The 281,785-nt window shown below is 40.3% G+C and overlaps 8 protein-coding genes and 2 long non-coding RNA genes across 15 annotated transcripts; 5 read left to right on the top strand and 5 right to left on the bottom strand.

The window, feature by feature from the left end:
- Nucleotides 1-14,269: 14,269 nt before the first annotated feature.
- Nucleotides 14,270-38,833, bottom strand: rab15 (RAB15, member RAS oncogene family). Its single transcript, XM_034699693.1, has 7 exons — nt 38,481-38,833; nt 21,669-21,729; nt 19,341-19,401; nt 18,581-18,658; nt 18,024-18,113; nt 16,107-16,172; nt 14,270-16,018 (listed from the first exon to the last, which is right to left on the bottom strand). The coding sequence occupies exons 1-7, from the start codon at nt 38,602-38,604 to the stop codon at nt 15,857-15,859; spliced, it is 642 nt and encodes a 213-aa protein (XP_034555584.1). The 5' UTR covers nt 38,605-38,833; the 3' UTR covers nt 14,270-15,856.
- Nucleotides 38,834-40,699: 1,866 nt separating this feature from the next.
- fntb (farnesyltransferase, CAAX box, beta) lies at nt 40,700-75,222 on the top strand. Its single transcript, XM_034699919.1, has 12 exons — nt 40,700-41,130; nt 42,888-42,952; nt 49,711-49,783; nt 50,914-51,005; nt 55,570-55,716; nt 57,506-57,589; nt 60,946-61,032; nt 61,148-61,277; nt 68,340-68,472; nt 70,314-70,425; nt 70,590-70,704; nt 74,727-75,222. The coding sequence occupies exons 1-12, from the start codon at nt 41,032-41,034 to the stop codon at nt 74,895-74,897; spliced, it is 1,308 nt and encodes a 435-aa protein (XP_034555810.1). The 5' UTR covers nt 40,700-41,031; the 3' UTR covers nt 74,898-75,222.
- A 5,712-nt stretch (nt 75,223-80,934) lies between these two features.
- On the bottom strand, nt 80,935-100,579 carry max (myc associated factor X). 6 transcript variants are annotated; one of them, XM_034699394.1, is made up of 5 exons: nt 100,378-100,574; nt 100,069-100,095; nt 89,832-89,987; nt 86,668-86,806; nt 80,935-82,568 (listed from the first exon to the last, which is right to left on the bottom strand). In XM_034699394.1, exons 1-5 carry the CDS (start codon nt 100,411-100,413, stop codon nt 82,381-82,383), a joined length of 546 nt encoding a protein of 181 aa, XP_034555285.1. In that variant the 5' UTR covers nt 100,414-100,574; the 3' UTR covers nt 80,935-82,380. The 6 variants fall into 6 exon arrangements, with proteins under 6 accessions (XP_034555285.1, XP_034555290.1, XP_034555286.1 ...); XM_034699399.1 differs by having other exon boundaries at nt 86,668-86,791; nt 89,880-89,987; nt 100,378-100,573; XM_034699395.1 differs by having other exon boundaries at nt 86,668-86,791; nt 100,378-100,572.
- A 10,589-nt stretch (nt 100,580-111,168) lies between these two features.
- slc10a1 (solute carrier family 10 member 1) lies at nt 111,169-121,656 on the top strand. The gene is made up of 7 exons (XM_034699306.1): nt 111,169-111,385; nt 112,175-112,261; nt 114,328-114,440; nt 118,511-118,715; nt 118,894-119,072; nt 119,170-119,369; nt 121,188-121,656. The coding sequence occupies exons 1-7, from the start codon at nt 111,191-111,193 to the stop codon at nt 121,238-121,240; spliced, it is 1,032 nt and encodes a 343-aa protein (XP_034555197.1). The 5' UTR covers nt 111,169-111,190; the 3' UTR covers nt 121,241-121,656.
- Nucleotides 121,375-131,342, bottom strand: srsf5b (serine and arginine rich splicing factor 5b). The gene is made up of 8 exons (XM_034699307.1): nt 131,193-131,342; nt 130,785-130,937; nt 127,757-127,827; nt 126,831-126,944; nt 126,617-126,689; nt 125,221-125,294; nt 124,993-125,100; nt 121,375-122,966 (listed from the first exon to the last, which is right to left on the bottom strand). The coding sequence occupies exons 2-8, from the start codon at nt 130,908-130,910 to the stop codon at nt 122,645-122,647; spliced, it is 888 nt and encodes a 295-aa protein (XP_034555198.1). The 5' UTR covers nt 130,911-130,937; nt 131,193-131,342; the 3' UTR covers nt 121,375-122,644.
- Nucleotides 131,343-133,844: 2,502 nt separating this feature from the next.
- Nucleotides 133,845-179,233, bottom strand: susd6 (sushi domain containing 6). Its single transcript, XM_034700181.1, has 7 exons — nt 178,987-179,233; nt 168,798-168,971; nt 141,495-141,689; nt 140,814-141,008; nt 140,553-140,691; nt 138,560-139,032; nt 133,845-136,334 (listed from the first exon to the last, which is right to left on the bottom strand). The coding sequence occupies exons 2-7, from the start codon at nt 168,928-168,930 to the stop codon at nt 136,309-136,311; spliced, it is 1,161 nt and encodes a 386-aa protein (XP_034556072.1). The 5' UTR covers nt 168,931-168,971; nt 178,987-179,233; the 3' UTR covers nt 133,845-136,308.
- A 3,891-nt stretch (nt 179,234-183,124) lies between these two features.
- acot20 (acyl-CoA thioesterase 20) lies at nt 183,125-188,614 on the top strand. The gene is made up of 4 exons (XM_034700240.1): nt 183,125-183,250; nt 184,794-185,332; nt 185,431-185,633; nt 187,774-188,614. The coding sequence occupies exons 2-4, from the start codon at nt 184,876-184,878 to the stop codon at nt 188,362-188,364; spliced, it is 1,251 nt and encodes a 416-aa protein (XP_034556131.1). The 5' UTR covers nt 183,125-183,250; nt 184,794-184,875; the 3' UTR covers nt 188,365-188,614.
- A 2,981-nt stretch (nt 188,615-191,595) lies between these two features.
- gpr176 (G protein-coupled receptor 176) lies at nt 191,596-218,634 on the top strand. The gene is made up of 3 exons (XM_034699719.1): nt 191,596-192,386; nt 209,197-209,449; nt 216,462-218,634. The coding sequence occupies exons 1-3, from the start codon at nt 192,149-192,151 to the stop codon at nt 217,690-217,692; spliced, it is 1,722 nt and encodes a 573-aa protein (XP_034555610.1). The 5' UTR covers nt 191,596-192,148; the 3' UTR covers nt 217,693-218,634.
- Nucleotides 218,635-258,010: 39,376 nt separating this feature from the next.
- On the bottom strand, nt 258,011-260,123 carry LOC117824384. Its single transcript, XR_004633578.1, has 2 exons — nt 259,890-260,123; nt 258,011-258,276 (listed from the first exon to the last, which is right to left on the bottom strand). It is a non-coding gene; the product is annotated as an uncharacterized LOC117824384 (long non-coding RNA).
- Nucleotides 258,989-272,137, top strand: LOC117824383. The gene is made up of 3 exons (XR_004633577.1): nt 258,989-259,171; nt 270,071-270,178; nt 271,913-272,137. It is a non-coding gene; the product is annotated as an uncharacterized LOC117824383 (long non-coding RNA).
- Nucleotides 272,138-281,785: the final 9,648 nt, after the last annotated feature.

The following is a 281,785-nucleotide window of genomic DNA, read 5'->3' as shown; positions in this document are numbered from 1 at the left end:
CTCTTTGTACAAAGGCATAAGAGTGAGGCATACAAATAAAAATACAAATATAATAATAACAACAACAATAATAACATCAACTATAAACATAAAATAATAATAAATAGGCATGACTAACATGTACAGGCTAAAAGTGATATATGATAATAGTGCAGTGGTGAGTAGTGCAAAGATGCTGACGTGAACGTGAGGTGGTTTTCATGTATGCACATGAATGGGAGGCAAGGTGTGCTCTGCCCACCTTTGGCTTTGGCATTCCACATATTCACGTGGAAGGGCAGGGAGCTCTCAGAACAGAGCCATACCGCCAAGTTAAAAATATGCATACAGATATTAATGATCTTTGATGAGAGTGGTCCTGTCTGAACCAAGTATTACATTCTCAAAATGTGAGATGACAAACGTAAACTAAAGCAGAACTTTGAAAATCACCATGTCAGTACAAATTTGAAAGCGTAACAATGGTAAACCTTCATTTTCTTCAACATCATTGTCGGGCATTCATTTCCAGTCATTTTCCCCCTGTATGAATGTAGAGTGCATAATTAACAAAACATGGTTACATTTTGTTTGTAGTTCAGAACTGGGACAGTGGTCTGGTGAAGCCAAAAACTGTGTCCCAGTTCCATAATAAATACTCCCCGTATTATATTGGAACATGTTAGCTCTGTTGGTATACAATAAGTCAATTAGGGTGTCCCAGTTCTGTTCCACATACTGGTAGAATACAATGTTTGCTATTAACAATGCAGCACAAAAACGTACAATCTTTACAATTCGTGAAGTCTACAAAAAAAACCCAACCCTGTCCTTTTTTTTGAACACTAAATGATGATGTGCACCCTGATGGACATCACTAATAACTGAGACTGGGGAAAACACATCAACTTCAGACTTTGTCAAAAGATTTTAGAGTTATGTAACACTTGTTTCCCCCCCCCTAAAATCTTTCTGAGGATTTCCCCAAGTTGCTTTCAAACTTTGAAGTATCTCCTGGGCTACCTTTATACAATGTGACGATGTGAGAGAGTTTTTCTACTTATATTAAGAGGAAAATAAGATTTTAAAACTTACAGGAGGACAAGAGAAATATCACATGCCACAACTCATTATTCTTCCGAGCTGTACGGCCCCTCTTTGCATTAGTAGCCTCTTCCCCCTCACTTTCACTGTTATCTTTCATTTTTACAATTCGTGAAGTCTACAAAAAAAACCAACCCTGTCCTTTTTTTGAACACTAAATGATGATGTGCGTCCTGATGGACATCACTAATAACTGAGACTGGGGAAAACACATCAACTTCAGACTTTGTCAAAAGATTTTAGAGTTATGTAACACTTGTTTCCCCCCCCCCCCCCCCCTAAAATCTTTCTGAGGATTTCCCCAAGTTGCTTTCAAACTTTGAAGTATCTCCTGGGCTACCTTTATACAATGTGACGATGTGAGAGAGTTTTTCTACTTATATTAAGAGGAAAATAAGATTTTAAAACTTACAGGAGGACAAGAGATAATATCACATGCCACATCTCATTATTCTTCCGAGCTGTACGGCCTCTCTTTGCATTAGTAGCCTCTTCACCCTCACTTTCACTGTTATCTTTCATGTTCTCTCTTGGTGGTATACATGACTGATATGACTGCAGAACGAGGGAGGCTGTTTGGAACTGTCTTCCAGCATGGCCTTTACATACCAGCATTAAACATGACTTTATCTGATGGTGGCTCCACAGCGGCCGGCTGCTCCGTTATGTCTGAGCCATATTAAGATGTCAAGAAGAGAAGTCAGACATGAGGCGACCACCTACAGGATACATGACCGCACTCACCCAAAGAGGGAGAGAGAGGAATTCCTGCCTCTGTTGCCCCTGGAAGCAGAGGAATGAAAAGAATGGGCCCCATTCACAAAGTTCCACTCAAGCGGCGCTCCTACACTAATAGAGATTGACATGAAGAAAGGCGACAAGTTGTGTTCACATACACTGGCTCTTTTGTCTCCTTCACTCAGGGGCTTTGTGCAGACAGTGTGCTCTGAAAATAGACAGAATTTGATGCGCTTGTTTTTCATAAGTGAAGAGTGCTGTGCCTTGATTGGAGTGTGTGTGTGCAATTAGAGTTTTGTAAAGGTTAACTGGTTATTTGCTGAGCTGTGATTGGCAGACAATTTAGAATGGACAGAAGGAAAACAGTGACAGATGATATGCAGTGAAACTTAAAAAGAAAGAAAAAATACTTACATCTATACTCCTGTTTTCCCTTCCTTCTTTCTTCTCCAGCTTCTGGTGAGAGACTGTGGGATCATTTAAAGCTCCTATGAGGAGTTTTCAGTTGGTTATGAAATAGACTGAAATGAATACTGATGTCTCTATATGACTTAAAGAAGCAAACAAGCCCAAAATATCATGTCTGATTATTTCTGTATTGTTATTTTAACGTCTGAATCGGCCACTGCGGGGTAGGTGTCAGATTAAGTGATTCACTGTATGATGCAAAAACAGCCTTTTGCTTATATTTTCCACAGCAAAGATTCACACTGAGTGTTGTGTTTGACAGATTTTTGTTAAAAAACACTCCTTACACATGCACTTGCTAGAATCAGTACAGAGATAAGAGGTACAGCTTTGTCCACAGGGGGCACCAAAATAGACAAAACTTCCACAAAGGAGCTTTAAGCTAAGTGGATACTTTTATCGCAGAGCCTTCCTGGATTTTATCTGAATTTTATTTGACGGAATTTATTTTAAACGTCTTAAGAAATATGTTTTTAAATAATTGTATTCCTTCGAAGCTATTTTGGGGGAATTTTCTGTCTTTTAAAATATGTTTTATTTCTTTATTTTGACTTGTGTGATTTTATGATCTAATAATAATTATAATTATTCATTGTATTTATAGGCGCCTTTCTGGACACCCATGGTCATTTTATAACATAGCAATAATAAAAGCAACACTCAACAGTAAATAAATACATACATCAGAATAAAGAATACAGTACTAGAAAAATGAAAGCGGGAGGGGAAGTCATTCCAGTCCCAAAGAGACAGATTAGAGTGAGTTTTTTAGGCGTAATTTGAAGGTGGTGGGAGAGGTGGCATTTTGTATGTCCAGGGGGACAGAGTTCCCGAGGCGGGGGGGCGAGCGGCTGAAGGCTCTCGACCCCATGGTGGTCAAGCGAGCAGGTGGGAGGGTGAGTTTGATGGAAGAGGAGGACCTGAGACTATGGGTGGGTATTTCTGTTTTGAGGAGGAGGTCAATGAGGTACTGAGGGGCTAGGTTGTTGATGGCCTTGTAGTTGAGGAACAGAATCTTGAAAATGATGCAGTATTTAATTGGAAGCCAGTGGAGTTGCTGCAGGACAGGTGTGATGTGGCTGGTGGAGGGGGTTCTGGTGATGATGTGGGCAGCGGAGTTTTGAACCAGTTGAAGTTTATGGATGGATTTGTCAGGTAAACCAAAAATAAGGGAGTTGCAGTAATCTAGGCAGGAGGTGACCAGGGTGTGAACCAGAATGGATGTACTGATGGGGGAGAGAGATGGACGCAGGCGAGAGATGTTACGGAGATGGAAGTATGCTGACCGGGTGACATCATTGATGTGGGACTGGAATTACAGTGTACTGTCGAGGAAGACACCCAAAAATCTGCCTGTTTTATTTTGCTGCCCATGTGAAGGACTTTGTAACTTAGTTTTTGAAAAATGCTCTACAAAGAAAATTATTATTATTATTATTATTACTTTATGCACCATTCAGGGAAATCTAACTAGTTAAAACTTCAAAAAAAAAAAAAACATTTAAAAAAGTATGATTAAGATCTAATCTCTCTGCTGTAAAAGGAAGCAAATTTGAAAAATATACTGGACGTGTATTTTAATTTTAAAGTTCAACTCATGTGGTGGGCTTTAAGACCTATGCTGCAGCATTTCACCAGGGGAGCTCTACAGATTCGGGCTTCACTTAGCTGTAACTGTTGTGCTGTCCATGATTTAATACTGTCTATGGTTAAAAAAAAAGAAGTTAACATAGAAGCTTATGGACTAACATGTATGTTTGGGGAAAACAACTACATTCAGAACGAGCAGCATTTTTGGCATTTCGATAAATAACATGAGATTGGACGACTGGTTGTAAATGGCGTATCATTACAGCAACTATAGCTGCTCTAGTTTCCCCAGACTATATGTTTGGAGTGTGCAGCCTGGGGCATATGGCTCTGATGTTCAGGGTTTGAAACAGCTTGAGCTAGACAAATAAACCACTTCATCACAAGCCCTCTGCAATCAGCTCTATTTGAACATGCCTTCAAGTCCTGTCCACCAAGGTGAATGCCAGTTGGTAAAAACAAACAAAGCAAAGACGGGACTAAGGAAGGGTTAGTCCTCAGTTAAGTGTGTATATTTTGCGTTTGTGGCTTAAACCACACGCCAGGTACATATATATAACAATATTTAACAAAAGCAAGGAAGGTGGCTCTGGGTTCCTCTCCTTATACTTTTTCAATTTTCCGCACTCTTTCAGAAAAATCAGCAGTGCTTGCAGAAAAGTGTGATGTGTTTACTTATTCAGTATCAGTGGATTTTTTCCTCTGCAGCTAAGACAACTTGTTGAACTCAATGATTGTGAAATTGTTGACTTTCTGCTTAAACTTCTCTCAGCTACAGGGACCTATGTAACTCTGCTCCATGGGAACTTGTGATATAATGTGCATTCTCTATGCACTCTGCATTGTCAGTAAAAACAGTGCACAGCTAGAAATGGAAATAAAGTATAAATAGGGTGCTCCATTTCTGCTTTTGGTAAAGGTGCAGGTCTGTCAAGAGCGGCACTGAACTATGATCCTTTGTGAGTACAGGCACTTACAGAGAACTCTTTAAAGACACGTTTTAAAGGCAAATGCATAGACAGAATTCAACTTCAAAACACCTCCCAATTGGTATTGCATGCACACACAGACACACACACACACATATATGCACACACACACTTCCCCACCAAGAGAGCTGGAGCTGCGTGACTCACACTGGTGTGAAAACACAGTGGAGAGGTGGGAGGATGACATCACGGCACCCTGCAGAAGAACAAGTGCCTTAGAGTTAGACCCCTTTCAAGCATGCACACAAGAGCTCACACACACACACACACACACACACACACACACACACACACACACACACACACACGCATACCCCTAAACATGTACATGTACGCACACAGTCCTCCTCCGCCGCCTCTCAATAGCAACCGCCTCCGCCACACGTGCAGCAAACAAACACACAGTGAACATTTCCTCCCCACAAATAACGCTGGTTGTCCTGAGAAGACATTAGGGTGGTTGTGTTTTTGATTTCTGACTTCACATGGAGGGGGGTGTGGGCAGAAGCGAGCCAATCATCGGCCAGGAAGCAGACACACTCTGACGGGATTTGGGGGCAGAGGATGAAAAAATAGAAATTTGAAAGGAGAAGGTACGCACCACCTCACAAGCTGGGAAACTCATGTGAGGTTGCGCATGTACCCCTGCATTTTATATATGTTTACTGGGATGATGGCGCAAGTAGAAAGGACGTGTACTTAAATGTCCATTTACCTACCTACATGCATACGCATCCAAACGCAAGAGCACTCATTGTTTCTGAGATGATTTAAAGGAGGGAGGCAGGATTAAAGTCTGAGCTGTGAGACAAGTTGCTGATGCAGTGAATCACAAACAAAAACATCTCAGCGAGCTGCAGACAACCACTGTGTCTCCCTTGGCAGTGATCAAGAAAAGTTAACCACAAGCTGCTGACAAGTGCTCTCATAAGCCTCACAAACATGGCTGCAAACTGTTTCAGTGGAAGACAATTTAGAAGGGCTACTTTCAGAGGTAGAAACTGCAAAAATATTGAGACATATTTGGCATTAAACTTTTCATTTCTGTGAGCATTGACTGTGGGTTTTTTTGCCACCAGGGGGTAGCAGAGAACACAAAAATGACATATTATTGACTGCTAATGGTGTTATGATATTGATGATGTTTGTTGCAGGATTTAGGAAAACCTACATGCCCAATTTTCATGAAACCCAATAGGAGGGTGTAGTCGAGACCAAAAAAGTATTATTAATAATGTTTTTTAAGACAAAGCAAGAACTTGGAGAAGCTAGCTCACAAAGCTTATATGGAAAAAATGTAAACAATCATCCAACAGACATCCAGCAACATTGGCAAGAGATGATAGCGAGCCAAAATGCAGAAAGTTTCAGGCTAATAAACCAAAATGATTTATGCAGCGACAGAAAGCTCTGTAGATTTAAAAGCAGAGCTGAGTAATGTTTTTTTGCTATGAGTTACACCTCCCACAATACCCATTGGAAGTTGCACCATTGAAAATTTTGACTTTGCTTTAAGGAACTTTAAATTAGAAATCTCTAGTTGCTTTTGTCAAATCATAAACCCTCACACTTAGAACTCCCAATGAAAACATCGGTTACTTCATCAGCATTATATTCAGTGTTTCTTATATACACAATAGTGAAAGGATCGGTGTGCAGACAGTTTTTCTGGCCACATGTTGCTTGCACGTTCTCCCTGGAAGCACCTCTTATGGTTGGAGAGCATGTAGCGTTTTTTAAAACAGAGGTGCATTTGAGTAACAAATGGATCCTGGAAAGAACAAAACTGTTAATTGTTTTTTTTTATCTGCATCAATAAGCTCAAACTTATTATGGGCTGCAGTCGTTAAATCACAGGGAGTAAATTGAGCACTTGATTGATGCTGAAAGCAACATGAACTAATTTCCCAGCCCACTTTTGCAGAGATGCAAGCTGTCAAAACAAGGTAGATGTATTATCAAGTAAATATGTCAAAACAATTTAGCACAGAATTAGCAAAATTTGTGGGAAACAGAGCATCATTGGCATGTAACATTATGCTACATTGTAGATTATTTGTACGAAAGCGGATAGCGGTCTGTTTGGAAATAAATGAGTACATTCTGATGGACAAACTTGATGAAATTCATTAATTAACCCAAGCATTGTTTTCAATTAAGCAGCTTTAATATCAGCAAAACTATGGTGATACCAATACATCAGTGATAGACTCATGAGTAGTCTGGATCTACTGTTCTACGCTGATGATAAGCAGATATATTTCTGATAAACCAAAGCAATCATAGCAGTTGTGCTCTAGCTCTGTGTTGTGTGGAAAACCAGCCATAAGTATTCACTTTTGGAAATACACAACAAAAAAGAAGCATATTGGGTCATTATAGCTACTCTTGTTGTGATGCCCTTTGGCAATGTAGGAGGCTGGCTAAATATAGCGTTAATAAAGCTACATATACAGTATACCTTGTATTTTTGCGTTCACACCTGACGCATTAATGAATAAAATCATCTGTGCAAGGGAATTACATGTAAAGTCAAAGTAAAGATACGAGTAGACAAAAGTTCTTGTCAGGGAGTGTGAACGACTTAAATTGGGGTGGCTCAAATTATACATGGGAATGGCGCAAATTTGCGATGTGTTCAATGTTCCACTGGCTTCATTCACTTGTTTGTGTGTTGAAAAATCTGAGCTTCAGCAAATCATTTGTGCCGCGATAGCCACTTAGCATGCAAATCCTCCAGTGATGTATGTTGTAATGAACAAACTGGCAGAGGTCCGTTATCACACATCAGATAAGTACTGTATTTAATGATGATGTAAAGCCATGTGCTTGTTGTGCTCATAAGTTTACATACCCTGGCAGAAGCTATGTTTTCTTGGGTAGTTTCTGTTGTCTTTATGATATAAAAAGAGTAAACAGTTGTTTGACCATAAATGGCTTCACCCAACCACTAACGATGAGTGAAAAAAAAGTTTTTCTCTTATCATTCATATTCTCTGAAAAATTGCCAAAAAAAATCACAAATTCTGCCAGAGTATGTAACCTTATGAGCACAACTGTGTCTGGCTGAAAGTCGCCAGTTAACAGGGTCGCTCTTTAAAACCCAAACACCAGTGGATCTCTGCCATGGCTTTTCAAATCTGTCTTCTTCTTCAAAGTCTAGCATCTTTGTCTTTTTGAATCTGCTTTTCAGCTAGCACTTGTTTCCTTCCAAGAGTTAATTCAACAAATCCATTTGCAATGCACTAAAGCAAGATCAAAAACAGCACAAGAGGAATCCCCTTCATGCTAACAGGCTCACTGTTCTGTCGCACATGCTCTCCAAACATGTTGCCTTCTATGGCGTCATATTTGTTGTTTAGCTGTCATCTTGCTGCCTTCTACTGGTCTGCCTGTGTGGTGAATTACACAGACAACAGATTGCCACAGGAAGCTTTTAGTTACTTGACAATAAGTTCCTGGATCTAAATGTTCCTGGTACATCTGGTCAAAAAGCATCTTTAGAACAGTTAATTACCAGCAAATGTTAGAACATAATGGAGATGGGAATTAATGGCAGGTTGAATCAATAACTCTGCTACACAAAGGAAGTCCAAAGGCTGATCATTTTAAGCAAATTACTTGTTCAGAGAAAGTTTTGCATTAACATACATTGTCAAATTGTGGTACTGCAATGTAACCCATGAAGTATTGATAACACTAAGAATGCCACGCAGCTTTTCTGTGTTGTTTGTGTTCTTGGAGTAAAAAATATGTTCTGCAGTAGACTTTCTCCCTTTCTCCACTAAGTTTGGTTTTAAGTTACGAGCATGGATGGAGATGTTTCTCAGGAACAGAGGTAGCTTTAAAAGGCACAGTGAAACCACAGGTGGTATGTGAAGATGTAGAACAAAATGATTCAATGTTAAGATCTAGCTGTACAAGAATCCTTCCTCCTACACTGCTACATCTGAATGTGTGATTTAGAGTCTATTTTCTCCTCTGATTTTCTGGCTCGCTGTGACCATAAAGCTACAGCTCCTTTGGAATGAAGGCACTGGCGAGGATACTGGGATATGAAGAGCGAAGGGCGGGCGAAGAGAGGAGAGGGGGGAGGGGGGGGGTCTGGCTTGGCAGGGTGCTGCAGCAGTTAATTAAAGCTGCCAGGCAGGTATTTCAGGATTAGGAGTGGGTGTGTGTAAAAAGGCCTCTGGTGGCGAAGCATGAAGTCGTCATCTCATGGGCAGAAGTGGCTGTGAAAACATAATTGTGCTGATTGTGTCTCGTATTTTTGACATAGCAGGATTATTCATCATCACAACAAAATCATTTCTTGATTCAGAGATAATAGCCTGTAATTATTTTCTAAATGTCAGACAACTTAGATAAGGATGGATAAATCAGGATTACAAATCAGCTGTGTAAACAACTTTAGACTGAGGGTTGATTTCTCTTGATCTTTCTGACTGCGCAAATCAGCATTTTGATATAATCATTGAAATTAATGAGACTAGACAATTCCTGGAAAATTTTGCAGTGTCAGAGCTGGCTCAGTGTGCCACAGCTGGTGCGGTTCTTGAGCACTACCTGGAGGGGAAACTGGAACAACTGCTACAGACTTTCAGCATCCTCATACTCAACTTTGCTGGTCACCATAGCATATCACATTACAGAGTTTATTTCAGCCACAAGTTGGGGCTTTTGGCTTTGAATGTCAAGCACATGCTCACATGGAAACTTGTTTGTCAAGTTTTATATTTCTTTAATAATAAAGCTGAGAGAACGCAGATTATTAATGGATAACAGTGAGGAAACGGGAGTGGCCAGGTGGAGGTTTGAATCAAACAGGACAGAGCGAGCGAGAAGGGGCATGCTTTACTTACATTGTCACTACTCGTTAACATCTGACATGCTTGGACTCGATTTGAAAGCAGGAGAGTGGCTTTTAAAATTAGTTGTAGCATGTTTGCACTTGATTTACCCTGGTTCTTGTTCTTCTTCACAAGTTGCTCCTCCATATTGCATTTCTACCACCTCAGTTTTTCCCCTTACAATTTAAGCCATTCAGTTGAGGCAAAGTAATTTGTAACATTACACCACACTTAGCATTGTAGTGTTATGCTAGCTAGCACAGTAATGTTATTCTAGCTAGCATGGCAAACCATGACAGCTAACGTGATGGTGTTATGCTAAATATTATAGTAGTGTTATGCTAGTTGGCATAGTAGTGTTATTCTAGCTAGCAAAGTAATGTTATTCTAGCTAGCATGGCAAACCATGCCAGCTAACGTGATGGTGTTATGCTAAATATTATAGTAGTGTTATGCTAGTTGGCATGATAATGTTACACTATTTAGCATAGTAGTGTCATGCTAGATAGCATAGTAGTGTTATGATAGTTAGCATTTTAAAGTTATTCAAGCAAACATATCAATGGCATGTTAGCTAACATGATAGTGCTGTCATAATTAGCATAGTATTGTTACGCTACTAGTGTTGTATGCAAGCGGCAACCTCCGGTCTCAAACTATGAAGCCCATGTGGAAGTGTTATAAACTGCAATTCATCGAGAATCGCTTGAGGCTGGCTGCAGAAACACCGGAAACCACATACACACCCATTCAAAAGTGAACAAGACGATCTTTGCAGCATTAATAAACATGTTTACAGCCTGGTTCAACAAACTGCTTGGCTCTACGTAGCCAATGTCTCTATCGGCACAGCTGTTGGCTAGGAGGCTCAAACTCTGCCTCTTTACGTCATACTGTGGTTGAGTTCAGCATTTCCAATATGGCTGCCGCCGTCAATTGGCTTCAAAACAGTGCTTAGGAACAGATGGGTGACGTCACGGATACTACGTCCATTAATTTAAACAGTTTATGGTAGTATTGTTATGCTAGCTAACATGATAATGTTACACTATTTAGCATAGTAGTGTAATGCTACTTAGCATGGTAGTGTAATATTTGTGTATCCTCATGGAGTGTACTTAAAGGCCCTGTGAGGAGTTTTGAACTGACTGAGAAACAGACTAAAAATGATACTGATGCCTCTTTATAACCTTCAATAACAAACAAGTCCATCAGCAGCAACACTGGCACCTTCTCTGTTGTAATTTTTAATGCCTGAAACCGCCCTGGGGGGGTAGGTGTCAGACCATGATGATGGACATCTTGCTTCAGAAACAGCCTTTATTGGACTGTTTTCATGGAAAATAATCACAATGCCTGATAAAGTTGACTGTTGAACACAACAGGATGAGGCTTTTGTTGAAAACACTACTTTTGCATGTATAGGACAAGAGATAAGAGGTATCACTTTGTCCACAAGGGGGCGCCAGAATCGATACGAAACAAAAGTTCCTCACAGCACCTTTAAGCATAAGAAAAATATTGTTGAGATGAAAAATGAAATAAAACAGGAACAAAGAGGGAATGAGAAAACCACAATTTAAAGAATATCCTGTACTGTTCAGAACATCCAAACAAGCATACCTGCGTATGTGTCATTCAGAAAAACATTTTGTGCTTCAGACATGATTATTGTGCTTCTTTCTTGCTGGGGGTATGGATGTGTTGTAAAACCAAAGAATGCTTTTTTCATTCTTTCATTGAGGACCGAACACAAGGTCAGCAGTGGACCACCATGTTGACAGAACAGTACACATCACAGCTTGTACTGTTAGGTCTAAAGGTCAAGGGAATTCAGCTCTGACTCCTGTTTGAACATGAATGAGCTCTCCTCTCTCTATTCATTACCTGTCCTTATCAGAGAGCAGGGTTCATATCCTGCTTCTATCTCACATTCCCCCACACAGATGTATATCACAACAACTCCCAACATTCAGTCATTGAAACTCACAAATGCTGCCACACACAGGAACACACACAAGCACACCATATGGCTGAATGTCAGACAGCTGCAAGACCTGAAGTTGTGTGGTGGTGGATTGCGTTGCAGAAAATGATGATAAAGATGATGATAATGATGGTTTTTACTCAATACGGCGATACTAAACTCCCCCCCTTGTGTAAATAAGTTGTATGTGTGTGTGTGTGTGTGTGTGTGTGTGTGTGTGTGTGTGAGGGGGGCGGGGGGGGCATGTGTCAGTGTGCTAGTTGTCTTGTTATTCTGTACGTGTGTCGGTGTGTCACTCAGCCCTGTGAGAGATACCGAGTTGTCATATCTGTCAACCAGACGACAGTTCTACATGCATATTCATCACTATGCTAATTCCACTCTGAGAGCTTTAATGAGTTCACAACGTTAACAACTCAGAGGAGGCGATGAACAAAAGCTTTGCAGATTTTTTTTCTGCTGCCGTTCTTACAGAGAAAATCCCATCACTGACGACTAATGACAAATGTATCATTATCATTCTATAATAGCTGTAAATCATTAAATCTGTCAGACTTGAATTGTTGTTTTGGAATAAAACAGGCACTAGGTTATTTTGATAAGAGAACACCAGAGGAGCATGTGCAAGATTGCATGGAAAGTTATTGATGTAGATAGTTTCTTTGCATGACTCATCTTTTTCACGTAGCTCGTTTAAGATGCCTTGCACCTTAACTGTCTAAGGAGGAAAAACTGAAAGAGTAGTAGATGTTAATGTGCTGAATCTGTCATCTAGTGGTCTAATTAGGTATGACATAGAAGTTACTGGAAAGCCCCAGTCTAAAAACCTGCGCTCAGAATATTTAGACAAAGGTTGTTCTAATATATGGATATAAATAAAATAGAAAAAACATTTAAGTTAAAAGAAGAAATAACAAAAAACGAGTAGGAAGAAGTTAAAACGTATCTAATCTAATTTAATTATTAGTATTATTATACCTATTTGCACTCAATCATTTTCTTACTCGCCCTCTGGACTATTTTTATTTTTTAACAATTTATTAGTATTACAATTACGGTTATGATTTATTTATCTTTAACTTAGTAACTGTATTATTATTATGAATAATATTATTATATCTAGTTGTACTTGCTCAATTTCTCACTTGCCAATGCCCACTGAACTATTTTCCTTTTTTTATTTGTATTTTTTGTAATTAATTTATTACTATTATTATTATTGTTCTTTTTTTGTCAATACCATCTTTTTATTAATTGATTAATTTGTTTTTATTTAATGTTTGGTCTTTCTGTTAATTATTTATTTAGTCCAACCCCCTCCTCAGATTTGTTTCCATTATTGTCTCCCAATCAGTTAATCTCAAATCACTGTCCAATTTGCTTAACATACAAAGACACACACACATACACACACATGTACACACACACACACCCACACACGCACACACACACACTCTCACACACACACGCACACACAAACACACACAATATTACAAATCATTGTTAGTCCCTGTTAGTCACTGTTTTGTGTTTTAAGTTTTCACTTGTTGTCTTGTCTTTCACATTGTTTTGTATGTTATATATTGCATTGTCATGTCTCTCAACTGTCTTGTACTGTTCTGCAACACTTTAATAAAACAATAAAAAATAATAAGATAAATAAATAAATAAAACATATCTAATCCTACCACTTTATTCACTATTTTCTGTCATAACATGAATGCATTCTCACAAAACAAATCTTCATAACTTATCGTCATATTAACACATACTATCAAAGTAAACCGCTCATGATTATCAACGCTTTTCTACCTCTTTGTACCTCATGAAAATCATTTCTTTATACATCTTCCTTAATTGGATTATGTTTCGGCGTTGCCTTAGCTCCATATTGAGTCTGTTCCACAGATTAAAATACAAGAACTTTTCCTTGTAGTCTGAACATTCCTAAGTTTTAAATTCAACTCCCTTCTGAAGTTACTTGTCCTGGAAGCAGATTTCTCCTTGCCGTATACACTATTTGTGCAGTTTTAAAATCCACAAGGTCAAATAATTTCAAGGTTTTGGAGTTGAGGAACAATGAAGTTGTGTGTTCACGGAAATCAACATTATGTATTATTCTGATGGCACTTTTCTGAAGCACTGAAAGTGGTTGCAGTGAGCTTATATGTGTTTCCCCAAATGATGGATGTACAGTATATAAGCCATTAAAGAAGTATGGATTATGACTCTGTCAAAGCTGCAGTCTAATTTGTGTCTGTCTGCCTCTAACATCCCACCTTTAATCCTACGCACTTCCTACAGCTACACTATGGTGAATTACATACAGTGCTCTGCAGGCACACGCTGTGCTTTCTTTTAGTCACAGTGTTCCTATATACTCTGAGCATGTTGCTTGTTCCTAATGTGTACATGGTGTGCATTTGCACAGTCTGCAGTATTGTCTTTGTAATGCAGATCATGCTCTCCTGCTTTCCAAGGACATCCAGTACTCATAACTCTAACACAGTGTGTCAGTACGCACTACGACCCAAACCAAACCAAGAAGACTCACTCACACTGACTCATATATCTGCAAGTCTTTACTCATAAACATCTTGACATCTTTTCTCCAAGAATAACAGGTTGCATTTTACACGTTGCATGAAATATATTTCCACAAATACAGGTTGACGAAGTCTAGAAGAAAAAGAAAGAGAACAACACAGATACGATGTGTATCTCGAGCTCAGTCCAGAGTATGCACTTCCTTTTCACACACTGCAAAGATTAACAATTGGTTTTTTTTCAGTCAGTGTTACTAAGTTGCTGAAAAAGTTCATCCGATAATGGTCGTTCTTATTCAAGGCTCCAACAGGCAACTCTGGTCAAATGCTTTCTGTGACGGTTAATTGATAATTAACTTCACTGAAGTTGGGATTAAAGAAAGGAAAAGAGGACTGCATGCAAATCTCACGTCTGTGCCTTTATGAGTATAAGGAAGAACGACATCTCCATTAGACTTTGTACAAAACTGTGAGAAAAGGGACAGAGTGACCAGAACGTTACTTTAATCATGGAGGGAGTATTTTGGATCATCTTTAATCTAACTGTGCCGTTTTCTCCCCCAGCTCTCAAATGAAAACATCAAATTAAACCTTTAATTCTAACTATCTACAATGCTTTGAGAAACCTTGTTTGTACAATGCAACGGGCAGTTATCAAACCATCTGAACTATAGCATATTTTCTGTTATCAACAAAGACTACAAAATGATACGTATCTTCAGTTTTGCTCCTGAAAGATTAGTCTCTCCGTTTTCCCGACAGTCATCAATTCTTACTGGCAAATTCTCAGAGTGCATGTGTGGTCTTACACGGGAAGTGATGCAATCTGGAGAACATTTGCATGAAAATATATCAAGAAAAATAAAATAGCTGCATATATCGAGAGTATTTTCAACATGTTAAAGGTAACAACTGCAGGTGCAAACAGAAAAAAATATCTAAATACTGAGTGCTGCTTTTGCAATGCTGCATCACCCTCTGGTGGTCGAACACTCATACTACACATACTGCATTTAATGGTAGAAAGGCTGTGGCTGCAGCAGAGCTGATACCCACATAAATTAAAGTACTAAAGGGGCTGATGAGCAGCAAATGTAATCAAACCATACCCATTTTTTTTCAAGGGATGCAGCCCCATGACTGAGCAATATCAGGGACTGCACTTGAAAACTAAAGTGGATCACTTTTGGAGAACTTTCAAATCAGTGTTCTACATTTCTAAGCCATTTGTCTTTATCCTACGTCAGGGAACAGTACATAGTCTGTAAGAAAAGATGACAAAGTGATGATAAAGATGCTTAGCTGAGCAGGTATCAATGCTTAAGACAATGAAACTCTGTCCCCTCTGAGATAAACGTTAATAATTGGACCTTCTGTGGGCAAATCCACCACCGTCTTCATATCCGTCCTTCAAACTGCTTAAACCAACATTTATTGACTTGGTACCTTGTTACATGATAGACAGAGGAACTCGGCTGGCTTCAACATCTCAGCAAAAGTGTTCCTCTTCATTTCAGCCGACAACAAAAGGAGACAAACTTCATCCAAAGTGTGCAAAGAGTCTGGTGATAACAGGTAATTAGCTTCGATTCTTCTTTCTTTCCTTTAACACCAGCAGCCTTTGCCTTGGTCACCTGCTGCGCCGTCACAGAGTCCTTCTTCTTCCTCCAGAGCAGCAAGATTAATCTCATCATTAATAGACATCCGGAGGAGATCCAGGTCCTTTTTGTTGGCGGCCAGCACCTGTTCTGACAACCGCGTGAAAGTCTGGAAGACAAAAAAAGACGAGAGAGATTTTCATTTTTCAAGTCATTTTCCTGCATCACGACTTTAAGCAGTGGCTGGATCCCCTCACCTCTGTTATATTGTGGTTGGTGAAGGCACTTGTCTCAAAGAAGTCCATCCCATAAGCCTTGGCCAGCTGCAAGAGGGATAACAAAACTCATTTTATTTCCCTAAAAGAAGAAAAACAACTCCTCTCATTCTCTGGAACACAGATTAATTATTTTCTTTCACACAGGTGCAGCGTGGTCTGATGGCTGTCGGATGTAGTCGGGCGTTCAAGTGCATCTTTTTTTGGAACATGTGAGGCAAGAGGCGATGAAGCATTAGTCAGAGCACAGTGGGACGGGTGTGTGAGGGCCCTTAAAGCATATTTATGGACTAGAAATGAATACCTAACAGAGACTACACCTAGGTTTTAATTCCAGTATTCAAACAAAGCCTGGGGGGTCCCTGAGGAGATCTTGGAGCTGAGTTATTCATAAGTAGAAAAACAATGAGGGATATGAAGTTAAGCTCTAAGTTAAGGAGGCTGATGCCAATTTCATGTGCAGTTTTCACAGAGTGAGAGACTTGTAGAGGGCTTCGGCTGTATGCAGAAAAGCAGACTGTGCAGAGAGCTAAATAGGTGCCGTGATCCAATCCTGGAACCTGTTTACATTCATCTGACAATAATCCAGCTTTTATAAACGTCTTTAAAGAGAAATCTGCATGCAGGAACTCTGTTTTTTTTGTCGTGGTCTGTCCCGATTTGGATTCATTTCCTCGTGTTTTTCCTTTTTCTTTTGACGAAATTGCATCTCATGAGCAATAATGTGATGCATAATATCTTTGGTCCCCATTTGTTAATTTTTATAAAATGCTATCAATTCAAACTTCTTTGTGCAAAACAACAACCGCTCTCTCTTCTTCTCCTTCAACAACTCTCTCTTCTTCTCCTTCAACAACAACCGCTCTCTCTTTTTCTCCTTCAACAACAACCGCTCTCTCTTTTTCTCCTTAAACAACTCTCTCTTCTTCTCCTTCAACAACAACTCTCTCTTCTTCTCCTTCAACAACAACTCTCTCGTCTTCTCCTCCAACAAGAACTCTCTCTTTTTCTCCTTCAACAAAAAACGCTCTCTCTTTTTCTCCTTCAACAACCGCTCTCTCATCTTCTCCTCCAACAACACCTCTCTCTTCTTCTCCTTCAACAACAACCGCTCTCTCTTTTTCTCCTTCAACAACTGCTCTCTCTTTTTCTCGTTCAACAACCACTCTCTCATCTTCTCCTTCAACAAGAACTCTCTCTTCTTCTCCTTCAACAACAACCGCTCTCTCTTCTTCTTCTTCAACAACAACCGCTCTCTCTTTTTCTCCTTCAACAACAACTGCTCTCTTGTCTTCTCCTTCAACAAGAACTCTCTCTTCTTCTCCTTCAACAACAACCGCTCTCTCTTCTTCTTCTTCAACAACAACTGCTCTCTCTTCGACTTCTTCTTCTTCTTCTACTTCAACAACAACCCCTCTCTTTTCCTCCTTCAACAACAACCACCCTCTCTTTATTCTTGTTCTAGTTCTTGAACAACACCTGCCCTCTGTTATTCTACTTCAACAACAACCACTCTCTTTTTCTCCTTCAACAACCACCACCCGCTCTTTATTCTTGTTCTAGTTCTTGAACAACAACTGCCCTCTGTTATTCTACTTCATCAAAAAACGCTCTCTCTCCTTCTTTAATATCTTCCAACAGGTGAATTTCTGGACCGGCAGCTAGGCACAGAACAACATAAAGTGTTTTTATTTTTCTTTCTGTTCTGAGTTGCCGTAGAAACATGATGGTAGTTCAAAATGGCAGCCGCAGTGACTTCTACACATTGCACCTTTAAATTGCTTGTGAAACCATAAATACAAATGTTTCTATTTTCATCCCAAGGCCAAATAAAAATCCTCCAGGTTTAATGATTCATTGTGAAGTAGTTACAATGCACAGATCCAGAGTTTGACCCACCTTCAGACCTTGCTCTGTGGCCACCTGCCTCTTATCCACCTCGTCTGACTTGTTCCCCACGAGGATCTTCTGCACCTTCTCCGGAGCATACTGCAGAGGTTGGTTGTATTAATATAAGAGGAGACAGCAGATGTTTACGAATAAGGAGGAGGAGGAGGAACACAAACAAAATCAAATAGATCAGGAGAGAGAGATTTCAAATGTCAAGAGAGAGAAAACACAGGAGCAACAGCGCTCAGGAAATGAGACCTAGATTAAAATGACAGTGGGAGCGTACCAAGATCAATAGAGTATATATGGACAAACCCATGGAGGAAATGATGCTATAATGACTAAATTAATAGAATAACATCAGGAGGGAAATGAAAGGAGGAAGTAGAGCAGACGAGGCTGCTCTGTGACGCCGTGAAGTTGATAAAGATGTGACAGAGAGAGGAAAAAAATCATCCTCCCAATATTTAAGACAAAGACTTGACGGTTATTTGGAAATAATACAGAACATAAAAACACAGCATCTAAAGACTATTGATCTTAAATCCCTTGTCTCTGTGACTCACCTCGTCCACGTCACTGGCCCACTTCATGATGTGCTGGAAAGACCGCTCACTCGTGATATCATACACCAGGAAGATTCCCTGAAGAGAAGATTTGTCAGAGATTAAAACAAAACAATGAGGAGCAGAGAGTTTCAAAGCACTTTGGAGCCAAAAATCATCTGGCTCTCCTCCATCTTTAAGACCAGCATTTTAAAATCGATACATTTGGACACATTAGTGTGATTCCAGTAAACAAAGCAGACCACCACTTAGAAAGCAGGCATCCCAAACCAGCAGTTTGTGCAGTGAGCCACGAGCTGGATGAGTGATTGGCTGAGTTGTTTTAGAGGAGAAGGAAACAGCAACAGGGCACTTTCCTACAATTCCACTGCCAGTTTCTGGTAAATCGGCAATTCAATTTGAGTCAGGTTAACCTCTTTATCCTGAAACAAAGGCAGAACTCATGCAACACTTAACATTGTTATGGTGCTGCTGGTGTGTGGCGTTGTAAAGCTGCTCAGCCCACAGGGGGAAGAAGCAATATAAGCATGAGAAACAATGCACTTACAATACCATGAGTGTGGATTCAACAGTCTGTTGTGGATGCTTTAAAGCGTGTAAATGCAACAGTTGTGCTCTTAGGGAAATCCCTTTAACAAACACTGAAGTGGTGCCAAGTTTGTGATATGTTTTTTCTTTTTTTACATGTGCTACAATCCTACACATGAGTGCATTTAATCCTTTGCTGCAGAGTGAATGAAGAACACTTTCGATCACATACCTGTGCTCGTCTGTAGTACTGCTTTGTGATGGTCTGGTATCTTTCCTGGCCTGCAGTGTCCCTGGAAAAACAATACAAACATGATCAAACACAGATTCTTTGGTGAGGTTACAATGACTCAACATAACCAAGGTAGCAGCTGAGAGTTTATACAAACACTAGGTTATCTACTTGGAAAAACATGTTATTTTATTTTTTTCACTATAATTTTTGGAACATGGTGCACCAACAGAATGATTGAACTGAACTGAAGGAGGCTCCTTTGTTTATCCATGCTAGAAGGGCGGCTTTGAGAATGGGTTCATAGTCTGTGTGCTCAAACTCAAGTTCAAACTTAAGTAGCATAACAAGGTTTGGATAGCTCTCTCAAAACAATGCGTAAGATATTCGAGGTCTCTTTACAGAAGTGTAAACATAGTCTGTGTGTTCAAACTCAAGTTCAAACTTAAGTAGCATAACAAGGTTTGGATAGCTCTCTCAAAACAATGCGTAAGATATTCGAGGTCTCTTTACAGAAGTGTAAACACTTTGATGTTCCCCAAACTTCTTATCCAGCAACACCTTAAGTTGCATAGTAACTGCGTCCAAAGGTTGAGTTCATGAACAAGAGATAATTCAAAAATGTTGACATGTTTCAGCAAAGTTGGCAAACATGCTACAACTAATTTGAGCATTAGTATATTAACATAGTGGCCATTTTCCTTTGAGGTCATGCTCAGTGTGGGACACTTCCAAACAATTTTATTAGTAATTCAAGTTAACTATTATTCAACTAGACAAATCCATAACCTATACCCACCAATGTATAGCACATCTCAAGGATGGTACTCCATAACTACTGTGGAGTCAGATTATGGAACAGAAATTTGTACGGACAAGCGGACCATGAGTTTGTTGAGTTCCAAAACTAGACTCAAAATTTTGGAGTGAATAGTGAATACTGAATTGTCTGCATTTTGTTAAAAATACACTATGTACTGTTTTGCTCTATTTGATATGTTTAGTTCAGGTAGAAATATATCTATGTTGCTTGATATTTTATTTTGTACTAGTCATTTTTTTTTAAGTTAGATTGTTTGGCCATTTTTGCCTTTATTGGATGGAAAGCTGGAGAGAAATAGGAAATATGAGGAGTAGAGAGTTGGGGAAGACATGCAGCACATGGTTGAGGTCGGGGGTGGAACCTGTGACTGCTGCGACGAGGACTAAAGCCTCTGTGTATAGGGCGTGCTAAGACTGCTAGGCCAACGCCACCCCAGTACATTTTTTGGTATATGTTAATTTATTGTTGTTTTTCTCTTTAGATGAGGTCTTGATACAAACCCTCATTATGTGTCTACATCAACTGCACCTGATTCATTTCTATTCACTTTTTTCCCTGTATGACTTTTCTTTGAACAATGTGCAACTTAACTTAACTTAACTAAACTAAACTGATCTAAACTAAACTAAACTAAATTATAAAAATGTGTTGATGTTTGTGGTTTACACAGTGTTTTTGAGTTAACTGAATTACCGAGAGGATCCTTAGTATTTTATTGTAAAGGGTAAATGGACTTCAGGAGGGAGCTTGGATTAAAACTTCTGCTTCTTCCCCTTTTGAAAGGAGTAAGCTAAAGTGGTTTGGGCATTTGATAAGGATGCCTCCTGGACACCTCCCTTTGGAGGCCTTCTGGGCACATCTGCATGGACGGAGGCCTTGGGGTAGACCCAGAACTCGTAGAGAGACTACATATCTACATATACCATCTGCCCTGGGATGCCTATGGATTCCCCAGGATGAGCTTTGGAGAGGGATGTCTGGGTTGATTTGCTTAGACTGCTGGCCCCTACAACCCGATTTTAGGAGAGCCGATGAAAAAATGGATGCTAAATGGACTTTTTTCTAGTCTCAAAGTGCTTCCCCACTACTTGACATATTCACACATCAGTCACACACTGATGATGGCAGAGGCTGCTATAGTAAGGACAATGGTCACCCGTGTCTTGCCCAAGGACATGTGACTACATGTGCTGGGATCAAACCATACACCTTCCAATTGAGAGATGACCCACTCTACCACTGAGCCAGAGCTGCCCCATCATTTTATTTTGTCTTATTTTGTCTTGTGTCATTCGTATCTTCTTCATATTTTACTGATGTTTTTGGCTGTTTTAAGGTGATGCTGTTTTTTGTCATTTTAGATTAAAAACAATAAAACAAGCACCAACATTAATAATAAAAGACTGATGAAGAATGGTTCCCTCTCACTGCTGTAATATCTGATAAAAGTCTGTTAATAAAGTACACTGAGCCTTCAAATATTGAGCCCGGTGGCACTCTCTCACCATATCTGTATCCTCACTTTGATACCATCTATTTGCAGCGTCTTCATTTTGAAGTCGACTCCTGTAAGAGAGAAAACAGAGGGTTAGGAGAGACAATAACTTGTTCACAGAGGAGCTCCACAAGTGTTTGATATCCCTCCAAACCCACGAGTGCAGCGCTCAGGTTAAATGTTCTGGATGTTCTTTGCACTCTCGACCCTAAAAGAGACTAAAATCAATTAACCCTTCATATCTTTTACAGACAGAGTCTCTGCTGCAGCTCTGAAACATCACAGCAGGCATTAACACACGAGAGCCACATCATCTCCGTGTAATCAGCCTGTTAGATGAAAAGTCCATCGATTACACGGGAGGAAAGAGAGGGGAGAGGGGTGCGGAACGTTAGCTTAGCATCGCACCACAGAGGAGCAGATGAGTGGAGAGAAGCCGAGCTGAGACTGGGAGGAGTCGATCACACTTCACTGATCTCTGATCTATTTCAGACGACGGGGTGTGAGGGAGAAAAGAACAGACAGGGCCAATTTCTGTTTTCCACCAAGACTCACCCTGATCTCACTTTAGAGAGCAGGATCTGATATTGATGTGCTTGAAGAGGCTGCTGGTTGTTCGTTTGTAGTTCTGACACATATTCTTAAAACAACATTCATGTGGTGGTTTCTTCTGCTGAAGTGGGTCTTGTCAGGGGAGAAAGACAACTGGGCAACACAACGCAACACAGAGATACTGAAGTCATGAGTCAAATTTTTCACAATACATTTTTTCAAGTAATTAAAAATCAGTTACATTGAAATTAGCTCCGGTAATGACACCAGCACGATACCTTATATCTTATACAGCAAAGAAATGCAGTCTGCTTCATTGGAATCAGCAAAGACCTCCAACATTTCATTTGTTTAAACAAATCTTGAATGATCCTCAAAGACTGGAGCAGTGCACTTATAATTTAAAGAACAAAGGAGACTTATTTTTGAAAACATGGGAACTGTTTATGGACCTCTGACCAATCACTCAACAAAGCCTGGTGTACTCTGGCCTTATGCAATGTGTCAAAAGGAAAAGCTGTTTCATCTACTTATTTTGTTATTTAATAATACAATAAAATAATATTTTTTAACCTTGAAAGGCAAGTCAACAGAGTGGCAACATTTAAATCTGCTGGACGTAACTATTCAAGGCCTCCAGGAGAAGATGTTTGTCCAAAGTCACCATTTAAAACACCAGCAAAAGAAATATTCCACATTGAAACGCAATGAAGCTACAAGCAGTCTGTTGAAATGCAACCCAAGAGGTTTAGGACTTCAGGGTGGCCAATCAGATATCAGTGGTGGCCACCATCTGGCTCCGCCACTGATGTTATCTACACTCTGCAAAACAATTTTACACATTTACCTACACTCTGTGAAGCCTTGTTTGGTTGTGTTTAATCAGATATGTTGAATTTGGACTGTTTTCCAAGCGGCAACCTCCGGATCTAAAAATATGAGTCCAATGCTGAAGTGCTAAAAACTGCAGTTCATCGAGGATCCGCTTGAGGCTGGCTCTGGAAGTACAGGAAGTCACATACACACCAATTCAAAAAAGCCGATCTTTACAGCAGAAATAAACATGTTTACAACCTGGTACAAAAGATGAGTGTAGTCTGGATAGCTCATTTCTTGACCGGCACACACAGTACAGGGGATGAATTTCATCATAACTCGGTAATTTCAAAGATATTGAGATTACAAGTCTACCAATGAGAGGCACAGCTGACTTGATTGACAGGAGGGAACACTGTAGCTGTTGGCTAGGAGGCTCAAAGCCCGCCTCTTTAAGTCACAATTGCTTGACAGCAGCAATATGGCTGCCTAACCCTAACCCTAACGATTGGCCTCAAAACAGCACTTCAGAAACAGATGGGTGACATCACGGATACTACGTCCATTATTTATACAGTCTAAAAAAAGTGCAAAATCAGAACACAGATCAGGTAATATTCACCCTGTGGCCGACTTTTAAATTAAAATTCTGTACGAGCTTATTGCTGAAAAAAAAAATCAGGAATGGGACCATTAATGTTGGTTCGTCCTCTGGGCCTGTTTTACTCTAATCTGTCCATGACAGGGACAAGACCTCTTTGTCCTCTGCTACAGCCATGGAACTATCATACACTGAACTAATACTACAAACAACATGGATAACATGTTCATTTTTTCATAATGATCAGAATTTTTAAATCCTAAAAATCATTTTTTTTATGATTTAAACATGTAAGTAAAGTCATTAACTCTCTCTATGTTGACATCCTTTTATCTCCTCTCTTTCCTCCATCACCGCCTCCTCAGTCTAATGCAGTGATGTCGATAAAAAGCAAACCCACAGGCTTCTGTAGACCACGCTAATCCCTCAGAAATCTATTAACAGTTCATCCCAATTAACCTGACACTCAGCAGCCATGTGTCACAGCCGGCATCACGCTCCAAGAAAGAGCTCCCGAGCCCGATCAATTCCCATAACAAGGAAGAAGTAGCGTTTGTGGTTTTTATCGCCTGCATTTCTGCAAGCTTCGTGTTCCAAGAGACGTAAAGAAAACAGCTGACAGACGTACTACAGCTGCACTGAAGGATTCTTTCTGTGCATGTGTCTGTTATGAACAAGAGGGAGTCAATTGACGACCCTGCACAGGCTGGAGCTCACTGACTCGACAGCATGAGGCCTCATTTGAGTCGTGAGGCAGCGTTCAGTCCGACACTAAGTGAAAGGTCAGCATAACAATCAGCCTGCCTTGCCCGAGGCTCCAAAAGAGAAGAGAGGAGATAATGAAATAAAAGCCGACTCCCTGCGTCATTGTCTGGCTGTATCGGCACTGCATTAAAGTCAAGATAGAAGCCATCCACGCAATCAGCAGTGTTCTAATATGAAATTCAGATATGGACTAATGGATCCTTCAGCTCTACAGTAAGTGTGTACACTAAGAAGGGACCATGACTGGAATCATTTCAATAAATACCTACAAGTGCAAAAACTTCAAACCAATGCAACACAAATGCATTGACTTTTGCTCATGACAGCCCAGAAAGCATGTGAGCGCCTGACTCTCTTGTAGTGTGTATCGCACTTTAGTGTGTATTAAAGGATGGATGTGACGACTCCCCAGAAGTGAAGCCAAAACCTTTGGACACATTACACATCAAATACATTTCTCTCAAACATGATTTTTGTCATGACTGTTGTAAACATGTTTATTTATGTCAGTGTTTGCTTTGTCGGATTATCAATACCAAGGGGAAACATCCGGTCTTAAAAATATGAAGCTAATGGCGAAGTGTTAAAAACTGCAGTTCATCGCGCATCCACTTGAGGCTGGCTGTAGAAGCACTAGAAACCATACTTGACCTTGCTGCTGTTTTGCACGTGCTACACTTAGCAGAGATAGTGCAGATGAGTGATGTCTCACTCCTTAGCAATCTATTTTGCTTAGTTTTATTTGTTGGGTCCAAGCAGCAACCTCCAGTCTTAAATTATAAAGCTAATGCGGAAGTGTTAAAAACTGCAGTTCATCGAGCGTCCACTTGAGGCTGGCTGAAGGAACACTAGAAACCACATACACACCCATTCAAAAAAAGATGATCTTTACAGCAATAATAAACATGTTTACAGCCTGGTACAAAAAACGGTTTTGGTCTGAATAGCTGATTTCTCTATTGGCACACACTGTACGGGGGGATCTCAAAAGGGTTTCAATTATGTCTCTTAGACAACAATGAGATCTGTTTGAAAGCAAAATGCGACTATACTTATGTCTCCTGTCTCTCATTCTTGCCTCCAGAAAAAAGTTGCAAAACGTCTCAGCTTAGTCTCCCTTTCAGTTCAAAAGGAGATCTCGTCAAAATCTGAAATGATTCTCAGGTATTTCTCAAGTGTTGTGACTCCTTTTGAGCTCAGGTGGAGAAATCAGGGAGCTCTCTCAACTGTCTCAATCTAACCTCATCCATCTGTTTTTGTCAGACTCAGTTCTTGGGTCTCAAGCTGAGCTCAGATGGAGCAAAGAAAGAGCCTGAGCTCATCTTTCCATGAACATTTATAGTGCCAAGCAAAATTAAGATTTCAATGTAATTGTCCACAAACATACAATTCTCACTAAAACATTTGAACCACTTGCAAGATCAGCTATCTAGATGTCAAATGGTCTCTTCTTTGACTTCACAATATGGTCCTTCCTTTACAAGTCTGTTTGGAACAAAACACCTTCACAAAGATTTAGTGTATTTGAGACAAATTTCAAAAGATTGAGATTTCATACCAGGTATGACAGACGATTTATTTATAATATGGGCCACAAAAGGGCCAGATTATTACAATTAAAGTAGTGGATTCTTTTGGGCGCTGGTGGCCTAGCGGTCTAAGCGCCCCACATACAGAGGCTACAGTCCTCGTCGCAGGGGTCGCTATTTCGATTCCTGGCTGGTCGACCATTTCCTGCAAGTCTTCCCCCACTCATTACTCCCCACATTTCCTGTCTCTCTTCAGCTGTCCTGTCAAATAAAGGAAAAAAGGCTAAAAATATATTAAAAAAAAGAGAAGAAAATTAGCCATTAATGAGCTCTCTCATTTAAGTCTCAAATAAGACTCATGTCATGGTCTCAACTATTTCTCCTAGTGAATTTTAGGAGAAACTAATGAGTAACGAATGAGAACAATTTGAAACTTGAATGAGGCTGAAGTGAGAATCTCAATTTTGTCTCCGGAGACTTAGAAGAGAAAACCTTGAGCAGTAAAATTTTCCTCTGGGTACATCCATGTGTTATACAGTCTATGGTGGATACAGATATTATGCTGATGATGCCATGCTTTCATACTCCAAGCCGATACAGGCCATTACACTGTAGATTATGCAGACCTCAGGGAACTTTGCTGTGCTTTGATATATTGAATACATATTTTGGTTTGTGGAAGAGGCTGGATGTCATTACATATTCTGAGCAGCAACACATTGACTTGAGTTCATCAGTCTCCCTGATTTGGCGTGAGGTTTTATTGGCATTGCACAAAAACAGCCAGTGGATGCCGCTCAGTTTCTACTATTAAATTATGACCCTGTACTCCTTCACATTGAATTCAGTAACAGAAAACCTGTCACTTGTTCCTTTTGAGAAAGAAATACATATATTATTTCCAAATGTAGCAGAGAATCAAGAAAATCTGGTGTCAAAACGCCGAACGCGGCTTTGACCCCATACCATCTATTCTTCACTTTCTACAAAACCAATGATTAGAGCTCATCTGATCGCTCTGCTCTGTTCTGTTACAGGCAGTTTTATAGAACAGGGTACACTCCAGCGCTGCGAAACAACACTGCAAAGAACAAATGACCCAGAAGGCCAAGGCTGTCATCGAGGTGTAAAAAATGTCTCTCTTTGTTAGAGATAAGATATTCAAACTGCTGTTGGTGTTTCCATCGCTACAGGCAGAAGTCCTACTTATTACACAATTGCTCAAACTGAATGATACGTCCTGTGTGGTACTGTTAAAGGATGGAAGAAGAGGTGCATGTTATGGAGCCGAAATGTTGCGTTCAGGAGAAAACCTTCAGTAGTATGCTGTATCTTGAATTGGTAAGACAAGCTGGCAGGGGAACGGACTAGTCTGTGAGCTCTCAAACAAAAACTGAATCATCCTAGTGATGTTAAATCAATTGAATGACAGTGAGTTGCACATTTGACCTCACTGCTCTTTCACAGCAAATTTACATCCTACACTAATTGACGTCCTTAAATTTCTCAGGTTCTAGGAACAATTCAGCCGTAGTGTTTAAAAAAAATTGACATCCTAAATCATTAAGAGCTGCACTGAAGGAGAAGCTCTTCTGCAGACTTCCCTCTCCTCCTCAGAGAGAACACTGCAACAATGGAGACGAGCACAATGTGAGAGGAGAGACGGCAGTTAATTTAACACAACAGCGTTAACAATCAGCAGTGTGAAAGGCATGTAAAAACTAATAGCTACACACCTAAAATTGACTTGACTAATTACCAGGATGACTGTGTTCGACTGTGCAAGACGGATTAGGTGGTGACACGTGTCAGTGCGCTGTAGGTAATGGTGACAGGCTCACTAATGGATGGACGGGTGGATGCTCTGGCTCTGACACAAAGTCACTGGGGAAAGAGTCTGTCATCTGTGGTTAGTATGAAAAGCAGAGAACAGGAAGCAGTTGTCTGCAGATGTTTTCTTTGGGGTCACAGCAGGACAAGAGAAAAACATTTTGTTACCAATATGAACTTGACTGTGCGGGCGATAATCTCTAAGGAGGAAACATTATGGTGGAAGTGTCAACAACTGCAGTTCCTGGAACGGCCACTTGAGGCTGTTTCCAGAAGTGAGTGAGTCCTAATAAGTCCTACACAGTAAAGCCTGGTTTATACTTCTGAGTCAAATCAACAGCATAGCCTACGCATAGGGATGGGAATTGAAGGGAATTAAATAAGAATTTAGCGATTACGATTCCATTATCGATACTGCTTAACGATCCAATTCCTTATAAGGAATCGGATCGTTAAGCAGTATCGATATGGGTTTGTTTTTATGGGTTTCGTTTGTTTGGTGCATGGTATTTAGAGTTGAGAGTCTTTATCATCTCCCTACAGAAAACATGGGAATAATGATACATAACTTCACTGGTTAAAACAACATGCAACTCTGATAATTCTAGATTTCACCTGAGGAGATAACAGAAAATATGCAACAAATTAACCTACCGAAATTCCGAGGCATCTACATTGATAAAAGAGTGTAAACCCTTAACTACAAATCTGGTCACTGCTCGGTGACACTTGTTTATCCTCGCCTCTGTCAGTTTAGTCTTCCCTTTCTCGATGAAAGGGGTTGCTAGAGGTGCGCGAGAGCTACCCACTGCAGCCTCTGAGCCGGTGTGAGAGCCAGCCTCTGAGCTCGCATGACTCTGGCAGTCATCGTCATCTGAAATGTAATTTCAGGAGATGGAGAGAATTCATTTGGTGAAAGGAGGTTAACAGGGTGTTAACATAAACACAACAGAGGACCTGGAGGAGTTTATCGTTACCTTCAACACTAAAAGCAGATGACGCCGTGACGTTAGCTTCGCTTCTGCTTTTACCTGGATGAGACTCACCTTTGCTAAGTAGCGTATCAAACACGTTACATTTCTGCAAATTAATTGCATGTTGGGTGGACAAATGTTTCTGCATATTGGAAGTTTTCCCCCCCTTTGAAGAAGTTAAAGCTTTGCAAGTGTTGCAAGTAGCCCTGGTCTCATCTTTTTGCGTGAAATATAGCCAAACTCTGGAGTGCTTCTGCCTCGACGCCATGTTGGAAAAGTTCTAAACCAAAATACACTTCTCGCGGTTGACGTTATCACGCATTTGCGACGTAAGAGGAATCGATAAGGGGAATCGTTAGGCACGCAAACACACATTCCCAGGAATCTAATCACTTGGAACCGGTTCACAAAAAGAACCGGTTTTGGGTTCCCATCCCTACCTACGCATGGAGGTCTGCGTAGCCCCCATACCACGCAGAGGCCTATGCATGTAGCTGATGCGCACCTCCACCAAAATGTAACTATGCCTTCAATGTACGCAGACCGTAAGCCCTGTGATTGGTCTGCTTGTCGGCATTGTATTTCCTGCATTTACAGCACTTCCAGAATTGCTGCACATTACCTTACATTTTATCTCCTCCAAGTCTCCTCTCTACTCTTCCCTGTAATCTGTGCTGTATGATAAACAGCAACATGTCCGAGCACTAAATTAACATAATACGCTCGGAATCACTGTGAAAAAGTAAACAGAAAACGTAGCAGGACTGGAAACAGGCGACCCGACTATCAGAGAGACCACGCTGCCCTCAAGTGTTTTGATTGAGTATTTCTGCTCGTCACGGACACATCGTCAGCGGGTCAATGATATCAAGATGTGGCTTTTGGTCTATATCGCCCAGCTCTAAGCAACCCTCAGATTAATTGGTGTCAATTTAGACAAAAAAATCCTTTTGGTTTATTCTGAATTAAGGAAGGAGATTTTAGAACAGCAGATACACGTAAAATCTTTGACTTATAACCAACATGCAATCCTTTATATCTGTTTATATATTGTACTTCATATTGAACCCTGTAAATGCTCACACCATGTTTTTCTGATACTGTGCAGGCCTATTGTACAGTGTAATTTAGCTTTAGCATCAGAAGGACACAGTGGAGAGACTGCTCTAAACGAGAAGGAGACATTCAAACTGGTGGTGCCATTTTTTAAGAATTTCTTATTCTGTAAAAATGACAAACATGACCACAGTTGGTCAAAACCCCTTGCTTGTTCCAGGAGTCAAGGTTGTGACAGCACCATTGATAACCTCTTAAAGAGATGATAACATCTGTGGCTGCTGTGACCCACGCCCCGGCCCTTCAGACTAATGAGCCCACCAAGCAGCAGCAGCAGAGGGCAGCGTGTTTGACCAGGCTGTGACTGTAACACCTCTGGGATCACCACCTGGGGGACGGCTGCTTATTGAGCGATGATATAGGGCGGGACCTGCTCGTATACCTCACAGGCGTGGTGTCAGCTGGGAGCTCTAAGGAGCCTGGTGACGAGGCTGCAGGGGTAACGGTGAAGAAGATTAAACTCGGCAGTGTGACTGAATCGCATTACTAAATCATCTCAACAGCTGCTCTCTGCTTGAGAAATGTGCTCTGTCGGCCAAGATAAAAGCCTTATGAGGAACAAAGTGACCTGTTAAAATAAAACGAGCTACCTGCTTGAACGAGTGTGTGTTAGAGCTTCTAGTAAGAGCTGCTTCGGTGACTTCGGACTAGTTTGATTGATTTTATCTTTGATTTTAAAGGTGGATTAAAGAATGAGTGTTGGATCTTTAACCATATATTTGGCAGTAACAAGGGAATAAAGTCACATACTTAGTTGACTTTACTGCAATCTGCAATAATAATGATGTCCCATATTTCTGAGTTCAACATTTATTGTCAGAAATCCTTGGCGGATCAAATCAAAGGCAGAAATCTCGGCTCACATTTGAATGCACGCCTTGTTCTGTGGTTTCGGCTCGCTTTCTTTTAAGTGTGATTTTCTTTGATAGTGTGAATACAAACCGAGGCCGTCCTTCAGATTCTTCAGAACTGCAGAAACAGAGAGTTTGCAGAAAACCACAAGGTTGAACTATTTATCTGCAGTGTCTTATGTTGCCCGAAAAGACAGAAACTATATCAGTGTAAAGGTGATCCATGTTGTGTGACAGTTTGGCAAAAAGGCCCTAAAACGGCCAATCAAAATGGATCCAAACGGACAGAAAATGTCAAAACGTTAAATGTAGCAATGGAAAAACAACGATAGCAACAGCTGACACCTATGTTCATCCATTCCCCCATCTCCATCCCCTCTTGTGTTACTCCATACTTTGTTTTTCCCGATTGGACTCTTTTATTTATCCCCAGCCTTCTGTTGTTGCCATTTGTGTAAAATAGACTTTGGCAAGTCTGCCTTTGGGTCCTTTCTCCCTATGATTACTAGATCCATGCCTCAAAACAAGCTACATAAAGAAATGTCTCTTTAGTTTTGCGGACTACAACTTGACATGCCTACACAGAACCCTGACCTCAACATAATCCAACCACCTCTGGGATAAACTGAAATGTTGTTTTTGTGAATGAAAGTTGGCAAACCCCAGATTCTAAAGACCAAAATCTCATGCTCAGCATTAATACAAGAGCGGAGGCAGTTTGAGTTTGAGTTGAGCAGCATACTTATGTCTGTTGTTTTTGATAAGGATGTTCAGCAGTCACATGACAATAACGTTTAGGAGTCCAGAATATGTATCTTCATCTCACTTAATCTCACAAGCCTGCCTTTGGGTCCCCATTCCAAGAGTTAGCACCAAACTCTTTATGTTTATCAACTAAAAAAGTCCATTATGAAATTTTCTTAAGTTTAGGGTGAAAGACATGCCAGGACAGATATCTGACCTTAAAACCACCAGACTCCCTTTGAGATAAAATGTTTCGCGTCTCAATTTGAGCAAATTCTTGCAGCTTAGGACCAAAATCCGGTTCAGTAGCATACTAACATCCATTGGTTTGGAAAAGGAGACTGTCCATAACACTATATTATTTGAATGTCCATATTTTGTATCTGCATCTCGTTAACCCCAAGCCTTTTGCTGCTGACTTTTTTTAAATAGCTGCATTGGTAAGTCTGCCTTTGGGTCCTCTTTACCAGTTTGGATGCAAAACTTAAAATGTGCATCAACAGAATAAGTCCATGATGAAAAGTTTCCTGGGTTTGGGGTGAAAGAACTGAACATGCATGGACAGATCCTTGACCTTAAAATCATCCAGATACCTTTGGGTTCTATTTTTTCTCACAGTGTTTGCCACTAAAGACCAAAATCTAATTTTCAGCATTGATAAGGACAGAGGTGGTTAAAGTAACATATTAATGTTCATGGCGATCATGTAGGAGTATTTTTTTGTAGTCCAGAGTTTGTTTCTTCATCTCATTTACTCTAAGTCTGACATTGTTGCTTTTTTTCCAATACAATCCTCTGCCTTTGGGTCCGCTCTCCCTGTACTAACAACGAAAAAGAAGCTTCCTGACGTTGTAGAGAAAGATCTTGACATATCTGTATAGAGCAGAGCCGTGACCTCAAAACCATCCAGCCACTTTTGAGATGAAATAAAATCATGTTTCATCGGATGAAAGTTAGCTTAACCCAGAGCCAAGGTCTAACTCAATGTGAACAGGGTCAATTGAAGAGTGAAGACAGTTACAGCAGCGTTAAAAGTCCAACGGTTTAGTGTAAGAAGAAATGTGTCCAAAGCTTTATCTGAAATGTTTGTTGGAGCCAGATTTACTGTTTATTTTTACTCATAACTGCAGAAGATGCTGCATAAAAACATCAACCTGTGAATAACTTTAATGTTTATAGAGGACTCTCAAACAGAACTGCCACATAGACAGTTTTCCAGATAATCAAACCTCAAAAGTGGAGCTTGCAGAGTGTAACATGAACTGATGAATTATAGAACCACCCATGAGAGGGGTACGGGAGAGAATTTATATCCCTCTGTCACCATGAAGGTTGGGAAATTATTTATTGATCCTCCAGAGGGGGAGCTCTGACGGTGGTCACTCTTTGATCTCTCTGTCTATAGAAGAGGAGTTTAAGTTATTGCAGGATCATGAAAGCTTATAGAAGCAGTCTGATATAAATATCTGCCTGCATCAACAGGAGAGCTTGATTTTTCTTCATCCTGATGGTTACAATTACAGGAAACATGGCGACAAAAGCCCACAGAACAATCTTCCAAGAGATCGCACAGATGCATGATGTCAACATGAATCCACAGGAGGGCGGGGTTTCCTGTAATGAGCTTCAGGTGCACATCTTAAAATAGCACACCTCTATATACAGATATTATAATGAGTTATCATATGAGTAAGAGAAACTAATATTTGAATAATTTGACATTGAACTGCAATAACGTCATGGTTCTCATAGTGATCACCTTTTAAGTTTAACATTATTCTCTAAACTCTAAACATGCCATTTAAAAAAAAAGTCTTAATTAATTTCCGACTATTTACTTTTATTGCAGCTTGGTAAAAGTTTGCTCCACTGTTTCGTGGTAGGAGAGGAGGAAGAAAGAGATGAGAAGGACAGATAGATATGAAGTGCTATAAGGTAAAGATGATATTGTAAGACTCACACAGTGTGGCTTTAACTCTGGACCTTCAAATTGAATGTCATCATTGTGTCTTCTACTTCCATGGAAAGCAACTTCCGGTTTACAGATCTTGCTAGCAGCTCTTCTCTTTGATTAACCAATCATAGAAAAACCTTGAGACAAATGCTCCTGGACTTTAGAAAGGCTTATTATATGACGCAATTGAGTGGCATAGGTTGCCTTCATGTTGCTATGTTTGTTTACCTGTCGTTTCCGGTCGCTGTTTTGCACATGCTACACTACGCAGAGATAGTGGGAATGTGCTTCTCCCTCCTTTTTTAGTTTAATTTGTTGTGTCTCGCGTTCACCCATAGACTGTATAAAATATGGACATAGTATCCGTGACATCACCCATCTGTTTCTGAAGCACTGTTTTGAGGCAAATTGTCGGCGGCAGCCATATTGCTGCTGTCCAGTGATTGTGACATAAAGAGGTGGGCTTTGAGCCTCTTAGCCAACAGCTAAAGTGTTCCCGCCTGTCAATCAAGTCAGCTGTGCCTCTCATTGGAAGACTCGTAATCTCAATATCTTCGAATTGCCGCGTTAGAAAAAATTCATCCGCCCTACTATGTGTGTGCCGATCAAGAAATGAGCTATCCAGACTACACTCGTCTTTTGTACCAGGCTGTAAACATGTATATTTCTGCTGTAAAGATCGGCTTTTTTGAATTGGTGTGTATGTGGTTTCCGGTACTTCCAGAGCCAACCTCAAGCAGACACTTTATGAACTGCAGTTTCTGGCACTTCCGCATTAGACTCATATTTTTACACCGGAGGTTGCTGCTTGCGTGCACCACTCTCAACAAAGATGGTAAGGCTGGAGGATGTCTCACTCCTCAGCAATTCAAATCCGGAAAACAATCTTAATGTCTGCGCTTAGCGACAACCTCCGGTCTTAAAATATGAAGTGTTAAAACTGCAGTTCATCGAGCGTCCACTTGAGGCTGGCTGCAGAAGCACCAGAAACCACATACACACCCATTCAGAACTAGCTAATCTTTATAACAAAAATAAACATGTTTACAGCCTGGTACAAAAAAACTGTTTTGGTATGAATAGCTAATTTCTCTATCTATGAATCTGTATTTTTTAAGATATTAAACTTACGAATGTTGCCCAAATAAGGGAATGGCTTGCTTGACTGACAGGTTGGCACATTCTAGCTGTTAGCAAAGAGGCTAAAGCCCCACCTCAACTACAACTCTTTGCCTCATATTAGGTTGACGGAAAGTTAAGTTGAGTCAGCATTTCTGCACCCTCAGCCTGGAATTTATTGCAAAATGGCTTGAAACTCAAGGAGCTGGTGTCACTGAATGTTTTTAAATCTAAAATGAAAGACCTTGAAGTTGAATCTCTAGAATGTCGTTGTTTTTAGTGTATCTTGTTACAACTGCCCCCTAGGTAACGGCTCCTTCTGCGACAAACATGCTTGTAGAGTGTTCTCTTGTTCTCTGTGTGTCTATGTCTCTAACTTTGTGTTTTTTTGCTGCTGACTGTCTTGGTCAGGTCTCCCTTGGAAAAGAGATCTTTGATCTCAATGGGACAACCTGGTTAAATAAAGGTTAAATAAAAAATAATAATTCTGATACGGCAACCTCCGACAATAAGCTTCAAAACACTGCTTCGGAAACAAATGGGTGACATCACGCGGACTATGTGGTCCGCGCATAGCATGAAAACATGCTGTGAAAAGACCAATGACTCCTCTACTTTGTAACTAACAAATTTTGTCATCAATTTTTTCTAGACTACTTCAACAGATCGTTGCACTCCTACAGGTGAAGTCCAGCTTTGGAGTCTGAGTCCAATAAAGAACATAGGTGAGCCTCATGCTGCAGATGTTGTGTTTGCAGGAGCTCAAAGATCAATCAATAAAACAGATAATTACTTTGATTTCTAAAAACAAGCATCCATGCAAACACACAAGTAGTCAATAACTTACTGCTACATTTTGGAAAAATCAACAATCATTGGTGCAACTGTGCTCTCCTGTGTAATCTCTCCATGCACCATCTGTCTTCAAACCCCAACCCGATCACCTGTTCCATGATTTATCATCTTGACCTTATTAACACAACACACCCTCTGTCTTCTCTTTACAAACAGCCAGCTATCCATCACAACCGGGAGGATTCTGTCCTCATTTTAACCTCCCACTCGCATAGATGCCACATAGATAAGTCTGTGTTTTCTTCTCTCTACATTACAGCCGATTATCGCAACAAATGTCAGAGTAGCTCCCTCAAAGATTGAAGGTTACTGTGAGAAAACATCTCTTTTAACAATGCACATAAACACACAAGAAGAGGAGCAGAGTTGCTACAGAGGATGAGAAAAGAAACAGAGAAAACCACTGCAGCGTGTGAAAAAAAAAAAACAGCACTGCTTGCTGTATGTCCTCATTTGCTCAATTTCAAAGTGAAGCACACTGACACTCCTGTGGTGCTAAGAAATGTGAATCCTAACTATGGAGGAAGACTCACAGACACAGCCATATATCTCAGACATGAGGGAAGACGCTGATGTGATTTTTAAGGATGAGGAAAATCTGTGAAAAACGTTGGAAAGAGAAACTGTTGTATCCTCATTAAGTGTGTAATCATCTGGTTTTTACAACATCAGAAAACCCTTCACATGATCCCAGCTTGCACCTTTGAATTGCTGTTTTCAGTCCATCAAAATGAAGCAAACTGGAGAAATATGTTCGAAAATAATCAACTTAAACAACATCAACAAAGAACGGAAGAATTTGTCATGGTGGCTAAAAAATGTGGCAAACATCACACCAAGTACAGTTATCTTTTATATAATGAGCTCAAGGAGACATATCACCGTGCTCAGGGGTGGATCCAGGGCTTGCAAGAGGTGATCTGGGCCCCCCTTGATATCTGATGGGCCACCCAGGGTGCCCTAGTGGCAACCTGTGGTGTTCCTCTGGCATCCAATTGGCTGCAAATGCCAAAGAATCACCATTAGGTCCCATGTTCTGTAACCTTGGTATCATTTTCAATCAGTCACTCAACTTTGAATGTCACATTAACAATATTTCAAAAACTGCTTTCTTCCATCTCAAAAAACATTGCCCATCTACGTCATCCATGCCTTCATCACCTCAAGACTTGATTATAGCAATAGCATCCTCTACGGTTCACCCAACACCCTCCTCAACAAATTACAGTATACAAAACTCAGCTGCACGCCTTCTCACTCACAGCCTCTCTATAGACCACATCACCCCAGTCCTCCAGAACCTCCATTGGCTTCCCATCACCTCCAGAATACAGTACAAGATCCTCATCATCACCTACTAAGCCCTCCATAATCTAGCTCCCTCCTACCTCACCGACCTTCTGCAGCCATACAATCCCACCCGCAACTTCCACTCCACCAATGCCAACCTCCTCACCCCTTTCACCAAACCCAAGCACCAGACCTGGGGGGACAGGGCCTTCTCTGTCGCTGCCCCCCACCCTCTGGAACTCTCTCCCCCAACACCTCAGACTCTCTCCCTCACTCACAACCCACCTATCCTTTCCTTTGCTTACCTGTTGTATGAATTATTATTTTTTGTAAAGTGTCTTTGAGAAACTTTTTAAGCGTTTTTATAAATAAAATGTATTATTATTATTATTATTGCGTTTATATGCGTTTTGATGTTATCAAGGTTAAGAGTTATACTTAAATTAGCATAATTAGGGGTGTGGTCGTGTTGACTGACAGGTGGGCGTGTTGCAGCTGTGCACCAGGAGAGTTAAAAGACCCGTCTTAGCTCCACCTTGGGCTAGGTTGAGTTCAAAACGTACAACCCCTGTCCCTAAGGTCCGAAAAAGACCATTGGTGAGCGTCTTTTCGTGCATCCACTTTATGGAACAGTCTCCTGTTGACATTAGGTTAGCATGTTCCATTGATGTATTTAAAGCAGAGCTGGAGACCCACCTGTTTACTGCTGATGTTTCTTATGGTGTGTTGTGTCTCTGTTTGTTATTTGTTTTTAAGCTTTGTAAAGCACTTTGATTGAAAGCACTCTAAAAATAAAAGTAGTATTATTATTATTCACAAACCTAAGGGCAACTTCTTCAAGACTACATCCATGTTTTCTTCACTCTATGTCAGCGTGCTTTGTCATAGGTGGGAGTGGTTTCACAAAACAACTAATTGGGCTGCGTTATGAGAAACAGCAAGAAGCTCTTTTACCTTTCAGGGTTGCACATTTTAATTGTCAGTACTTTAAACTGTGACTTTGGACAAACATCTTTTTAAAGCCTTAAAAGAATTAAACTAGATACAAAACAAATGTTGCATTTGAGTGTTAAATGAATGCAGGATGAGTTAGAATCACCACTTACTGCACACATGTGGAGGACAAGGTAAGCAATGAGGTGAGAGGTGTCACTTTTTTCCACAGGGGGGACACCAAATGGACACAAACAGAAAGTTTCTCACTGGAGCTTTAAGTGCTAGTAGTTAAAGTAGACATGGTACATCGAGATAGGAAAGGCAACTACATGCTATTCATTGTGCGTGTTTGCAGTCCCAGCCAAGTCACAAGTTCTCTTAAAGGCCTACTGATTTCTTAAATACTGAAACTGAACATATTGTGATTGGGGTTCTGGATCCACCTGGCACACCATGAGGCTCCTAGTCAATCTGGTGCCAAACAAAACCCTATTTCCAGGTATGAAAAGTGTGCAGGACTCTTATCTTGTATGGCACTGGCTTTGCCTGTCAGTGCCAAGTGCTGACAGTTGGTAAACTCATCTTCATGGCTGCCAAGTGTTGGATCTTCCCCCTCAGGGCTTCCCCAACCAATGTTACCACGCTGATTTTACCACCAGCAGTTTCTTTATTGAAGGAAAACACACTCACCCTAAACAAATCATGACATAGTCTTTGTAAATAGCTGTCCAAGTTTCATTTAAGGAGTTTAAATTGGAATTTCAGTGGTTACAAAGATGGGGTGATAAGCAAATTACATCAAAGGAAAACCACGCAAATGAGAGGAATGCACATTTTTAATAAAAATAATGAATCAAATTTAAGAAACATGCAGCTGGAGTCTGTCTTACCGATGGTGGAGATGTGGGATGGATGAAATTCGTTGTCCGTGAATCTGCATAGCAAACATGTTTTCCCAACCCCAGAATCTCCGAGGAGCAGGAGTCGGAAGAGCACATCGTACTGCTTGGCCATGGTGTTGGATGTGTTTTTGAATGAGAAATAAAAAGCCTCCAGTCAGCTAACTCAGGGATGGATGACGGATCTCTCCCCGCCGGAATCCCATGTCTGCTCAGACCGTCAACATGAGGCTGTGGGGCTGCTCACTGAGGCTGCTGCTGCTGGGTCGGTGGGTAACAATACAGGGATGCTCCAGATTCTCAGGTAGCTTCTAACGTTAGTGGGTGCGGTGGTCCATTATCAAGGCAGATTCAACGAGGAAAGAAGACTTCCGGTGAAGGTTTTCAGAATAAAAGTCTGTCGTTTCTGATAATTTCTCTGGGACAGAGGCAACTGATAGATGTTTCAGATTTAGGAGCATGGTCTGCGTTTATAATCCAAGATATCATTTCAAAGATAGAACTATAACAACCAAGATATGACCATGATCATTTTAAATCTGTTAGTTTTTATTTTATATTTACGGCAATGGTGGCCCTGAAGGACAAAACAAATTTACAAAAGATGAAACACTTTTACAAAGTTGGAGACAAATTTACATATTGGCAAACATTTTTAATTAAAAAAAATATAATAATTACATTAGCAAAACACTTTTACCAAGGCCAAAACAAATTTACATTTAAGAAAACAAATTTACAAAATCAAAAAAAACAAATTTACAAAATCAAAAAAACAAATTTAGAAGCGGTGAGACAATTTTACAAATGAAGAAACACTTTCACCATTTCTGAAACATATTTACATTCATTTCTAACGGAAAGGGAATGTACCAAACATCGGAAGTGATCCGGTACCAAACGGAGTACCAGTACCAAACGTCTTTCCATTTGGTTTCTCTCCATCCAAACAAACTAAATGACCCCTCACTCGATCACTCCCGGATCACTTCCGGTCATAATGGGAACGAGGGGAATAAAAACATTGCTTGATATGAAGGGATTGGAAAATGCAGAGATTTCACAATAGTCTCAAATTACTCCACTTACCGATGAGTACCGATGGACATTATGACCTTTTCTCCAAACCCAGCAGAAAAAAAAGAAACTTTTTTTTCACACTATTCCTACCAACAGCAGCTTAAAGTAGCATTAGGAAAATGTGTTATTAACCAATTTAAGCTAATTGATTTGCCACACTGACAATAGTCAACAGTGAGGCAATGAATTACTGATTTGGGTAATAAAGGTGAATGTTGAGTCAGTTATGTCCTAAATGCCATACAGGCAATAATAAATAATCATGTTTTGTATTATATGTGAACTTTTTTCTGATAATACTGACTTTTTATTAAATAATACCCATTTATTTTGTTGTTGCACACAATATAAACTCATAATCACATGCAACCATAGACTGTATAAATAATGGACGTCACCCGTCTGTTCCTGAGCACTGTTTTGAAGCCAATCATCGGCGGGAGCCATACTGGAAATGCGGATCTCAACCAGGCAGAGTGTGACATAAAGAGGCAGGGTTTGTGCCTCCTAGCCAACAGCTATGTGTTCCCGCCTGTCAGTCAAGTCAGTCAAGTCAGTCATGTCCTTATTTGGGCAAAACTCATAATCTTAATATCTTCTGAACCGTCCCATTATAAAAAAATTCACATCCCGTATGGTGTGTGTCCCTAGAGAAATTAGCTACATAGAGCCAAGCCGTTTTTTGAACCAGGCTGTAAACATGTTTATTGTTGCTGCAAAGATCATATTTTTTTAATTGGTGTGTATGTGGTTTCCGGTGTTTTTGCAGCCAGCCTCAAGCGGACGCTCGATGAATTTATGTTTACAACACTTCCGCATGGGCTTCATAGTTTGAGACAGGAGGTTGCCGCTTGGTTATGTCCCAAATGCCATACAGGCAATGAAAAAATCATGTTTTGAATTATATGTAAAAAAAAAAAAAATTGATAACACTGACTTTTTATTTAATACCCATTTATTGTTTAGTTGCACACAATTTAAACTCATCATCACATGCAGTACACCTGTTTGTGTTATTTTGTGGAATAGTGTTTTTTTTGAAGGCTGAATCATTCCACTTCCGGTACAAGTGTGTTTTGCTTGCACTTGGCGCATATCAAAGGCAGGAATAAAACGTGTGGTGGCATTCCTTCTTTTCGACGTCCATGAGACACACCGACGACATAGAGGAAATTAAATATAAATGCTACTTTGAATTCACTTGCCTTTGTTTTGATGCATATTTAGCTTAAACACTTCTACGAGGGGCTCGTGCGTCTGTTTGGTGTTTTTCGCACTAAAATGAATGAAGTAAATTTGTCCCATTAGAGACGCCGTAGCGGGTGTGCGCGCAGCTTCCGCCTACTCCAACCTCAGCAGGAAGTGGGCAGAGTCCAGAGTGGAAAGTGAGCAAACTATCAAAACAAACGAAGGAGCAGCCAGAGCATCGTTTCATCTCCAGCTAACGGGTCACAGCATCATCATGGACGGTGTACCGGTGTCACTGCGGTGCTTTAATGAGTGCCACTCCACGGAGATGTTGGTGGATGATGGAGTGGAAACGGTGACTTCAGTGGAGCAGGTGAGCAGCGGGGCACAGATTAGCTTCGTTAGGTTAATGCTAGTGCTGCTTCTTTAGACCGGTGTTCAGTGGAACAGTGCGCCCTGTCGAAATGTGCTACTAAGCGGCTCTGAGCACACGCTTCCACTGTAATCCTGGATTTTGTTTTCATGTAGACTAACAAGACACGCTCTCTATACTCTTATAAAGTAAGTGTGATGAGTAGAGATTTACTTTATACATATATTTGCGGTGCTGTGGCATTTTTCGACAAAGTAGCAAAAATCGATATAACACCCACAGCCGTTTTCTTCGATTGAAGGCGCATCTGGGTCATTATTTCAGGTATTAAACTTTCACACACTTCTTTGTTGTCTTCGTTTTAGTTAGTCCACAGAGAAGAAGACATTTGGGGGGCAAGTTCGTGCCCTTAAACATAAGTCAATGTGGTCTAGGGAGCTCAAGTTAGCAAACCTTAGCTTCTGATGGGTGGTACGGAAGCCCTAGACACCCAAATATTTTGTTTACCTTTCATTGAGGTATCATCTTATTAATGACGCTCTAGTCTATTTTTGTATTGCATTTGTGCTTTCACAACCCTAGAGATGCCACTTATGATCACCTGATGCTAAGTGAGAACTAACTGTCTGTTCTTTTTAGAGGTTCCTCTGCCTTGAATCAACTCCCCACCACCAACATGAGAATGATCATAAACGGATTTAATTTTAAAAAGTCACTCAAACAAATGCTGATAAATTCCTCATAGACCTTATTATGTAATCACTGTTTTGAAAGTCTGTTTTTTAATTTTTTTATGCCATGTGTTTGTGACAATCCTGTTTTTGTTTCCATTATTTGGTAGTGTAATGCTACTCATCGTTTATTTGCTCAGATACTTTGTTTACTTTTCATTTTCATTCTTGATTTTTATAATTGGCTGCTATTACATCTTTGTTTTATGGATACTGTGTGATTTTAAATCATTGTTTTTCTTGTTTTTGTTTTGTTGTGTGGACCCCAAGGAAGACTAGCAACCACAATGTGGAAGCTAATGGGGATCCTAATAAGAAATAAAGGGATTAAGAGATCACAAGAAACAGCTGAAATCAAGTTATCAGGAGGAAAGAGAGTTACAAAACATGCCTGCTTTGGCTTCCATAGGCTGGCATTTCAACTTAAAGAGATTTATTAAGTTAGCTGTCAGCTAAGTTACTTAAGCAGTTAATCCTAAGTACCACACAGACCTTGTGAATTAAGTCTGTAAGCCAGTTCACAACTCGCAAGCAAAACACAAGTCAATTAGATCTTTTATGATGTTGGATTACACTCAGTCACGCACTAAACTGTTCAACAGGGCCCTATTAATAATCCCAGCAACCTGAAAAGATGACCTGTTTCTTCAGTTTCTTTTAGCTCTCTTGTCTCACCTTTGGGATGCTCAGCCTCGTGGAGTATGTGTAACAATTCTTCTGAGTTCTCCATATCATCCAATATTAGCTCGTTCTCATTTAAAAACATGCACACCAACGCACTCTCTGGTGTTGACATTACATAAACTCAAATGTAAACCACTCATCTGCATCCATCAGCTGTCAAGCACCACAAAAACAAAGCACAGAGCTACTAAAAGCAATACTCTGCATCAGACCTCTGCCGTGTATCCGGTCAGAGTTGGGGATAATGCTGATGTTTTTTTTCTGCTGTAATGCTGAGCTCGAGTTTACCTCTGTTGTGATTAATTACAGTCTCTTCTCTCCGCCTCTTCTCTCTCTCACCAGAAAAAAGTGGAGCGAAGCATCGAAGAAGTCTTCACTGCTTACAAGCAAATACACAGCTTACCACAGTGAGTATCCACAGTGTCCACAAGCTGTTGAACACCTGTGCTGCAGCTGCTGCTTACCTGCAGGATCCAGTCCCAACAAACCTGCTGAGTGTGGAGTTTTATCACGAGGACTTTTTCCACGTACTGCTGCAGGACTTCACACAGTGATCTCTGATAGTCCTGCTCCTAAATGTCTCACTGCTTTTTCATTACACCTTAATGCTTTCACTTCAGTGGTTGTGATTGTGGATGTGCGTGTTTAATGAGAATGAATAGTTGGTAAAACATGTTATCAATATTTAACCACCACTAGCGGGGGCTGTAGCTCTGGATTGCAACAACTATCTGATTGTAAACAAGCACAAATGACAGATAACATGTCCTAGTGTGATGCGGTTTGGTATGTTTTGATTTACGTAGATAACAGTGTTAAAGTTGGATGTTAGCTGTGTCTGGCTAATTCAACTGGAGCGATGCAAAAACACAGTCACGCAGATGTTAACCTGCAGAGAGGACCAGCCACACTCAGAAAACCACTGTGACATCGATCAAGACCTGCAGACTCGGTGATCCTGTATTTAGCTGTTTTAACCTTTGGACTAGTTGACTTGGCAGAATTCAAACTTCAGTTCAAAGGAATAAAAAATTAGTAGTTTTGGGACCTCTGTAGTTGTGCTATTATGAAAAAATCTTGTCACTTGTATTCTGCCCACAGTAAATGCAATTAATTAAATTAATAATAATAATAATAATAATAATAATAATGATGATGATAATGCACTTTACACTAAAAGCAAGTCCAGCAGTTCTACAAAACAAATCGTAAAAGCAGCCAAGGTAAAAACAAGGTTAAAAACAGACAATAAGAACAAATTGAAGAATAAACAAAGAAACTGTAAACAGCCCAGTTGGTAAAATAGATAAAAGCAGCAGGGGACAGCAGATAAAAATTAAAGCTGCAAGCGGCAATGAATGAGCCCTCGCACAAGCACAGCCTGATGTGCCCACTGAATAAGCGCTCTGGAAAAGGAAAGTCTTAAGTCCCTTTATCACAATAATAAAGGGACTTTTCTGTTTCAGAGGGCATTTTCCTAGTTTGTATTACCCTAGTTTTTATCTGACCTTCCCTGCTGCTTTTATCTGTTTTATTTAACTGCACTGTTTTTTTTTTTAAAGTTATATTTTTTTGCATGCAGTAAATGGTTTAACAGCCAGGAATCAAACCGGCGACCTCTGGAACGAGGACTATAGCCTCTATGCGTGGGGCGCTCAGACCGCTAGACACTGCTTTTAACATGTCTACATTCTACTGTCTTTTTTTAACCCTGTTTTTTACTCTTGCTGTCATATTGATATCTCATGTACCACTTTGAGATGTGTTTCAGAATGTTAAGTGCGTAATAAATAACATTTATTACTATTATTATTATTATTATTATTATTATTATTATTATTATTATTATTATGATGAATCATTGAAGTGGTGCCATAACACCATGGAATCCTTTTTATCTTGTAATTTGTAAAGACACATTTTTTTTTTCAATTCATTACAAAAAGCGCTCAAACATAAAAAAAAACAATCAAAGATACTTCATTAAAATCAGCATTATAATAATGGCAGCCCATGCATAGCAAAGGATGGAATAAAACCAGTACAGGAGTGTACATTTAGAACATTTGCAGCTTTTGCAAGTCACTCATCAGGATTTTCATCATTATCCATTTAATGACATTTATCATTACTAATTCAAAGCTCCTGTGAGGATTTTATAGTCCTGATGACCCACAAAAGCAAACAAGATCATCATCGACCAAACTGATTACTCCTTTATTGTACTTATTGCCTCCTGAAGCTGTTGTCGGGGGTATTTATCAGTTGAATTGCAGCCTTAATGATGATAATCGAACCATAATGTTAAATTATTTTCCTGCCATCGTGAGACATTTCCCAGATCCCTTCTCATTGGCCGCGGCGTGGTTTGATCACAAACACCTGCTGTTTGCTGGCGGAGACGGCAGCACGGTGATGTATGAAGGCTGTTTTCTAAATGCCGTGTTGATCAGCCCACATACTCCGCTCCTGCGTTCAGCTGTCATCAGCGCTCTGTTAATGGGGTGACTCATTTCATTTCTATGACAACTGCATGGACTTGAATGTCACAGTCTTTGCAGCCGGGAAAGATGTGTTCAGCCCTACATGAAGATGAATGTTTGTCATCAGTGATGTTTGTGAGTTCAGTAACTGATCATCTGTTGTTTGTTTGGTCTAGACTCAGAGTTCAGCACACAGGAGGAACAGTAAGTGTCAAAACTGACAGATTAAAGTGTTTCACATGAGAGAGTTTTTAGAGTGTGATAATTACTTTTCTTTAAGCGGTTGTGTCATATTCCTGCTCTCACATCTGCCAAAGCAGATCTCGACGGCTGAATGCTTTTGAAACAATTCCTCCTGTAATGTATTTCCCTCAACAAAGAGCGCCTTTTTCTGCCCTTTGTATCTCTTTGAATTGAATCTCTTGAAGTGCTGAAGGCTGCTTTTGGCAGGGAACAAAGATCTATTCAGAATCCACAATTATTCCAGAAAGGACAAGCACTTACATTTTTCTTTCTCCCATTTCGATTCATAGCAACAGGTCGTTTCAGTTCACTGCGAATCAGCGTCTGTCAGGACCAGGATATGGAAGGTTGCTCTCCTAACTGTCCCCAATAATAAGATAATAAAGGAATGTATTTGCTTCATATCAGGGTGCAGACAGGAATGGAGAAGCATTACAGTTAGGAGTTCATCATTCATTATAATAACACTACACAATGACTGAGAAGCATTTACTATTGATACGTATTCATGATTATTCAATAGTTTTAATACATTTAAATCGACTAGTTCACCTTGTCATGACTTTTATTTGAACCGCTCAGTTTTTATAGTGTAACCTTCGTATGGTGCATTCAAGTAACCTCTGAGGTGAGGTTGGATGTTGGAGCTGGGGAGGAGGTCACATCTGAGTTGACTGCATTCCAGGTACGGGTTGATAACAAGTAGGGATGAGTCGTGATTTTTGAATATTCTAAAAATATTGAATAGTTTATATGTGACTGTTATTTCATCGCTAAAATGCTTTTTTTCAGTTTATTAATGGCCCCTGTTGTAAAACAAAGCCACAACCTCCAGTCTAAGAATATGAGGCCAATGCAGACAGTGTTAAAAACTGCAGTTTATCGAGGATCCACTTGAGGCTGGCTCCATAAGAACCAGAAACCACATACACACCAATTAAAAAAAGACGATCTTTACAGCAGAAGTAAACATGTTTACAGCCTGGTACAAAAGACGAGTGTAGTCTGGATAGCTCATTTCTCGATCGGCTCACACTGTAGCAGGAGTGACATTTTTTCTAACGCAGCAATTTTGAAGATATTGAGATTATGAGTCTTCCAATGAGAGGCTGACTTGATTGACAGGCGGGAACACTGTAGCTGTTGGCTAGGAGGCTCAAAGCCCGCCTCTTTACGTCACACTCGCTTCAGAACTCACTTCAAATGGGTGACGTCACGGATACTACGTCTATATACTACGTCCATATTTTGTACAGTCTATGTGTAAAACCTGATTTATACGTCTGCATCAAATTGACAGCGTAGCCTATGCCATAGGTCTGCGTAGCCCCCGTACCTATGCAAATGCATACGCACGCAGCCGACGCGCACCTCTTTCAAAATGTAATTACCTGTCAAATTGAAGTGTACTGCAAGCCCTGTGATTGGTCCGTTCAACCACATTGTATTTCCTGCATCCACAGCACATCTGGTATTGCTGTCCATCGGCCATGCATTTCATCTCATCTGACGTCTCCTTTCTATTCTTCATGTAATCATTGCTGTATGATAAACAGCAACATGTATCAGCTGTAAATTAACATTATACATTTTGAATCCCTGTAAAAAAGTAAACAGAAAAGGAAGTGGGACCAGAAACAGGCAACCCAACTATGTAGTGCCTCCTCACCTCCTCACAGCAGTGGTAGGGCAGTTGCCAATAAATTGGATGCAGCTTTGTGAAATTCTGCTTCTGTTTAATTTACCAGTTTAATTTTCTGCAGCCAGGTCTTCCTCCACATCTAAACATTTAAAACAGCCGAGCTGGAACCTGTTCTCATGAGCAGATCAGCGGTGGGCGGTTTTAGCTGTTTAGCATCATTCCCCTCTGATTGTTGTGATGTCGGAGAATCGCTGCTATGAAACCTTGAGCAGCGATCTGTGACTAACACGGAGAAGGTAGAGTGTAATTACAGTCGTCATGGCGAGCACCGCGTGAAAAGGGCACGCAGTGGATGTGACTGGTTGGGCGGTAAGAAAGAGGGGGTGTCAGCTGTCTTTGACTTGTGTGTATGTGTGTGAATGTGTGTGTGTAAGCTGTATCTGGTGAGCTCACTGGGATTAAAATGATGAAAGAGAACAGTGTGCGACTTCTGCTGCTGGAACACCTTACTGTCTCCTGGGGTTCAATAAAGGGCCATCTTATTTCAATTTAACATTTATTTTTGTATGGGTGAGTATATATTACAGCATGATTCCTCACACCAGAGCTGTGATAATCTGCGTTTGTCTGCAGCATGCTCTGTATGAGCTTTTCTGTGTACATGAAAGGAGTAAGTGAGTTCAAAGTGTTCATGTGCCTGGATTATATTTTCCTTTTCCTCTTTTGCTCTTAATGAGGGCAGAAGACTCTCCTGCCCACAGAGAGGGAATAAAAACGAGAAGAAAATGAAAAGGAGCAGCTAATTAGGCTGCGCTGGAGCTGAAGTTAAGAAATATTAGAGATGTTCTGAAACGACCAATTTCTCAGGCGTTTTTTAAATGGAATTTAAATTCCCGCTAACCAACCAGTCCAGAGGTAAAACACTCAGGAAGCAGACAAAATTCAGCATAATAAATGAAACATGCTCAAACTAGATCACAGAGCCAGCAGGTCAACAGCCAGCAGAGCTAGCACCACCAGCTTTTGGTCCTCCTTGCAGGTTAACATCCACATGTCCACGTGTCCTCTTGTTTTTTTTAATTTTTTTTAACATCTTTTTATTTGGGACACAATCAGAGCAAATTACAATGATCCAAATTCAAAATGTACAATACCCGCCTTTTTTTTTTCTAACAAAACAATGAACATTGTCTCTGCTTTCAAAGAAAATTATAATAAACCAATTTCCCTCTGTAAAATAATCAGATACGTTGTTCTGAATAGAGTAGTTACCAAATAGGTATATGGCAATGGAACTGATGCAATAAATAAACAAACAAAAAATGAGTTAAATAAAAAAAAAAAAAGTAATTAATAAATTAAATTCAATTAAATAATTTTTTTTAAAAGAATAGAGAGAGAGGGCTTGTGTTTGTGCTTGTTACACATCACTCTGGTTGAGTTAACTGAACACAGCCTACACTATGACTGTATCTTCATTTTCTAGATCACAATGCTGCCAGAGCACACCCTGCTATAAGTCGCGTCTCTCATCTGTGCTTGCATACGTTCTCTCAGCCCACAACGAATGCGTCTCTCCCGGTGTTACGGTTTTAAAGGGGACACTGTAAACTGGAGACCTTCATCTGAAAGTAACAGTGTTTGTGGAGTTTACACAGCTGTTGAAAGTGAACACAGAGGGAGTTCCTTCGAATGCAAACTAGTTTGATTTTGTATTAAGATTCAAAAAAATCAAAAATCCTCATCAGATATTTAATGACCATCTAAAGACATTTATGAAGGATGCATCTGACTGAAAGTCGGCAGTTAACAGGGTTTAGGTTTAAACCAAAACACCGGCCGATCTCTGCCACGGCTTTTTGAGTTAAAAAGGATTTTAAAGCCGTGTTGCAACGTATTTGCTACTCGCACTTATCTCCTCTCTCGTGTTGATTCAGTGAATCCATCTGTGATGAAATATAGCACCATCTAAAACAGTGCCAGCTGAGTCAGGCTAACTGTTGTGTTGCTCATATGATACCTGTCCGTCTGCTTCTATGGTGTCATCTGTGATGAATGGCATTCGTCTTTGTTTTACTGCCCTCTACTGGTCTGGTGGTGTAGTGCATTTACTTTTTTTTTTTATCCATACGTCTCTGGCCTGGTTTGCACAATCGACCTGGGACTTCAGCCCCGCGGTCCAACGCAGACAACAATGGGGGGCACTGGAACCTTTTAGTACAGGGTAAAGTAGTTCTGGGGGCTGGAAGACCCCGGAACTCTTGGTTGAAACGCACCTTAAAAGCGCTTTGAGTGGTCAGAAGACTAGATAAAGCTATATTGGAGCTGCAGCCTCGTCTAGCATGAGTGGCAGCATTACAGCTACAGCACAGGCCTACAGTAATACAAATGTTGACAATTACATGAACAGTCTAGTAATTCTGGTGCTGACTATTAGTATGTTTTAATATTTTTATTGATGGATATATGTTTTTTTTAAATAAGATTTAAAGAAAGAATAAGAACCTTATGTGAAATAACAGACTGACTTGAGGAGCGCTGGTTTAACAAGGCCTACAGTCCTTGTTGCAGCGGTCACAGCTTGGACTCCTGGCTTCACTCGTTACTCCCCACGTTTCCTTTTTCTCTTCTGCTGTTCTACCAGCTAAAGTCATAAAAAAAAAAATTAAATTAGAACTGTTCTGTTGGGTCAGTAGGATTTCTACAAAGAGACGTATTAGCAAGCGATTTTAAGCTATGTTTGTATGAACATCTTCTTCCTTTCATGCTCCTGATTGTTTCTGTTTTGTCTTTTTAGGCCGACCTTGTTGCGGGAGCAACACTACCAATATCTCAAGAAAGGCTTACGGCACTTGTCGGATGCATATGAGGTGAGCCTGCATGATGAGAGATAAAAATGTAATGTATGATTACCTGTTTCCCTGTTACCACCATCCTTCAGCATCACGTTTCTGTAAAAGCACAGAACGATCAACCAGTAAGGGCCATGCACGTTTTTGTAAAAAGAAGACATTGGAAGACAAAGAAGAAGATGTTGATAGTAGAAGTTTGAAAAATACCTATCATGCATCACAGGAGCTTCTGTCCCTTGAGGGCCAATATTGCTTTTGGAGCTTCACTAACATGAGGGGTGAGAAAGGGAGTATCTAAATCTAGAATGTGACCGCTAAACATGGCTAGATATTAAAATTTGTAAACACTGAAGCTTCATCTGACTGAATCAAAACAGTGTGAAAGAACAGACATTACACCTAGGGACATATTTAGACACTTGAATTGTGTTTACTGCAGATGCTTCTACTGAAGTAACCTTACATCACATATCAAGTGTAAAAGTTCAATTAGAGGCTACATCAGTGTCAGTAAACACCTGACCCTTTCAGACAATGACACTCTCTGCCTCTGGATGGTTGTCTATCTGCTTTAAATAGAATAACCAGAGTGTTCTGACTGTAAAAGATGTGCTGCTCTGCTCTGGGGAAGGTTACCTCTCTCTTTATGGGTTCAGTGTTTGCTCTGTGGACACAACAGACATATAAAAGCATGTTCTGTTTGTCATGTGACCTCCATTTAAGACTGATTATTTACCTGGCAATGGATGTTAAGCTTCGTCTTGATATCATGGAATGAAACCAGAACAAAAGCCGGTCCATCACTGATTCATTTTTAATTGTTATAACAGTTCACACGCTCTGAAAAGGGGGGGGATATTTTTCTGTGGGTCAGCGCATTCATCCTCGTCCTTGTCTCAGCGTTGTCTCTGTCTCTGACTTGACTGATCTCACACTCTCCCTTATGGCTGTAATTGGTCATCTGATGCCCGTCTGATCATGTGTGTGTGTGTATTGCTGTCTTTCTGTCTGTGTGTGTGTGTGTGTGTGTGTGTGTGTGTGTGTGTGTGTGTGTGTGTGTGTGTGTGTGTGTGTGTGTGTGTGTGTGTGTGTGTGTGTGTGTGTGTGTGTGTGTGTGTGTGTGTGTGTGTGTGTGTGTGTGTGTGTAGTGTCTGGATGCCAGCAGACCGTGGCTTTGCTTCTGGATTCTTCACAGTCTGGAGCTACTAGAGGAGCCCATTCCTGCTGCTGTCGCCTCAGAGTGAGTCTCACTCACACACACACACACACACACACACACACACACACACACACACACACACACACACACACACACACACACACACACACACACTGCTACCAAGGGGCAGTAATGGAGCCAAATCGTGCCTGGGCACTGCCAAAGACTCTTTTATTTATGACCAATGCAAAGTACTCATAATTACTATCAGAGCAAAATGCTGCTGCTGTGCAGTCATGATAATAAGTGATTAACTGCAGCAGCCAAGCTCACACAGCCATATTACCAGATTGTAGATGCTGTTTCTGAATGTGTCACAAGTTATGTATGTTATAAGTCACATTATACGACTGCTTTGCTCATAAAACACAGTTATTGTTGGATAAATGTTTCAGATCTGCAAGAACAGACCAGTCGAAGGTAAACATAAAACTGAAAAACAGAGTCTGGGAAAGATTTTACAAACTTTTCTATGGGGCGCCATTTGCCTTGCAGTCTATGTGCGCCCCATGTACAGAGGATAGGTCTTGTTTCAGAGGTCTCAGCATGATAGGGCAAAATTGGGGGCGTGGCCAAGTTAGCTGACAGGAGGGTGCTTTGGCCTGTTTCTAGACTGATCAGAAGTGAGCAAATCCAAAATGGCAGCCTTCATTTTTGGGCTTCAGAACACCTTAAATTAAGGTCACTAAGTCTATTTATTATACAATCTTTGGCTCAAACTCATCTTTTTTTTTTAAATATTCCTTTATTCAAATTGAATGTCTGAAATTTAATGTCACCTTTACACAGTGTCCAAAATTTTGGCCTGCCATTTTTTTGAGCATGTGACCCCCGTTTTAGGGTGATTTAGGGTTTATAAGAGTCCTGGTCATGATTTAGGGTTTATAAGAGTCCTGGTTATGAATCAGGGTTAATAAGAGTCCTGGTTATGAATCAGGGTTAATAAGAGTCCTGGTTATGATTCAGGTTTTGCAAGAGTCCTGGTCATGACAAATAGTTTACAAGAGTCCTGGTTATGGTTCAGGTTTTGCAAGAGTCCTGGTCATGATAAATAGTTTACAAGAGTCCTGGTTATGATTAAGGATTTATAAGAGTCCTGGTCATGATTTAGGGTTTATAAGAGTCCTGGTTATGATTAAGGGTTTATAAGAGTCCTGGTCATGATTTAGGGTTTATAAGAGTCCTGGTTATGATTTAGGGTTTATAAGAGTCCTGGTTATGATTCAGGGTTTATAAGAGTCCTGGTTATGATTTAGGGTTTATAAGAGTCCTGGTTATGATTTAGGGTTTATAAGAGTCCTGGTTATGATTCAGGGTTTATAAGAGTCCTGGTTATGTGTTTTGGATGTAAACACCTTTTTCTTGCAGCAGTCTGGATTAGGTCCCTGCAGAGCCAGCCCTAACCCTTTGCGTGCCCTTGGCAAGATTTTACCTGGTGCCCCCTGTATTGCAGTCAGCTTCATCACAACCAATCAAAATGTTTATAAACTTCAAGAAAAGTAGCATTAAGATTAACGCTTATATATTTTATTATTATTATTTATTATTTCATTATTAAAATCATTCTGAGCAAACAACAACCCTACAGCGTAGCATCACAAGATCCTGTGGAGTTTCCCTCTACGGCAGCTGTCTATCAAAGCAAACAGGAAGTAAAACCCCGTTTTTTTAACCTCTAATAACTAACGACAAAGAAATGTATGTACTTTTTTTCTGGTGCAACATCAATGCTAATTTTTCTTGTTAAATCATTTATGGATCTGGTGACTTCCATAATAAACGTCCCATTGTACTTCTCATATGGTTGATTAAAGAAGCATCACAGTTTACGTCTCATCCTGCAGTTACCGTGACAGGTAATTGTGCATAACATGTCTAATGATTAAACTGAGCAGAACAGGCAGGTGTAATATTTCAGGCGTGTTCCTGCAGCTGTAACCTCAAACAGTGTCCGTGTTGTTGCCTCCAAAATGTCACTTGATTAAATTACTGCCAGTCCAAAGAAACTCTGCAAACCTCAAATCCAGTAGCGTTGCCAGGATGCCCACTCTCTCATTATGACAGCGGGGCTTGCCAACACACCGGCTGGCACTGCCCAACGCCAGTGTGACTCTCTCACAGACACACAAACACACAGGCCCCTGTTCAAGGAGCTTTGACAATGCAACCTACGACAGATTGCTTTCACTGTCTCATGAAGTGCGCACTGTTCTCAGGTCAGTTCTGGCACCAGGCTGCTTGGTGAAAGTTACTGCAGGTTTTCCTTCCAGTTCCAACTCAGTTAGCTCACAGTTTTTTTTAGCGTTCCCTTCATGGCCGAGGATGAAGTGGACATTTTGAGAGAAGCTGAAAGAAGGCTCAGAGTTATAGTCTGTATTGTGCTGCCAGATCAGCTTTGAGGAGACCGGGTCAGGGGTGCTCACTTAAGAATCTGAGGAGCTGCTGCAGACCTGAAATGTAAGAAATATCACTGATTTGAATGGATACAAACCTTAGCTGAATGGGACAAAAACATAAGCCAGTTAATGAGTTAAATGCTTGTATTGTCTTTAAACAGTGTGCAATTAAAGTTGCTAAACTTCTTCATAACAGAAGAACATTTGTCTTATATTCATATGCACAACCCACACACATGCATATTCATAATGCATAAAAAATGTATGAATCCACCCTCAACTCCTCTCCATGAAAATATGTTTTTCAATGATGCCATTACAAATGAACTGTTGATTTATAACAGGAAAGATGCATTTCTTCATATTCAACACTTCCATCTTCAACCCATAGATCTCCTTTTGTTATGGTTGCATTATCAGTGCATATGCAATAATAAATCATGCAAAACATTGGAGCCATTGACTGTGCACAAAAGGAGATGGCCCCTCTCTGTTGTACAAAAGTGTTGCCAAAATATCCCAACAACAGGCGCCAACATCTTGCACTGGTTGTGTTTTGTAGGCCAATCACTGCAGTAGGGATTGGCTGGTAAAGCAGCAGTATTGGTGCTCCATCCCTTCTGTTAACCAAAGCACACATTTAACTTAGTGATAAGATTGGAATGATCAGTCACATCAGCATAGTCGTGTTATGAAATGAGCTATCCAGACTACACTCGTCTTTTGTACCAGGCTGTAAACATGTTTATTTCTGCTGTAAAGATCGTCTTTTTTGAATTAGTGTGTATGTGGTTTCTGGTACTTCCGGAGCCAGCCTCAAGCGAACACTTGATGAACTGCAGTTTTTAACACTTCCACATTTAGACTGGAGGTCGTCGCTTGGCAGACACTCGCGGCTGTGGAAAACTCAGTGATTCTTAAATTAACTTTTTCTCTTCCTGTTGCTCCTTTACTCTACTAATTCTGAGCACACAGCCATGCAGGATCCACACTTGTCAACAGAGCTGTCAATCATGGCATTAGACCCAATTTTTATTGCATCAGAGAACTAATTCAAACTAAACTTCTCTTCAAAACTGAGCACATGGACATAAATCAGCATGATAAGAACTAATCTTGTCTCAGCAGGATGAAGAAAAACTCGTCCATGCATTTATTTTTAGCAGACTAGACTACTGTAACGGTGTCTTGACAGGACTCCCTAAAAAGTCCATCAGACGGCTGCAGCTCATACAGAATGCTGCTGCTCGAGTCCTAACAAGGACCAAAAAAGTAGACCACATCACTCCAGTTCTTAGATCTCTACACTGGCTTCCTGTCTGTTAGAGAATAGACTTTAAAATCCTGCTGATGGTCTGTAAAGCACTGAATGGTTTAGGCCCAAAATACATTGCTGATCTGCTACTACTTTATGAACCACCTCGACCTCTGAGGTCATCAGGTACTGGTCTGCTTTCAGTCCCTAGAGTCAGAACAAAACATGGTGAAGCGGCGTTTAGTCATTATGCGCCACATATCTGGAACAAACTCCCTGAAAGCTGAAGGTCCGCTCCAACTCTCACCTCTTTTAAATCAAAGATTAAGACTTTTTTATTTGACACTGCCTTCCTATCTTAGATTATTTTAATCCACTTCAAATTAAAATTTGAATGTATTTTTAATATATTTCTATTTTTCCTTTTCTTTTCTGTTTTATTATATTTGTCATTTTAATTGTGTTCTTTTATGCCTGTCTGAATGTTTCCAATGCTTTTAATGTTTTAATGTAAAGCACATTGAGTTGCCCTCATGTATGAAATGCGCTATACAAATAAAGCTGCCTTGCCTTGCCTAACCATAGTGACAGACGTGTTTGCTACATGTTCTGGCATCACTTTTTGGAGGCTGTCATGTCATCCACCTATGATTTAAACATCCTCTTTTGTTATTAAGGCCCGAGCACCGACACGCAGTGGCGGCGAGGCCCTATTGAAACCCTAAAAATGATTATTATTCTTTCTAGTCCGCAATGAATCGCATATTTGGAGCCTTTAACATGCCCCAAAACTCATCAAACCTCACACACTCATCAGGCCTGGTGACAATTTTTCTATTTAGGTGTTCTCATTTGATATTTTATTTCTATTAAAACAAACAACCCTTCATTATATTTGTACATAACCCTTTCTGTTTGTGTCGTTTCTCCTCAGTGTGTGTCAGTTCCTGACTCGCTGTCAAAGCCCGACGGGAGGTTTTGCTGGAGGACCGGGACAACACGCCCACCTCGCACCTACATATGCTGCTGTCAACGCCCTCTGTATCATCGGCACGGAAGAGGCCTATAATGTTATAGACAGGTACACACGGGGTCTAACACTACACCAGGTGTTACCATGTGACTGAAAAATCACAACATTAATGAAGAGGGAGAAGTTTGTGACTGAATACTTCCTCTGTTGTAAATTTGGACTAAATTATTTCAATGTGGAAACACGTATAAAATCCCATCAGCACATGCAGAGGAGGAAATGCACTGCAGATGTCTTAGAAAATTAAAAGTGCCAGCAGCTTTGATTTAGAGCTTTGTTTTGATACATTGGAATTAATAAGCTCTTTTTATATCTTAAAAACTATGTATTGAAATATACAAGAGGAAGAGTAGAGAGTAAGTAAAGCGCTTCATGATGTTCTGCTGATAGGGGATATCTGTTTTTGTAACCAATAATGAGAACTATATTTACATTTCAAAGCTTTTAATCAGCAGCTGTGAAATGTTTGAAGTTTATTTATGGCTGCACAATGAAACCAATACTGATCTTAATCTGGATTTTTAGTAATAGTATAGTATTAAGTAATAATATGAACATGACTAACTGTGACACTGACAGTTTAAATACTAGATCAGCTTGTAGCATAATCTGCTGCATATCAAAACAAATTCTTCATGAAGTCACAGCAAGCCATCAGGACTCTGAAGGGACTCATTTCCTAGTTGTTAAAACAGACATTTGTATTCCTTGACATGTCTAAAGTAAGAAAACCCTCAATAAAACAACTGAAATTGAGCAAAATTTTTTAAACACAGCTGAACCATGTCTTATTGGCTTGCAGAGAGTGACTAAGGTTAGCAGAGCTAGCACCACCAACGTTCAGTCCTCCTTGCAGGTGCACATGCCTGTGCTGGTTACGCCAGTTTAACACACAACTTTATCTCCATTCTCTAGATCAAAATGCAGATAAACCATATCGCACTTCAAGATGGCATCTGTCATCTGAGCTTGTTTACATCCAGGTTGTCGTGTCTTGAAGCAACATAGCAGAAGCCATTAACTAGGGCTGCAGCTCGGCTAGTGGTTGAGGCAGCTTAGACACAAATTTGTCCAGGACTTTGGGGCCTGCTATGATAAAAATATGAATAATTCATCTTGCAGACTTATAATTCTGGTGCTGCTAGCGATGATGCATTCATTTAATTAAGTGAAGAGATATTTTAGCTTTACTTGGCGAACATATCCAGGAAGTTGTGGCTGCAGTCCAGAGCAGAGGAGAAAAAATCAACTCGTTTGAACTATTTTTAATCTTATTTTTGTTCTATCTTGCACATTTTTACACTTACACAGTAGCATTAAAGACTGAATCTTGAATTAGTATCAGAGATGTGAGTAACAAAATTAATATTGTATGTTTTCTGAGCAGAAGGTGGGGAAGTGCCTCAATACCTATCATTATCTGTAGGTTGTAAGTATTTTTGATTTGGGTCGAGTGAGGTCAAGATTTAAAAGCTCAATGAAAGTATTTTGTCTCTGAAATAAATCATCATTTGTTTTATCTTATCCTGTAGTCCTAATTTGTATATTTTCTGTCTTTAAATCCTTTTAAGTACACAGAAACTCAGGCCTATCTTTCCTGTATGTACACCTGATTAACCGACAGTGAAGCTCCTCATGTTTACAGTCTTGATATCTATGTGTTGACTCTCTGTGTGTTTTATTAAATTGTCTTCCACCCCTCTCTCTCTCCCCTTTTATCTCCCTCACTCTGTGCTCCTACTCTCCCTGTCACCATATATCCCCTCTTCTCCTTCTCCACTATAATCCCCCCTCCTCCTCCTCCCCTCTCTCTCCTCCTGTGCTGACTCCTCTCCAGGGAGAAGCTGTTAGATTTCCTATGGTCAGTGAAGCAGCCAGATGGCTCGTTTGTGATGCACGTTGGAGGGGAGGTGGATGTCAGGTGAGGAGATAATATTACCCCCTTCTCCACCCTCTTTTATCTCACCTTTGTAGCATTTCCTTGAACAGCACCATCACCAAAATTAAAAACAGATTGTTATTACGTTCCTGCTGAATGACAGTCGGATTCATTTTTACCACAGAAGTGAGCCTTTTTGAAACAGACGGTCTCCCTTTTCTTTTTATCTTGTTCTCCTTTGGTGTTGATAAAAAAAGAGGAGAAATACCTGCGTCTCTCTTGCACGAGAAGAGTGGGTTTGTGTTGGGTTTCCTCTCTTTGAATCTGCTTTGTGAAACAGTGGCTTTTTAATAAGCAGCTTTGAGGTATCGTCTTCTGTTTCCACAAAGAGCCGCAGAAGTCAAAGTAGCTTCTCCGCTCTCAGAGGACGCTGTTATCTGTTGCAAACCAATTAATGTTCTGCTGTCATTCCGTGTTATTTCAACTCTTTTGTTTTTTCTTCCCCTGCTGGGTTTTGCTCATCTGTCTCTCTCCTGTAAAAAAAACAGTATTATCTCAGAAATGTCAACTTTTAATGAACTAAGAAAAATCTTCTGCTTGTTTTTTCGTGGTTTTATTAGACTTGGAAGCAGAGAAGTGTCTCAGACTCACTTTTTCATTCCAGGAGAAGTCTGTTGATATCTCATTTTTTTCTTATAGTCAACAAAATCTACAAAGAAACTTATAAAGAATTGATTGGACTACATTTCCCCGGGGATGAAGAAGTACCTCTGATCTAAACCTCATTGACAGTCTCTTTACTTTGTAGTAATTGTAGTTTTCTTAAGTCTCTCATGTGCACAGTGTCCTGGCTGTATACATTCATTTCCATTATACAGATTCTGTATACTGATTCAAATCTTAATGAGCAGATGATTTGCATCCCTGTGTTTCAGCATGTATTTGTAATATGTAGGAAAACAGTCCATGTACAGAGCAACACATCAGTCATAATGTAAAACAGTGACTCATCAGTGGCTGATCTCAACTAACAGATATTTGCATTTTAGTGCAGGATATAATTCACTCTGAAAAGCTGTCTCTGAACTCCAATATCCTTCTACAAACAAAGCAGCCCTAGGACAAAAAGGAGGGTTGCAACTAGGGATGTAAATTTTAAGTATTTTTCCGTGATCGATCTTTGGAAAAAAACATTGAGTTTTTTTTTTTTTTTTAAAAACAATCCCAAATGTTTTTCCCCTAAATTATCTTTTCCACAGCAACAAAATAATAATAATAAAAGCATTTTATTCATAAAAGCGCCTTTCTTAGCACTCAAGGTCACCGCACAGGGCAGAGTTTAAAAAACAAAATCAAAATTAAGCTGATAAAATCAACAAGGAATGATACAGTGCAATTAATAAATACAAATAAAATGAACAGGATGAAATACAGTGCAGTGAAGAGGTGTAATCAGAATGAATATGACAGTTTAAAAAGATGTGTCTTGAGATGTGATTTAAAAATAGAAAGAGAGTCGATGTTACAGATGTCTGATGGGAAGGAGTGCCAGAGGCCGGGGGCAGACTGGTTGAAGGCTCTGGACCCCATGGTGGTTAAACGGGCGGGTGGTGTAGTTAGGTGAATGGAAGAAGAAGACCTTAGAGTGCGGCTCACTATGCATTTAACTGACGGTATTGAATACAGGTACATGTTTAACACTGAATATCAACAATCAGGCTCATAAAAAACTCTCTGCGGACATATCTTATAAAGTGAAGGCTCAGGCTACTAATTGTGGTTTTGCTTCAACAAGAGAACTGAACAGAAAAGTACTTCAGACTCAGGGTGTCTAGTTTTCTGTCTACTCTGTCTTTATATATAAAAAGAAAGAACGTGTATGTGGTCAGCTGTCAGCCGTGAGGGCAACCGGGTCATAATCAGTCCAGCTGCAGCAAAGCCCAGACGGCTCTGATGTTGCTGGTCTGCAAACATGGCACACATCACTGTTTCTTGTATGAAAAGGTAGGCTTGTCTTCCTTAAACAACAGAAGAATGGAGCATTGGTATATCTTTCTTTATAAGGTCATACTCCAGGAGCTGCCGTCTTATTTATGCTCCTTATTGACTCCTAAAGTTGTCAGTGGCTGTCATCTGTGGTCACATGGAGAATTTCTTTTTATCATTCCTCTGGACTCGCTCTATCTTTGGTAAAAGTGCTTTTAATGTCTTTGCTCCCTCTTCTTGGTTTGAGCTTCAGGGTCGCCTGAAACTGGATTCTTTAATTCGATTGGAGGATTTTAAAACTAGGATAAAGGATGATCTTATCAGCTTGTGCACATGTTTTTAGAGCTTAACACAGCTAATTTATAAATTGATGTATTAGTTACTTGTCACTATATGTTTTGCCCTGTTCATTTTGTGAAACTTGTTATGCTGCTGTCTTGACCAGGACTCCCTTGTAAAAGAGACTTTGTATCTCAATGGGACTATTCCTGGTAAAATAAAGGTAAAATAAAATAAATAAAAAAATAGCGTACTAGCAATTCCCACCAGTCTGTTGGCTTTGTATCCAAAGGTGGGGAACTGTCCTGTTTAAAGTTGTCAGCCTTCGTGTTTGTGACGTTGTTGGCAGCAGTTGCGTATTGGTCCTCTTTAAAAAGCGCTCGTGGAGACCCGTCACACAGCTGCAGACCCCAGCTGAACGTCTCCGCTGTGTGCAACACCTTAATCAGCTGATTCACATTGAAACATGCTTTAAACTTAAAGCACCTCCCTGATAGCTGAATGAAATATGAGACCACTTGATGTTAGTTCCACGTGACAGAAAATTGAAAACAAAAATGCGTGTTTCAAGTAATTTCTTAACCATCAATTAATCTTGATTAATTGTTGACATCCCTAGTTGCAATGCTTGAAACACGTTGGCAGCAGCTGGATGATATTTTGATAGTGGTTGAGGTGAAATCTGGTTGGTTTAGTACTTGCGCCCATAATTAGATGATCCCCAGGACACAGATAAGAGAAGGATGAGGTGAATGAATGATGGTGTAAAAATGAATGAAGCAATCATTATGAAATATTACTCCTGCTTCAACTTACTCTAAGCTTCTTTTGTCAGGGAATCATGTTTAATACTGGTTTCATTGAGAGGTTTGTAGATTCAGATAAAATCACAAAACATGTTGCCAGCTGAAACTTTCAAGTTCAAGGTGAACAGACGTACCATGTGTTTGCAGGAGAGGAAAGTATGTCGCCGCCAAGGTGGATTGAAAGTATCACACAAACACGTACATCAGAACAGGTGTTTATATTCGGTCTGCTGGCAGTCTAAAAATACGATCCCTTGGAAGATAACGTGTGATTGTAGGAGGAGCTGACTTCCTGCTCACCCACGTCTGTGCTGTTTCCTTCTCCAGGAGTGCGTACTGTGCGGCTTCTGTAGCATCGCTCACAAACATCCTCACACCCAAACTGTTTGAGGACACGACCAGCTGGATCCTCAGGTACAACCCACAAACACAGCGGGCTAACGCTGAATAATTAAAGTGCGTTTTGTGCCTCCATAAAGCAGGGGGGTGTTTTTTTTTTATTGTGTGTTTTATTTCACCCTGTCTGCAGGTGTCAGAACTGGGAGGGTGGTCTAAGCGGGGTGCCAGGGCTGGAAGCTCACGGGGGGTACACGTTCTGTGGCACAGCTGCTCTCGTCATCCTGGGGAATGAACACATGCTGGATCTTAAAGCTTTACTGGTGAGATATGACTGACTTTTACACACCTGAAGGCCTCTTTAATCAAAAACTCAAAGTATGGACATTTCTCGCTCCAAGTGGTTTTACTTGGATTCAGTCCAGCTGTCAAATTAAACCAGGCCTTGGTATTAAAGAGGTTTCCTTTTTATTTGGACCAAAGCTGAGTCACAGCTGGTATCAAATACAAATAAAATGTTTCTTCTTAGAGCAAGATTTACTGTTGAAAACAGCTGAAAATGCTGGTTTGAAGATGTTTGATTTATGCCTTTTTTCATCCATGTTTGCTCTTCTAAGTTTCCCTTCAATGTGTTCAGGATCATTTCTGTCTCTTAGGAAAATATAGAGATGTAGCTGTAATCAATATACTGACATTTTTTGTTTTTAGTTATTCATGTTGCCATCAGGCTCTTCTCTTGACAAAGTTTTTGTACAGTTGGTTATGTTTTCACCTCTGGGATTCAGTGTTTACCTTCATTTGGATATTTTCTTGTCATTTTCCTGCAGCAGATCAGTATGGAGAGGGCTATGGAGCTTTGTTTGAGGGACACAAGTTTAATGACACAGAGTTTGAGCGGACATGTTTTCAAGACTATTGTTGCATATTCATTTACACGGAAACATTTTGGGCGACTGAAAACGTACACTTTTGAAACGGGTACAAAAGGGAAAAAGTAGCTCCTTTCGACGCCATACAAACTAGCAAAACACGCATCCTCCACAAATTGTGACGTCACCGCCCCATTCGCATGTGCGTACAATTTTTTTTATAGAATTGTTTATTGAACTTTTCCAATATAGACACATAATAAAGCAAACAATCAGAAATTGTAGAAGGGAAGCTTATGCTCATAGAAAATAAATCACATCTGTAGTGGACAATGTCCGTTTTACACTTCCTTATAGTGACAGCATTGAAAACATAAAAGAAACAGAGCTTTACAAATGGTACAAAGACAACCTAACCAAACACACAAAAAAGAACAAGAAAAAAGAAAGGGGAAAAAAAAGTGTGTGGGGGAAGCCACGGCTGCATGTAAGTACTACGTTTCAAGTCAGATAGCAATGTGCGAGTAGCAGGATAATAACGACAACGGCGGACATGCTAACTCTACTGAATTTATCTAACGCATCTCTAGACAAAGTGTTAAGCTTTCGAGCTTGCGTTTGCTACAGTCCTCTTGTTTGTTTTTACTCAACTCACTGTGAGAGCACCGCCAAAAGCGCAGTTGTGAGGTGTATCATTTATGAACAGAAGCACATCCATCGGCTGCTGGTGTGGCACAAGCGGCAACCTCGGGTCTCAAAATATGAAGCCCGTGCGGAAGTGTTTTAAACTGCAGTTCATCGATCGTCCGCTTGAGGCTGGCTGCAGAAACACTTGAAACCACATACACACAAATTCAAAAAGCAAATTTGCAGCAATAATAAACATGTTTACAGCCTGGTTCAAAAAACGGCTTCAGTCTGAAGAGCTAATTTCTCTATAGGCACACACTGTACGGGGGGTGAATTTTTTCTAACGCAATGGTTCAGAAGATATTAAGATTATGAGTTTCGCCCAAATAAGGACATGACTGACTTGATTGACAGGCGGGAACACATAGCTCTTGGCTAGGAGGCTCAAACCCCGCCTCTTTACCTCACACTCCTCCACAGCAGTTAGGTTGTGTTCAGCATTTCCAATACGGCTCCCGCCGACGATTGACTTCAAAACAGCGCTTCAGGAACACATAGGTGACATCACGGATACTGCATCCAATATTTATACAGTCTATGGTATGGCATGCATATTCCAGCGTTTTCAGTCCCCTCTGCGATGTTATGTGAACGTTTTTTTTTTAAACCTTATAGGAAAAGACTTTTCTGTTTTTAATGAGGCTGCTTTCAAGTAAACAATGCCTGAAGTCATCTGTAAAAAAGAAAGATTGGGTTTTATCAGTGCACCTGCCTGTAACATCACTAATTGGAAGGGGGAACACAACAAAACTTAGCACAAATTCAAACTTTGGAATCTCTTCACTTAGCATTGAGGATGTTAAAGTTATCCCAGTAACTACCGCCCCATTGTCACTTTGCATTCAGCATACATTCAAATTCTGTGAGGCGAGGTTATAAAGTCAGATTTGCATGTGACTGGACAGAAAACTTGATGCTAACAGGCTTGTAGAACTTTCCCTCCTCCTGTACACAGCCTCACAGCTCAGGAGTCAAAATGTGATTAACTTGAGGCTAAAGGTTAAATGAGCAGGCCGCCTGAAGGGTCATGTGTTGCTGTCGGGCCCCTGCAGAATATGGATTTCTGTGTCGGTGATAAGGCCTGAGCAGCAGTGAAGCTGGAGGTGACAGCAGGAGGATGTAAGCGGACACCAGGTGTCTCCCCTGTTGTAAAACATCACCTCAGTATAACTCTGGCTGCTATAAGCTATGATTGATGGCACTATTAGATAGATAGATCCATTCTGAGCACCGAGATGTGCTAAATATTTGCATGTTCCAGCTCCTAATATGAGAGGACTTGTTGTATTTTTCAGTCTTTTATCAAGTTGGATTAAATATATGTGGGTTTTGGATTATTAGTGGTACGAAACAAGATATTGAAAGCAGTGGAAAATAAGAGAATGCATCTTTTTCTTTGCTTCTGAGACTGTAATAGATCAAATCTTTCGCTGTTATATTAATAAAAAGCGGAAATTGTCATACTTAACCTAATCTGGAGAGTAATTTAAAAACCTCTTTTCTATAGAATAGGAACACATCAATCAATGTAAGGATTCACAGCTGCAGAATACAGATCTTTTTTCATTTAATTTCATTCTTGAGAACCTTGTTGTTCCTCTGAACTGAAGCTGTGTTTGATTTGTTGGGAACAAAAGCTGCTTTAATGAACTCTCCCTGTATGCAGTGATGTAGGGTGAGTCACTCTGGTGAAACAGTCCCAGTTTCATCTCTGAAAGAATGAATTAATCATTCTCAATCACATCCAGAACAGATTCACGTTGAAGGCAACTCTCAGACTAATGTGGCCTTGTTGTATTTTTAATGCAGCGTTGCTGAAGCTCCATTTTCAGGGAGTGCAGTTAACAATCTGCAAAAAGAAGAAACCTTTTTCTTCTCAGTGATTTTTCTCTGTCGTGAACACAATCAAGTGAAAAATCACACCTTTTAAAAGAGTGTTTTTACAACCCACAATGACGGTTTGGAGCAGGATGCAGTTGTGTAAGTGCAGTAACAGCTCCACTTAAAGAAGCAGCGCCCGCAGAAATCTATTAAAGGTGACATATGCAAAATGGACTTTTTAATGGTTCTCTACCTGAAATATGTGTCCCTGGCATGTCTACAAACCCCCCGAGAATGAAAAAAATCCATTCTGCCCCTGTTTTGATTTCTACACCTTTCTGTAAATGTGTGTGAAACGAGCCGTTTCAGACTTCCGTGTTTTTGTTACGTAACAACAATATCCGGTCTGTCACGGAGTCAGAGCTCGGAGCTTGTTGAGTCCATAGACTGTATAAAATAATACTGAATCCCCCCTCCGTTTTTCATTGACTGCACAAATGTGTGGTAACAAGGAGCTTAGGAGGGAGGCATGCTAGTTGTAGGCTGTCTTAATAAACACAAAGGTTGGTTTTAACTCCCCACGTCTGCAGATTTGAAGATCTAGTGGATTTTTATTTATCATGGATAAGTGCTAGCGCTAGTTAGCATAGCTACATAGCTACATGTCGTAGCTGTAGCTGTGTACCAAGACACACGTCTACATACTGACAAATAAAACAACAAGAAACACAGAATCTGTGACCAATCCTTCAGAAAAGGTCCCGCTGCCTTTCTGGCAGAGGTCGGTTTTACTCCCAACGTCTGCAGATTTGAAGATCTGGTGGATGATTTTTATTTGTCATGGATAAGTGCTAGCGCTAATTAGCATAGCCACATAGCTACATGTTCGTAGCTGTAGCTGTAGCTGTGTACCAAGACACACGTCGACATACTGATAAATAAAACAACAAGAAACACTAAATCTGTGACCAATCGTTCAGAAAGGTCCTGCTACAGGCGCCTCTCCGTCAGGATCAGATTCTGGATCAGATTCAGAGGGTTGAAGTAACGTGATCTCTGAGCAGCCGTGTATATTCAGCCAACATGTAAACATTAGATCAACGTGCTGGACAGCCGAGGCACATCCACTTCCTGAGGGGGCGTGGTCAGAGGGAAAACAGAGTGTTCTGAGGAGGACTGAAGAAGAGGGTTTTTCAGGCAGACCAAAATCTGATTTCAAAGTGGTTTTTTTAGCATAAACTTTAAAGACATGTTTTAGGGACCTCTTAGACCAATATATATTGATGAAAAAAGCTTGATATGTCACCTTTAAGATACTGACTTCATGAAGGGAAAGCTCCGTCATTTAAAAACACCCTGAACGTTGTGTTATTACCATTTTACTGCTGCCCATGTTAGAAGTTTCTCTACAACTGTAGAGATAACAATTCTTGCATATTTTACACCGACAAGAGGCCGGAGTGAACCCCGAACATAAAATATGCATCTTTAAAAAGTGTTTCTTTGTTTTACATGGACTCTTGAGGCACTGGTGTTTGTAAGGAGAGCACGCTGCTCCAGCTGCTGGGGAAGCACATTTAAGTCAATGTGATGATCAAAAAAACATTCCAATGATCATCATCAGGATCATTTAGTGTTTAAAAGACATTAATCAATAACAAAAAATAATGACCTGGTATCACAGATTGATAGCCTCAAATATCTAAAGTATTTACATATTAAACAAAACTGACAAATCTCTTTATTGATAGTCACACAATGTCAAATACTTATGGGGAAAAGTCACAACATGAGGAGCCATACTTTTGCGATATAATGACTTCTCTCTTTTTAAAAAAAAACAGTAGTGTCGCAAATAATGAGGGTTCTCAAAAAACAACAAAGCTGAAAATACAGACATAAGAAATTATGACATATTGTCTGAAATGCTTACACTTTTATAATTATTTTATTTGAAATATTAGGTAAAAGTGTCCTGATAAATTACAACATATTTCAAAATGCTGACAAAGTGTCTTAAAATAGAGACATTGTATCATGTGAGCCAGTATATGGACACAATATCTCCTTTAAATGACAGTGTAACTCAAAAGGAAGTAGTATTATCACAACTTGACTTAGTGTCTCAAAACAATGAGATAGTTTTTTAAATACTGACATATCTCAAAATAATGTCAGTGTAACAGATTGTTAAGGTTTATCTAAAGATAGTGAAGAGGTATCTAAAAACTTTGAGATAGTCTCAGAATACCAACATTGTATCTCATAATATTGACACATTGAAACAAAATGTTACAGAAGACAATACTGATTCAGTATCTCAGAGTACTGACTCATATCTCAGAATATACTGACTCATATCTCAGAATATAGTCATAGTAACCGAAATGATGATTTAAACAAGATATAAAACACATCACCCTTTAGTGGTGACACAGTTTCTCCACATAATGACACAGTTTCTAAATATACTGATATTATATCTGAGAATAATGAGTAAGTGTAACAAAATATTTACATAATTCCAAATACTACATATTATCTCAAAATACTCAACTAAACTCATCTTTATTTATACATCACCTTCCGTACATTTAGGGAATGCAGAACAAAGTGCTTTACAATAGAACAGAGAGACAGAAAATAACAGTAATAGGTAGAATCTAAAAAGGCTAAAACAAGATAGAGGAATAAAAGTAAAATAAACAAATTACCATAAAAGCAATAAAATAAAATTAGATGAATACCAGGAAAAAAAAATCAATAATTACAGTAAATCAATCAAATAAAATCAGATACAGTAAATACCAGAAAAACAAAATCAATAATTACAGTAAATCAATAAAATAAAATCAGATACAGTAAATACCAGAAAGATAAAATAAAATCATTACAATAAAAACACAAATAAGAGAAAAAAATACAGTCATTGCAATAAAATCAGATGCATGCCAGAAAAATAAAACAACATAAAATAAAAATAAAAGTGATGCTAAAGCAATGGTAATAATTTGTAAAGAAAGGTAATTATGCATATCAGGCTTAAAAAGAAATGGTTAAAAAGCCTTATAAAAAAACAGCATCATCCAAAAGCATCACCCAAAATAACAGTGTTTTAAAATACATTCAGATTATCTTTACATGTTGCATAAACTAATGTCAGTGTAACAATACTGACGTAATATCTCAAAAAAATCGAGTATCTGAAAGTCATGACATATTACCCCTAAATGCTGACATATGAACATGAAATAATGACATAGCATTTAAAGATATTAAAACAGTTAATTAATATATTACACTGATTTCATAAAAAAGGATACAGTATTTTAGAATAATGAGATGTCTCAAAATAATGAACAAATGCTACAAACACGATTCACTATTTCAAAAACTTACATAGAATCACAATATACTAAACTTATTGCACAAAATATTGAAGTGACATTAAAAAGAATACTCAGTCCACTTTCTGATGAGCAGCTTTAATGAGGAGCTTTTATGTCTTGTGTAAGTATGTCAGGATAATGTTTGTACAGCCAAATCTGTGCTGTGGTGTCGTTTCTTCTTATTAAGACTCAAAAGACCTCTTTTTTAAAATCACACGTGGTTCCAAACCTCTCCGTCTTCATGAACACTCCTGAGATCCGTCTTCAGTTCTGACTGAGAGCTAATAATCTCCCTCCATCCTTCAGCAGGCAGAGGAGACCCCAGCTGGCATTAACTCAATATTCCATAATTAATCAATCTAAGCCCAGTAGACTGGATCTGCACCAGTTAGCGGTTTCCACAGCAGAAATATCACAAACTCCTTCCCCTTTTATTAAAAATCTTAGGATCCACTTTACTTTATCTCTTCTACGCGTTTACATTTCCTGCTTCTGCCTCTGCTGCTGTGACACTCTGGAGTTTCAGCTCAGAGTGTTAGCTTCTCTGTTAAACAACCCTCACTGTGCTGCAGCTATTTTTAATTACGTAAGTGTGTGTTTGTTGTGTCCTCCTCAGAGGTGGGTGGTCAGCAGGCAAATGCGTTTTGAAGGAGGCTTCCAGGGCCGCTGTAACAAGCTGGTGGACGGCTGCTACTCTTTCTGGCAGGCTGGACTCCTGCCTCTCCTCCACAGAGCCCTGTTCAAAGAAGGTACTGTAACCAAGGCTGCAATGTGGACAAAATAGTTCCTGTCAAATAGACCACAGAAGATTTTGAGAAACTCTGTAATTCCGTTGGTTAAAAAACAAGAATATATGTTGTTGTGTGATGGAAAAACAGTCCAATCACAGCAGCTTTTTAACAGATCAGTCAGATCTCTTTATAAACACAGTGCCCTCAGAATATGGAGAACTAGAAAAGAATAGAATGGAATAAATCTTTATTTCCATTGTACATGGTAGAACGAAACTGAAATGCCACTCACTAATCAGTGCAAAAAGTAAAAGGAGGACAAATAAAATCTGTAGACAAATATGAATAATTGATAAAAACAGAAACACACACAGCATTCAACATTCAGTCATTCAAATGATCGCAGTCTCAAATTTATATTTGCATTATTTAGTGTTAAGTGCACTTATTGCTTTTGGGTAAAAACTGTTTTCAGCCTGTTAGTCCTGGTTTTCATTGTCTGTAGCAGGAGATACAGAGGGCACAGTGTCAAACAGGTGGTGTCCTGGGTGTGTTTAGTCCCTGGTCCCTTTTCTGTTTAGTGTTTAATCAAACAAGTTGGCTAAACTGAATTATATTAGTGTGGTAAAGATGGACTCTTCACTTTTTTATCAGTATAAAGAAAGTTTAAAGTTGATGATTTCAAAGAGGTGGTGTTGAGGCAGGCCATTAGCCTCCTTGCTAAGAGCTACAATGCGCCCTTCCTGTCTATATATACAGCTGGGCCCCTAATTATGCAAAACTCTAAATCTTTAAATCTTAAAAAATAATGAGTAATGAAAACAATCACCCTCCGTACAGTGTGTGCAGATAGAGAAATGAGCTATCCAGACCCTAAAGATCACCTTTTTTGTATGGTAGTGTATGTGGCTTCTGTTACTTCTGGAGCCAGCCTCAAGTGGACACTTGAGGAACTGCAGCTTTTAGCACTTCCTCACTGGGTTCAGATTCTAAGACTGGAGTTTGCCACTTGGATACAATAGAATAATATACAGTTGTGCTCATAAGTTTACATACCCTGGCGGAGTTTGCCATTTTTCAGAGAATATGAATGATAAGAGAAAAACTTTTTTTTCACTCATGGTTAGTGGTTGGGTGAAGCCATTTATTGTCAAACAACTGTGTTTACTCTTTTTATATTATAATGACAGCAGGAACTACCCAAGAAACCATGAATTCTGCCAGGGTATGTAAACTTATGAACACAACTGTATACAATACGATGCCTGACACATTCCCCATGATGATAATGAAACGATAATATCCTGAAACAGTGACTTTGTGATAACTGATGAATTGAAAGACAGTCAAGTGATCAGGATATGTGATAAGCTGAGGAATACAAAATGCCCCTAAAAGGTTAAGTGATGACGTGAGTCAGATTAGAGCGCCTTATTACTGAATGAAGATATTGATATTTGGTGCTTGTGATATGATACTTGTACAGCACATGTTAGGGCAACAATATACTCCTGTATTGATGTTTTGTCCCACCCTTATTATTTATAGTTAATACAGCTCTCTTGTTGCAAGCACAGCACAGAGTAAGGTATCATGCAATGAGTAATTGAGAAAGAAAGAACCTAAGCTGCATAAAAGCTACTGTCTCTGCACCCTGTTTAGGTAAATACAAGCTGTCCCAAACAAGGTTCAACCAGGATGTGTGAACTGGAAATGGCTTTTTTATGACTCTCTTTTTCACCCTGATTTTGTGCTTTTAATGCCACGTTTGGCCTCGTTTACTTTGCTGTTGTTACATCTTTTGTATTCCTTTTTTAGAATCTAACGAGAGTTTTGTGTTTTAAACTGTGTCCGTGCAGGAGAGTCGGAGCTGAGTCGGCAGCGGTGGATGTTCGAGCAGCAGGCCTTGCAGGAGTACATCCTCCTCTGCTGTCAGAACCCATCAGGGGGCCTCGTGGATAAGCCTGGCAAGTCAGTCCCACACCATATGGACACACACACACACACACCAACACACACACAAAGCTGGCATCAGCAACCCACACACTCTCTAAACAGTCCGTGTGATCTCATAGTTTTAATGTTTCATGTCGTTTCTTCGTTGATGTCTGGTATCGTTGCGTCGGTGTGTGCAGGTCCAGAGATTTCTACCACACGTGTTACTGCCTGAGCGGCCTCTCTGTGGCGCAGCACTTTGGGAACCAGGAGCTCCATGATGAGATGATCCTCGGCAGGGAGGAGAACAGACTGGTGAGAATGAGTTAATGAGAGGGGAAACATTCCGGGCTCATGTTTTAGGTACGGTTATTTTAGCGGATAAAAAGTGCCTAAAATAAGTTGACTAAAGCTGGGTGTCATAATAACTTCTAATCAGCCCCTTAATAACTACTACAGAAAATGAGTCCACATTGAAGGGTTAAGGGTGCATATTCTTGTGGATTTTCAAAATAAAAGGAAGATAGGTGTAGTTTAAGTCATTTAAAAACCTTGTCTTCATTTCTCTGCAGCTAAATCACCTCTTCTTTTTTTAACCATTGATTCACTTTAATGAGATTCTTGAAACTATTTTAAGCTAGATCATATTTTAAGTTCCTGTTTATGTCAAATTGAACAGTGAAAGAGTAATGTTGAATCTCTTATGGATTAGAACACAGAGATCATAGAGTGGATGCTGTCAGGCTGGGTTTACTTGCTCCACAAATTTGCATTAGTTTTGATCAAATTAGCAGAAGCCCAATGACTCTTCTTTGTTCTAGCATGCACACTCCTTTATAGAAGCTGTTAAAAGAAGGATTTAGTATTTTAAAAAGCAATGTTAGGTATTTTGTAAAACATGTGCATTCTGTATTTTGATTTGAGTGAAGTAAGATTCGTCCGTCACCTAAAAATGAAACAAAAGGCAGCTTATCTTGTAGCTGTAACAAAGTTGGCCAATCAGCATCTCTCAGTTTAAAACATTAACCTGTATCATCTTGTTTTGTTTCTTTTTTTAATCTGCACAAAAAAGCTTTATTGTAAAAAATCATGTTTGAGTGTAGGAATCATAAGACACCTCAGGAATCCACTTGTGTCCAAAATGTCCAACGTAGATGCTGTAAGGTTTCAATCGTCTCTCAGCTGGGTGATTGTTTGATAGGACAGCTGAAGAGAGACAGTAAACGTGGGGAGTAGAGAGAAGGGGAAGACATTCAGCAAATGGTCAAGGTTGAGAGCAAAACCTGCAACCGCTGGGACAAGGACTATAGTCTCTGTACAGTGGGCACATCTTTTTTTTTTGGCTTCATATTTCATGACTTTTCCTAATTGAATGGGGACAACTGGGAAAACATGAAATGAAAATGTTGATATGTTCCAATTTCCTGTAAAAAAAAAAATGAACGTATCAGTGTTCCTTGGGGTCAATTTGACCCCAGGCTGTTTTAGCTGTAAAACATAAGAAATATTAACATTTTACACACATTTGTTTCGGTTGTTTTGGATGATATTGAGGTCACTATAACACACCAAGTCTCCAAAGACATTCATTGATGTGTCCTGTGTCATACGTTTTGATAACATAGAAACAAGGCAGGGCCGACGAGAGTATGACAAACTCGCAGCAGTTTGATGTTCTGTTTTACAAATAAAGTCCTTCTAAATGCTTTAAATTGTGTTTATGCTTGAAATATATTTTATTTAAAGGGCTATTTAGGTAGTCAACAAACCTCGGTAACAATCAGTTTCTGGAGGTTTAAAATGCTGGGGTCAAATTGACCGCAAGGATAAAAGATGTTAATAAACCGCTAGGCACTCAGTGCCCCGTATCGGTTAGATTTTTGGCTCCTGTGATAATAAATATAATTCAAAGAAATGAGAATCACAGGCAGGCAGAAGCATTTGTTCAGAAATCATTGTTTCTATTCTTTTGTTTTCATATCAGCAGTAGTAAGTCTGGCCACACCTTTCCACTGATATATACTGTAGGGTGGAAGTAACCCTGGGTAGGACTCGATGGCCTTTTAGACTCTGCTGCGAGACCTCTATTAAAGGCTACACCGCAGAGTTGACAGAGATGCAGTCTGTTGAATTTTAAATGAAACCTCAAGTCTGTTATGATATCACCCAAAATAGATCAGCATCATTCAGACTCCTCACACGGTCATTAGACTTGATCAGCTCTGATGACTTAATGATGAAATGACAGTCTCCAGCTCTAATCTGAATCTGCAGGTCCTCGAGGATGAAAAGAGAACATTAAACTCCCTGAATGCCTTCTGAAGAAGTCTCATCACTCGCTCATTTATCCTCTGATCCACTTTAACCCTTTCACTTCTCCACCATGTGGTGAATTATTTATCTGTTGCCTTGTTTGCATACGATTGAGATGCATCGCCCGCTCTTACAGTGAGGAGAGTGTGACGCTGCTGTTTTAGCACCTTTCTGACGCTCTGACTCAGGGTTTGTTTCCTGATGGTGAATACTGAAGAAGCTGCTCTGGCTGTTGGGCGAAGAGTGAAACATGCAAACTAAGCATGCATGTGGTTTTTACTTGAAGATGTCACCTTCTCATGCTTTGGGTTTGGTTTAGTTTTTTCTGTTTCCTGTTGCTTTACTGGCACTGAGAGCTGGTTACAGTAAGTTCTCTGTGCATGTAGGTTTGCACTTCACATCTGGAATTTTAGATTCACACAAATGAGCGACTAGCTAGTGTCCCAGCTGTGAGGTCCAGTCAAGGAACCAGAAAGATCTTCTTGTGGCGTCCGTTTACAAAGTTACTGGTGTGGAAAAATTATTGGCAACTAATGTTGAAATAAGAGGACTGCCTGCTGAGGCTGGGCTGCAATAAATGGCATTACACCATTTTCTCCCAGACAGCAAATTCAAGTTGACAGGATGCAGAAGAATAGCACAGAGGTGGTATTTATTACAGAGTTGCTACATAATATTTCTCAGGAGTTGTTGGAGTTGTATGTTGGGGGATGTTTTTGTTCATCAGAAGTTTAAAATTGTTGATGACAAAAGTGAGGTTTTCTGCTTCCACTCTACAGCTCCAACCAAAGATCATCATTATTTCAACTCATTTTGTCCAAAATATGTCAGAAAACTTGGTAAAAAATACGACTAAATGCTTTTCTTAAGCCCAAGATGATGTCATGAAATGTAGTGTTTGGTCCTTAGCCCAAAGATGTTTAGAAACAAGGGAAAGAAACACATTTAAGGAGTTTTATACAGATCATTTGTACTGTTTTCTTTCTAAAACGTGGCTTAAAACATAATCTGGACTAGAAAAATAATTGCAATTTCTTAAATTCGATCAATCAATCAGTCAAGACCCAACACGAAGACGGGATAAGATCCAGTCCCATCTTACAGACAGGACTCAGTCTGATCTCATCTGAAACAGAATCAGAAATACTTTATTTATTGTGCACTTAATTCAGGCATTTCAGAGCTCTTATAAACAATAAAATAAGATATAAATACAAAAAAATAAAAAAAAGATCAAGTAAAATAGAATGAAATAACTACAAAGCTAATCTACCATGAGCAGAGCACTTTGCAGCATTTAGCAAGTTACAGCGGCAAGGACAAACTTCCTTTAACAGGCAGAAACCTCCAGCAGGACCAGACTCATGTTAGACAGACATCTGCTGAGACCGTGTTGGGTTGGAAAGAGAGATAGAAAGAGATGAAGAGAGAGAGAGAGAGAGAGAGAGATGATGGAGTCTCACAATAAATGTTTGTTGCAGCTAAACTCTGTTTTGTAATGTTTCATAAAGATTGACAGTGCTATGTATATATATAACCTAATATCATCATTACATATATTATTATATAGTTTATGCAAGGACATGTAAATGCATGTAGTTAGATTATTATGGGTTGTGTACATAAACATTTATTGAATGTATTTGCACTGTGTTCATTTGCATGTGAAGGTACAGGGGCTGGTGAGTGAGGATGTGGTTGGGTTGGGAGAGATGTGGGTGTGTGTTGCTGTTTTATGTTGCTCTTGTGTTGTTCCTTTTTCTTCTCTCAAATTTCAAAACTGTGCACAAGTCTTAAAAGAATTAGATTCTTTATCAGTAGAGCAAAGTTGTTCTTGGTGTGTTATTGTAAAGAAACCAAGATTTGAGTCACTTCTGTAAGTGTCAAGTCTGACAGTAAGAGTGTGATATCGTGAGTACACTTGAATCAGGTTCACTACAGGTCAAAAACTGGAGCAGAAATAGGTTAAAAATAAAATGTTACTCTACAGTAAATATCTCATATTGTTCATTTTCTCCTTTCAGGCGCCGACTCATCCAGTTTACAACATCTGTCCGGAGAAGGTAGCTCAGGCCCTGCAGCACTTCCACCAGCTGCCCATCCCAGATGACAACAGGCAGCCCGGAGCCTCCGCCGGCGATAGACCGTCCGACCCCGCTGCCGCCGCCTCCGGATCATCCGACAATCAGTCCTAGTTAGTCCTCCTTTGTGACGTCAACGTGTGAATCATGAACCAGCCGACTCCAGGGAACGGACTCGAACCAGCAAACAGCGGTCAGGTCTGATTCAGGCGAGCCCCCCCCCCTGTAGCTGGACTGAGGGGCCGACCCTCGGTAGAGAGGAGGGCTGGAGTTTAGGAGGAGTTTCCCTGAATAAAGGTTGACGGTGATGTGAGGCAAGCTTCACGTTCCGCTCAGATTTTGCTTGCGATGCATTTTCTTTTCTTTCTCTGAAATAAAAGTGAAACTTTAAGGTTTCAGTAAAAAATCAAGTTAATAAAGCTTTGTAGAGCACTTTTAATGATGGTGTTTGGAAAATCTTTTTAACTGTTTATGATTGGTTTACACTTAAGACACACTATACAATTGTATAAATGTTATATTTGAAAGGATTAAGGAAGGACTGGAAACGGGTTTAACAGTAACTACTACCACTAAAAAAAAAAATTGCATATCTGTTTTTTTCTGGCTGATTCTAAATCCTCCTGATAATATAAGTTAGAGAAAAATAGGAAATTATTTCTTCTTCTTCAGAGTTATTTCCTGCAAAAATGCACGACATCCTCAAACTAAAGCAACAAAAATCTTGGGAATTTTTAGACTGTAGAAATGTAACTATAAAACAATAGATTGTCAATATTAAAAAAGGACAAAAATAACTCTTTTGGGAACTTTCCATAATATTGGAATAGCAAATTCTGGAATGACTTTTAACAGCCACAGACTGCTCAAATGTAGCACAGTTTTAGTTTTATAACTCAGAACATAACCAAAGATTTTTGGCTCTAACTGCTCTGCTGAAATCCTCCAGATCTATAAGAATCAACAGTCACAGCTCTGAAAGCTCTGAACATTTTGTCATATGAAGAAGGGTCATGGAAGGAAAACATCCTTGGTTGGATTAGGAGACTGTTTCTCGTCTTTCTGAGAATCTTTTGTGAGATCTTGCAGGTGAATTTAGGTCACAGGTAGTAGGAGTGGTGTTTAATTATAGTTGTGGCTACCTAATCTCAACATCTCATCAGTTTAACTTTGTATTACAAAACAAACAGTGAAGTAGAAAGAGAGGTACAACATGATATTCATCAGTACAAGCTGTCCTCTGAGCTTGACAACTGAAAGTGGCTCCTACACACGGACAAGTGTGACTGTGTATTACTTACACTGCACACTACTGTGTGAAGGGATTTAGGTGATAGTACATTATTAAATAGTCCTGTGAAATAACTGAAAAATCCCCCAAATGAGGCGTCAGCTTTGAAAAAAACAAAGTTACACTGATAAGTTTTCAACCCTGGGAGACCCAATTTGTGAATATATACCCTAAATCCATCCATTATCTTGACCGCTTATCCCATTCAGGGTCGCAGGGGGCTGGAGCCTATCCCAGCTGACATCGGGCAGAAGGCAGAGTACATCCTGGACAGGTCGCAAACCTTTCACAGGGAAAACACGGAGAGACAGACAACCATTGAAACACACACACGCACTCACACCTACGGGCAATTTTGGAGTGACCGATGAACCCGGTGAGCATGTTTTTGGACTGTGGGAGGAAGCTTGAGTACACAGGGAGAACATGCAAACTCCACAGAGCAAGGCATCTGACCCACCGGGGGATTGGAACCAGCAACCTTCTTGCTGTGAGGCAACAGGGCTAGCGACACCTTGCAAACGTTTCTGAGGATCAACCTGTAAGAAGTGTTCCTCTGTTGTATCCATATATCCGTTTATAAACCCTAAACCTTTGATTTAAATTCACTTTGGGCCACCGTTGGCTTAGCAGTCTAAGCGCGCCCCATATACAGAGGCTATAGTCCTTATTGCAGAGGTGCCAGGCCGTTTACTGCATGTCCTCCCCCACTCTCTACTCCCCACATTCCCTGTCTCTCTTCAGCTGTCCTATCCAATAAAGGCAAAAATGCCCAATAAATATTAAAAGCAAAAAAAAGTTAACCTAAATGATGAACATTTGCAACACCTTGTAAAAGTTGCTAAGGATTAACCGGTAAGAAGTTGTTCCTCTGTTGTCTTCGTAAGTCTCTGTTCAGTCGTGTCATTTAAAAAGATTGAACAGTACCAGACTCAAGAGCACAGCAAGTCCTCACATTTGAGAAAGTGGAGCCTTTCTAAAAGCTAATCAAGGTAAAGTGTTCAGTCTGATTAACTTGCTGTCAATCATCCGCCTGACAAATCGTCTAAACAGTTCCAGCTCTTGTTTTGGGATCAAAGCAGCTTTCAGCCGGTCTCTGGAGGGATCTGCTCCATTTAAATCAAACATGCAGAAAATAATCTGCCAACACAGTTAATAAAATATGAAGCATCCAAATAATTAACAGAGTTTTTCAGGGTCAGCATGAGCTGCTGCAGGGGGGGAGAGAGTCTGGAAATCCAGACTGTGTCTCTGACTAAAAACAGGAAATGAGGAGAGTTCAAAATCTAAAAATACAACTTTTAAATAACGACAGACAGAATGAACTGTAAGTAGGTCTGCCGCTCAGATCCAGAATCAGCTGTCCCACTTTATCACTCAGTCTCACAGTTAAACACACCAGTGAAGGGGAGCATTGTTGCATAATAAGACTGAAAGGTACATTATGCTCTTAGCTTCATTCAGCCTCAGACACCTGCCTGCATCAACACAAACCAGAAAAACCTGACGTTGTGTTTGCATGCTGCACAGCTGAACATCCAGACATGAAGAGTCTCCTGCTGCAGACGCTTCAGACGCAAGAGAGGAGCTGGAATTATACAAACATTGGAAAAAAACATCACTGGACTCATTGCAGGCTTGTGTTTTAACCCTCCTGTTATGTTCGTGTCTTAGGGACAGCAATAATGTCCCTGGGTCAACTTGACCCGAGGCATATTTAATGATCCAAGTGTCCGAACCCCCAAAAAATCCAAGTAAACATTTTTTTAATCTCATTATTAACTCCATTACTAACAATTTAGATTAATATATAGTGCACTGGTGTTCTTTAATTCTCACAGATGTCCAATGCAAATGTGTGAAATGAGCCATTTTCATTGTATATGTTGTTTACGCTAATTAAGCCAATCAGAAGAAGTTTCATAGCAAAATAATACTTTTAACAATTTTATTTTTGTTATATCAGTCCACAACCTCAAGCGTGAGACACAGTCCACAATCTCAAGCTGAAATCTTTGGAGAGAATTTTCCTGGAAAAACATTTTGAGGTTTTGTATAACTCCAAAGATCAAAGAGTCACAGAGTAACAGATCTGAGCATGCTCAGTGCTGGAGGGTGTGTGGTTGTTTGTCAGCTGGTCATTTTCATATATTTTGGGAATGTCCTAAAATCATGTTTTACTGGGTAGATGTAGTGAACGCGATCAGATCTATGATTGCCTCAGAGCTTGATTTTAACTTCAGTCGCATATACTTGGGAAATATACCAACAGGGCTAAAAGGGCAGGATAGGTATTTATTACAGACACTATTAGCTGGTAGTAAGAAAGCCATAACGAGGAAATGGCTGAATAAAGAATCCCCAACAATCAAGGAATGGAAAGAAATTATTCAGGAAATGTATTGGGGCGGCAGTAGCTCAGTCCATAGGGACTTGGCTTGGGAACCGAAGGGTAGTGGGTTTGAGTCCCAGTATGGACGAAGTTTGGCAAGTGAACTGGTGGCTGGAGAGGTGCTGGTTCACTTGCCTGGGCACTACCAAGGTGCTCTTGAGCAAGGCACCGAACCCCCAACTGCTCGTGGTGCGCTGGTTGATGGCAGTTTCCTCACTCTGACGTCTCTCCCAAAGTGCATGTCCACTGCATGTGTGTGTGCATGATTGTATGCGTATATACCAACATGACTGTGCGTGTAGCATGACCGAAAACAACACGAGTGAAAAAAATTGAATTTCCCCCTAAGGGGATTAACAAAGTATGTTTCTAACAACTAACTTTCTCACTAAGACACATGGACGTGGGAAGTAGGGGTGCTGAGGGTGCTTATTTTCTGAAAATGCCTGAGGAACATTTGAGAAATAATTATAGCAATTTTAAATAACTGTTCATTTTAAAATAACCCAATGCCTGGGCCCTGTGAGTGTGCCTGCTTAAAAACTGAACGTATTTGGATAAGTTCTGTTCAATGCGCTTTACTGTCTTTTGGGCCTGTTTTACCAGGTTTGGCTTGTATGCTCTTTGCTGTACAGTACAACGGGGTATGGAAGATGAAAGTCGGGCATTTGATACATATTATAGTAGCCTGTATTATATTCGTTATTGATGTGAATTTATAATGAAAAGTTATCTTGAAAGCTTGTATTCAAACCAGATAAATAAAAATAAAATGTATGTTCACTAAAGCCTATCAGTTGCATACGTAACCTAAATGCAAAATGAAAAAAAAATTGCACCTCTTACTGCAGCACCCCAAACTTAAAGCCATTTCCCACGGCTCTGCTAAGACATGCAATGAAAGAAGGTGAAGAATATTGGAAGAACTGTTATATGAAGTTACATGATTGTGTAGTGATGTCTATATGTTCATATGTTCTGCTGTGGAAAATGCCTTGTTTTTGCCTCCTGTGGACAACCTTGAACTGACAGGACCTTAAGGACTCTAAAGAAATTCTCAGACACTTAACTGAACTTGAATGCTGTGGAATAACACAGCCATCCTCCCCACTTTTTGTTTGTTTATTTGTTTGTTTTTCTCCTCTCTGTCCCTTACTGTGGTATATCATGTCAAGCATTTTTACTCACTCATGATGATGACCCTGTCTGTCTTATGATCTCAGTATTGTTTGTAAAATATTTGTTACAAAACAAGAAAAATAAAGTCTTAAAGGTGACATATCATGCAAAATTGACTTTCTAATGGTTCTTTACCTGAAATATGTTTCCCTGGCATGTCTACAAACCCCCCGAGAATGAAAAAAATCCATTCTGCCCCTGTTTTGATTTCTACACCTTTCTGTAAATGTGTGTGAAACGAGCCGTTTCAGATTTCCGTGTTTTTGTTACGTAACAACAATATCCGGTCTGTCACGGAGTCAGAGCTCGGAGCTTGTTCAGCCCATAGACTGTATAAAATAATACGGAATCCCCCCTCCGTTTTTCATTACCTGCACAAATGTGTGCTAACAAGGAGCTTAGGAGGGAGGCATGCTAGTTGTAGGCTGTCTTAATAAACACAAAGGTCAGTTTTACTCCCCACGTTTGCAGATTTGAAGATCTAGTGGATGATTTCTATTTATCATGGATAAGTGCTAGCGCTAGTTAGCATAGCTACATAGCTACATGTTGTAGCTGTAGCTGTGTACCAAGACACACGTCGACATACTGATAAATAAAACAACAAGTAACAGAATCTGTGACCAATCCTTCAGAAAGGTCCCGCTGCCTTTCTGGCAGAGGTCGGTTTTACTCCCCACGTCTGCAGATTTGAAGATCTAGTGGATGATTTTTATTTGTCATGGATAAGTGCTAGCGCTAATTAGCATAGCCACATAGCTACATGTTCGTAGCTGTAGCTGTGTACCAAGACACACGTCGACATACTGATAAATAAAACAACAAGAAACACAGAATCTGTGACCAATCCTTCAGAAAGGTCCTGCTACAGGCGCCTCTCCGTCAGGATCAGATTCTGGATCAGATTCAGAGGGTTGAAGTAACGTGATCTCTGAGCAGCCGTGTATATTCAGCCAACATGTAAACATTAGATCAACGTGCTGGAGAGCCGAGACCACACACACTTCCTGAGGGGGCGTGGTCAGAGAGAAAACAGAGTGTTCTGAGGAGGACTGAAGAAGAGGGGTTTTCAGGCAGACCAAAATCTGATTTCAAAGTGTTTTTTTGAGCATAAACTTTAAATACATGTTTTGGGGACCTCTTAGACCAATATATATTGATGAAAAAAGTGTGATATGTCACCTTTAAAAAACAAGGGGTCAATTTGACCCACAACATAACAGGAGGGTTAAACATCACAGGATATTATAAACATGATGCAGACAGTGTAATCAGCACAGGGAGCAGGGTAAAGGATAAAATAGTTTATTTTATAGTCTCATAGTAAAGGTAGGCCTCAACTTGCAAGACAATTGTTGGCAGTATGTACAACATACTTGTAATTTCCATGGAATGGAATCGGACAAACAAAGACCTAGTACACTAATTATATCCTCCTAAATGGAAATAAAATGGAAACAATATACATACACACACGTTTCCTAGACACGCAAAAATGCTTCCTTTTTTTCCTCGGGGGATTCAGCAACATTGATTTTTACCGTGTAAAGCACAACACATCGACAGGGACTCGTTTCGCCTCCTTGTACTGCAAAAGACGGGAGCTACCTTTGACATTCAATACCTAGTTCAAACCCTTAAGGAAATCTACATGTGACAAATTGGCATTTTCCCATGACTGGTGAGATTACTACAAAATGCATAACATACTTTAGAACTTGAAAACATCCAATCAAAGCTTCTTTTTTTTTCATTTGAATAATATATAAAACGAGATGCCTAACGTTTTTCAGCCACCTAAAGTCATTCACTACTTCAAGCTAAAGGACGAAATACGATACAAGTTTAGGAATATTCTCCATCAAACCATCAATTTTCAACAAAAGGAGGCTTTTTTTCTTTTCTTTTTTTTAATTAATTTTGTGTTTTACAAACGTGTCGAGCAGAGAAACATCTGCGATCCAGTGGGCCTGAGGTGGGTATCACTTAAACATTTGCTCCAAAGCGTCTTCACATTCTTTAGTGGAAAAAAAAAAAGTAAGCTACAAATGTTTTTTTTTTCTTTCTAATTTTAAAAAGGTAAACTTCTCCAGGATCGTTTATCTAGGTGTGTGTGTGTGTGTAAATTCTAAACAGGTTTTTTTTAATCAAGAATAACAAAAAATAAACAAAATATAATATCGCAGTGCTTGGAGGAGTACGCCTGCCACACCCTTCCTCCCCCAAAAAACAATCTAGGGAGGAGGAGGAGGAGGAGAGGCTAAATGAGGGTACAAAAAAAAAAAGCATCCAGTCCTTAAGTAGCCAAGCTGCCTCTTTTTGGGTTTTGGATTGTTGACGTTTCTAGGGAGGGGCGAAAAATTGATCGGTACAGGGATGGGACGGGGAGAAAAACCTGAAGCTCTCTAAATGAGTCGAAGCAGTCCTCTTCCACCCTGCTGACGTCCTCCTGCGTGTTTTTGGACACTGGGTGGGAGAAGAGACGATTGTGTCGGGGGGGTGAAAGGAGGTTTGAGGGGTCATGAGTCTCCAGTGCGAGCCCACCCAGAGATGGAGGAGAGAGAAAGAGGTGGAGAAGGAGGAGGAAAGGGGGGTGTGGGTGGTGGCTGATGGCATAAAGAGGGGGAGGGGTTGGAACAGCCTCGAGAGCTTTGAAGGCTGCGTTTCCCTCTCGCCCCTCCCCTCGCGCACCGCCGCCTCCTCGGCCTTGGCCAGGGTTTTAAAGGCTCGGCTCTCTAGCTGGCCTCCACGCGCAGCTTCTTCCTGTTGGGCGGCTCCTCGACTTCCGACTCGGAGCTGGAGTCGGAGCCTCCGTCGAACGCGGACACGGCGCTGCCTTTGGGGTTGGTGTAAAGGCTGCTGTCGGATGACGAGTAGCTGGTCTGGAGCTGAGTGGAGCCTTTTACTTTCTCCAGAGCACGCACTGAAGGAAGACAAAACACAGGAGAAAAGACATGAATGAAGGAAGATAAATGAACAGATACCAGAGGTTCAGGAAATATAACCTGTTGACCTCTCTGTTTCTGAGCAGTCCTGTTCCACCAATCAGGAAACCTTGATTTAAATTCCATCTTTTAGCTAGGGATGGGACATGGTTTTTGAATATTGGAATATTCGTTCACTTAATAAAAATGAAAGAGTTACTGCAAATATTTTCTCATTTTAAGACCAGTGCCTGGCTGTAATACGGTATTCCCGCCAGACGGTGGCGACAGAGTGTCTTAAAGCTGTTTGCTAACCTCATTAAATAACAGAAGAAGAAGAATGCTAACTGCGTTACATAGCAAAAGAAGAAGAAAAACATTGGCGACAGTCACTGCGATGTTCTCCTTTTCTGAATCTCACACTACAACACATGTACTTCCAGAGACTGAGCATGGCTGTAAAATGAATACACACACGCCACGCCTTGTCACAGAAACACCGACCTAAAGATTGAGACAGACGCCGTCAGTGCCAGCTACTATCAGCACCTCGTCCTGCTGCTGGTTAACACGACTGACACACAAACCAGCCGTTAACTGGACAGGTCTGTGGGGGTTTGAAATGCCCATGCCTACTTTAAGCCCTCTTTGGGATTTAGAGCTCCTGTAAGGAACTTGTTGGTTTTGGCACCCCCTGTGGCAGACATCCTCACCTTTTCTGATCCCAGACTCAATCATAAGACTTTATCTACAAAGCGCTTTTCAGAACTACAATAATGAAGTAAACAATTGTGGGAATACTGTGATACAACTAAATAAGAAACGCTGTCAAATTTTAAGCTGTCTGTGCATCTGTTTCTATTTATTTATTTATTTATTTTTGTGTGTATGTAGTTGTTGTTGCTATGATTATTATTTGTATATATGTGTATGTAATTGTATTGTGTTTATTTTAGTTATAGGTGGTCCTTGCCGTTCAGGGTGCCACTGCTTGTTTATGCTTGTTAACTGTGAAAATAACAAAAAAAACTATGAATCATAATAAAATAAAGCGCTTTTCATAAAGTGACATTGAAACATAAAGTGCTGTACATAAAAACATCAGATTCTTGTGCATGTTTTTTTGTGTTAATGTCATTGTGCTTTATTTTAATCATCAAATTTATGCTAAAATGGAAAACTAAAACTGGCACCTACCCCTGACGGTGGATTCCTACGTTAAAACATAATATTATAGTAATAGCCAATCTGTATGAAGATGGTCTTGTTTGCTATTGAAGCTCATGAGGAGACATTATTATGAATTTGGTCTAATAATAATAATTGATCTGATTTGTATAGCACTTTTCGTGGTACTCAAAGACGCTTTACAGAGAAAAAAAATAAAAATAAAAAATACAATCAGAAAAAAACTCCCTACAGGAGCTTTAATTGCTTTGCTCTGATGTATGGAACAAACAAATATTCCTTTAAAAGATCCCTTTGCTTTTGGAGGTTTTACCATGGAGAAAATACGGTGCCAAAGAACAGGCTTTCTGAGGACAAGCTAAAGTTGATAAATATAGAACGCACTCAAACTGATATAGATATTTTAGGTCCTTAAAATACATTCTGCTGCTGCCCACATCCACAGGTGAAAATAGCCTGGCTATCATGTCTGCACTCCAGCTAGCTTCAAATTGAGCCCCTGCTGCCTGTTTTTCACTCCAGCACTATTACCTCTTACAACCCTGCCTACAAACCTCCACTATCATTTTAAGCATTTTCCTGTTGTGTTGTTAGACACGATTTCACCTGCACATTTCAGTTTGTATTTACACAGTGCTTGTATTTCATATCATAAAAAGCTGTCCATCAAAACTCCTTCAGTAAATCTAATTCTGCACTGTGCAAATAACAATCAAGCATTGGTGCATCAGTGAGGACAATATGTGCTGTAGGCCAATGACTGCTGCTGAGGACACTGAAGTCATTAAAACTACGGTGTTGGGAGTACTGGTGCCCTCAAGTGCACTCCAAACCAGCACTCCACGAGGTCTATTTACTGAACAGTAAACCACTGTTGTCTTTAAATGCATGATTATAACTTTATGTGGGAGGTAAGTGTTAATACGTATGTGTGAAGAAGTAAAAGAAAGAAAGATAAAGTTATAAATGGAGGAGATTTAAATGTTGACAAATTTCTAAGCTTTCTTCATTTCTATCTGACTGAGATTATGAAATCCGGTCTATGTCTCAGCCATAGAGACGCTGTCAAAGTTTGATAAGTAATGTAGATTACTGCTGTTAACACAGTCGTACATGAAAACCCTTTAAAACGAGGTTTCTTAACATTTGTCTATTTCAGATAAATTCAAGTTTTCATTATGGACATCTAATCCCAGAAACCTACTGACCTAGTTTTGGGACATTCAGTTCTAGGAATCCACCGACCTACTGAAGCCTGGTGTATCTCTCAAAGGGGGCTACACTCAGTCATTCATCTGGTGCTGTAACTGTACTGTTGATTTAGAGGTTTTGGACATTAGATAATCTCTCTGCGGCTCTTTAAATACAACGGCTAATCAAAACAAATGGGGGGAAGTATTTGTATTTCCTCTTTGACAAGTCAATTCTCATTTACTAAAACTTAGATGATTCTGAAGAAGCCAGAAAACTCCTGAATGTGTCCCTTGAATCAGCGTCTCTACACACACTGAGGCAATTCTATTACAGTGTCTGTTTTATTTTCACCCAGACACACCTCATTCTACTAAATGGGCCTCTATTTGGTGATCACCCAACAGGCAATCAAAGCTGAGCTGCTTGAATTTCTGCGCCACGAGTGGCGTAACATCACCCAACAGGGATTGTGGCGAGTATGCCAAGATGCATGATCGCTGTGATTAAAAATCTTGGTTATTCCACCAAACACAGAGTGCTGAACTCTTCCTTAGGTGAAACATCAGTATTCTGTTAAAAAATGACTATGGTGGGACGCTGGTGGCCTAGCGGTCTAAGCGCCCCACAGCCGGTTCGATTCCCAGCAGAGAGCATTTACTGCATGTCTTCCCACACTCCATTACTCCCCACATTTCCTGTCTCTCTTCAGGTGTCCCATCATAAAAGGCGAAAAAGCCCAAAAATATAACTTAAAAACGAACAAAAAAAGACTGATCTTGGATTTCTTTTTGCAATAGGGCCTGTGTCCACTGACAGCTTTTATTTTTGCACTGGTGACACCAGTAAAACAGACTTCATGGTCACTACCAAGGGAAGTAGAAGTGCTGCAGGAAAACTTTGCAACCTCGAGACAATAAGCGCAGGTGAAAAGTGCTCTGAAATTGAGGTTGTGGTACTACCAGCACAAACTACACCGTTACTGGAGACAGGCCCTTATTTGTGGTCTGAAAACACATCTCTCTCACTCTCTTTCTTATCTTTACCAGTTGTTATTTTCAGCAAATAGAAAGACCTTTATTAGAGTTTAGAGAACATGAACCCAGTGGAAAACATGTTTCTGCTGTGGTCTGATATTTTTTCTGGAGCTGTTGCTACAAAAAAGTAGAGTCAGAAAAGTTTTAAATGCTGGCAGGCAGCGGATGACCACAACATTTTTAAGGAGAACTTAGAAATGAAATGATCTGCACACACATTTTTTTAAACCTAATATATCTGGTATTATTATGAAAGCTAGAGACCACCACATTTATATCTGGTTAAATAAAAGAGTATCATGGATCTGACCAGGAAGAAAATAAGACACGTAACCAAAATAAGGGCAAATAGTCAACAAAAGCCACTGCAGACGTTTGAGGAACTAGGAGTGATTTATCACTGTGAGGAGAGACATTTCAATGTAGCTTTGGATAGAGACAAGCAGGTGATTGACTCTGACTTTAATTTCCAGCAGCTTTATGATTTTTGAAAATAGGTAATTTATGCAAATTTGACTTAGCGGTAATTACAGGAAATAGGTGGGTTCTGGTAGTTGACTCTGCTCTCATTTATGACAGTAACTTCTTGGATTTGTCTTTAGTTTCACTCTCATGTGAAGTTTCCTCAACAAGCAGACTAAAGAGACAGTACAATATTCAGTAAGTCCAGCTGTGTACGTACCTTGTTGCTCAAGCAGAGCGTTCTGCCTCTTCAGGTCGTCGATGTCCTGTTGGTGCGTGTGGTTTTTTCGCCTCATGTACTGGATGTACTCTGTGGCTTTGTCTAGGATTTGAGCTCGAGACGCCTGTTTGGCAGATTGCTGTTAGTGACACATGCAAACATTGTAGCAATGACGCCAGTATACAGTCTTCATCACATTTCCATGCACATCGCATACACACTTTAACTAATGCTCTAGTCTGATGCTACAGAAAGTGGCCCAGAGGACGGCACACACACTGCTGACTGGCTGACACTTCTGCACTGACACTGAGAGGGAATCTGGGACAATGCTGTGTGTTTGCGCACAGCTGGCCTCCCTCTTAACCTCTGAAAATCCTCCAGCACTTCAGTCTGGTTTCCCAAGGCCAGGTCACACCCCCAACACACTACTGTCACTGTGTTTGCCTAGTTTACAGCAAACAACAGAACTGCTGCTGACTGTTAGCTCCCTGACTGCTACCCAACGTTTAAGGAAAACAGGCTTTGACTTTACAAACATTCACTTCATCTTTGACAGCAGCAGGTATGATAAGACTACCCCCTGTGACCGTGACCATCCAGTGACCTAGCAGCAGCATGAGTGAGATCAGTTCTTATAAGGACTGGGTAGATACTTTAAGGTGGTGTAACATATTGTGTTATCATTATATTCTGAATCCTTTTTGTTTACAAAAATAACTCAAATGTTACATTATGATGTGAAGTTGAAGCTCTAGTTTTCGTTTCTCCCCCAGGAAACGTTGACTGTATAAAAATATGGACAACACACCATCTTCCTCAAATTGAAGCCAAAATATTTAGAGCTCCCCCTGGTGACTAGCAGCAATACAGGTCTTAAAACCTTATCAAAATTTAAAACACAAGCCAAATACATTTCCCTCACATGTGATTTCTGTTATCAGTAGGGTTGCAAAATTCCAAAAAATTTCAAACTTGGAAACTTTCCTTGGTAATTAACAGGAATTTATGGGAATAAACCAGGGATTTATTCAATTGAAGGTTGGCTCTTTATAGGGAACTTAAGTATAGTTGGGGAAATATATATTTTAGCATAATCCTGACAAAAACAACCAGATTTCATGCAAGTACAGTTGAATATCTATGCTATTCCTCAATCACATGCACATAGCACATAGCACACTGCTTACTGCAGGGCTATTGAGACCCCCCTACATGTTCTTTTCATTTAACATTTTGAATGGGACTTTGTTGGGATTACATTTTTGTTAATTTTATAATGGGTTGGGTCAGGGGGATGAGTAATATTTAACTAAACATTAATATTTTGTTCTTCAATAAAATAATTGATTGTTCAATACAATTTTAAACACTTGATAGAGTTCTACTTACAAATAAATCTGTTTTAATTGTATTATTTTGACTGGATGTCTGCTTATAACAACAAATATTTATGCTTGGATATGATACCTTTCTATTAAATTCCCAGTTAACTCCCATAAATTCCAATTTGGAATATTTCTAAAATTCCCCAGCTTAACTTCCCATGGAAATTTACCAGAAATGTTCCACCCCTTTGCAACCCTAGTTATCAGCTAGTTCTTATCATGCTGATTTATGTGCAAGTGTTCTCTTTTATTGGAGAAGTTTAGTCCTAATCAATTCATCGATGTTAAAAAGAGGGGAGTTGACGTCACGATCCACAGCTCTGTTCACAAATGAGGCTCTTACAATGTTCTTCTTCGGATTTAGCAGATAAGAAGAGGAAGGGAAATGTAATAAACACTGAAACAAGACTCATTGGACTTTCCATAATCGTGACTCTCTGCTTAAAATCAGCAGAAAAATCTGTTCAGCTGTGGACTGTACCCACCTGAGGGAAATTTGATGTTTTATTCATAATTTAAATGTGTTTTGGTTATCAGAGGGGGTTTGACTTCAGTCCAGCAGCTCCACCAGCCAGATCCTTTCTGTGCATGTCTTGACTGTAAAATGTGTAACCAGTGTCCATCTTGGTAGTGTTTTGGCTCACTTTTTTTTTTTTACTATAGGAGGAGGTGGAGGCGTGTCATCCATGTTGATATCCAGTCGATGCAAAAAGGGGTTACAAACTTAGATATCTAGTTAATTGTAATTAGGGACATTTAAAAATAGAACTTACACAACTAAAGATGGGAGCTTTGTGCGTTTTTAGAGACAAAATCATCGATATGGTACCTTATTTCATCGATGGAACGACAAATTGATTATCAAGTGGCTGTCTCTGCTTTTGCATAATGAGTGCAACTGTTTGGGTGCTCATCTTGTGACTCAACTGAGCAAAAAATGAAATGGATCAGAGAATGAGGGCTGACTAACTCCCATGTTTTGGAGGGATTATCCAAAAAAAACTATTTCAAACCTTCAAATGATGTCAAAGGTTCCATTTTGCCTAAACCGTAGCACTGGACAAAGACATGAATATAATATTTAACCTGAATTTGGATTGAAAATAGGAACTGTGTGATTACAGAAAAAGGAAACAAGGTTACATGTCAGACTGATAAACAGTTCCAGTTTGGCAGTCTTGTGAACACGATGCCGTAAACCTATCGTAGTGTTTGGTACCATCTCTAATATCCTCTTAATTTTCTACTCTACTTCCTCTCACAAGAGCGACCGACTGCAGTACGGCTCTAAAACAGAGCCTTAACGGCTTGGGAGGGAGGCGATGATCAAGCTCTGAGGCAGCTGTAACAGAACACTTCTTGCAAATCGCCATCTTAACGTCCCTCACATCATTTCATCTGCCCCCGCCCTTCACGCTGCGTCAGAGTCAGAAATGGTCTTTTAGGGGAAAATAAAACGCTGTGTGCCCGGTTACTGAACCAGCTCCTAACTCTCTCACTGTCATGGATGTCAAAACAGGAAGAGAGCAACTAAATGTCCTCATAATAACTTCCTGAGGCTGGTCCAAGAATTTAGACTGCATCACTTTATGCTGCTGCTAGTCTTCCCCCATTTTAGCCTCACACTGTTTCCCTCCTCTCACATAAAGAGAGAGGAGCACATCTGCAGCTACAAATCATTAAACTCACTTCATTCTCTAATATATTTCATATAACTGACTAGAATCACCATACTTCACCTTTTCACACACATGACATAATACAAAAATTCCTTACATGAGCCTTTTGTGCGCCTGCCAGACCTGCAGGCTGAGCTTTACCAACCTTTTCTCCCTGCAGGGCGGGTACAGAGTCCCGGAGGCTGTGAAAGCTGTCTTTGATGTGGTCCCTACGTTTGCGCTCCAGCGCATTGTGGTGTGCCCGTTTGTCTGCCTGCAATGAGAAGAGTCACAGGGGCCTTCAGCCGGGCAGCAGAGCAGCGTGGGTAGAGAAGACAGCGGGCGTCCAACCATCCCCGGTCAACCTAAACACACCACTCTGCTGCTGCTGCTGCTGCTGAGTCCCACCTCTGCCTTTACAACAAAACACAACCTCTGTCTCTGCCGTGTTAATGTGGTTATCCTTCAGAAGATATGGTTATGTAGTCAGATATATGTCATCTGATAGTAAAAATATGAGTGACTTGAATCTGGGTTTTCAATAAGACACTATCAACAAAATGTAAAAAGTGCTGCAATAACCAGTTATCTTCATGTTTTATAAAACTGAAAGGCTCTCCCTTAATTCATTTGATGCAAACTAAAAAAATCCTCATAAATTATACTTCTATAATAAGCTGGTTTGGTGTCTTTACACATATCAGAAGAATATTTAAAAAACGCAGTAATGGCCGATTCAGTGCTGAAATGAGCATAAAGTGGAGAAACTGAGAACTAAGGTGTTATTTTTCGTTTCATTCTTAGCAGTTACGCAGCTCAACAAAACAAACTAACAAGCCACCTCCACACTCACATGCACTGAAAGTGCTGGATTCTGTGTCAGTGCAGGCAAGTCTCATCTGCATGCTGTGTGTCTCTCTGCTCGGCCCTCAGTCACACGTCGCTCTTATAGAACTCTGACTCAACTCTCGGTTTTAATTCACAGGACAGGAAATACAGAAATTTGATCAATCCTAAAAACGTCTGACTTAAAGGTTGGTTTATACTTCTGCGTTGACCCTACGCAGCAGTGGTTGACGCCGACATGAGCACCACATACTTGTGCGTCGATGTGTCCGTGACGCGCAGCAATTCTGCACCAAAGCGCTTGAGGGCAGTGTGGTTTCTCTGGAAGTCGGTCGTCTTTTTCAGGCCCCGCTACGATCTCTGTTTACTTTTCCACAGCGATTCACAGCTGATACATGTTGCTGTTTATCATGCAGACATGATAACATAAAGAATAGAGAGGAGGAGCTCTACTTGGACTTACTCCGAGCTATAGAGCAGACCTTTTAACACCTTACAAGCCAATGCGTGCATTGAGATCCTCGGGCAGAGGTTTATTGTGCATTCCAGTTACAAAAATGAAAACGAAAGGGGACAGGGCGTTCGCCGTGAGGGGTCCGACACTCTGGAACCAGATCAGGTCTGCTGTGTCAGTGAGCTCTTTTAAATCCCTTCTTAAAACATACTTTTATCGCAGAGCCTTCCAGGATTTTATCTGAATTTTATTTTCATTTTAACTGTCTTAGGAAATATAGTTTAAAATAATTGTATTCCTTTAGAGTTCTTTTAGGGGAATTTTATGACTTTTAAAATATGTTTTATTTCTTTATCTTGACTTGTGTGTTTTTATGAACTGCCTGTTTTATTTTGCTGCCCATGTAACTCGGTTTTGAAAAGTGCTCTACAAATAGAATTATTATTATTATTATCATTATAAATACACGGCCGATGTGTGGGATCCCGGACGTAGTGTAAATACAGGAAATACAATGCCACCGAGCGGACCAATCACAGGGCTTGCAGTCTGCGTCGATTCCAAGCATAGTTACATTTTGGAGGAGGTGCACGTCAGCTACATGCGTAGGCCCCTGCATAGGTACGGGAGCTACGCGGACCCCCTGCGTAGGGTACGCAGTCGATTCGATGCAGAAGTATAAATCAGGTTACACGCTCACAAGTTAAGTGTTTGTCTGTCGCAGACAAAGAGCAGAGATGTCACCAGGTAGGGACTGTGTTTTTTTTATTTTGTGTAGCCACTCACTGAATACAAAAACGCTGTGGTGTTTTACTAGTGTGTCCGTTTCCTGTATTGTAGAAACTTGACAGTGCATAACGGCGACCTTGATGGAGTTATAAAAGGCTCGTTCTTAAGTTAACAAAAACAAAACATGTATATTCAGGTGATTATACACCAATTTAAACATACTTATGAATATAATATTCTATTTCTACCAAGTCTGTTCTGATAATGCCAGTAAGTACTCCACACTTTAAAATGTTCTGATAGAAATATAAAATTCCCTTCAGACTGAGAGAATACAAAAGAGAGAATACAAAGAGGTTTGCTGTAATTATCTGTAGACAAACTAGAGACCAATCTAAGTATGCATCTCCAACACGACTCTGGATGCTGTTCAAACAATGAAGGAAAAATTCTACAATCTTACATTCGGATTTGGCACAAAGAAAATGTGATGAGAGACAATCGTGGAAAAACTTGTTTGACCCTGCAACCATTCTCTCATTATTCAAACTCTGTACAATATTAAAGGGGGGAAAAATGATGTCCTCAGATGGAATAAATACCTAGTTTATTACCCAGATTCACAACCACGCCAAATACTAATCACAGTCCCAACTGTTGGCCTGTGTGCAACAAATATCTTCTAAAAACCTGTCAGATCTCTTGGATCAGGCTGAATAATCAGACAGAAGCAGAGAATAAGCTTCTTGGCAGACACCAGGACAGCTAATCAATACTGAGATTACCCCTGATTAATTTTCTGTCACCTGCCAAATTGACTCACCGCACTAAAAATCAACCATCTTAAAAGTTCTCCAGTGGTCTCGTAGAACAAAGGTCAACCACATACCTATTTGAGGTTCAATTGTCATCACCACAAGTTGCTGCATTCTTTGGCCTTTTAGCCTTTCAGCCCCCCTCCTGAGCTTCCATCCCCCTCCTCCAATGTGACCCTGCGTCAACGCCCTCCCCCCTCCTTCCTCCTCCTTCCTCTGCCTCACATCCCGCTGAATTTCTGTCCCGCCTTCTCTGCAGGAGCACTCAGGACAACCGTTCAAATTCATGACCTGGTCAAAGTCAAGAAACTGGAATCATTCAGATGAAGTTAAGAGGTGGGCGGAAACAGGAGATCTTGGATGAGGATTAAACCAACTGAGTTAAACAGCTTTGTGAGTGACAAAGACCTCATGAATTGAAGACTAATGGAGTTACTTTTGGGGGTAAAGATTCAGGGTTTAAACCTAGAAGAGTTCAGTTGCCTCCAGTGAAAATGTGCTTTGCTCTGATCTGTCTAAGTAACATATTAAACAATACTACTTCACTGAACTCAGTCAAATGTTCAGGCTAATTTTAGGCTGTTTTTGAATATCTCACCGCCATGTCTTATGTCCGGCTTGACAACAGGCCCTTTCATGTGACGAACCAGACCTCATGTCATACATCCCAAATCAACACGCAGGCTTGTGCAACAGACTTTGAATTTCAACCACACATTTGCATTCTAATTACAATGTAAAGGCACAAGATGGCTGCCGTGATCACATGACCAGATGCCTGAGCAGGAGATCAGTTTGCTGTAGTTCAACCTGTTTTTAGGCCAAACCATCACGGCCTCCAATCACATCTGACTGTAGCCTAATCCACGCTGTCACCAGACTGAAACGTCAACTCTGACACCCAATCAAAAGCCGACTGATCATCTCGCCTCACTCCTAACAAAGCCTGGCCTGATTTAAATATTAGCAATCAAAAGGTGATGTGATGTGGACACGACGTGGGCCGCCCTCAGGCAGAATGGAAGGTGGGGAGAGTCATGTGACTCATTTTGTCCGTGGATCACAACAGAAACTAAAGCAAGCCACGTGTGAGACACATCACGCAGGTTTGGACAGGCCTTCAGTTTGTCAGTCGTTGGTGTACCGTGTGACTCAGATACTGAACATCTGCATCTAATACAAGCTAATAGTATCAATTTGATGCTAAAAAAAAAAAAAAAGAAGGCCTGGATGTGAAATCCAAACCTCTTTTTTTCAAATTCACTTCATATTACTCACAAAGCCAGCCTTGTGATTAGTCTGGCTGGCATGGCAACAGCTGCTCCCGCGGCCTGTTGCACAACAGCCACAACAAAAACCCATCCTGGAGACACAAATCCACCAGGACCATGTGCCTCCTCGTATTGTACGCAAAGCCACCAGAGGGCCGGACTCCACTCCCTACACTACACCCTGGCACAAACACATGACTGCTATCTATGGCATGTGCAATTACAAGTCTAGTGGCTGATTTCAGGAGCTTGAGAAGCACACGTGGCTGATTTCCTGTTTTTAGTGTCGTCTGAGTAAGAGTGTAAAATGAAGGTTGTTCCTGACCTGACACACTTAAACCATCAAAACACGTCAGAGGAAACTAAAAACAACACCTGCTATAATTTAGCTTTTTAATTCAAACTCCTCTTATCATACAAGGTATTTAAAATCACTAATCTTTGAGCGTTAATTGAAATCTAAGAATGTATTTAAGCTCTGCTCTCTGGAGTTCCTCCATATACAATTACAGGTCAGTAATGGACATTAAGTGCCCCATATGATTTAAATGAACACTTTGTAACCGGCTACCTCTTAATATCCCTCCTATTAAAATCTAAATTGAAACACATCTGGGATCAAATGAAACTACACAGAGAAGGCTGCTCGAGTACTTACACTTTCACGTAATTAAACTGATCTTGCTTTCTTAGCCGTTTGTAATCAGTGAAATACTGTAATGTGTTTGTAGCAGGGTTTAATAGAGGAAGTGGGCCCACGTTTATAGTTTAATGACAAAACATTCATGTTCAGGGCAGGGGTTCTGTTTTATACGCCATAAGCTACATACAAGCGGCATTCAATGGCGCAGCTATAAGGGAGGCAATTTGTGATTAAATAGATCCTTGAGTATCTGGATCGCTTTACCAAGCAGCTGGTGGTATTGGTAAAAGTCTCAAAACAATATACATAAGTGCCCAAAAGGGAGGGTACTTTGTAGAAATATATATTAAATGTTGGATTCTTTTGTTTTTTCTTAAAAGATATGTTTTTTGGGCATTTTTGCTTTTAACAGATAGGACAGCTGAAGAAAGACAGGAAATGTGGGGAGTGGAGGATGGGGGAGGACATGCAGCAAACGGTCGAGGCTGGAATCTAACCTGCAACCTCTGCGACGAGGGCTAAGGCCTCTGTGTATGGGGCGCCCCTTTGTTGGATTGCTAAATGAAGCACACAGGTGCGTCTGTTTTTGGTTCAATTAAGCAGGAAGGTACCTAAGCATTCCAATACTTCATCCATCCATCCATTATCTTGACTGCTTATCCTGTTTTGGGATCACTGGGGGCTGGAGCCTATCCCAGCTAACTTCTGGTGGAAGGCAGGGCACACCATGGACAGGTCGCCAACTTATAACAGGGCAATACTACATCATATAAATGTAAAATATGTTGGGTTTTTTTGCCAAAATAGTGCACAGATGTTGAGCGTGCACTCTTAAATCTATTCGAATTTCTTTTATTTTTTAAGTTACATATTTTGGGCTTTTATTTGATTGGACAGCTGAAGAGAGACAGGAAATGTGGGGAGTAGAGAGTAGGGGAGGACATGCAGTAAATGGTCACGGCCAGGAGTTGAACCGGCGACCTCTGCAACAAGGATTGTAGCCTCTGTATGTGGGGCGCTTAGACCGCTAGGCCACCAGCGCCCTGTCTATTCAAACTTCTGTATAATTTTCAGCCTTATCAAGACATTAAAGATAATAATTTATTTAAATATACCTGTATCACTGAGTGTTATTGCAAAGGGAAGTCTGAATTTAGTCAATTAAATGGTTATGTGATGTCATCCTGGCTAGTTGGTCATTCTAGGCTAGTCATATGTTGTGTCTAGGCTCTAACACAGCCACAGCACTGCAGCTCAGTTGAGCAGCTACTGCTTCAGTGCTATAATGCTCTACTACTCGGATGTAAATAGGCTCAGATGGCGGATGGCATCTCGCCTGGTTCAACTAGCAAGTAACCACTTGACTGCACAAATGCATGACAAGCAAAGTGAGTGGACAAGGACTTAAAGGTGCAGTTGGTAAGAATGGGGTAAAAAAAGACGTTATTTTTTTGTGATGGGTTTGGAAAAAAGTCATAATACCTATCGGTACTCAGTACAGATTATGGCGAAATCTCTGTGTTTTCCAAAGCCTTTGTATCAAGCAATGTTATTATTCCCCTCGTTCCCGTTATCACGGACCAATCAGAGCTACTCTCCTTCCCTCTGTCCTGATTGGTCGAGTGGCGGCCCCTATTACTTCATCCTTATTGGCTGGGAAGCCGGCACTACTTCCTCATAGAATGTGCACAAGAGAAGTAGGCAAAATCTGGTGGTGGGGTTAGTGTTGACATTCAACATCTCTCTCTGAACTGATGTTTATATCACGACTACCAACAGCAGCTTTAAGGCTGGAGGTGCTAGCTCTGCCGACTTTAGTAACACTCTGTAAACCAATTTGGCTTTATTTACTCAGAGACTTTGTGATCTGTGTTAAAACAACTTTCTGTTTCCTGAGTCTGTACAACCCTTTAGAAAAGTCAGCTGCTCATAATTTAAATTTCTGTTAAAAAATGTGGAAGTTAAGTCACCTCAGAAGGTCCCTCGCATAGCATGCCTTTCATGTCCGAAGTTATTTTTAGATAATCTAATTTAAGGATAATGACTAAACCGAGTTTTATACAAATTCAATCATGATAACCGACTTTGAAGGTCGAACTTTACCTTTTATAAATCCGGCTAACTGTACAAAGACATGTTCTGGTACCTACATGCTCCATGCTATAGAGCTGTAGAGCACATCAGGTACCATGAAAACTGGTGTCCAATTTCATCAGTGCAACCGTTATCAGTTCATCATAAAACCGATACCTATAGCCTGCTGCCTGAGATGACACACCATCTGAGCGGCTCACTCAATTCTATTCATACCTGCCCATCACACATTACGTAATGGCTCCAGGTGCCGACTGGAGGACTGGGGGACTGGAAGAGCTGGTAGTTTGTAGCAGGCTCACATTCTCTGCATGAAAGCCTACACTTCTGACAGGCTGGTGGAAAAACCTTCTTGCTCTAATAACAGTGGGAACGCAGATAAAAGCAGAAGCTGAAGCAGGTGATTTGGAAGTATAGAAATCACAAGATAGACAGCATGCTCTACCCTGCTTTTGACCTGTACTTAGTTAGAAGCGCCAAAAAATAAAGGTGTATTACAAGCGGTCAACTCTCAAATTGAATGTTGAGATATGTAAATGTTTTGTTTTGTATAAGCAATAGTAAAACATGCAATAATACTAAATGTACAACATTTATCAGAGAAGAGGAGCTGAGCCTTACGTACTGGATGCAAAACCTCTTGTTTGAACAGCCAAACCCTGGAACACATCTTAAAACTGCAGTCATCTCCACTGTTATTGAAAGCCTTTCAATCCACTGTATTTTAAGGTCTTTACGATATCTAATATATGTTAAAATGCATAGGCTGCATCGATTTCAGTGCTCAGTTTAGTCAGAGTAATCTCATATCGAGGTCTGCAAACCTGTCCGACGTGTGCCACAGTGCTCCTGCTATTAAAGATTTAAGATTGTATTCTGGAGCTTCTGTGCACGGCTGAATGATGCAACATATAATAAAACTTGCACATTTCAAAGCAGAAGAGAGGACATTTTTACTTTAACTGGCAGAATAAGCAGATTCTTCACAAGAACAGACAAAGATTGAACTGGCAGCTGTTGATGCAAATAACATTTACAAGTATTTCCTCAAATCCTTCAGCCGTATTTGCGTAAATGCAGATTTTAAGAGGCTGACTGAGTGGCACAGAAAGCTTTAAGGACAGACATATTGATACCACAGACTGTATAAAATATGGACTTAGGATCCGTGACGTCACCCATCTGTTTCTGAAACACTGTTTTGAGAACAATCGGCGGCGGCCATATTGCTGCGTAAAGAGGCGGGCTTTGAGCCTCCTAGCCAACAGCTACAGTGTTCCTGCCTGTCAATCAAGTCAGCTGTGCCTCTCATTGGAAGACTCGTAATCTACATATCTTCGAAATTGCCGCACTGGAAAAAAATTCTACCCCCCGTACAGTGTGAGCCGATCAAGAAATGAGCTATCCGGACTACACTTGTCTTTTGTACCAGGCTGTAAACATGTTTATTTCTGCTGTAAAGATCGTCTTGTTTGAATGGGTGTGTATGAGGTTTCTGGTACTTCCGAAGCCAGCCTCAAGCGGATCCTTGATGAACTGCAGTTTTTAACACTTCCGCATTGGACTCATATTTTTAGACCGGAGGTTGCCGCTTGTTTGGTAGTCATGGAAAACTAGCATGAATTTAAATGTAGCATTTCCTCAGGACTCTGTCTAACCATCCCCACCTCCCGTCGTAGCTCCTCCAATACAATGCCCCCGCTCACATGCACGAGCAACCATATGATCGTGACTGATTCAAAACCGGTTCTCAGCACATTGTTTGTGTTTTGCACTACGTCAGTAGTGGTGAAGCAGCGTTCAGTCATTACTCACCACATATCTGGAACACACTCCCTGAAAGCTGTAGGTCTGCTCCAACTCTCACCTCTTTTAAATCAAAGACTAAGACTTTTTATTTGCCACTGCCTTCCTATCTTAGCTTATTTTAACCCACTTTAAATTAAAACTTTAATGTAATTTTTAATATATTTCTAATTTTCCTTTTCTTTTCTGTTTTATTATATTTGTCATTTTAATTGTGCTCTTTTATGCCTGTCAGAATGTCTCCAATGCTTTTAATATTTTAATGTAAAGCACATTAAGTTGCCCTCGTGTATGAAATGCGCTATACAAATAAAGCTGCCTTGCCTACGTCAACTCATGTCTCACTCAGCGGTAAGAAAACACCAAAACATTATCATAGTGAAAGTTAAAAACACAAACAAACATGAAATGTACGCGCAGGAGGCGGGCAGAACGGCAGGACGGGATTTGATTGGTTTCGTAATTTGGCTCCTGATGGCAGGGATTGGTTGTTTTTTTTCCCAGGTTTACTTCGGCTGTAGAAAGCTGCTTTTTTCACTCTTTTTTTAGGAACACATTAAGTATTGATGGCCATCAGGACATAAAGATCATTTTAACCAGTACAACAAAAAGTGTATCTAAATCTGACTACCAACCCCAGCTTTAAGGGCAGATATATTGACACCTTTAGCTTCTGTGATCACATTAAATGAGCTGAGATCAGGTTAGAGTTGCTCGTGTCACCCTGCATCTTCAAGTCACGACCGTGCAGAAAAGCCTGTGATGTGTTTGTGCAGAAAATACATTTTAAATCAAATTATCTTGATTGCATATTAATTGTTAGGCTGCTGTTTAAATCCTGTTTATCTAAGAGGAGGTAAGTCGTCCTGTCTTGCAGCCTGTGCATCAAACACGTCGTGTGCAGGGTGTTTTTCTCGCAGGTGTGCGATGCAGCTTGCTATACGTCATTCATTTAGTGGCCTGCAGAGAAGGAAGATGGCTCTAATCACACTAGCTGCAACACAGGAAAACATCCCGCAGCACGCCTTCATGACACGGAGGCTCGAGATGCAGGCGCGGCTACCACTCCTCCTCCATACATGGATGCATACATACATGCAGCAGTAGCAGCCACCTTACTTCCCCCTGCTGCTGCAGCATCATCATGCATGCAGTGCGAATGTAAACCGTCCCCTTTTACTGAGATGACCTAGATGTGTAATTTGCAAAACCCTGATCACGAGCGGAATCCCCGTGGTGTGGGGTGAACCGACGGCGAGCACAGAGAGTTTTGTATTAAGAGGAAAAAAAATAATTCTCATGGAAGAAGGAAAAAAAAAACAGGCTTTTGCAGCGGGATAAAGCTTTTGGTCTAAATATAGATGTCGTGTCACCGTCTCCCTATGGCCGCGTACGCACAGGATGGGGGATACCCTGCAATGCATTGCTCACGCGGATGCACGCATAGGAACAATTGCAGCACATAGGAGGTGGTAAAATCCTCACTTCAATATATAAATGTAAACACAAATATATGTGCTCCAGAAAACAGAATGCAGCACAATTTCATTCTCTTTGAAGTTACATAAACCTCCACAGTGAAACCCAGTGCATGTATTTATAATATATAAAGAAGGCAGAAGGTGGTGCACACATCAACTTTGCAGCAGCAGTGATACATAATTCGAGATTGGACAAACCCCCCCAGCATTACGCACCACATTGTGATATCTCGGTGAGTCTTCCTGCAAAGAAACAGAACAAAAAGTACAATTGTAGCCAAAATTGTTCAGCAAATCTTCCTCTTTCGCTGAGATCACTAAGTAGTGGTATATTTAAAAAATATTATACAGCTAAAAAAAAGCAAGTTCTTTCTTATTATTACCAAGAATGCCTGGTTCTGTCTGAAATACTTATCACACAGAAAAGCAACACTAGCCCAGCTTATTGGTGGCTAACACTAGCTGAGCTAAATCGCCAGCTGGCAGAATAACATCCATAAAAAGGGTGAAAGTGTTCATACTCACGTCACTATCGACTTCGATATCATCGTTATCACTCATTCTTCGATATAAGAGTCTAGTTTAAAGGGACGGGTGGCTAGAAAAACAACATGGATTAGTTTAGCACCGAGCGGCGCTCCGACAGACTGAAACGCTCTGTTTGGACAGACTGAGGACTCGACCGACTCCACGTGACTGCAGCGCACACACACAGCTACCGCGGGGCAACACGCATGCGCAACAACCAGAGGGAGTATGGGTAATGTAGTGAAACTGGCGCATTTTCCGCGTATCACAGTAAATTAACTAACTATCAGATATTTTTTTGTGTTCGCTCATAAAAAATAAATATCAGCAACAAAAAGAGACTATTTTTTTTTTTAAATTTGCCTTAAATTGACTAAGACAGCAAGAAAACGTTGATCCCTTAAACTACAGTACCCAGAAGTCATTTAGCCACCTTGTGACGTCACAGCGTCCTTTCGTTTCACAAGCATTGTGGGAGTTGTAGTTTAAGTCATATTTGTATGTCAGAGGAGCTAAACAGGGCCATGGCTGAGGGCTGAGACACGTGGATTTTGAGCAATACACTCAGGAAACACAAACTCATACATACACACACACACACACACACACACACACACGCCCAGCTCCAGTTACAACAGCCTACACATGTGCACCAATCAGCTGGTGCCTCTCTCTTGTCAGTCAAATTACTATTGTTGTTCTTCTTACATGTGTAATACGTTTTTTAAGATTCAAGATTCAAGATTCAAGAAAGCTTTATTGCCAAGTGAGATGGCACTCACAAGGAATTTGACGTGGTGAATGGAACACTGGTACTTAAAAACAAGACATTAAGGACAAAACGAGACAGTAAGGACAATAAATATATAAACCGAAACACATCCAAAAGTTGTAAATAGAAATACTATCTGTACAAAGAAAGGTAAATAAGTACTTTTAAGGACATGAAATAAGTTGAATTACCTAAGCCAGAGTGCACATTTAGTAGATGAATATAATAATAAAATCTGATATGGGATAAATTATAATATTGCACATGGGTATGAGGTATTTCACCAGAAACCAAAATATTGCACATGTATGTGATCTATACACACACACACACACACACACACACACACACACACACACACACACACACACTCACACACACACACACACACACATACACTACACTCATACACACACACACATGCCCAGCTCCAGTTACAACTTCCTACAAATGTGCACCAATCAGCTGATGCCTCTCTCTTCAGTCAAATTACTATTGTTGTTCTTCTTACATGTGCAATACCTTTTTTCTACTCATCTTCTCAGTTCTGTTCTGTACATTGTTTTGAACCTATGCTACTAGTCTGTGCACACTTTCACCGCATCACTGGTTTTGTAAATATTTGTAAATGTACTTATTTATTTGTGTATATACGTTGTAAGGTATGCTTACTTTTACTTCTTTAATTTGAATCACTAATAACTTATTAATAATTGCTATTTTATATCCTCTTGTTTACGTTATACTGTTTTGCCCAACTACTTTGCTGCTGTAACACCTTTAATTTCCCTGTTGTGGGACGAATAAAAGAATATCTTACCTTAACTTATGTTGTGCTGAGTTTTATTTTTCTTTAGTTTGCTCTAAATATTATCTTCCCTTTTGGATGCTTACAATTAAACTGCTGTAATAAATACAACATGTATCAGCTAGTATAAGTGTACCAATGATGTATCAAGCAACAAAAAATTGATTTGCACGTTTTTTAATTCAATGGTTATGTATGTTTTTATTTTGTATTAAAAGTGTATTATAGTTTGTACATTTTCAACCAGATCCTTTGTTCCATCATTTGTTGGTTAAACATTTAGTGTCTGTCTTATTTTTCACTGTATTTTAATGAACATGTTTTGGTTTCAGACCATTTGTTGAGCAAAAGAAGCACTCCTCTGTGCTGTTATGGGTGTGATTTGACTATCTACAGTTGTTTTGCCAGTCAAGCAATACATGAATGACATTATCAGAGACATGTTGTTGGTCGTAACCCTAAAAACGTAGACATATAGCCATTATAATACATAGATTACTTTTTACTTGTGTAATGATGGGGGGGTAAAAGGGTGTTATGTAGAGTGGGGGCTGCTCTTAGGACAAATTGCAAATAATCTGCTCTAGTGCTTCCTTTTTTTCACAAAATTGTGCTGTAGATAAGGAGCTTACACTGTGGATTATTTTGCACTGCAACAGTGGGTCAGTAAAAGTGTAAGAAAAAAAACCAAGCTGGGAGCTGCTTCATTCATTCCCTGGTGGGTCAAGAGGCCACAGCAGCTGTGGGCGACACCCTGCAGACACATGGCCTGCACTGACCTTGATCCTACACCTTTTTTTTTCAACCTTCTTGCCTGGTTCTTCCTCCTTTTTTCTGCCAAATCTCTATTTCTATTCCCTCCTGGCCAATTTCACCCCCCATCTTCCATCTCAATAATTATGTATCCTGCAGCAGAAGGACCAAACAGGGTCATGCAGAAATGATCTGTGACAGTACAGCCTATGTAAAGAATGACAACACAATAAGGCTTTAATAATGCATCTGCTGCAGTGAAGCCTCTCTGTCTTTATGCATGACAGCAAGAAAGCTATATTGGTGCACATTTAGTTTTCCTCAAGGGATGGGTAATGTTACTGAAAAATTATGATAATGAGGTAGCACTCACTGAAACCAAGATTTTTTTCATCATATGTCTTCTTGCCACACCCGTCATGCAATAACCCCCAGGCCTGAGCTGAGTTATGAAGTCTTTTAGCACCATTTCTGTCCATAATATTCAGCCTAAAGGAGCACAAACATTGATTAGCTGCAGCAGGGGATCGGGGAGTGAAACATAGTAAAAATAAAATCCAGGAATGGGCAGCACTGGACTGTAATTGTAGTAATAGAGAGAAACCGATCATCCCTGGGAGAGTCTGCCCCCTCCCCTCCCCCTCGTGTCCTCTAAGGGCTGGCCTGTTAAACCATTAAAATGCCCTCCTTTTGTCCCCCTCCATATTGCAGACTACACTGGACGGGCCCCAATGCACACTCGCCATTAGAGATTTTTTTTTTGTTCAGGCTATTGTTGTCAGTGCATGACTTATAAAAGAGAGGAGGGGGTGAACTGTCAGATATGTCATCAGATTAAGGGTAAAGTGGTTTCATTTAAAAGGCCATGCATGAGCTTAATGTAGTTTGAATGCAGTTTTTGGAAGGAACTGCACAAAAACAAATTCAGTCCTTTACGAAAAGAATAATTCAGAATCATCTAAATGACAGATTGATATTTTTTAGTTAATAAAAGTATAAACTTATTGGATGAAGCAGAACAAAAGAAGATGACTGATGCAACAACTGCACTCTCATTCATCATTTCCCCTTTCAAAATAAAACATTATCTAAATCTTAAGCCATGCAGTATATTCTGAGTTTATAAGTGAACGTTTTTAGATTGACTTTTTTCACATTATTTACAACACCTACATGTTTAAGTCTATTCTATTTGATGTCAGTATGATCTTTGAGAAAAACTGGCATTTTAAATGTGGGTTATCCAAACACCAGACCTCTCCTGACCTCATCCTCAACGTTCTTAATGCGCTCTGATTGACATTAAAAATACTGCTTTATAAAAACTATTTTGATTGGTAGATGTTGAATTTTACTTCTACTACCTGCGTGGATGAGCAGAAGTTGTCTGTTATATCATCTATCTATATCTGTGTCAGTGCATATTGACTCTGCTTCTGCTTTTTTTTTTTTACCTACATCTCCCTGCACTCTCACAGGAAAGACTTGATGTTCAGGGGTGATGGATGATGCATGTTGCTGTTACATATCCAGGGTTTAGGCTAAAAAGAATAGAATAGAATGAAGGATAGAACATAGAAAGAACAAAATAGAACACAACAGAGAATAGAACAAAACAGAATAGAACAGAGAATAGAGTAGAGTAGACTAGATTAGAGTAGAGTAGAGTAGAACATACAAGAATAGAACAGAGAATAGAATGGAATAGGAAACAGGATAGAGAATAGAATAGAACAGAACAATACAAAACACAATATAATAGACAGTAGAGTAGAGTAGAGTGAAGTAGAGTAGAGTAGAGTAGAACATAAAAGAATAGAACAGAGAATAGAGTAGAGTAGAGTAGACTAGATTAGAGTAGAGTATAGTAGAGTAGAACATACAAGAATAGAACAGAGAATAGAATGGAATAGGAAACAGGATAGAGAATAGAATAGAACAGAACAATACAAAACACAATATAACAGACAGTAGAGTAGAGTAAAGTAAAGTAGAGTAGAGTAGAGTAGAACATAATAGAATAGAACAGAGAATAGAATAGAGTACAGAGTAGAGTAGAGCAGAGAATAGAATAGAACAGTTAAGAAAGGAGGATAGAAAATAGAGGAAAGTAGAGTAGAGTAAAGTAGAGTATAGTAGAATGCAATGGAACAGAAAATAGAATAGGAAATAAAATACAACAGTCTAGAATAGAGGATAGAACATAAAATAGAACATTGAACAGAATGTATAGTAGAATATAGTGGAACATAGTGCAACAGAACAGAACAGGAAATAGAATAGAATAGAAAATAAGATAACAAATATGATAGAACAGTATGGAATAGAGGATAGAACAAAGAATAGAACATAGAATAAAATAGTATAGTTGGTATTATTTCAATAAACAAAGAATGGCAGTTTTACATTCCGAGTGGCAGCACAGATTCAACACAGGAAACATGGACTACACTATAGTTTAATAACTACTTTGATATAGCTCTGAAGCATTTAAACAATATTAAAAAGTAGGGGCAGGGATAAACATTATAGATCATCCTTAGACAGACATGTTTTTGTGTTCATATCTTCCCCTCAAGTTTGCTGAGGTACTCCAAAATCCCGTTGATTTTATAGTCAATCATATTCAGTACATTTTCTATAAATAGCCTGTCTTGTTGAGCTAACAAAGCTCCAAGTACAAACATTTTAATTTTTCCACTCATTCCCCACTGCAGAGAACCCTGCCAGCAACAGCAGAATTTCCCAGCAAGTGAAAGTGATCAGAAACCCTGGCAAGAGCGTCAGCGCAGCAATCTGTGAGCTGTACGCCTGTATTTGTGATCATGTACAGAGTTTTGCTCTTGGCAAACAGCTAATCTGATTGGTAGCCAGACTGCTGCCTCTAACAAGCCTGAGGAAAGCATCAGAAGTTCACTTTCTAGTAAAAAAGACAAAAAAAACAAACAAAATAAACCCAAAATGAGTGTCCCTAATTAGCAAAATGCTTCTGAAAACTTCATGGGTCATTTCTGGCAGAAAAAAGACACCTTGAAAATATCTAAAAGAAGGTGGTTTTTCTGTTTAGAATAACCCGAACCCTAGCAATTAAATATGTGCTTGTTCCTGTGCACTGAAAACAAAATTGGGGAATATCTGTTAAATCTATTGGTTTTTCAAAAATGGAATGTAATAAAAACTTCAGCCTCTTGGGGCCGCCAACAGATCTGAAGAGCTTGATGTTGCCAGAAACCATTGCCTCACACCTCTTAGCCTGCCAGCTCTCTTAATGGCCTACAAGCACACAATGCTGCTGCATGATTACTCCCAAGGTCAAACAAACGATCCCACATCACCCTCATTCTGCAATCTCTGCACTGGCTCCCCTCGCTGATAAGATGAAGTTTAAAATTCACCATCACTTTTAGTGGCCTGCACAGAATACCTGACAGAACTCATTGACCCATACTCCTCAGCCCAATCGCTAAGGTCCTACTAACTACACCTGCTGTTCGTCCCCAGAGCGTGGCCTCAGGACTTGTGGTGATGGAGATTTTAAGGCCGTAGCAGCAAACCTCTGGAACTCTCTGACTGTATCTCTCATTCCCCTGAATCTGATGAGGCCCTAACGATCTGTGTTGGTTTAATCTCATTTATCCTTCATGATTATGTCATTATTGGTTGTGCACAATGTGTACTTTGTGGCTATTTACACTGCTCTATTTTTTTATGCGTAAATGTCTGTATAGTGTACTTGATAGATGTAAAGCAGACTGTCCTCTGTAAAAGAAGTTTATAAATAAAAATGAATAACTTACTGAGAAAATTTTTAAGAAAGGAAATTGGTTGCAGTAGATAAGGAGAAAAAAAAACTAGTGAAAGGAAAATATATCAATTAAAATATTCCTCTCCTCTTCCATACCAGTCAAAGGGCTTTGGAAATAAGCTCCTTTGAGAACATTTCTGTGACACACACTTTCTCCATGATGTTTGATTTTCCAAATATACTCAAACATGCAGTGCTAAGAACATGAATTAATTCAAAAGAGGCGTTAATATGCTTTTTCCATATTCTACAAACAAATGTTAAGTTAAAATTTTGCTGATACTAAGCGTGGGCAGAGTTTCAAATTTTGAGGCAAGCATGTGTTGAAGTTATCCCAGGATGAGTCTCTAAAAGCCGTGTTCAAAAAGTCCCATGAGAATCAAGAAAATTCCCATGAGATTTGCTCAATTAGTGACATCACAAATTGGCAACTCACCATACAAGGGCGCGATAAACATGAAACTTACCTGTTCTTTGTGGCTGGGATTTTCTGGGTCAGATTTGGGGTCCAAAGTATGTGGCCATAATTTATAGTTTGTCAATTCAAAACATTGGTTAACTCCATGATGACGACTTGGTAGCATGGAGGAAGGTTGTTGAATGCTGGAGTGCCTTACAGAGACTGTAGGTGAAATGAAGCGTTTAGGACAGAGACAGAAGTGAGGGTTTTTAAAGACACCGATATGAGATAAATAAAGAGTATTGTGAGCTCTACATTTTTTGAAGCCAATCAAAGCAATCAAAATGACAAAACAAAGGCTGAAAATTAGCACAGCACCCCATCTATAAACAAAATGATTAGATTTTTCACAAAAAAGGAATGTCTCAGAGCTAACAGGATAAAAAAGTTTCCTCTATTTCAATCACGCTCTGCAAAATGTATTTAACCCCGCTTTTTTTCACCACGTAAAATCAGATCCAAGAAGAGCTCCTTCTAAAGTGTGCACTAGATGGCACCTGTGCACAGCCATCAGCCTCCATGAGCTGTTTGTGACTGATATGAAAAGAGATTGCTGACACTTGAGGAGGAGATTGTAAAGCAGACAGACAAGGAGAGAGGAGTAAAGGAACCTTTGGCCCTGCAGGTAACACTACACATGAAAACATATGCAGCTTGTTTTACACTTCAGCCAGTTATTAAGTGTTTGTTTTTAGGGAATCCTTTTGTGGTTGCTTTGTCTTCTATTTTCTACAAGATCAGGTGTGCAATTCTCACCTTCAGGACAGCCAAGGAGTCTGTGTGCTGTTGAGTGACACATTTAAAAAGCTCTGAGGTATTTTTTCATTCTGCTTTTTTGTGTTTCTTGCTGGAAGTGTAAATAGATGTGAGAAATCCTGTGAAGGTAATTTGTCTGCACGCAGCATGGGAGCGTACCTGTAGGGAGGATGTGGTAGAGTCTGGAGATGGAGGTTCACTTGGCATAGAGGTGCAAAGGAAAGAAGCAAATGCAGAGTTTTTCCTACTCAGTGAACTAATAAGACAGATTTAGGTGACTTCCTGCAGACGTTTCTATGTATATGGTATGCTAAGTTTCTAAAAAGATTAAAAAACACAAGATTTATAAACAATTAAATAAAAAATGAACATTTGGAAATGATTGTGGCAGTTTTATAACCTGAAAATAATGGAATGATTTTGCATATGGCTTGCTGTTGCCACTTTAATTGAACACCTGCAGGATGAAGCACCTTGCTTTTGTCTGATATGATTGCTTTAGCAATTATGCAGCGTTTATTTCAGCATGCTGTATAGCTCTGCCAGACTACTTTCAGTCTGAGTTCTCACCAGATTATTCCTCAGGGTTTGAATTTCCTTTCTCTATCCTGCGTTCTTCTGTTTAATGATAAATAGCCTAAAAACCATCAAGTCCCCCTGTTCTCAGTCCTGCTCTTACATGCTAACATGTACAAAAAGGTCTAAATACACTGTAATTTAGTTGTCAGGGGATGTAATGTGAGCATCTATTTGAAGGCAATACTTTATTATAGTGTGAATGTGTTTGAAACAAGGTATGCCTGACTGCTGCCTCATAATTTTGAATAATGGGATTGAATGTGACTCTTTTAACTGCATGTCGTAAAGGTGGTATAAACACGTGAAGTGATCGTTATGTAACAGTTTTTAATAAAGATATATCAAAACAAACATATAGTGTGTGCATTTGGGCAATAGAGATCTAATTATGATAATGTGACAAGTCCCAAATATCCTCTGATGAATATTTACTTCATTTTTAAGGATCTTTTTTTCTGTGATCAATTCTTTATTCTCATTTTCTTATAACAGAGAAATCCAAAAACCAAAAAAAAATACAGGAGAGAGGGATCATGTCCATTGCTGATGTCAGATGAAGGATAAGGAAGTAGAGACCAAAAGAAACAGGCAAACAGGAAATACATTTTCTCTTTGTCGGATCGCCATAACACAAATGACAAACATAGACAGGCAAAAGAAAATAAGAAATAAAAACAAAAACAAACAAAAAAAAACCCACAACCCACTCCACCCCAACCACCTTCCTACCCCATCCCAAGGACCCCGCGGATGGACTAAAATTTGTTCATAGCAACAACTTCAGATTTTTAAGGATCTTGAATTTTCTCACTTATCTTGAAATTAACGTAAAAATTCTAAAATGTGGAAAAACAAGATGTTGGAAAGTCTTGCGAGTGTTAAACATCAAGAAAAGACACACTGTGTCTTAGACTATGCCCCTTTATAACTAGTTTAAAGGTCCACTGAGACTTATATTGCATAGTATGAAGTCTCACTGTTTGATGATTAAAAGAATGTCTTATCAACACATCAGCAACTTCTCTGTCTTTTAAACTCGTAAACTCTTTCAAGGATGTTTGATTATTGTCTTAGATTTTTAAACAGCTAAGACACCCAATAATAAAAACACGCCTGTTTTATGGTAATTTTTTGCACCATATAGGCTTTGGAACACGTTCTCTACACAGGTAAGGCTTACTAGAAGTGCTGCTGTCCTGTTTTCTCCCTTGGAAAAGTTATAACATTATCTCAACAAAAGGGTCATCTTAGCTGGCACCACAACATTTCTGGCACATTACAGGATACACTCTTTGTTTTCTCCACTTGATGGGAACCAAAGAGTGCACTCTGTTGTGTTTTCTCCTCTGGAAGGGCACAAAAACTGAATCTTATTACATTTTCTAGACTTGACAGGCCCTTCGGAGAAGATATTATGTTTTTTCCACTAAAATGGCAACTTTGGGAGTACAGTAACATGCTCTCTAAACTGGAAAGGCATCCAGTGAATCTACTTTTTCATTTTCTCCACTTGAAATGTACTCTGAAGGGCTCTGTATGAGGTTCAGTGTACTCAAAAGGGCACACTTGAATGTTTTTTCCACTCAACATGCATCCTGAAAGTTGCTGAACCATGTTTTCTCCACTAAACATGCATCCCCAAAGTTACTGAACCATGTTTTCTCCACTGGAAGTTCAAAGAGATAGAATGCTTTCACCTGCATGAAGGGGACCCTTAGGGAATACTTCTATCATGTTTTCTCCACTGGAAGAGCACTTTGATGGGATAGTCCATACCATTTTCTCCAGAGAAAAGGATATCCAGATAGAGTGGGATTATGTTTTTCTACCAGACATGTAAAATGAAAGGCCCCAAATTATGTTGTTATTTTACTTGAAGGGCAAAGAGAAGGAAAACTCTCTATTTTCTCCACTAAAGGCTACTCTTCAGGCCACTGTAACTTGTTTTCTCTAATAGCTGGGACAAAGAGAGAGACACCAATATGTTTCCTCTACCTGAAGTGCACCCTGGTGGACATAATTTTCTCTACTGGAGTGCAAGAACGGGAATGTTATTGCTCTCCATGGGGTATTACTTCTATCATGTTTTCTCCACTTGAAGGACACTTTTAAGGGGATTACTAATTACATTTTCTAAACAGGAAAGGGATCCAGATAGGGTGTGACCTTGTTTTCCTTCATAGACATGTTAATTGAAATGCCATGAGTAATGCTTTTTCTCCACTAAAAGCCACCTTTCAGAGCACTGCAGGATGTTTTCTCCAACAGGAGGGAACTAGAAATGTGCATGTTTCTTTAAGCTAAAGTGCACCTTGATGGGTATTGCACCATATTTCTCTACTGGAAGGACACAAAGAGGATATAATATCATAATCCCTGTCATGAAGGGAAACTCTTGAGGGCACTGTACTGTGTTTTCTCCATTTGAGGAGTGTTTTAGCTGGTATTTTATTTTCTCTATTGTGAGGCCACCCTATAGTGCACAGTATTATGTAACGGCAAGAGCCTCCAAATGGACAATTTTCCTGAAAGTGTATAGCCTTCTATCAAATACCTACAAGGAGCTGACTGTAGACCTCCTCTGTTCATCAAGCACCGGGTAAACCTCTATCTACACTCAGCCTGTCATTGTAGAAGACATTTTAAAAACGTGTTCTGCTGTCGGAGAGAAATAACAAGCAGATAGATCTTCAATATTCAGGGTGCTTAACTCTTGTCATGCTCAAAATATTTGATTGAATAACCAAAGCAATTTAGGTGCCATCTATTGCATTTGGAAAGCGGTTTGTTGTTAAATCTCTCTCTCTGTCTGACTTTGTGTCTTTGTGTTTTTCTCTGCTTGTTTTTAGATCACAGTTCAGTGTGTGCGGCTCCATCATGGAAGAACCCACTGCAGACCCCTGGGATTTGATGCAATATGAGGACTACACAACCAACATGACTCTCTTTAACAGCAGCTATGTTCCCGTTATACCACCTGTGATCAACAAAACCATCAACCTGCTTTTGATAATCGTCTTGACCATCACTATGGTTTCAATGGGATGCACCATGGAGGTGACAAAGATCAAGGTGACTTCAGGTGATTTGTATGTTTGAAATACATGATCTGTGTCCCAATTAACCCTCCTGTTACCCTCAAATGTACTAACATCTTTTATCCTTTGGGTCAATTTGACCCCAACAATTGAAACCTACAGAAACTGATTGTTACCTATGTGTATGTGTCAGGTACTTCATGTTTCTTTGTTAACTACCTAAATAGTCAACAAAATATATTTCAAGCATAAAAACAATTTAAAGCCTTTAGAAGGACTTTATTTGTAAGACAGAACATCAAACTGCTGCAAGTTTGGCATGCTCTCGTCGGCCCTGCCTTGTTTCTATGTTATCAAACGTATGACACAGGATGCATCATTGAACGTCTTTAGAGACATGGTGGCTGGAATTATTATATCTCAATCTAAAGGTTGGCGGTCCCAGCTCCTGCAGTCACATGCAGAAGTGTCCTTGGTTATAGAGACCTCAATATCATCCAAAACACGTGTGTAAAATGTTGATATTTCTTGTTATAAACAGCTAAAACATCCAGGGGTCAAATTGACCCCAAGGAACACCGATGCATCATTTTGTTTTTACAGGAAATTGGAACATATCAACATTTTAATTTAAAGTTTTCCTAGTTGTCCCCATTAAATTAGGAAAATTCATGAAATATGAAGTAAAAAAAACCCCGTTAATCATTAATTTAGAGGCGTTAAACATTGAATGCGGTCCAATTGACCCCAAGGATAATAGGAGGGTTAATGAAAACAGTTACAGTAAGCTTTCTGTGCTTAAATATCATGTTCTTCTTTTCAGAGTCACATACTGAAACCTAAAGGGGTGGCGATAGCAGTGATGGCCCAGTATGGTGTCATGCCTCTGACAGCATTTAGCCTTGCTAAGGTTGGTATAATGTTCAATTCTGATATTAACAGTATGACTATCACACATTTACTATAAACCATATATCACTGGATTAAGAGTATCAAGCGTTGGTGTGGCACCTTTTATTGCATTGTGCTGTCTGGTAATTTTCTACTTTCACACCATAACAATCATCAGGTTAAACTGCTACAGAGTCAAGTTAACCTTGTGTTAAATTAACATTTTAATGACGCACTCAAGGTTAATTTTTTCACCAAGAGATACAAAGTTTGCAGGGAGCAAGTGAGGACAAACTCTCAGAGTGTGCCTGATTATATTTCTCAAATGCTATCAACACTTAAGAATGATACTATACTGATTCACAAATGTATATATAACAAAATGAGATCCTGACTAAATTATTAACCAGACAAAGTGGATTTATGCGGTTTAATTAAGTTTTTAAGAGGAAAATTTGACAGCAACGATGCTAAAACAATGAGTCAAATAATGGAAAATGTTTTGACAACTTTCAAGCTTGTTAATTTTAAAGCTCCTATGAGGAACTTTTTATTTGGGTTGATTTTGGCGCCCCCTGTGGACAAAGTGATACCTCTTTCAGTTTTGCTGGTCTCGTACTGTACATGTGTAATTTGAGTTTTCTGACAAAGTTTGTCATCCTGCTCTTATTTAACAGTCATTAAGCATGAATATTAGCTGTAAAAAAAGGAAGAAAAAAAAGGGGTTTCCTTCACTCCACTATAAACTGCTTCATCTGCAGCCATTCAAAATTATGAGATTGGAACCACCAGTGTTTTTGCTAATAGTCTTGTTCGCTTTTGTAGGTCATAAAAAGGCATATATCTGTTCATTTCAGTCTGTTTCATTAAAAATTACTTACAGGAGCTTTAAATTTAATATAGTTTTGAAGCATAGAAAGAAAAAGTGAACAGGGTAAGAGATTTCGACATCTCGAAGGTAGCTGACCAAACTGATGCTGTGATAAGTTCGCATTCACAGGAGCATCACATCTCCCAAGGTACCCTCTTATTTTGTATTTCAAAACCTGATAAATTATGATGTTATTTATTAAGAAGAAATATCAAATTTTGTTGATTTTCCATTACATCTTTTTTTTTTTTTTAAATCTCTTTATTGGGTTTTCTCTTTTTTCACATACAAATTACAAAAGTCTGAGACATCTTTATCCAATGCCTCAAACTAGCATACAAAAAAAAATTGTATAAATGAAAACCAAAGGACATACAAAACACAAGTAACATAAAATACCAAAACAATAACATAAAAAAAGATTTAAATAGAAATAATACTACAATACAACTTGGAGGATGTCAAGTGCCCTAGATTTTGCTAAGTTATTAATTTTTCATTGGGTTGTTTTTGTTATAGTGGTCCATAAACGGCTGCCATTTTGAGTAAAACATGTTTATTTTTCCTCTCAGGGTGAATTTTATTTTCTCTAACTGCAAATGCTTCATTACATCATTCATTAGAGCTAGATAAATTGGAGGTTTTTTTTGTTTCCAGTTCAGCAGAATTACTCTTCTTGCTAACAGCGTCACAAAGCATATCACATTCTTCTGGTTGTTTGATAAAGAGCGCTCCATAGCATCTGTCCCAACCCCAAACATTGCAAGAACTGGGTTTGGATTGATATGATTCTGGAAAATCTCTGATAATCCATTACATCTTTTTATCAGATTCATGTCATTGCATAGGGAATATCTTGTGGTTTTTGAATGCTTGTTGAATAAGACAAGACATTTGAAATGGTAACGTGATTTTGGACGAATACACTAAGGGATTAGTGGACAACTTGAAAAAAAAAAAATCTAAACTTGAAATTAGAAATAAGAAATTACAGATAAAAAACCCAAAACCCACACAACACATGAATCAAGAATGTACAAAGTAGACTTGAAGATCAGTTTGTCTGGTTCTCTCATATACCCAACACCAAAGCTCTTGCATTGCTTTTTCATCACATTTCACCTTCTTTCCCAAATCAACATCAGATCTGTTAAACATTACTATCTGTGACAGACAGTGGCAGAGCTCTGAAAGATTAATGTTGCATGCCGCAGGCATTCCAGCTGGCTGAAATCCCGGCTGTGGTTGTCCTGATCTGTGGCTGCTGTCCTGGAGGAACCCTCTCCAACATCCTGGCCCTCGCTCTGAAGGGGGACATGAACCTCAGGTACACACACACACACACCGTCTTACATATTATATTCACCTACAAATCTGAATTCAGGAGTTACTTTGTGAGCTCATTTGTATTTCCCAAAAGTTTAAACATTCACATCACAATTGTTCTTGGATTTACACACTTAACCTTAGAACACTAACGCAACAGCTAGTAACACCATCACTAACGTCAGGTATATTTAACCCACTATAATATATCTGATTTATTCACATCAAAATATATCATAGTACAACAATACATTGCAAATTGAAGTACTCCTCTTGTATTTCCCAGTAAAAAAGCACCCCATAAAACACAAAGTATCATAGTGGGACCCTATAAAAATGCTCCAAAACTAGTTAAAATTAGGGAATCAATAATGAAAATTAAGATTTTTTTTTTTAATAATGGAGCTTGGAACTTGTTCTTTGGGCCACCCATTCCTGGGGCATGTGAGCCTTATTAGTGATTTGACAGTCTCCCTGCATCACTGATAACTGTTGGATGGATAAACAAAGAATTTACTCTCAATCACCAACGTCAGGTGAAAATCACCCGAACATGTGCCTGCTGAAAAAAACAGGGATGGTAGAAGGGAAACAGGCCTACCTTGGGTGACATCAGAGAGCAGCCTGAAGCTACCCAGGGACCCATGCAATTCAGACAGCAGCAACACAATGAAAATCACATAACCACAATCGCCCAATGTTAGTGTTCTAGGGTTAAGAGTCAATTAAGATGTCAATGGTGGTCATTACGCCAAAAGTATTCAACATAACAATGGGTAACGTTGTTCTTTTCACACATGCACCCCTGAAAATGTCTTTAATACTCAGGACAGCCTACTACTGACATACCATAGCTGTTATTCTCACATGTCTCTCAAAGCAGGATATTTTCCCTATCCGATTAGAGTCTCAGGAGACGGGACATGACGTTTAAAGTACGATGTGGCATGTTTACCAACCATCCAAGATGGCGGGTGTATTAGAATCTGATACTATGGTGACAGTTTTTTGTCTTCATATCAATACTACGTGTGATTAGATGTAATCACAGTATCAAAGAAAGTGTGGAATAGAACACACTGGCAAGCAGGAAGGAGTGTGAGGCAGTTTAGATGTGTGCACAAAGATCACACTGGTCTCATTATATAAACATCAACACTCATGCACATGCACACTTCCTCATTGTGAATTTTCCTGACGTTTACCTGCTCGCACACATCAGCTAGCTCCGCTTTTTTGTAGTGTCACATTTGGGCTGGTGGGAAAAATTCTCAGTGAAGTCGGCATAAAAAATGTGGCGTTCAAACGTGCAGAATTTTGTGCATAAGATAAGATAAGAGAGTCCTTTACTCGTCCCACAACGGGGAAATTCAAGTGTCACAGGAACAAAGTAGACAGTACAAAAAATATAAAACAAACAAGAACCTATGAATTTCAATTATTAAAAAGTTATTAGCAATTAAAATTGAAATTAAAGAGGTAAAAAGTAAGCATATCTTACAACATATATTTATAAATTATTGGTTATAGAGTCATGTGTGAACACAGCTAATGATTCTTGCTGATCTGAATGTTTCAGGATTGAGTTCCCACTTCAAAGACAGATTGTTGTCAAATGATCTACAATTTAATGCGCATACTGGTCCCAGTTAGAAACTTTAGAGATTACATGATCTATTCTGTAAAACTGGAAAACATGGGATTGTTGTGAACACGCCCTAAGTGGCACACTCATAACCTTCAACCCAGTGCCTGTGCTTTTTTTTTCATGTAGCTGCAGTTGATGATGTTTGCCAATCAGAAAAAGTCTTGTTCTCGATATGCAGCCACGCGTTTCCCATCTTTACGATGTTTAACAACCTGAAGGATTTCACCAGACCGCTCATAAAGCTACCATAAAAGACTTCACTTTTTACTGCTCAGCCTTTCACCCCATTAAACACAGCGTCCCCCATCAGCTGGGACTCTTGTCACGTTATGTTAAACGTGTACGATCTGATTGCTGAAGAATTGATCTGGCTTGCAGTCTTTCAGAATACATTGTTAGCTTTAATCAAAGCACTAATGATAAAAACAACCCTGATTCAATCATGTAAATGGCTAATTTCAGTACCACATACACTCAATAAACACAATGATTTTTATTGAGCAGCATCTGTTACTGACAGTATATGAGATTGTTTTTACTTCCCCAGTTGCACCACTCATCTTACAAATACTATTGTTTAATTAACATTTCCTACAGACTTTTACTAAATGTTTTCAACATACCAAAGCAAAATGTACTTTGTGAAACTTGGGAAACCTGATTCTTACACGAAACTGTCCTTACAAAAACACTTTAATGTAAACACACACACACATTCAAATGACTTGATGCTTATTCACAGCATAAGATACAGTGTAAAGGTGACTGTTCCATGTTGTTTATTAACCGCTGTGTTGAAAAGCAATACATCTTGTAACAGTCTGCAAACATCTTTAGAACATCTCAAATCTGCATGTTGGATGCATAAACAGCGCCCTCTGGGGGTCGAATTGATCATAACACCACACAGACTAAACATGCTTTGAAGTTTGAAGGAAAATGGGGATACAATGTCAAAGTATGACCCCTATATGCTTTGCAACAAAACTTTTTAATACCCTAAACATAAAAAAAAAAAAGAGCCCAGAAAACTTCTGCCTCTGTGATTTAGAAATGTTGGCCTAATGGTGACAGAAGTGGAAACAAACAGACATCAATAAGTCTCATCCAGTACTGAATCTGGTGCTAGGAGCCTCTGCCTTTATGAGTTTAGAAGGCGTAGATGCTCAAATGTGAGCACTATAAGGGGCTTTGCTTTCACTCCAGCTTTAGTGTGAGATTTATGTTCTTGCTATGCTTTTCTCACAACATGACAAGCAACCGCAATAATTAACACCTCAAATACACTTCTAAATGCATCAAGTAATGCCATTATCATCGGCTTCCCTCTCCCATCCCTGGGTGAACTTTATAGCACATGGTGCCTCAAGAAAGTGAGAAACACCCTCAGGGATCAAACACACCCGGTCATAACCTGTTAAAACTTCTGCCCTCGGGTAGGAGAAACAGGACATAAAAGAAAAGGACAAAAAGGCTGAAAAACTGTTTTTATCCCAGAGCAATAAGTGCACTTAATGTAGTAATGCAATATAAAATGGGACTGTGCAATCTTCCTATTCACTGAATGCCTGCCTGTTGAATGCTGGTTGTGTCTCGGGTTTTTATTTATTTATGTTTGTCCATTGTTTTTAGGATTTTTCTTTTTCTTTTAGTACTGTTCTTTTATGCATGTTTTGCACTGAAAGGGGTTGCACCTCAATTTCGTTGTACAATGTACAATCACAAAAAAGATATATTCTATTCTATTCTACATCATTTTCTAATTAATACCATTGTTTTCTAGATTCCTCATTTGTTTATTTTAACAGTTTATTTCAAGTTTTCAATCCATGCAAAAACAATGCAACTTATTCCTCTAAAATCTCAGTAATACAATATACTTCAAAGAAAAGAGAGTAAGAAAATCTAAGAAAGGAACATATTAGCGTTATCATTAGCTTGTGGTAGAGCCAGTATGGTTACAGCAAGTCTGTGGTTTTTAAAGGTGTTTGTATTTGGTTGCAGGCTGCCAGACCTTAAATGAATAATAATCTAATAATCAAAACATTAATAAAAAACACCTTTGTTATGTAGGACACCTGTCTTTTATCTCTAAAGGTAGATTCCTAGGGTGGCCTTGAAGTGCAAATCACAATGGCAAATCAGAAAACAGAGTGGAAAATCAGTGTTTTCTGAATTGCCGTTCAGGGCCACTGCAGCTTCCTCATCTCTAACCTAATTTAACCAAATGGTAGGCCGAACAAAAGGTCATGGGTCACCAAAATAATGTATCATCCTCCCAATAGTACCACTAATCTTTGCAGTCAGGATGAATTTGGACCAGCGTTTTATCACCACTCCTTTGGCAGCACTGATTGAAATAACGTAAAGATACTCACAGTCCATGCAGACGATGCACTCATCTCTTGATTCTCTCCCCTCAGCATCGTGATGACTTCCTGCTCCACCCTGCTGGCTCTGGGCATGATGCCTCTGCTGCTCCTCCTCTACAGTCAGGGCTTCGCTAACCTGCAGGACTTTGTGCCTTACTTGGACATCATGAAATCTCTGGCCATGATCCTCATCCCCTGTGGCATCGGCATCCTCCTCAACTACTACAGACCGCAGTACTCTAAGACCATCACTAGGGTAAATGCATGCATAATGCTGACTCTTTTTTTTGATTGGAGATTACTGCAGAGAAGGAGGATGGTCTAAGGAATAGAACAAATATCAAATATCACTAGATCTATTCTGAAATGATAATAAAGAAACCAAATAAAAAGAGAAATGTTCCTAATTTCTGTTCCTGTCTTGCTGTCTCCAGGGAGGAATCATAATATTGATGTTGGCTGTCTTGGCTGTCTGCATTCTGGTCAGTGTTGGGGTTGGAGGCTCTGTCCTGCATGTACTAGCTCCTCGCCTCATGGCTGTTGGCTCTCTCATGCCCCTCATAGGATACTCCTTTGGTTACATCATCTCCTCAATCTTCAAACTCACACACAAGTAAGTCAGACACACAGTTACTATGTTTGATTTGAACCCCAAGTCATATTCCTTGGCCTAGATCAGGACTTGTGATTGGATCTTTCACACTCTGTAGGGAGCGGAGGACAGTGGCGATGGAAACAGGCTGTCAGAACGTTCAGCTGTGCACCACCATCCTGAAGTTGGCCTTCCCCATGGAGCTGATCGGCCCTCTGTTTCTGTTCCCCATCATCTACGGATGCCTGCAGATGATAGAGGCGAGCGTGCTTGTTGTAGTGTTCAGGACTCATGAATTCTTTACACGCAACAAGAAAGGTAAGACTTGTACCAGGTAGATACACAGAAGACACAGATATTTACAATATATGCAAGAGTATACAGGGTTATTTCTTATAAGCAGACAAACATGGAGGTGTTGTAAAAGAAGTTACAGTTGCACAGACATGAAATGAAAAGTTGATGAATGGTAGAGTAACAAGTAACATGTTTACATGCCAACCACCATGACAGCTATGTTATGTAGTTTCATGGCTTAAGTGGAAGGATAAAGTCGTTCTAACTCAATGTGAAATTATTACGTTTAATTATACAAAACAGACATTTTAATCAGGGATTCTGAATATTTGTGACAGGGATCTTTACATTTCTGAAAACCTGACAAGAATGAAAATTTTGACATTAAGAAGAATTAAAAAGAACAAAATCTAATTTTAAGGCTCATAAACTAAACAATGGAAATATGACAAACAACTTGAAAGAGATTCAAATCAACTTCAGAGAAGGAACAAATACAATCCTAAGCAATAGGTAATGTTTTTAAAAGCGATTTAAGAAAAAACATAAAAGAACAACTTGAGTTGTAAACAACTTTAAGGCGATGTAAGACAACTTTAATGTGATAGAAAACGACTTTTACAAGATGTAAAACAACTTCAAAGAGACGTGGAACAACTTCAAAGAGACATGAAGCAACTTCAAAGAGACATGAAGCAACTTCAAAGAGACGTGGAACCACTTTACCAGATGTTAAAGATGTATAACAACTTTAACAAGATGTAAAACAACTTTAACAAGATGTAAAACAACTTTAACGAGATGTAAAACATCAAAGAGATGTAAAACATCAAAGAGCTGAAAAGCAGGAGACATGAAATAATTCCAAAGAGATATGAAATAACTTCGAAGAGACGTGAAACAATTTCAGAGATGCAAAATAATTTCGAAAACTGTTGTCTGTTAAAAACAAGGCCAAACTCACACGCACAACCTTCTAGCTTCTAAAATAATTGGTCTCCCCACACCAAACCTCACAGACTTAAACCACAGGGCCATCATACGCATCGCAACCTCAATAAAACAGGACATCACACATCCACTAAACACCCACCTCATCCCACTCCCCTCAGGACGCAGGTACAGAGCACTGAGGTGCAGAAGGGCTCGCCTCGGCAAGAGCCTGATCCCTGCTGTTATAGTGAGCCTGAACAAAAGGCCTCGCTGAATTACACAACTCTGTCTGAGTGCTGATGTCTTGGTGGACAGTTTGTTGAGCCTACAGTGTATGTTGTTGTGATTGTCTATGTCTGTGGAAATGCAGAAAGATGCTGTGGAAAAGAATTTCCCCCAGGGGACAATAAAGTCTAAAGTCTAAAAAAGTCTAACTATTTCAAAGCAGAGTTGTAAAGATCAAAGCGCTGCACTTAAAAATTAAAAGTTGAACTTTAAAAAAACCCAACTCAAAGTCATCAGAGATCTAAAACAACTTTAAACAAATTCAAAGAGAAGCAAAACTAAGACTTTTAAAACCAAGTATATTAGATTCTAATCAACTCTGTAGGGGTGCAAAATGAGTACATTCAAGGCAAATCATCCCAAAAGTAAAACTATCTTCAATTTCTGATGTTGCCCAAAGATTTTGAACAAGTAACTGTTATTGTGACTCTGAGTCTTCACCATTTTATTGTTGAAAAAAAAACACATAACATAAAGCTTCAAAGCTCTTAAACTAAAAGTGTTAATGTGTCACACAATGTACTGTAAATGTATGCCTCTTACATTTAATGAAACATTATCTTTTATTAACTGAAAGCTGTTTCATATTATTCTCTATAAACCAACTTGTCTGACTTACAGAGACATACCAGGAGACGCAGACAGAAGAAAAGTCCCCCAGTGGACCTGTGTGATGAACAAAGCTCTTGTGTTTCCAGTTTGAACTGTTGCTGACCAAAGACAGAGCCGCGGTGATGAGGCTCCTGCACTACTTGAAATAAAAAAAAATGTTTGATAGGAAAGAAATGATGGAAGCCAACAGTCATGATTTAGTTGAAATCAGTTTTTATTGTTTACTTCCATTGTCTTCCTACACCATACAAACGTCTGATGTTTTTTTCACTGAAAATAAAATCCTTATGTACAAAAATGTCCAAAAGTCTTGCCTATGCGTTCATTTAAACCACAGTAACATCAGTAACAGCACCAACAGGTACACTTGGAATTACATTATACACTCAAGTAAAACAAAAGTCTGCAATGCTGTACACAAAACCTTTAAACAAAATAAAAGAACATTACAACGCTAGAATAAACCGCATTCTATAAAGTGTTGACTTTATTCCAAATGGAGTTTTTTTACAGCCCCTTTCAAAATAAAACTTCAACAGCCAACTGCAAGAAAATGTAAGATTCATGAAATGTACAGTTTATTGACTGTATAGCTGTTCAACCGCAGTAAGAATGTGCATTATGGTACAGTGCCCTTTATACTGAAGCTGCCAATGCCAGTTATATAACGGTGGCTTGTGTTTGAATTTGAAGCATTAATAAGATCTTTTCAAAGAGGATTAAGAGACTAATTTTTGTTCAAAGTAAAGCACATGCAAGCATCTCAAGGTATAGATATGACAAACACCAGATGTGGTAGGGTACAGTAGGTCAAAATTACAGGAAAAGAGGTTAAAGGTCTTGAGAAAAGTTGCTGATAAGATCAAAACAGGAGAATTGATAAAAAGAGAAGTCATTCGACTGGCAAAAACAAGCAAAAGTATCATCAAAGGAAGTGAAGAGAGTGGTCATATAGCTTATCAAAAGCATCCTAGTGCATATTTAACAACACAGATTCCTCACTGAAGTTTTCAAAGTATAGAGATGACTCGCGTGACAAACCCAGTAACGGTGGGACTGGTTTACCCGGGCGCTTTGGTGATGTGGTGAGAAGCAACCAAGGTGCAGCTAAACTGGACCAAATGATGAGTGAACCCAGAGGGGGAGGAGTCAGAGTGTAAAATCACAAACGGGTCCAAACATGATTACCAAATTGGAGATTAAAGACAGTCTGTTTTTATGTTATTAAATCTGAAATGCCCTAAAATGAAGTAAAAAAATTCAACACCACAGAATCTTTCAGGCTGTGGCAGTGTTTTAAAATTTGAAATACATAAATGACAGCAACCCAGAGGAAAAACATGATAACTAGAGGAAAACTGCGTTCAGAAGGGGGTCATTGGAGCTGCAGTGTGAACTGTTTGGAGCTGATTACATTTCTTGAAGTTGTTCCAGACTTAATTCCTGTCAACATTAAACCACAGCGTCTAGCGTTGGCTGTCAGTGGAGGGGGAACGAGAGCGAGAACGTGAGCGAGAGCGGGAGCGTGAACGAGAGACGGAGGCTCTCTGAGCGGGCAGAGGGGAGGGCGGGGTGGCGGACTTGCTCGTCTTGGAGGACCTTTTGGCCGGCTCCTTTGATTTGCTGGACGGGGAGGAGGCACCACAGGCGGGGGAACGGCTGCGAGAACGGGAGCGATTGCTGGCCTTGGCTGGGCTGCGGGAGCGCCGGGGGGAACGAGACGGAGAGCGACCACGGGATCGGGACCGCGAGCGGGAGGAGCTCTCAGACCGGGAACGGCTCCTCGACCTGGGGAGTGGAAAAGAAGAATAAAAGTCATAAGGATGAGGACAGAACATCTCAGAAAATTAAGAAAACAAAAAAGTATGCTATCTTTTGAGACAGGTGATACATTTTACTCGTGTTTGTTTGTTTCTCTACTTTATTGAAGTGTTAACACGGCTTTGACATGAACCTGCACTCAGTCTCAGCACAGGATGAATAATCAGTCAACTCTCTCTAACAATCAGACTGATGTGATGTAAAAATAGCTTCCCATGTCTGCACAGTGACTCTAAGGCAGGGGTGTCCAAACCTTTTTTCAAAGAGGGCCACATTTGATGTTGTCAGAATACCTCAGGGCCAGTAGCTCCTACTGAGACTTAGGAATCATAAAAGTTATATATGAAATCTCTATTTAATAACAATTGTTTTAATTATTTTCTCAATAAATCAGTAACTAGGTAGTCCTCAGTTCTCCACAAGCCATGTAAACATTAGCAAACTTTATCTTCTCCTGGAGGAAAATGTTTTTCATTAGGGTCGGGCAATGTGAGAAAAATATTGTTTCATTATTTTCCTATGGCAGGATCACGATCTGGATTTCATCACACTTCTTTTTCCTGTGGTTTTTAAGACTTTTCTGACCAGCAGACAACATTTTATAATAAAATAATTATTTTCCTGCATTCTGAACAATTTTGGTGCATCAAATTTAGCCTTTTCTGTACGATTTCATAATTTTGATCTTGTCTTGTGTCGTCTTTTGTGTCTTCTGAACTTTTAGTGTTCATCAAGAAAATTTTCAAATCATGATAAAAACATTAATTTGAAAACCTGTCAACTTTAACAGTTCTTTTGTTTCTTTTTTATTGCCGTCTTGCAGAATTCACAGTGTTTTGGCTTTATAAAAGTAGTCCATATGAAGCTTTTTGAGACGTTTCTGGATTGAATTTAGTTTTGTTTGTGCGCTTGAAAGAAACTGTAAATGTACAGATGATTCAGAATTTGATGAATTTCTGTGCTATAAATAACCAGGGTTCCCACTGTTTTCCAGATATCATTTTCCAGGACATTTCCAGGGAAGTTTTGAACTCTCAGAGATATAAAAAAGTTTAAACTGTGTTCCTGCGTGGTGATATCTATTGTGATCAGTGATGTCTACAACATGCAGTTTCTGTGCAGCTTTGTTCCATTTGTTTTCACTATCAGGAGTACAGTACAGTAATTTAGCTCTCAGCCTGCAGGGAAAGTTGTGAGGCACAGACCCCAAAGCTCACTGCCCGACTCCGCTGGTCTCTTTAACTTAAATATAGGACTCTTTGACTCCTTTCAAGGTTAATTTACCATAAAACATAAACAACATACCTCTGTTTTCTGTGAATGCATGATTATGACCAAGTGAGGGAGAACAGATGTGAAAAAAGTCACGCAGCCAGACCGGTCTGTGTAGCTGTCTTTTCCAGAACAGCGTGCACTCAGCTTTCAATGAATGGGGATGTTTTGTTTTTTTTAATCGTGTCAGGTCACACAGTCATGTTGGAATAATTTTCAAGGACAATACGTGATTTTCCAGGACATTTTACTTTTTCTCTCATATTCCAGTACTGGAAAACTGGTCAACTGTTTTCCAGGTTTTCAAGGACACGTGGGAACCCTGATAACACAATTTAAGATGGAAGCTTGGGGCCATAAATAAATGGACCTTGGGCCGCGAGTAGCTGTACTTTGGACATGCCTGCTCTAAGGTGTTAAATGAACGGTAGCGTGATCCTCTGAAAAGTGCCTTTTAAACACAGTAAACAAAAATCACTACACTCACTCACACAATGCTGTATGTGCCATGGCAAATACTGAATGACATATTTGACGAGATATACAGTTATGGCTATTGAGAGCTGATATTATGGTACAGGATGGAATCATCTTGATACTTGTAAATAAGTGAAACGTGAGCCATCATCTGTTTGCAGCTGTTATTAATCATCAGCTGACTCCTGTAATAAGTATCGATTTCTCTCTTTGGACTGAGTGGAGGCTCCGGCAGAGTACTCACCTCTTCTTTGCTGCTTCAATGAGCTTAATTTTCCTGCCATTGATTTCCTTTCCAGACAGTTTCTCAAGAGCGTTTTTCAGATCACTGTAAGCAGCAAACTCAACAACCCTGGAAAGAAAACAACAGGAGACGATTGAAGTTACACCTTAACTTAAAATGTGATTTTCCTCCAATGATACACATCTTACACTGGGATATTCATTTCACTGATAAAGATGGAAGCCTCACCCTTCGTTGAGTTTGGGGCGATGTGCATCCGCAAATGTCACCTCTCCAGCTTGTCTCATGAAATCTTTCAGGTCCTACATACGTAAACACCAGTTAACTCACGGAGAGATTCAAGACATAACACAAGCTGAGACATTAACAGGACTGATTTACCCAAAAAGAGAGATGGTTAGATTGTCTGAGAGGTCTACAAAGGCTACTGCAGATAAGGAGGGTGAGTCCAAGAACCTATGTTACTGTTTCATCAGCTGTTTATTCAACATTTAGAGTTATACAAGAAATACAGACATAAATACATTTGTCTCAATTTACAAAATGAAACATGTTTTAGAGACTGTGCTATAAGAGGCTGAGTGTTTTAGACAGCTCTGAGATTCTTGGACCCACGGCTCATTACAACTACAGAGACATGACACCAGCTGCATGAACTGAACTGCAGTGGCGCCTCCTGGGCAGCGTTTGGCACTGAGAGCCCCATGGCAACCTCCCCGGCAAGGAGAGCACAGGGCTCGGCGCCGGGACCGCCCCTGTCTCGGCACCCTGCCTCAGTAAAGAGAGTGAACAGGGTGGAAGAGAGGAAACTACTACCTGAGAGCGAAACCCTTTGGGACGGGCCCACCATAACAGCAGATTATATCCACGGGTACCTGGGAGGCATTCACACTCTCTCTCTCTCACGATGTGCGGGAACACCAGAAGGGGGAAGGGAGGGGGGATATCGATCGATCGAAGCCCCTCAAATTAACGAACCATCGATCAATACGCCATCACCATCGACTCTCGCTCTTTCCTCTCCTTTCTCTCTGCCAACTCTCTGTTTCCTCTCTCTCGCTCTCAGCCACACACCTGGCGCCCCCCTGCCTTCAACAGGGGGCGTTGCGAGCGAGCGTAGGGGCCGCCAGCGCCTCTAGTGTGGAGCGAGCGCTCACAAGACCAGCAGGCATCAACTAGGTGTAGGACAGACTGGCTGACAGCACAGGCTCAACCCAGACAGAAGGACCCAGAAGGGGTTAACTCCACCATAAGCGAGCTCTTCCACATGACACAACAGTCAGGCTGGCAAATAAAGGGGTGAAGAATTGGTTAAAATTTGAAAATATGAACAAATTAAGTGTTTTGCTGTCACTGCTCTTTGAGTCATGTTGTAACTGCATAAGATGCAGATTTTAAAAAAGCACTGTGCTTCTCACAAACTAAATGTGGGCCTCATCATTTAAAATGACTTGGACTGTGTAAACATTTTTAGCAGATTTGATGTTGCAGTTTGTACATTTTTCAACATGGAATCAAAAAAACTGTATGTGTATGCTGTTGGTGACAGACTCTTGGAGGATAACATTTGTTGCTTTAGGAGACTTTCTGTCTGTGCGATCAAAAAACATGGAGCGACACTCACCTGCCAGCTGACGCGAGAGGACAAGTTTTCAACAATCAGGCGATTCTCCGTGCGCATGGGTGGAGGGTTACGGCTGAAACAAGAAGAAGGTCGAACATTAAAAGAGGTCAACTGCGGGCTAATTCATGATGAAAACTATGGTAGCAGTTATCTGTTGCGTTTTAACTGATCCATCATAAGACAAGTTAAACTGTGTGTGATTTAGTTTCCTTACTTCCGACTGTTCTGGGATCCTCTGCTATAGCGATCAGAGAAGCGTCCTCCTCCACCGCTACCTCCTCTGCCGCGGCCGCCACGCAGACGCACGCGGGCATGCTCAATGGTCACCCTGTAATTACAGACGAGGGTGAGCAAAAGAAAAAAAAACGTGCTGGATTAAAGTGGCAACAGCTACTACTACTACTGTTATCCAGCTCATCACCATCATCACTCTCTCTCTTCATCTCCCTCTATCCTACTTTCCAACCCCGACTCAGTCTCAGCAGATGTGTCTAACATGAGTCTGGTCCTGCTCGAGGTTTCTGCCTGTTAAAGGAAGTTTGTCCTTGCCGCTGTAACTTGCTAAATGCTGCAAAGTGCTCTGCTCATGGTGGATTAAGATGAGATCAGACTGAATCCTGTCTGTGAGATGGGACTAGATCTTATCCTGTCTTGATGTTGGGTCTTCTGTTTTCAGTTTTCAGTTCAGATGTTTGTTTGTTTTCAACGCCTGCAGCTTGCTCAAAACGCTGCTGCTCACCTCCTGACTGGCAGGAAAAAGAGGGAGCACATCACACCTGTGCTGCGTGTTCTCAACTGGCTCGCAGTCTGTCACAGGATTGATTTTGAAATTGCACTTTTAACATACAAGGCCCTAAATTGATTGGCACCATTTACTTGGCCACTATCCTATATGTCCACAACCCAGTCAAGCACTGAGGTCAACAAACCAGCTGCTCCTGGGTGTGCCTAAAAGTCGGCTTAAAACCTGGGGCGACCGAGCCTTTGCAGCAGCGGCCCCCAAGCTCTGGAATGGCTTGCCACTCCAATTACGATCGGTCCCCACTGCTGAATGTTTTAAATCTTTGTTGACCCATCTATTCTCTTTCGCTGTACAAATAAAGATTGATTTATAAAACTGGGTTCAGTATGAGTACTGACCTTTCATTGCACAACTCTTTTCCATCAAGCTCATAAACAGCATCTTCAGCATCCCTGGGGTCGTCAAACTCCTGCAACAAAGAGAACAAACAACATTTACATCAACATCATTCAACATGTGTGTTTTACCCAATCTTGGAGGCAGACATTAAATGCAAACACCACTGTTCTTTCACATGTACCCAAAAAGGGATGGTATGTGACAGACCATGGTAGTGCGTTATGCCCCATTTCCACCAAGTGGATCAGTTCGGTTTGTCTCGGTACGGCATGCATTTTGTGGCGTTTCCATTGACTAAAACCGGGACAGGTCCCCAAATTACCGAGCCGTACCTTCCCACTTTTTGGTACCCTTCTGTTGGGGTGCCAGACATACCGATCTGACCCCAGAAGGTGGAGCTAGAAACATTTTAGTCCGTTGATTGGCCGAAAGAATAGTCACTTCCTGTGCGACAGCGTTAATGAAGAACAACACATAACCCCGTCATGTTTAAATCTCCAGTGGACTTCGGGAAGATAACTTGCCGAAACAGAATGTTGTGATGACGCAAGCAAAAACCAGCCAGTACACGCCTGTCTGAATAAGGGCCAACATGTCTGCATCCGCTATTCCAGACGGACCACGGAGTGAAAACAATGAAAAGCCCTCTCTTAGAGTCTGTCAGCACACGTTTCACTGAGATCTATTCAGATCCTCTGCACTTCATCACGACTGTACTTGATCCGCGTTATAAAGATCATCACTTGGATGTAGGGGTGTGCCAAAATATCGATGCTATGATATATCGCAATATTTTGTCTTGTCATACGTTATCGATACACTGGCGCCAAATATCAATAAATAAACAATAAATATACAGCCGTTCTAAACAAATTCTCTCACATGATTGTGCTTAGCATGAATAAGAGTGGGTGCTGCGGTAGAGTACTCTTCGAAAGGAAAGAAAAAGAAAATGGTGCAAGGCGGAGGATTAGCAGCAGAGAAAAACACCTAAAAAGATGCACCGTCGAATTTCAAATCTAAAGTCTGGGCCCACTTTGGCTTTTACTGTACTGACAATGGAACCACACTTGATAAAGAGTTCGCAGAGCTTACCGTGGAGGAGAGGACGGTTCAGGACGCTAATGCTAACGTTTTTGTAAGCTGGCAAAGTGTCACTTTGCGAACTGCTCCAAAAAAAAAAGTGAAAGTTAAAAAGTGCAGTCGCAGTGGTGAACTCTAAGTGACCCAGTGACATGCTGTCTGTGTATCGTTGGCATGGAGACAAGTCACGGTATACGCATGCTGGCCCGACCAAAACATATAGTTAAGGAATAACAGTTTGGGGGCCTCAAATAGGCGGCCGGCGGGCTGGCCGGGCGCCTATTGAGGGCCTTTGACAGATACTTTGTTTTACTTAGCTATCGTTCATGTGAAATTGATTGACAATGTTTTGTAATTCCTGTGAAATGGATTCAGTGCAGTCAATAAATTCTGAATTTCTTCAGTGACACAGATACCGTAATGTATCGTGGATGATATTTCTTGCAATATATTGATTATCGCAGAATCGCTGTATCGTGATAGTATCGTTATTGAGGGTAAAATATCGTGATAATATCGTATCACGAGGGACAAGGTTCCCACTCTTTTCCAGAGATAATTTTCCAGGACATTTTCAGTGATCAAGCTGGTATGACAGTCTAAATTGAATTCCTAATTTAGTTCCAAAATAGTCTAATATGTTCCTCTCAGTGGAAGTCTACATTGGCTATCCATGAAATCATCTCTTACATGCTTAAAAAGTATGGCAAATTAATTATAGAACAATGCAACCACAGATGTACAGCACTTCACTTTATTAGTGCAACCAAGTAACAATGATGGCCAACTCTCATCTCAGCTTTCTCTTTTCTCAAAAAATATAATTTAGCTATTAAAAAACAAAAGAGCCAGCAAAGGAATCTGGAAGCTGCCTTACTGAAATAAATAAATAATAATGATCAGAGGATCAGTGCATAAATTGACCCAAATAGAACTGAATGACAAAAATGGCCACAAATGTTGAATGGGGATGTGTTTTTTTAACCTTGTCAGGTTGCACACATTCATGTTGGAATAATTTTCCAGGACATTTTACTTTTTCTCCCATTTTCCAGGTGTTTTCCAGTACTGGAAAACTAGTCAACTGTTTTCCAGGTTTTCCAGGACACGTGGGAACCCTGGAGGGACCTGGTGATACCCAGCCCTACTTGGATGTGGGAATAAAGCTACGCGCACGAGAAACGATCCAGGCCGTGATGGATACGCAGAACGGTCCGCTTGGCGTCAGAAGCGCACAGTGCAGGAGAACAGAGCGCAGAAACAAGGACTCGTCTCCCTGAACCAGATGAGGGGCATGAACCCTCATTGTCCGATACGTTCAATGAGATCCTTGATTTTAGTGAGGTTAGTACACAGTCAGAGACATAAATGCAATGGTAGGGGAGACCGGGGACAGTGTGTTCAAACTGCTGTACAAACTAGCTTCAAGTGTCTGCTAATAAATGGTCTAGAACATGTCTGTGCAACACAAACAGAAAATGCATGGCTTAATCTCAAATCCAAGGAGTGAAATGTTACAACTGTCCCAAGTCTCCCTGCTAATAATTGACACAACACTTTATTTCGGGGTTTCTGTTCCTCATTTTCGGTTTCGGCCAAGAATTTTCATTTCGGTGCAACCCTTAGTTCTTTCACATGTACCCAAAAATATCTGGTATGTAACAGACCTGGGTAGTGTGTTAGTGATCTCAGGTCAAACAGCATTACATTTCAATAGAGTACACAGACACTGTGAGAGCAGCTCGTCCTGTGTAGGCGTGTCAGCCTGGTTGAACAGCATGGCTCAGATGTAGGCCTCACATTGAAGACCGTGATTTCTATTGTGCACCATGACGAATGAGTGCAGTCATATCCCTACAATGTTAAGTATAAATAGTAATGTGTCTAGTTGAAGAGTTGAGTTACATTGTCTGCATTTTGATCATGCTTTTGTACGTGACTCACCACAAAGCCGAAGCCCCTCTTCAGGTCGATGTCTCGGATGCGTCCGTACCCCTTGAAGAACCTCTCCACATCCTTCTCTCTGGCGCACGGGCTCAGACGGCCGATGAAAATACGACATCCACTCATGTTGGTGCTGTTCGTAACGCAGTTTACCTACAACCAGAGACAATGGACACAGTTATGATAAAAGCAGAAGCTAACACCTCCCACTGAGCTGACGAGGAGGTTGAATAAAGGCCCTTCAACGGTCGGATTCACGCGCCGTATGCTACATTCTTTGATAAGCTAGCTTCTCCTTTCCGAGGCCGGTTGGGAGATAATTACAGCTAACGGTGTTAATACACGACGAGTAACGTTACTACACACAATGTAAGAGCAGTGAAGGTTTCTTAATCACAAAGTACACACCTTAAGTCGTTCTCGTGGAGGGGGTGAGTCCTTGCAGGCTGACAACAGTGACCGCAAACTCCAAAATCAAACAAAATGGAGCCTAGAATGATCCGGGAGGGGGAAGAAGACGACCTCACATGACGTATCACGTATGACGTATGACCTATGACGGAGTCGCGTCGTTCCTTTCTTGATACATACCGGAAGCCGGTTGCTCTTGAACAGGGGCGTCAAACTCATTTCAGAATCAGAATCAGAATCAGCTTTAATGGCCAGGTATGCTTGAACACACAAGGAATTTGACTTGGTAAACTGTGCTCTCTTTGTACAAGGCATAAGAATAAGACCTACAAATAAAAAAATAAAAAATATATATAATAACAATAACATTAGCTATAAATACAAAAGAACAACAAATAGGCATGACTAATATGTACAGGCTAAAATAATATGATAAAGTGCCCTGAAAATTTCAGTTCAGGGGCCACATACAGGGCAAGTTAATCTGAAGTGGGCCGGACCAGGGGTGTGTCTCACTTGGCTGGAAGTGAAGCTTTCAGCAATGTGTCTGCCCCCTGGTGGCTGGCTGCAGTATAGGTCAAAAAATCCGTCTCCCCCATTCATTTGAATGGGGGAGCAGTCAAACTTAAAATAAAAATAAATACACGTCGTACGAATGTTTCTCACATCTGTATGCTGTTGTGATATGTAGTTATTATTTGACTGTTTTGTGTTCAAAGCCTCTTTTTTCTGAAAAGTTTCTTTTGCGTTAGTTATTAGAGTTTAAAAAACAGGGTTTTACTTCCGGGTTTCCTTTGATTCACAGCCACCGTAGAGGGAAACTTCAAAGGACACACAGCGTCTTGTGACGCTACGCTGTAGGGCGGAGCTCGTTACAGTGGCTTTGCAGGCTCTGGCTGCACAATGGTGGCGCCCAGGAGCGGGATTTTTTGGCTTCAGAACCGTACAACTGGAAGAGGCGGAGCAACACTGTCCATTTTTTTCATAGACTGTATAAAATATGGACGTAGTATCCGTGACGTCACCCATCTGTTTCTGAACGCTGTTTTGAAGCCAATCGGCAGCAGCAGCCATATTGCTTCTGTCGAGCCAGTGTGACGTAAAGAGGCGGGGCTTTGAGCCTCCTAGCCAACAGCTGCAGTGTTCGTGCAGGCAGCTGTGCCTCTCATTGGAAGACTAGTAATCTCAATATCTTTGAAATTGCCGAATTAGAAAAAAATTCACCCCCCTCACAGTGAGAGGACATAGAGAAATGAGCTATTCATACTACACTCGTCTTTTGTACCAGGCTGTAAACATGTTTATTAATGCTGCAAAAATCGTCTTTTTCCCATTCATGTGTATGTGACTTCCGGTACTTCCGGAGCCAGCCTCAAGCGGATCCTCGATGAACTGCAGCTAACCCACCTTTATCCATATTGTTTAAATATTTTTGAAAGATAGAAATGTTTAAAAACGTAATATTTAAATAAAAACCATAGATTACAATTTTGTTTAAACACATTAAAACTCTAAGTTTTAATCGCTATTTGTAGACACATTTTTTTTTTAAATAGCAGATAGTCCAACACATTATATTAAAAGCATCACAGCTTCTTCTTTTTTTGTGTTAATTTATAAACCTAAAACTCATTCCACATGTTACACAACTGGAAATTGCAAAAGAAAACGTTGGACATTTGAGGTTAAATGGTTTGTTAGTGCAGGAGATAGAAAAAAAAACTCCACATTTTTTTTACATTTATTTTTCTTTATTCATTTTTCTTTCTTTCTTTCTTTCTTTTTTTTTCTTTATTTATCTTTATTTATTTGTATTTATTCATTTTTCTCCACATGCTTACGTCAGGTTTCCAAACGTGACATCACTCTCCTTCCTATAACACGAGTTTCTATTGGTTGCAGTTGATCAATCCGGCCACTAGATGTCAATCAGACACAGTGAGCCTGCAAAGATTGGACCATTGGACTGCAATAAGTAACACATGGCTTACTTTAGGACTTACTTTACAAATATTTAGTATTGCAGACATATAAAAACAGTTTAAGGTATTAATTTAGATATACTACATATTTACAGGGATTTAAGCTCCCTAAGAAGGACATACTGTGGCATAATCAAACACAGCAGCATAGTAAGGACTGTATTTATGAATCAGCTTTAAAATATGAGCTACCACCTTTATGTCATGAGCTGTCTTTATACTGATAAATGACTGCTTTGATTTTCCTACTATGTAGCTGTTGATGAAGCAACCTCTGCATCATTTTAAGTGACCTCTTTGCTTCGAAGTGTATCCCGTAGTGCTTTATTGTGACAGATGTTCTACCATAAACCTTAGCAGCACCAGGAATAGCCTTGGAAATTATTGCATTGAATTCTGGTTCCACAGTGACAGGAAGGAGGCCAGTGCATTCATCCAGGCTGACATTGAAGAGGAGCAGATTTTCCATGTCCACACAGTGCTCAGATCTTCCAGGAACGAAACCAAAGGAAAACTGAATCATACACTTCTGGAGCATCTACTCATTTCCATGGCTGATAGGTTCTGGAAATGTTTTGACACTGCAGTAAAATGAAGCTTCTTCTCTGGAAAGTTTATGTCAGCGAGATAAACATTTTCCAGTCAGACCAAATAATGACACGTCATCTTACACATTCAAAAGAAAGCTTTAATTAGAAAGTTATATACACACTGTAAAATTAAATTAAACTTTATACAAATATTAAATTACTATCTTCACACCCACTGCCATGTACAGAGGAAAAACAAAGCTGAAAGCATTGAAACTAAGAATCAAGATGTGTACTTTTTTCAACCTGTTATTTTCTGGGAAGCAACACTGTACAACAGTGCTGCTGAACACAAAGGTAATCTCTGCTTTTTTTTCTCCTTTTAATCCCAAAATACTTTAATGCCTTGTAGCAAAAGAGAAGCAAAAGAATAGTGAAATATAGGTGCTTATAGGTTTATCATCATCATCATCATCATGGTCATCATCATTATCATCATTATCGTCATCACAGTAGCTGGAAAGGGGGGGACAGAGGACAGGACATTCGTTTAGCTGTGTCCACAACTAAAAGTAAACTCATTGATAAATACACAAAGACAGTTTTATGCATAGAATAGAAAAGAACAGAGTAAGGCCATTGGGAAAACAGAACACGTTGCAATACTGTAAAGCAACCAACGCAGAGGCTTGAGATTATACATCCAAAAAAAAGGAGAAAAAAAAAAAGAAAATGTACAAGTCTAAGGCAACATTGTTTGCATTATTAATGTAGCCATTGACACTGACACACAGCCACGAATGCCAAATGAAAATTGAGAATATCAGACAGATTGTTCCGTTTTTCCTTTTTTCTCTGAGCAGCAAAGCTTTAAAAAGTAATTCTCAGGATCCTCCAGAGTCATGCTGTTTCCACGGTGACCAGCTCAACCACCATAGCTTTTTTCAAGTGGCGATGAAAACAGAGGATGATTTTCTAACAAAATAACACAACTCTCTCTGAAATCTGCACTTGGCGTTGGGAGGGTGAGTGAGTGGATGTGGTGGGTGGGTAGTGGGAGTGGGGGGGTGCTATAGAACAAAAACTTTCTTATCCTTTCACTGCAACCAGTTGCAGTTGTGTCAATAAAGCATGAAAATGGAGAGTCTTCAGTACAGTGTGAAGGTGGGTGAGAGCCGGTTCCTCTGAGGAGACTCGTGTTTTCCAGCCATTCAGCAGAAATGATAAATATTCTAGCTGGAGAGCAGATGAATAATACACACATTGTGTGCTGGACCGGTTGCCTGAAATGACGCTGATTTGTTCATGTGACTTATTCAGTGCTGGGAGGGAGATTTTTCCTGTGGCGTAAGACGGGGGGACATTGTGAGGCCAGTCTCTGATGTGAAAGTAGGCAAAATCAGAAAATGGCTGACACACACACACACACACACACGCACGCACACACACATGCACTCAGATGCAGCAAACTGAGCCACACACCAAACAATAAATAGAGTGGGAAGAAAATGAAACCACCTTAAATTTCAGTCACGTGCCCAATCACCATGTTTAAAGACAACCCTGTCCTCAGCCCACACTCTGAATGTGACATTATGTCTCCCTCGGCTTATTCAGGTAAGACGAATCGCACATTCATGGCACCAAAACACCAATCAATCCCACTCGTTTGACAGAAGAAGCACCTTCCAAAATTCAGGGGCGCAGCTGGCAACAGGAGAAGAGAAAGGAGCAGCTCTTTTAAGAGTTGTGACATGGTGCTCCGTCAAACGCTGCATCCTGCTTTTAGCTCTTGTGAAGTGGTTCTCCATCCCACTAATCCATATGCTCGACGCCGCCCCGGAAAACACAGGAAGCAAAAGAAGAGAAGGAGTGAGAGTGAGAGACGGAGAAAGGCTTCATGCTTCATTCAGAGTGGGGCCACCGTGCTGTGACAGCAATAACTAAAAACAACATGCAGCATTCACAAAGAAAAAAATTTAAAAAACCCAGCCACCACTCACAACTCTTCAAGTACAGCGGGAAGACGATTCGGGGTTCTGAGCGCCGCAGCTTCAGGAGCGAACATTACAAGTTATTTCATTTATCTATTTTTTTTATATCCGCAGTAATCCCAGACAGAGTAGATGTGTCGTGGTTGCTATAGCCTTCTCCCATGAAGCCTCTGAGCGATGTTGATATAGAGAGCTACACCTGGGAGGAGGTACGTGTATGGTAATACATGGCCTATGGTACACAACCTTGACTTATAGTGTGTGTTTTACTCATATATATAGGATCTACAGGATTTATGTTGAGCTGGCACCACTTTGTGTATCTGCAGTTTGATCCTGAAGCAGGGTCCAGTGGTGCTCCATCATCATCATCGCTTGTGATGCAGTCAGTATTGGTTGTTGGTTTTGCTCTGCATTGGCAGCGGTGGCAGAAGAGGTTGCATTGGGGGGAGGAGGAGGGAGGGAGTGAGCATAGTTCTAGTCTTTTCTCTGCTGAAGGGAGTCAGGGAAAGTGAGTTGACAGCCACAGTCAGTCCTGGTCAGCAGTGAGAGATCGGGGAAACAGGGTCCTCCGCTGCTGCTGATGCTGAAAGCAGGCTGGCAGACTTCATGCTTCCTTCAGCAGGGGAATATCTGCAGGGAGACGGAGCAGACGGATCAGAATAGAGGCGAGGTTCAAGGGTCAGCTGGATACCCACCGCACAGTCATGCAAGCCATTACATCACCAGAGAAAATTCAACATGAGTGCATTTCTCTTTTTGTTAAATCAGAAGAAGTCACTGCTCTGGCCTGTTCTGAAGTCCTGTCCCTGTTGTCTGTTGGCTGTGAAAACAGGCTCCTAATTGGCAATTTGTAAGACTACATCCCAAAGAATCCAAGAGCTCGCTGCTTTACCTTTTGATGCATGAACTACAAAAACACTGAAAATAAATTATCACAGATTTTAAGTTATTTTATGGTTTAATATGAACCTTATTCAACAAAGACACGTGCTAGCTTCTCCCTGAGCCTGTTTTTCTTTAGTAGTACTGAAGTCTTGACTTTAACTGACACTGACAATGAAGTAACTCTTTTTTTTTAATACTGATGTTTTCAAATTCAATCACTCTTGGCTGCTGCATTGTGTCATCGCTTGTCCTTGGCAACCCAGAGAAAGTTGAGAGTGACTCTGTGTCTTATTTTCAGAGCTGCAAAGATCAATCAGCAAACGTTTGCTGCCTGAATGCTGAATGTGTCAGAATGTTATGAATCCTGATTTCATCAAGAGGTTTTAACTGTGAACTGATGTACGTATCTACTTGTAGGTTACATTTCTAAAAATGAACACAGTTAAAGACTTCTGACTGAACATAATGCATACTGTGTAATAAAGTATGCATGTAGGAAATAGATAATAGTCACTTTTGAAAACTAGTACTGCTATGAGTTATGCTCCTCTTGTTATTCAGCAGATGTAAGATAAGGCTTGAAGATGAGTCAGTGACATATTTTAAGTCTTTTCTTAAGACTCACTTTTACAATCTGGCTTTTTTTTTTTTTTTTATGATTCATAGTTTTTTATTGTTATTTTCACAGTTAACAAGCATAAACAAGCAGTGGCAGCCTGAATGGCAAGGACCCCCTAGAACTAAAATAAACACAATACAATTACATACACACATATAAAAATAATAATCATAGCAACAACTACTACCTACATACAAAAATAAATAAATAAACAAACAATCTGGCTTTTTAATGTTATTCATTTATTTTATTTATATTTATTTTATTGATCTAATTAGTTAGATTGTATCTATTTTATTATTTCTTTTTTGATTTATAATTTTAATTTTCTTAATCTATCCGTTTGTATTATCTCAGATATGGTGTCTTCTTCTGAAACCCTTTTTTGCCCTTTTTTTGTTTATTTTTTAAAGGTCTGTAACAATGATTTATTGGTTTACTGTTTCATCCCTTTATTCTGTTTAATTTGTGTTTATTCTAGTTAACCCATTGCTTTTTATTCTGTTTTTGCATTGTTAGAATTTTCTACACTTCTCTGTCTGTTAGAGGTTTATTCCTTCATCCTCCTGAACTCTGCCATGCTTTGTTTCTTTTACTTGTTTTTAAAGCTCTTAGCAGCCTTGCTCCTTCATACATCACTGATCTCCTGTCATTCTATATTCCAACCCGATCACTGAGGTCTTCGAATGCTTCCCTTTTAAATGTTCCTCGTGTATCTCACAGAAGCACCGGCCAGAGAGCTTTCTGTTTTTACACCCCTAAGCTGTGGAACTCTCTGCCTCTGGACATCAAAACGGCGAGCTCTCTGGGTGTTTTTAAAAGTAAATTTAAGACTTACCTTTTTAATTTAGCTTTTAATTTGCAGTCATTTATTTTTCACCCTGGACTGCATTATTATTTTAATTATTTTAATTATTATTTTGATCATTATTATTTTAATCTTACATATTTATTTTTCTATGTATTTATTGTATTCATCTGATCTTGTTAACGCTACCTTATTTTTAACTTTCCTTTCCACTATTACTTATTTTATTAATTTTACTGTATTGATTTTATTTTATTTTATTTTTACGTATTTTATTTATAATTTATAATTTTACCATTGCTGTTGTTTTCTGTCTCTGTTATTCTGTGAAGCACTTTGGGCTGCATGTTTATATGTATGAAAGGTGCTATATGAATAAAGTTGAGTTGAGTTGTTTGTCAAATAAATCAATCAATCTTTATTTATATACCACCAAATCACAACAAATCACTTTGTAAACATTTGTTTTTAAAGGTGTTACATATAAAGAAGTTATTATTATTATTATTTTATTATTATGTATGGGATTGTGTTTTCTCTTACCATCAGAAAACTCATCTGCAGAGGTGACAGAGAGCAGACTGTGCTGGTCGCTGCTCTCAGAGTCTCTACGAAGAGGTAGGGGGCCTGCGCATGCACCCCCAGGGTGCTCTCTAGCCCATGACGATGAAGAAGAAGAAGAGGAGGGGGCCTGGTGAACCAGCACCGTCTCTGCGTGACGGCGGGAGGAGAAGGACGATGATGAGGACGTGGATGGGAGACAGAAGTCTAAGTCTCTGTGGTGGCGGCTTCTGCTGGGGCCTTGGCCTCCTGTGGCTCCCTGAGGAAGACCTTCAGAAAGCACGATGGGGACTCTGGACTCTGGAGGGGCAGCGGGAGGTGGTGGTGAAGGAGGAGGACCTGAGGCCCCACAGGGTCCACCGCTTCCATATACAGCCTCCTCGTAGGAGGGCAGTGTCACCTGGACGCCCTCCACCATGATGGAGCTGGACTGGCCTGAGACTCCCTGCTCCCTCCTGATGGAGCGAGAGACAGAAACAGAGTGATATTGACAAAGTGATTCAGAACTGTAGGATCAGGTTTCGTGTGGTTATACAGTCATATGTGCAGCGTGCCGCAGCAGAACCTCTGAGAGACGGTGATTAGCCTTGACTGTACCCTTTATAGCAGGCTACACTAAGCCCTCAGACCTGCCACGCAATCAACAAGAGTGCCAATGAGCATGAGATTAAATCATTGAGGCCTTTTAGCACAGAGTCACAGCACAGGCAGCGAGCACCTCACTTTCTAACTTTTACTTTCGATTCTCTGGAATCAAGATAACTTGTAAGACGAGTTGGTGGCTGTCGCTCTGCTGATGTGTACAACTTGATAACTAAACTAGTTCAACCACAACCAGATATGAGGTGTGTGCAGGGGAGAGATTAATCACAGACTCTGTCATGTCACTTGGTGGCAAACAGGGAGGTGGTTTTACAGCACAGAGTAAAAAAAGGGCAGCATTCCTTCAAAACAAGCAGAACAAAAGCTCTCAAGAGTTTCTGCCAGCTGTAGTTTGTATAAGAAACAAAGGGCTTATGTAAAATTCCTTCTCAACATGATCACCCTCTGAAGTGAAGCGGAGAAGAAAGAAAACGCACAGAGAACAACTCAGATGCACAACAATCTTTATGACAACAAGTACAGGCTGATGTGGTCTCCATGTCTGTGATAATACTGTGCCGGACAGTTTTATTTTTAAGCCATGTGAGGAAGTGACAGCTTCCCCTGGAACAACTTTACAATGCAGCCTTTTCAGAGAGGCAGTGGAAGAAATTCAGAGGATCTGAGATATTGTGCAGGCAGGATTCCTACACAGTTCTTCCCTCAGTCTCACTGGAAACACATTTCTATATTAAACTTTGTCCGGCTTTAAACGTTTGAGTTGCATGCAGTAACTGCGGCTGAAAGCTTTGCACACTTTAAAAAGAAAAACATCGCTTATCTTTATCAAAAAATAACCCTCAACGTTACGTGATCTCTTCCTCTGCTCTCAGGTAATCTTATAAAACTTTGAAGCCATTTTCCGTTGCTGTGAACTAGCAGCTCAATTTCCTCTTCCTCTCTTTGAGTTAGCTGCTGATGGGCTGAGCACGGTGCAGACACAACTCTCCTGCGATGACCGTACATTCTTTAGAGAAGTTTGATTTGCATGCAACCAAAACAGAACTTCTAATCTTATCACAGATTAACTGAAAAATAAAGGGCCACCATACACCAGGTTCGTCAGCATTACATCCACTGGTGATCAGTCATCATACATACATAAATAAAAGCCTCACTTCCTTTCAACGTGTGTGTGTGTGTGTCACTGGAAAAGGCTCCATCCTCCTGCGACCTCTAATGGAATAAGTGTGCGGTGTAGTTAATGGTTGGATGGATGTGTTGATGTGTGTGTGATTGCGTGTGTGTGTGTGTGTGTGTGTGTGTGTGTGTGTGTGTGTGTGTGTGTGTGTGTGTGTGTGTGTGTGTGTGTGTGTGTGTGTGTGTGTCTTACCTGCTGTGATGGAAGGATTTAAGTTTAGGCTGTACAAGAACAAACAGCACCACTAAAAGCAGGATGAGAGCCACAGAGCTGGCGGTGGATGCCACGATAGACAGAGCTGGTATACCCAGCGGAGAGCTCGGCTCCTTGTCTGAAGGACACAAAGAAGGAGGCAGAAAAAGGAAGAGAAAATGTTATTCACAGAGTTTGATTTCCATAAACCTGCATGAGGTTGAGTATTAAATAAAGGTAGCATCAGCTGTGGTGTCGGACCTTGCGTGAGTCGGCAGCTGATCTGCATGGGACCGTCCCACTCGCCGTTCTGGCAGGTGAGGAACTTGTAGTCTCCCTTCAGAGCGAAGCCCTCGTCACAGAAGTACTCGATGACGGTCTTCTGGGTGAGACGATGGCAAGGAGACGGGTGACAGCGGTAGCCCCCGTTCTCTGGTTCAGTAGGGGGGGAACAAACTGTGGAGAGAAGACTGATTTTAAAAACTGTTCTTGTTGTAAACAGGAGAATGAATGAGTACCTGTGGTCAGGTTTTAAAAAGCTCATACTGTGGGTGAAACTTTCCACTGTTGGTTTTTACAGAACGAGCCTCATAATTGGTCTCATGATGCTGTGTGATGCTGAACTAATGCTGTGTTTCAGTTTGATGTGGTAGTGCTAACGCTCAATCTCAGAAGTTTATAACGCTTGCTTTTGAAGAAGCTGGAAAGAAATAAGAAAACAGATCTTCCCAGGAGCCTGACTGGGAAATGGATTCAGCTACAAAAAGTGATGAAAGCTAATCATCGTAGTCTTAATGGGTTTTTCTAAATGCTGGTTTTATGAATATGAAAAACAGAACATAATGTCATTTAAATGTGATGAGAACAAACAGGGGAGAGAAAACCTGTTTACTGATATCATGTTCTTCTGTGCTTTGTTGTGTGTTTTTGAACGTTGCTCACCGCTGCTTCTGACACAGCCCGGAGGCTGATGGGACCAGGCTCCAGAGCTAGTACAAATGATGCTCGTGGGTCCATCTGCAGTGTAGCCCGGCTCACAGCCATAAGTCAGCAGGGTGCCTGGGGGAAACGAGCCCCGGTTGGCTTCGGTCTGGTTCACCAGGTCTCCGTGCTGCACGCCGGGTGGCCTCGCACAACCTTCAGACACAGAGACAAGTGAAGAGAATAAGAATTAGTTGGCTGCCTTTGGGCTTTGCTTCCTGAAAAGGGCGAAAGTAAGATATAAAGCTTCTCCTTGGGCCCCAGGCGCGACTTATGATCAGTTTCTGCTTATGTAAGAATCTACCGGCAGCCAAACTGGCATCCTGAACCATATTTTAAAAATAGAAGGTGAAAACTTTCTTATAAGGAAAGTAAGAGTTCAGAGTTTCTGTAGATGGATTATGAAGCCGTTTAATTTCAATTTATGCAAGCATTAAAAGTCTGCTGGGGAAACGGGAACAATCTGTTTCACATGCGGCTGAACCTCTGCAGCAACATTATGTCAAATAAACAAAGTATTTACAACAAATAATGGAGCCTTTATGGCTCAATCACAGGACTCCACTCTGCTATTTGTAATACTTTCCCCGTGATTGTTAAGTTTGAGCATTACATTAATGTGCTGTTGCTGCAATATTGTGCTGTTCTGTCATTACGCTGACATTAACTGCCGGCTGGCTTCCTCTGCAGGCAGCTGCCACTGGGTCAAACAACTTTTCACATGGAGACTCTGTCAGGCTGACAGGTTGAGCTGATAATTAAAGCTCAGAGGTATTGTTACTTGAAACTAGGCTGCTTTTTTACACAAGCAAGGGTAGAGTGTGTATCAACATGATAAGTGTTGTTTGAGACAACCACACTGTGCGGCACAGGGAATATCTGAAGTGCTCACAGTGGATTAAAATATCCAGAGGAGCTTCTTATAGATCTAATTTCTCTTGATTATCTGTCTACATCCCACGCCAGTGTTTGGTCTCACGTCCAGTGATGACACACTTAAGGGAGGCTCATTTAATTGTCTCTAATGACAGACTTGAAACTCTAAGCCAGCCAATAAGGACAGGGTGAGGCCGAGACCTGATGTTAATTGTGCTTTGATCCACCTTTCTATGCTCGGTCTATGATGCTGCAGTGTCACGCCAGCTCCTCGAGTCTGCTCCGTCGCAGTACGAGGGTTAATTATCTCAAGTTGTGCTTCACTCCCACAGCTCTGAGAACTGTGGACTCAAACTCACAGACGTTCATGTTTAAATAGACACAGATTCGGAGCTGCGAACTGGCAAGAGTGGATGATATAAATCCAGGAGGTCTGACAAACACCGCAGCACCTGTGTAAACGCAGACGTGACAGCAGGAGGCGGGCTTTATTTTGACTGCGATTGAGCGTTGGCCCGCGGAAAACCACAGATACAGACATACCAACTTTATTATCACTGATCTGGCTCATCTGTGAAGTTGTTATGCAAGAATGTCAGGCTTGGCTTCGGTGGAAATGATTCCAACACAATAAACACTAAGCTAAAACCCATCTGGGCCATGAAATATCATTTAATCTGTTGTAGTAAGAGACGATTCTCAGGGTTTTTATCCATACATCTTATCTGTTTGAGTCATTATATGGAATTATTTAAAGCGCAGTGATATTCTCAGTAACAAGACTAAGTACTTTATAACACCCCCACAAAGAGCACATTAATAATGCCATCATCAAAACTAATGACCACATGGCTCATTATTTAATCCGTGGTGTTTGAGTATTTATAAAACATATTAGCCATGCTCTATTGCAGGGTCTTATCACCCGCTTGACACAAACAGACACACACCAACACTGCAAACAGCCACTTTGTCTCGCCTGTGTGTGTGTGTGTGTGTGTGTGTGTGTTTAGAGATTGAAAGAGAGACTATTTCCACAGCAGCGCTCCTAACATCCTCTAATCTCCGGGGAGAAATGTCGCTCTAAGCTGGCAGCACAAGATTAAATGCAAACACTCAAATGTGCGAGCGCCTACTCACCCAAACACACACACACAGACACACACACACACACACACACACACAAACAAAGTCAACACCAACAAACAAAGACACTCCCAAGACTAAGTCGTGTGATACCAAAGGGTGTGTTATTGAATCCAGCTGGGGACAGATTTCTGGCGTGTGTGCTCATGAAGTGTGAACACTGCTCACTGCTCCTGATGCTTCTTCACCTAATTGGTTACAAAACATCTGGCTGGAGGTGTGACGATGAGAATTAGCCAGCTGGCACTTTTAATGAAATGTGGATATGTATGTGTTGTTCTTATAAAGAAATGACATGAAAATGAAAGACTTAATTATGGCGACAGTGGTCTGAAGTCTGGTTCAAACTCCACATTGCTCCATAACAGGACCCTTTGTGTCAAAGCAGATCACATAATGAATAATCTGCAGATTATAGTCTCGGTTAAAGGCTTTATCCTGTGGTCACAAAGACGTGAAATGCACAGACGCCAAGGTGAAGGTGAATGTTGGGTCAGCTGCAAGATGATGAAGTAAACAGAAGTGAAAAGGGGAAGCTGGAGCTGCACAGTGAGATCAATTTGTGCTTTAAAAAATGACTCAAACGACCAAAATGATGACGTCAAGATTACCAGACTAATTTCAGTGGAATTTCATTGCGTGAGTTACCACAGTTGTTAAAACCAGGATGCAACACTCTTGCAAAACTGAGCGTCATCTCAAGACTCTCTACAAACAGAGCAGGTCTAGACTGTACTCTATGTTATGTTATTAACAAAGACCCAACATCAAGACAGGATAAGATCCAGTCCCATCTTACAGACACGACTCAGTCTGATCTCATCTTAATCCACCATGAGCAGAGCACTTTGCAGCATTTAGAAAGTTACAGTGGCAAAGGCTTCCTTTAACAGGCAGAAACCTTGAGCAAGACCAGACTCATGTTAGACAGACATCTGCTGAGACCGAGTTGGGCTCAGAATGAGGGATAGAGGAGAATGAGAGAGAGAGAGATGTTAGTGGTGAGATGGATAGCGGTAGTTGTAGTAGGTGAAGTTGGGTATGTCCACAGCAGCAAGCCGTCTACGGCAGCAACTCAGAGGAACCTACGAGACAAGGGAGCTCAGGGACTCCAGAAAGGTCTGTGATTAGTAACTTTAATGGGCAGAGATAGGCAGACAAGGGAGAGAGGGGAAAGACAGGACTCTCATCTTAATCCACCATGAGCAGAGCACTTTGCAGTGTTTAGCGGCAAGGACAAACTTCCTTTAACAGGCAGAAACCTCCAGCAGGACCAGACTCATGTGATATGTAGAAAGTAACATATGCAGGGATCCTAATCCAGCCATGATGAAAAGTTGGTCTTAATACTGCAAACCCAAGCTCACGGTTTGTGTTCTCACCCCTTCTTCTTCGCCGACATGCAGAAACACTATCTGCACAAACACACATTTCAGGATGCCATTTGACACCGTGACCCAAGCAGTTGTTTGGCCGGTTGCTTCAGGCCGGCTAAAGGCTCTCTGAGGGGGTGATGGTGCTAATGGAGGTGGTAAAGGTGATGAATTGATGACCCTGGGCTGGAAGGCAGCAGGGGACAAAAAAGGCCTGAGGGGGCAGTTTAGGAAAATGGCCTCAACCCGGCAGTTACTGTGATGGTCTTTTGTGGTGCACAAAGCCATCAATACAGCTGCTGGAGACAGGTTCTTTCTTTGTTGGGGTTTTCTCGAAATACAATCAAGTACATGTTTAAGTTCTTGTTCTTATTTTTTTACATCAAAAGGCAGACAGCTGTACTTTATGTCCTGTGTATTTCAGTAACAAAAGCTTGTTGTGAACAGAAGTCTGACCAGAAGAACCGAATGTCCTCCTCTGTATTTATTTTCGGCCCTAAATAAATACAGAAGAGTGACATGCGGAAGAAGTCCGGGTCAAGTGGGAAGCATAAACAACATAATCTGTCTTAAAGCCAAAGAAAGACTAGGTCCAAACCAGTAGTGAGTTGTTCTAACTACACAATGGGACAAGCTGTTTTTTCCTTGTAGCTTCAAACAAAGCCAGCGTTGTTGTTGATAAATCTACAAGGAGCTGCATTGCATTAGCGTGGGGTCAGTCTATAAAGTGCAAAGAAATGGTTACAGTGTGAGGCTTAACCCGGCCGAGGGGTTAATTCTGGAGGAGAGATCCAGTCACAGAGGTCACTGCAGAGAGGTCAGACTGGATGAGCCGTGAAGCCAGGGAAACGTCTGTTTTATACTCGTGGTTCTTACAGAGCTGCAACAAACCCGGGATGTCATGGCAGGGAAGGCTTCATATCAATTAGCTTGACTAGAAAACCAAGAAAAATTCCAAGGCTTTGGAGCTGTTAAAGCACCTTTATTTTATTTCATTGCATGATCATGTTGAACTTATAAAAACACTTCTATGCATTACACATTTCTATGCGTCTATGGCTTGATGCAGAAACACGTAGAAATGTGTTTTTAAGGTCAACATGACCATGCCATGAAAATAAAGGCGCTTTAATCCTTCAAAAGAATTTGTCTCGGAATTTTTCCTTTTTTTCTAACGCTGCATGTATCGAACCAAAGGGCATCTCCAACGTACAACCTACTTTGGGTCCAGGAAGTGCTCCTTCCTCCAGTTTTTGTTTCAACTGACTCAACTATTCACTAAGTAAGCTGTGAGAACAATATCATGTGGAAGAGTCCATGTGCCAACCTAACGCTATTAATAATTGAATTGTATTCACTGAAAAAAAAGATGGTGTCCTTTTCACACCCAGCAGTAATAATCAATCAATTTTTATTTATGTAGCGCTGAATCACAACAAACGTATCTCAAGACTTTAATAGAGCTGGGGCCTCATGTACAAAGACTTGCATGTATTTCGTACTGACACATGACGTACGCCCAAATCCAGAAAATTACGTACGCACAAAAATATCCAGATGTATGAATCTGTGCGCAAGGATCAACAGCTGTAGAAACTTGCGTACGCCAGCCATGAAGTTGGCATGAGGCACCGCACATTTCCACGGTCATTACACTCTTGATACATCTGAACTTTGCCGTGAAAATAAGCATACGCCACGTTTTTGTGCGTACGCTCCCTATGTACATGAGGCCTCGACCATACTCTATGTTATATAATAAACAAAGACCCAACATCAAGACAGGATGAGATCCTGCCCCATCTTACAGACAGGACTCAGTCTGATCTGAAACTTCCTTTCATAGGCAGAAACCTCGAGCAGAACCAGACTCATGTTAGACAGCCATCTGCCTCGACAGAGTTAGGGTTGGAAAGAGGGATAGAGAAGATGAAGACAGAGAGAGAGATGATAGTGGTGAGACGGATAGTAGTAGTTGTAGCCGCTGGAGTCTGGCACATCCATTATAATAAGGTGTTGATACTTTTCATAGCTCTCAAAGGTCACCTTATCTAATCTACAGAAAAGATATAGCCAACATTTTAATTGTTTAAGAAGTATTCAAAGCGAAGACACCAACCATCTCTGGTTCTTCCTCCTTTAAAGTGACATTTCGCTGCTTTTCTCAGTCATATGTAATTTGTAGAAAATTTTTACCACCATGTGATTTAATATTTCCGCAATTCTGGTCCTCTTCCGAATGTTTTAAGGACCAGTATTAAATTGAAAGTTCGCTGATAACATAGAAATAATTGTTGGTTAAAGATCTTCGTGTTTTATATGTAAGAAGCAACTGTCAATGTGAGATTCAAATATAGTCGAGGTATTTTTAAAAGCGCACACACCTTACCCATAACAAAAAATCCACTGAGAGTAAAGCAGCTTTAAAATTCAAAGATTAAATATGGAAAGACAAAGAGATGTCAGAAAGTGGTTGTCAAACTTTGAAGAGAAAAGATTCTTCCCTTAAACTCACTCTCTCCCCTGGGATTATACTTGTCAAAGGAAGCCAGAGCCCACCATAAAAATATATAAATATATTCAACATCAAAAGCAAAATGCTCTGTTTTTGTAAATTACCAAGAAAGGTAAGTGTAGAGAGAGAAAAAAAAGAGAGAGAGCAATACTGTCAGGAAAAGGTATTCATCATTAGATAAATAAGCAGAGAGAGAGAGAGAGGATGGGGGAGGGGAGAAAGAGAAAGAAATGAAGGGAGCAAAAAAACATCAGCATCATAGAGCACTGTGGCTCTGAGCAATTACACGCCAAAAAGAGACATGTCGTGGCAGGTCGTCCGATAGTTCCGTGTGCGAGGGAGAGGCTCTGTGCTGCAACAATGGGAAGAGGAGGCAGCCGTCAGCCACAGTACATACCACACTGTGGGCTGGGCGAGCACAACTCAAGAGACTCTGTCAAAGGAAGGAACAAACACTGGTTCAGTATCCAGAGATGGGAGAGAGAGCTTCAGATATATAACCCCGCTGTCCCTCCCTTTTCCACCGTCGCCCTCTCAGCCAAGACGGAATATTGGCTTTGAAAACACACACAGAGGGGAAAAAAACTGATAAAAGTACTGAGCAATGCCAGAGTGGATGTCAGCACGCCATGTTTTGTGCTTATGAGGAAGGGAATGAGTCACAGTTTAACACAAGCTGTTCTCCCACCGGTCTGACGTTGAGAGTTTGCTCAAGAGAACTGTGTTTTTGAGGAACGGCTAAAACAATAATGACTAAAGCAGAATCACAAGTGGAGAGAGGGGGTGAGGAAACTTGCATGAATTACAAAACTGTCTACATGTAAAGACATATTGAGGATAATTCTTAGTTTGCTGAAGACATGAGCAGTGATTAAGCTCAGTTATTCAACATAAGGAGTTAAAGTGGTCATATGAAAAGGTTAAACTAGAAAAATCTTCTGGGCACACGACTGTAAGCTGATCAAGGGGCTTAATTGCTAAAGGTCGCAGCAACACTTGAAGTGAGTGGGAATACTGGGCCAGGACGGGGCACCCATGAGGCTGATCGCTAATCCCGACATCCGTCGCCTTAAGGCTGTGCCGGAGGAGACTCAGGCCGTAGGGGGCGTTAAAATCCCCTGCCTTGCTCTGAAGTGCCCGCCTGGCTGTGAATATCTCCCTTTCCCCCATCTGTTACAGACGGTGCTCGCCCGCTGAGAGGTGGAGGGGGGTGGATTGAGGATAACACTGGTGGTGGGAAGGGAAAAACAAGGGGTTTTAGCCGCCTTTGCCCAGGCAAATTAAAATTCTAATTATCCTCTATTACAAGCTGAGAGCGCTCTAAAGCAGATCAGATACTGATGACTTCTGCAGCCAGCTGTTTGGTCGCTCTACAGTACGAAACAATAGGCCATAAAAAGAGGGTGTGTTTTCCAGCGTGAGTGTTTGTCCGCTCAACTGTGTCAAGGAGCAGGGGGAATTTGTGTGTGTGAATGTATGCTAAAGGGGGGGGGTTGTGTGTTGGATTAAGCTAAAGACCAAACGGATGATGATGCTCTTCTCTGGTCTGGTAAATATGTTTTTGTTCATCTGTGGGCTCTTCCTCACATCCTCTGTTGTTGTTTTTGTTGATTTGCTGTCATTTTTTGGGCAGAGGGGGGTTTTTGTTTTATGCCTCGTTCCCACATCTCTCCTATTAATCTTTTTGATTTTTTGCCAAGCTGTTGTTATTCAAGTATTGTACAGGGCGGGCGAACACATAGTGGGGAAGTGCTGGGAAGACTGGGAGGGGACGCGACTGATGTCTGCCAAAAAGCAGTTACTGTAGCTGAATCAGGAAGACAGGAAACAGGAGAAGATTAGGACAACTTGTGAATATTGTACAACAAAGGTCACAGGGTATGGCACTCTGGGTTAGGGCTGGGCGATAATTCGATAACGATAATTATCATGATATAATTTTTATCAATATAACTATAGCAAATGATCGATAAAAAATTGGATATATTTACACCAAGAAGAACCTCTGGTCTAAAAATATGAGTCCAATGCAGAAGTGCTAAAAACTGCAGTTCAACAAGGATCTGCTTGAGGCTGGCTCCGGAAGTACCAGAAACCACATACACACCAATTCAAAAAAGCCGATCTTTACAGCAGAAATAAACATGTTTACAGCCTGGTACGAAAGACGAGTGTAGTCTGGATTGCTCATTTCTCGATCGGCACACACTGTACGGGGGGTGAATGTTTTTTCTAACACAGCAATTTCAAAGATATTGAGATTACGTGTCTTCCAATGAGAGGCACAGCTGACTTGATTGACAGGCGGGAACACTGTAGCTGTTGGCTAGGAGGCTCAAAGCCCGCCTCTTTACGTCACAATCACTCCACAGCAGCAATATGGCTCCCGCCGATGATTGGCCTCAAAACAGCGCTTCAGAAACAGAATAGTGACGTCACAGATACTACGTCCATATTTTATACAGTCTATGGTTTAAACCTGCAATTACACCCCCAACCACTGGAAAGGGAGGGGGCGCTAATGGCCCTGAAACGCTAGTTGCCACCCAACATTAGACAGAAGAAGAAGACGCCATTGAACAGCCAATCACGTTTCAGGGTGAGAGGTAGGCGGGATTAAAGACGTTTGGAACGGCATAGATGAGCGACAGTGACACTGAAGAAAACGTAAAACCTAGTACAACTAAACACTGAATCACCGTGATGCGTTCACTGCACTGTGGGAACAATATCAATCTGCCCATAACCCTTAGTAACTTTACAGGGGACTCAAAACAATACTCTAATAAACTGACACAGTATAAAATTTGATATATCTTTGTGGTAAATTTAAATACAATCATGCACATTGTTTAAAATGAAGCATTCAAGAAGCCTATCAGAGAACTAAATCCAGATACAAGCTAACAAACTGTCTTCAACTTTCAATCTACAGAAATTTGCCTATAAATTTAAATGAAGTAAAGATTTGATGTTTATCATGATAATTAGCAATATACTGATGTGAAAAATGTTATGATAACATATTTTTTCAGTATCGCCCAGCTCTACTCTGGGTGTGAAATCCTAAACCATGGGACCCCTAAATCTGAAGGTGACAAAACCCAAAGAGATTCAAACATCAGTAACATGACATGTGACACAAAATGACCCCTGCACATTCAATTAGCATGGATCAGCAGCCGCCTGAAACTATCTATGAATCATTCCACACGTCCGATCTCAGTTATTAATAAATGTCAGTAAAAGTGAAACTTGGTAACCTGATCTATGAACGAGCAGATAAAGACCAGTCATAGCAAAAGTACAAAATGTGACACAGTGTGTATTTGTGTTCAGATCAAGCTTCCTGCACCCACTTTCATTCTTTCACACATTTGCTGAAAGCTCATCTGAGATGTTAATATGAGACACTTCACACAGTATGCAGTGACACAACTCTGGGTGGGTGACACGGCGGGACCGTAACATGGGACGCTTGATGTCCGGGCGAGTGATACTACCCGGGTCATGTTTTATTGCGAGCAGGTGAAAAGTCGTCATGCTGTAACACTGTCTCTCTCTCTCTCACACACACACACACACACTCTAATTAATTTCTGCTTTCACATTACTATTACAGCTGGGTGCAGACTGAAAGAGAGCTACAGCAGATTTTTTTCAACAAGGGGGAAAGGTTATGGAGGACAAAGAAGTGAAAAATGATCATAAAAGCGGACTTCTATTACTGTAGGGCAGAAAGAATGCAGATCAAAGCTGAAACTTTAAAGTGTGAAACCCATTTATAGAAAAGAAAGAAGGAATTTAAAGGCTGCTGTTGGATCTTCGGGGCCTCTGAGGAAAGGCTGAGGTAGAATAGAGGGCAGAGGTGGAGGAGGATGAAGCAGGGAGGCATAGCGGGGAAGGTGCAGGTACAATCTGGTACAGGTGGACTGTACACACTATGAGAGTAGACTGCAAGAGCCCAAAGGTGCCTAAAACAACCAGACGCTTTGTTTTGCTAAGTAGTTAGAAAGCTGACTTATTTTGTTAGCACACACTCGGCTTCAGGCGACTCAGGATTGGTCAGTTGAATCAGATTTGGCTGTTTGATATAATATTGACTGTTTGTTCCTTGTTTAGCAGCTCAACAACACAATAAAAGTCCAATATCAGCAAACATGACTGAGCTGTTTTATCCTTTAAGACGCACATTTGTTGAACTTTTCCATAAGCAAAGGCTTTTGGTAGACTCTTGACATATTTCCAGGCAGAGATTTATCTTTTGGGCTTCTAACATGAGACCTTCACCAGATCTGTGTCCGTGCTCCGTGCTCTCTCGTCCGTCAACACCCACGGTTGCATTTTCAGAACGCAGTAATCACTGAATCAAGGATTCTCCTCCTCCTCTCCTCGTCCATGTTATCGTCCTCTGAAAACCTCTGACCCTTTGACTCCAGGCCTGGCTCCGCTCATCATGGCGGTTTGTTGTTGTAGTTAAGTGAAATACAATCTGGTGATAACACAGAGTTTTACTCTGAAAATAAACCGGATGTTTTCATTTTGTTTTGATGCCTGACTTCCTGTCCCGCTCCATCTTCTTTGCTGAGATCAATGCGTCGTGCTATCTCATCTGGAGGGCTCCGACCTGCTGGCTCAGATGTTAAGCTGGAACTCAATGGAGTGGATCCAGTGGAAGTTAACACACTGACTAGAATAAAAACCTATCAGATCCGGTGTCATGACGGATCTAAGACGGACCGGACCCAGATCTGGGCCACCCACTTAAAGGAATATAGCCTCTCTACATGGGGTTGTATTTTAACAACTGAGCTAAACAGCTAGTGAGTCAGTATTCTCTGCAGCTCAGCTCACCGCCCCCAAAGCTTTCTAAAAAGTGGTTTTATTTCAAAGTGCTTTGTTCTGCGTTTAAAACTTTTTTTGCATATCTGGTCTGCAAGCCTTCAAAGTTGAGACTGTGAATGATTAAGCTCCCTGTAATAAACCATATGACGGATGACCACTGAGGGGTCAGTTTGAGAGTCTTTGAGGTTTACAGTCTGACCCGTTCTCACTCCCACACCGCTCTGTGAACAATTAAGCGGCCAAAAGTAATTTGTCTGACTCAGGATCTTTTAGACTTATGCTTCAATTAGTCAACTCTGAGTGGGCAGCCCAACCACACACAACTTAAAAGGCCGACTAGCGTCCACCCTGTACCCTGCTGTAATGATCCCCAGTGTTATTTCTTCAATAAACAGGAAACTCGCCAGAAGACATGAGTCAAACAGCTGTGGGTTTCCAAAAAGAGAATTTCCAGAGAACTCAGTCGTCCACTCATCTCATTTCTTCCTGCAGCTGCAACACACAAAAACAAACACTCATGCTACACACACAGACACACACACACAGGCCCAGGGTGAGGGGAAGTCTACAAACAGACTAATACATCCTCCCTCTCCCCCACCTATTCCCCTCCTGCTGTTGCAATGCATTTAGCAAGCCACGTGTGCTGCCATTACACCCCATTGTTCCTGATAACTGAGGGAGGGGGCACTGTGGCAGATTTAAGCAGCGTGCCTCCGAATAGGACAACAGACAACTTTGCATTTGAAGGGTTAAATATGCATGGGAGGCCAACGTGGGTGAGGGCGAGGGGGAGCCCTATTGTGTGACCCTCTTTTTAACTCTCAGATACAAGCATACACACACACACACACACACACACACACACACACACTCTGTCCCGGTGTAACAGATGGGTGGATGTAAGCAAAGGCGAATGGTGAGCTCCCCCCTTGTATTTTTTTCTCTGCCATCACCGCTGAGGACAGCTGGGAGGCAGACATTCCTGCTCCTCAGCTTTCAGAGGAAAACAAAAGAGAGTGTGGTGTGGGACCCCTCCTACATACACGTGCATGTGTTCAGACACACACACACACACACACACACACACACACACACACACACACACACACACACACACACACACACACACACACACACACACACACACACGCACAACCCCCCTCCCCAAAAAACTGTCAATGCATCTGTGGGTTGATCATATTTCAGCAGCCTGGACTTGCAAGCCAGCAGAGGTATGAGAGCTGAGCTGGGACATTTGTTGAAGGTGAAAGTCAGGGAGATAATCCCGGCACTGCTTACGAGGGGCTCACGCACAGGCATGTTGGTACCGCATGCAAGGTGAAGGTAATTTTGCGTTCTGTAAAGCTGCAGTAACACAAACTCTAACCTAAAGCTGGAGATCCTTTGATTTAACCGGCAATCTGGGTTGTTTGGTGACCAGGTCCACTGCTAAAGCACAGAACGTCCTGTGCTTTAGACAACACAACAAGCTTAGAGGAAATCAACTTTAAATAGAGAGCTGATGTTACAGACAACAAGAGGACAAAGTTACTATAGTGTCTGTTTCTGTTAGGGGTTACAGAATTGTTTGCATGTATCCTTATGAGGAAAGAAACAATACATCCTGAAGTGACCATATTCACAATGCTGTGACAACACAACTGTGACAACACATATTTATAACATCACGCTAATGAAGCCACTGATGAAGGAGTGGAATGTCGTTTGTTCAACCAATGCGTCATACTGTATTGTGCAGCACAGGTGGGTTTATTTACTTTTATTTAACCTATTGCAGAGTTCTGATGATTGAAAATACACTACAAACCTCCTGACTATAAAACAAAAAATCTACAAAAGTATGTGAAGGTACTTTGCCTCAATCGCTGTAACTATCTTGTTAGTTAATACGCCCTGTTAACTGTGTGCCTTGTGTTTTTCATACTGTGTATGTTTTTAATAACCTGATGCACATTTATCTGGGCAATAACTTACCTTGCTAGCTATTCACAAAATAGAAGTGCACAGAGTGTGTATATCTGTAAGATTTGCTATATTTTATTCTATTCTATTTTATTTTATTTTGCTTTGTTTTATTCTATTCCATTTTGTTTTATTTCATTTTATTCTATTCTATTTTATTTTGTTTTATTGTATTGTGTTGTATTGTATTGTATTTAATTTAATTTTATTCTAGTCTATTCTATTTTATTTCATTTGAAATTATTTTATTTTTTCATTTTAATTTATTTTATTATATTCTGTTTTATTTTGTTTTGTTTTATTTTACATTATTTTATTTTATTCTATTTTGTTTTATTGTATTCTATTCTCTTTTACTTCATTTTCTTTTTACCTTTATTATTATTATTATTATCATCATCATCATCATCATCATCATCATCATCATCATCATCATCACTATTATTATTATTATTATTATTATTATTATTATTATTATTATTATTTGAACTATGTAATTACAATTGTTGTATTCCTCTGTCCCATGTCGCAAGCTGCTGGAACCAAAGAATTTCCCCCAATGGGGATAATAAAGGATATCTTGTCTCATCTTATCTTAACTATCCAGGGATGTTTTTTTCTATCTCTGATTCTATGTTTGCTTTGGGTTCAGTCACTGCTGTTCACAAAATTACAAGCATATGAAAATATAAGCACAAAAAGTAAACAAAGAGCAGCTATATATTCAAATTCATACATCATTGCATTAGTAACCACAGACTGTGTTCAGTGTGGCAGTAAACTGAATGAGTGAAATGAATTTGACATGCATAAAGCTGAAAAACAAGATCAGGACTTCCCCATTTCCTGGTATCAGTAATCACGCCCAACAGTCGGCCTGCATGGTTATAAATGTGTGGTATGATGACAAACTCTTTTAAGGACATGTACAGAGTGGAGTGAAGGAACGCTGAGGCAAGCAACAGAAAACACACATTAGCAGGAATATCCAAGAAGTCTGTTGAGCGTCTTGGCAATAATCCATGAGGTATAAAAGACAAGCAAACTCAAATGCAATTAACTTGAAAATGTTATGATGAAACATTTCTTTGGGACAACAATAAGAAGAACTTAGCTGAAACCTAAAGTATTTAAAATTGGGGCAGTGCTTCTTATCAGGTTGAACTGAAGCCATAAATACTCCAACAGAAAGAGAGAGGGTTACAAACAAACTACTGTTATCATCATGCAGAAGATACAAAGTACTGTTTGTATTGCCGGCTAGACCTCCAACCCAGCAGACAGTTTGTAGACGCAAACAAAGATATGAACCCAACGCCTTGATGGGCCCGACGCCAACATCAAGGGAACAGAATAATCACCTACGCTCCTCAGTGAAAGTGAGAGAAGCAGAAACAATAAGACACAGTAAAAGAATATATTTAATTACACGTACTGAGATAAATCTTTCACCTAGAGTCATCCAACACCTCACAAGACAGTGACACTACAGTTAGCGATGCAGACTTGAGCCCATATAAACAAGCACAAGCTGTTACAGGTGACTGGGGATGTCCTAATCAGCTTTTTTAGACCCAGATTCTGATCGGATACTTGTGTTTGCCTGGATAATGAGGGATGCACCGAAATGAAAATTCTTGGCTGAAACTGAAAACCAAAACACTGAAACACTGAAATATATTATTATACTAATTATTAGTATCATTGCATTTATGGCTATGACTGTGTACTAACCTCACTAAAATCAAGGCATTGCAATAGCATAAATTAATATTAATGCTTCAAAGAATAAATCAATTACAAAATTGACACACAGACATACATGCATACCTATTTATGTATTCATTGATTGATTGATTCCTTCATTAATTAGTCCATTTGTTTATTTATTTTTTCAATTGTCTGTTTGTCCTCCTCACTTGTTATTATAATTAAGACATCAACAGGTACTTTATTTTACTCTTTGAGATTTTTCAAGTTATTACAGCTGACAACATGCTGCTTCATGTTATAGCCCTTTCAAAATAAAGTTTTTTGGACTACGTAGCAAACAAATTGTGTTCAGTGATAGTGGACGTAAATGATCGGATGAGATGATCGGCCTTTCTGGAGTCCCTGAGCTCCCATGTCTCGTAGATTCCTCTGGATCTCTGCCGTAGACTCTGACGGCTACAACTACGACTATCCGTCTCACCACTATCATCTCTCTCTCTCTTCATCTCCCTCTATCCCTCTCTCCAACACGGTCTCAGTAGATGTGTGTCTAACATGAGTCTGGTCCTGCTGGAGGTTTCTGCCTGTTAAAGGAAGTAAGCGTTCAGATCGGCCCCGATCCGATTGTTGAGATCGGGATCAGGACATCCCTACAGGTGACATGAAAGACAGAAAAGAAACTCTGCAACTGAGTGTGAAATCTTTCCAATTTTGGTGAAAGTTTTAGGCATTTATCTAAAAAAACACCAAACATTTGCAGTAGACAGTCTTGCAACTCCAAGGAGTTTTTCACTGACATTATTTCTTATTGATTATTTGAGCAATCAGGCTGTCACACAGACCAGGCCAGCAATTTAGAGATGTCTTTGGGAGTCTGACTGCTTGTGCCGGCCATTTGTCATAATTTCTAAATCGATTTTAAAGTCAGAGATTAATTTATAAAAGTACAGGCTTATACAAATAAATATGCAAAATAATATGGTTTGGACACACAGAGGCATGCACGCCTCTCATAAATCCTGACACAATTATCCAAATGGACTCCCGTGTAGCCGGTACAAAGACCTTTGCCGTTTGGCTGCTGTTTGCTACAGAGAGCTGTTTACCGATGATGTAATAAGGACAGAGGGCATTAGAGTGGAGCTAAGCCAGCTGGGCACTAAACATCTCAACACTCAATCTAATGGACTGGTTACGCTCTGAGAGATGGCAACAGACAGAACCAAACAAAAACAGGAAATAATCAGAAGCAGACAGGAAATATTCACTGTTAATTAGAACATCCTGTTGGGAATGAAGGACACCGTCACAGAGAGAACTGGATTCTAGCTGAGTCAAGAGACGAGGGACATCAGGCCTGAACCTAGGCTTCGGTCAGCAACTATGCTCAACACTGCAGGCTCTCTAAGCTACAGCTGTAATTCTGCACAGCTCAAAAGATGAGGGAGATCAGCTCAGAATTATGAGTTGTGGACTGTCAGCCCTCCTTCCTCGTGTTTACAGGCCCTATAGGGAGGATCTATAGAGGCAGGATAAACAAGACAGCAATAATTGAGCTTTTTCTGCTGAAATGCATACTGCTAAGGAGAAACAGCTGTATGCCTCCTCCGCCCATGAAAACAAGCATGCTGCAGGATAGCACATGCACAGCCCTGCCTTTCCCCTCAGCTCGATATGTGCACTCAGATCAAGTGGTTTCTACTCTGCTGCCTGAGACTGACTCTACTTGTATGCTTTGAATACTTTAAAACAGCACGTACTGAGAAGACTTCAGGGCCAAACTAAGTTACAGTTAAATAAATCTCCAAGCTGAACTAACAGATTAACAATGTTTGCCCACATAATCAAACATATAGATATTCACACATAGATATTTACACTTCCATACTTTAGTATATCTATCACACCTTTTCTTGGAGTCTCATACAATCAATGTTCTTTGTCCAGTGGTCTTGTTGCTCCTTGTTGCCTGACACATTAAACATGACATGGCTTTTTAAAAACTCTTGTACTGTTTATATCCACCATCTAGAGCTGGGTGATATTGGAAACAATAATTATCACGATAGATATGAAATCATTCTTTTATTTACGGTCGCTGCGGACATCAAACATGTTTGAAATGCACAGCAGAACATGTCTCTTTGCTCTTTCTTTACCCACATCCTTAAAGTATATTTACTTAAGTGTATTAAGTTAATAGTTAATGTCAAGTCAACACGCTGTAGGACTAACGACTCTGCTTTTAGCTGGCAGGTTTTGCGTGTTCTTCAGTGTAGATATTGCTCATTTCAGCTGTGTTTACATTCTGCTCCAGACATTCTACCTCTCACCCTGAGACATGATTGGCTGTCCAATGCCACCTTCTTCTTCTGTCTAATGTTGGATGGCAACTAGTGTTCAAGGCCCAGTAGTGCACCCTCCCTGTCCAGTGGTTGGGGGGTGTAAATACAGGTTTAATAAATATATCAAATTGTGATCGCTCTTTTGTTCTATTTATATTGAGAAAAATTGTATCCCAATAATTATCGTTATCGAATTATCGTCCAGCCCTACCACCATCCATGTAGTGCATTTCTCTCCTTCTACTTATATATATTTTTCTACACATTATTATAATTATCATTATCACATATAAATATACACTACCAGTCAACGTTTGTACACACCTTCTCATTCAATGTTTTGTATTTATTTTAATTATTTTCAACATTGTGGATTAATACTGAAGACATCAAAACTATGAAATAATCTGGTTTTTGCCATAATCTGGATTACAACAGTAGTCAAATAGGACTATTGTGTGCTAACCCTACCTCTGAACAACACAACTGATGGTCTCAAACACATTAAGAAGGCAAGTCATTCTACAAATGAACCCTTGACAAGGCTCATGATAATTAGAAACCATTCCAGGAGACCATTTCATGAAGCAGACTGAGAGAATACCAAGAGTGTGCAAAGCTGTCATGAAGGAAAAAGGGGGTTACTTTACAGAATCTAAAATATAAAACATATTCTGGTTTGTTTGACACCTTTTTGTTAGTTAAATAATTGCATATATGTTCTTTCATAGTTTTGATGTATTTGGTATTAATCTACAGTGTTTGAATGAGAAGGTGTTTCCAAACTTTTGACTGGTAGTGTTTATATATATATATTTATCTTTATTTCTTATATGCTGATGTATTTTTCAGCCTCCAGGCCATGTGGTAGTTTATAATGAACCTCACCTGTTTCTGTTGTTTCACCACACCCAGTGAGGGTCGAAACCAGTTGCCGTTTCCTTTTTTTCTGTACACTACCTTTTAATATGTTATTCCCTGTATGAATTAAAGGCTTTTTAACTCTTTCCTCCACTCAAGCTTGTGTTCCTGAAGACAGCCCCCGTGCCTTCCCACTTTCTTCCAACTATTTTTGCTCATTGCAGTACAGTACGACCACATTTCCAGCGTCTCTTACAGCTCAGACTAGTCGAGGCATGACTGACTGTGTGTTCCCAGCAGGTGATAACCACATCGAGTATGACTGATAATTTTTCTTGGTCCAAACTGAACGGTTTTAGTGCTAAACCGACGGCCATGCAAGCTGCTAAAAGAATCAGCTGTGGGTACTTTAGTAGCTGCTGGCTAGCCCAAGAATTTCTGTGGTTTAGTGTTGTAATGAGTGTTTGAAGACTAATGCAAACCAAATATTTACTGCTGCTGCTTCACATACAGAGCCAAGGAACTTACAAAGCTTTATTGTGAAACAGCAACAGGAAGTTCGTCTTTATTAGTCACTGATGTTAGGAAATATTTGCCATCCCCTTGTTCTACAAGATTTGGATGCCTTTTAGTTTTTTTTTCTGGTCATCAGATCAGTTCACAGTTAAAGATTTTCCCAATGATCTAATGGGAAACTGGTAAAAGCCACAGAGAAAACACGGCTGGATGAAAAAGCCTCAAGCCTTCAACTTGTCATTAAGATTTCATGTCCTACCCTTCCAAGAACCACTCATGCTGTACCCGCATCACAAGCTCTGACACGGTTGCTCACAGTCTGTCACAGCATTGATGTCTCAACTATTGGCAGAATCAGCATCAGTGTGTAGGATGCTAGCCTCCTTATGTGTAAGCTGATGAACTTGTTTGAACAGGATGCCGCTGTTGACTAACGGTGTGCTGAAAAAAAAAAAAAGAGCAGCCCACACTGTTTCAGTGGGACTTAAAAAACACACATCAAAAAGGAAGTGTGGAGAGAGGAGCAGGGGGAAGACAAGACAGACACAGAAAGTGGGAGACAAACAAGATTATAAAAAGAAAGAGATTAATCGGAATAAATATACTTTGGCGGAAATTTATAGAAACAGCTTGACGAAGCAAATCCAAAAAAAGTGAATGCAGAAAAAGAAAATGTAAGAAAAGGAACGAGTTAAAGAATGAAAGAAAAAACCGAAGCAAAGGCAACATAAGACAGGAGAGACTGGGGGATATATTTAGCAGCTCATTAGTCAGAGATGTCCTCTACTCAGCAGGCTGGTCCCTCAGATGAGGCCCTTTGGAAATCATTATGACTGCCTGCTGCTTCAGACAACCACACGCGTTTCACTGGAAAACAATTTGCAAACTGCCTCATTTCTCCTCGGCCTTAATGTAGCTTCACAATAATCCTCCGGTTCTGGAGAGATGCCCAAAAAGCAAAGCTTTGCACAAAGAGAAGTTACACAGTGTTTTTTTAATAATGGCTGCGTGGCTTTGAACAACTGGAGCTAGACTGTTATCACTAAACACAACCAGAAGGAGATTTCTATGAACTCTATTGCATGTCATAGTGTGTCTGTTGCTGCCAGTGTCACCACTCCCTGCTTTCGCTACTCATTAACCTGTAACTACACAGTTCCTGTCATTCATAGACCAATACATTTACAAGGGTCAGCGGGAAAGATGTCCAAACACCTTTTTTCCTTCCTGATACTTTGACTTATGTATCAGCAGACACATAGAGCCCATTCAATACTAGTATAATGCAAATATGTCTATTTTTAACGGCTTTACCTGTAAAACTAATTACCCAGTATGGAAATGATGTGACTGTTTTATTGCCTTGTTGTGTTTGTGGCAGCTCAGCTCATGGCCCCTCCCTGCTACCCGTGACTACTGAGGGGACAAAGTTCAGCATGAAGCAGCTGTAAGATTTTAAACTATTTCAGCTGTAAATTGAGAAAGAAACACAGCCTTTAATGTGTGAGTAAACACTGACTACATATAGATTGTAACCCATTGACATTTGTTACACTCTCCACCAGAATCACATTATTGTTTCACTATTTTAACACGGTATTCTTTATCTGAAATCAGTTCTTCTTTGCCTCCCTGAACGCTTGAAGGGCCAGAATTCCATTTATTTATTTTTTTTAAAGTTATATTTTTGGGCATTTTTGCCTTTAATGGACAGGACAGCTGAAGAGAGAGAGGAAATGTGGGGAGCAGAGAGTGGGGGAGGACATGCAGTAAATAGTCGAGGCTGGAATCGAACCCACGACTTCTGCGGCTAGGGTTATAGCCTCTGTACAACAGCGCCCTGAAGGGCCAGAATTCCATTTCTACTAGAAAGACCATGAGAGGTCATTTTGACTGCCAGATACCAAATAGTATTATCTGTATGATAAATACCCAATATTGAGGTAGTCGTGGGAAGTCAGCAACCGGTAGCACTGTAGTCTTTAATTTAACAAAGTTACATGACATCTAAATGTGAAACAAGGCAAAATGACCTCCTTGGCCTTTCTAGTAGGGGTGTAACGATTCATCCACTACATCAATGTATCGATTTATATTCCTATGATCCGACTACATCGATCTGTGCTCGGCAAGTTGGCCTTCCGGACGACATATCAATCTAAAATCATTTTAAAAAGTAATAAATTGATTTTATCAATACTAGGAAATAACGCATTGGATTTAAGCACGGCAGACTTTATATGGATGTGGGTTTTTTTGCACTTTAATGATAAACTGTAAAACGTTACTCAATTCAGGCTGCCTGTCTGTGACGACGTCGCCACGCGCCAGCAAACAACAAAACATAGCATGGCGGATGGCAGAGGAGAAGCCGGCGAGTGAGAAATTATCAAGCCACCATTGCGGTCCAGCGTGTGCAAACACTTTGGCTTTTGCAAAGATGGAGATGTTCTAAATAAGTCGCTCACTGATTGTAGGATATGTAAAGGTCAAGTAAAGTACCACGGCAACATGACAAATCTATCCAACCACCTACTAAGGCCCCATGGGATTTCACGCAAGGCCAACCGTCCAGGCACCTCTTGCAGCGTTCCTGTATTCATATCACAGTCACACTGGTTGAATTTTTGGCTGACAAGTTACTGAATCAATTTCAAGCCACTGGATCGCTTCAGATCTTGACTTAACTTGAACTAATATCGTCCTTAATCGTATCGGCAACCACGAATCATGAATCAAATCGAACTGCTGTTAAAAAGAATCGTTACACCTCTACTTTCTAGTGTTAAACTGTATTTACTTGTTACTGCCATGACATACAATAACTGTTGATAGGAAACAACAGCTGTTTTATTTTGGGCATAACTTATAATGTTATGGAGTATTACCTGGTGTACTCGCAGATTTTAAATATTGGCGTTAGCAAAGACAACCAAACAGAAACACAAACCCTGCCACCAAAAAAGAAATAAGTGTCAAAAACAGAAATTCAGCTCCTTTAAGATGTGTTCACAGGATAAGTGTCCGTGCTGTGTGGCTAACAACACTCCCCAGGATCTTCACAAAGTAATGGAACTGTCTGGTCAACTGTTTTAAGTGAATGAAGTGGTCTTGCACTGTCTCTTGGCGCTGCAGTATCTGTTTCCATTGAGCATGTTTGTGTTTTTGTCTGGTGAAGCGTTTAAAGTTTCCCTTTGGGGCTTGATTGGGCGAAAGAGCTGTTAAATGACACAGAGTGAGAGCAGAGAGTGATGGCTGGGGTGATAAACACACAGGTAATGAAAGAGAAAGGGTCGATGGATTCGACCAGACTGCTGCTAATGGGCTCTGGTCTCACCTGGCTAATGGCTGGACCCTTAAAGAGAGGACTGAAGAAGAAGGACACAGACATGACAGAACAGGGGCTGTGCTGTGCTCACTCACACACACACACATGAACACACACAAAGTGAATTCGCAATCCTAATTGCAGATTGGTGATCTAGCTGAGCTGCAGCTTGCTGTGGTTTTTTAGCCCGTGGCTCCCAACACCCCCCTGAAAGCCCTCTTTGTTCTCACATTTCAGAAGGGAACCAGTTGCCAACGTATTGCCTTACTCCTGCCTGCCTGCAAACCGTCTCACTAAAAGGACTTCAGGGGACAATCCTGAACAGTTAATTGCACAGGGCCAATTGTTCCCCTCCTGTAGTGTTTGTGCAGGCTATCTAGCAAACTCTCCGCGAAGGGGAAAGTCACACTGCGGCTTCATGTGCAACATTTTGACTACAGAAAGCAACACGTTTCAAAGAATACAGCTGTTAAAAGAAAACAGAGGGGCACAGCTCATTCAGATATTTTCCTCTGTGGTCAGAGCGATGACGCGATGTAAGCCACCAGAGCGTAGTCTGTTATTAAAGAGGAACAGGGAGTTGCCAAAGCTTTTTTCCTGGAGCAACTTGACTTTCGAGAAAACATCCTAGTGTCCTTGGGGTTGGTCGTACATACTGATGTGAGACGTGCCAAAAACAAAGGGATCCTGCCAGCGCAATGCCTTCATCAGGTGGAGGAAATATGCATTCAAGTCAAGCCAACAATGTGCAACAATCGATCGTCCAAACAAACACAGATCTCAGAGGAAATGAGACAGTCAGCTCTTTGCTCCTTCTCATGCCTTTTTCACCTTGCTCCTTTCTTTACCCTGTGACTTCACTTTTCTTTGAGGCCCGGGGGAGAGCCTTTCCTGTTCTCACACATGAACATACATAAACGTCACCGCCACACAGAGCACACAGCAGGCTTGTTTGTGGGAGACTTCTTGCTCTCGCTGGCACTTTCCTGTTCAGCGTTAACTCAACTTCAAAAGACAAAGGCCTCTTAGAGGGCATCATTTATCTGTTGAAGTGGACCCACGAGGACAGTCCGAGCCTTTTCTGCTTGACATAACACTGTTAGAGCAAAAACCCGGCATGTTATCCTGTGAACAGACCCTTTGACGCTCAAGTTCCCATCTTTACTCTCAGTTGTGACTCACTGTCTAGGTCAGCTTCCTCTGAAACCAACCACAAAGGCTCACTGTAAGGAACTGACACCATATTAGGAACTGAGCTCTATACAACCCACATTAGTGGGATGCCAGATTGACTCAGAAAAGACATGAAACAAATGATATTTACACTGTGCTCCAGACTGATTCCATTTATATTGTGCATACAGAAAAACCCTAGGTGTTGCTTTGTTGTTGTGTTTGTTTACTGGCACCCTGCTCCAATGCAGAGGATGTTTTTGTTTAGCATGTTGCTACTTTTGGCAGAACGTCCTGAATGGCACACATAAATGTAATCATACCCAGTAATCACAAACACAAATTTGACGGAGCTTTGTACATTAAGAAAGCAGATACCCTGCTGGTAATCTTGTTTACACGGAACAGCTGAACGACGGACAAAAAAGACATGACTTGGACTGTGATTGCTTCTAAAAATAGCTCTGCCCCAAATGGCTTTGTGACTATTTCCTAAAGGAGGGTATTGACAGATACAAGGAATTGGAGTCCTGACCTTTCCAGGGATCATAAAGCTTCTCCTTTTGGTAAATGCAACCAAAACATGGAGCAAAGAAGGCTACAACCTTTAACATCTTACTTGAAGTAGATCTTTAAAGCCACTTGCAGAGGGACATTGTAATTTTTCCTCAAGTCAGTTTTGGAAAAATCCTGTTTCACCCTGTTTCCAAAAGGGCCATATTTCCTCATGAAGTAATAATAATAATACGTTCTATTTATAGGCGCCTTTCCCGACACTTAAGGTCACCTTACAACATAGCAATAATAGAGCAACACTCAACAGTAAATACATACATAAATACATTAGAATAAAGATACAATACTAGAAAAATGAAAGGGAGGAGGGGAAGTCATTCCAGTCCCAAAGAGACAGATTAGAGTGAGTCTGCTTGGCAGAAAAGGTGAGTTTTTAGGCAGGATTTGAAGGTGGTGGGAGAGGTAGAATTGTGTACGTCCAGGGGGAGAGAGTTCCAGAGGCGGGGGGCCAAGCGGCTGAAGGCTCTCGACCCCATGGTGGTCAAGCGAGCAGGTGGGAGGCTGAGTTGGATGGAAGAAGAGGACCTGAGACTACGGGTGTGTATTTTTGTTTTGAGGAGGAGGTCAATGAGGTACTGAGGGGCTAGGTTGTTTATGGCCTTGAAAGTGAGGAACAGAATCTTGAAAATGATGCAGTATTTAATGGGAAGCCAGTGGAGTTGCTGCAGGACAGGTGTGATGTGGCTGGTGGAGGGGGTTCTGGTGATGATGCGGGCAGAGGAGTTTTGAACCAGTTGAAGTTTATAGATGGATCTGTCAGGTAAACCAAAAAGAAGGGAGTTGCAGTAATCCAAACCAGAATGGATGTACTGTTGGGGTAGAGAGATAGAAGTATCCATGAATGTGCACAGTCCACAAACAGGTCTGATACTGCTGTGTTGTCTCCAGGTCTCTGTTGTTTTCAGCTCCTTTATCTAGTATGCAAATGCTTTACAGTAAATTTCTCAAGTATCATTTCTATTCATGCCGTGCGCTGCAATTTGTATGAGTCTAGGATAAGCCTGTCAGCACTGATGAAATTTCATATTCATGAAAATTTCCAGAGCAATCTCCAGGCCTGGAACACGTTGAGGGATTACCTATGTGAATTATGTATGGTGAGCGGAAAGGGAAGGGAGGACGGTGACAGAACAGAGGCAGTGATGACATGATGACTCTGAAGCTGTAAGTCTCCCCCTCATGGTGATACGTCCAATCATAGACTAACTATACTGATATGATGTCATTGTTGCTCATGTGTTAGTTACTGTTATATATTATGATCACATCCATGCAATGCATTTGTTTTCTACAGCATAAGCAATAAGCATGAACGCTCCATCATCATGAAGAAAACAGAACGACTGTAAGGTCTTGTTTGAAATACTTCTCTGTTTCTTCTGTTGTTATGAGGCGACTCTGTTTTAATATTTAATACAAGTTTCCTTTGTTGGATTAAATATTTAAGTTTATGCTGAAGTGCTTGAATAGAAAAATGCCCCAAAAACTTGTGCACTCATTTATCATTAAAATGCAGTGCCTGACTTTGCCTGGCTACCTTTGCATACGCCATGTTCTGGAGTTATTAATATATATTCATTTGATGCAGAAGAGCAAATATCCAGGGCTGGACGGCATCTAGAAGAGCCAGAACTCGTGTAGCATGAGTCAGCATGAACGCTGCATTACATGCTATAAGGAAGTTATTAAACTAGAAGTTTGCAGCCACGACAACACCCAAAAATAACCTTTGTATTGTTGTCAGTGCCATCAGCGCACCATCAGGAATGTTCCATTACATGTTTGGATACATAACAACAAATGCAAGCTTCACTGTGATGACTTCATGTCCTTTAGGCAGTTTGGACATGGGTCTAGAGATAGAGCTGGGCGATAATTCAATAACGATAATTATTGCGATAACATAGCACGGAGACAACTTCTGCTGTGCAAACACGTGTAATGTACAATCTGACCTTAGTACTACTGAACACTGGATAACCCTGATGCATTCACTGCACTGTGGGTACCTATCATGCCGCCTGTAACTCTTGGTAAACTTAAAAGGGATTGCACTTCTCGAAAAATACTCTACTAAACTGGTACACAGAATACAATTTGATAATTCTTTGTTGTACATTAAAATCAAATCATGCAAATGACCTAACCCTGAGAAAAATAAGAATCTACAAACTAAAACTTCACAAAAATCTCATCTTACACAAAATACCTGCTTCCTGTTAGCACTGTCAAAAATGAGGGATTCAAGAAGCTTATTGGCAAACTAAATCCAGATACAAGCTAACAAACCGTCTGGTTCCTTCAACTTTTACCCAGGGGCAAAAATCTGCCTTTCGTGATAATTATCCATATCGACTGATATGAAAACATTTGATGGTCGTCTGTTTTTGTTCTTTACAGAACCACGCATATGTGAGTCCCATGTTCGCACTGTTGCAATACAGAATAAATCTTTGAAACAGAGACGTTTCTGCATCAGTGTTCTAATAGACACCCCTGGGGGCGAAGTGTAAGAAAGAAATCCGGAACCCTATACAGTCCTACAAACCTCCATAACAGTGATAACATCCTTTTCAATATCACCCAGCTCCAGGTCCAGAAATATTCAAAGCAAACAGATCAGAGCGTCTACTGAGCCAGTTCAAATTAGACTAAAATTATAGTCTAAAGATCTATTTGTCCTTTCCCATCAGACAGCCTTAAAGGCACAGGTGCATCATGGGTAATGCAACATCTGTATAGCACTAACTATTACAAACCTAGTTGATACAGGGTCCATATCTTGAAGCAATACTCTGCAGGACTTCAGGAACAAACTTATAAGTGAAACAACCATAAATAACACGAGTATTTGGAGCACACACATTCACACAATCGTACACTACACAGAGCACGTGGGCCGGGGTTTTCAGGACACATTTCCTTGGTACTGGTAAGCAGTGTATGTGTGTGTGTGTGTGTGTATGGGATGCAGAACGTGAGCGTGATACCAGCCCCTCTGGGCTCTACATGAATCATGTGTATTACATAAGACACACACACAGCCAGCAAAAGAGAGAGAGAGAGAGAGAGCTGATACACCAGGGATCAGCTGTACCCGGCCACCCATCTCTCTCTTCTTCAAAAAGATACTCCTTCTGTTGCTATCTCTCCTACTTATGCACATATTTTGTATTGGAGACGTTTAAGAAAGGAAATCAATTAAGGCTTTAAAAACATCCAAGAGCTGAAGCCGCCCCTCACACACATCGACTTATTCACACATACACAGTCCGCCTCCTCTCTGTGGCAAGGACATCTGGCACATTTCACGAGCTGGCTATGTGAAAGGAGTGTGTGTGTGTGTGTGTGTGTGTGTGTGTGTGTGTGTGTGTTTATGTGTGTGTGTTTGTTTGTGTAGGTGTGTGTTTGTTTGGGGAGGAGGGCACAGGAACATTGAGGGCTAATGTGAGAGGAAAGCTGGCACGAGTAAAGAGGTTCAGAGGGTACATACCGTCTACATTGTGCTTCTTAATTCTCCCAAATTTTGAAATCCTGAAACCTCATATTTGAAGATAATAATAATGTCTCTGAATGTGAAATATAAAACTGATGTGAAGGTTGCTGCTGTAATTAAAGCCAAAGCTAGCTAACTATACTAAAAGCTCTCAGAGGACTCTGAACGCCATGGTTGATTAAAACCTTATTGCAGCGATGCGACCGCAGAAAACACCATCTCTCAGCTTCACTCGATAGTGGAAGAAAACTGTTGTGACTCATTAGGGCAGTGAATGGATTCACAGAGTGGGCGGGATCAAGCTCTCTGCTGCTGCTCACAGAGAGAGCGCAACCTGACCGAGCCAAGGGTAAAGGAAGCCAATTTAATCTAACTGACCCGCAGGACGAGGGGAGAATAACCTCAATCAATCCACAAGAGACGGGTGAAGATGCCTGTTTTGTCAATATGCATGATGTGGGAACAGAGACAGAAAAAGGAAGAACAATCTATGTGTGTGGGTTTGTGTGTCTTACCTGATGCGTGACCATGAGGGAGCAGGGTGAAGAGGAGGAGGAGCACAGAGGCAGCCAGCCTGTGGGCTAGAGGAGAAGAGGAGGAAGAGGAGGACGGGGCTCTCGTCTGAAACGCTACCATTCCATCGCACATCTTTTCCTCCGGCGACCAGCGAGAGTCCTCTACGGCTTAACCTGTCCAGGCCACATAGAGGAAAGGATAGAAAAGGGGGAGGGAGGGAGAGAGAGAGAGAGAGAGAGCGGGGATTACTATCAACGTTGAGTGAGGATTACGTAACCAAAAGCAACACGGAGAGACAGCAGGGAATAGAGAGAGAGAGCTGTGAGAGGGAAGAGGCCTTCTCTGCACATCATTAAGTAAGAGTTGCTTTACTGATAATAACGTCTGAGCCTGTTTCCTCGTCTCTGCTTTAAACATCCCTCAAACGTCATCCTGCAATTTCAAGTTCCACTTTTTAAAAAACAAGCAGCACCAAGGAAGTTCCCTCAATCTTCACTTCAGGCCCTGTCTCTGCGATCGAACTAAGTAATCCAGCCTCAACGTTCTGCTGTAGATGATGTAACATGGAAACAGATCCCTGCAGCTGATGAGGAAGCATTAGGGCGAGCAAGGCTAAGAATGTGCACGTGAGGGGGAAGACAGAGAGAGAGTCAGTGGAAAATCATAACAGTGACAACGTGCAACTTCTGCCTATTGAAACATAAATAACAGCCATGCTTCTATGACTTTTTAAAGACTAATAACAGCGAGGGTGCAGTTCTTTTCACTTGAGTGATAAACAGATGTCACCAAACTGTAAGCTCAGCTGTAGCTCGTCTCTGCCATATGCTGCAGATTGTAACGAGGAACAGAGTTTGATGGATTCATTATTGAGATCACGATCAAGTGTGAGTGTCACGGCCAAATTCCACCAGATCAGTGTCCGGTCTGTCTCTGCTCCGTCACAGCACCCGATCCGAAAGGTTTCTATTCTAGTCAATGTGTTAACTTCCACTGGATCTGCTCTGTTGTGTTCCAGCTGCGTCTCTGATCTGGCAGGTCAGAGCCCACACAAGACTTCTATCGCATCAATCTCAACAGAGCAGATGGAGCTGGATAGGAAGTCAAAACAAAATGAAAACATCTGGTTAAATTTCAGAATAAAACACTCTGTGTTATCTCCAGATCATATTTCACTTAACTACAACAACAAACCGTCATGATGGGCGGAGCCAGGCCTCGTTGATTCAGTGATTACTACGGAGAAACCTTGGTCACATGACTCCAGGTGTCCGGCTCCCGGCTGCGTTCTGAAAACACAGCCGGTGGGTGTTGACGGACGAGAGAGCACAGAGCTGGACCGCAGCGGATCGGAGACAGACCGGACACCAATCTGGTACAAGTCCCATGACAGAAGAACCACCTTGTTTACGATTGGTCGTTTTAAGGTTTAAGGTCACTGGGGGCTGTGGTGGAGAGATGCACACAGAAGAAGCAAGAGACCATTCTAAATTACACAGATCATCCACTTCACAACTTCTTTGTGGACCAGAGAAACAGCGGCAGTGGACGGCTCATCTCTCTGTGCTGCAGGACTGAGAGATACAGAAAATCACTCATCCCTGCAGCCATTAGGCTTCATAACTCTCTAGCCAATGGGAGATGAGCTGACAGACACCTGAATTACTTGTTTTATGTGATTTTTATAATTTTATCTGCCAGACAACTGAATTTCCCTTCAGGGATTAATGAAGTACATTCTATTCTATTCTATTCTATTCTATTCTATTCTATTCTATTCTATTCTATGTATGGTAATACAAGCCTGGTAAGCTTTCTTCCTGTTCTTTGCACCATCTCTGACTGACTACAAAAAATGTTGGATCCCCTTTTGTCTGAGTTTGTTGGTATTTAAAGTGATATCTGTGAGTATACTGAGGTACGCTGAGTGTATGCAAATAATTGATAGAGTAAATGCAAAATCAAACGCTGCATTCCTAAGACGGCAGAGCGACAAAAGAGAAAAGAACAGAGGATACAGAGGTATAGTGAGACACCTTCAAACATCACTTGGAGAAAAACGCAGCCATATGTACAAACAGGCAATAAAACTCCTGTCCTCTCTTAATAAATCTCTCGCCATGATACCAACTTCCCTAACTTCTTAAAAGCATTTTGGCGTCCTACTGGGGGATCCAAAGAGAGTACACTATCATTACATAAATGAGATGCAGGTGCTGCATATAGTCTTGAGTATGTTGCTGCAGAGAGGTTAGGATGAAGTAGCAGTAGTTGCGTTTTTGTGAGGAACTAGCTTGCTGGCAGGCAGCATATCCTCGAGAGAGGGCAGGGGGCCCATTACAGTTACAGAAGGCTGCTGAGCTAATGGCTACAGTAATGGCATGGCTGCACTTAGAGAGCCGCCAATTTGATTGCAGATCTGCTGCGTGGCCACTGGCTCTGCCTTAGACGGCCTGGAACTATTGTGATGAGGAAAGTAACTGTAAACATGCACACACAAATACGGCCCATATATATATATATATACTCCATGGAGCTGATTCAGAGTAAAAATTGATATAAAGCTATTTTCATCTAGCTCCTTTTTTAAAATCACATTATGTATTGATTGCCATCGGGACATTAAGGTAGTTTTAACCAGTGTAACAAACAATGTATCAGACGACCAATCCCACCTTTAATGAAACAATCACTGACTGAAATCTTATCTTGTTGCAGCCCAAACACCCTCTGCTAAAAACTGAAGCAGCCAAATACAGGCGCCTAAAATAGATGTATGTAAATTCTATGTGGAACTACGACTTGCTGCATTGACTGGTTGTGAATTTGTTCTCCGCAATCTGCATAATATTTTGCCACAAATGTTCTACCACACACACACGCGCAGCAAGACCACACACAGCTCGCCACCTTCCTGATGCCCACAGGAAGAGGTTGGAAAATCATACCTGCATGCTGCACAAGCCAGTGGGAGAGAGTGACGTCAGCTACTTTTTGGCAGAACAGTTTGAGAGCTGCATTGAGCCAAAGGGCAGACAGTCAAAATCACATGCAGGGGGGGACCTGTGCCAGCTATTTGATCTAGAGACACTTTCTCATTTGTCTATGTTTGGATGAGAGCACTGCTGTTAAAGGCTGCTTTACTGATCAGAGTCAGAAATACTTTACAGTATGCCTTTATAAACAGTATTTAAGAAAGTCAAAATATCAATAAAAAGGAATGAATAAAATAAGCTGTAAATTTGAAGATTTTTTTTTAAAAATACATTAAAATTATATTAAAATCAAATAAAAATAAATAAAAAAATTAAAATCAAATGAAAACAAACAAAAAAAAAAAAAATTAAAATTAGAAAAAATAAAATTAAAAAAACTAAATTAAAATTAAATTAAATCCTATAGTATTTAAAGAAGCACAGAATATTTAGAATTATCTATATATTAAAGCGCTGGGAATGAAGATGATATATACAAGGCTGTTCAAGTGGTATGGATGTTGCACTGAGTATAGATCATTGTTCAGTGATCATAGGGAGAAGATGTACAGTCTGACGGCCACAGGCAGGAATGACTTCCTGTGGCGTTCTGTGGTGCATTTATGAGGCCTGAGTCTCTCCCTGAATGATGAGCATCTTAGAAACAACAACGTGAAAAAGAAAAGTCAAAGGTAGGACAACAACTAGCACTTGTTGGGGTACAAATAATCACTTGGGATTTATAATGCAGAGCTGACCTCTTGAGAGAGCTGCGGGCAGAGGGCAGAGTATTGACCCGCCAGTACGTCTGAAAACTGAAAACTTCGGCAGAATTGGCTTAATTGCTTTCACACAGGAATCTCTGACAAAGGACCAAGTCATTAACTTTGATCTAAGGTATGATCCTCAAATATACAGCATCCCAATTAGCAGTTACAAGAGCCTAACTTTGCAGATCTTTTTAATACACCGGGTGTTTTAGAACTAAATTGATTAATAATCAAGCGGCAACCTCCTATCTCAAAATATGAAGCGGAAGTGTTATTAACAGCAGTTCATTGAGCGTCCACTTGAGGCTGTCTCCACATGCACACCCATTCAAAAAAGACGATCTTTACAGCAATACTAAACATGTTTACAGCCTGGTTCAAAAAACGCTTTGGTGTGAAGAGCAAATTTCTTTATCGGTACACACTGTACAAGGGTGAATTTTTTCATAACGCTGCAATTTGGAAGATATTAAGATTATGAGTTTTGCCCATTTAAGGACATGACTGACTTGACTGACAGGCGGGAACACTGTTGCTGTTGGCGAGGAGGCTCAAAGCCCACCTCTTTACCTCACACTAGCTTCACAGAAGTTTGGTCGAGTTCAGCATTTCCAATATGGCTCCCGCCGACGATGGGCTTCAAAACAGCGCTCAGGAACAGATGGGTGATGTCACAGATTCTACGTCCATTATTTATACAGTCTATGGCATTGCAACAGACCAGAAATGCCTCATATTCTGATGTCAACTTCCCTATTTGCGAGCATGTGTTTCCTGTCAGGCAACATCAAAGAAGTCGAGTTTCACACATGACTTTAGAGTCCGTGCTGCTGGTTTCAACTTCACAACATAAGATTTCTTGTTCCTGGAACCAACATTTGAAGTCAAACCGCATTATCGTACACTCCCTGTCTGCCACCGTATGTGGCCAGGTGACATGAGCAGACCTGCATGAATATTTAGGTGTGTGTAGATTTAAACAGTGCATGTTTAAGCATCTAGTGTCATTACAAAGTGGCTCTACATGGCTGATGTAAAAGCAAGTATTGCAGTATAACTATCGTAGATCTTTAAATGTAAGAAGTTTGCAATGGCAGGAAGCTCGTCAGCCCGTCCAAACAGATGTTGCAAGAAGAGCAAACACAACCTGGCACCACACAAAAGAACAGCATTACTTCCTCGTTCCCTGATGAGTGAAGCTCTGTGTGCTCTGAGTTTAATAATTAAACAGTGTCAGTGTCAGGAAAAGCACATGGTGTATTTAAAATTATAAGAAGATTTAATGTCAACATTCTGTGCTTGATTGGACGTCTTAACTGATGTGATCAAGCTCAATGAAGAGACAGCGTTTTAAACTGTGAGGCTGTAAGGGGGGACGGCTAATAAAATGTTGGTTGAGAACAATATTAAAATGGGGGAGTACATTATGTTGTACTAAATCTCAAATCTGCAACTCATGGTCAGATTAAGCACCACAATGGTACCAGTACAAGAAAGTAAATCTGCTACACCTAGAACAAGGCGGTGCCACAGTTCCCCTTTTTGAAGAGAGGCGTGATCATAAAGATCAAATGTTGTAACAGAGGAATTTGGAAACGGAACATGGAGAAATTTAGTTTCCCTGAAATGGCAACAAGCCTTTGTCTTGAGTGCGAGTACTTGATAAACCTGAAATATAAGTGTTTGGCACTTCTGATACTCGGTTTAATAGTTTGTCTTTTATGATGCACAGATGCTAAATGTGGCTTTACAACATCTGTGTTGTTGGTATAAGCTCACTGTGCTGTTTTTACATCCTCATAAACTTGGTATTTTGGTTTTGTTGGCTTGAAAGACAAATAAAAATTGAGAATTAACTGATGATAAAAATAATTGTTAGTAGCAGTTATGCTGTTGGAAGTATTGCTACGGGCTGGCTGTGGCTCAGTGGGTAGAGTCGGTCGTCTATCAATCAGAAGGTTGGAGGTTCGATGCCAGCTACGGCAGACACTGAAACCCTAATTGTGAATGTGTACGAATCAAGGTGCAAAATGCAACCTCCGGGCTTGAAATATGAAGCCTATGTGGAAGTGTTATAAACTGCAGTTCATCAAGCGTCCACTTGAGGCTGGCTGCAGAAACACCGGAAACCACGTACACACCCATTCAAAAAAAACGCTTTGGTCTGAAGAGCTAGTTTCTCCATCAGCACACATTGTACGGGGGGTGAAGTTTTTTCAAACGCGACAGCTCAGAAGATATTAAGATTACGAGTTTTGCCCAAATAAGGACATGACTGACTTGATTGACAGGCGGGAACACTGTAGCTGTTGGCGAGGAGGCTCAAAGCCTGCCTCTTTACCTCACATTAGCTTGACAGATGTTAGGTTGAGTTTAGCGTTTCCAATATGGCTCCCGCCGACGATTGGCTTCAAAACAGATGGGTGACGCCACGGATACTACATCCATTTATTATATAGTCTATGGTATGAATGAGGTTAGCTAATACTCATGGCCCCTACTGTAAAGCAGGCTCTACCATCAGTGAGTGAATGTGACACCAGAAAGACGCTATATACAAGTCCAAAGTTGCACACTTTTGTCTGTTTCGTCTTCCACCTGGGGAAAAAACGATGCAACCCTCCACTTCAGACGCCATTGAGACGACCAGCCGCCCAGCAGGCTGCTACTGCAGTTTTTCAGCTGCCCGGGGCTCCTGGAATGCAAAGGGAGCCAAGGAGAGCAGCAGTGCAGGCATGTGTCCGGGAACAGAGAGCACTCAGTGTGCCAAAGAAACAGCCGGGAGGAGATTTCCACCCGATAGGCCCCAATGCTACTGCGGCTGTTGGAGCCCGCCTGGGCCTGCGGAGGGAGCCCAGAGATGAGGCTCTGCATGGCAGCACAGAAAGGAGCCTTTGTTATGAAGTATTATGTAGTGGTGGTGAGCCCCACAGTGCCTGGGCATCCCTCTGTACTGCCACAAGGAAGGGAGGCAGAGAAAGTTAGAGGAGAGTATTACTAAAAAGAAAGCGGAGTAGAAACAGAAGTATAAATGGGGGAACACTGAAAAATGAGAGAAAAGCTGTCATGTTATGTTGACAGTGGTGAAAGGTAGGGAAAACTGAGTGGGACTGAAGCCAAACGCAGTGTTCTTATCTGTCCACACAAGATGTTTTCTCTAAGCAATGTTGTCAAACAGAAAAACGCTTCTGAATGCTGGACTGGGAGTTATAAAAATCACACTTTGGGCTACACAATGGCTTTAAAATTGAGAACCATTAAAGCTGCCCATTGTTTATCTGCAAGTCCCCTCTGTGAAAGCCAGAGTGTGCACAATGTGTAAAAACAAAACGAGTCCATCCAAACAATGGATGCTGAACTGGTGATTGTGACACTTTAAAAAAAAGAATAACACTTATCAGTTATGTGAAGGGAAAAGCTTTGAATCAAGCTCAGGAACATAGAAGGAGTGCTATTTATTCATGAATGTTGAAAACATGAATGAACGACTGTCATGTGTGACAACTTCAGAAACATATTACACTAGGGATGTAAGGATATATCGCAAATCGGTAAAAAAATCAATACAAATAAGGGTGGATTAAAATCAATTCAACATAATATGTATCTGGATATTGTTTTCAAACAGTAGAAGGCGCTATCTGCATTATACTCCACTTGCTCAACATCATTAAGTCTCTTACACTGCTCTCTGGCCACCCGCTGAGTGGAGGTGTTTTAAGTTTAAAGCATGTTTCAGAATCAGCTGACTGCGCACAGTGGAGACGCTCAGCTGGGGGTTGCTGCTGAGTGACAGGTCTCCACGAGCGCTTTTTTCTCCTGATTCTGATCCGGTTTTGCCCCCGGCTGACACATGACCGCATTGACATGCTTATTTTTCTCAATAAGACCGAGTATACAGAAAACTGGACACTGTGAGTCTAAAATATGATCCTGTTCAGTTCCCTTGTTGCAGTAAATCCACATGTTGAAGTCTGAGTCTTCACATATGACCATGGAGATTATTTATAAGCCTGCTCCTTACGTTGATATTCAGCGTGTTTAACATTCTGAACACCTCAATATGATCCGTAGCTGTTTAATATTGTCAGTAATATACACTGTCATGAAGGAAAATTTGATTTAGGGGGAAATAATGCATTTGGCATTATTTTTGACATGGAAAACTTTTAAGTTTTTTAAATGATTAAATGATAATTGATCGTTAACATTTCCAAAGATCGATCACGAAGAATACTTGAAATTTACATCCCTTATTTAAAGAAATTTACCTCATTTGTTTTAATATTTAATACTTTAATTTGGGAATTGTTCACTTTCCATTTCTCTATAATTGTTGTGAAATTTTCCAGCAAGGTATTTTTGTGCGGCCATTTTTTGTTTTTTGCAAGGTACAGAATAAAAGTGTGCAGTGGTTTTATTTGAGTTACAACACACCTTAAAAAATGAAAAAGGATTACTTTGTTTACAAAGAAGTATAAGAGAAATATATATATATATATTGCAACTGTCCATATCTGAGAATTGAAATAAAATAATAGTTGTTTAAATTTTGAGTTTAATCTAGTTTTCTTGAAAATTGTTAGAAAATCGTGAGTCAATCGTATTGTGAACCAAAAATCAGGATTCGAATTGAATTGTGGGTTGAGTGTATTTTTACATCCCTACTCCGGCCGTCACACTGATGAACACTTAACACTGTGTCATAAACCAGCTACCTCATGGACAGAGCCACCTTCATCCTTGCACTATTGCACGTTATCATGCTTGTATGTTGTTTCTTTTTATTGCACTCGTGTCTTTTGTACTAATATATATTTTTTTTATTAGTACTTGAATTTTAGTGTCTGTCCATTTATGTTCTTACAAGGAGTACGCAAAAATCCTGAAGTCAAATCTTTGTATTCTTGAGATACATAGTGATTAAAGTTCTTTCTGATTTCTGTGGTGCAGACAACTTTACCTTACAGTGGGATTAAATGCTACCATCAAGTTAAATCATCAGTAATCAATGTCACTACAGAGGAAAGATAGCTAACAAAGTGTAGACTGAGTGGCAAGGCATGACACATTACACATACACTATCCCAAAGTACACGATCTTATCTCTCACAACAACATGCTGTGCACAAGGACTTGATGAAAACATTGGTCTGCCCCATGACAGACACAGCACTGCTTAGACTTCACATTAGCCTTGATGTGATGTGAATACACCCCTCCTTCCTGATTCATGGGTCTCTGTTCTCTGTTATGATGATTGCTTCTCCTCTTGCCCTTTCTCTATGGTGAGTAAACTCTCTAACCCTTTCCCGGCAGGCAGGAAACGACTCGAAGTTTCATTGCAACATCTGCGAACGAAGGAGTGGGAAATGACAATTACAGTGTTCGTCGCAAGGAGAACCCTGGAAAACTCAAGTGTTTATACGTGTTTTATACACTGCAACTCTATCAAACGTGGTCATCTCCCTCTTCATAGCAGCTCTAAAGCGGAGTCACACGCTTCGACACGTGCAACTGTACTGCGAGCTATTTAAACAAAGACTGTGGTGGGCTGCCAGGAACACACACACACACACACACACACATACACATACAGTGGGACAAAAACAAAGACACGAACCTTATTCTAACAAAGTAACACACACTTATTATACATTTTGTCACTTGATTGTTAACATATAATGTATTTTTGGTGTATGCTACACCAATTATTCTTCTTTAAATGAGCAAAATGTAACAATACAGTAATGATACAGCTGTTTGAGTAGCTAGCAAAGTAACACACACTTATTATACACATTGTCACTTGATTGTTAATATATAACGTGTTTTAGGTATATGCTACACCAATTCTTCTTCTTTAAATGAGCAAAATGTAATAAAACAGTAATGATACAGCTGTTTGAGACAGCACTATAGCTATCCCAGCCGGTTTCGTGTTTATAAATTATTCAAACACATTGTCAAGCAAGAGTATCCGATTGTATGACTTATAACTTCATGAATATGATATACAAATAAGTAATAACTGCACTACCTGCACTGTGTACAGAGGCTGTTTTTAACTGTATTTTATTATAATTTTATTTTATATTCACATTTTTGCTATTTAAGAGTTGAAGGGGATAAACAGCATCTCGATTTTTTCTGTATGTCTTAATATATATGGTGAAAATTGACAATAAAAACCGTTGAATCTTGAATCTAACAGTTATTAACGTTACAGTCATGGCTAGCTTAACTGAGAATACACTTCCTTAGTTGACAAAACATTGAAGTGACAGCTCATTATTCGTATTAATACATTATTAAGCGTTACCACAGCATAGATAACTTGTTCTAAAAAGAAGAATACTGTAAATCCAAGCAGAGAGGAAAGAGAAAGGCAGAGTGAGAGCTCTCGTAGTGGCCTATCCGACAAAAAAACAGCCAAGACTCACCAACGTAAAGGTTACCAGCAAGCCCTCCTCTCAACGTTTCACAATCGAGGCATTAAAGGCCGTTGAGAATGGAGACACCCAGAGGTAAATGTGTTGGAATAACTCCTAAAAGGTCTAATGTTTTCGTCGTGTAGGTCCGTAAAGAGCTGCTCTGTTGTTCCCTCGTCCTCTCCGTCTGTATTCGAGGTGTGCGGAAACTCGACCAGCAGCTGCCCCCTCGCTCTCGCGCGGTCTCCATGGCTACCTCGTTGGAAGGGCGTGTTCTAATGTGTCAAGGCTCGCCTTCAAAATAAAAGCACAGAATTAGAGGAGGGAGACAAAAGAACAGACAAAGAGAAAATTAAGCAAATATTCACAACAATAATTACAGCAAGTACCCTGATTAGATACAAAAAAAAATTCTTTTGTCGTTTGTTTGCTATGAGAATTGTTTTTACAGCAAATAGGCACAGTGTTTCTGTTTGATAAGCTGCTGAACAACTGAACCTTCTTGGTGTTACCATTCATAATAAAAGGACCAACATTTCTGAGATATTAGCAATATTTTGAGAGGAAAAAAACATGTTATTTAAAGTCACAGTCCTCCAGAGTCCTCCAAGATGTTTTTTGAATGTTTAGAATGAGAAAACATTTCATCATAGATAGATATTTGATCAAATGTTTGATGTTGAACATTAATGTTCTGCACATAACTGTATGTAACTATTGATTTTTATAGTTTGGGGTGGGAACATGGGTGTAAAATGTAAATGTAGGATATACCAGGCACCTGAAATGGATGGGAAATTGGATCCCCACAATGTTTTCATTATATTTTACATGCCAAACTGGCAAACATGGGACATGATAATATGACAATGTACTTACAAAGTTACAAAATAAATTATAATAATGTCAATGACAATAATAATAATAAAAAAAAAAAAATAATAATAATAGTAATGCTAAGGTGACTCTAAAATAAGATTTTTATTTAACCTTTATTTAACCAGATAAAGGACCCATTGAGATCGAGACCTCTTTCACAAGGGTGACCTGGCCAAGAGAGGCAGCAACATATGTCATAGTAAACAAAACAGACAGATAACAACGACAACAAACATTAAAATATAAAATACAAGCAATTTGATAAAATAAAGTGCAGAAGTTATTTCACAGTAACAGTTTAAGAACACAGGCACTGCTCTTAAAAAGATGAAATAAAATATAGTAAATATAACATATATATACACTATGTACACTTCTACACTTCATTAGTCTCATCATCAGCTTATATTAATAATGCTAAAATACAATTAAAACAAGTTACAATAGTGAGCTATGGGTTTTTAATGTCTTGTTGTGCTATTGTGTTTTACTGCCAGATGTATTCATGTTTGCAACCCAATCCATTTCGTACCTTTAATGTGTCTTTCTGTTTTGCAAAATAATAATATTTATGTGTGCTTCTTGGTCTCAATTTTTAAATATTCTAATGTCTGATCATGAATGTCACTCAGTTTTGTCCTTGACACAAAACTGTGTACATGCAATAAAAAAGGAAAATAAATTCATGCTTTTATCAATTGTTCTGTCATGTTTACAACATAACCAGACTAATATTTTGTTCTAACAGCACCTCAAGACATCTCTGAGAGGTCACGTGGAGTCTAGCTTGGTTCCTCTGCTGCGTGTCCCATCCTCTGTAAAGGATTGTCTTTGTTGCAGCTGCAGCTGGAGAGATTACATTATCACAGCATGCATATTCATTAGATCTACACATGGACAAGTATGTTAAAAGAAGAATGAATAAATTGACACCACATCAGAATATGTTTATGGGGCCACTTTATTATGCAGGCTAATATACAGTTCTGCGTTGATTGTGTACATTTCAGTTTTCAGATGGATAGACAGAAAGAGTAGGTGGAAATATCACTTTCATTCACTCAAAGAGGAAAGAACATGAGATATGCTTCACACCAAACCACAGCTCATGCTGCAGTGAAAACTTGCAAAGCACAATGCATCACTGCAAAGACACATCAAAGGAAGCAGGTCATAAAGTGCCAGAATACATCTCTCTCTTACTGCTAGACATCGGTAAACATTCGATCAATCATGCCATCCACATATATGAATGGAGTAGTTGTTCTGTAGCAAATGAATTATTGATTTTCTGTAGTCATGAAAAATACAGAGCATCCATTGCATCCAAATAAAGTTTTCCATAGAGATATGTTGACTAGTGCAGGTTTTGCTTTAATGTGAGGATAAAGGTATGCTTGTTATGTGTCTGTTATTTATTACAACCCTGTTTTGGCAATGTTTTTGTTGTCCTCCAAATGGTTGTCCAAATTGAGTCTGTTGTTGTGATTTTATGTCTCCATAGCAAATCATTCCATGCTAAGGCTGTTTACAGGAAGAGAATTCAGGCCCCAGCAACAATGACTGAACATTTGTTTTCATTGGCAAACCACTAACAAGACATTTTGAGCGTATTGATTCCACATAGCTGCAATAACATCCTCTTTTACTTTCACTTTCTCCAATTCCAGTAAAGTTTCGCCCCCCACTTGACTGCCTCATACACCCCCTTCTAATTTCCTCTTGTATTGTACAAACAAGTCCTCTTCCCTTTCCTCTCTTTCAAATAAGTCTTCTCTACCCAGGAGTTCCTCTTGGCACTGGACTAAGCATAATTAATGGGATACAAGTCCTGCAGTAGCCCTTGACATGTCATTGAGTCCAGAGAGGAACCTCTCAAAGGACAGAAGAGGGATACCCTGGAGATAAACAAGAGGCAGCTGAGCCAAGTGTCCCACCATTTTGCTCATTAATATGAAAATAAATGCAGCAAGGTGGTCCAGAATCTAATCAAATAATCTATTCCAGGGGGGGAACACGTGAGGTAAATGAGATTCCTATCATGTACTGTTCTTGTCTGACTGTGTTCCCTTCAAAAATACAAGGACATAGTCCAAATACTGCATCAACGTGTCAAGACATTAAAGTAAAATGTTATTGTTGGGGCATTTTACCATTCCTGTTTACTTTTACTCTGTCCCCTGCTGACATCTAGTGGCTGCTCCGTCTTCGTGTGGACATGAATACTTTCTGAATTCTATTATCGTACATTTTAATTAAATTTTTATGATAGATTAAACTGATTTCTACTTTATTCGATTTAACATTTCATAATTTATAGCAGGGGCGTCAAACATAAGCCCTGCGGTCCAAAACCTGCCTGCCAGAGGTTCCTATTCGGCCCGCTAGATGACTTTGCAAAGTGAAAAAATTACAGAGAAGTCATTTACTGCAATTTTTCAATTAAAGTAATTCCAATTCAAATTGTCTTACAACCAAAGAGCTGACAGGGGGCACCTGAACGACGCTCCGAGACTTTTTTTCTCAAAGTGAGGAAAAAGAATATTTGTTATAAGTTTGCATAATCCAGTAGAAATTCATAGACTTTTTTGGACCCCTGCATACAACACTATCCAGCAAGCGAACTGTTCATGCTTGAGCTGGGGGGTCCCCTAATAGTCAACTTTACCTTCTTCATTATTATAATCTATCTGTTATTTTGCTGTAAACATGTCAGGTGACTGGAAAACCTGTGTGTTTGGTGTGTTGGAATCAGGTTTCAGTGCTTAAAGAATATAATATTTGGCCCCACTATGAGACTCATTATGAAGAAAAATACAACAGCTGTTTTTGTAAAAGTATAGTTCATTAAATGTGAACATTTACAAATGTACTTGTACTTTTTTGCACTAAAACAAAGGGAAACATTTGGAGTTTTCATTATTTATAGGTTATTATGTTGTGATTTTACTGGTCTGGCCCACTTTAGATCAACTTGGGCTGTATGTGGCCCCTGATCTGAACTGAGTTTGACACCCTTGATCTTTAGGCTACTAGAGCTGAGACTAGTGTCAACCATAGACTGTAAATAAAAACAACAGCAAACTATATGGACAGTTTCATTCCACACGAGGAGTGACCACAGTTTCTCTTAAAAAAAATAATAACACCAATATCTTTTTTTTTTAACTTCTATTTAATTATCAATACATGATTCAAGGTTACATTCTAACATACACATGCACAAAGTGGCACTCTCACTTCAGAAATCAACCCCAGAAGGAGCTGCCTCGAACGGACCCCCCCGCGCGCTTCAGCAAAGTGGTTGCGCCCACTCATTTACTTCCTGCTTCATGGTTCCTTCTTCCATGGCAATCTCAGCTGTAAACGTACGAATAAGTCTGTCATAGTTGTACAGGTATGCGTTTCTGTAACTTTGCAGCTTTTGAAAGATATTATGTTTAATATATTTTTGCTGTATGACAAAATACAGTTGTCAGACAGGCGTAGTTTGGTGAAAGCAGAGAGGGTAAACAAATAATGCCTGCAAGTTGAATTCCTTGCAAGAAAGCTAGAATGTTAACCCCAAAAAAAATGTAAAGAAAGAAGTTATCAACTTATATATCTTAAACAGGGTCTCTTTCGGTCTCTGGTAATTTATTTTATTTCTAATATGTATGGGCTGTTGAAGCTGACCTTTCACCCAGTTAGACTTTCCATCTGGTGTCCCTGAACGCCCCTTGTTCAATAGAATACCCTTGTTTCAGGCAAAGACATTTCCAAAAAGTGTTTTTTCTTAATTTTGATGACAGCATTTAAACTTAATCACGAGGCTGGGACACAAAAAACCTCATCATTTCTTGTCATTGACCTTTGATTGTTAATGCAAGTCATCCATTGTCAGTGCAGGCCTGTGCAGGCCCAAGCAACATGATTTTAGAGAAATGAGAACGCTGGATATCTTTGTACTGAAACAACTTTCATTTAGTCTTTCTATCTTACTCTTTAGAGTTTGCACTTAGGCTCTGATCAGCCATAACATTATGACCACTGACAGAAGTGAATCCTTGTCCTTGAAGTTGATGTGCTGGAAGCTCAAAAAATGGAAGAGTGTAAGGATTTGAGCAATTTGACAAGGACCAAACTGTGATGGCCAGACAACTGGGTCAGAGCATCTCCAAAAACTGCACCTCTTGCAGGGTTCCACTGGTTTACCTACCAAAAGTGGAGGCTGTGTTAGCAGCAGATCACTCAGGGTGTTCATGTTGACTCCTGTCCACCACTGGAAGTTCTTACAATGAACATGTGAGCGTCAGAAGTTAGACCATGAAGCGATGGAAGAAGGTGGCCTGGAGGAACATGACAGTGAGTTCAAGTTGTTGACTTGGTCTCCAGATTTCCCCAGATCTCAATCCAATCCAGCCTCTGTGGGATGTACTGGAAGGTTATTGCTGACCGATGTATAGAAAATGCCCCATATATCTCTAAAAGTTGGTTTAATATTAGATGGCCTTTATTAATACCAGCTTTCCATGAATGTGAGCTGTTGATGTTACTCTAATATGGAAATGGTGGGTTGCCAGTTTAGCTCAGTGACTCTATAGATGGCCCGCATGTATAAAGGCTCACTCTCATTTTGTAGTTTTAGACTGTCCAGTGTCCTATCCTCTCAAATAAAAGGCATACAATTAAAAAAAAAAATGTAAACATTGTGGGGATCCAATTTCTCATCCATTTCAGGTGCCTGGTACATCCTAAAATTACATTTTACGCCCACGTCCCCACCCAAAAAAATTAGAAATCAACATTTAAATACAATTATGTGCAGAACATTAATGTACAACATCAAACATTTGATCAAATATTAAGAACCGTTCATTATTTGTTGAAATTTTGATTCTGTTTTGTATGATGAATGGTCATAAAGTCTGATAGCAAACTATTTTTTATTGCTTTGACAGATACAGTGACAACATAACTGGCTGAATTAAAGCCCTGTGTAAAAGGAAAGCACACACAGGCCTCCTACCTTGAAGACCTGAAATGGCCTACTCACAGATCCGCCTGAAAATCCTCCCCAGCGTTCGCTGCTTCTTTGATAAACTGGTACAGGTGAAAGTGGAGGGACTCGCTCCTCACAGACCGGTTGAGCTGAGATCCAAACTAGTCGATGACAGAGGGATTGTTTTCAAGGCTTCTGCCCAATACAAAGCAGATGAAGCTGGACAGGTGGACGTCTCCCGTGCACCCTCTCTAGGAGGAAGCTACACCGGAGTGGAGCCCATGGGTTTGTTCTGGTCCCTTGCATCAGAGACTCCCCACAGTAAAGTTCTGAAGAAGAACGTGCTCACCCCAACACAGGTACAGATAGAAGCACTGAGTGGAGACACTGGTGAGCTCTTAGCGTCTGAAACCAACGAGAGAGAATACATGACGGAGGGGATGAAGAGGATACCTGTGGAAGAGGGAAGAATACGAGGAGTTCTTTTCGTACCACCAGGTGAGCTGTGTGCTGTGAGTCAGGATTCTGGAAGTGCATACAAATAGGAAGAGACATCAATATTCTTAAATTCTCCTCTGTTTTTTTGTCCCCCCCAGGAAAGGGTCCATTCCCAGGAATAGTGGATCTGTACACATTTGGTGGAGGTCTCACTGAGCCCAGAGCCAGTCTCCTGGCCAATAAAGGTTTTGTTGTTCTGGCACTGGCCTATCTTGGCTACGGTGATTTACCCAAAAAAGTCTCAAAGTTTGACTTGGAGTATTTTGAAGAGGCTGTAACTTATCTTAGGAGACAACCACAGGTGAGTTTTGAAGATCAAAACAGAATTCAAATGACCTCCCCTTCACCTTTTATCAATGTTGTAATAATGACCTAACTCATTATTAACATGTAAAATGATGATGGATCAGAGATAGAGGCCTATACTGACATTTTCTGTGTCACTGATGACACCTAGTGGCTGCTTTCTGTGGCTGTGACAAAACTAAAGATTTTTTAAAGACTTCATTTGAAAATTGAATATATGAGATAGTTGAGACAACTGTAGATCTAAAACAATACCTCATTCATCTTTTAGTAAATGGACAGGTGACACATCTAGATCCCCTCAGGGAATGTAGAACAAAAAAAAGGCCCTCGGCTTATGGTTTCCCTTGTCTGATACACGGTCAAATTATTTACTTGGGTCCAAATTATGATCTGCTTTAATGATGAGAAATAGCATAATGGCGTGATTACAGCATCCCGTTTTCATGCGACCAGACTAACTCAATTAACTACTCCAATCACACAATGATAAATGAAAGAATTAAAATCAAATAAACTATATAAACATACATCATCAATATTAGATCATACAAAATGACATTTTAAATATGCATCTATGTGACAGATTTACAGCTCTGCAGTAGTGTTGGAACAGAGTTTGCTCATCGCTATGTACTGTCTGATTTCTCCTTGCATTACAGGGAACATGACAGACACAGCTTGTAAACACACGCAACATATAAGGACATTCAGACATGCAAACACACAGAGCCACGCTGTCCTGCCAGCTCAGTGGTTTCACATTGCCATCGTCTTGCCTGTCATTGATCCCCCCATTCTGCTTCCTCTGAGAAAGGGAGTAAATAACTCACCTTGAATTAGCAGTACGTAAGAGCCTAATGAGATTTTCAAGTGGCAAATGGTATGTCACAACAGTCACACCATATGCCAGTAGTTCAGTGGCATGTGGCATGGCCAACACAATCTCAAGTCCTATCATTACACCGTGTTCCAAATTATTATGCAAGTTGCATTTTTGTGAATATTTTAAAAAGCTATGTCAACAGTCGTTTTTAAATTTGTCAAAAAGTCAGATAGTGATCCAATGCACCGTCACATGCCTCACGTTATTCCCAGGACAGGATGGCATCTCAGGGCTTTAAAGAGGATCGCCTCATGAACTGGCCTGCCTGCTCACCTGATCTCAACCTGACTGAGAACTTGTGGTCAATAATAAAGGAGATAATTTAGAGTGATGGCAAGAAATACAGCTCAAAGAGCCTCTTTGGAAAGCCATACAAGGTAGAGCTCACAGTGTCAGTTGAGAAGTCATCAGAAACCTCACTAAATCAGTTTACCAGTGACCTCTGACCCTAACTGAAAGAAAAGGAGGTTATATTGGACATTTGAGAAACACTTAAGATTTGAAATGTTTCAAAGACATTAACAGTTTTATTTTGTATACAAATGTAAAGAAAACTGTTGTTTTTGTTGAAGTTTGAATACAGTTGTGGTAAATGTTATTATTTTCAATCAATAGAACATTTAAAATGGTGCCTAGTTTTTAATTTTCACAAGTTATATGCTCTTATCACTAACTTGCATAATAATTTGGCACACTCATTTCTGCAGATTCTGCATTTATTTAAAAATACAGCCGAAAAGCATCATTATAACCACACAGTTGAAGAAATATATTCACTATCTGACTTCCTAACAAATTTGAAAACAACTGAGGACACAGTTTTTAAAATATTCACAAAAATGCAACTTGCATAATAATTTGGAACACGGTGTACATGCAGCCCAGCATCTATGTCAATCATGCATGTAAAAGAAACAGCCACGTTGATAGCAACAGGTTAGCCATTCAAAGTACTTGAATGTGTTCTACCTGCTATCATTACATGCTGCTTTCCCCTAGTTACATACTGACCACATGTTGCTGATTTACCAGCATGTGGCATGGCATGCCACGTCTTTTGGCCAATTTTCAATTCAGGCACTGCCTCATTCATCAGGGAGTTTATGAAAATGAGTGAATTTGTTTGACAAGTCTTTCTTCTGGAACTGAGACATGGTTGTTATGTATTTATGAACTGTACACTTCATTGCATATTATGAATGGAGCACATTTGATATAGATTATTAATACTTTCCACTTTTTGTTGCAGGTCACAGGTCCTGGCATTGGCATCATATCGATCTCTCACAGTGGTGGTATCGCTTTGTCCATGTCTTCATTCCTCTCTGGGATCTCTGCAACCATCTGTATTAATGCCTGCAATGCAAACACGGTGATTCCATTACACTACAAAGACATTGTCATACCCCCGCTTTATCCGGTCGTAGAGAACATAAAATTCTTAGATTCTGGGATTCTGGATATACGCGATGCTCTACCAGACCCGTCTTTGGAAGAGAACAGAGCGTCTTTGATTCCAGTAGAACGTGCCAGCTGCCAGTTCCTCTTTGCTGTTTCTGAAGACGACCACAACTGGAACAGTATGTTTTTCGCCAAGCAAGCCGTGGAAACACTCAGAAAACACGGGAAAAAGACCTACGAGCTGGTTACATATCCAAAAGCTGGGCACTTTTTGGAAGTCCCTCACATGCCTTATTGTGGATCTACATTTCACAGAGCGGTAGGGACCCCCGTGGTGTTTGGTGGGGAGCCAAAAGCCCACTCAGAAGCTCAGATGGACCTGTGGGAACGAGTCCAGGAGTTCTTCAAGAGCCACTTAGTCAACAAGAGTGCTTGTTAGCAAGCAATGCTGCATCAAGTGTAACAAGCATCCTAGAGCTCCAAGCATCCTAGAGCTGCCATCTTCAGCCATGCTTGACCTCGCCTTTAGTTTCTAATGAATTAAGTTTTCTGAAGAGCGTTCAATGGTACTGTAGTATCACCGTCTTCCAACAATCTCAGTATGCCTTTATAAGCTTTAATGTTGTTCACACAACACTGAAGTATTAATTCAGATATGATTCTTTTTTCACAGCAGATATTTGTACTTATTACAACCAACAAAACAAAGAGATAACACCGTCAGTAATGCTCCTGTTAGAATTAATCGTAACACTAAAGCGAGCCAATGTGAGCAACACCAGAGCTCTGGAGCTAACACTTCTAAATGAGATGCAGCCCTCATTTCTGTGATTAATCACTGCTGTGAAAAGAAGACATCTTTCACAGCCTGCCAAAATAAAGAGTCCCAGAATGACAGACTCATTATGTTGTCGGTCAGGAATCAGCTCGAACAACTTCACAACACTTCTTCTTGCCTGTTTTAAAGATTTTGTTCATGTTTGAAAAGACCTAATATATACATTTAGATTTCTGACTTTTGAATTGTGGGTTTAACGTCTGCTTGCTGTTATTGTTATTTCGTTATTATTGTTATATATATTTGTAGAAAATAAAAAAAACATGAAAATGAAGATAATAAATCAAAAAGGAATTTATTTCCATTAACGATGAGGGACAGTTTTTACCTAACAGGAGACTGTGAATGCATCTAAGTTAAATTGCAACACAATCAATCTGCAGCATAATAATGATACACTTCCTCTTAGTTATGGACTTGTATCTTTAAAACCTCCTCTTCCTCCAAGCAGTGCCATTCTGGTACAGTGATACACCGCAGTGACATGTCTCTTAGTATGAACCCCAGGAATGTGAGTTATCTTTACAAATGTTGCCCTCTAGTGGTGGCTCACACTTCCTACATTCTCCCTTTTTTCTAGCTGTGACGTGTCTCAGTACAAGATAAATGTGCAACAGATAAGAACTGAAATGATGAAAGATTTTGAAACAAAGGAATTACATTTTTAAGTAACATTAATCTCGCTGTTGCAGTTCAACTCAAACGTCAAAAGTTTTCCACCTTAGATTTGGCACGTCTTACGTATGCTGATGTAAACTTTTCCAAATGTAGCCTGCATAAAAGAAGGGAGTTGGATCTGAAGTTGGAAGATCATAAGGAGGATAAAGACTATTCAACACATTAATCCTTGTGAATAGATGTTTGAGGTAGGGCTTTTAATTTGTGAGTTAGATCGCTGCCTCTGAGGCATTTTGAGCGTGTACTGTATCTATTTAATACATGTAAACAAGCAGGTACTGTATGGAGCACTTTAATGAGCCTTTTTGTTCCTGACTTTGAATGGGATGTATTAATGTTACTCCTAAGCTGTTTGTTGTAAATTGTTACTATTAAAAAATAAACTAGATTTATAACAAATACATCTTTGAATTAAGTTATTGATTCATTTGAATGCTTAAAGCTCCTGTGAGGCATTTTCAGCTGGTTATGAAAAAGATTTAAATGAATGCTGATGCCTCTTTATGATCTTTACAAACAAATGAGACCATCATTGGAAATAATTATTATATCTTTATTGTTTTTATTAATGCCTGAAATCACAGCTACAGGATATGTGTCATGCAATTTGATTAACTGCACAATACATTAACAGCATTATTTTACCATTTCAGCTAATACTCTTTATTTGAATGTTGTAAGAAAACAGGAACGTGGTGCCGGTTTAGCTCGGTGGTTACATTGTGCGCCCCATGTACAGAAGCTTCATTCCCTTAAAGTGGGGGGCCTGGGTTTGATTCCAACCCATGACTCTTTGCTGCATGTCCCCACTCTGTCTTCCCAGTTTCCTACTCTATCCACTGTCCTATGTTCGGAATAAAGACATAAAAGCCTGAAAAATAACTTGAAAAAATTCTGCAGAACAAGATCAACAAAGAGGTAGGACACTTCATACTGCTTTGTCCACAGGGGGGTGCCAAATTGCATCGATATATTTCTCTTTAAGAATGTATGTACGTCAACTTTGGGGATTGCTTCACCAACAGACACTTAAAGCACCACATGTGGATTTGCAGTTACAAACCAACTCTTGTTATTTGTTTATTAGTATTTAGAAATTCCATGATTGATTATTAAAGCTCCTGTGAGGATTTTTTAAACTGGTTATGAATCAGACTGAAATTAATACTGAAATCTATTTATGATGTACAAAAGAAGACATGATCATTAGTGACAAGACTGAGTATTTCTATGGGGAAATGATCGATTCTGGACAAAGCTCTGGTCGGGGGGTAGGTGTCATGATAATCTTTAAAATTTCCCACATTTGATTCCCAATATGTGATTCATATGACTGATGTAAGAACGCAGGATTATATTATTTTTTTGTTAAAAAACACTGCTTACACATGCACAGGAGAAAAATTAGCAGAGGGATAAGAAGTACTGCTTTGTCCACAGGGGGCGACAAAATCAACACAAACCGAAAGACACACACAGGAGCTTTAAGTCCAGGTGAAAAATACTTGTCACGTTTGCCCAGAGCCCAGTATGACATCATTAAATAGCACATTTTCATTATTGTCCATATTATAAAACTCCATACTTACTACATTAAAAAGCACCTGTTTATCAAATGTAATTGTTGCAACTCTTATCTGAAATTGATGCTAATTTTAAGGAAATGTTTTGTTGCTCTGAGGTATGTCCTCCCCTATTTTGGTATTTTCTGCAGACCCAAGAGGAATTTCACAAGCTCCTGTGAGAGAACAGACTGAGAGAGAGACAACAGCAGGGTTGTCTTTAGGGGTAAACTTCATGTACAGTAATGTCAGTCTAATCTCTGAGGACCACTTTTTGAGAGCCTACATAACACAGACCTACAGATTACCTCAGTATTAAACACATTAGACCCATGTGCATTGTTAAGGGGGTCCTTTAAGAGCAGGTTTTAGCAGGGATTTTTTTTTTTTACTGGTTATCACAAAAGAAGGCCCACAGGTCTTAAAACAAGATGACCAGTGACTTTGCCTCCCTCCTCTTCCTCCCCATGCTTGTCATTCATAAGATTCTCAGTGCTGTATGAAGAGGAGGGGCTCTCCTCTCATCTCCTCTCCTCTCCAGTCTTGCACCTCTCTCTATGAGATATCAGTCTGCAGGCTCCCTCACCACTCACTGTACCAATAAACAACCTGACACAGAGCGACAGGCAGCGGCAGAGGGAGTACCAGCCTGACAGACACAGGCGAGGGCTGAGTGTGCTGCTGTACCTGAGCTGCACGCGTTTTTCTCCCGGAATGGACACTTTGCTGCCCGGAGTGATCTTAGGTGAAACCGGTGTCAAAGAGCAGCATCCTACTAGCCAAGCAGCCTCTTTGCGCACGGAATCCAGATGCTGTGACGGTTTTTCCTTCTGCATCTGCATCATGGAATGATGGAGCGTGCAGCACAGGAATAACCCCCGTCTGCTCTAATGTCTGGTTATTAGGCTACACCATGTTTTTCCTCACTTGATGTCTTGACAAAAGATCTTCTCGTTGCCGGCAGCTGCACGCCTTACCTTTCCTACCTGTGCATCCTGGCTGACATCATCTGTGTTGTGCAGATTTTCCTCCGTTTTGCATCATCTCCTCCACAAGCAGCAGTTCAGAGTCAGACATGCCTCCTCAACGCTGGCTGCTGACAACCCGCCAGCCCTCTTCTTCATAAAGATCCTCCAGGAACCGACATGGATGCTGGGAGCCGGGCTGTGAGGGTTGGAGATGCTGCAGCAGCCAATGTGACAGTAGCCCACCTCAGGCTGGAGCTCCTGAACGCCTCGAGTGCTCCGACCCGGTGGGACAGCAGCACGAGTCCGCCCGTGGGGGAGACCGGGCTGGCCGAGCAGGAGAGGATCATCCGGGAGCAAGCCTACCGGGACTTCACCACCACCATCCAGGTCCTTATCCTCATCAGTTCGCTTCTCGGTGAGTGGACATACACACGAATCATTCACATAGAATTGCTTTATTTGAGCTTAACATCCACATTCTTGTTTTCTTTTAGCCTCTACAGTTTGATTCTTAAAATCTAGGTCAAGGGAACCCTCCTTTGGGAAAACCCTTTGTGTCAGAGTTATAATATATCTGAGGGAAATCAACAAGTCTGCCAAAAGAAATAGAGCTCTGCTTCTGAATGAGGAAGTGGAATTGTGTTCAAATAAACCAAGAATTGAATTGTATAAAAAGCTGTTCATAAAAAAAGGAATACTCCACTGAAATCCCCTATTTTACATATCTAAAAGAATGGAAAAGCAGTCATTTCAAATGGATGAAATATGTGACATTACAGCTGCAAATATAAACAAAGAGTATGCTGAAATTCCATTCAAACCACTTCGTGAGTATCAACTTTAAAGCTCCTGTGAGGAGATTTTAGATGGTTATGAAAATGACTGAAATGAATACCGATGCATCTATACGGGCTATGAAAGCAAAATAGATTATCAGCAAGAAGACATATTATTTTTCTGCAGTTATTTTCAATGCCTTAAAATGCTGCTGCAGGGTAGATGTCACATAAGACCATAGACTGTATAAAATATGGACGTAGTATCCGTGACGTCACCCATCTGTTTCTGAAGAGCTGTTTTGAGGCCAATCGTCATCGGCAGCCATGTTGCTGCTGTTGAGCAATTCTCAATATATTCGAAATTGCTGCGTTAGAAAAAAAATCACCCCCCCCCCTCACAGTGTGTGCCGATCGAGAAATGAGCTATCCAGACTACACTCGTCTTTTGTACCAGGCTGTAAACATGTTTATTTCTGCTGTAAAGATCAGCTTTTTTGAATTGGTGTGTATGTGGTTTCTGGTTCCTCCAGAGCCAGCCTCAAGCGGATCCTCGTTGAACTGCAGTTTTTAGCACTTCCTTTAGCACTCATATTTTTAGACCTGAGGTTGCCGCTTGCATAAGACACATGCACTGCCTGACACACTGACCATTAAAAGAAAGAAGGCAGGATAAAAAAATGTGTCAGAAAACACTACATGCACAAGACAAGATCATCCAAAATATATGATGTCAATCTCAATCAATCAGTCAATCTTTATGTATATAGCGCCAAATCACATCAGATGTCATCTGAAGACTCTTTACAAACATGGTCTAGACTGTACTCTATGTTATATTATTAACAGAGACCCAACATCAAGACAGGATAAGATCCAGTCCCATCTTACTGACATGACTCTATCTCATCTTAATCCACCATGAGCAGAGCACTTTGCAGCATTTAGCAAGTCACAGTGGCAAGGAAAAACTTCCTTTAACAGGCAGAAACCTCCAGCAGGACCAGACTCATGTTAGACAGACATCAGCTTTGACCAAGTTGGGGTTGGAAAGAGGGATAGAGGAGATGAAGAGAGGGAGAGAGATGACAGTGATGGGACGGATAGTAGTAGTAGTGGTAGTAGCTGTTGCCACTGGAATCCGGCCCATCCGTAGCAGCTGGAGTCTGGATGTACCGCTTTGTCCAGAGAGCACCAAAATCAACACAAACTGAAAGTTCCTTACATGAGCTTTAAATAATTTTTTCCAAATTTTGTGTTAGATTTTGTCAAATTCCCTTTAGTGTCCCAGAGTGGAAATTTACCTCGGACAGTAGTGCTAAAGAAACATACAGCTTAGTGCAACTGTAAACAAACACAACACAGCTCAATGAGAGGAAACAGTAGATCATGCATGCATCCTCACGTTATGATTCATAGAAATACATCATCATCCTTACTCACAGTATTGCAAATTTTTTTCCTGTCCTTAGATTTAGGGAGAAAGTCATTCTCTCCATTATTTTAATATCAGACATCAGACACAGACACAGTCCCTGGAGCTTCATGAAGTAAAACAAGGAATCATGTTACGTATACGACTTAATCCAGGGGCTTGCCATGTTATTGCCTGTGTTTATGAATCTGTGAATTGCCATTTTTCTGCTTATATGTTAGTTTGAAGCTAAATTCGATATTGTATGTAAAAAGCTTCATATTGAGGTGTGCATGAAGAGACAAATTCTTATTTCATTTCATCCTTCTCTCATTGGACTGAAGTCTTTGTGTTGACAGCACAGTGAATCATTGGCACACTGCTTCAGTGTGTAGTGATAAACGTGACAGGTGTAAGCTATTTATTCCATCGTGAATTTGGCGGAGACCAGCAGCGATAAACACACATTTTGGGTTTCTTTCAAGCTGAAACAGCACTGGCTCTGAGACAGATATTCATGCTGGTGCCAGTGGAAGCTCAGGCTGCTGCTGCTGCTGCTCTCGGTGATGATGATGCCGATGATGATTGAAGTGATGAGGGAAGGAGCTGTGTGAATTGTTGGATGGCACCAGCACATCAGTCTTAAACAAACCTGGCTTTCAAAATCCCCTCCGTCTTATCTGAGGCCAGAAAAAACAATCCTCCAACCTGAATGGATCACTTCGTAAGAACATGTTATTTGTCTCAAAATGTGACTGTTGCCATCAGAAGTCTTTCTAATCACAGCCCAAACACTCAGCTGTGATTGCTAGCTTTTGGAAAACTTTGGACTCAATGACAGCTTGGACTTTTTGCAGCTCGTACAAATAGCTCTCCATGATGAAAGAGGGTGGATTAAACACCAAAACAGGCACAAAATGATCAGCTGACTATTGCTCTGAGTCAGAACCACCTCCTGCTGGGCAGCACCATGTGGCAGGGTCAGAGTAGTACCACATTAATTGCTGAATAATACATTTTCTGGCAGCATGAATCAAACTGTTTACTTTCCTCTATTAATTTTCCATATGGCTGAAAGAAAAAAAAGATATTTTTTCTGTTGAAGTGACCTCAATTACCTGAACCCTGAAATGCTTAATGAGGAGGAATCATTTGAAAAGGCTGCCATTTAAAATAATATTAATGATGTCATTTATATGTACAGCACACTTCAGACTTAATTTGAAGTAATTCACATGGTTAAACCAGAATTGACCTCTGAACCTGCTGGCTGTATTCTGACAGCAATTATATCTCAGGAAGCAATGTCCAACTTTCAGGCATTTTTGATGTAGCTGGCAGTAAGTGATAAATGGCTCCCAAAGAAGAGCCGGATCTTTCGACTCCCATACGACTCTTAATTTAGGATCTTTCGTAGCCGTATGTTTTACCTTAACTTTGCAAAAAATAATGGTTTGTGTTGAAAACCCTTTTACGTAGTGTGTTTTTTTTTATGAGAAGCCTTATAATTGCCCAGTTTTGTGCATTTATTCTGTTACAAAACCATTCTTACCCTAACCCTGGAGTTAGGGTTAGGGTAAGGGTTGTGATTAGGGTTAGGGCTAGGGTTTAGGGTTAGGGTAAGGGTTATGATTAGGGTGAAGGTTATGATTAGGGTTAGGGTTATGATTAGGGTTAGGGTTATGATTAGGGTTAGGGTTATGATTGGGGTTAGGGTTAGGATTAGGGTTAGGGTTATGATTAGGGTTAGGGTTATGATTGGGGTTAGGGTTATGATTAGGGTTAGGGTTATGATTAGGGTTAGGGTTATGATTAGGGTTATGATTAGGGTTAGGGTTATGATTAGGGTTAGGGTTAGGGTTAGGGTTAGTGTTAGGGTTATGATTAGGGTTAGGGTTATGATTAGGGTTAGGGTTAGGGTTAGGGTTAGGGTTATGATTAGGGTTAGGGTTATGATCAGGGTTAGGGTTATGATTAGGGTTAGGGTTATGATTAGGGTTAAGGTTATGATTAGGGTTAGGGTTAGGGTTATGATTAGGGTTAGGGTTAGGGTTATGATTAGGGTTAGGGTTAGGGTTAATGTTATGATTAGGGTTAGGGTTAAGGTTATGATTAGGGTTAGGGTTAGGGTTATGATTAGGGTTAGGGTTAGGGTTATGATTAGGGTTAGGGTTAGGGTTATGATTAGGGTTAGGGTTATGATTAGGGTTAGGGTTATGATTAGGGTTAGGGTTAGGGTTATGATTAGGGTTAGGGTTAGGGTTATTATTAGGGTTAGGGTTAGGGTTAGGGTTAGAGTTATGATTAGGGTTAGGGTTAAGATTAGGGGTAGGGTTATGATTAGGGTTATGATTAGGGTTAGGATTAGGGTTATTATTAGGGTTAGGGTTAGGGTTAGGGTTAGAGTTATGATTAGGGTTAGGGTTAAGATTAGGGGTAGGGTTAGGGTTAGGTTATGATTAGGGTTAGGGTTAGGATTAGGGTTAGGGTTAGGGTTAGGGTTATGATTAGGGTTAGGGTTAGGATTAGGGTTAGGGTTAGGGTTATGATTAGGGTTAGGGTTAGGGTTAAGATTAGGGTTAGGGTTAGGGTTATGATTAGGGTTAGGGTTAGGGTTAGGATTAGGGTTAGGGTTAGGGTTATGATTAGGGTTAGGGTTAGGGTTATGATTAGGGTTAGGGTTAGGGTTATGATTATGGTTAGGGTTAGGGTTATGATTAGGGTTAGGGTTAGGGTTATGATTAGGGTTAGGGTTAGGATTAGGGTTATGATTAGGGTTAGGGTTATGATTAGGGTTAGGGTTAGGATTAGGGTTATGATTAGGGTTAGGGTTATGATTAGGGTTAGGGTTAGGGTTATGATTAGGGTTAGGGTTAGGGTTAGGGTTATGATTAGGGTTAGGGTTATGGTTAGGGTTAGGATTAGGGGTAGGGTTAGGGTTAGGGTTATGATTAGGGTTAGGATTAGGGTTATGATTAGGGTTAGGGTTATGATTAGGGTTAGGGTTAGGATTAGGGTTATGATTAGGGTTAGGGTTAGGGTTATGATTAGGGTTAGGGTTAGGGTTAAGGTTATGATTAGGGTTAGGGTTAGGGTTATGATTAGGGTTAGGGTTAGGATTAGGGTTATGATTAGGGTTAGGGTTATGATTAGGGTTATGATTAGGGTTAGGGTTATGATTAGGGTTAGGGTTAGGATTAGGGTTAGGATTAGGGTTATGATTAGGGTTAGGGTTAGGGTTATGATTAGGGTTAGGGTTAGGGTTAGGGTTATGATTAGGGTTAGGGTTAGGGTTATGATTAGGGTTAGGGTTAGGGTTAGGGTTATGTTTAGGGTTAGGGTTAGGGTTAGGGTTATGATTAGGGTTAGGGTTAGGGTTATGATTAGGGTTAGGGTTAGGGTTAGAACCAGAACTTAATTAAAGCAAACAGAACCAGAACCAAACTCATGCAAACAGAACCAGAACCAAGTCAAGCAACCAGAACCAGAACCAAACTCAACCAGAACCAGAACCGAACTCAAGCAAACCGAACCAGAACCGAACCAGAACCGAACCAGAACCGAACCAGAACCGAACTCAAGCAAACAGAACCAGAACCAGAACCGAACCAGAACCGAACCGGAACCGAACCGGAACCGAACTCAAGCAAATATAACCAGAACCGAACTAGAACCGAACCAGAACCGAACCAGAACCGAACCAGAACCAGAACCGAACCAGAACCGAACTCAAGGAAACATAACCAGAACCGAACCAGAACCGAACCAGAACCGAACCAGAACCCAACCAGAACCGAACTAGAACCGAACTCAAGCAAACATAACCAGAACCGAACCAGAACCGAACCAGAAACGAACCAGAACCAGAACCGAACCCGTGCCGAACAAGAACCGAACTAGAACCAGAACCGAACCAGTGCTGAACTCAAGCAAACAGAACCAGAACCAGAGCCAAACTCAAGCAAATAGAACCAGAACCAAACTTAAGCAAACAGAACCAGAACCACGTCAAGCAAACAGAAGCAGAACCAAACTCAAGCAAACAGAACCAGAACCAAACTTCAGCAAACAGAACCAGAACCAAGTCAAGCAACCAGAACCAGAACCAAACTCAAGCAAACAGAACCAGAACCAAATTCGAGCCAACAGTGTCCTCAGTGCAGGTTGGCATTGAGAAAAATCGGATGCCTCAGCTTGGATGGGCTGATCTGATTTCTCCTCTCAGTGAGAATTTGCCCTGTTTTTGAGAAGAACCCTAACCCTAACCCTATCCCCCTCAGAAGGAACAGATGAAGCCACGATACACAGCCTCCCCTCCACCACCTATATCCTATATCCTCATATATGATTGGCCGCATGGCCGCCATGCTGACCAATCAAAGCAAAGTTCTGCTGAGAGCAGAGCTGGGGCTGAGCACTGTGAGAGCTAAGCAGCAAAAGGAAAAAACTGGGAGCCGGCTCTCTCTCAATGTGAGCTGGCTCTTCTTATTCACTATAAAGCATCAGCTCTCAGCAGCAGCTTTTGATCATGACACATCACTAATGTGCTTAATCTGTGTTACAATTATGAGGGGGTCCTTGGACAATTTTCTCACCTGTAAGGGGTCCCTGGCTCCAAAAAGTTTGAGAACCCCTGACATAGAGGCTTTACTCTGATGTACTGCAGTGAAATGAGCCCCAAAGAGAGGTTTTTTTGTGATATAATTGCAATTCATGTGTCTTAAGTTGGCCAATAAAACAAGATGATGATGCATCTTTGTAAATAAAATGCTAGCTTGTCAGATTTGAGCTTAAGAGGAGAAGAAAACAACTTCTAAAATGTTTGTTGCTGATCAGTCATTTCTGATGCATTCCAGTAGGTCAGGAAATCTCAATGCTGATTGGTTTTCTCAACACAGTGCCAAGCAGATTTGCCACTTAAATTGAAATGATGAGTATAGAATGGAGTTTTAGTTGTTGCACCTGCGAGCAGATAACCGCTAATGGGAGCTGAGATGTCCATCCACTCATCCATTATCATGACCGCTTATCCCGTTAGGGGTCACGGGGGGCTGGAGCCTATCCCAGCTGGCTTCGGGCGGAAGGCAGGGTACACCCTGGACAGGTAGCCAACCTATCACAGGGCTAACACAGAGAGACAGACAACCATTCATGCACACACTCACACCTACAGGCAATTTAGAGTGATCAATCAACCTGAGCATGTTTTTGAATTGTGGGAGGAAGCCGGAGTACCCGGAGAGAACCCACGCATGCACGGGGAGAACATGGAAACTCCACACAGAAAGGCACCCGCACGGCCGGGGATTCGAACCAGGAACCCTCTAGCTGTGAGGCAACAGCGCTACCCACTGCCCCACCGTGCAGCCAGCTGAGATGTCATTACACTAAATTGTTTCCTCCTGCTTTGCTAACAGGATATTTTTCTTGCACACACCAAAGCTTACTAAAATGTGATTAGTTGATAATGCACAGACTTACAGTGGTTCCACTCTCGTGTCGATGTATTATTTTAATGTAGAATCTGTACATAGAGGGGAAATCCTTTTCAAAGTAAACGTCATGTTAACAAAAACACATCTTTAGTAACAAGGGTTTCCTTTTTCTGTTGAAGTAATATCCCCAAGGAGTATACACAATAAGGTGAACCAATAACACAAACAAGTCATGATCACTGATTATAGAAAACAGGAGAATTGTCAATGAATAGTTTTAGGATGAGACGCATCACAAACCACAATCAATGAAACCGAGTGCATGGCTGAGTGGAGGCTGCCGCCATCTCATCCCACCTTTACAGCGAAAAAGATTCAAAATAATTTACACAGCATCAAACTCTTGACCTGACTATGAATACATGAATAACTGAGAGAATAAAACAATGAATAATAAATCTGGTGATACTCTACAGGGCTTAATGTGAGCCCATGATTCTGAAGCTACTGTTAACAACATCAAAGGGGTTTTGTATCATGATTAAAGAAAAGAAAAGAAAAGAAATGAAGGAAGAGAAAGAAAGAAAACATATTTTTCAATATTCATACAGCACTTTCAACCATCGATGCTCGAGATTTCGTTATACTTTTGTGTTCCTAATTGAAATTTACTTAATTTCTGGATTTTTCTTGTGCCGATGAAGCCAGCTCTTTTGAACATTTAAAGGAGTTTTATGAACAAATCAGGACAGATTTCAATGGGTATTGCTTTTTGAGAATTGAGAACAATTCACTCTTTATCTTTGTGTGTTCAGTGTTTCTTTACCCTCAGTCCTTTCATTCTAGGGGATGTTAAAACCATCTCAACCACATAGTCTTTACGAATCAGATTTCCCTGTGTTTGGGTGTTCAGAGCAGATCCTTTAGCCAAATATCAGGCCAACAAATTACAGCTCTATGTGTTTCTAAATATTTCAAAGCTGCAGATTTGTTCCTATGTTTAATCAGGATTTTCTTGGCTTTTAAACTCAATATCTGTCAATGATTCTATAGTAGACTACAGTCATTCATTTACATGAGGAAAGGTCAGGAATTGAAGCAGAGGACGCTCTACTGAAAAATAATTTAGGTGTGGCTACAAAAAATGTATGTGAACTAATGATTTTTCATTTTTTGGACAATAAACCTCGTAAATATTGAACTATAAGTGTTAACTTGTTCAATTTAATCCATATGAACTGAACTTTGAGCTTGTTAAGGTAGGAGAACTTTTGATAAGGCAAAGAGGTGGAGCTGAGGCATGCCTTTGACCTCTGAGCAAACAGCTTTAACAAGCCCATCAGCCAACTCAGCCGTTCCCTTAACTGTTTAAATTCATACATAGCTATTAACCTTAATTTCTCCTTGGTATAGTCTATATAAATCAATAACTGAGCTGCAGAACTGAATTTATTTTTTTAACCAGGCTGCAAACACTCTAAATTCTTCTGTTTGAATAGGCATTTCAACATGGGACCTAATGGGGTTTCCTGGGATTTTGATGCCAGCCTCAAGTGGACACTTGAGGAACTGCAGTTTTTTGCACTCTGCATTGGCTTTTTCAACACCCGCATTTACCACTTGATCATAAAGGCGAGAATAAGGAAGATATAGACAATTCAAACTAATCTTGAGCTAGAAAGTAATTAGCTTATCACAGCACAGGGACTGGAAACTGGAGGAAACACTTACATTTGTGCTCTTTAATGTTTAAAATGGAGACACACTAGCATATACTACACATTAATACCAGAACAGAGCACTTCTAACTTCAAATTTGCAGGGACTAAGGTTTTATTTTCACTATATTTTCTATGTGTTGCTTTATTAGGTACAGCATTTGTTAACACATCAAGTTTGTGTGGCTATAATTAGCCAAGATGATACATCTAATTAGTTAGCTTCAGAGAATTTAAGAAAGCACACTATCTGTTACCTTCCGCCTCCATTCTGTATGCTATGTCTCTCGACTCAATGCACCAGCTCAAGCCTCATAGTGTACGTCTCTCCACCTTTCAGAACAAAAGAAGGCAGCTGCTGCTCACAATGACTCAAACATCCGTGGTTGTTAGCTGTTAATTACCTCTGTATGAGTATTTCCAGATAAAGCACAGTTCAGTGAGTTGTTAATCAGATTAATGAGCCTCGTTTAGCACTGCAGCAGCTAAAATTACTGACTGTGATGAAGGACTGCAGAAAGGGGCCCTCATAGATAACAGGTTCTGTGTTCTGTTGTTGTTTGATCAGAGTTGATCCATTCAACTGTTGACCACGTCCGATGCCTGTCTGTCTGTGTCAGCCCCTGCAAAGTCTGAATGTGTGAGTGAGGGGAGACAGGAGCACAAATTTAAGTGTATGCTAGATGTCTACCAAATACTGAAAAACAAGAAGCATTACTGCAGTTTGCTGCACTAATCACTCATCAAGGACTCATTCCACCCCGGTCACCACCTGTTCAACCTGCTGCCCTCTGGCCAGGGCTACAGGACACACAGAGCATGGACAGACTCAGAGACAGTTTCTTCACGAGAGCCATCACAACACTAAACACCCACAAACAGCTGACATTAACAATCCCCTCAAGTGCAAAATTTATATTTATAACTGTGCAATAATATTCATGTCAATGCAATACCAGGAACTGTGAAAAATGTTCATATAATGTTCTTTTTTATCTCATCTAAAAAATGATCCAAACCATGACCCTCAATCCGTGATCTGTGATCCGTTGCACCCCCTTTTGTCTACCATTCATAAAAAGATACTTCATTTAAACTAAAGTCACTGTAACACCAAGGTGATGCAACAAAGGAGGTGTTGAGCATGCTAATTATGTTTCACACTTGGAGTTTTAGCAACATGCTACTATCTTTAGACACCTTGAAGCCTGGAAGTCTAAAGTGAAAGCTGCACCTCATTAACACCAATCCACAGATACTTTTCTGTGTGCGCGGCAGACTAACAAAGCTTCTGCTGTGTATTTGGGATTTTTTTCATGTTGTTACCTATAGTTGCTATTTGTTAAGTGGAAAAAGCAATCATGTCTAATGTTTGCCCTTTCTCCTTATTGGCTGCCGTGAGTGCTGTTGCTAAGGTGTCCGTCAAGTGCTGGTTGAGTGTTTGAGGGACAAAGGGGCGAAGTGATGTTACAGACAAAACACGCCTGAATGATGAAAGGATAAAGGTCTCTGTTGTCTGCATGAACATATTTAAAAGGAGGTATTTTATTTTATTTTTATTGATTAGTTTCAGCTCGGTGAAGCACTTTGCACCCCCAGCCTTGAACACTGTGACACAGATTAACTTTAAAAGTGCTTCCAAATCCCCCTGGGGGGGGGTTAATTGTGTATAAAAGAGACTTTTGTAACATTAGCATACAGAGTTTTCAAACAAAGACAGCAGAAAGATAATCCCCATCATGCTTATCGAGTGAAAGAGTTAATCGTCAATTAGTATCTGAATGAAATTAACAAGCTGCCTCTCTTATTCCTGTAAGTTAAAGTAGGAAACACTGTAAAATATGTGTCACAGAACATGCAATCCTGGAGCTGTGATCCCACATACATCACCAGTATCGCAAACACCATGAGGGTGTGACATCACATCACTGCAGCTCTTCTAAAGATAAACTCTCACACAGCTCCCATCAAGAGCCCTCTTTGTGCTAAAATTACCTGGAGGGGATTTGTAAACGCTGAGCATGGTGAGGGATTCCAGATAAGGTATGCTGGGAAAGGTCTGACCTCCGTAAGTTAAACATAAACGCCGTCATGATGTTTATAAAGCAGACAGGAAGGCAGAACCCAAGTGCAGATAAGTTAAAGGTAGACTGGTGGATTTATTTGTGAGTGGCAGGTAGGTTTAGGTAGTGATGTGCTTGGAGCACAAAAAAAGTAGGGATGCATCGATCCTACTTTTTAGGTCCCGATACTGATATCGATACCTGGACATTGGTATCTGCCGATACCGATACTAGCCGATTCAATCCTGGTATTTATTTAACAATCTCTATTCCTTAATGTGAGGATAGAATCATGTTTTGGCAACTTCAGGCTTTTCTGACTTGATGGTGAACTGTACCTGGGTTCCAAGTGCTAAACCAGAGGCTGGAATCCCTTAATTTCAAGGATCCAGAACAATTAAATCCAATAACCTGTCAGTTTTTTCACACTTTGAATCCATTGATAGATGGTTTCTTGCTTCTTTGCAGCAGGCTACAGCTGACGTAAACTTCCTCCTTTGGGCTCCCATTATGTTTTTCAGCGCGACTGCCATCCGTCAAAACATTACCGCTGCACATGTTGCAAGTTTCCAGCAGAGTTGTTAGCAAAAGAAACGTGACATGCACCTAAACCGCGGAGCCTTTGTAGTTATCCTCTATCATGCTCCACCGGGCAAAAATGCACAGACCATGCACATGGCTGTTGTAAACACAGAAAAGCATAGAACTGAGATGAATAGATCTGCCATATGGATCAGCACTATATATCGGCCCCTTGTCACCGATATCCGATCGAGTTTTTGAGTCCAATCTAGCTGATATCTGATACCAGGATCGGATCGGTGCATCCCTAAAAAAAAGGACAGGTGTAAGGATGTGAGCGACTCTGACATGAACCTAATTATGATGGCTCGATGACTGGGTGAGAGGCTGAGAGCATCTCCAAAACTGCCACTGGAGCTCAAAGTGTTGAAGAAGTGAATGCTGATTCTGATAGAAAGAAGTTAGAACACAGAGATAATCACAGTTTGTTGTGTATGGGGCTGTGTGGCTGCAAACTAGTCATGGTGTCCATGATGAAACCTGTTCAACACTGGCTGCGCCAACTCGCGTCATCTGAACTAGACCACAGAGCAATGGAAGAAGTAGTCATTGGCAATGCTAATACTACTTTCTCCACCACCTGGCTCCCACCCATATGGGACCAGATTGGCAACAAAAACCAACACTTTACCAGTTCATCAAGTGGGCACATCCCTTCAGGGACATGACACCTTGAGAGGCACAAGAGTTAGCTTTGCATCTCAAGGCACCCTCTCTATGCTACCCCTCATATCAACATGCAAAAAAGAAAAGAGAGTACAGAGAGAGGAGAGATGTTAGAAAGAGGACCCCATTTTTTTTCAGAGAGTAGAAAGTGAGAAAACAGAAAGAAGAGTCTATAGAGAGATGTTAGAACGAGGACAAGGAAGGCAAAGCGAGACACCTATAGCTCAATCCAGCAGGAATAGGCTGTATGCTCTACCTTGCCCTACACCCAATCTTTCTCAGGGAAGAAAGCAGAGAAGAGAGAGAGAGAGAAAACAGAAAGAAGAGTCTGTATTTGTAGGAAGAGGACAGGTAAGGCATTTATCTAAGGAAAGAAAGCAGAAAAAAGAGAGTGAAAACTAGGAGAAAAGAAGGAGAGAAGTTAAAAAAAACACAGAGTGGGATAAACAGCTAGCTCTCAACTTTGTTTTGGCTCCCAACTGGCATTTTGTCTCCCCACTGACTTCATCTCCTTTACTGTGTTTCACAAACCCGGTCCAAGCATCTCCAGTCCTCCAATCATCTCACTGAGATAGTAATTTCCTCTTATGGCATCATTAGTGAAATACAATAAACTAACCCTTGACATGCAGACTGCAACACTTTGTCAAGCTTATTGCAAACTGTTTCCTGTAAAACTTCAAGTGTCCACCACTTCCTGTATCTTCCAATGATGAGATGATGACTAAAAGGAGCCAGATCAGGTCACACTTGTTGTTTTTTGTAAGGCAATTACAAGGAATCTATTTTTCATATAATTGAGGTTGTGAGAGTTTTTTTCCTCTCCTGTTTACTTCTCATTCTTCATCTCTTTTTATAAAGATGTTGGCGGCTGCATTGGCCCACACCGCCTTGAGTGCAGTTTTTTATTATAGTCTAACCTGAAAGTATGACTCTGGATGTTAATTTGCTGTGCGCTCTGTGTTTTATGTGCTGCTGCATTCCAAACAAAGTCTATTTCAGCTTTATTTCATTAATCCTTGTGAGTCCGCTTCAGAGAGTGCAGAGGCCGAGCATTAATTAATGCTATATTAGGGTTTCCCTGAAATGCAACCCCTGTGTGCTGTTGTGCAACACAATGTGTCTCTGAAACCCTGCAGTCAAAATCAGTAAAGCACAACATGTTCCCCTAAAATCAGCTTCTCACAGCATCATCTAAAAGCTCTCAGGGCGAGTTTCAGAAACCTTATCCTCAATAATTCATTTTTATGTCTAACGTTGCTTTTATTTTGATAGTACAGGGATTCTCACACATTCATTTACATAAGCTGTAACTACATTGCTTTCTCTTGCACGTCAGCTACTGATGACCTGTTTTTCAGCACTTACAGACATCAGAATCAAATAACCTCAGAAGAAAAATAAATAATTTTTCCTCGGGAGAGAACATCTTGCTCTGTTTGTGACAGAGAGAGCACGGCTAACACTCTGTGGATAATTACATCTTGAGAGGCTGCTATCACATGTGTCCCTGTGTGACCTGACGTCAGTCTGCACACTACAGGGAGTCCAAAGTTCACCTTTTTAAACCTAATTAAGAAGCAACACCTTCTCCCAAATATGGAAGGGTGTTAACATAAAAATGCCACATTGTCCCTGAATGCACCTGGAGGGCTGTCTCCCTCTGTTTAGGTATTAATTTTAGTCCTTGCCTCAGCCTGCAGAGGAAGGATTCTTCACTGCAGTTTTCATAGTTAAAGGTAATAATTAAACTGATAACAACATAATTGTGACAATAATGAAAAATTGTAATCTAACCTCATCAAAATCACTAGCAATTTAAAAAAAGGAGGCTTTCATCAACATCTCTTTGCATTGTGTGCACAGTTTTTAGTTTAATTGGCTGCTGCTTTAGCTCAGTGGTTGAATCCCTCACCCATGTAAACCTAACGTCTAAAGCCAGGCTGATACTTCTGCGTCAAATCTATGCTGTAGCAAACACTGGAGGTTTGAGTAGCCTTGTCCTTATTCAGAGGCTTATACAATGTAATTAGGCATCAATGCAACCCAAGACTGCAAGCCCTGTGATTGGGTAGCATTGCAATTTCTTGCATTTACACTTTGCACTGAATCAGCAGCTTTACATTCCATCTCCTCCGTCCTCTCCTCTCTTTTTGTCTTTGCAATTATTGCAGCATGATCAACTAATGCTCAACGTTTATCAGCTTAAACCCATAATAGGCTGGGATTCAGTCGCCATGGTGCACAACAAGCCGAGAATGTAGTGAGACAGGGAACGAGTGATATGATGGGCATAGATATTGCACTGACTAAGCTGATGAGCATTTCTGTGGAGTATTGCAGTGTGAGGTGGGAGCTCCAACACACAAGTATGTAGTGTTCACGACAGTGTATGCCACTGCTGTGTAGCTATGGCGTAGAGTCAACACAGAAGTATAAATCAGGCTTAAGTGAAGGCCCCTCATTCACCACTCTCTCTTCCTCGTTTTCGGCTCTATCCTTTGTCCTGTCCTCTCATTTAAAGATGTTGATCCATTCAAAACAGATGCAGGTCTGGTTATAATAATTATAACAGACTTAATTATACTCCAGCATCTTTCATACAAAGCGAAGCCGTTCAAAGTATTCCACAATCAGTGCTCTAAGTGGGAAAAATAAGCACCAGTACTCCCCTTGTTCTCTTGTTGGCGTGTGGATCAGTGAATCATCATCACATTGTAAATTTCTACAGTTCAAGATAATGGCGATCTGCTCAGTGTGGCTCACAAACAAAGAACCTCTGCATCATGTTCCTATTCAAGTTTTCGGTGCCCTTTTGGAGCCAGGCAGACATTGTTATTGTCTTCTTTTTTTTTTATCCTATTTTTCTCATTTATCTAACACAGTGCAGATTTTGATGTACGTTACTGTCCAGAAAAAACAGACAAGTCAGTGTCATGTACTGTGCACCATGGGTAATTCTTTTAGGTGCTCTTATGAATCACTGAGAGAAACTATAATATGGAGAGGACAGGAAGATAACTTTCAGCTTGTAAGAAGTTCCAGTATTACAAAAAATTATACCAAAGGGTTAGATTAAGAAGTGTGTACAGGAGTGTACCAGCCCACATAAAGCAGTGTACACAATAAAGACAATTGATTTACCCCCTCTCCCTGCCTATCACTTACTTTAACTCTCCCTGTCCCAACCATAGACCTTTCTGGAGTCCTTGAGCTCCCTTGTCTCGTAGGTTCCTCTGAGTCACTGCAGTAGACGGCCTGCTGTGTGGACGTGCCCGACTCCAGCTTCTACAACTACTGCTATCCGTCTCATCACTGTCATATCTCTCTTCATCTCCCTCTAACCCTCTCTCAACCCCAACTCGTTTGAGGCAGATGTCTGTCTAACATTAGTCTGGTTCTGCTCAAGGTTTCTGGCTGTTAAGATGAGATCAAACTGAGTCCTGTCTGAAAGATGGGACTGGTTTTATCCTTATGTTTGCAAAGGGTCTTGAGAAATTGTTTGTTGTGATTTGGCACTATAGAAATAAAGATTGATTGATGGCTTGAATGATTTTAAAGTGGAATAAAAAAAATTAGGTGGATTAAAACAAGACGACATACTGCAGGACAAAACCAATCAGTCATTAAAGACAAACTAAAAAAGGAGCAACAAAAGGAATATGATAGAAAATAAGAGTTATAATGGATGCAGACACTTCTATGTGTGTAAAAGATGCAGAAATATTTCAAATTTCTCCACACAGCAGCAACCACCATGTTTTGCAAAAAGCAGAGAAAGACAGCTGTATGCAGCTGTGAATGTTGATTCCTGAATGTCGCTTTATTCTATTTTTATTATAATTGAGTTTAAATGCGAAGCCACACGGATAATCATTGGCTTGCTTTTCTGACCTTGCTATGTAGCAATAAAATTTTAATTAGCTGATGGTTGTGGCCTTGGAAATCGTTTGGCTAGTGGTAGCAATTCAAAGAAGAAGTCTATGATTGTGCAAGACATAAAAATAAGAACCTTAGGCACAGTGTTTCTCACATCTTTTATAGAGCTTGAAACTTTCCGTCTCACTTCTTGATCCATGCAGTCCATTTATTCCTTAATTCACTTAGTCACAGTCTGTGTGCAGAGAGTAAGTGCAATTTAGTTTAGTGCATTAGCAAAGAAAGAAGTTCAGGGAAAGAGACATGAGGGATACATTATTCATACATGTGACTTTTCACTCAGAAAGACCTTTCTTTGATAACAATGTTCAATTTAGTGTCTCTAGCTGATGACTCAACTTCTCTGTCTGGTCTTTGAGTGGAAATTGGGGTGCCCAGGCGAGGAAACCTAAAAACGTGCTTGAAGAGGGCTTCAAATGAACCTTTCCTTCACGAGTGCTGTAGTGTTTAAAAGATGTATTCACATGAATGTGTGGAGTATTTTCATTCAACTTTGTGTGTTTTGTCTTTTGGTGACATTCAGCTGAACTGGTGAAAAATGTAGGATGTAAAAAAAATCACATCGGTATTCTTCTGATTGGTTTTTCAAAGTTTGTTACATGTGAAAATCACCTCTATCTTTCTCCCCACAGGAAACGCCACGGTGTTGTGGTGCACCTGCTGCACCAACGTCTTCAAATCTGTCACCAACCGGTTCATCAAGAACCTAGCGTGCTCAGGGATCTGTGCCGGCCTGGTGTGCGTCCCCTTCGATGTGGCGTTGGGTGCCAGCCCGCGCTGCTGCTGGTGGCTTCACACTCTGATGTTTTGCAAGACCCTCAAGTTCCTCCACAAACTGTTCTGCTCGGTCACTGTGCTCAGCTTCAGCGCCATCGCACTCGACAGGTCAGTTAATGTTCATTTAATTCTTGTTTCTGTCAACGTCTCCCTTTCTTTCTCCTTTTATAACCTACATTTTTGTCAGACTCTGTCACTCTGCATCATGTCTTGTTGATTTTATCAGACCGATTTTATATTGTTGAGGCAGATGGCTGTCTTACATAAGTCTGGTTCTGCTCGAGGATTCTGCCTGTTAAAAGAAAGTTTTTTAGCTTTAACTAGCTAAATACTGCGAGGTGCAATGCTCATGGTGGATTAAGGTGAGGTAAGACCAAGCGGCAACCTCAGGTCTATGAATATGAGTCCAATGCGGAAGTGCTAAAAACTGTAGTTCATCGAGGATCCGCTTGAGGCTGGCTCCGGAAGTACCTGAAATCACACACAAAGCCTGCCTCTTTACGTCACCATCACTCGACAGCAGCAAAATGGCTGCTGCCGCCGATTGGCCTCAAAACCAGTGGCGGTTCTAGACCAATTTTATTTGGGGGGCCAGGCTGGGGCCAAGGGTGTTGTCAGAGGGACACATTCAATCCTGACAAAAGAGACTGAGAAGGGCGAAGACCGGCTGAAAACAAACTGGCAAAACATCAGTACATCCCTATATCCTAGTCATACATACTACTGTGTACTATATCAAAATGCAGACTGACAGCAGCTGTTTGGCACTCAACATGAGTCCCTTAGTACTCTAAGGGACTGGAACCAAGTGCCACACGCATGTGTTCCGCCTGTAAAGTCGGCGCGATACCAAAGTTTTTTTTATTGTATAATATTATTTTGGTGTGGAGGGGGGGGACATAGGTAGGGGCACTGGCCCCTGTTGGCCCCTGTTGGCCCCTCCCCAGAACTGCCACTGCTCAAAACAGCGCTTCAGAAACAGATGAGTGACGTCACGGATACTACGTCCATATTTTATATAATCTATGGGTAAGACTGAGTCTTACTCTGTCTTTGCGTTGGGTATTTGTTAATAATTTAACATGGAGTACGGTCTGGACCTGCTATGTTTGTAAAAGCGTCTTGAAATAACGTTTGTTGTGATTTGGCGCTATAAAAATAAAGATTGATTGATTTGGTTCTTTTTTATAAACTCTACCCTGTACCTTGAGTGCTCTGAAAGGGGCCTTTAAATAAAAAAAATATTTTTATTATTATTATTATTATTATTATTATTATTATTTCTCTGTCTACATATACTCAATTCTGGCAGATGACTGTCCATCAATAACTTTGTTTCTGCTCATGATTTCTGCCTGGTAGAATGATGTTTTTTTACACCACAGTTGCAAAGTGCTTGCTCATTGATGGTGAAAGTCGTTCTCTGTATTTGATATTGGACCTGTTTTATGTTAGGTTTCTTGTGTGATGACCCAGCTCAAAAGACATGACAAAAAGAAGGGAAATACACGGTCTGCTACACAATGTAAAAATGTACTGAATAAGAAAGTGATATATTAAATCAAAATGTAGAAAGGTGAGGTGTGTGCGTCAGTAAATCATTGTGGTGGTTGTTGGGTGAGTGGGAGATGAGTGGAGCAGCAAAACCCCGCCCAGTAGTGACTTGCAGGGCGACAAAAACAGAACCAGCAGGCCCTTCACAAGTTGGAGGGTTGTGATAAATTTAAGTGTATTTTCCCACTGTATGAAAAATAGGTTGACTTAATGATGAAGCACCAATCTTATATGCATCGAGTTTCAGTAGAGGTAGATGCTATTATTCTGTATAATTATTATGAAATCAAATAAATTCAGAAATCAGCTCTTGCAAAAAACTAAAAAAGCACTCTGTCTCTGAGTAGCAGAAAAGTGATGTTTTGCTCATCTGACTTTGAAATATGAGTCTGAATAAGGCTTGTGGCTACCTCCCACTCACCTAGCAGGATTTGAAAGGAAAACATGCAAGAAGTGGATGTTTCAAATCGCTCCCCTGTTTACTTCATCAATACATTGGTTGGCAGGGACAGCGAGAGGAATTCTCTTTCTGAAAATGGAAACTGAGAAAAGGAAGCATGGAAGGAGCAATATCAAAATGGTGCATAAACTTGAGAAGACTTTCTTTGTAAGGGAAGAAGCTCCTTTGCCTTCTTCATCTACACCCTGTGGTGTGGATGAGAGCGGTCGGGGGAGGGGGAGCTGCGATCGATGGAGCATGTGTACTCCAGGCTGAGTGGCCTCCCTGCAGCGCTCAAAACTGAAACTCAAAGTAGCCTGAGATGACTGCTGCTGCTGCTGCTGCTGCCCACGTAACATCCCTCAGTTATAAACACACATGTTTTTAAAGTCAAGCTGATGAAAGCCTTAATCAAATCAAACTTTAATTATAAAGCAGCTGTGAGACATAAGATGCGACTCCCAAGAGCTGAGTATAAAACGAGTTAAAACAGCTACCACTCTGGACACTAGTTGAACAGCTTTTTATTTTATGTCTAGCTGTCTTTAATTAAACATTTACTAAAAATGCTCATAGCTAAAATGGTAATACAAGTTTTTCAGCTTCTGTCTTTTCCCCATGACAAGAGCAGCAACCAGAAGTCTAAAAACACAGTGATGAAAACATTGTTTATAGGCACCAGGCGAAACACACCAATCAGTTAACCATGTTGCTAAAGGGTAACATGAAAGTCTTAAATGTAAGTGCTCAAATTTTGAGAGAGCAAAGGGAGATGTATTCTTCAAATGTAGTTTGAATGGTTAAATATTTTTAGTATTGGAGATATAGCCATCAAGATTGAGAGACTTTGTTACTTGTGGGTAAGAGCGCCTAAGTTTGAAACAGAAACGTTGGTAGAATTCACCATATAATTCAATATTAAACACCAAACCTTTGTGTTGAAGATAATGGGTACTGAGCAGGGGAACAAAGGACCCTGAGACCATGGTTAACTGCTAACATGCTAGCACACAGTCAACAAAGCTCTCCTCTCTGCCTTTTCTTTTCTCTGTATATAAATTTCCCATTGTCTTTTTGATTTTTATAAAACTAGTTATCAAAAGAAAAGATAAAATCATTTAGCTAGCTAGTCTGCTTTGGTCCAGTTATCAATCTAGCTTGGTAACAAGCTAACTAACCCGACAACAAGTTCTCAAAGTACATTCCGAGGAATCAAATTTTCTCATCAATTTCTGTCTCAGCACTTTCTGCAAAAGTCTTTCTTTTCTGAAGACGTCCTTGTTTGAATTGAGCTTAAATAAAAGAAAAAAAATCTTAAACTTTTTTAAATTAGCGACAAAGCAACTTGATTTAGAGATATTTTAAATGTGTAATTCCTGGTTGCATTTCGAACCTTTTTTTTTTTTTTTTTGACCACATGACTTACCTTAAAGCTCCTGTGAGGAACTTTCTTTGTGTGTTGGTTTTGGCGCCCCCTGTGGACAAAGTGTTCCCTATGCCTACAGTGTCTAGTTTGTCCTTAAGCTACATGTGTAAATTATGTTTTCCAATAATAATAAAAAACCTGTCCTTCTTTCTTTTAACAGATAAGATCATTTAGCTAGCCAGTCTGCTTTGGTTCAGTTATCAAGCTGGCTTGGTAGTAAGCTAACTAACCTGACAACAAGTTCTCAAAGTACATTCAGAGGGATCAAACTTACTATCAGCTCCTGTCACTTTCTGCAAACGTATTTCTTTTCTGAAGACGTCTATGTTCAAATTATGAGGTTAAACAAAAAGTTTATAGTGACTCACCGTGAATATAGTATCTTAAACTTTTTTTTAAATTAGCGACAAAGGAACTTGCTTTAGAGATAATATTAAATATGTAATTCATGGTCGCATTTCGAAAACTTTTTCTTTTTTTACCACATGACTTACCTTAAAGCTCCTTGGTTTTGGCTCCCTCTATGGACAAAGTATTCCCTACGCCACCTTCGTCAAGTTTGTCCTTAAGCTACATGTGTAAATTATGTTTCCAATAATAAAAAAACTAGTCCTTCTTTCTTTTAACAGTGAAATGTAACACACACTGGGAATATTTGACATAGTAAACATAAATAAATGCTGTTTCTTCCGCTTGCTAATCTGACACCTACCCCCTCACAGCGGTTACAAGCTTTAGAAATCACATTTATAGAAATGTTCTTCTTGTTGATTGTCTGGTTTGCTTTTGTTGGTCATAAAAAGTCATCACAGGTAATTTCAGTCTGTTTCATGACCAGTCAAAAATTCCTCACAGGAGCTTTAATTGAAGGCTTTAACACATTATTACTCTAAACTCAGTTAGCTTTGTTTAAAACTAGAATTAGCGTGCTTGGACATCATGTTTGTTGGCAGCGGCCTCATTCTGCATATTTGAATCATAATTTTAGTGTGTTTGAATATCCAGAGGTTTCCTCAGGGTATAGACACTAGATATAACACAGGACAAGGAGAGTGATACAATTGGATGACTGTACTGAAGAGGCAAAGCTTCACAAAGATAGTGAATATTACTGAACAATATGAAGCCTGTTGAAAAATTCACACAGGACGAAATCAAACAATATAATTTAACAGAGCACAGTATTACAACTGTTTCATTTATTTATTACTGATATTGCAGTCACATTCTGTACAGCTGCAGCCTTGGTTTCACAGCCTCACAGATTAAATTGCCTCCATAGCAACTAATACAACCGTGCTTTCAAACCTATGAATTATTAATTCCCAAGGAGGCTAATCGAGAGTGTGGATATACAAGCCTGTTGACGCCGCAAACACACTCATACGGCCGCATGTGCTGATGAAGAGACAATCCAAGGCTATGAGTGAGTCCTTCAAGGAATTTGTTTTGCTTAGTGTCAAGAGACAACAAAAGGGTGAAAGACAATCTGCATGCTGTTATCTGTGATACAGAGAGGGAGAGATATGTGTCTGAGGATGTGTGCGCTGAAAGCACCCACAGGTTTCAAGTTCTTCATAAGGGAGTGCACCGATGATAAAGGAAGAGAAAATCCTTTCATGATGTGTTTGAAATATTCACACTGTTTTTACTCAGTCTACCTTTTATCCCGTATGAATTTTGAGTTTCATTTTTATGGTTATTGCATCATTTCAGAGGACCCAAGTGTCTTCAAACCAGAGATACCTTTGTTATTAGTACACATGGATCATGCATTTGTTTGTATCATGATGAATATGATTTCTCAGCTTATATTCATGAATATTTTCTTCAAGCATAAAGCAAAAAAGCTCCAGTTTAACATTTAAAATCTCTGAAACAGTAGCAGTGACGCACGCTATCAATACACCTCTGTATAACCATGACAGCACACATGTGTCAAGAGGCTGCAGGATATATTTGGTGTGTACAAGTTATTAAAAACAACTGAATGTTTTCTCCTGTGTTTCAGTCTAAGATCATTGGGCCTCATTCACTAATAAATGCCAAGAAATGTTCTTACTCTCCGCACAAAATAAGTGCTTATGCAAAATCACCGTCGGATTCATGACATGTGTACCAGCCAATAGTGTTCTCACCACCTTGCATATACTGGGGGGGGGTTCCGGACTTGCATATGGAGTCATAAGCCAGGTTTTAAGACCATATCTCACATATATAACAACATTTTAGCATAAACAGGATAGAGACTTAAAGGTGACATATTATGCTCTTTTCATCAAAATACATTGGTCTAAGAGGTCCCCAAAACATGTCTTTAAACTTTATTGCTCAAAAATACACTTTGAAATCAGATTTTGGCATTCCTGTAATTACTGTCTTTTTCAGCCCTGCTCAGAACAGGCTGTTTTCTGTGTCTGTGCCTTTAAATGAGAATGAGCTCTCTGACCACGCCCCCTCAGGAAGTGGATGTGGCCTCAGCTGTCCAGCACATTGATCTAATGTTTACATGTTGCATGCATATACACGGCTGCTCGCAGACCCGCGTTACTTTAACCCTCTGAATTTGATCCAGAATCTGATCCTGATGGAGAGGCGCCTGCAGCAGGACCTTTCTGAACAATTAGTCACAGATTTTGTGTTTCTTGTTGTTTTATTTGTCAGTATTATATTAGTAAACTAAATATAACATAAAATATGCTCACCAACTAACCATCTGTTTCTTAGAGCAGGGGTTCCCAAAGTGAGGGTCAAGACCCCTGGGGGGTTGCGAGACACAAATGGGGGGTCGTGAGATGTGTTCCAGAATTAATTTTTTTCAAGTTGTCTAAAATAGTAAAATTTACCCGTTATAATAAAAAAATAGTATCTAACCTTGAAACAAAACCTTGAAAATAGAAAATGTGATGAGTTTTATTCCTTTCTTTTTGCCAGATTGCTATATGACAGTCATCTGGCTTTTTTCTTTTACTGACAGTAGTTTAAATGTCATGCACTTAGTTAAAAGAGTATGTGTTTTCTGAGAAAGTTGGTTGTCATCATTTGTGTGTACGCATGGTCTGATGAAGTTAAATGTATCACACACTGGAAATATTTGATATAGTAAATGTAATAAAATGCTGTTTCTTCTGTTTGCTAATCTGACACCTACCCCCTCACAGCGGTTACAAGCTTTAGAAATCACATTTATAGAAATGTTCTTCTTGTTGATTGTCTGGTTTGCTTTTGTTGGTCATAAAAAGTCATCACAGCTAGTTTCAGTCTGTTTCATGACCAGTCAAAAATTCCTCACAGGAGCTTTAATTGAAGGCTATTACACGTTATTACTCTGATCTCGGTTAGCTTAGTTTGAAAATTAACATTAGCGGACATGGGCATCATGTTTGCTGGCAAAATTGTCTAAAATAGTAAATTTAACCCATTATAATAAAAAAATATTGTAGCTATAGAAGTTCTATTTTTGTTCGCAGAGTAAGAACAAATTCAAGTAAGAATATATTGATGAATCCCAGATTTGTGCTTCTAACGTGAGTGAATGAGGCCCATTGTTTCAGTTTATTTGTCATTTTTGCAACTCTTTATTATTTATGAATAATTTATTCATCCCTTTAATCTTACATTTGCTGTTTTCCTTCTGTTGCATGTTGAAGCTCTTCCTCCTGTGTTAAAGTCTTCATGTTGTTTTTCTTCGTCATTTGTAGGTACTACTCTGTGCTGTACCCATTAGAGAGGAAGATCTCAGACACAAGATCCCGAGACCTGGTCATCTACATCTGGGTCCACGCGGTGGTGGCGAGCCTCCCTGTGTTCGCAGTCACCAACGTAACTGACGTGTATGTCACCTCGTCCTGCTCAGAAGACCACGCCCGCTCTCTGGGCCACATGGTGTACGTGCTGATCTACAACGTCACCACAGTGATCCTCCCTCTCGCTCTGGTCTTCCTCTTCATGCTGCTGATCCGCAGAGCGCTCAGTGCAAGCCAGAAGAAAAAGGTGATCATCGCGGCGCTGCGGACTCCTCAGAACAGCATCTCTATCCCGTACGTGTCGCAGAGAGAGGCCGAGCTGCACGCCACTCTGCTGGCAGTGGTGCTGGCTTTCTCCGCCTGCAGCGCCCCCTACGGAGCCTTAGTGGTTTATCGCACCATTTTGGCAGACTCTAAAGAGCTCCCCATCTCTCTGTTCCTGACAGCCCTCTGGCTGCCTAAAGTCTCCCTCCTCACAAACCCGCTTTTATTCCTGACTGTGAACCGCTCGGCTCGTCACAGCTGTCTGGACCTGCTGGCCAGGATTTACAGACGCTACAGCCGCCGGAACGTGGTCAGCACAGGAGGTCTGGCCTCTTTAGGAGCAGAGGGTGTGATCGGGGAGCCTGTAGGACTTGAAACAGCCGGTAGATCGGGGAGCCAGCTGCTGGAGATGTTCAACATCGGCCAGCAACAGATTTTTAGACCATCTGAGGAGGAAGAGGAAGAAGAGGAGAACGACATCCCTTCACAAGGATCAGGAGGCTGCTCTGTCCCTAAAGAGGACCAGAGTGCTCGGTCCAGACTGGGCAGCCTCAGAGGGGAGGGGAGCACCAAAAAGGACCCTCAACAGGGAGCAGGAGGAGGGCTGGTTATCACAAAGGACTGCCCTCCTTCAGTCCCAGCACCTCGGGGCTCTCCGGTCCACACGTGTGCTTACGCCTCCTCCTCTCAGGTGGCCCCAGCTACACCCACAGAGGCCGAGGACTCTACGCAGTTCGGTTTTGGACCATTCGAGCTGCCGCCTCAGTGGCTACCAGAGACGAGGAACAGCAAGAAGAGGCTGCTCCCTCCGCTCGGGAACACACCCGAGGAGCTGATCCAGACCAAACTGCCCAAACCGAGGCCTGAACGGAGGATCAGCAGGAACAACAAAGTCAGCACCATCCCTGCTGTGGATCCATGAGCTCAAACTGATTTGCAACATTGGACACAACCAATTTACAGAGTGGGCCTCTTGAGGGGGCAGGACAGTGATGTGTAAAGCTGCTGGAGGAGATGGAGTTTGGTTTATCTCAACCGTTTCCCCTTTTTCCAGTCTTCTCAGTTGCAGAATCTGGCGTTAGTGGAAGAGGCTGGACTCCTGCAGCTCTTCTATCAGAACTAAATCCATTTAATATGAAAAATATACAATGATATGAGAAATCTGTCCACACAGTGTGACTCATTCAAACTGGGAACTCCAACAAAAAGCAGCGTGATTGAGAAGGCAGATCACTTTTGAGTCTCCCTCTTTGATGGAAGCTGGCATCAGTAATTAAACGAACACACTGTGCAGATCTAATTACCCTGAAAGATGCACTGATACATTTCCATTGCAAATAATGATCCTCCTGACAAAACTCTTTTGTATAATGGTCATGCTGTGATTGCACTCTGTAAATGAACACATCTCAGTGTCAGTCTTTCTCTCTCCTCTGTGTGGGGCTGTTTTTTTGTAAGTTTCACTTCAGTGTTTGGGATTTTATCGCCTGTTGCTGGCCCTTTTTTCTCGACTCCCACTTTTGGAATAATCTGATTTCTTCTAATGTGAGTCATTGTTTGTACATTTGATTGTAAGTGGATTTGTGAGATTAAAAAATGCAGATGTACAGATTGCTGTTACAAGTTCTACAACTATGTCATTTGTTTAGATTGTTTTTTGGACAACAAAATATATCAAAAGAATTGAGTGACAATCCCTGTCTGTCTGTTTAGATGGTAATCACAGAGGAGAATCAACCCGCCCAGGATATTTTTAGGCACATTCGATCCATTTTATTGATTTGTCTCAGGTGACCTGAAAATCAATTTCTCATTCAAATGATTGTGAAATAAAACAAATAAAAGAAGAACACTTTTCATATCATATGAATCTCTGTGAAATGGTTTTAATGGTTTTAGCTCCTCTGACTCTGCCACTGTCAGCTCGCTGCCTCCTTTGTGATGCATAATTCCAAGGTAGCATTATCATCCTGAGGCTCCGACTGAGGACAACAGAGCCGGGGCTGCACTTCAAATATTTGTCAAGCCGTAACTCCCTCTGGGTTACCCACAATCCCTTGCACTGTGTGTCCATAAAGATCCTGCGTGTATGCTTTGTCGTCTCCCATGCTGTTATCAAGTAGAGTTGTGCTTTCACGCCTGAGAGGAAATAGAACTCGCTGCTACTTAGAAACAGGAAAGAGATAAGTATGTTTGTTTTTACACGTCCTCTTTGGAAATGACTGAATTAGACTGAACACAGCAGCTGCTTTGACAGATATGAATTAATACTGTGAACAAAGCTGTGTAGGTGGTTTAAATTGTAGTGCATCTTTGTGTTGTTGGTGGTAAATAAGCAGGAACCTCAGGTCTTCAAAAATTAAGCCAATACAGAAGTGCAACAAAACTGCAGTGTGATGAGGTTAGCCTCAGAAGTACTTCGACCAAGATTTAAGATCTGTACAGGGTCTGACTTTGGACATCAGGGATTTTAGCCCCAATCCAGTTGATGTGTTCTTTTTAATCCTTTCTTTTCTGATCATCCTGCTACTGAATCGAGTCTTATAATGATGAAGGGAAGACCACCAGTGCCTGCCTGTACAGTGTTTAAACATCCTATTGTTGAGTAGCTTAGGTGATGCAAAAATAGACACCAATATAGCCTTAAAATAATAAAAATAGCTGATTTATTAACGCCACACAGTGTATGCAAATACAGAAATCAAATTTTTACTTTGATCTTGTGCTTTCAAGAGAATATGTTACATACTTATTTCAAACTCAAAGCTGCCATAGCCAGACTCCAGACAGACCACCAGAGTACCCTCTTCCTGATCTCCAGGGACTTCAACCATTTAATTTCTACATAGCTTATTCTGTCTTCTGTACATACTTTTGTTATCATTATTTTAATTGTATTTGTATTTATATCTTACTAATAACTTATTCTATTAATGCTATTTGATATTCTGAATTATTGTGTATAGGAGCAACTTTAATGACTGAATTTTCCCCCAGGATAAATAAAGTGTTTCTGAAATGTTCAGAAAAACAACACTTCAAACATTCACAATTCAGTTCTTGTATACTCAATTGAAACTCAAGAACAGCTTAAAAAAAAAGGGGCCATGAAACTGTTTTTAAATACCTCATTACAAACTAGGGCTGTCATGTTCTCTGATTTTCACAATATTAATACGATATTTAAAGGAAACTTGAAAATACAACTCTCAGTCAAATGAAGGAAAGACAAGACAAGAGTGTAGGAACACTTTACAAATAAACATAGTTGACTTACTCACATGTCATTATCAATTTTTGATGGTGTTCAAAGTTATGTTTTCCTCGAGTCACCAGCCCTGTGACAAAAACTTCCAATTAAAAGAAAACTCATCATCTTCTCTACATCACACATTACATATTGTTCATGAACACCCCACCTTTGTTACCAAATCTGAAAAACTCCCAAACTGGGGAGGGAACTTTTTTAGGTGCCGATAGAGAAGCTCACTTTCATCTGTTGTCGCCTTTACTTCTGCAGTGGAAGCCACACGCTGCAGTAGTCTTCTTCTGCTTCTTCTTTGTCCTTCATCTGTTTCATGGCGGGTGGCAAGCAGCGTAAATAACCACTACTGCCCCTTACTATGAACCAACTAGTTACACTTTATTGAAGTGTAACTAGTAAGGCTAGCTAGCTGGTTATTGAGTCTTCTTCTTCTGCTGCTGCTTTTCTTCTTCATCTTCCCTTTGTTTTATGGCCGGTGGCAAGCAGTGTAAAGAATTACGACTGCCCTAAATGGACCAATTAGTTACATGATATTATTGTAGTCTTATTTATAGCACGATATCAATTATTCTATTTGTTTTAAGATGTTTTTTGTCAACACTGGTCTATTACAAACATTACATTTACCCTCAATCAAAGATGATTGAGAAAACTGACTGTTTTGTTCTACTGTGCTGTTGGCCACTCACCACATTTGTAAGAAACAGTGCATAAGACTCTGGGTCTTTACATAACTTCTTTGCTTCTGTTTCTAAATTCCTGTAATATTTCCTCCAGAGACTTTCAAAAAAGAATGCAACTTATTTTTGCAGGTTTCAAAGACTTTGCTGCTGATGAGCCCAGTGGACGTCTAGACATTCTAATAACAGATCAGAGGCTTACTGCCAACACAAAACCTCAAATGAATTCAGCAGCAGTAAAAACACCGGAGTCGACACATCCAGCGGCATGTTAACAAAGAGCCAAAGCTGCTTTAACAGCTTTTGTTAGTGGTTTTCTTAATGGCCTTTCCTCATCTGATTTAGTCACACAAAGAGCAAAAGAAATCAAGGTTGCAGCATTTATCAGCTGCAAACCAGACTGTAAAAGTAAGTAAAAGTTTAATCTTCTCTGGCTTCTGTGTAAGCAGGAGCACGAGGAGCTTTTCAGAAACAGAGGAAGGAGAACAAAGTCTCTATTTGTCATCAGCTTTGGTTTATTGTAATCTAAGCAGGAACTGTCGTCAGGGGTTTTATTCTTGTCGTCACTGGTATCGTCAGTGTTTGGGTGGTTTCCCCGTCATCGTGCTTATCATGGATATCCGCTTTGTGAAATGGTATTGTAATACTTGCATATCAGAGGGTAAAATCTATTGTTGTGATGTCAGAGAATGGGCACAGTCTCTTCACCACACACAGTTGGAAAAATACATTTAAAGGAACCATTCTGCACAAGCTGTCCCCACCTGTGATAACATGTTGCATGAAAAGGCTCTAAATAGGCCTAAATGTGTGATAAGATTTGATTATGAAAGTTAAAGTTCAAAGTCTTCTTTATTGTCAAGAACTGCAGTATGCACCAGACAAACAGAGGATTTGATATTATGTTTCTCTCTCAGACCCTAGCAACAACAACAACAGATGAACATAGGACATAGCTAGAGAAAGATAAGCTAAAATTAATAAGAGTAAGCTAATAAAAATAATGAAATACAGTTTAAAACAGTTAGTGTGTGCTTGTTCAGTCCTGAGGATGACAGACCTCAGCGTTGATTTGGGGGGGGGGGTCAGTCACCGGGTTAAGACTGTGAAGGGGGCATCCTGCCTGCCTGGTGGATAAAACTGAGTGGAGTGAGCTGCAGTAAAGGCTAGCTAGCTGGTTATTGAGTCTTCTTCTTCTGCTGCTTCTTCTTTGTCCTTCATCTGTTTCATGGCGGGTGGCAAGCAGTGTAAAGAACCACTACTGCCCCCCTTACTATGAACCAAATAGTTACATTTCCCTCATAGAAACATTATCAATAATTTGTCAGCTCGAATTTTGTGCAGCTTAATCCAACAACAGTTCAGTCAGACAACTCACGTTTAAATTGTTTATTGTAGCAGCAAATACATATTCATGTTTGGCGCCCAGGCTCCGGCCTCATCACTCCCTGCAGATAAGTTTACATGCAGACTTAGAGGAGTGATGAGCAAAACATACTAAACACCCCCGGAGCCTGCAGGTGGATGCTGGGGAGGCGGCGGGGAAGAAGAAAATATCAGCAATGGCATGCAGCAGCAGAGTCGTTGACAGGCAGAGGGAGAGATGGGAGATTTTTTTCCCAGTTTAAATAGACCGCCAATTTGAGAGGCAGAGGGCAGGATTGGATGATGGATAAGAGAGTGGGAGATGTGACGTGTATGGCATTGCAGCTCGAGTTGTCTGCCTGAACTAGCTCGCAGGCGTCGCTCCATTAAAGTCATCCTTTGAATCAGTTTTGACCATGTACTGTACAAGAAGACGACACAACCGCTCCCAAAAAGTGAAGCTAAAAAAATCAGAGCTCCCACCTCCTCCAATTTGATTTGATTAGCTAGTTATTTAATGCTAAAAAGGGGACGTATAACAACATGATTGACAGCTCTGTTAATAAATGCAGCTGCTACGGCGGAGTGGGAACTTGATAAGCAGAGATGATTGGATGATGAGTCCCCAAATCTCTTAACTTCCAATTTTTCCTCATGGGACAGAAAATGGATGAGTAAGTCAATAATCCACCATGCTCATGCTAACAATAGCCATTTTCACACTTACCCACCTCTTGGCTTTTTCTCACACATCATATCTTTGCAGTCCGTAATGCTACAGTAATTTCATTGGGCAAAAAATGGATGGCTTCTGGATGAATTTAGCCCAAATGCTCAGTGAATCAAGGGCCATGCCATGACACCTGACACTCAGTTACACTTTACAAGTGAATGGAAATCAAATTAAATCTTTATTTATATAGCCCCTAATCACCACAGACGTTATCTCGAAATGCTTTACAAACAAAGCAGGTCTAGACTGTACTCTGTTATATTATTAACAAAGACCCAACATCAAGACAGGATAAGATCCAGGACTCAGTCTGATCTCATATTAATCCACCATTAGCAGAGCACTTTGCAGCATTTAGCAAGTTACAGCAGCAAGGAAAAACTTCCTTTAACCGGCAGAAACCTCCAGCAGAACCAGACTCATGTTAGACACACATCTGCTGAGACCATAATGGGGTTGGAAAGAGGGATACAGGGAGATGAAGCGAGAGAGATATGATAGTGGTGTGACAGACAGCAGTAGTTGTAGTAGCTGAAGTCTGGAACATCCACAGCAGCAGGCCGTCTAGGGCATTGTTTCAGACAGAGGTACCTACGAGACAAGGGAGCTTAGGGACTCCAGAAAGGTCTATGGTTTCTAATTTTAATGGGTCAGGGAGAGTTAAAGTAAGTAATTGGCAGAGGGAGGGGTAAATTGTTTATTGTCTTTATTGTGTACACTGCTCCTTGGGCATCACTCATCATGGCACACAGGCTCTTTGTGTTTAAGTCTGATGAGTTGGTACAGCTTTGCTTCCATAAACAGGTCAACCAACATTACAGGAACAATGCTCTTCTTAATGTGGATATTTACATACTAACAGTATTCATGAGGACTATGAAGCAATGTGTAGAAAGTTATTCAAATGCAGAAATGTCCGTAGAAAATGAATTGACCCAACGCTCTAACTAACAATCAGCTACTTAGTGTGACTGATTGGAAAGCCAGACACAAAACAGTGACTCCTATTATATGTAATAGTTGATTCATTCAAATGTAAAGCAGTAATGATCATTTAATGAGCTTCCTCTTATTAGCATCAGTCTGAGCTTACTTATAATGAAAGAGAAAACAAACAGGGAACAGCTGAAGGAGGCAATATCGGCACCTTTATATGCTCAGTAACGACATCTGAACGTTCAAATCAACACATCGTTAAGAGGTCCAACAACTTTTTCTTTATAGTAGTAGTAACTCAAGCAAAGACTGATTTAATTAGCATGGCTGCCAAGCAACGAGTAACCCTGTTGCTTTAAAGCAGACTCTCCAGCAGCCACAGTGTTTCCCTCTGCGCTCACTTCAAACAGGGCTGGGTTAGTACAAGAGTGATGCTGAGGACACCTTACAGTGGTGTTAATGTGGGAAAACTCAGTGAAAGCAGGCTGCAAGAGCCTTTCAGTTCACCACAAGAACACCTTTGAGGAGAGTAAAATCACAAAGGCGTCATTGTATTACTGCCAGATTCAAATTATTTTGTGCAAAACAACTCTTCTTCTTCTTCTTCTTTTCTTCTTCTTCTTCTTCTTCTTCTTCTTCTTCTTCTTCTTCTTTATTATATGAGGGTTTTATGACTTTTTCTGCTTTGTAAATACATCAGGCTGACAACATGTTGATCCAGTTTTATCTCAGATGAAGAACGAATTGCTCTGAAGCAAACAGAAATGAACCAAAAAGGAATAAAAGAAGACAATTCTACCACTTTTTGGCACTGAGTATATGTATGACTAACGGTGTAACACATATGTGTGAATAAAGACTTGTTTTTGTGGCCTTGATACATGAAGGTAGGTCTACCTCTCTGTGCCAGGAAGCAATTTGAGGATCTGCAAGGAGAGGGACCCAAGAAGAAAATGCATTGAGACACAATCATTTGCTTATGCATGAGTTCAAATCAATCACATTTTTTCTCTGAATCTAGGTTGGTTCAAGGCAGATGTCTGTCTAACATGAGTCTGGTTCTGCTCAAGGTTTCTGCTTGTTAAAGGAATTTGTCCGAATTTTGGCCAAGGTAACTTTCTAAATGCTGCAAAGTGCTCTGCTCATGGTGGATTAAGATGAGATCAGACTGAGTCCTGTCTGAGATCCTATCTTTCCCCGCTCTTCCCTGTCTGCCTATCACAAATTTTAAGTCTTCCTGTCCCATTAAAGTTACCAATCATAGACCTTTCTGGAGTCCCTGAGCTCCCTTGTCTTGTAGGTTCCTCTGAGTCGACATGCCAGACTCTAGCTACTACAACCACTACTATCCGTCTCACCACTATCATCTCCCTCTCTCCTCATCTCCATCTATTCCTCTTTCCAACCACAACTCGGTTTAGGCAGATGACTGTCTAACATGAGTCTGGTTCTGGTCAAGGTTTCTGCCTGTTAAAGGAAGTTTGTCCTTGCCGCTGTAACTTGCTAAATGCTGCAAAATGCTCTGCTCATGGTGGATTAAGATGAGATCAGACTGAGTCCTGTCTGTAAGATGGGACTGGCTCTTATCCTGTCTTGATGTTGGGTCTTTGTTGATAATACAACATAGAGTACGGTCTACACCTACTCTGTTTGAAAGCGTCTTGAGATAATGTTTGTTGTGATTTGGTGCTTTAAAATAAAGATTGATTGATTGAATGATAAATCTAGTCAGTAGCAATCCACTCAGCTCTTGTAATGAGTCCAAAAGAAAAGGGTTTACAAATTAAAACCACAGAAGTATTAGAATAAAGAAAGTGTGGCCTACGTGCAGAGAAACATTCAGCATTAGAGGTTCAGTAGTTTTCCGTGTGCTTGTTTGTGAGGATCTGTGTGTTGGTGTGAATATGTGTCTGACAGGTGTGATCACTGTTATGTCAGGTTACCTTAACTCCTGTCCTCGACCACATCTGTGAAGCTTGTCATGCTTACTGCTGTGTTTCTGGAAACACATAATTTTCACCATCCAGGGAGCATTTTTAGAACCAAGTTCATTCTCTGTTTCAGGCTGTGGATGAAAACGCCTCACATTTTTATTCTGTGGAGTAAACACAGCCTTGGAGCTCATGTTGCACCTTTGCTTGTTGCCCTCACACCCTCCTCTGCCTCTCCTCTTTAATCTGGTTTATATTCTCACGCAGAAGAAAGCCGGTCATGGTGTTTTCCTTCAGGCTCTGCAGGGCTGATGCTGAAAGTGCACAGTGCAGACTCCTCTCTCCTCTCAGAGACTCCCTTCTCCCTGAGGTGTGAAAGAACTCTCAATCACAGTTACTTTTCTATGTTATCATTTAATACTATGTTCTGCATATATGTTATCTTCACATCAGTGTGTATGCATTGTATATGTTCGGGGTCATTATTCTTCACCAGCCTGCTGATGATGCCTCTTTAAGATCAGTGGTGGCCAACCAGTTGATCGCCATCAAAGAGTCGATGGACCAGTCAGTCGATCGCAAGAGCTGCAAAAAAAACAACCTTTTATTTCAATCTTTACTGTTTAATATGAATCATTGTTTCCCTGTTTATCCACTCTTAGAATCATGTCATGTCACTTCAATGCATCACAAGATAAAAAACAAACTGACTTTAATACATCAAAGAATTTCTACAAGCTGTCAGCGACATACCGTGAACCTGTGTTTGAGTGGACGTGGATATCTGTCTATCATTATCCAGTTAACTGCTCCACTTTCATAGCATAAAATGGCAGGTGCAAAAAATAGCATTGCCAATACATATTATTTTCACCCAGAGTGGAAGGAGCATTATTATTTTGTTTGCCCGAATTCAAAGTCAATCCATCTTATCTGCAATGCAAGTGTGGCCTTGCTGAAGGAGCCACCTCCAAACTGCCTCATTGAAATAAACTCCTGGATGCAAACAAACTTTCTCAAACTCAATTGTAATAAATCCGAAATTCTTATCATAGGCCCAAAATCCCTCACTTCCACCTGCCCAGACTTCTCACTCACTATTGATAATTCCACTGTTTCAGCATCCACCCACATCCGTAACCTTGGTATCATTTTTGATCAGTCACTCAACTTTCAACAACACATTAACAATATTTCAAAAAACGCTTTCTTCCACCTCAAAATCATCGCCCGTCTCCGCCCCGCCCTTTCTTTCACTGCAGCTGAAACTCTCATCCACGCCTTCATCACCTCAAGACTCGATTATTGCAATAGCATCCTCTACGGTACACCCAACACCCTCCTCAACAAATTACAATACATACAAAACTCAGCTGCACGCCTCCTCACTCACTCCCGCACCAGAGACCACATCACCCCAGTCCTCCAGAACCTCCATTGGCTTCCCATCCCCTCAGGAATTCAGTACAAGATCCTCCTCATCACCTACAAAGCCCTCCACAATCTAGCTCCCTCCTACCTCACCGGCCTTCTGCAGCCATATAATCCCTCCCGCAACCTCCGCTCCACCAACGCCAACCTCCTCACCCCTCTCACCAAACCCAAGCACCGAACCTGGGGGGACAGGACCTTCTCTGTCGCTGCCCCCACCCTCTGGAACTCTCTCCCCCAACACCTCAGACTCTCTCCCTCACTCACCGAATTCAAATCCGGACTCAAAACACACCTTTTTACAAAGGCTTTTAAACTATAATTGATTGATTTTTTTCTTGTTTTGTTTTATTTTGCTGCCTTGCTCTTCCTTGCTTTTTTTTTGCACTGTTTTCCTTTGCTTTTCTATTGTATAATTTTATCTTATTTTCCTGTAAAGCGCTTGGAGAATCTTTTAAAGCGCTTTTATAAATAAAATGTATCATTATTATTATTATTATTATGATTCTTGGCCATCAAGAAATCCAAAATGGCCGAGTCCAATACTATGATGACTGTTTCTTTCCTTTAAATGAATTCTGCAAGTGTTTAGAAATAATCACAGCATCAACAAATGAGAGGAAGTGAACATACTGCCGAGGTGACAAGAGTGTGAAGCATCTTCATATCGGAAATACAATACGCAATCAATGGCTTTGATCTGGACTTGACCCCCAGAAATGTGGAGGTGCTGGGGCGCCACTTAGAAACTGCAGAGTTTTTCCTCGTGTCTGTGTTTCGACTTTATTTCTCAAGGGGAATAATGACAAATAAAACCACTCTTTTTTCTTTAAGCTGGAGGAAAGCAGCAACATCTGAATCTGTAGTTTGCCAACAAATTTAAATCATTTTTTATACCAGAGCCAAGCTAATTCAGAGAATGTCATCACAAGAAAACAACTATGAGATATTGTTTGAGTTTCATGTTTCACTCTCAGTTTGAGTGTCAGGTTGAAACAGCTAAATCATCCTCTAACACGTGTTACCCGAGCAGCAAATTCTCTTCAAATGGAACAAACTGTATCCTTTTTCGTTGTTGTTGAAGAACCCCCTCCACTGTCAGTAAAGTGGTGAATCAGAGCGGGGGGAGAGAGAGAGAGAGATAGAGAGAGAGAGAGAGAGGGGAACAATTACCTGTGCTGCTGAATGGCGACCATGGCAACGTCTCCCCCCGAATTCTCAGAAAAATATTGATGATGCACAAAGAAGGTATGTACACGTATGTTATATAATCTGTATTTTGTGTGCTGTAGGGTAACACAGGTAAAATACACACTGGATTCTTCTTCTGTGGTATAATTCAACAACTCCTACCTGTCTATCTCTGCCAGGTTCGTCTCAGCACATCAAATTATCATTGAAATGGGATCTTAAGTATTCTGTACCTGAAGTCATCTCTGTTAAAAATCAATCTGTACTTTTTAATATTTTACGTCAGACAGACTGAAGCTGTTCGCAGCTTGTCAGACATGTGAAAGCGACGGAGCGTCATCCCTTTGTTTACCCGGAGCCTCTCCTGCTCTCTGAGATTCAGAGGGCTTGTGTTCGGTTGCAATTTCGAAGAATGAAGATGGAGAAAGAAATTCAGGAGGACTAAGGGTGTGCTGCAGGTGATGAATCCTTCAATTACTGGGGGAACAAAATCAATAATCAATACTGTGAGCAGCACACTGAAGTCAAGGGGATGCTGACCTTTGCTATACATTTATTATATCTGCGCTCCAGGTCCTGAAGGTGACTTGAGAATGAACCTCAGACATAGTAATCCAATACTGAATTAGTTATGAATGTTTTTACAAGATTGTAGTGGTTTTCCTTTGGCCAATAAAAACAAAACCTCTAAGCCACTGAGGGGCTGCTTCACCAGTACTCAGAGTTGACATGTGTCCTCGTGCTGGGTGAATGAATGACGTCCAAACTCCGTGCACTGACATCAATGGGTTTATTTTACAACGTCACACAATAAAGGCTCAGTGGATCAATCCACACTTACATCCACTATGAACTTGCAGAATTGACAGGCATAAAGCTATCGTGCACGAAATGATGACGAAGATAACGACGACGGTGGCGGTCAAAAACTGTTTGCTACCTGGTAGGCAGCTCACCTGCCACTAATTGGGTCTTCTTCTCTATATGCCTTCTACACCTGGCTTGACACACCGGCCACCTAGTGTGTACACAAGTGCATCAAACAAAGTAAAACAGTCCACACATAACATTGATACACATATGGCTCTGACAAAGATGGTGCCTCTATTATCACTGAGTCTCTTCCACAGTAAACACTGTTTTATGACAACAACATCAACAAAGACACAAATGAATAGAAAACATCTCTGTGACTGGATAAGTTGACCTTTTATTGGTTATTAATCAATCACTCAATCAATCTTTATTTATATAGTGCCAACTACACCTGATTGAGTTTTTCTGCCTCGTCACTGAGCCTGAAAACATTTTCTTCTCCATTTAATAGATTTTAAATTTAGCCATATCCCATATTATGTATTGCTTACATTTTCACTTTGTTTTTTCACAACCTCTCTTGCTTTTCCCACACTGGTTTTATCTCTTATCATATTTATTTCAAAACACAATCGACATCCAATTTATCAAACTTCTCTCTACATGTTGATATGATCTTTCAGTCCTTCAGTTTCAGTGATCAGACCCTTAGTTCTTAATAACAGTTTGCGCTCTATGGCAATGGCCTGCTCTATAGAAATAGCAGAAATTACAATACTTAAACTAAACACTCAGAATTCAGTATTTGAGACAAGCATGCGCTAATATTTAATAAAATCAATCAATCTTTATTTTATAGCGCCAAATCACAACAAATGTTATCTCAAGACACTTTACAAACAGAGCAGGTCTAGACCGTACTCTATGTTCTATTATTAACGAAGACCCAACATCAAGACAGGATAAGATCCAGTCCAATCTTACAGACAGGACTCAGTCTGATCTCATCTTAATCCACCATGAGCAGAGCACTTTGCAGCATTTAGCAAGTTACAGTGGCAAGGACAAACTTCCTTTAACGGGCAGAAACCTCCAGCAGGACCGGACTCATGTGAGACAGCCATCTGCCTGTTATTTATGCTGTAAAGGGGGCCCAACGTCTTGATTGACAGCTCGTTTTGCTCCTACGGCGCTAAGAGCAGAGGAGGAATGGTGAAAAAAAAACACTCACAAAAGACTCATTAAACTTTCCATAACAGTGAGTGTGTGCTTTAAATCAACACAAGAATCTGAAAACTGAACCAACCTGAGGAACATTTGTTTTAAAGGCTAGTTCAACATATATTTTGGTAAGTGTTATCAAATCTAATAATAACAATATTTTTTATTTATAGAGAACTTTTCAAAAGCCAGGTGACAAAGTGCTTTACATGGGCAGCAAAATAAAACAAGCAGGTCAAGATGAAGAAATAAAATAAACACATTTTAGAAGACATAAAAATCCCCTAAAAGAACTCTAATGGAAAAACATTAATTTAAAATATGTATTTAATTTTTTGTGTTTTGTAGCTGCAAAATGTTAAGTGGGCAATAATAAAATGTATTATTATTTTTTTATTATTCTTATGTTTGTATCTCAAGCGTACAGACTCTTGCTTCAAATCAAACCACCAGATTTCAACACCTATTGAGAGAGCATTTTGGCTTCACCTTTGTGCAACAGGATAAAAAAGTGACAGGTTGTCTACCTTTATATAGAGCCAATGGTTTGTACATTTTTATTAAAGCTGCTATAACACAATTTGTTACAATACAACAACATAACAACGAGAAAAAAACCCCAAGAAGAACGAGACCAAGAGATTTATTGATCGACTCAGAGTCCATTAAACCTCAAAGGGCTTTTTAGCGACTTCAGCTCATTGATTCTGTCTTCTGACTTGAAACTTCACTGAATTGATCCACTCTCACTCTCAGAGGATCTCAGAGAAATAGGTGAAGCCTCTTGACTTCAAAAGTAGAGCAAGTGAGGAGGTGAATAATACCTGCTTTCTGTCTAATGAACAATAGGCGGTGACTTAAATGGAGGTAAAAAGAAGTCTGATTGAATGGAACCAGAAGAGAGAGAATAACCACACCTCATAGTTGCTTTAATACCGTATGTACATTTTTACTAAATGGTTTATAGCATCAATTAACAGTCTAAAGTCTTACTCAGTATAATGTTTATATAGTAGGCTAAAGTCCTAAAAGTCACAAACAAGCTTCCCCTTTATCATCCATGTATTCTTTTGTCCTTGTATCAAATGGTTTCTTCAAACATTTCTTCAAAGACTTCACATTTTCAGTTTGGCATTCTTCACTCACCCAGACGCTGACATTTTGTCCTGAACACCTTTAGTATTCCTCACACACATAGACACACAGCACCAATCTTGTGTGACATTTCATCCTCTAAATTTGTCTACTTGAGCAGAACCTTTAGGAGGCCCTGACGGGGTGTTTGTAATTTAATTTACCTAACCTTTATTTCAAGAGCTTTTGGAACACTTGATTAAAGCTGCAGGGATGTTCAGTGACAGAAACAATAGGACATGCAGGTGATATAAAGACAGGGCAGTGGTTCATTTTTAAGTGCTCATACTCGAGTGTCACCTTTATTTATTTTATTAATGAATGCTTTTAACATCTACAAATAATAACTGCACTTATCTGCTTTAATAGAAGAAAGGAAATAAGAGAAATTTGACCTTAAAGACAGGTGCACACATAAATAAAGGCACAAACAAATCATAACTCATGCTAATCTGTCAACAGGGGGCAGTGTTGCCTCATAGAAAACGCTACTTTCCTTTTCCTCACTGCACACAGGAGGAGGGATGAACATAAACTTTACATTCTCAGAAGTCAGAAGAAACCATGCATTTAATTATGCTGTTATCAACACTGGAAATGAAGAGACATATGATTTTTCCCTACTTATAATGGAAATAAGATCATACTTTATCTTTATTGCACCTCTAATTTTAACAGAAACACAAGAAAAAAAACAAAACATGATTCCAGGGAAATGGAAATACAACCTGACTTAATGATACAGATGTCATGACTTTCTTTTTGTTGGATTAGTATCGTATTTGTTTTGTCATTACCTATTTAATTTTTACTTCTTAACCTGTGTTTCATGTCTTTTGTTCTTATATTCCTTGTGTGTGAATTTTCACTTGTGTTTCTTCAGTCTCCAGTGTTTCCTGTTTTGATTACCCTGTGTGTTTGAGTTTCTCTGCTTCATTAAGTCTTGTTGGTCACGTTTCCCTGTCTTACAGTGTACCTTGATGGATGTTGTTTGATTTTCAGCTAGATGTATTTTATCTCTTAAATTTAATGATTAAACCCTTTTATTTTAGTCTGCAACCACTGAGTCTGGTCCTGCTTGAGGTTTCTGCCTGTTAAAGGAAGTTTGTCCTTGTTGTTATAACTTTCTAAATGCTGCAAAGTGCTCTGCTCATGGTGGATTAAGATGAGATCAGACTGAGTCCTGTCTGAAAGATGTGACTGGTTTTATCCTTATGTTTGCAAAGCGTCTTGAGATAATGTTTGTTTTGATTTGGCGCTATATAAATAAAGATTGATTGATTGCTTGAATGATTGAAAAGTGGAATAAAATAATGTGGTGAATTAAAACAAGACGACATACTGCAGGACAAACCAATCTGTCCTGTCCGTAAGATTGGGACTGGATGTTATCCTGCCTTGATGTTGGGCCTTTGGGTCTAATATAGAGTATGGTCTAGACCTGCTATAACATTTGTTGTGTTTTGGCTCTATGTAAATGAAAATTGATTGATTTCAGATCCTCTATCTCTGTTTTTCAACACTATTTGACAACACAGTCAGAGACATCTGAGAGCACAAACTGGGGTACTGAGAGAGAGCACACTCAGACACTACCATATAACCCAGATATAATGATATTAGCCAAAGAGGGAGTCACACAAACTATGAGTCACAAATTAAATGCTTTATGAAACACAAACACAAAGGAAGTCAAATAAACAACAAAATGTCAAAAATAAAACAGAAATTGCAAAAAGCGTTCTCATTAAGGTGGCTTGTAAAGGTGACGGACAAGATGTTGTATGATGTCTTGAACCTCTGGCTGGAAAAAAATGTCCATCCTTTTTTCAGTTTGGCCCCACAACAACATGTGACACATCTAAGATATCAGAGGCAGTGAGGGACATTTAGCAAGAGGACTTCTGGCCATTACCTTTGTGAGTAATCAATGATATTTTAGAGGCAGCAGATGACCAATGAAGAAAGGTCACGACCTGAGATGTGTCGTCATGTTTCCTCAACCACAATCCTGGCATTAGAGTTTTTGGGCTCAGTCTTTATGAGCATTTACTGTAAAATCCCCTTTAACCCTCTCTAAATGTGTCTTGAATTAGCACATGACATCAAAGTTTAGAGTCTCATTAAACATCCACAAAAATATGAGTGAAAATAAACTTTCACAGCTAAAAAGAACAAGTGTTAATAGAACAGTTCATTTGTTACCAGGGACTGGGCGACGCACCTCCTGCCCTCCCAGAAAAATGAAGCCAAAATACCTCCTCAGGTTGAAACAGTTCACAGCTGAACAGATTCAATATTTTACTGGACTTGGATCATGGAGACCTTTTCTGTTGTCTCAGGAGGAGAGCCAACAGGGGTTAATGTTAATGTAAACTTTGATAATTTGAGGGAGATGAACTCTTAACGAAGTTAACGTGTTTTGCTAATGGATGAACAGTTAGCGGAGTCAAATATTTGTTCAACTGTGCCCAACCCAGATAAGAACATTTAGTTAGCATGTATTTAAGTTTTTTCGTACAACATGGAAAACATGGAAAGGGCAGGCTTTGAGACCCATACACTGCAAAAACTCAAAATCTTACCAAGTGAAATTTGTCTCATTTTTAGTCAAAATGTCTTATCCCACTTGATTTAAGATACATTTACTTAACAAGTAACATTTGAGGAAGATAGAGCGACTTGTTTGAAGACAATGCATCTTAAATATCTTGTTAAGTCAAACAATCTTGAAATGATCTTGTTTTGAGTTGTAATTTAGAAGAAACAAGGTTTATTTTACATTTCATACATTTTTAAAGCTGAGATCTTCTTTTTTTTTTTAGAAAGATGGATAATCTTGATTTAAGACAAACACTTTACTTGATTTAAGTAAATGCATTTTATTGGAGAATCTATCAGAAAACAGCTCCATTGATGAAAGAAAGAAAGAGAGAAAAGTTGTTTTTTTTAAGGATGGGTTTCAGTTTTCAGGCACTGTTTCTTCTAAATCAGATAACAAAATATACATCCTCAAACTACATGCACACAATGACCTACTTTTGAGCATAGCTGGCTTATCCTAAAAAAACAACATGACTGAATATTAGTAAATCCAGCTCACTATGAGAAGACATTATATCTCAAAATGCTCAAATTAAACTTTGTCATCTTATTTCAAGTACAAGATGCTCTTAAACCAAGAGAAGTGCCGCTATAATACAACTCAAATTAAGGTGAACACCTCTCAAATGAAGAAGTTGATGTGAAATTTATTAGTGCAAAAATCTTTTTTTGAGTGAAAAAATACTAATTGTTAGCATTCCTGTCTTATTCTGAGACACTAAGCTTTAAAATACAGGTAAAATATTGCTTAAGATAAGTTTTCCCTGATAAGTTTAAGATCACAGTTTTCTAAATATTACATCTTATTTTAAGAAATCTTACCAAGCAAATTTTCACTTGTTCTATTGGCAGATTTTTTTGCTTATTTGAACGTAAAAGTACCTTGAAATAATTTTTTTTTCTTGTTTTTGGAGGGGCCTTTATTCCAGTGTACTGCAGTCTTTCACCACTGGGAGCTCCAAGAGTTCTAGCTTCACTATTTGGGAGTTATTGTGCTGTTATATTTTGACTGATATCTACCTGTCTGGCCTTTGTTACAATTTGAGATATCTTACCAATAATCGGAGAAGGACAGAGAAGCTCACTGACGAGAGAAACGTTCATATTTCTGTAAGGTTAGCTACATAACTCTTTGCTTTGCTGTAGTTAGTGGTATGATTTTTCTTTCTGTATGTTTGGTTTCCAGGTGGCCTTCCAAACACGTGTTCATGACTCCAGCTACAAAACCATCAAGTGTCAGGAGACATAGTGGAGGTCAGATAGTAGCAGTAACATCACTGTGTTTGCAGTGACAGACGTCTGACTGTGATGATGCCCCATCATGATAACAGGCCATCTCCTCCTCCTCCTCAAGGCTGAACTTTTCTCCATTCCTGACCGTAAAACACACATCACAGACCCACTTTCACACACGTTTTCATGTTTTATGACAGAGGCCATCAAAGCTCTGGTGATTAGGAGGATTTAAGGCAGATTCACATGAGGAATGTGAGCCCATACATCTCTTTTAACAGTCCCATTATAACAGAAACACACAAGTCAAACACAGGTTGATGGATGGTGTGAGACTCACCTCTTTACTGTGGGTCAACAACATGTTCAACATCAAGTCAGGGAAGAAATAAGTATCCAAAACACCACATCAGGTGTGGTAATGTCACAGTTTCAGAAGTTAGAAGGCAGACAAAGAGTTAGTCAGAATTAATGATTGAGCAGGTTAGAGTCGTATCTGCAACTGATGTTATTGAATTATCCAAAATTAAGAACAGTGCATGTCATTCACCTTGTCTGTGGATTTGAGACTGTTGATGTTTACAAACTGATAATGTAGCATGATGAAAAATCCAAACATTGAAGTTTAAAACACAGTGAGGTGCCAAAGCAACAAATCAGCTTCACCACACAGGGTAGGACCAAAGCTTTTTTCAATTAAGGGCTATTTTATCCCTTTCAGTGCACCTTAGTTAAGCCACTGCAGCATCTTCTTGCTTCCCGCTCCCTTCATGATGAAAAGTAAAAGTAACATGCACTTCTTGACAAATGGAATTAAAACACCAGAGAAGTACTTCAAGTTTGAGCTCCCATCTATGAGCTAAGCATACATGTGCAGCTAATCAGACTGATGTCAGTCGGCAACTGCATCACAGAAGCAGTCGGAGCAGTAATTTGGGGTTTGTGATTCACCACAGACCTGTGGATGAAACTGATATTGAAGGAGTTAGCTACAGCACTATCTAAGTTGGTGGCGACTGACTGCAGGCCAGTCAACATTGTGGAAGACTCGGGTTTGCAAGACATCCTTTCATTTGATTCTAAAATCAAGAATTTGGTAATAATTACTTTGCATTGACTTAAAACAGGCAATTAAAAAATGATTAATCCTGATTAACTATTAGAATCCAGCAAAAAAATTGCAATAAAGAATGGAAGTGTCTGTCAGCAAAAAGCAGAATGTGGATCATGAATGTAGATGTACATGTACATGGGTGTAGCTGACTTTCTTCTCTATCAGCTTATGTCCTGCTAAAGCTACAGGGATGTCTTGATGATGATCTTGCAGGGACCTTTGGGATTTTCCCAGGTTGGTTGATGTGTGCTAGTTCAGAATATTAAAATCAAGCTGTTGAAAGTTATTTATCATCTGCATTGAATCAGAGTTTCTGACCTTTGTTTCATTTTAGCAAAAGTGCTTTCACATTCCTGTTGATGTTTCAGGCTGTTTCCCAATCAAAGATCTAGATTTTTCAAAACAACCCAGCACTAATTGGAAGGTAATGTATTTACGATGCAGTCAGAATTGAGTCTTAATTTTCCCCGATGATGGGCTTCTGTTTGGATGGCGTTCTAACCCCATCTGCTGGATGAAGCATGGTTTAGAACTACATTTCTAGATGGGCTTAATAAAGACAGAAACATGCATTTCAGCTGAATTATTTGCTGCCATCTTTCTGTGCCAGCTATCAGAATATCTGAAAAAATTAGGCCAATTATGACACATTTTGGAGACCATATTGGATGAGAAAAAAAAAACAAGCTGAATAAAGTGAAGAAAAAGAAAATCCTGAAGGGTAACAATAAAAATCTGACTTTCTGACCCTGATCTAGTCACTGCACTGGCTCGGTACATGCAGTTGCAGATTTATGGTTTTGTTTCATAACCCTGATCAAAGATTTACAACCACTCTTCTCTGGAGAGACGTCTGTTTTGGAGAAAAAGTTGTTATTCTGGGTCACAGAGCAGAGTGGACATTTGAAGACAGCACGCAGCAAAGTCACACCCCGGTGCCAGAAACACCTCCTGGGTGCCAAATGGAGGTTTTTTTTTATGAAGGGAGTCCTATGAAGAAGCAAAAATGCAAGACTTCTTACAGGCCTGTGGTTCTGTGGCAGAAACACCAACACAGAAATCCTCTTTTAGAAAACCTTTAAATGCACTTACTGTCTCCTTCTTTTCTTCTTATAATCCCTTTTGGATGCACTGTATTTACGTTTTTGCATACATTTTTTATTTTCTAAGAACTTTGTTTTCAGTTTTTTGTTATATAACAAGACAAGAAAACAGACAGACACACTGTAATAAAAAGGAAAGAAAGAAATAAGCATGCACATCATTGGAATGGAAAGCTATCAAAAGACAAAAGAAGAAGAAGAAGAAGAAGAAGAAGAAAAGTACTTCAACATGGGGGAAATTCAATTTTTTCACTCGTGTTAATTTTTTTGGTCATGCTACACATATTTTTTTGGTATACATACAATGTTATGCACAAACATGCAGTGGACATGCTTAGGGAGAGATGTCAGAGTGAGGATGCTGCCATCAACCAACGCAGCCCGAGCAGTTGGGGGTTTGGTGCCTTGCTCAAGGACACCTCAGCAATGCCCAGGCAAGTGAACCAGCACCTCTCCAGCCACCAGTCCATACTGGGACTCGAAACGGTGACCCTCCGGTTCCCAAGCCAAGTCCCAATGGACTACTGCCGCCCCAAAGAAAATATATGTACATACAAGCCCACACTTCCATTTAACAGTAAGGTGGGATATTAAATCTGTCAGACCAAAATAAAAAAAGTAAATAATGGATGACACTCCACTATCTAAAAGACCAAGGGTAAATTAAAGATCCAGGTGCAAAGTCCATATGTTTAGTCTAAGGCGTAGCAACCCACCATCAGTGCAGTCCAAATAATGGCTAAATTAATCAGGTAGCATTTTTTTTTACCTTTAGTAAATTCAATAAAGGTACCCCAAATTTTCACAAACTTAGTGTGTGAGTTTGAAAGAGTATATCGTATCTCCTCCAGGTACAAACAGAACACCATTTCACCCAACCAACAGTTAAAGGAGGGAGGCATTGCTGACCTCCACTGCTGCAGGATTGCTCTCTTCGTACATTCTTATTATGTAAGAAAACTGTGGGTACCATGAAAAATGGTGCTGTTTTCACATGAATATGACACAGAGGCTTTATTTAACCCTTGAGGATCATGAAGAAAAACCCATGTTTAAAACCACAGATATCTCAATTTCAAGTATACTGACCCTTTATGATCTCTCTCTACTGCAACCTCTCTACTTTCTCTTTCTTTCCCTGCTTCTTCCCATTCTGGCCTCCAATCCTCCTCTCTTGTCTCTCTGTCCTCTTATAATTTAAAAGAGACTTTTTGGGTTTACCAGCATTCTCCGGTTGCCCGTGGTAGCTCAGGCAGTGTGTTCGACTTGTTATTTCCATCCAGTCACCTCACTCTGCCGCACACTTTATTGTGTCTCCCATAAAAACCTGCACAATGGCTCTCAGAGGCCCAGTCCCTGGACTAAGTGCTGTTGCTACCAAGGTGCATTTTTATCAGCTGGAAAAAGGGGAATGATAGAAAAAGAGGGAGGGAGGGGACCTGCATGGTAACATAGTTGTGGTTGTTGGCAAAGCTGGATATTGGATCAAAGCATATCCAGCCTATGATAATCTCAGAAGTATTTGATAGAGACATTATGCATGTTTTTATAATTTCACTTTATTTTAATAACACAAAACCACAAAGTAGGGTTATTATATAATTTTCACACTGTCACGCTGGTTTTATTGTGGGTGAGAATGAGCCATCCAAATGAAAATGAATGCATGCTGTTATTTATTTGTTGAATCACTTGGATAAAGGGCTGCTCTGTTGTCTACCACCTTGTTTTTTTTTAGGTTGTAATAGAAAGCCTTTATTGTATTCATACATTACACATTAAACTAAAGAAATACATGATCTGAGACACACAACAATCAGGCACTCACAATAATACAGCAAATATGCCTTTGAGTAAAGTAATGTATGTTATGCAATAGAGCATGTACACTGCAGGGTGAAATTATATTTCAAGTATATTCCAAAGGACATTATGTAAGTTAATGCAGATAATGTATTACCTGGTGAAACTATGCATATTGCTTTGTAGATAATGTATATTAATTAGTAAAGAAAATTACATATGATGCGCTATAGATAATTGTATATTGCACTGCAGATAATATATATTACCCAGCAAAATACTATACAGTATAATTGACTGTAAATAATGTATATGGGTTAGTAAAATGGTTTATCTAGTAAACACTTTTGTTAAACAGAAGATAATGCAAATTGTAATGCAGATAATGTGTACTGCTTGGTGACATCATATATCAATATATATACATTTATATCGCACAGTAGACAATACTACCAAGAAGATTATGTATAATTCACTGTAGCTAATGTATGTTGCAGTGTAAATATTATATATTGCACTATAGATAGTGGGGCAAAAAAGTATTTAGTCAGCCACTGATTTTGCAAGTTCTCCCACTTAGAAAGATGAGAGAGGTCTGTAATTTTCATTAGAGGTACACTTCAACTATGAGAGACAAAATGAGAAAAAAAAATCCAGGAAATCACATTGTAGGATTTTTAAAGAATTTATTTGTAAATTATGGTGGAAAATAAGTATTTGGTCACCCACAAACAAGCAAGATTTCTGGCTCTCACAGACCTGTAACTTCTTTTTAAAGAAGTGTACCTCTGAGAACTTGCAAAAGCAGTGGATGACTAAATACTTTTTCCCCCCACTGTATATTCCACTGTAGATAATGCATATTGCCAGGTGGCTTTTTGTATATTGCACTTTAGACAATATATACTCCCAAGAAGATAATGTATTCTGCACCGTATATAATTTATATCCTTTAGAAGATAATTGCACCTTAGACATTATATACTACAAAGGAGATGATGTATATCGTGCAGCAGATAATGGATCTTGCACAACAGATAATGTGTTTGGCCAATAAAAAAAGTATTTTGCCTTGTTAAATGATATATATTTCACTTGAGATAATGTATTTTAAATATAAGCCTAAGTATTTTGCTTTTTAGATAATGTATGTTGCACAATAGATAATGTATGATACCTTGCAGTTCATGTATATTGCTCTGTTAAGTAATGCGTCTCAGACCAGAGCTAGCGTGCTAGTAAAAATGTTTTCTGAGCACTACCATGCAAATTGAATAATTCTACATTTCTTGAAGCTGCACATATCAATATTTTTATTGCAGTGCAAAATACAAGTACTGAAACAAGATGGAGATTCAAGTAAGTTGTGTTTTATGTGGGGTTTTTTTGTCATGAAAAATCCATTCTAACTTGACTGCTGGTCCATTTCTAGTGTTGTTAACCTTTTTAGAAGGCTACTATTGTGAACTGTTGACCTTTGTCATTTACAACGTCAGGACCATGTTCTTCTGTGGCAAATGATGTGGGTCAGTCAAGTAACACTGTTATGGTCCTGATTTGTTGTGTGATTTGCCCTAACCCTCTCTCTCTCTGCCTGCAGGTTGCATGGGTAGGGGCGGGGCCGGTCTCCTCAGCAGTGAGGCTCATCAGGCACACCTGTCCCTGATCTGCTCATCAGCACTGGCTTCTTAAGCCACCACCAAACACTCCTCCAGTGCCAGATTATTCCTCTAGCCGCATGCTCCATGTACCGTTGTAGCCTTGCTCCTGAGGAGATTCAAGCCACGCTTTTCTGTTTACTTATCTCGAGTTGTTTCCAGAGGATTGATTCCTAGTTTTGTTTGTGAGTTTTTGATAGAACCTTTTTCCCCTTTTGGGTGATTTTGTGTTACTCCTAGTTTTGTACTTTTTCTCAGTTGTTTTTACCCGCAAGGCGCTTTTTGTTGAACCTTGGTTTTTGCTTAATAAATACTTTTTCCCTGTACTCTGCATTTGGGTCCTAGTCCTTTGCTCAAGCCGTAACAAACACTTCGTCATTCAAGTTTCCTCTTGTGCTGGGAGAGTACCTACTCCAAAAACGGCACTAAAAGCTTTGTCTATGAATTTGTCTTTCCGTTTTATGATGAATTTTCTATTAATCCACTTAAAAGTATAATGCCGAGCAGTTATTTTGATGTGTTGACAGCATTGCTAATATGAGATCACATTTGCATTACTTTCATTGTTATGACTTCTATGTGAAACACTCTCAATCTTTCACACAAAACCTGGAGAATCTGACATTTCTGTGCACTTTGACTGTCTTCAGCTCCTCCACAGCACAAATAGTGAGTCCAACTACCTATTGTTAGGAAATAAACCCAATGCTAATGTAAGGTCTACAGGCTAGCATCTAAATGCTTCTGACAGCTGCACAGGTAAAATCAACCATGCATCCAAAATAGTCATGCAACAAGTACATTTAACATTCATTTAACCAGTCAGTAACAAACTGAGGGTGCGCTTGGAACTGATGAGTCATTAATTATGCAGCCATCATGTCAGCAAGTTGTTGGGTGTTTTGGGTTGCGATCAATAGACCCTTGTTTTGAAGCTGCTGCGGTTACGGAAAAATAACTCACATAGCAGATTTTATGTGTCAGGACAAATCATGTAAAAATGTCTGCTGGATGAAGGATGAGCTGCTCATAAATGTTTCCATCGATTGTTTATATTTAAGAGTTTGGCTTTGCAGAGCTCACGTGAGGGAAATTTTTTTTTATTTGGCCAAGTGAAGGTAGCCTCCGAGCGAGGAGTCTGACGATTATTCACGCCGGATTTTTTCCCAGTCAAAGCTTCGTATCATCACACAGCTGACTTGTGCCCGGGCAGAGTAAGAGTAGGAATAAACAGAGGGCTTCCCATGTGAAAGTGGTTCCCTCGCCCTTGTCCTAATTAGAAAGGAATGAGTTATGGCTGGAAAAGCTGAGTCCAGGCAGGCAGGGAGGCAAGCTGGGGATGGAGCAGAAGCAGCAACACAGACACCATTGACCTGTCAGCGAGCAGGGTTAGCTCTTGATCCAAAGCAGCAAGACTCAGAGGCCGACAGCAGACTGAGGAGGTGAGACTTCAGCCAAAAGGCCCGACAGAACCTGGAAACCCTCGCATGGGAACAATTATTACAGGCTACGCTGGAGTTAGCAGCTTCTGTGGGAAAAGTCAAAATCAGAAGTGTTAAAGGAGGGTCACAGGGATCTCCCACCAAACTCTCCAGAGGTAAGCCCTGGATCAGTCTGGAGATGATGTAAGACTCATAATGCAACACAAAGAATCATTTGTGCCACACACACACAGAGCCTCACAGTGCCCTCCATATGCACCAGGCATCCAGTCAGATTATGTTTCAGGAAAAATACCTTGCAAAGCAAAAACTATTTCAATATGCATCTCCAAGGTCAGAGAGTTTTTATGTACACCCTTCAGAAAGAGGGTAAAGGGATACTTTGGGCGGCGACCACGTCAGTGATCAAGTCAGTGTTTGTTGGGTCCATGCATTTATGACAGGAGGCCAACTCGCCTGGTGTGCCTGTGAAGGGCCAGCTGGTTTGTTCCAGCTCTGGGCTCACATCAACGCTTGCTTGGCCAGTGTGTTTTATTTTTTGGCAGTTCTATGCTGAATAAACCGATCAGTCAAAACTCAGACTTATGTAACTCTGGTATCTTAAATGAGAGAATATACAGGGGTGAAGACCAACATGTTCCTCCCCTGTTACATATAGAACTACCATGATATAGTTATCAAACTTATATAATACATCCTGTATTATAATCATTTAAGATGCACCTGATTCACAAAAGAGGAGTATTGCATTAAAGCTACAGTGAGTAGTTTTTAGTTTGTAATAAAATGCACTGAAATTAAATCTAATACCTCTCTATGAGCTAGGAAGACAAACAACACTAACAGTGACAAGTTGTTATGTTCTTTTTAATACCTTTACTGTATTAAACTATTGCCACAGGGTAGGTGTCAGACCAGTGAGTCCCAACCCAATGACAAAAGAGCCTCTGTTTACATTTTGCCCTCCAGTGATTTTCAATGATTGATACATGTGGCAGTCAGCAGGGAGAGATTCTTATCAAAGTCATTCAACATGTACAAGATAAACTCAGCAAAGAGACAAAGGTGCCTCAGAGGACGCAAATAAACTGCTTTTTGTTTCTGAGAATGAGACTGATGAGAGCAGTGAGTTGAAACAAACCAACAGAGTTGAAGAAGGTTTTCTACCCAAAACCATAAAAGCTGAAAAATTGTCAAATGGTGAGGGGACTGTAGTGGTGTCTGTTTGTACATTTCTACAAGCAACACTCTTCACAATTTATACAACTCCAATTCCAGGAAAGTTTGGTTGCTAAAAATGATTTTGATAGTTTGTGAATCATCTAGACCCATTTAATTGAAAATATTGCAAAGACTGGGACATTGTTGGACTGGTGGTCTGAGTGCATGTCCCATGTGCAAAGGCTTTAGTCCTTGTCGTGGCAGTCGCTGCTTTGACTCCCGGCCTCGACTATTTGCTGCATGTCTTCCCCTGCTCTTTATTCCCCATATTTCCTGTCTCTCTCCAGCTGTCCTATCCAATAAATGTAAAAAAAAAAACTAAAAATACAAAGACATAAATAAAACGGGAAAAGACAAAATATCAAATGTTGGAACTTACAAATTGTATTGAAAATGTGTTATTCTATAACATATTTTATTATTATATTCATCTACTACATGTGCACTCTGGCTTGGGCTAATTTAACTTATTTCATGTCTTTAAAAGTACTTCTATATCTTTCTTTGTACAGATAGTATTTTCATTTAGAATTTTTGGATTCGTGTTTAGGTTTATATATTTATTGTCCTTACTGTCTTGTTGTTAAGTACCAGTGTTCCATTCACCACGTCAAATTCCTTGTGTGTGTGAGCTCACTTAACAATATAAGTTTCTTGAACCTTGAATCTTGAAAAAAATCTAACTTGTTTTACATTTGATGGCAGCAACATGATTTAATAAAGTTGGGACAGGAACAGCAAAACACTGAAAAAAGTTGTTAAACACAAAAATAGAACACCTGGAGGAAGATCTCACAACTTATTTTGAGAATTTGCAACGCATTTGTGAAGGACTGGCCACAAACATTTATTCATGTTCTGCATGCATTAATAAAAAGGACATCTACACAGAGGCTGCATGGTGGTGCAGTGGGTAGCACTGCTAGAAGGTTCCTGGTTCGAATCCCCGGACGGGCGGGTGCCTTTCTGTGTGGAGTTTGCATGTTCTCCCCGTGCATGCATGGGTTCTCACCGGGTTCTCCGGCTTCCTCCCACAGTCCAAACACATGCTCACCAGGTTAATTGGTCACTCTAAATTGTCCGTAGGTGTGAGTGTGTACGTGACTGGTTGTCTGTCTCTCTATGTTAGCCCTGTGATGGGTTGGCGACCTGTCCAGGGTGTACCCTACCTTCCGCCCAAAGCCAGCTGGGATAGGCTCCAGCCCCCCGTGACCCCTAATGGGATAAGCGGTCAAGATAATGGATGGATGGATCTACACAGAGGCTGAGTCTCTGAGAAGTAAGATGGGCAGAGACTCAGCCTCTCTGTGAGAACAAATAGTTCCTCAGCAATATATATCAAAGACTATGAGGACTTTCATCTACAGTCATAATATAATCCAAATATTCAGAGAATCTGGAGAAATCTCTGTACAAAAGGGCCGTAACCTTTGGGCCCTCAGGCAGCACTGCATTAAAACCATGTTCATACTGTATGTATAATTGACACACAGCTACGGTTTGATAACTGAAAAGGTATTTTGTGTGAAATATTTAATCTTCTGAACCTTTCACTTGTCACTTAGTCTTTGCAGCAGTCCTCTGGGTAACATTAGTAAAACCATGTTGAGTAGATGTCATTATGTCTTGCCCGGGTTGTCATTTTCAGAGTGTTTTCTGCCTCTGAAGGCCTTTGATAGACAGTTTAGAGAACAAGTAGAAAGCTGTTGGTGAACCATGCTCGACTCCAGCTGTTGTTCAAATGTTGATCAGATAAAGATGACTGGGTGCATGTACATGATAATTCACGTCAACAGACAACATGTGCAAAGACTAAATGCTTATTGTTCATGTCAACATTTTCACAGTGACGCACAGTTCCAGGTAATTCCAGATCCAGGTTCCATTTAAAAACAAAATAAATCTAATAAAGTACTAAAAGCAAACTGAATCCATGTTTTCCATCGCTCTCGTCGTGTGACAAACCCTCAAAAAAGAAAACATCACACATTGTGCTCTCTCCTGTCCCTTTTTTTTATTGCTTTTCCGTTCATTTTAAGGTATGTCTGTCTATTAATTTTGTGATTTTTAATGCGTCACCCACATTCCTCTGTGGATCGGTAAAGGTCAGTGGATTTCTGGTTGGAAGCGGACGGTGATGTGTTTTTCCACGGCACGTGCAGGACGTCCAGGAAACGTCTGGCTGCAGCTGCAGTAACAACAGGCAAGCGGCTCGTGGCCTCTCGGCTCTGCAGGAGCCGGTGCGGGGCCACGGTCTGTTTTCAAACGTGCCGAGACCTTCTCCACAGGTACACGCTTTGAGGTTTAATGTGAACGGCTGTCATTTCTGCTCGCGCTGCAAAAACACAGCTATAGGAGGGAAGGAAGAGGGGGATGTTTTTTAAGTGTGATGATCTGTAGGGATGTGAAAATATTCTGTATGAAAGAGTGACTGTCTGCTGAGTAAATGTACCCTTACTCATTTTTCTGTTCTTTTTTAAACTGTATTTTGTCCCTTTTGACGCTGTCTGCACCAACATGTGTTCTATTCTTTTAAATTATATTATAAAGAGAGCTTTTTAAAGACTAAAAATACAGTTCATTAAAGCTTGACCATGTACTCAAAAATGCATTAATTGGACAACACTCATGATGAGTGCACCCATAAAAAGAACAACCTCTTCTTCCTGTTGAATGCCAGCACCACAGGCTGTATCAAAAGATGGATGGCTCAACAGCTCCCTGAAAGTGAAGTCAGAATGTTTTGATAACTCACTGCTGACTGGCTGAAGTAAAGGTCATACTTGTGTCAATGAACCACAGATATTTAAGCTGATTTTCAGAAGAACACAGGCAGCGTTTTGTTAGACAGAGGGTATCACAGTAATTTTCTAAAGGTAAAGATATCATGTGGATCATAGGTTGTGTCATGATCATAGACTGTATAAAATATGGACGTAGTATCCGTGACGGCGTCGGCGGCAGCCATATTGCTGCTGTCGAGCGATTGTGACGTAAAGAGGCAGGCTTTGAGCCTCCTAGCCAACAGCTACAGTGTTCCCGCCTGTCAATCAAGTCAGCTGTGCCTCTCGTTGGAAGACTTGTAATCTAAATATCTTCAAAATTGCTGTGTTAGAAAAAAATTCACCCCCCTACAGTGTGTGCCGATTGAGAAATGAGCTATCCAGGCTACACTTGTCTCTTGTACCAGGCTGTAAACATGTTTATTTCTGCTGTAAAGATTGTCTTTTTTCAATTGGTGTGTATGTGGTTTCTGGTACTTCCGGAGCCTGCCTCAAGCGGATCCTCGATGAACTGCAGTTTTTAGCACTTCCACATTGGACTCATATTTTTAGACCAGAGGTTGCCGCTTGGTCATCGTGCCATAAAAGAAACAATAAGGGTCGAACACTTTTCGATTCAGCTTTTCTGATTTAACTTCTGAAAATTGAAGAAAGTTGGTAAAACAGCAGCGTTCAGTGAGGCAGGGAACAGCTGATCAGTGAGCTGAACATAAAAGTGTTGCAACTTAAATAGTGCCAAATCAAAGTGGCTCCCAACGGTGAAGTAAAGTGCTGAAAAAATGTCTAAATGTACAGACAGTTACACCAATATTGAAATTTGGGTTGGAGTTTCTTAAATTTGTGGTAGAGTTCTCCACATCAGCAGAACTTGATAGCCTAGCTTCAGCGCCACCTGGTCTCTCAATAAAGAGGGTTCAGCTGACTGGGATCCCCTGTAGGTAATACACTTACTGTTGGCAAATACCTCACACAACCCCATTTCAAAAAAAAGAGAGAAAGAAAAACAAACAGAAGAAGAAGAGATAGCTCCTTTTTTCTTTCTTTGTTTGATAGCAATAAAACTCATGTATCATAATATGATTCATGACTTTAATGTACTCTGATTTTCAACCATGCAATTGAAAAATGTAAAAGTTAAACTACAAAAGCAGAACACAAAACAAAAGTTTAGAGACCGCAACTTAGCTTAATGTGAAAATTGTTTAAAACTCATAATTCAGACCATTGAGAGGTTTTTGTGCAATTTCACATGGACATACCGGCTGCTTGTTGATACAGATTTGGAGTGTTGAGTGAACTAATCCGAATATACACATACCAGTCAAATAGGATAGATCCACACTGTCTCAATCAGGTTGAAAGAAAATGATCTTCAAGTTAATCTAAGGTAAGTTTCTCTGTTCTACAAGTATATCTAACTAAAATGTCTTGTTTGTCCAGATTTATTTAATGTAGCGTGATGTTGACACTTTAAAACCCATCATTAGGTTCATGGAACAGCTGTGGTCGTACTTGGCATTGGATTCAAGAAGTAAATGTACAGAAGTTGCCTGTGTTTAAGTCTGTTATTGTGGTGAGTGACACACACATCCACCCAGGTCTTTCTTCTTGCTTTGCTGCAGTCACGACTCTCACCATGCTGTCTTCGTTGCTGTGACATTACAGTACATCGTTCTGAGCTGAAGAGACAGAGGCAGAAAAAAAAGATCCTCATAATGAAATATTAAAAAGGAAAGAGCGATGCCACAACCTTATTCAAAAGCAGGACACCTTATTATTGTTTGTCAGCTGATATCAGATCTGCTTTGAAATGTTATTGGCTTTTTTCCCTCATGCCTCACCATTCCACTACATTTGATGAAAAGCAAGTCAGTAGTTTTTTCTACTGCCTGCTGACAGATGAATAATCAAACACCATGCTTTTCAATCAAAACACTTTAAAGCTAATAAGCTAAACTCAGCTGTTCATTTTCCATCCATCTCCTTAGACTTGATTGACAGGTGACGTTGTTGCTCATTACAATAAGTGAATGAGATCACTCTCATTTTAAATGAATCTTTACCTCACTGTTTTCGGCCAGCTGGCTGAGACAGTCCCTCTTTGAGATCCTTACAGGTGATCTGAGACTCTTTTTGGATGGGTTTGACCCCATCAGCCGATCAGGGAGCATCAACAGTGAGAGTCCTTTCATGTCTGAAGGTAACAAGGCAGCAGACAGGGGTTATTAGGCAGCCTGCAGAGTGACCTCAGGCTAGCATTCATCAGCTGATGATTAGCGACATGCACCCTTTGGCCTTAGAGATGTTATGATGAGCGGTCGTCTCCTGCAGACTTCATCAGTGACCCTTGACATCTGGGTAGGTTGGGGGGGGAGTTTTCCAAACCTCTATCACTCTTGATGTAGCCTGAAAACGACTCCACAGAGTGTCTTTCTACAGGTAGGACAACATGTATGTGTCACATCAGAGAGAAGCGCAAAAATAAATGGACTTCCTGACAGCAGAGTAAAGTGCTGAAAAATGTCCAGCTAGAGCAAACACTTCCTTTCACACTGACAGCAGTGTTTGGGTCAGAGTACTGAAGTTTAGCTAAGTTATGTGGTAGAAAACTCCCTTTTCAGTGGTTGATAGCCGAGCTTCCGTTCCTGTTCTCCGGCTGGTTTCTCAACAGAACGGCCAAGCTGGTACCCTGTGGGTAATACCCACACTATTGACAAGTGCATCACACAGCCCCTTTTCAGCAAAACTGAACTATCCCTCTGACATTGTTGATATTATCGCGGCCCCTTATGCAGAGGTGTGTCCAGACTTTTTTGACCTGGGTGGCCCAACCAGGGCACTGACATAGGCAAGGGAGGCCAGGGTATGAGCACACACACACAAATTTAGAGCATTCCCCTCACTATCTTCACCATCTGCCTTAACAACTATCATGTAAGTATCATACAGTGGGTGTATTCATGTGTATAATTTTTTTACTTCAAAAAGAAACACAGCAGAGTGGCAACACACATTTTCAAAAGGAAATGCGCGACATTTGAATACAAAGAAAAAGACTGTCAGCACATGGACACATCACAAATAGTTGAGTCTCGCCTTTAATTAGACAAATAGCCAATCATAGCTCAGGAATTTGGTGTGGCACCTTGGGTGGCCAATCAATTTTCAAAGGGGGCCAATGCCACCATTTCCCATCCCTCTGGTCACACCCCTGCCCTTATGGCCTAAGTTACTTTGCACAGATCATCAACTTAGTGATGCTCTCCCCAGCTTTGCTGCAGTTGCCTGGATTGCAGGACAGGATGTTGCTCCACTTCTCCCTATCAGAGATGATTGGGGTCCAATAGCTCCTCAAGCTGCTCTCATACCAACATTTTTGCCACAGGAAGAGGTGAAATGTGCCTGTCTCGATGATTTGATATGATGTGTATGTTCAGGTTGTTCCTGGTGTCACTTTAGCTGCTGGAAATGATCACAATTTTTGATTTCTGATTGGGTTTTGACCAATCAGAATCAAGTAATTAATGTCGCGTGGTAATGAGAAAGAAAGCCTGGTAATAAGTTAAAATAAATAATTAGAATTAACTATTCATGCAGGTTTGTAGAGGGCCGCTAGTGGCTTTTAACTTATCATGCCTAGTAGTAGCTCAGGGAAAGAACAGGAAAGTGGCAAATTAACACAGGAATGAAAACTGAACAATGACACACATAAGTTAACAAGAAAAGCACTCGTATGCATATTTTCTCTGACTTTACCTTTGTGTTTCAGCACAATAAGTGCTGACATAGAGCATTACATCAGGTTTCTTGAAGCAGTCCAGAGAAGCAGCCTCAGGCCATTATCCATATTTCAGACGTCTTTTCCAATAAGCTCTTTACTTTGAGGGGACTGTTCCAGAGGTTAACAGGACGGTTTCATGGTCACATCCAGCCTGAGAGCGAGAGGCAGAGGGGACATGTAAATTATGATGCTGTAAAACAGTGAAACCACATTTGTTTCTCCAGAGCCACCACGCGTTTGTAATCCAATCCCACTGCTTGGGTCAAGGACTTTGAGATATTACGACGGCTCCTACTCCCTTTGGAAACATAGAACTGTTTTAAACATAGAGACTCGGCCTGGTTTTAGATTTTTTTTTTTTATACATAACTGAGGAAATTGTCATGAAAAAATATTTTCAGACCATAGCTGAGATGATTGGTGCCTTCCATCAAACTTAGGAAGTCTTCATACTCGTGTTTCCTCTGACCACATTTCCCATAAACCGTCTCCTCTCCACAGCAATAAATAATAATCGTGGTTGTCTGATGGTTAAAAACATACACAGTATCAGGGTAAGTCTCTGAGTGCTGTGCCACCACCCTCCTGTGAAGGGCCACATTGAGCCAGGGGGCAACATGTCTCTGTGGAAAGACACGGAGACGACTGGCTGCCTGCTGGTTTTGGGTGGTGCTGCTACATCTACGCTTCTATTTTGGCTGTGCCCAGATGGGAACCTCTCTGCCAGGGATAAAGTCATGGATAGAGATATGTGAAGGAGATATAATGATGGGTTGTAGTGTTCTTATTATGGTGGCATCGTCCACAAGCTGACTTAAGTCATATTAAATCGGAACCACCTTTAGCAGACACAGTGACGACTCTGAGGCCTTGGTCCAAACAATGGAAGGCTCAGAAAAGAAGTTATGATTATTTTTTGACTGCATAAACTGCAAGTTTAAATTTAACCAGATTGACTAATGACTTTTCCACTTCCTCAATTTCTTAGTTCTTTATATTTTCTACCAGTGCTCAGTGAAGTAACTGAAAATAAGGAGCAAAATTAGTTTTATTTGATTGCTATCCTTATATACATCACATTTTGGCAAAAAAGAACAAGGACACTTCAAAGAGGACCTCTCTAGAGCTTTAAAAACACTGACCAAGGATGCCAACTCACACTGCAAGTGTGTGCAGGTATCACATTTGCTCAGCACATTGCAAATGCTTACAACAGCCACACTGTTTGTGTGTATGATGAGCATATGCAAAGCTCAAAGAGACAAGAGAACACAACTTGAGACGATCCTTTGTTATATATGGTTACTCAGTCATGTTAAATACTTGATTCTGATTGGTCAAAACCATAAGCTGCATAAAATATGGACGTAGTATCCGTGACGTCACCCATCTGTTTCTGAAGCGTTGTTTTGAGGCCAATCTGTGGCGGCAGCCATATTGCTGCTGTCAAGCGATTGTGATGTAAAAGGCGGGCTTTGAGCCTCCAAGCCAACAGCTACAGTCCTCCCGCCTGCTAATCAAGTCAGCTGTGCCTCTCATTGGAAGACTTGTAATCTAAATATCTTCGAAATTGCTGCATTAGAAAAAAATGCAACCCCAGTACAGTGTGTGCCGAGAAATAAGCTATTCAGACTACCCTTGTCTCTTGTACCAGGCTGTAAACATGTTTATTTCTGCTGTAAAGATCATCTTTTTGAATTGGTGTGTATGTGGTTTCTGGTACTTCCGGAGCCAGCCTCAAGTGGATCCTCGATGAACTGCAGTTTTTAACACTTCCACATTTAGACTGGAGGTCGTCGCTTGGCAGACGGTTGCCGCTTGGTCAAAACCCCATTACAACAGTGATTAGTTCTCCACAGCAATCAAAACGATCAACGGTCAATTTCGTCACATTTAACCTCTGCCTGTTGACACTGTGACAAAAGTGTCAGTTTTCATCTCAGGCTGGTCTTAAGATTCGGGAAATAATGACAGGAAGTGGGCACAGTTATGAGAGCAGACTGAGGAGCTACTGGACCCCAGCCATCTCTGATAGGGAAAAGTGGAGCAGCATCCTGTCCTGTAATCCAGGGAACAACAGCAGAGCTGGTGAGAGCATCTCTAACCTGCTGATCTGTAAAAAGTCACTTAAACCATATTAGGCACTAATAAGAGCAGCAATTTTAAAAGTTGTGTAATTGCCTTGTTTATGTTTAAAGGCGTGTCAACTGCAAAGCTCAATGTATAGTGAATGGATTATTATGCAAATAGGAATCCTTCAGGGTGAGACAAGACTCCCCTGCTTCAGGTCAGGATCCAGTTCACTCAGTCAGGTTTCTAGGTACTGAAAGGTATGCTTAATAATATTAAAACACTCCTTTATTTTTACTTAATGCACTTTTTTGCACAGATTCCTTCATGAAACGACACATTTTGAATACATCTCTGAACTCATCACAGAGGTCAGCTCCAGTGATGTTGAGCTTGCTGAAAAATTTCTGCTGATGGTCATCACGACCAATGATTACAGCAGCAGAGTTAGCTCGCTCTTCTATATTGAGTTCTGCTGATCGAAGTTACATTATGACCTTTAGGACACGTGTCTTAACCGTACATCAGTGGTGGAGGTGAGTCACATCTCTGTGCTCACGTTCTCATTTATAGACTGCAACATGACCAAGCTCTTGGGTTTGGGAAATCCCAATAAACAATTAAGCGTTTATAATCCTCAATGATGTTTTCTTTTAGCACACTGCATCCATACATGTGGTTATGAAGTCACGGTTACATTCGGAGTGTATGGGTTGTGTGGGGAGGCCACCGCCTGGCAGCATCCTATTAAATCCTTTGACTTCAGCTGACGGTAATGATGGGTCTGAAATTTAAATACTCATGGAAACACAACAAACAAGACATTTAAAAACAATATGAGCTTAGGCAGTTGGATCACCTTAACATAAGCTCATCAGGCACGAAATGCATCAAGGGCTGGCTTGCTGTTTTGGCGCCATAGATGAGGTTTGGTTGCAGCACTGCCTGCCTCTCCAAAACAAACCAACCCATCAGTCTGCACAGAGCTGGTTATGACATGACACCAAGTCAATACAGATTAATACTTTCACATGCCTTAAAGGTAGGTGTACAATATTTTAAAGTTATACACATTGTATAATAGGCAAGGCAAGGCAAGGCAAGGCAAGGCAAGGCAGCTTTATTTGTATAGCACATTTCATACATAAGGGCAACTCAATGTGCTTTACATTAAAACATTAAAAGCATTGGAAACATTCAGACAGGCATAAAAGAACACAATTAAACTGACAAATATGATAAAACAGAAAAGAAAAGGAAAATTAGAAATATATTAAAAATTACATTAAAATTTGAATTTAAAGTGGGTTAAAATGAGCTAAGATAGGAAGGCAGTGGCAAATAAAAAAGTCTTAATCTTTGATTTAAAAGAGGTGAGAGTTGGAGCAGACCTACAGCTTTCAGGGTGTGTGTTCCAGATATGTGGTGCATAATGACTAAACGCTGCTTCACCATTTTTCATTCTGACTCTAGGGACTGAAAGCAGACCAGTACCTGATGACCTCAGAGGTCGAGGTGGTTCATAAAGTAGCAGCAGATCAGCAATGTATTTTGGGCCTAAACCATTCAGTGCTTTATAAACCATCAGCAGGATTTTAAAGTCTATTCTCTGACAGACAGGAAGCCAGTGTAGGGATCTAAGAACTGGAGTGATGTGATCAACTTTTTTGGTCCTTGTTAGGACTCGAGCAGCAGCATTCTGTATGAGCTGCAGCCGTCTGATGGACTTTTTAGGGAGTCCTGTAAAGACCCCGTTACAGTAGTCTAGTCTGCTAAAGATAAATGCATGGACAAGTTTTTCTGCATCCTTTAATCTAATAGTAGCTTTTCTGCAACAAGACATATATGTTTTCATATTTTGCAACTACAAATTTCATTTTGCAAAAACTAATTATCCAGTAGACCATTCAATACAGCTTACTATAATAAGATAAGATAAGATATGAGATAGGATATACTTTTATTGATCCGCCATTGGTGGAAATTATTTTGTTACAGCAGCTTACAACTCAACTCAACTTTATTTATATAGCACCTTTCATACATATAAACATGCAGCCCAAAGTGCTTCTCAAAATAACAGAGACATAAAAACAACAGCAATGGTAAAATTTAAAAAGGCATTATTATTAATAAAATACTTTTAAATAAGATAAAATAAAATCCACACAGTTAAATTAATAAAATGAGTAAGAGTGGAAAGAAAAGTTTAAAATAACATAGCGTTGACAAGATCAGATGAATACGGGGAATAAAATAGATAAATAAATAATTAAATGAGATAAATAAATGTTAAAGCAATGATTCAAATAATAAGAATGCAGTCCAGGGCTAAAAATAAATTACTCCAAATGAAAAAGGTATGTCTTAAGTATGTCTTAACAACAAGGGACAAGAATACTAAAAAGCTCTTACCGTGTAAGAGTAGAATTATATTAAATATGAAATATAACAAATATAAACACTATGTACAATTTCTACTTATGCATAGATAAGTTAAGTTATTGATGGAGAAAAGGAGACAAATTTCATTTAATGTGCTGCTTTCAGGGCATGGTGAGGCTTTTTGAGGGTCTCGGGGGGTGCAGGGATCCTTCAACTGTTTTTCTTTGTGTGTTTCTTTTCTCTCTATTTTGGTGCTACTTTATTCCCTCTCAGCACCTTGTGGTGGTCTGGTAGTTTTCTTAGTATTTTTCATATATTTTTTTGTGTCTCTCACCTTGAATTTGGTCTCCCCTGTGTGTATCCTTTATTTGAAGAGGCTGGGCGTGCATGCATGCATACCTGCATCTCGTTATACAATCCCCATCTGCAGTGTTTCTACACTGACTCCACTCATCCACTCTGCCAGATGATCGCTGCCTTCACGGTGGTACAGTTAGCCTGTATGTGTAGCACTCGCCTCAATTATGTGTTTTTTGAATATCCAGTGTTGTTTCTCATGACTTATTTTTTATATCCTCTCCTAATGCGGTGAATGCATCCAATTTCCTCCAATTATTTTCCATGTAGCTTTGATAGTGTACTAAAGTAAAAAAAAAACTCTGCTTCATCTTGAGACCCCTGCTCAAAATATCAGGGTCAGGCCATCCTGGAGTTTCTTACAACTTATTTTCAGGAGTGCATGAGTAAGAAGGATTTCTGTCTGTTGGTGTTGCAAATATTCTGAACAAGAGATGCAAATCATTTTCATTAATCTTTTAATTAGGAGTCATTTCAAGCCTCAGTCAACATGTTTACTCATTATCTTGTACAACTTGTATTCATCACTTGTTGTTACTCTTCTTTCTGCCCGTCTGTCCCAATGTGAAGCACTTTAGTCTGCATGTTTAAATGAAAGGCACCGTATAAATAAAGTTGGGTTGAGTTAAACACTAAACTGGTGGAAAACACTGGTTTGTGTTTGACTAGGAAAAAGTTGATCACCTCAGGGTTGGATTTTTCTTCGCCAACACGAGACTGATGTCCAGGTAATAACACACCAGTTTTATATAGCCACCATGGAAAATGTTATTCATGGAGAAAGTCATTTTAAGCCAAAGTAAAATGAAGAAAAAAGCAGTGATATGTCCTTAAAGCTTCTACTTTCTCTTCAATAAAGTAATCAGACATCTATAAAATACTATATTGCATTTTACAATCATTGTGCAGAGCAGTATCTCTGCTTTAAAGTATCTGAGATTGGGTATGTGGTTGAGTGCAAAGTGGATAGCTCTTGAAAAGGCAGTAAGTCTCCAGGCAGCCATTGAAAATGAATTTATTTTGTGCGTCAGACTCGGCTCAGAAACCTGTCTCTCACTGAAACCTGCTCCTTAAAGTGTTGGATCCATGAAGAAGAATAATGGTTTCTTTCTCATGTGCAATAAAAGCTTTATTCGGCCAAGGTCACACCAGTTTCAGGGTCCTGGATATAAATTGTTCAAAGAAGAGTCAGGTGTTAAAGATCAGAAACACTGCGTCATAAAAAGAGTGTTTCCCAAAGACTACATTTCTATCAAATACAACACCCCTGTTTGGATTTCTTCGACTTCAGCACTCCTCCAAACTTTTCAGTTTTATTCTTTATAGGACATTTATGGAGGCTGGCGAGTGACTGCAGCGCAGGTGGACTGTTCAACTTTAATGCTGCTGTAACATGTAACACAGACTGCTCCCAAGGAATAGGATTTATAAGAGTTAGATAGCTCTTACATAAGATGCAACATAAGCAGTACAACCTCAGGTTACTTACAAGGTCAATAGACTACATTATACTGAGGGTTGGAAAAGTTCAGTCCAGGACATAGATGGGGGGCAGCAGTAGCTCAGTCCATAGGGACTGAAGGGTCGGGGGTTCGAGTCCCAGTATGGACGAAGTTTGGCAAGTGGACTGGTGGCTGGAGAGGTGCTGGTTCACTTGCCTGGGCACTGTCGAGGTGCCCTTAAGCAAGGCACCAAACTCTCAACTGCTCGGGGTGCGCTAGTTGATGGCAGCATCCTCACTCTGACATCTCTCCCTAAGTGCATGTCCACTGCATGTGTGTGCCTGATTGTATGTATATACCAAAAACTGTGTGTGTAGCATGACCGAAAAATAACATGAGTGAAAAAATTGAATTTCCCCCATGGGGATTAATAAAGTATGTTTCTTCTTCTTCTTCTTCTTCTTCTTCTTCTTCTTCTTCTTCTTCTTCTAGATCAGTTTTAAACCTCATATGTTAGTTTAGGCTGCATTCATGCATTTTTAAGCTAACCCTGTGTGAATATAAAAAACACAACATCAATAGGATGCAATATGACAATTATTTATCGATTCTGAAAAGGGATTCTGAATTTGACGCTAAACTTCTTGCAGTTCTTGGTTTGAGGAAGTATATTAGGCGATCCGTTGTAGCTCCTGGCACGATAAATCCTCCTTTCTTTAGGGCCCAGTGTAGAGGAGGAAAGACAGAAATAGAAGGGTGGGAAGGAAAGGGGAAAGAGGGTTAGGTTTGAATTTATAAGAGTCCCAGTATAAGCGCAGTTGAGTTGTGGTCCTGCGGCTGAAACCTTGCTTTATAGCATCACAGTTGGACATGTGAGTTTCAATGTTGGGAAATTCTCATGAAGGTTCTCAGAGCTCTGACAGACTGAGCTTGATGAGATGAAAAACTTGTATGTATTCATGATTGACTTTTTGGCTCACTTGAGATTTGCACTATGGTACAATGTTTTAAACATGTTGGAGAGAGACTTAGATCAGTTCTAAGTGAGAGCTACAAGTTGAAAGTATGATATCTCAACTCATGACTGTGCACTATACAGGGAACACCTGTATGCAGATTATATGTAATGGTCTCATGGTCTGGATTTGGGATCTTGATTTTCTTGCAATCCCTGGTAAGGACTTGATTTATAAGGAAGCTATAAATTCAACAGCAAATTAGTGATTTTTATTTCTCAGTGATTTTACAAAATTGTATCATAACAAACCATAAGGTACAAATATAACATATCCTCTCCTTCTAATTGTTTTCCAAAACTTCCTGTCTTTTTCTTTCCTATTTACTTCCATTTTTTATAGTAGGGCAAACTTGCTGTCATGCCATGCAAGAACGATGCTGCTGCATTATTTGCATGTCCATCAAGACATGCCGTCTCTTTGTCTGGCCTAACACAACACAACACAGTATGAGTCGAGTTCACGGAACACATTGACACAAGGTAGGATGGAGGATCCAAAAGCAGACTTGCACACAGGAGCAGGTGAGTTCTGAAAAAAGTTTACTTACAAAAAACAAAAAAAATGTACAAAATAAAATCCCTCTCAAAGATTACTAAAAATAAAAACCGAGAGGCTTAACCTGAACTACAATAAGGCAGGCAAAAGACAAGAGATAACAGCTCACTACTACTACTTGACAAAATAGCTGACATTCTGGCAACCTATATCCCCAATCCCTCTGATTGCTGATCTGCCTCAGCTGTGAACTCATTAGGACAGAGCACACAGGTGTGCTGATCCTGTGGCAACTGAGAGGGGGAGAAGACAAAAACAAAACACAACAGGATTAATATTCATAAGAAAAAATAACTAAATGAGATGAACAGAGCATAACATTCACAGAGGAGGGATCTTGACACATATAGTTATTGTGATACAAGTGAAACAAGCCCAATAAATTAAACAGGGGCATAATATACGTATGAATGTGCATCAAATCCTTCAGTATCAACCATCAGAGAAACATAACTCTTAAATGTCCCTACTTTCAGTCCTCTGACTTAATTCACCAGCTAATTTAACTTAATCTTTTCCCTTCTCTTTATAGTTTTGTGTTCTTTTATCTTAATTCCTTAGAAAATTAAATCCCCATTTAATCAGAAAGGATGTGAAAAATTATAAACAGACTAACTACAACTGTCAGGAAAACAGGCTACATTACAAGAGAAAATAAGCCAATGGGCTACAGTTAAATTCTCAGGATTACAGGAGCCATATTTTTAAACAAGCATGCATCAAACAATGTTATTCTAATGAGCTCACTATTTACAGCTGATAATATTGTAGAGTAACTCATATTTCAAACTGTGATTTTATGGTTTAAGTTTATAAAAAAATATGCTACCCTATTATTTATCAAAAAGCTAGTGTTTCAAAATAAAATTATAAATGTTTTAATGGTAAAAATCCTGCCAGTATAAGTGTCCAGTACGAGAGAGCTGCTTGACAGGTGTAGCAACAGGGGGCGGGGACAAGAGAACATCCTGCCTTTCCTGCTCGAGCGCCATTTTTAAATGACTGTCTCCAACTGTGAGCATTTCAAGTCAAAAGTTTGAGCCTTTCTTTCAGGTGACACCTCAGTCAAATGGATTTTACTCACCTCTGCTAAGCCACAATGACAACTTCTTCACTTCAACAAGCTAAGTATGTGCTGTGTGTGTGTTATTGTGAGTCTAATGCTGTGTGTGCTAATATGTGTTATTGTGAGTCCATGCTGTGTCAAGTTGGTTTCAATCTAGCGCTGGTTAACCTGCTAAAGCTTGCTGTCTGCTTTCTGTCATTGAGATTTGCTCATCTTCTGATAGTTGGATGGCTCTTTATCAATTTTTGTTGATAATTTGTGTCTGTATTGGTTGTGGTTCTTTTAGTTTGTGAGCCTCTTTGGTGTAGTGTTTTGTTGAAGTTTTGCTAATGCTAGTCTTGTCATCTGCTTTCAATTTATAGTTAACTTTGCAGGACTTCTTGCCTCTGGGAATCTCAGGACAGCGTTTTGTCTTAAAGTTACTACTCGATGGCAGTAATGCTGGTTGGCCTGTCCTTCATTGATGGGTGGCAAAAATGCAAGGCTCAACATGGATAGAAGGTGTCAAATTGCTTGAGTATTGTATTTTTTTAAGGTGTAAACTGTTAAAAGGATATAGAAATACTTCCAGGAGAAGAGCCTAATTCATTGTTATTTAATGTTGACAGTATTGCAAAGAATGACACCAATTGATGCTGGTTTGATGCACATACATATCACACTTCACTCAAAGACAACTGCAGGTTTGATGAAAAGGGGTCACACCTGGTATCAACCATCTTAAGAAAACCATTGCTTAATTTAGACCCTGTTCTACTTCCTGCTTCTCCTTCTTCTTACCTGTATGCTCTTTACAAAAGTAAGGCTGCCATTTTTCTTGTTCTTTCTCAAAGTCAATTTGGATAACTTGGTAATGAAACACAGACCATTGACAGTATTCAAATGCTGTGGTGTGACTCTCTCCTCAGGACAGTGTTGCTTGTGTCCTCCTTTTCATTGCACACAACATAACAATACTAGATTGATGATAATTCAGGCCATACTGGGGGTCAGCAGATGGAGGTTTTTAGAGCACCCTCTGCTGGATTACAGGGAAAATACCTCAAACCATCTGACTGTACATTTTGAATGTTAAAAACATGACAGCCTAATCAGGTGGCTTTGAAATTTGTTACATTTGCAACTTTATCATGAAATCTATTCTTCTTCCAGCCTCTGCTTGTTTTGAGTTTGGTGCGACAGGAAGCACTAGTTGTTAATAATTATGTCTCCGTTGTGACCTGGATAAACAAAATCTGGCTTTGTTTATTTGTTTTCTGCTTCACTGTTTTTATCACCTTGAAATGATTTGTAAAATAACTTCAGCCTCATTTACATTTTGCCAACATGTAGGATGTTTATGTTTCTGTTCATGTCTGAATGCAATAGCAAACCTTTGAGTCCTTCCTGTTGTGATATGTGGCTGCCTTCACTTATTATTTGGATTAAGTGATTTAATAAGGCTCAAAGTGCAAAGGACGACCCATAAAGCTCATGCTGTTTTGCGTAGTGCTGCTTTCATGACCTGCCAGCCGTGCCCACAGGCTGAGTATGCTCTGCAGATTGCTCTTAGTCTCCAGTTTATACTTGTCATGCTCTATGAGAAGCTATTATCCATCTGAAAACAATGGAGTGCAAAATACAAAAACATGTGCTGCTTTTTTTGTGTGCTTCGTTTGTCAGAGTTATTATCCTTCTGACCTGTGAGGTACGTCATAAGGATCACAGTATTTTCATTTAGGGCTGGGCGATAATTCGATGATGATAATTATGGTGATTTATAATTTTTCTCAATATAAATATTAAAAATGTTTGATAAAAATGCAATATATTTAAACCCGTAATTACACCCCCCAACCACTGGAAAGGGAGGAGGTGCCAATATGCCTTAAACGCTAGTTGCCACCTAACACTGAACAGAAGACGAAGACGACATTGAACAGCCAATCACGTTGTAGGGTGAGAGGTAGGTGGGGCTGAAAGACGTTTGGAGAGGGATTTAAACACAGCTGAAACGAGCGACAACAACATGGAAAAAAACGTATAACTTGGTACAAGTGAACACTGAATAACCGTGATGTGTTCACTGCACTGTGGGAACAATATCACTCTGCCTGTAACCCTTAGTAGCCTTACAGGGGAATGCATTACTCAAAACAATACTTGATAAACTGGCACACAGTATAAAATATAATATATCTTTGTGATAAATTTAAATAAGATCATGCAAACTAGCATCTTATAAAATAAGAGATTCAAGCTCCAGATACAGGCTAACAAACCATCTTCAATTTTTACTCAGAACCAATAATCTGTCTTTAAATTTAAATTAAATAAAGATTTGATGTTTATGTGATAATTATCGATATCGACTGATATGAAATATTTTATTGTGATTACATATATTTCAATATTGCCCAGCTCTATTTGCATTCATGCATGGGGTCAAAGAAAAGTTGCAACATTTAACTTATTTAGGAATATGAAATAACTTTATCAAACACAATGTGAATACTTTGGCTATTTCAAATCTGTGCCGCCGTATTGACATTGATGCTTTAATAATGTGTTGCCTCTGCGTGTGTCGGAGTTACTACATCAATGTGATCCACATCCCAACCCCAACCCCAACCCCAACCCCGGGCCTCTAATCCAGACTCTTGTAATCTGGCCAGCTGTGGTTTGGCTGAGGGACCGACAGTCAGCCCTCCGCTTCCACTCGTTCCCTCACATTCCCTCAGCCACAGGCAAACCCCACAGTGACCCACATTGATAGCAAACCCTGTTATTCTCCAGTCCTTGCAGTATTTCTGCACACCATCAAAGTGTAGGTTATGATGGCTAATCATAAGCAGCGAAGCTCCATCGGGCTCCACTCGGTTTAGATCCAGCGGAGAGTTTACAATATACCAATATACATTAAAGAGACATTTATATCCAGTTTGTTTTTGTAGAGGTTCGTCTTACCCCAAAAACACAGGACAGCCCAGTGTTGGTGGTAACCAAGCAGCGACCTCCAGTGCTGGAAAATACTGTAAAGCTGATGTTGCTGCATACTGTGCACAAGTGTCCACTGGGGGAGAACATTTAGCACCTATATGTTAAAAAGAACATTATTAGGGCCATGGCTGATTTGATTGGACAGTTGGGTGTGTTGCTGCTGTTTGCCAAGAGGACTACCTCAGATCCAACTCTTTGTCTGTCTTCAGGTTGGTCAAAGTTAGGTTGGGTAAGCATTTACAATATGGGGACCACCATTGTTGGGCTTCATAAACCCTGGTAGGAAACCAATGGGACTTCACTGACTTCATGCCTCTGTTGTGTATGATGGGGCTGAACAATATGTCATTTGACCATTGCAATGTCAGTCAAATGACCTTGAACACATAATAGAGTCAACAGTTTCTCATTTTTTTTTATAAATAATCTACAATAAACATCTATTTGACACCACTGCCATGCAGCCCCTCACTTAAATACACAGAGAACTGACTACTGAGCATGCAGGGTCTGTATTTGTGACTGTTAAGGGTAAATATGCTTGTGGCACTGCTGCTGTCAGATATTCCCCAGAAAACACTGAGGGGATTAAGCAAGATTTGAAGTGTTTTCCTGCTGGTCTCCTTGCTCGTTAATGCTGTGGGCACTTAATGTCCACTAAGGTGACCATGGACAACCTGTTCCCTCTTGACCTCTTGTCTCTATACCTCCTAATGTAGGTGTCACAGTGCCTTAAAGTGAACAGGATGCTTGTTTTTAAACAAAAAATACACTTTAAGATCCAAATAATGGCAAGTAAAGTTGTATTATGGAATTTAAAATAAATCATCATAGGTACATAAAACCACATTTCGTTTATCTGTTGTAAATTCCAGAAAGAAAAATGCTTGCAATATTTTTCCCCAGTATCATGCAGTCTTGTTGTGTAGTATAAATCTGAAGATTTTTCAGATGTTCTGAAAACTGGATATCTTAGTTATCATACATGTCTTTTCATGTCCTGTTCGTTTGTTTGATTTTATTCTAGAGACTTATTTTATTGATTTTATTTCATGTCTACTTACCTACTCACCCATCCATTCAACATTCCATCCATCCATCCATCCATCCATCCATCCATCCATCCATCCATCCATCCACCAATCAATCCATCCATCCACCAATCAATCAATCAATCAATCAATCAATCAATCCATCCATCCATCCATCCATCCATCCATCAGTCATCCATCCATCCAACAATCCATCCATCCGTCCGTCCGTCCATCCATCCACCAATCAATACATCCATCCATCCATCCATCCACCAATCAATCAATCCATCCATCCATCCATCAGTCATCCATCCATCCATCCATCCATCCAACAATCCATCCATCCGTCCGTCCATCCATTGATCTACAACACATGAATTTCTTTGTCCCAAAATATCAAGCATGTGGTGAATAACTAAAAATAACAATTGAACTGAATAACACCCATTTTCACATATTTCCTGATTAATCCTGATTATTCTGCTTAATTTGAGACTAATTGATTAATTGACAAATCTTTTTAGCTCTTAATAATAATAATATAATACTTTAAGTCTTTAATTAAACAATGAATTTAGTCTCTTTGTTTTCACACTCACATTAAATTCCTGCTTATTTCTTTAAAACCTGATGATTAATATTTGGGATTTAAACTGTTGGTCTGTAAAAGGGAGCTGTATGAAGATGCTACCGTTGGATCTTTAGGACAGAATTTAAATGATTAAAAATATTGATTAATTATTTCCCTTCCCCACTTTCTTATTCTGTCCTTCCTCACCCTTATACTACAAACCAGACATCAACTTGCAGTATACAAACAATACATCAAAGCCTTCTCTTTTTGAGCCATTTAGTGATGAAGTCTTGGTAAGATTTCTTCCACTCTTCCACTTTATCTCCATTAATGATAATTTAATATAAGGCTGTCTTTCCTGAATGAAGAGCATGTGTGGTTACCTCTGTGGATCTTCTTGTGGTTGAAATCTGTCGCCATGTCAGTAAAAGAAGTAAATCAAGAACAGGGTGTGTTTCAGTGGGTGGTATTTATCTTCGCACAGAGACAGGCGTGATGTTTTTGTGACTGCGGTTGATGAAGATTGTGATCAGTACTTTGACTTTATTATATCACAAATGTGACCTTGATATTTATGACGTGATTCTGTAACTGTCGACATGATATCAGCCTCCATCTGCTTCCACTCTGCGTTTGGCTTCCCCCTGCAGATGTCTGTGGATCCCTTGCTGTTTGTGTTTGTGTGGTCTCATGTGAACACAGTTTGTCTGTGTCACTGACAGCAGTGAAACCAGGAACCCTTCAGGATCCCTGAGCGCCTTTCTTGAACCATTTGGGTTTGAAACTGTCGCCCATGTGGCTTTTTTGCTGGGTAGTAAGCGGTGTGATCACCCACTGAGGCTCATGGGGAATCTGAGCAGCATATGATTTAATGGAGACATCATTTGGTAATGGATGGTTGGTTGGTGCAGTCTTAAATAGAAGGCTTTGCATTACAGAAAACATTTATGTCTGGTGTTACTCAGGGACTTTGTGGGCATGGAGACTTCTCTGTATGGAGTCAAACAACGGCTTGACCAAGGTCAATGTTTCCTGCTTCCTCAGCCCTTGCCTTTGTCCAACTGATGTTGTTTTTTCACAAATAAGGTGAGGCTCCAGTTAGCTTCCAGAGGGAAATTACAATCCCTCAATGAGGAGAGGAAATATTAGAAACAACATGATATAGGAAACATTTTGTTACGGTACTCTTACCACAGAAAAAGTGTCTCCAAAATGTTCGTTCAAACCCAGTACCTTCTTCTTCTTCTTTTTTTATTCAGGTGTGATTATTGCTTCTCAAACTCATGTAACAAAATAACACCATTGTTCTGATTCTCATAACTGTAAAGGAAAGGCCTCAGATACCCTGAAATATGGGTTCAAATGTTGGCCACCATCATATATAAGCTGAAGCAACCCATTTTTAGCTGAATCAATTCCACATGCTTCCACAAAGCAGTCACACACAGTGCAAATTTGTACTATAGTTGCCATTGGCAGGTGCTGTTTTAAAGTGGCATCATCATGTATCATGTGATATCAAACATCAACAGTTTACTGCCCACAAAGATGCATTCAAAATGTCAGAAACTTGGAAATGTTTTGGTGGATGTAGAATGGCAACTTTTGCAACATACAAGGTTCAAAGGTCACAAATACTGGAATTGAACCCTGAGAGGGTGTTTGATGACGGTCTAGGGCTGGAAAAATTAGCACTTAGGCTTTAACATAAGAGCTAGAGTGATTTGTCTACAAAATATTTTACTAATGACGTTGCTTTAATTATGGATCCACTCATTTATCATCATCCTCTGTATCAAACTATGTGTTTTGATTCAGCTTTCATTCTCTGTATTCGTTGGATTAATCCTGAGCCAGATGGTAAAACAATGATAGAAAATGTATTCATTGTATACTTGGTGAATTGCTGTTAAATAGTCATAGATAATATGTACATTTACTGCATGAAGCCTAATACAGAGTATTGAAAGGAGATGAAATAACAGCATATAGACCAGGTTTTCATGGTCTAAAGTGAAGACAGTGTCTACTTCTTCATGAAAGCAACCTATGCCCCTAACCACACCTCATTCTAAGACAAGAGCACCCACAGGTGCTAATGTGGGTGCAAGTTCACTAGCTAATGTGGACACTGGGCATGAAAATGATGAGTGGGTCAAGATAACAATGACACTTGCACTGCACGCCAAGACACTTTGCATCGGGTGTTCGATATGGTCCCTAACTAGTCTTCTTTCTAGGAAACTGCATCCTTACTCTGCTATAAGAACAAAAGAGTACAAATCAACCAAAGGACACAACCCCAAAACATGAAAGATTCTGTGAATACAGAAACAGATGTTGACATGTTATAGCCAGAAGTTCTACAAGTTCACAAAGCTTAGCATGATGAATTAATTCAGGTTAAACCTGGAGTCACATGAGGTAAAATCTGCTCCAATTATGTGCCAGGGAATTACTCTGGAACTGAGTGATCACCTGAAGTCATTTAGAGCACAAAGCACAGATTAGCCTGTTATGCAAGGGTAGAATTACATGCCAAGGGGAAACTGAATCTGCACCCAATAAACAAGTTTTGAAATAAGAGTTGCCCACAGTTTATTGGTGATTTTCCTCACTTTGTTTGATGGCCACACATCCGAGTCCAATGTGAGAAAGCATGTGTTTCCAACCCTCAGTTTGCTAGATCTATCCTCTATCCAACAATGCACATGAGTGTCAGCTGGTGTTTTCATGTTAAAGAGGCCAAGGCATGTTCAAAAAGCTATTGCAAAGCCAAAACTTGCAGTTTGTGAAGTTTAACCACTCACTCATTTTCTGAATTCTCCAAGAATCTGAAAAGAATCGATCTAAATCTAAGATTTCTAAAGGAAACATCACATTCAACGTGGGCCAGTTGTTAAAACTCGGTTATACATTAAACAGTTGGATAGTTCTTACAGAAATGCCTCCTGGGAGTCGTAGTTAGCTTGTAAATGTATGTTTGGATGTCTACAGGCTTGCAGTTTGTAGTTTATTGTAAAAAAGTAAATACTCACCTTTTTTTTACCCTTTGTGTCACAGTGTGTCATGCAGGCTTGTCAGGGACTTCCACCAGATCTATGCCTGGTCCGTCTCTGATCTGCTGCGGTCCGGCTCATGTGACCAAGGTTTTCACGTGGTAATTAGTGAATCAACGATCATCCTCCTACTCTCCTCATCCATGTTGTCTTTATGGTCCTCTGAAAACCTCTGACCTGTTGACTCCAGGCCTGCCTCAGCTCACCATGACCTTTTTGTTGTTGTAGTTAAGTGAAGTACGATCTGGTGATAATACAGTGTTTTATTCTGAAAATTAAGTGGATGTTTTAACTTTGTTTTGGTGCCTGACTTCCTGTCCTGATGCGTTGTGCTCTGGCATCCTGCAAAAATAGAGGTCTTGAGTATCTGATCTGTAGGGCTCTGACCTGTGGGATCAGAGATGCAGCCGCAATGCGACGGAGCGGATCCAGAGGAAGTTAACACATTAACTAGAATAGAAACCTATCAGATCTGGAGACGGACCGGACACGGATCTGGTGGAATTTGGCCTTTAGAGGTGGGACCCTTGTGCAGGTGTTTTACAGTCAACACAAAAGAACACTGCGTGATAACAAGGAGAAGGGGGACAAAACAATGGAAATAATGTCATCAAGACATTTTATTTCACATTTAACTCCATATCACATTTATTAAATATAACCTCCTGACAGACCTGGCATCATGAACACCAATCCTTTGTGGCAGTGATGTCATCACACTATTCTCTCGCCTGTGTCGCACAAATAGGCTCTCTTCCTCCGTCTGCTAAAGGTTTAATTTCATCCTGGCTTGCTCTGGCAGCAAACAGGAAGCATGATGACCTAATTTGGGCCAATAGCAAGTGTGATCCTGATGCTTTGGACAAACATGAGAAGTCTATTTTGAAGAGTTTTGTTGTGGAGCCAGTGTTTGTCACTCCCTGCCTGGCAGATCCATTTGTTATTCACTCAAAGTCAAGTGAGCACACAAAGTACAGACGGGATCCAAATGTGCATTATTTTTGTCACCAGTGCTCACAATGTTTTCTGCCTGAGTGGGATTTTTTAGAGCAAAGTCATTTGGAGTTTTTTTTTAGTTTTTTGAATTTACTTTACAAGGTACATCTTTAAAATTGAGTTTATTTATTTATCTATCTATCTATCTATCTATTCATTCATTCTTTCATTCATTCAGCAGATCTTTAGTTGTTATTTTTCCTGATTTAAGTTCAGTTACATCCATCACATCTTTTATTTGAAGCATGGTAGAATAAGCTCACAAACAGAGCAGCTCTGCTAACAGCTGCTGCCTTTCTGTTGGTGATACATTCTTTCTTAACTCTTCCCGTTACCCTCCGCATGAAACCCCGAACACTGCTGTCAGGAGAATGAAAGCCTGCATACTTTGTTCTTGTACTGCATTGTTGTTGAGTTATTGATTTGGTGAGCTGTGAAGCCACATTGGGAGATCTGACTCGAACTGGAATCAATCACGTCTGCTCTCACTGCCGAACATTTAGTTCAGTGGGATGAGGAATAGAACAGCATCAGGACCACCCATATTTCCTCTGATCAGATGTTGAATTTGTTTAATTTCTTTGTTTGGAATGATGAAACTGAAAGTACTTTAACAGTGTAATCAAATCTTCTAATTTATATGTTCAAGAGCCTGATAAATGTTGGATTTTGGAGACTGATATGTTATTGATTTTAGCAAATAAAGGGATTTTCTGGGTGAACTTTGCAAAGGATCTTACAATGCTGCTTTCTCAAAAGACAAACCTCTTTTAGAGAATGTATTACTTTATTATACATTATGTACTACTTCTCTTTTATTTTTGAGTTTTATTGTTGGTAAATATTTCTTGAATGGATAGGAAATCCACAGAGAGAGAGGAAATGTAGGGAGAAGAGGGTGCGGGATGACATGCAGCAAGGGGCCAAGGCTACAAGATGAACAAGCAGGGCATTGAGGGCTGTATCCTTGATGTGGGGCGTGACCACATTGTCCACCAACTCTAGTTCAGTCTGCAGCCCGTCACAGAGCATCACTGCAGAGTGCAGAGAGTATTGTTCATTTTAGGGTTTAAGTGCTCTCTGCGCGTCAAACCCATAGGCTTTATTATAAATGGACGTAGTATACGTGACGTTGTCCATCTGTTACTGAAGCGCTGTTTTGAAGCCAATTGTCGGCGGAAGCCATATTGGAAATGCTAAACTCAACCTAACTTCTGTCGAGCCAGTGTGAGGTAAAGAGGCGGGCTTTGGGCCTCCTTTCCAACAGCTAAACCTGCAGCTCGGCCAAGTTAGCTGTTCCTCTCAAAATGGAAAACTTGTAGTCTTAATATCTTCAACATTTTCGCGTTATGAAAATTTCCCCCCATACAGAAATGAGCTATCCGGACCACATTCGTTTTTTTGTATCAGGCTGTAAATATGTTTATTTCTGCTGTAAAGATCGGCTTGTTTAATGGGTGTGTATGTCGTTTCTGGTTTTTGGAGCCAGCCTCAAGCGGACACTCCAAGAACTGCAGTTTATAACACTTCTGCATTGGCTTCAGTTCTTGCAGCTGGAGCTTGCCACTTGGTCAAACCTCATGGCAATAAGACAAAAAATCAACCCAAGCAGTGTTTTCTGGTTTATATGTTCATCAAAAGAGTGCTTTATGCAGTTACTTCCACTACAGAGTCCTGTCTATTTTTTTAATGCACTGCTGCCCAAAGATCATGCCCATTCAGTAGTGGTTTCAGCCTACTCCTTTTTGTACAGAGATTTCTCCAGACTCTGAATTTGTAGACAATGAAATCTATCCTCTAAAACTGTTGAATCTCTCACGGTCTCTCAACAGTAGTGACCCTCTTCTTCCATTCTTTTCATCTTGGAGACTCTGCCTGTCTTGAATGCCCTTTTTGAACCCTGTCATGTTGCTTACCTGTTGCAAATTAACCTAATTCATTGTGAGATATTTCTCCAGGTTTGTTTTTTTTAGCATTTTGCAACTTTCTCAGTTTTATTGCACCAATCCCAACTTTTTTGAAATGTGTTACTTGCATCAAATTTTAAATGAAGATATGTTTTACAAAACATGATAAGATTTTGCCTTTTCAGAGTTCAATATACTGACTTTTCTATTAAATGTATGGTTTAGATGATTTGCAAACCTTTGAAATCTGTTTAATCAACATTTTACACGGGGTTCCAACTTTATTGGAATTGGGCTTGTATGCATTACATAAGTAGGTGTTCAGTAAATTGATTTTCAGGTATAAGATCAATCTGTCAAGTGCATAAAGACCACTTATATTCTCTCCTAACTATGGACTACTCTGTCCCAGTTTCCTGAAATGTCAGCAGCACATCAGCTACAAATCCAGTGTGAACATCCTCATTGAAGAAAAGACTGGCATCCCCTCAGGCAGCATTGCCAGTCATTGACTGCAGAGGTGAGATGCTAACGTGGCAGACCCTCTGCTGAGCAGCTTTCTCTTTGTCTGTCCAGCTTCCTGCACACATTCGCCTCTCTGTGCGGCTGGCTGGCCGAGCGAGCTCCCTTGCTGTGTGCGTTTCCTCGTCTCGGTTTGCAGCCTGGAGGTGAGATCTTAGAGCAGAGCTGAGGATCATACGAGGACAGGCACATCTGGAAAGTCTGCTCCGGCTGCACTTGCCAGTTAGCAAGCTGGTGCTAATGAAAAGCAGGAGCCTGCCTACCGCTCACGTTGCCTGGTTAGCATTAGTTAAGCCAATCATCTGTACTTCTTACCGTACTTCAACACACTCCCAGTCTGAGCATGCTTAAAAATGCTAAAAATATGTAAATATTTTTCCACCTCCTCTGCTGGCAGTGTATCTTTGTATGTTAGCAGGCAGGTTTCAACACAAACAGGCTATGGATCAAACTTTTTGTGGTTATGATGTCAAGACAGCAGAAGAACATTTACAAGAGAATTACATGCTTGGCCTAAATATACCTCAAAAGGTTATATATTGCATGCTTGATTATGTCTGCAGGATCGTTGCATGGCAGTGTTAGAGGCTGAGGCTAATACAGCATGTTCTGTATACATAGAGCTGCACAGTATAGGTTGTTAGTGGTTTTAAGAATGAGTAAGTACACAAGATACAAGTTTTTTCCTCTCCCTTGGATGTCTGAAAAAGTGACTGCAGTCACATGGCAGTGCATTTGTAAATGCACACTGCAAGGTGACATGAAACTATATATTCTGTTTATTTAAACCTTTGCATAGTGAAGGCTGTGTGGGTTTCTGAGCTCCAGCATTCACTGCACAGAAATCCACCGGTCATGAATCTTTTCCTAGCACGTGACAACGCCCCTGCACATGACCGAAAAACCACAACCAGCGGTTCTCAAAATACAGAGCCAGAGGCTTTGCCGTGACTTCTTGCAGGGTATGCAGGGTCATTGCCCCCTTTCTAAGCTGTCCAAGGCCTCCCCTCATCTCCTCTCATCTCCGCCTCAGCTCATCCATGTCCCAGGGCTGCAGGCTGGGGAAGGTGAGCAGGTGTGACTGGAACACTGAGCCCCATTCAATGGTGAAAGCCACAGGGCAAAGAGAGCGCAAGATTTACACCGTGTCCACGATCTTTACTGTATGTTGAGATTTACAGCTTTACCCAACGCAGAGCAGATTTAGAACGAGGACCCCTCGACTGTAAGCAGGACAGTGGGTTGTTTACATGGTGGGATGGTATTTTTAGAGGGAAGTCAGACCTCTATGAGTGCAGGGGATTCTATGAATTAGTCTCAACAGGTATTTATGACTGTGACTGTATCTTTAAGAGAATATATATCAACTTATTCAAACATAGCCAGGACCTGCTATTGCAAAAACAACCTTAGTAATGCTAATACAACTTAGCTTCCATTTATTATCCACATCTTTTCAGACAGTAAACGCATATATTTGCAACTATAATAAGTCACATAATATCTTCCAGTAACTTGACATTCTGGATAATTTATGTCCTCTTCTCAGAAATACTGTTTCACCATGTTTTTGTCTCCTCCTCATGACCCCCAAGCTTTCTTTAAGGACCTCTATGAAGAAGACTGTTCCACACACTCAAACCAAAAGCCTCCATATATTTTGAATAATAGCATGCATGTAAAACCAGAAATAACCAAAACATTGAAAACCTCTTTTTTGACTGTCTGCCAGGTTGAGACGAGAGTCTGCAGTCCAAACAGAAGAATGTGAAAAATAGCGTTTGTGCCGCTTGTTTAAGACTTGAAGAGAACAACATGGCGTGCTCTCAAGTTTCTTAAGAGCCATGTTTATGATCCGTGCTTCTGTGTTTGCCCGAGTATTAACAAAGATTTAATTTACTTCACTCAGACAACTCTTTTGGTTTGCATTTGTTTGAATTAAACATCTTTATGTTAATCCGTCTGGGTAAAACTTCTGCTTTGGCTCATGTGAATGCTTTTCAAAGCTCACTGCATCATGAAGACATCACATAGGTCTCTATGGTTGTCAAAGTAAGTAGACCTCCATCACTAACATTTAAGACATACAGATTCTCACTTTCTTGATTTGATCACATTTAGAACACCACTGAGAAACCAATTAAAGCTGGATATAAATGATATAATATGTGATGGTTTTGAACACATAATGCAAATTAAATGTCTTTATTTTATATGATAATGAACCACATGGACCACCAATGCATTTCCTGGTGTACACATAACTGAGGACAGAGGATATGATTATTTCTGCCTCAGAAGCAGCAAAGACAAAAGAAAATACCCTGAGTTCCTGTAAGAAGTGAGCCTGACTGTTCCCATCCTCTCAGATATGCAGTGAAGGTCTGCATCATATTAAATGCCTCGTGTGCCTTTTGTAGTAGAGTATCAGTAAGCTGCAGTGCTGGCTCTGCGTTTCCTTTTTCATTTTAAAAGAAACATGTTGAAGTGAACAATGTCCTCTTTAGATTTGAATTTATTCTACATTTTGAAGTTATTTTAACACCTAAAAAAGGAAAAGCAAGAGCACTTATCTTCCTCTCTGGTTATCATCATTCTTGATTCCTTTTATTCTTATTTAAGAGGGAAAAAAAAGCCTTTCTAAAAATGGCCCATCAGGGCCAGAAAGACTGAGAGAAACTTGTAAACCAGGAGTAAATCTAGGAGTGTTTAGGAAAGTATGCAGTAAAAATAGCCTTTATAGCAGGCGAGAGGTGGACTGAAGAGGGCCAAACTGAGCCAGACACGAGGACTCAGTCAGGAGAGACCAGACAGCACGCTACATGCTGATCAGGCTGAGGTTAAAGGACTCAGCTTATTCTGAAAATGTATTTCTCAGAGGAAAAAATAAGCAGCCTAGTTTAAGTAAGACTCAAAGAGCAGAGTCAGAGGATCTCAAAGGTTTTGGATACAGATGTTAATGAACAGCTTTAAAAGGGCAGAAGTGATCTAAGCACTACTACCTGTTAAGTACCGTAGATGGACCTAAATTGGCTCTTGACTAGTTTGAACTGAGATGAATGAAGCTGGCCACACTAGACAATTTTAGGTCTGATTCTGGCCCGATTGCCACCCCAATTATATGGGGGCGTGGCCTAAATCAGGGCTTGTTGTTACCAATTATTTATCCAAATAAGTGTGTGGTGTCAATACGGCTACTTGGGCTCCGACCGAGGTCTACCATTTACCTTTCAGAAGACCAGACTACAGGATGGATGATGTTACACTGACATTGGACTTCCAACAGATCTGCTGCGGTCCGTCTCTGTGCTCTCTTGTCCATCAACACCCATTGGTTGCGTTTTCAGAAAACAGCATGGAGCAGGACCGCAGGACAGCTGGAGTCATGTGACCGAGGTTTTCCAGCAATAATTACTGAATCAAGGATTCTCCTCCTCCTATCTTCATCCATGTTGTCTTTATGGTCCTCTGAAAACTTCTGACCTGTTGACTCCAGGCCTCGCTCCGCCCATCATGGCGTTTTGTTGTTGTAGTTAAGTGAAAAACGATCTATCGATAACACCGAGTGTTTCATTCTGAAAATGAACCAGATGTTGTAATTTTGTTGTGGTGCCTGACTTCCTGTCCCGGTCCATCTGCTCTGTTGAGATTGATGCGCCCTGCTCTGGCATCCGGCAAAAATAGAGGTCTTGCGTATCTGATCTGGAGGACTCTGACCTGCTGGATAAGAGACACAGCTGGAACGCAACGGAGCGGATCCAGTGGAAGTTAACACATTGACTAGAATAGAAACATATCGGATCCGGTGCTGTGATGGATCTGAAACAAACCGGACATGGATTCGGTGAAATTTGGCCATAAACTCATCAAGTTTCCCTCACTGGTCAATACCAACCAAACAGACCAGTTAACCTAACCCTTACTGCGAGGGCATCGCAATGATACTAAACAATTATGTGCCTTCTTTCCTATTTCCTTTTTGTGTCTTTTTTAAAGTCATATTTTTGCGGCTTTTATGCCTTTTATTCGAAGAGGATAGGACAGTAGATAAAGCAGGAAAATGGGAGAGAGAGTGGGTACCTACACAAAGGAAAGGGCTGCAGTCCAGAATTAAACCCAGGCCCCCTGCTTTGTTAATTTCGCCTCTCTACATAGGGGTTCACGATTTAACCGCTACACCAAACTGGCGCCCCAACACAGTTATTCTACTTAGCATATTTACACATTTAGACTCCCAGTTCCCTGTTGATTGTTGCTCTACATTATGCATCACTAGTTTTGCATGATTTCAAATAATGGCTGCTGAATGTCTTGGCCAGTACTCGGACTTCTTCTTCTCTTTTGTGGTCAATGCATCATTCAGGGGGAGAATGACTGGATTATTGTAGGTATTAAATGTAGATTTGAAGCCACAGACTTACATTTTGCGACACGTCTAGACTTTGGTAATGATAGGCTGTCACTTTTAAAATGTAAATACTGTTTTCTCCATCTGACTGTAGCCTTGTGTTAGAGCTATAGAGGGTCCACCTTGAATTAAGTAAAGGGTTTTCAGAGGCAGAGGTATTCTCTTCCCTAAGTCATGTTTATCGTGCACAAATATTCTCCTGTGTTGATTTGAAATACTTTATTTCATATTTTAGGAAGGAGATTCCTGCAGAAATGTTTTTATCCAAACTTGAGGAAAATACAGTTCCGTCTCCGCAGACCTCCCTAAGCTTATGGACCGTAGTGAAATAAACCCACCACGAGGCCACAACAGACAGCACCAGAGCTCCATCATCATCATACTGTCTGGAGTTACACAGCAGAGATACTGGCCTTTGTGGTCATCATTCTCTCCTCTGTTTTGCTTCTACAATATGCTGACAGAATCAACCTGACGTAATTAGTTGTCTGGGGTTTGTTTGGGTTGTGAATTGCTGCTGTGGTGTAAATCAGAAAGGAGCTGGCGGACAATGAGACAGCCAGGAGCCACATTAAAGGACAGGGGCGGCTTTGCTGCCGCCCACCACATTCACTGCTCAGCTGCTTCCCATTGTTTTTCCTCCAGGACCTGGCAACCACCGCTGCAGACTTGGACCCTCTGACTGCAGGCATATTTCTTCTCACAATTTGTCCCGTTACACCATGAAATGCTGGATTTGTGCACTCAGAGTGAGTTTGTGTGTCAGGATTCACTCCAGTGTAGGTCACATGTTGACTGCTGGGACTGTTTTTGGATATAAAATGAACATGTTTTATTGCACATGTGCCAAAGTAAAGGGTAAAGTTTACATTGCTACCTGCTGTGTGCACACAAACTATACATTTTCCATACTGTCATGCAAACATATCCGCAGCAGTATGCACAAGGGTCACATTCAGTCACAAGTCTACAGAGAGCTTCTTTGCTTTAAAAATGATGAGGCCAGGTTATAGACAGGGAGCCAGGTTGTCTGAGTAGACCTACTTATAGTCAGAGGGAAAGTCTACACGTGCAGAAACAGTTCACCTTACAGGTCAACCAGCCAAAGAGGAAAGTTTTTGGAAACATACAAAATAGAACCAACTGTCTGTCAGGACGCCCCCTCCATCGGAGCAGGGATATTTTTATGACACTCTGAAGGCTATAATCGCGGTCTCCTAACTGTGTCTTTGGTTTGTTGAATGTAAGTGTTTATCTGAGCCCTGCGGAGAAGTGACAGGAATAGCCAAAGGCAGAATAACATGAAACAGCCCTCTGCTGGCCAGAGTGTACCGGAGTTAGACTCTGCTATTTTGGATCAGGAGTCTCTGTGCTCGTTTTAGAGCCTTTCCAACAGGCCCTGTCTCTAATCAAAGGATCAAACCTGCTTTCTTCTGAAAATGGGAAATTACTGTACCAACTACATAAAAATGGCATCAAAGACCTCAGCCCAGTTTCTGCTGACTTGTTGATGCAGAGGGATTTGCAGCACAGCTGCCCGGGCTTTTAGGGAAACATGCTGACCAGAGATTTTTCATATTCAGTCAAGTGGCAGATTTTATATTCCTCTTTGAACAACTTTAGACGGTCCGTTTTTGGAATGTGCATTTTTGTTTTATCAGTATTTGATCCAAGCTGACTAACCAGCAGAGAACTCAGTGTCTTTTCTGTGTACATTTTTAGCTTTGCATGTTTAATGTAGAGAATTTCAAGCCAAAATACTATTTGATAATCATTTATTAGACCGTTATTCGAATAATTCCCTCCGACGCCAGACCCGCCACACACACACACACAAACACACAAACACACAGAGAGACCTGGCCCGTTAACGGCCCATTTGTTTGGCAGTCGCATTAATTAATTAATTTTAATGTATTAATTAGTCGCATGTCTTGTTACTAAGCGCCGCTCGAGTGGCTGCTTTTTGCAGCAGCTCTCTCTTAGTTGTTCTTTTTTTAACTTTTATTCATATCTGTTTAGTTATCTTTGTATTTGGAGCCTGTCATGACTTTTAATAACTCATTTGTTGGCCATAGACACCAAACTGGCTAAGTTTGCAGTGGTGTTTTTACGCTTTTTGTTCCTGTGTGTGTCCGGAGATCCTACGTGTAACTATGGTAACATTGTTTACATACAAGATCAGCTGTTAGCAGCCCGTAGCATGGTGATGCTAAACGATGATAGTCCTGATGTTCCCTGCAAGCTGAGGAGAAGGAGGCTAGGATGATGGCTGGTATTAAGGTGCAAGCTAAAAAAGACATCATAGAGGTGGTGGCTGACAGGAGAATTATGGCCAAGCTGTCGTCTCTGATGGACATTTTCTTTTATATATAAATTCTTGTTGAAATTCTTGAACTGTACACCTTCTTGTTTGCTGCTGTGAATTTCTCCATTGAGGGACGAATAAAGGAGTATCTTATCTTATTAACCAGCAGCAGGACCAGGGGCTGCTAGTAGTGGGCACTGACGGCGTCTGTCTCGACCTTTATGTTGGTGTTTCTGTGACGCAGCGTGGCGTGTATGTTTACATTTTACAGCCGGCTCAGTCAGTGTGAGATTCAGAAACGGAGAAAATCGCTGCTAATGTTTTCTTCTTCTTCTCCTATTGGTTTTGAATGCCATTAGCATTTTTCATCTTTTGTTATTTAATGCGGTTGGCAAAAAGCTTTAAGACGCTCTATAACTACTGTCTGGCGGGAATACAGTATTACAACCAGGCACCGGTGAAAATGATGAGAAATTGTACTCTTAAAATGAGAAAATATTCGCAGTAACTCTTTGATTTTTACTGAAGTATTTGAATATTCGAACATCATGCCCATCCCTAGTTTAAGTACAACATTAAATTTGGGGACACATTCACCTCGTCTCAGCTGGTCTCAGTTATGGGCGGTATCCTCAACAAGCTACATGACAAGTTTCAGACTGCTTTAGAACTGCTCCCTTGGATTAGTCCCAATGTGAGCCCCCTGACTGCCTCACCGTTTTGCACATTTTATTACGGTGAATTTGTCATTCAACTGTCAACATCAACTCAAACTGAAGTTAAGGGCTTTTCCATAAATCTAAACCCATACCTTGTTTTGCTGCTCTGCAGACAGACCATGTTTGAGTCCTTGGCACGACCACATTGTGATGTGATATCGGCTCACCCCAGCGTCCCCCTCTCTGCACCCAAACACAGCCCATAGGGGGTCCCCCATCAGAGGCGGTCAGCCCCGCCCTGAGAAGCACTAAGCTCAGTGACACGGCTGTCAAACAAAATCTCAGCGCTTCCCTAAGTCCTTGTTGCCAGGGGCGAACATCAGGAATGTCTGCGGGTGACAAAGGACGATTAGCGGCCTGATTTCTCCATATACTGACATTTGTGAGTTTTCATGTGTTGTATGGGAATCCTTTGCATTGAGGTTTGTTGGGTACCACAAAGGATCTCGAGGGTCCTCTTTTCAGACGCTGCCTACAAAAGGATGTTGTTGAAACATGAGAAATTTTTTGTCTCAATTTGACAAACTGGAGAGGCTAGTATCAAGTCTCCTTCTCTCTAAATGCTCTGATTACAGCTATGTGACTTATTTTTAAATGTTTAGCTGCTTTATCGCCACATTTTCTCCAACCTAGTCCCAAAAAGATCAGTGACAGTTTGTTGATTTGGTTCCTTGTTGTTGGCAGATTACTTGACTTTACCCAGCCTGCCTCAGCAATATGAAGACAAAAGATGTTGCATTCAAGCCACGTCAGGGTGTCAAGGAATCATGATTCCGATTTTGAATAACAGTAGTCTTCAGCTGCTTTGCAGATCAGCCCTTCTTTCACTGAACAACTCATACATCCTGTTCCCATTGTTCTGTGTTAGCTCACTTGTACTCTGGCTCTAGCTCAACCTGAGAATATCTACACTCACTCATGTCCCTTTTAGTTTTTCTTCCAGTCATCACTCCTACTACGCTTGCCGGTGTCCAGTCTGCACGGGGAGAACATGCAAACTCTACACAGAAAGGCCCCACAAAGGATTTGACCCAGGAACTGTCTTTGCTGTGAGATGACAGCGCTAACCACTGCACCACAGTACATCCCCACCCGCCAAACAATGTTCCTCAAACATGGTTTCTGTCATAACAGTTGTCATCATGCTGATTTATGTGCAAGTTTTTCTCTGAGAGGTTTAGTTTTGATGAATTATGTGGTGTTAAAAAGATGATTGAGAGCTCTGTTGAAAAAACGTGGGCCCCTGCAGCGTTCAGTACTGGAGTAGAGGAACTTTGAACTTTCATGATCGTCTTAAAGAATCTGTTCTGCTGTGGGCTTCATCCACCAGAGGGATCTTTGAAGATTTATCAGTAAGTTTAAGGTGTCCACTTACATTGTTTTTTGCACTGGGAGCGCCCACAACCTCAATTTCAGAGCGCTTCTCACCAGCATTTGCTAGGGTACGTAAGTCGTCCTGCAGCACTTCTGCTTCCCTAAGTAGCCATCATTGGATTTTAAAATGCTCTGTATGCTTCATACTTGCTTTCATTCAAAGGCATTTCAACAAGAAACTGTAAAAACTATTTATCAATTGTGACATTGCATTTTTAGCAGCTCTAGGCTTGGAAATTGCACCTTAAAAATGTGTGAGAATGTGAGAACTTTCTCTTCTGTATGGACCTCCGCTATTGTTGCTGACAAAGCTGATATCAGAAGTCCCGTTCCGTGAAATGTTTGGCAGACAATGGGTTAATTAAGATTCCTTTTTGCACATTTTAAAAATGTATTTGGTCTACTTGTCTATAGCTATGCACTGGACAATCACATCAATAAACCTGAAACTACAAACTTAAAAAAAAAAGTCCCGTTCCTTCTGGCTTTTGATTGGTCGCTGATCAAGAAGTGACACTGATGAGTGCGGCGGTGTTCCTAAAGCTCTAACCTCGCTCTGCACAAAATATGAAAGCACACTATTCATTCTATTAGGGCTGGGTGATAGTTCAATAGCGATACTTATCGTGATATAATTTTCTCAATGTAAATATAACAAATGTTCAATTAAAAATTTGACATAAATAAACCTGTAATTACACCCCCTAACCACTGGAAAGGTAGGGGGTGCTAATGAGCCTTTAACACTAGTTGCCACCAAACATTAAACAGAAGAAGAAGACGGTATTGAACAGCCAATCATGGCACAGGGTGAGAGGTATGCAGGGCTTAAAGACTTTTGGAGAGGAATGTAAACAGCTGAAACGAGCGACAAGTACACGGAAGAAAACTCAAACCTACCAGCTCAAAGCAGAGTCGTTAGCCTAAAACTGTGTCGACTCTGCTTTACCTGTTAACTTTATACTCTTTATTAAATCTACTTTCAGGATGTGGATAAAGGAAGAGCAAAGAGACAACTTCTGCTCTGCATTTTGAACACTTGTAATGTCCAGTGCGACCGTAGTACAACTGAACACTGAATAACCGTGATGCATTCAGTGCACTGTGGGAAAAAACATAACTCTGCCTGTAACCCTTAGTAATCTTAAAGGGGCAAATAACCTCAACCTGAGAAAAATAAGAATCTACAACCTAACTCATCTTACACAAAAGACCTGCTTCCTATAAGCACCACCAAAAAATAGGGATTCAAGAAGCTTAACCGAAAACTGAATCCAGATACAAGCCAACAAACTGTCTGGTTTCTTCAACTTTCACTCAGGAGCAATATCGCCCAGCTCTACATTCTATACCCAGTCAGTTAATCCTCACTTTGAGCTCAACACAGTCTTCCCTTCCACTTTGCTAAACCTGTGGGGTTTTCTGTAACCCTTGAATTGGTGTCAGGTATGGCTATACGTAAGAAATGCATGTCAAGCTCCAAAAAAGCAGATGATCGCCTTACATAATGGGGTTAAATGCCAACAATGTTATGAAAATCTTTGCTCCAGAAGACATTCCTGTCCCTGCCTATAAGACATAAGGACCTTGTTTACAGCACAAATTCTTCTCCTTTTAAAATGACCCTTTGTTTAGAATGATGAATGTGTTTGCATGCTTCAGGGACTCAATCTGATTTACTCGTGTTACCACAGTAGCTAATCGTGTTGATCCTGTCGTTAATCTTTGCTGGGTGGCTGTTTTGAGACTTCCTGGTAAGGGAAAGCAGACTGTAATCACCTCACTTAGCTGAGAGTCTGCACAATGAAGCGATGTAAACCACTTTTGGTCAAACCTCACCCTAGTCTGATCCTTTGATATGACATGTGCAAGTGGCAATGAAGTGTTTGCTTATTTCTTTGGACAAAATGAGTTCCCTGTGCGAGTGCAGCCTGGAACAAAGGCCTTAATCTTCCTCCGAAGAGGGTTATGCTTTGGACAAATAAAAACACGTCATTTCCTACTACAGATCAGGAGTTTGGATTCATGGATGGCCTTATGGTAGAGTTAAAGAATAGTTTGCACAAAAGTAGATCACACAGCTCCAACATAAAAACCTGACTTTAAATATGATGCAAATATTTATGTTTCAGCAGCATAGACTGTATAAAACATGGACGTAGTCTCAGTGATGTCATCCGCCTAATTAAAAGTTAACTTCTGAGAAAAATGACACTTTCACGTAAATCAGAATGGAGGATTCTGGCACAACTTCACCTGCTTCCAAGGAGCTCGGAGAGTGAAAGGAAGTCTAAAAGAATCAGAACTCCAGTGACCCCTGTAGTATAAAGAAAAACGTTATTCTTAGACCAGTGTGTTTCGTCTTGTCGCCTTCATCAGGGTCATACTAAAACATTTAAATAGGATGGATGTAAGACAAAAAAACGCCAGACACATCCAATCATAGGCATCCAAAATAAAAACAAGCAGTTCGTAAAATTACACAAGTCAAGATCAAACAACAAAACTTATTTAAAAGACATAAATTCCCCTAAAGTAACTCTAAAGGGATACAATTATTTTAAAATGTCTTAAAACGGTTAAAATAAAATACATTTCAGATAAAATCAGGAAAGGCACTACGGCAAAAGTCTGTTTTCAGAAGAGATTTAAAAGAGATCACTGACTCAGCAGAACTAATCTCCTCGGGCAACGATCTCAATACCCGCATTGGCTCGTAAGGTACTTAAAAGTCTGCTATATAGTTAGGAGAAAGTCTGTGTAGAGCTTTAAAAGTAATCAGTAAAATCTTAAAAT

This window comes from Notolabrus celidotus, chromosome 13, assembly GCF_009762535.1.
Source record: "Notolabrus celidotus isolate fNotCel1 chromosome 13, fNotCel1.pri, whole genome shotgun sequence".
NCBI classification, from domain to species: Eukaryota; Metazoa; Chordata; class Actinopteri; order Labriformes; family Labridae; genus Notolabrus; species Notolabrus celidotus.
The sequence above is the reverse complement of the archived record's forward strand: the minus strand, read 5'-3'. Positions and strand labels throughout refer to the sequence as shown.

Bases quoted from the DNA above. Each gene is read 5' to 3' on its own strand.
- rab15 (XM_034699693.1), bottom strand. From the start codon at position 38,604: ATGGCCAAGCAGTACGATGTGCTCTTCCGACTCCTGCTCCTCGGAGAT. The intron at 21,730-38,480 runs GTAAGACAGACT...TCTCTCTTACAG, and splicing joins ATCCCACATCTCCACCATCG to GAGTCGACTTCAAAATGAAG. The intron at 16,019-16,106 runs GTGAGGGGATCC...TTTGTCTTCCAG, and splicing joins CCAACCACAATATAACAGAG to ACTTTCACGCGGTTGTCAGA.
- fntb (XM_034699919.1), top strand. From the start codon at position 41,032: ATGGACGGTGTACCGGTGTCACTGCGGTGCTTTAATGAGTGCCACTCC. The intron at 57,590-60,945 runs GTGAGGAGATAA...TTCCTTCTCCAG, and splicing joins GGAGGGGAGGTGGATGTCAG to GAGTGCGTACTGTGCGGCTT. The intron at 61,033-61,147 runs GTACAACCCACA...CCCTGTCTGCAG, and splicing joins ACGACCAGCTGGATCCTCAG to GTGTCAGAACTGGGAGGGTG.
- max (XM_034699394.1), bottom strand. From the start codon at position 100,413: ATGAGTGATAACGATGATATCGAAGTCGATAGTGAC. The intron at 89,988-100,068 runs GTGCGTAATGCT...TTCTCATTGCAG, and splicing joins CACCGAGATATCACAATGTG to GCAGACAAACGGGCACACCA. The intron at 82,569-86,667 runs GTACGTACACAG...GTCTTCCTTCAG, and splicing joins CGCTCTGCTTGAGCAACAAG to TGCGTGCTCTGGAGAAAGTA.
- slc10a1 (XM_034699306.1), top strand. From the start codon at position 111,191: ATGGAAGAACCCACTGCAGACCCCTGGGATTTGATGCAATATGAGGAC. The intron at 114,441-118,510 runs GTACACACACAC...CTCTCCCCTCAG, and splicing joins AAGGGGGACATGAACCTCAG to CATCGTGATGACTTCCTGCT. The intron at 118,716-118,893 runs GTAAATGCATGC...TGCTGTCTCCAG, and splicing joins ACTCTAAGACCATCACTAGG to GGAGGAATCATAATATTGAT.
- srsf5b (XM_034699307.1), bottom strand. From the start codon at position 130,910: ATGAGTGGATGTCGTATTTTCATCGGCCGTCTGAGCCCGTGCGCCAGA. The intron at 126,945-127,756 runs GTCAGTACTCAT...CTGTAATTACAG, and splicing joins AAAGAGTTGTGCAATGAAAG to GGTGACCATTGAGCATGCCC. The intron at 125,101-125,220 runs GTGAGGCTTCCA...TTTTCTTTCCAG, and splicing joins CGCCCCAAACTCAACGAAGG to GGTTGTTGAGTTTGCTGCTT.
- susd6 (XM_034700181.1), bottom strand. From the start codon at position 168,930: ATGTGCGATGGAATGGTAGCGTTTCAGACGAGAGCCCCGTCCTCCTCT. The intron at 141,690-168,797 runs GTAAGACACACA...CTGTGTCTGAAG, and splicing joins CCCTCATGGTCACGCATCAG to GTTGTGCGAGGCCACCCGGC. The intron at 141,009-141,494 runs GTGAGCAACGTT...TTCTCTCCACAG, and splicing joins GGGCTGTGTCAGAAGCAGCG to TTTGTTCCCCCCCTACTGAA.
- acot20 (XM_034700240.1), top strand. From the start codon at position 184,876: ATGGCCTACTCACAGATCCGCCTGAAAATCCTCCCCAGCGTTCGCTGC. The intron at 185,333-185,430 runs GTGAGCTGTGTG...TGTCCCCCCCAG, and splicing joins AGTTCTTTTCGTACCACCAG to GAAAGGGTCCATTCCCAGGA. The intron at 185,634-187,773 runs GTGAGTTTTGAA...TTTTTGTTGCAG, and splicing joins ATCTTAGGAGACAACCACAG to GTCACAGGTCCTGGCATTGG.
- gpr176 (XM_034699719.1), top strand. From the start codon at position 192,149: ATGGATGCTGGGAGCCGGGCTGTGAGGGTTGGAGATGCTGCAGCAGCC. The intron at 192,387-209,196 runs GTGAGTGGACAT...TTCTCCCCACAG, and splicing joins CCTCATCAGTTCGCTTCTCG to GAAACGCCACGGTGTTGTGG. The intron at 209,450-216,461 runs GTCAGTTAATGT...CGTCATTTGTAG, and splicing joins AGCGCCATCGCACTCGACAG to GTACTACTCTGTGCTGTACC.